Here is a 288,358-nt window from a genome sequence, read left to right on the forward strand (position 1 = left end):
CTGGAGCAGAAGGGAATGGCTAGACACCAGACATCTCTGGGCTAATGGGAGGCCAGAAATCTGGCATGCCTGAGAGTGGTTCCCACAGAGGAGGCTGGTCGAAGGCAAATCCGTTGCCAAGGCTGCGCTGCAGCTCCCCAGCACCTGGAGAACACTCATCAATTATGTGAATCTCATACTAAGGTGTTCGGTCCCATTCTGTGAGATTTCATTTTCTCTCCCTAACATTGGAGTGCTACCCTCTAATCTAATTCTGAAGGCTTGTGAAATGACTGCCAAATTAGAAGGACATGCATTGCCAGGCAGTGGTGGCACACGCCTTTAATCCTAGCACTCGGGAGGCAGAAGCAGGCGGATCTCTGTGAGTTCGAGACCAGCCTGGTCTACAAGAGCTAGTTCCAGGACAGGCTCTAAAGCTGCAGAGAAACCCTGTCTCGAAAAAAACCAAAAATAAAAAAAAGAAGGACATGCATTGTGAAAATTACAGGTGAGCTGCAGTGTTAACGTAAAGGGGAAACTGGTGGTTTACAAACAATAGTCAACAGTAATTGCAAAACAATCATGAAGAGCAAGATGCATGGAGATGTGCATAAATTTTAATGAAACCTGCCCTGGATCCCTCCTGAATTGCAGTCTCCTTCCAGAGAACATACAGTTGGGAAGGGCCCATGCTAACAGTTGAGGGACCCTGGGACCCTGCTAGTCTTGCACTATACACACCCCTAACATTGTACTTAGCAACCTGAGTTCCTTGTCTGCAGGTATGACTTACTTATGCCCCTCTGTGACAATTCACCTAGCACCTGTTAGCAACCTAAGGCCCCTGCTTCCTTTGAGATGTATAAAAACCCCACTCTGAACAGTGGACCAAGTCTCCTCTGTTAAGGACCAGCAAACACAGACAAATTTGATTCTCTTCCAATTCATCTGAGAATTTTGTGCAATGGGCCAGTGTGACCAGACTGGTTTTGAGTGGAAGCATAAAAAAGAAAACTCTCCTCTAAGTGAAATGTTAGGGAGAACCTGTATTTACCATTTTATGTAAAATTGGGTATACAATATAATTATGACCGTCTGCATTATGGGAAGGGATATGGTTGCTAAAAACAATCATATAACAATTATATAACTTAATCTATCAATCAAAATAGAGAAACACTGTCACTATGTACCTTAGCAACCAAACTCTTCATCTTGAACCCAACAAAGGGAAGCCCCAAACACTAATTGGAGGAGCCCTTGAATACTCTGACTCGTGTGGCCAGCGGCTCTCTTGCACATACTTTGACTCCAGTAAACTTTCGCTGCTACTTTGCAGATCTCCGTGTGCTTACTTCAATATTTTGGACAAGACGTCAAGAACTAGACCACTTGTAACACTGCAGCACTGTGGGAAAGGAAGTTAGGAGTTTGGTTATGTGTAGAATCTTAAAATTCTAAGATGCCTGCCTGGGTCACAGTCAAGGTCTAGGAACCACACTCAAGGGATTCTTTAAATGCCCTTTTTCCAAACCCACTCTGTAATGCAGGCAGCTCCTGCTCACTCATGCATGATGTCTTTCCCATATGGAAAGAAGTTGAGTATCTGTTTTAACAATTGGACCTCCTGGCGCCAAACACACTGCAGAGCTGAGTCATAGCTGATCAACCCTTCCAGATACCTGTGACCCACGCATGACCCAGACCTAGAAAGGCTAGAGATTCCTGCTTTTTCACTGATAGACTCCGAGGCCTTAACAGACCGCAGAGTAAATGGTTCCTGAGCCTGGGTCAGATCTGGAGCAACATTTGAGAGTGGGCTTGAGAAAGATTCTGAGCATGTCAGTTGGCCCATTTCCAGGCACTCTAGGTGACGGTGTGGGCAATGAGTCAAACGGCAATGTTTTCCTCCTGTTAGAGTTCGTTCAAAGTAGCAACACCACTGACTAGCTGGTATGACCAGCTAGATTAACTAAAGTGACATGAGAAAATGATCCCATCTCCAAGAACTGAGCATGACATTCATAAAATAAAAGCTTTCTACTCAACTGAACCTTTAAACCATGAACTTCTGTCAGGATTTATTATAGGAAACACAATTTTTTACATAGTTTACGACATAAATATTAAAACAGAAAGTCCAAGTCTTGATTTTTCTAGAATTCCCAAACCATATTTTTCAAAGAACCCCATTAAAACTACTTTAGTTAAAAGACGTCCTGGATTTCCTTAATAATTGGCTAACTACACCTTATTAAAATCTCTAATATTATTTAAGTTAAAATAAAATTTCAATACTAGATAAAGCTTGGACTATAAGAATGATCCTTTTGCATAGAACCTGACAACCCCTAAGCATGATTATGCTATGAAATACTATAACTGATTTTCTTTCTCTGTGTGGATTTATTCTTAATTGTCTTTCTAAGCATATGGCTTGAACAGGGGTGTGATGTCTTCCTTCTTCATCCCAATAATATTTAATTCATTGCCCAAATATAGTTAGCACTGAGTAATTTTGTTATTGACTGAATTCAGGCAATCAGGTAGAAAAAGAAAAAGGACATGTCACGTGTTTGATCCGCCCCTCTGATTAAATGTCACTTCTGCCTTACCAGCTCATCAGTCAGTAAGCTAAGCTTGAAGCACACCTGATGTTCCCACTTAAAGAAGGTCACTGGTTGAAAATGAGATCCAGGGGCACACATTTGGAAAATTAGTCTGTGTACTACAATGGGACATTAAAAGACCAGGCGCCTGCTGAGAGATGCACTAGAAGTCTTAATGTTTCTAGAGTAGCCGCAACATCCACCCCCCCCCCAAAAAAAAACACTGTCAGTTCTCAACTCTTTTAGATATTTTGTGTTTCCAGGAAGAGGAGGCAGAGGAAGAGGAGAGAGAGGGAGGGAGGGAGAGAAGAGGGACAAAGAATGATTTTAAAGAACCAGTTCACACAGTGCACAGCTGGAAAACCAGGCAGCTACAGAGCTGAAGACCCAGCGAAGAGTCAGCAAGCTATGGCTTTGAAAGCAGTCTGGAAAGGGATTCAATTATTTTTATTACAGCCAGCAGTCCTTTGGATGAAGCCCACTCACATCACAGAAGGTAATCTGCTTGACCCAAGGTCTACTAATTTAAATATTAATCACATCTGTTCCCACAAGTAGGCCAGAATGGTTTGAGGCCAGAACATCTGGGCACCGGACCCTACTCAGACCCAGACAAAGCATTAGCCACTTTGCATATTAAAACAGAAAACTTTTGACCTTCCTGGTTCTCTGCTTCATTAGAAATCTTCTTCAAATAACAAATAGGGTGTGTGTGCTGATGATTTTTCTAATTTTTAGAGGAACAAATTTTTTCTGATCTTTCATTGCCTCCTCCTGACAAATCCTGCTTCTGGCTCTGTTCATTTTTTCCATAGCTCTGTTCATGAGACACAGAAGAAGAGACAGTTTTCAAACTCAAAGGCCTTTAGTGTGAAAAAGATGAACATATGAACCATTGCCATATTAGCTAGCACGTGGTGGTACCTGCATACACAAATGCTCCCCACACTTCCTAGCACTGCCCACTACATATTCTCAATGCACAGTGGTTAGAAATCAAATGTCTGGGAGCCGAGTCTGAGAGTACTTGGCCAAGCTGTGAACCCATAATCCTATGTGAAAAGTTTTTACACCCTGAAAAATCTCTCTGCTGACACAATAATCCAAATCAGACCAAATCAAACCAAATTAGAAAAAGCCCAGGTTTAATGGATACCAGTGCTTCCAGGCCCTCAGAGAGATGAGGAAGGAAGACCAGAAAGCCATGTGTTTGTTCTCTGGGGAGAAGTTTACATACCCTGTGGGTATGAGCATCTCTGCGAAGGAGTCACTGTTTGGTGGTCTTTCTCGGAGGTAGAGTCTAGACTGAGGCAACTCCCAGAGAAGGGGGCTTGGGATGAAACTTTCCACCCAAACATTCCAGACTCTTTGGATATATGGATGTCAAGGGTTGGGGTGACACTTTTAACTAAACATTACCGACCCTTTGGGCATAGGGGTGCCGGCTCAAGTCTGGCTACTTCTTGTGGGCATGGGAAAACATGGGAGAGGGGAGAGCTGGGAGTTGGTGGGCTCATGCTCAGCAGAGGTATGGGTGGAGAGGCATCTGGTTTACTGCCATCTTGGAGATCTCAGGTATCTGATTTTTGAGGGAGATGAGAAGACACATTGCAATGGTGAAGTTCCAGGAGCTAGTGCAGGTTCTGCTGCTGTCTGGAAGGCCCTCTGTAAGTTGGTCTTGGCCCAGACAGCAGGAGTGGCCTATAAAATATGCTTGAAAATGGGTGGGGTTAAAATAGGCTCTGGAGACTGTTAGTTTTCACCAGACCTGATTTTTGATACAGCAGCAGGAACCTGCAGGTATCTGTAAGACAACTGGAGCAGATTTACATCTTACCAAAGATGGCGCTGAGCTAAAAAAACGGCAGCTACCCACATGTTTTCTTCCAGAACTGTTGTAATCTGGAGTTACAAGTTTTACATATATTTAAAACAAGCACATATTAACAAACAGACATAAAACAAGCATAGTGTGGCCACATTATTTTAACAGACAGACAAAACTTTTTTTTAGGAACCTGTGTTAGGTGACCAACTTAAAATTCCCGTGTAGGTGACAGATGCCAGGGAAGCACACAGGTGGTCCCATTAAGGACCAGATTAGCAGACGCCCTAAGGAAGAACAGAAACATAAAACAGAACACCTATGCGGTTTTAGAGTGGAAGGAGGAGGGAAACAAATTCATTGTAGGGAGAGTCCCAGCATGACCAGATTAATGCCAGGAATGCAGACAAACAATAAACACCTAAAGAAGCAGGAGGGGATGTAGTGTGGAGCTCTGTGTATTTTCCATCTTTGTGTGGCTTTACTTAACCTCTATTTCTTTTATTTTTACTTTTTGAGACAGGTTCTTTGTATATCTTTGCCCTGGAATAACTCTATAGACCAGGCTGTCCTTGAACTCTCAGAAATCTATCTGTCTCTGCCTCCCAGGCATTGGGATTAAAGGCGCGTGCCACCACACCTTGAAGTCAGAGAGGTCAATCTCTGTCTCCCAAGTGTTGGGATTAAAGGTGTGTACTATCACACCCAACTACTTTCTTTCTTCCTTTTTTACCCTAAGAACTTTAACCTTTAGCATGCATATATTTTTAACACAGTGTAAATCATTTAGAAGTTTTCTTTGTTTTTCAATCTCTCTTTACTGTATCTCTCTTTTTCTGACCATATGAGCCTTTAAATTACTGAGCAATATGAGTAGAATTCAAGCCGCGGCTTTGCCCATTCCTTAGCTTTCCAACCTCATGGCGGAGGTACACACTGTAGCCATTTTTATTGCCACAACTCTATGGCGTTTCAAGGTCCCTGCCAGCAAGCAAGCTGCAACAGTGTTAAACACTCAAAAGCTTTATAGTCAGGACCGCCTGCTTGAAAGAATCAGAGTTTGCCCTGGCAGGACGGCCCAGAAAGCCAGCATTTTAAAACAGCAGAGCTTTTTTCCTGCTATGGCTGAAAACCGAAAAACATGCAATTTTCATCAACACCATTTAAGTGTTTCGTGGCAGGACCTCTTAAAAGGGCTGAGGGTTTTCCAGCTAAAGCTGAGTCAGGAAGCCTCTCTTAGATGAGAGTGCTTGCTCTAGCAAGTAAAGCCAAACCCGAGAAATTGTTGTTACCAAGAAGCCATGCTTTACTCTATTCTTTCCCAAGCTTTCTCAAGCTTTCTGTGGATTCAGTTGTCCACGTGGGCGCCATTCTGTAGTGTGGAGCTCGGCGGGAAGGCCTGCTTTTCATCCCGCCAGGCTCCCGGCTGCTGGCTAGCCTATGCCCCAAAATAATTACACGGAAACTGTATTCTTTTAAACACAGCCTGGCCCTTAGTTTCAGCCTCTTACTCGCATCTTGATTAACCCATATCTAATAATCTTTGTAACACCACAAAGTGGTGTCTTACCAGGAAAGATTCAGCACGTCTGTCCTGGTGGCTGGCTTCATGGCGACTCTCCGAGGAGAGGCAGGGCAGTCTGCCTAACTTAGGAGAGGCGTGGCATCTGACTGAGCCATCTACCTCAGTTCCTTCTTCCTGTTCTGTCTACTCCACCCACCTAAGGGCTGGCCAATCAAATGGGCCAGACAGTTTCTTTATTAGCCAATGGGAGTCCTCCATCAAGGGGAGTGGGGAAGGTGGAACGGGAGCACAGCATCCAGAAACCATGCGCATATGGGGGGCTTGTTTACATGTCAGCAAAAATTTTAGGTGTTAAGGGATGTAAGGTGTCAGCCCCAATTTAAAAGGATTTTTTTTATGTAAGAAGCAGCCCAAGGGTGTTTAAGGATCTGGCTTTGAATTGCAGGTGCCCATCTCACAAGTCTGTGCCGAGACTCAGGAATCAAAGCCTAGCACAATGTGTCTACTGTGATAGACTTTTGAGTCAAAATCAGAGAGGTATGGGAATTCCTTGAAAGGACGTCTCCTCACCAAGGAACCCACCGGAACAAGGCAGGTCCCTGTCCAGTCAGGTCAGGAGCCTGGCACAGCCCATGACTTCAATAGACAGCCTGACAGAAGAGGCCCTAGGCCTTAAGGGCAGTGACTTGGAAATGGGAATTTACCCAGACTAAGTCAATATTAGCCTGGCGGAGTGCAGGTACAAGGGAGGGTGGGAAAAACAACCTCTTTGGTGGAACCTCCAGATGAAAAGTTTTTATGTCCCAATAAACCTCTCTGCTGATGCAATAATCCAAATCAGACCAAACCAAACCAAATTAGAAAAAGCCCAGGTTTAATGGGTACTAGCGCTCCTGGGTGGCCTCCCAAGCCCTCAGGGAGGAGATGAGGAAGGAAGACCAGGAAACCACATATTTGTTCTCTGGGGTACAATGTAAATACCCTATGGAAGTGGGTCTTGAGCATCTCTGAGGAGGGGTCACTATTTGGCAGGCTTTCTTGGTGGTGGAGTCTAGACTGAGGCAACTCCCAGAGGAGGGGGCTTGGGATGAAACTTTCCACCCAAACATTCCAGATTCATTGATATATGGATGCCAGGGGCTGGGGTGAGGCTTTAACCCAAACACCTAAACAACAGGAAGTGAATTCTAGGAACTGGTAAGCACACAAATAGACCTCCTGGAATTTTGTGGTTTTGGCAGTGGTTCTGGTAGGCTTTCCTTCTCCTCCTTGTCCCAGTAGGAGAAAGGACAAAGAGCTAGGAACAACAGAAAGGAAGAGAGGGTCTTTGATGGAGTCTGAGGACTTACAGAGATCTTTAGTTCTAGATCTCAGAACCTTTTGCTTTCTGGCCCTGAGTCCTAGACTCTGCTCCAGGAACAGAGAAAGCTGCTGACTTTCTCTGTTTCCATGTGGACTCTGACCTGTGCCAACCCAAAATACTCCAACCACTTTTCTTTGCTTTTCTTGGCTTCTGGACACAAGCCCCATTCATTTCTTAATCAAGGATACATACAAAGGTTGAGAAATTCTTAATTCCACCCAAAATATGAATGGCTCTGAGTTTTATATGCCAGACATGTCTATAATTGCTTTCTCAAGTATTGGTAAAAAGTAAACAGACATACATTTCTCAATTATTCACTTCATATTCTTAAAATTTCAGAGCAACATTGGATGCTAAAGTGTTTCACAGTGAGAGTACCTAAGAAAACAGGATTATTAAAAAGCAAAGCTGGAGGCATATATCACTTAATAAAGTTGCAAGAGTCTCAGAGTGGGAAAAATAATGGTTTGTGCTAGGCCTATTCTCTTGCTTTTTAAGATGGTTCTCACACCCTCTTTATATATTCTGAAATTAAATGATATTTTTCCAATTTATATAACTTCTGCATATAAACTAGTTCGGAGTGTTACTCTGGGGCAAGTTTTACACTTCTTCACCTGTGTTCTGTTTTTCTAGCCCCACAGAGAAATTACATCCACTCAAGTCTTTAAAAGAATCACAGACATGAAAATTTTCAATCTTTCCTATTATTTAGTAGGCAAAAAAACCAAAAAACAAAAAATCAGATCTACTTTGTGGCTCTTAGGAAGATGTCTCAAGAATCATAATTAGAAGGCTGTATTCAGATTCTGAATTGGAGCAGGTGGATTTAGTGGGATGATGTAAACATCTGTCAGGCTATGTGAGAGCTGATCTGTCTGTGCACAGAAGAGGTGGCTTGGGGCACCAGACAGGGCAAGGAGCTAGTGGTTCACTCACCTTCTGCCAGGACAGGATGGGTGCAACCGAATTCAGTTTTTTAGGTTAAATTTTTAATTAGTTTATCTTGCAAATATTTGGAAATTATAGAGTTCTTTAGAATCAAGAAAATTTTGCAAAGCCATATCAAGTGGTTTTTACTGGTCCAGTATCAGTTTATCACCAAAATTTTGTTTGATGCTGATGCAACTGCCTTATATCTCATTAGGACTGATGGAACTGTTGTAAGTGGTAGCATATACAGGAACATTAAACTATGGGAGGAAGAGAAAAGGGAAATGGCAGAAATTGAGATAGAGTAAAAAAGTAGAGTTGGAGGCAGTGAACTCCACAGGAGCAGGACTGAGCCAGTGGCAAAATCACAGAGGCAGATAAAAGGGAGCAACCCCTGAAGGAATGGGTCAGAGGCAGAGACTTCCGTGGGTCCAGGCATGAGTCTGGGACCTTCAAGGGAGTAGACGTGGGCCAGGATTCCTGGAGGTCCAGACATAAGACTGGGACCTCCGAGGAACTAGACCTGAGCCAGGACCTCTGTGGGCCTGGGAAGGAGTCTGAGATCTCCAAGGGAGAAGGAACCAGAAACCTCTGTGGGTCCTGGTGTGAGTCTGGAACCTCTGAGCAGTAGGCCTGAGCCAGAGACCTGGGCCAAAGCAGGCCTGGGACAGTGAGCTCCATAGGAACAGGCACTGGGGAGCAACTGTAGAGTGAGTGGGCCAGAGCCAGATACCTCTGCAGGTTCAGGAATGAGTCTGGGACCTACTAGGGTATAGGCAGGAACCAGAGACCTCTGTGGGTCTGGGCATGAGTCTGGGACCTCCAGGGAACTAGGCCTGAGCCAGGACCCCTGCAGGTTTGGACAGGAGTTTGGGACCTCCAAGGGAGGGGCAGAAACCAGAGCCCTCTCTGTGTCCTGGCATGAGTCTAGGACCTCTGTGGGAGAAGGCCTGAGCCAGGACCTCTGGGGGTCTGGGCTCACCTGAGTCTCGGACCTCCAAGGCTGTAGATCAGAGCTAGAGACACTTTCGGGACCAACCCCAAGCCAGGGAACTCCACAGGAGTGGATCCAGACCAGGGATATTTACAAAATGATCTGCTCTGGCAACCTAGGCCAAAGTAGGCCTGAGACAGTGAACTCCACAGGAGCAGAGCAAATCCAGGGAGCACTGAGTGACCTCTAGGAACACAGAGTGACCAACAGGGTGACTGGAACCATGGCACTGACTGCACCATGAGGAACAAGCATCTAAGCCTTGGGTCTACTGGCACCTGGAAAATTGATAACCAGAGACACAGACAGCCCCATCTACACAAATCTACAAAAAGCAGACAAGGTAAGAACACATGCAACACCACAAGAGCAACATGATACCAGTAAATCAAGTGACCCTAAACAGCAAGACTTGAACAACCAAACATAGATGAAGCAAAAGAAATGACCCTAAAAAATAACTTCAGGAGAATGTTTGAGACTCTTAAAGAGCAATCAAACATACAAAAGAAACTATTCAAGACTTTAAAACCGAAATAGAAGCTGGGCGATGGTGGCACACGCCTTTAATCCCAGCACTCGGGAGGCAGAGACAGGTGGATCTCTGTGGGTTCGAGGCCAGCCTGGTCTACAAGAGCTACTTCCAGGACAGGCTCCAAAGCCACAGAGAAACCCTGTCTCGAAAAAAAAAACAACAACAAAAAAGAAAACTGAAATAGAGATAATAAACACAAACTGAGGGAATTATAGAAACAGAAATTATGAGAAAATGATCAGGAACCACAAACGCAAACATAAATAGCAGAATACGAGAGATGGAAGACAGAATCTCAAGTGCTGAAGATACAATAGAGAAAATAGATTCATCAGTGAAAGAAAACATGAAATCTAACAAAAGTTTAACACAAAATATCCAGGAAATATGGGATACCATGAAAAGACCAAACCTAAGAATCATAGGTATAGAAGGAGAAGAAATTCAACTCAAAAGCACAGAAAATATATTTAACAAAATCATAGAAAAAAACCTTTCCCAACCTAAAGAAAGATATGCTTATGAAGATACAAGAAGCTTACAGAACACCAAATAGACTGGATCACAAAAAAAGTCCACTAGCCACATAATAATCAGAACACTAAACGTATAGAAGAAAGAAAGAATATTAAGAGCTGCAAAAGAAAAAGGCCAAGTAACATATAAAAGCAGACCAATCAGAATTACACCTGATTTCTCAGTGGAGACAATGAAAGTCAGAAGGTCCTGGTCAAACATTATGCAAACATTAAGAGACTATGGATGCCAGCCCAGACTACTATGCCCAGCAAAATGTTCAATCACAATAGACGAACAAAGCAAGATATTCCATGACAAAACCAGATTTAATGAGTACCTAGCCACAAACCCAGCCCTACACATAGTACTAGAAAGAAGACTCCCGCCCAAGGAAGTTGGCTACATCAACAAAAACACAGGCAATTGATCTCACAGCAGCAAATCCCAAAGAAGGGAAAAACACATAAAGTAACATCACCAACAATGAAAACAAAATTAACAGGATATAGCAATCACTGATCATTAATATCCCTTAATATAAATGAACTCAACTCACCTATAAAAAGACACAGGCTAACAGATTGGATATGAAAACAGAATCCATCCTTCTGCTGCATTAAAGAAACACACCTCAACCTCAAAGACAGACATCACCTCAGAGTAAGGGGTTGGGAAATTTTTTTCTGATCAAATGGACCTAAGAAACAAGCTGGTGTAGCTATTCTAATATCCAACAAAATAGGCTTCAAACTAAAATCAATCAAAAGAGACAAAGAAGGACATTTCATATTAGTCACAGGAAAAATCCATCAAGAGGAAATCTCAATACTGAACATCTATGCCCCAAAGACAAGGGCACCCTCATATGTAAAAGAAACACTTCTAAAGCTTAAACCATACATTAATACCACACACTAATAGTGTGAGACTTCATTTCTCCACTATCACCACTGGACGCGTAAGTCAGACAAAAAAATAACAGAGAAATAAGGAAACTAACAAATGTTATGACTCAAATGGACTTAACAGATATCTACAGAATATTCCAAAAACTGACCACATACTTGGTAACAAACCAAACCAAAACAGATATAAAAAATGGAACAACCCCATGTATCTTAATGGATCACCATGGCTCAAAACTAGAATTCAACAGGAACACTAATTCTTGAAAGCCCACAAGTACATGGAAATTAAACAATGCTCACCTGAATCTTCAATGGGTCAAGGAAGAAATAAAGGGAGAAATTAAAGACTTCCTAAAATTCAATGAAAATGATCACACAACATACATAAATTTATGGGTCACAATGAAATCAGTGTTAAAAGAAATGTTTACAGTGCTGAATGCCTTCATAAGGAAGCTGGAAAAAAATCCCACACTAGTGAATTAACAGAACATTTAAAAACTTCAGAACAAAAAGAAGCAAACTCACCCAGGAGAACTAGACGGCAGGAAATAACCAAATTGAGAGCTGAAATCAACAAAATAGAAACAAAGAAAAGAATACAAAGAATCAATGAGAAAGGAGTAGATCCTTCGAGAAAATCAACAAAATAGACAAACCTTTATCCAAACTAACCAAAAGGCAGAGAGAGACTATCCAAATTAACAAAATCAGAAATGAAAGGGGGACATAACAAGAGATACAGAGGAAATACAGAGAATCATCAAGTCGTTTCAAAAACTTGTACTCCGCAAAATTGGAAAGCTTAAAGGAAATGGACAACTTTCTGGATAAATAGCACTTACCAAAATTAAATCAAGGCCAGATAAGCAAATAAACTTAAAACTGCTAAAGAAATAGAAACAGTCATCGAAAGTCTCCCCCCCCCCCCCCCCCAAAAAAAGCCCAGGATCAGAGTTTCAGCACATAATTCTACTAGATTTTCAAAGAAGAACTGATACCAGTACTCCTCAAATTGTTCCACACAATACAAACAGAAGGAACATTACCAAACTCTTTTTATGAGGTTACAATTACCCTGATACCCAAACCACATAAATATATTAATAAGAAAGAGAATTACAGACCAATCTCACTCCTGAATACTGATGCAAAAATACTAAATAAAATACTGGCAAATAAATCCAAGAACACACCAGAACCATAATCCACCATGATCAAGTTAGTTTTATCCCAGAGATGCAGGGATGGTTCGACATACGAAAATCTGACAACATAATCCAAATATCAAATGTAAAATAGAAAGCATATTTAACAAATGATCCTGGCATAATTGGATATTAACATGTAGAAGAATGAAATAGATCCATATCTGTCACCATATACAAACTCAAGTCCAAATGGATCAAAGACCTCAACATAAAGCCAGTTACATTGAACCTTATAGAAGAGAAAGTGGGAAGTATACTTGAAACACATTTGGCACAGGAGACTTTCTAAATATAACCCCAGTAGCACAGACACTGAGAGAAACAATTAATAAATGGGACCTCATGAAACTGAGAAATTTCTATAAAGCAAAGAACACGGTCAACAAGACAAAAATGACAGCCTGAAAAGTGGGAAAACATCTTCACCAACCCCACATCAGACAGAAGTTTGATATCCAAAATATACAAAGAACTCAAGAAATTGGTCATCAAAAGAACAAATCATTCAATAAAAAATGGAGTACAGACCTAAACAGAGAACTCTCAACAGAGGAATCTAAAATGACAGAAAGACACTTAAAGAAATGTTCAACATTCTTAGCCATCAGAGAAATGCAAATTATTACAACTCTGAGATTCATCTTACACCTGTAAGAATGGCCAAGATCAAAAACACTGATGACAACTTATGCTGGAGAGGTTGTGGGGTAAAGGAACACTCTTGCATTGCTGGTGGGAATGCAAGCTGGTACAACCCCTTTGGATGTCAGTATGGTGATTTCTCAGAAAATTAGGAAACAACCTTCCTCAAGACCCAGTAATACCACTTTTGGTTATATATCCAAAGGATGCTCAATCGTGCCACAAGGACATGTGCTCAACTATGTTCATAGCAGCATTATTTGTCATAACCAGAACCTGGAAACAACCTAAATGCCCTTCAACAGAGGAATGTATAAGGGAAATGTGGTACATTTGCACAATGAAGTACTACACAGCAGAAAAAAATAACATTTTGAAATTTTGGGCAAATGGACGGATCTAAAAAATATCATATTGAGTGAGGTAACCCAGGCCTAGAAAGACAATAATCATATGTACTCACTCATAAGTGGATTTTAAACATAAAGCAAAGAAACAAACCTACAAATCACAATCCCAGAGAACCTAGACGTCAACGAGGACCCTAAGAGAGACATACATGGATCTAACCTACATGGGAAGTAGAAAAAGCAAAGATCTCCTGAGTAAATTGGAAGAATGGGGACCATGGAAGAGAGTTTAAGGGGAGGGGAAAGGAAGGGAGAGGAGTAGAGAAAAATGTATAGCTCAATAAAATCAATTTTTAAAATGTAGTATTACCTTATCTATTTGAATAAAAACCTATTGTCAGAAAATTTATGTATAAATTTCTGTAATAATTTTCATCAAGAGATTAGGAAATAAATTTTATTAAGTTTACTGTGCTGTACATGGACTGGTTAGCTTTCATCAAACTAGAATACTTTTGGATGAGGGAACTTCAATTGTGGAATGGCTTCCTTCAGATTGGCCTGTGGCGCATTTTCCTGTAATGGTTGATGTTGGGTGGGTCTAGCCTACTGTAGATAGTGCCACCTCTGGGAAAATGGTCTTGGATTATATAAGCAAGCATCTATTCTTAATGGTCTCTGCTTCAGTTCCTGGCTCCAGGTTCTTGCCTTAGATTTCCCCAATGATGGAATGTCAACCTATAAGTGAAATAAACACTTTCCTCCCTAAATTAGTTTTAGTCAGAGTTACACCACATTAGTAGAAAACAAACTAACTATGACACTGAGTTTGACATGTATGGTTGGTTTTCTTTATGTCTAAGCTTCCTATGTAGGCATTATGTCACTTCATTTTGGAGAATTTACTTGCCTATATTGTTGCTAAAAATTAAAACTTCATCAAGATTCCCCCCACACCCTAGTCAGTGACAGTGGTTAAGACAACAAATAAGGCCAGAAACCAGAGAGCCTGCCTAGAGATCTTCTCTTCTCCCTGTATTCTCCCAAATCCAATCCCCCAGTCTCACCCACAGCCTGCAGCATAACACCAGTGGTAGCCCCTGTCCCTGCGCCCCTGCCCCCATCTCCTGTGGATCCCACAGATCTTCCTCTTGTAAACGTCCTCTCCTCACTCCTTGCTTTGTCCCAGGCCCCATCCCTAGCAGTCCCCCTGATAACAGCAAGGCAACAAGAGTGCTGAAGGTAAATTCACACCTCTGCTTTTCCTTCTTCAGTTCCAATTCCACCAGTCTCATTCCCAGCTCTAGCACAAAAAACCTGCTGTGGTCTCCCTTTCCTCTCTGACTCCATCCCCAGCACATCCCAGTATCCCAGCCTCCAACACCAACAGGTACTCATTTTATTGAACACACCAGCTGATCATGTCAGGAAAATGGGCAACACACAACAATCACACTCTGAAAATGCAGAAAAAAAGCAGAAACCAAGGAACAAAACACCTACCTAACAAAGACAAACCGAGATAAGCACCCAGACCTTTAGTCACCCCAAACCTAGATGCCTAGATGTCATAATGTGTATAAATGCAATCAATGCCAGGGCAATGTTTCCACCTGAGTCCAGCTACACAAGCACAGCAGGCTCCGAATACTCGAACATAGTTAAGACACAAGGACAAGACCTCAAAACCATCTAATGAAGATGATAGATGTCCTCAAAGAGGAAATTAATAAATCTTTTAAAGAAATGCAGGAAAACCCAAACAGATAATCAGAGGAAATGAGTAAATCCCTAAAGGAAATTCAAAAAAATACAAAAAAGTGGAAGGAAATGAATAAATTTGTTCAAGACCTGAAAATGGAAATAGAATCAATAAGAAAAACACAAACTGAAGGAATTCCAGAAATGAAAAATTTAGGATTTCAAACGGGACCACAGAAGCACCTTCAACAGTATACAAGAGATGGAAGAAAGAATCTCAGGCATTGAAGATATGATAGAAGAAATTAATACAATTGTTCAAGGAAAACATTAAATCTAAAAAAATTCCTCACAGAAAGCCTCTATGAAATCTGGGAAACTGTGAAAAGACCAAACCTAAGCATAATAGGATTAGAAAGAGAAGAATCCCAGCTCAAAGGCCCAAAAAATATTTTTACCAAAATCATAGAAGAAAACTTTCTTAATCTAAATAAGGAAATTTCTATAAAGGTACAAGAAGCCAGCAGAACACCAAATAGATTGAACCAGAAAATGAAGTCTCCTCACCACATAATAATCAAAACACTAAGCATACAGAACAAAGAAGAATATTAAAAGCTGCAAGGGAAAAAAGATCAAATAATATATAAAGGGCAGACCATACCTAACTTCTCAGTGGGGCCTCTAAATCCAGAAGGGCCTGGACAGATGTTCTGTAGACTCTAAGAGACCACAGATGCCAGCCTAGACAATACACCCAGTAAAAGTTTCAACCACATTGATGGAGAAAATAAGCCTTTTCATGATAAAGTCAAATTAAACAACTGTCTATCTACATATCCAGTCCACAAAAGATACTAGAAAGAAAACTCCAATCTAAGGAGGTTAATTATATCCATGAAAATATAGGAAATAAATAGTCTCACACCAGCAAAACCAAAAGAAGTGAAGTATGTGCATGCACACACACACACACACCACACATCTATACACACCACATCTACACACACAAACTACACCACCACCACGAATAACAACAAAAGAACAGGAATTAACAACCATTGATTCTTGATATTTCTCAGTATCAGTGGACTCAATTCCTTAATAAGAACACACAGGCTAACAGAAAGGGTAAGAATACAAGATCCATCCTTCTGCTGCATAAGAAAACCACACTTCAACATCAATAATATACATTACTTCAGAGTAAAGTTTTGGAAAAAGATTTTCCAATAAATGGACCTAAGAAGCAAGCTGGTGAAGCTATCTTAATATCTATCAACCAAAAGAGATGGGGGTACACTTCGTACTTAACAGAGGAAAAATCCAAAGATGATGTTTCAATTCTTAATATCTCTGTCCCAAACACAAAGGTACCCACATTTGTAAAAGTAACACTACTAAAGCTTAAGTTACATGTTGATCTTTACACATTAATAAAGGGAGATTTCAACACCCCACTCTCATCAATGGACAGATCATTAATTAGAGAGCTTTTGAGGTCCAGATCCAAGGCCCTCTCAGGGTTCAGAGAGAATGCAACAGTCAGCAGAGGATTCGGGATATCTGATGGCAAATAATCTCTCACTACATGCTTTTTCTGAATCAGTTTGTTTGTTGTTCTGTTTCTATTCTAATTCTTCTGTCCTACTTCTAATCCCTCCTAGCTTCTTTCTCTAGCGTCTTCTCTTCAAGCCTAAAAACTCTCTTCCTCCCAGGAGACTTGAAGCAATAAAGAAATTACAAGAGTTAGTTCTCATTGATCAAAAGCACATTTCTAAGATAAGCGATAAGGAGTTGAGCCATTGCCCCAGCAACACAAGGGTTTCAAGGTTTCAGGAGTGAAACTGTAACTAGACTGTGGATGGGGCACACACAGTGCCCAGTGACAAACTTTGAGATGGAAGTTTATTGTTAGCAGACTGGCAAGTGGAGAATTGACATGCTTCTCTTAGTTGAACATCTGCAATTCTGACCTTGTGCATAGCTGTTAGTTTCAAACTAATGATCTATTTACAAAAGCCTTTAGTCTAGTTTGAACTTGCTTTGAGGTGAAAGTGAGCTAATTTTGTACAGTTAGTCTAAGCAATATAACAAAGCCAGTTTCTAAGTATCAACAGTCCACATGGAACAAGTTATGAAGCCTGTCCTAAAATATATTCTGTGTAACAAAATTAAACAGCCAAATGAAAAGCCATCTTCCTGACCATCCACAGATATAAGTGCCTTTAAAGTTGAGATGTAATCATGAGATTACATATACATATCACATGAGATTATACACTACAATTCAAGTATTGGGGAGACACCAAGTTGCTTTAGCAAAAGTGAATAACAGTTTCCAGAGTCATTGGTCCTGCAGGATCAAGCTCCATCAGAGAATCATCCACTCGTCTGCTGGGTTGACATCTGAACACTATTTGTCACTATTTGCTGTGACTCTCATGGCCCCTTGCTGATCATTCAGACAAAAACGAAACAGAAATATTGGACCTTACGTCTAACCAAAACACAAAGGAATATGTCTTCTTCTCAGTACCTCATGGAAATTTCTCCAAAACTGACTACATACTCAGTCACAAAGCAAGTCTCAACAAATACAAGAAAAATGAAATAACCTGCTGTGTCTTATCAGTCCACCACAGATTAAATGCTGGTAAAAATGCAGAGAAAAGAAAGCTGTTACACACTGCTGGTGGGAAATAAACTCACCCACTCACTATGGAAACCAGTATGGAAGTTTCTCAAAAGCCTGAAAATAGGCCTACCATATAAGCCAGCTTTTCCACTACTGGCATCAAGCTGAAGTTTCCACAGATATGCTTGTTAGCAATGTGTATTGTAGTACTGTTGATAGTAGCTAGGTAGGGAATGAATTAAGTGTCAGTAGAGGAATAGATAACATACAATGGAACCTTTTCAGCCATAAAATAGAATGAAATAAGAACATTTGCAAAATGGATTCTGTAAGCGTTGGAGCTCAGATGGAAAAATATTCTCGCACTTGGGAGCCAAGGGATACCACAAAGTCACTGTAAGTGCAGTTGAGAGCTCTGGTCTAGGGAGAGCCTTCTCCAGTGCAAGTGTAACAGCTGTGCTCCAGCACGGGCGGTATTCCCCAGCCATGCTGTTACAGCTCTGCTCTTGTTCTGCTCCAGAGAAGTGTCACTGCTCCGCTTAGGTCGCCCAGGGCCTGAGAACCCTGCTCTGCTAGGTGAAGGCTTCCCAGTTAGTGTTACAGTTCTGCTCTGCTCCACTCTGCTCAGACTCTGGGGGAAAGTTGTTATAGCTGGACTCTTCCCATGAAAGCAACAAACTGCACACTAAGCAACAAACCTCACTCAAGAGATTGACTGGGAAGGAAGAATCAGGAGTATAGATTGCTCAGGTGAGAAAGAACAGCAAACTGAACAGGACAGAGTTTATATGAGGTTTCTTGGAGGAGGTTGTACGTAGAGCTTTGTAGGATGGCTTGGGATTGGTGGATTTCTTTGGTCTGATTCTCGGGTAAGCTCAGGGATTGAGGTATTTTGAGCTCGTAGCATTTTGAGCTCAGAGACCTCAGGGATTGGTGGGGCCTGGGGTCAAGTCAGGGACAAGGTGTTTTTCCTTGGCCCTTTTCACCCTACTTTTATGCAAGTGAAGATAACCATACCAGGAAATGACATTAACCTCAGAAAGACAAATGTCATGTTTACTCTCATTTGTGAATCGTAGGTCATGTGTGCTGCTTGTATGTGCATACACAGATGTGTATGTGGTGTGAGTGTGTGTGTGTGTGTGTGTGTTTGTGGGGTGTGTGTGTGTGTGTGTGTGTGTGAGTGCATCGTGCTCCTGAGCATGGAAGCTAGGGGAAAACATTTTATATTTTGTGCTATCACTCTCTACCTTGTCTACCCAAGTTAATGACTCTCAATGAACCTGGAGTTCCCAGGTTTTTTTTTTTTCATCCATCATCCAGGGTGATGGGTTAGGAATTTCCACCAATCCTCTGTGTCCTCCCCCAAATGCTGGGCTTACATGGAGTGAAGCTACACCTAGTTTGGGGATGGGCTTGGTGTTGGGGATCAAAATGCACATCCCGTGGTTATACAGCAAGTACTTGTACTCACTGAGCTATTTCTCCAACACTATCCTAAATTTATATAGACACATAAAATCACACACACACACACACACACACACACACACATATATATATATATATGAATTTTCATATACATTTTACACAATTCATATATAGGCTTCATAATGACATTTTCTAATATATGTGCACATATGTATATTATACATACACACATATACATATATAAAATGTGATGAATATGTACCAATTAAGATATTACTAATAAAAAGATTAAGGTTTTTAATGGCATTATGAAGAGAGTGAACGGGCAATCCATAGAACAGATAGGATTTCTGACATATCCACAATGAATACAGATATAAAATACAGAATATGCAAAAGTCAACTAAGAAACACGTTGTTCTGAATGCTGACACGAATGAAGGGTAAGATCTGGCACATAAAGTGCAGTTGATGAGTTACGAGAAGCACTGACCTGAACGAGGTTTCGGGCCTCCTGCTTTCAGTTCCTGTATTTCTATCTCTCTTCATCCAGGGTTCGGGTGTTTAGTTTGGAAAGAAGAAATAATAACAAAACATCAGTAAGGTGAACCTATAGAATTCAAACAATGTGTGACTTAACAACTGGGGAGAGAATATTCCTTTTCCCCATAACTCAGCATCTGTTACTGCCTTCTGATGCTGTGCATTCTCAAATCAACAGAGCTGAAAAGCGAAAAGCAACGAGTCTGGCTGCTTTCTATTTCCTTAACTGCCTTCATCTCACAAGCTTCCTCTCCTTTCCAAACCCCTAGGGACTGACAGGACACCTGAGTTTAGAGCCTCCCCTGAGCTCTGCATCACAGCAACCTGAAGCTGACTCCTTCCAGATGAGGCTGTGTGCCCCATCAACTTTCTATCTGCCCTTTGGCAAATCCTGCATAAGAAAGCCCCCTCTGCAGCTTCACATTCAGCAAAGACCCTCAAGGCTCAGATCCTCCTGTGGTGCTAGTCACCATGATGCATGTTTCTCATCAGCCCTGCTTTGTTTGAGGAAGTCACAGAATGAGGTGAAATCCCCTCCAGAATACTAGTCATGGGAGCTGTTGGGTTCTTTCCTCTACAGCTACACTCTCTCATAGCCTTGCTTTGACTTTGTCATAATTAGAGAAGCAACCAGGCCTCTGAAGTAATAAGTTCAGGCATTAGACCGTTACCCACAAGCGTCATGCTTGCAGTTTTCCTTTATCTGTTTCCATGACACTGACTCTTTGCCTTAATAGAAGATGCAAGTGACTGAATCCTTTTGCTTCCCAATTAGCACCAGTTTTGGAAGGAACAGGTACAGCATGTGTCATGCAGACGCCAGGGTTCACTACATTGGAATGAGGTGGACCCATTAATAGGAGTTACAATCTTGTCACCAGGCATAGCGCTTGGCACAACGAATGAGGGCCATTTTTTTGCAACCATGAAACAAAAGTTGGCTTTTTATTGTATGAGAACTTCTTACATTCATGTGTGTTTTGATTAAATCCACCCCTCCTTTCCTTCTACCCACCGCCACCACTTTCCCCTTACAACTTCATGTAGTTTTTTTCTTCTAAAACTCCCTGAGAACACTCAGTGTTGCCTGTGTGCATTGAGTGTAGGACCATCTGTTAGACGTGGGTGGCCTCCTGGGGCCCACATCCCTGAAGAAAACTGGCTCTTCCTCCTGCAGTCCGTCAGTGGCCAATAGCTTCTCAGATGGGGCAGGACTTCATATGCCCTTTCCACATCCATGCTGGGAATTTGGTGGGCTTAATATTTTACACGTCTTGTGTGTGCAGTCATAGTCACTGGCAGTTCATGTGTGAAGGGACCCACTCATGACTGGCAAATACTGCCATGGCGGATGTCCACTGTCTGTGGATTATACATTTTTTCTGCCACCCCTTCATCTCCGATCCTGAGCCTGGGGGAAAGGAGTGTCATACAGATGTCCCATTGGGAGCTGAACTCTATGCAGTCCCTACTAGGCCACGCATTTGCTAGCTATGGGTATCTGTATTGATTGTAACTACTGCAGAAAGAAGCTTTTTTTTGATAAGAGTTGATAAATTCACTTATCTGTGGGTATTAAATAAACTCGGGTAGCAGTTTATCACTGTAATCATTTGTTTTGTTCTTAATGGGATGAATTGTTGTGGGATATTTTACATGTACTCTGACACGCCCAAGACTACCAATACTGTTAAACTTTGAATCATGGGGTAGAGCCAGTAACTAGCTGACTGGAATTAGCCATAGAGAACCAGGTATTTGGATAGAGAAGACATAAAGGAGAAAAAGGTGAGGCTATAATTTGGCATGTTTTATTTTTAATTTCGGGACAAAGAAGAGACCTGGCTGTTGTTGTGTTTCTGGCCAAAAAGCAAAGTCAGTTGGTTGCTTCTTGGCTTCTCTGATCCAGCTGGTTTTCCACATCTGACTTCCTAGTGTTTGCTGGTAAATAGGATGATAGAAACTTAGTTTAGACCTACATATCATAGTCACAGGAGAGCTAAGACGACATACAGGACCAGAAGGTACTCCAGGCTGCGGCTGAAGTGGCCAGTGGAGTACTGACTGAGGGTGGGAGAGAATGGGCCACAGGTAGTAATTAAAATATCAGGAGATTCATTTGCAGCTGCTAAGCTGACAGGAAGATTACAATAGACTTCTTCATATTTAAGTGATCTAAGAAACGAGTTTGTATAGGATAGAGGATGGAAGAGATCATTGGAAGAAGGAAGTTCCCAAGGTGAAGGAAGAGCACACGTTACTCAATGGAAGATGAAGATGAAGAGTCAGTCAGCTTCTTTTCCATGTGGGAAGGAGGAACGTTGAGTGGAGAGCAGAGTGTGTCCTGACCTGTTAGGAAGAGACTAAGTTTTTTTGTCCGAGGACTCCTTTTCAGTAAGGAGGGGGAAATCAAAAGAATTTGTCAAGAATTGTTGGGGGGTCCAGGCTCAATGGGTTTGCACAGTCCAGGGTAGGGGCATGCGGATTAGAAACATTAGGCAGACAGAACAGAGACACAAAAGAAATAGAGATAAAATAGAGTCAGGAGGGCAATCCAGTGAATACTGAATTCGCCCACGTTTATTTTCCATATGCTTATGTACCCCAATCCAAAAGGGGTGTGGGGAAGAAGGCAAAAGACTGCTTTAACTTAATACAAAGAACAAACAGAGCAATTGCCTCTTTAATACCTGAAGCATCAAGCAGCTACCTGAATTAGGCATTTTGTTGTTTAGGTAGGATACTCAGCAACCACACCTTAGGTCCTATAGGCGGCCACTCTCTAAGTCAAATCTCCTGTTACATCCTTGAAGGAGCAAAAATAGGGCCTGAACTCTCTGACATTTAGTCAAGATGGAATGGGTCTACCTCTTTGGGACATCTTAATACCCAAAACACCAAGTAATCACACCCTAGGTCAAGATATCTTGTTAGTAGCCACACCTTAAGTCAAACCTCTTACCAATAACCACAGTGATGAATACACCTAGCGAAGAATGTAGAACCCTGGTTGAGGTCTGAGGCAAGTAGCTTTTAAAATTTTTCTCAGGCACATTCCATGAACAATAACATGAACACAATCCACTGTTATGTTCATCAAGGTTTGAATTTTGCCAGGCCAATGAAATGAACTGGAAGAGTAAGGAGGCAGAGGAGGAGTGACTTATGGGACATGAATCAGGCAGACAGTAGAACACGCATGGAAGGCAGGCACACTGATTCCTCTGCCCGCTGTGGAACCTATTCCATACAAACCAGGAAACAACAGAAGTATATTTTCCTGTATTTCTAGAGCCTCTGTAAAAATCCATCTTCCTGCAGGCTTTGTTTCTTTGGAGGCTTCTCTCCTTGGCTTCCCCAGTATACACAGGTCATAATTTCTTCATTTTCGCCTGTGTGTGCAGGTGCATAAGTGTGTGTAGAAGCCAGATGGTAACCTCAGCTGGTATTTTTTACATGCTATCCACCCATTTCTTTTCTATTTTTGAGACAGAATTTTACAGGAATCAAGAGGTCTCACAGACTTCTGCTCTACTGTTGATGCCTGACATGGTCACATGAATTAGTGAGGGATGATGAGAGAAACTTGGCCCGTTCAGTTCAATCCATGGAAAATCGATTTTCAAAACTGTGAATCAGGTCCTTGTGGGTACTTAACCTGTAGTCAGTCCCCAGATGCAAGAGTTTAGCAAGGCTCAGCATCACAAACCCTCCAGCTCACTCTCAGCATCTTAGTAATCCTGTGTTTGTTTTACAGTCCTAAATTTCGGTTTCTTTTCCTCCTTAATTTTCAGCTAAATTTCTAGATAAAACACCCCTTTCTTGTTATTTTCTATGAAGTTTCTATGTACCTCAATCCTGCACAAACAAGCCTTTACCGTCCTTTGAGAGTGTTTCTGTCCAAGATCTTCTGTTACATCATTCAATACAATGAACACGGTGTGTGCGCGCATGCATGTGTGTGTGTGCACTAGTGTGTAGATGAACATGTGTCAGAGGAATGAATAGCTTCTCAGTGGGCAGCGGATACCAAGAGACCATACACATAATACTCCACCATACCATGTTTACCAGCTTAAGAACTTGTCATTGTTTTACCGCCTTTAGTCCTTCTTTAAAACTTCAGCTAATCCCATGCCGCATTTCTTTCTCTTATTTTCCCTAATTCATTTTATTTCTCCATATTTTAAATATTATTTTATTCTTTCTGAATGCCAGAAAATGTCCTTTGAATGATCTTCCAGCTTCCCCTCTTCCTTTGTATATGATGTTTCATCAGCATGTTATTTTGACAGCAAAGAGCTGAGTATGTTTATAGTCAACTAAATACTTTTGTGAAGTATAGAGTCCTATGGGTTTTGATGAAACAGGATAGACTATTATAGTATCCAACAAATTGTAGCCATTCCCTCTGAAATGCCTGCTATTTGCATAGTATAACTCCTCGTCTTTGTATTCTTAGTCTGTTCTTTCTCTGTGTTTGCAGTAATATCCTCCACATAGCATGTCTTCTTTGGAGATCTAGCTGAGATTATATTATTTTATTTAATATCTTATGTATGTGTTTAGATATATGACTGTCACTTTGCCACCTTTGCTCATTATCTGGCTCATTGAGATTTTGTTGTATTTTTTCTTTTCTTGCCTTATTTTTGTGTTATTAAAATGCTTTTAAGTATTCCATAGATATCCTCTACTGGATTTTGTTCTATATTTGCATATTTTACTAGGCTGTTTTCTAACTATATCAACCTACTTATACTAAGTATAGGTTACTAAGTTACTTCAGATAAAATTAAAAATTAGTCTGGAGGGGTGGATCTGTGGTTAAGAGCACCTACAGCCCTGGCAAAGGACTCAAGTTCAGCTCCCAGCACCCAAGTCAGACAGCTTACAACTGTCTATAACTCCAGTCACACAAGCTCTGACACCCTCTTCTGGACTCTGGGGCATCTGCAGTCATGTGTATCTATCTCCATTCAGGCACACACAGTTGCACATAAATTTAAAAGCAGTATTTAAAGAATAAAAAATATTCCATATTAAAAATCATATTCCATTTTTTTCTATTGAAAAAAGTAAAAACTTTCCTTTGGTAAAAGTGAAAACTGAAAATAAAAACAAAGACAGAAAGCACTGTAAGCCTGTTCATGACCCTAAATCATTTCTAATGTTTATTATTTCTCTTGTAATTCAAATTACCATCTCTCATGATTTCCCATCAGGTAGAAAATTTCCTTTGCTACTTCTTATAATACATATATAATGAAAATAAACTATTTTTAACTTACGTGTCTTATTTAGTCTTCATTTTAAATAGCAGTTCCACTAGGCACAGCATTCTATACTGCCAGGGGTCTTCCTTTTCTTTTCCCTTTTCAAATCCCATTTGCTTACGTATTGTGTGTGTGAACACAACGTGGCATGTGTATGGAGGTGTGAAGACTGATTTCAGGAGCTGGCTCTTATCTTCCATTGTGTGGGTCTCTGCGACTGAACTCAAAACACCAAGATTGGTGGCAAATCACTTTACCCACTGGACATACCAGCACGAAACCCACTGCATAGCCAAACATGGGCTAGAGGAGCCAGGTGTATGCCACCATGTCTAATTTATTTGGTGTGGGAGGTGAGGCCTAAACACTCTACCATTGGATCTACACCCGCAGCCCAGATGTTTTTCCTTTAACATTTTGAAGATGAGATACCATTTTTTGGTTTTTGAATCTTTGCTGAGAAGTTGGCTAACCACATTGCTGTCCCCTGCTTGCTGTAACTGCTTCTTTAGTTACTTTCTAGACTTCCCCTTCACTGCTGGCCACCAGCAATGTGGCTGTGTGTGTGTATGTGTGTGTGTGTGTGTGTGTGTGTGTGTGTGTGTGTGTGTGTGTATGATTGTTTGCTTTATTCTGTATTCATTGTGTCTGAGGCCCACTAGTGTCTTAGGGCTGGAAGTTTTCTTTTTCACTAGTTTGAGGTTATCCTGTTTTCCAAATATAGACTATTTTTATAGCAGTAGAGACTTCTTCATGTCCTCCTGATGGTGGTGTGGGAAGTCCTTTTGTATGTGTGTTGCTTTTATTGGTTAAGGAATAAAGAAGCTGCTTTCAGTCAATGGCTTGGCAGAGTGGAGCTCGGCAGGAAAAACTAAACTAAATGCTGGGAAAAAGAAGGTGGAGTCAGGGAGAAGCCATGTAGTCCCTCGGAAGACAGATGCTGAACTTTACCCAGTAAGCCACAGCCTCATGGCAATATACAGATTACTGGAGCCAGAAATACAATTATTAGCCAAACATTATGGCAAATGGTATGGTTTCTGTGTGATTATTTCAGGGCTAAGCAGCTTGGAGCAAACAAGTAGACTCCTGCAACATGCTGGCATCATTCCCAAAGTATAGAGATCTTGCTTCAGTGCTATGCCCCACTGGGTTCTGTGCCTCCAACTTTGTTTTCCTCTTAAGAGCTGCTAAAGCAAAGCAGAGGACACTACTCAGTCAAGTGTTTGCTGGCAATAGGGGCCCCTGAGATTTACTAATCACTCTGGCTCTTCTTGTCCCCTCAGACTTCAGCCCTACCATCTTTCCTATTATTAGCTTATTTTAAGAAGCTTACTAATATCAAAAATATATTTTAAATATATTTCTACTGTCTCCAAAAAGATAGTTTTAATTATATATATTTTCTAAGTAAAGTAGCCCGGCATATTGAAAAGTACAGAAGTATCCATTTCAAATAATTTTAAGATATCTTCAGTTAATAAATAAGAGCTTATATTAATCAAAGAGATCCTCCAAAAGGACCTGTATTCTTTCTAAAATATTGGGCATCTAGAGCCAAGAATGGGTGTATTCAAAAGCCATATGATGTTATTCGGATTGAAAAGAGAACAAAGACTCCCACTGTAGAAGTACAAATTCAAGGAAATGAACAGAAAGATGTGCAAATGGACCTCGAGCTTTTAGCACGTTCACATCTGTTTTGTAGTTGACTGTTCAGGAAATCAAGTGATACCATCCACTTCGCCGTTGAAGTTGATTTGAGAGGCTTTCCTCAAAACATAACAATGAAAACTCCATTTATTGTGGATGCTCATTTAAGCTTTCCATAAAACAAAAACGACCTGTGGGAGGAACAGTAGTCATATCTGGGAATGCATGAGAGAGATAGTCTTGGATTTGCTACAGTGACAGCTACAGGAGAAAGGCAGATAAGAAATACATCACTATAAAAAAAAACTTTCCACTTCTTTCTACCAGAAAGTGCTTGCTAGAGTCTACTGGTAGTGTGAATATTAACATTATCTACAAGAAGAAGTGTAAAAGCTTTTGAACCTTAATATACTGAAATTTTGTTTTTCTTTATCAAACAAACCAGGTAAGGCACCTGTAATCATTGAAGGAGATATGGAACCTGCCTCCGCATCTACTTTTTATATCAGGTTACTGACAGACTTTGATTTAAATGAGTCATAATGTCCACACTAGCAAAAAGAATTAGTAAAATTCAGTAGGTCTTTAGACATACTGGCCATGTATCCTTACAACTGCTCCTCTTGTCTCTGATACACAAACTTCAATTTAAAATGTTTTTCTTTTTCTGAGCCTATTGTCTTCTTGTTACCTAGGTGAGTTAATAACTGAAAAATTTTAAATATCTGAAGACACAGTTCTTTCCTCCTCTTATGTCAATTCTAAAAAGGATCCCCAACTTCTCTTATACTTTGTTACTCTGTTCGTTCCTAAAACTGTCCTCAGCAGGAAAGGGACCACTGCAGTCTCCAGTGGAAGCAGCCGCCCTCCCCCTGATACTCCCTTTTGCATTTGATTTCTCCCAGCCCATTGCTGCAGGAATCTAAGTTTACTGCTTCAGGCTGCAGTTAGTTTGACTTGTGCCATTGAATTGACTTCTGGAGAACCTCTTAGGTGTGTATCCTCAGGATATACATTGACATCTTGCTGGCCTTGGAGATGTACGTAGTTGAGCAACTCAAATACATTGGCCATTTATTTTCAAGTTGCTTTAGTGGAGGCTCTAGTAAGGACTAATAATGATCTGTTTCTTAAGCCAGGTGCAGATACACAAGTTCTTATAACAGTGGCTTGATATAAACCAACTTTCACATAACAGATATTCAAATATTATGCACTATTAAAAATGAAAAAAGGGAATAATACAGATTACAACTAAAGAAAATTCCATCTTCAACCACCAGCTGGACAAAAGTTAATTAGGAGAAAACCAGGCATGCTCGTAAGTTAGAAATGTTAAGTTGGGTACACTTCCACCAGGACAAATGGCGTATCCATCAAAATTATATCCCTTTGTCCTTAAAACTTCTCTTTATAAATGTGTGCAGGCAGACCTAGCAAAGGCCAGGATACTTGGTAAAATTTTGGTAATCATTGCAAGATATTGGAAAATATTTGGATGTCCGCCAAAGGAGGTGATGAAATAAAGCAATAGCTCCGAGGCTTTAAAAACAATGAGGCAGTTCTTAACCTGCGGTTAAGAGACAGATTCCATGATGTGGAAAGAAGATAGGCCATGTACCCAAAGGGAAAGACGGAAGGAGGAAAGAGGGCGAAAGAGTGGACAATACCAAAGAAGATCCAAACGACACTCTTGAAAAGTAGCAAAGAGTTGGGCAGAACAGAATTGAAAAGTAAGGATACAGGAGGAGAGGGACTGAGCATATAAACAGTAGTGTCCCACATTTTTTTTTTTTTTTTTGGTTTTTCGAGACAGGGTTTCTCTGCAGCTTTTTTAGAGCCTGTCCTGGAACTAGCTCTTGTAGACCAGGCTGGCCTCGAACTCACAGAGATCCGCCTGCCTCTGCCTCCCGAGTGCTGGGATTAAAGGCGTGCGCCACCGCCGCCCGGCAATGTGTCCCACATTTTGAAGAAAATAGCCAGCGGGACACTTTAAGGACGAAAATGACTGGATTCAGTCACTGGACCTTCCCAGCACTTAGTGACTACAGATTCCAAGCTATGATAAGATTGGAAGTGACGGTGCCAAATGTGATGTCAGGAGCAAAGACTGCTACCCAGGGTAGAGAGGAAGAGCTAAGCTAGACTAGATCCCTTGAGCAATGAAGTCTGAGACATGAGGAAGAGAGAGTCGGGATGTTTCTCAATGATAAGATGAGCTCACTAGCCCACGTACTATGCCATTCATATAGAAATGGACTACTGAGGAATTTCTTGTTTGTCATTGTTGGGGAGTGAGGCACAAAGCAACATAATAGGTTTTGTCAAGTTCTACCACAGGGAAAAACCAGGATAGTAACCCAGCATTTGGAGAAGTACCATTTAAGTTGATTTTATTACATTTTTCAATTTTTATGAGAGTAAAGCAGTAATAAACAGCAGAGAAACTCTACACTAATGCCAAATATTTATTTCATATAAGATGAGAAGAAACAATACATAAAGGAGAGATGGTTTTGTTTCCTAGTACAGACGTGTTCTGGCTTTTGTTATCGGTGCTTTTTATAGCGGAAGGCGTTTCTGACGGTGATTTATTCATAATAGAATCAGTTTGAGAAAAATGCCAAGTTGCAGACACGGCAAACCATAGTGCTCCTCATTAATATGCAAGAGAAGAAAATGGTCAAATGATAAATTTAACATAGCACCAAACTAACGATATGTCAAGGAGGAAATTGCTGGAGACTCGCATTAGTATTTAAAATAGAACGTCAGGAAGCTACGAGTGTGGTGCTTAGGGCCACATTTGAAGGACGATGGAAATAAAATGGGAGCTTCCGGTCCATTTTAGAGTGAACGGGGAAAGAAGCCTTTATAGCCCACAATTCCTACTTGATACTTCAGAGTTCCTTTCTTAGGACTGTGTTGCGATTGCTTAGCATGAGCGAGCCCCGAGTTCGGTACCCAGCACTGAAAAGCAAGCAAGCAAACAAACAAACAAAACTTTCTTATCATGTAATCTGTTTCTGCTTATATGATAGAGGGGAATTTTCCTGTCTTCTTCCAGTGCGGCAGCCATTTGGGAGAACATAGAGTGTAACTTGTTCCTGTACCATCCTAGCCACTCAGAAATCACTCAGTCCCTCAGAAGACGAGGGCAAGCTCAGAATTACAGAAGAGGACCGGGGAGAGCCATGGACACAGAAGTGTCTAGCGTAGCCAGAATGAAAGAGGAGAGCTTGTCTGTCCTAAAATAATATCACAATCACAATAATGGTTCTACCAGGTCAGAGCAGGAGTGTGGAATCGTCAGATGCAGGAAGGCAATGGAACGTGAGGAATGGGCTGCTTCAGAAGGACAATGTCCCAGCAGAAGCCTGATCCCATCAGTTCTTCACAGTGTTTCATCTACAGCTTATAGCACTAGGAGAGACATGGGATCTAAGGATTTTTGATTAAGAGCCCTTATTTCGGGACCCAAATTAAACAAGATTTAACCATTACTAATTTTTTGAGCCCAGGGTAATTTTAAATGAATTAATTTAAGGCTTTCTCCCCAAGATGACAAATTTATGTTAAATGATAAGGAATGATCAGTGTTTTTAAAATCCAAATTGAAAAATGAAATGCTAGGAATTGATGTGTGAAATAGGAGTTGAGGCTGTTCTAGTTTTAACAGCCACACACATTTCTGGGCTATTCTGGGCATCTTCTTTTTGTGGCATTTCATTTAAAGAGACCATAAGGAAGGGAAAATCTTTACATTGCTAAACATGCTGGATTACAGATCAGTAAGGAAAAGTTAGCTAAACATCAAACTCTCTCAAGAGGCACCCCTGGTGATTCTCAGCAAGGCGGCTTGGCAGAGTCACCTGTCCTCCTGCATCTTCAGTCCCTTCTGAAACTCCTTTTGGTGTCTTTCCACATGTTTATTGCACATTATATTTGAATTACTGAGTTTTTTATTTCCTAGATTTCTTTTTAAATTCTTTTATTTATAGGATTTCTGGGTTTTTCAGACACATGATAAAAATCTGTTACAGTTTTTCCTTTATTATTGCAAATTACTTATTTCTGTGTTCAAGATAAAGAGTGAAGTAAAGAAACCTAATTGTCGTCTCAAAAATTTAACATGGAATTTGTAACCAGTCTTTCTCTGTCCTGCCATCCAGCTCCCAAATAATGACAGGGAGACTTCTTATTAATAATGAAAGCTCATCCTGTAGCCTAAGCTTCTTCCTACCTAGTTTTTTTTAACTTAAATTAACCCATTCATATCAATCTACATTCTGCCACAGGGCTCCCTGCATTTGTTTCCTCCACGTCTGGCCAGAGACTCTACCTTTCTTCTTCTCAGAGTTCTCTCTGCCCGGAAGTCCCGCCTTTATTTTCTAACTAGCTATTGGCTGTTCAGCTTTTTATTACACCAGTTATAGTAGCACATCACCATAGAGTTAACAAATATCCCACAACAGGAATTCAGATACCGGAGGTGACTTTTGTGTCGTTGGTGAAGCTGAGGCTTCCACGAAATAACCAGCATGATAGAGATGATGCTGTAAGATGGTTTGGCCAATTAGAAATGCTCCCATCGAGTGTGTGGTGAGTGTGTGAAAATGAAATTATAAACCATTATCCTCTCTTCCAGAATCAGTTTTCAGATCATTTATCTTTTTTGATCCAAAATCTATTCAGACAAGCCCTGTGGCTTTTCCTTCAGTTACTAGTGATGAAGTGGGAAGCTTTTTCGTGTTAACATGGATCTGAAGAGAATAGTTTCACATTGGTATATTCTCTGTTAAAAACTCATGTGAGCTTTTCAGGATCTTTTTCTAGTCCTCTTGCAAATGATCATTTCTACAATGACTTTTGTAAAATTGAATCTAATTTTCTTTTAAATTTACTGAGCTCTTCCAACTTGTGAGGGACTAAAGGTCCAGAGAGGGATGACGCATGCTGTCCTCACTTCTGAAGAGCTAAGACAGTAGAGGAGAGAGGCAGTAAATACAGCAGAATTGTCTCAGAGATGCCCACTCCTTTATCCTCAGAAGGTGTGAATGCCACCTCACTTGGCAGAAGACACTTAGTAGACATGAGCAAGGTAAAGGTCCATGTAGTGAGAAGATGATTTTGGATTATTCAAATGGACACTATCTGTTCACAAGCCCTGAAAAACAATTACTGGGCCCAAGCTAGCAACCTCCTCAGGAGCAGGCCCGAGTCAGTGACCTCTGCAGGAACAGGTATGAGGGAGCAACCACCAAAGGAGAAGGTCCCAACCAGAGACCTCTGTGGGACTTGGCTGAGCCAGGGACCTCTGTGGGAGCAAGCCTGAGCCAGGGATAGCCTCTGCAACAGGATCTAGCCAGCAACCTCCACAAGGAGCAGGCTCGAGCCAGCAATTTCTGCAGGAACAGGCCCAAGCAAGTAACCTTCATGGGAACAGGTCTGAACAACCATTAGACTTAAAGATGTGACTCTCAGGAATGCAAAGCAATCTCCGGGAATGCCAAGTGACCTCTGGGGTGACTGAAAACATGGCCCTTACTGCACCACAAGGAGCAACCATCTGAGCTTTGGATGCACTGGCACCTAGAAATTGATCACCAGAGACACAGACAGTCCCAACTATACCAACCAGAGGAAAAGATGGCTAGACAAGGTAAGAACACATGCAACACCACAAAGAGCCATACAACATTAACAAAAACTAGTGGCTCTACAACAGCAAGACTTGAACATCCCATTATAGATGAAGCAGAAGAAAATGACCTAAAAGTAACTTTAGAAGAATGTTTGAGGCCCTTCAAGAGGAAATGACTTAAAAAATGAAATAGGCATAATAAAGAAAACAGAGGCTAAGGGAATTCTGAAAATAGAAATTATGAGAAAATGATCAGGGACCACAAATGCAAGCATAAACAGCAGACTACAAGAGAGGGAAGAGAGAAACTTAAGTGCTGAAGACACAATAGAGGAAATAGACTCATCCATCAACAAAAGCATTAAATCTAACAAAAGCTTCACCCAAAATACCCAGGTAATATGGGACATCATGAAAAGACAAAACCTAAGAATAATAGGGATAGAAGAGGAAGAAGTCCAACTCAAAAGCACAGAAAATATATCCAACAAAATCATAGAAGAAAACTTTCCCAACCAAAAGAAAGATGTGCATATGAAGATATAAGAAGCTTACAGAACACCAAATAGACTGGGCCAAAAATCAAACAAACAAACAGACAAACAAAAAACCCAGTCCCCTCACCATATAATAATCAAAACATTAAACATACAACATAGAGAATAAAGAAAGAATATTAAGAGTTGCAGAGGAAAAGGGCCAAGTAATATATAAAGGCAGAACTATCAGAATTACACATGCCTTCTCAATGGAAACAATGAAAGCCAGAAGGTCCTAGTAAAGTGTTATGCAGACATTAAGAGACCGCGAATGCCAGCCTAGACTATTATATTCAGCAAAACTTTCAATCACCATAGACAGACAAAACAAAATTTAACCAATACCTGAGCCACAAACTCAGCCCAACCCAAGGAAGTTAGCTACATCCAGAAAAACACAGACAACAGATGATCTCACAGCACCAAATACCAAAGAAGGGAAAAACACACTCAATAACATCACAAACAACAAAAATAAAATAACAGGAATTAGCAGTCACTAGTTATTAATACCCCTTAATATCAATGGACTCAACTCACCTATATAAAACACAGGCTAACAGATTGGATATGAAAACAGAATCCATCCTTCTGCTGCATACAAGAAACATACTTCAACTTGAAAGACAGATATCACCTCAGAGTAAAGGGTTGGGAAATTTTTTTCCAATCAAATGGACCTAAGAAATAAGCTGGGGTAGCTATCCAAATATCTAACAAAGTAGACTTCAAACTAAAATCAATCAAAAGAGACAAAGAAGGACATTTCATATTAGTCACAAGAAAAATCCATCAAGAAGAAATCTCAATACTGTATGTTTATGCCCTAAATACAAGGGTACTCTCATATGTAAAAGAAACACTTCTAAAGTTTAAATCATGCATTAAACTCCACACACTAATAGTGGGAGACTTCAACACCCCACTCTCACCACTGGACGGGTCTAGCAGACAGAAAATTAACAGAGAAATAAGGGAACTAACAGATGTTATAACTTAAATGGACTTAACAGACATCTATAAAACATTCCATCCAAACATGAAAGAATATGCCTTCTTCTCAGCACCTCATGGAACCTTCTCAAGACTTGACAACATATTAGGTAACAAAGAAAACCTCATCAGATACAAAAAATATTGGAATAAGCCATATATCTTAACGGGTTACCATGGCTTAAAATTAGAATTCAACAGCAACACTAATACCAGAAAGCCCACAAACACATGGAAATTAAACAATGCTTAACTGATAAGTCAAGGAAGAAATAAAGGAAGAAATTAAAGACTTCCTAAATTCAATGAAAATAACCACATAACATAGCCAAATTTATGGGACACAATGAAAGAAGTGTCAAGAGGAAAGTTTATAGCACTAAATGCCTACATAAAAAAGCTGAAAAATTCCATATTTGTGAGTTAACAGAACACCTGAAAACTCTAGAACAAAGAGAAGTAAACTCACCCACGAAGAGTAGATGGCAGGAAATAATCAAACTGAGAGCTGAAATCAATAAAGTAGAAACAAAAAAATAAAAGAACCAATGAGACTAAGAGATGTTCTTCAAGAAAATCAACAAAGTAGACAAACCTTTACCCAAAATAACCAAAAGGCAAAGAAAGAATATTTAAACTAATAAAATCAGAAATGAAAAGTGGGACATAACAACAGACACGGAGGAAATCCAAAGAATCATCAGGTCATACTTTGAAAACCTGTTCTCCACAAAATAGCAAAACTTAAAAGAAATGAATAATTTTCTGGATAAATATCACTTACCAAAATTAAATCAAGACCAGATAAGCAAATTAAGTAGATCTAAAGAAATAGAAAAAGTCCTCAAAAGTCACCCAACCAATAATAGCCCAGGACCAGAGGGTTTCAGCTCAGAATTCTACAAGAATTTTAAAGAAGAACTAAAATTAATAGTCCTCAAATTGTTCTACACAATAGAAACAGAAGGAACATTTCCAAATTCCAAATTTATGAGGCTACAATTATCCTGATATTCAAACCACACAAAGATATTACTAACAAAGAGAATTACCATCTCACTCATGAACATTAATGCAAAAATACTCAGTAAAATACTGGGCAAACTGAATTCAAGAACACATCAGAAAAATCATCCACCATGATAAAGTAGGCTTCATCCCAGAGATACAAGAATGGTTCAACATATGAAAATCTGTCGATGTAATTGATATAAACAAACTGAAAAAAATAAAACCATGATCATACAACATCCCTTCATGATAAAGATCATGAAGAGAGCAGGCAAGGCAATATACAGCAAGCCAACAGCCAACATCAAATCCAATGGAGAGAAACTCAGTGTGATCCCACTGAAATCAGGAACAGGTTTTCTCACTCTCACTCCATATCTATTTAATATAGTACTTGAGAATCTAGCTAGAGCAATAAGACAGCAATAGGAGATCAAGGGGATATGAATTGGAAAAAAGTCAAACTTTCATTATTTCTGATGATATGATAGTTTATATAAGTGACCCCAAAAATTCTAGCAAGGAAATCTACAACTCATAAACACCTTCAGTAATGTAGCAGGATACAAGATTAAGTCAAAAAAAATCAGTAGCCCTCTTTTACACAAATGATAAATGGACTGAGAAAAAAATCAGAGAAACATCACCCTTCACTATAGCCACAAATAACATAAAATGTCTTGAGTAACTCTAACCAAACAAGTGGAAGACCCATATAACAAAAAATTTAACTCTTTGAAGAAATTAAAGAAGACACCAGAAAATGGAAAGATCTCCCATGCTCTTGGGTAGGTAGAATTAACATAGTAAAAATGGCAATTTTACCAAAAGCAATCTACAGATTCAATGCAATGCTTATAAAAATCCCAGCAAAATTCTTCACAGACTTCAAAAAATGGTTCTCAACTTCTTATGGAAAAGCAAAAAACCCAGGATAGCCAAAATAAACCTGTACAAGAAAAGAACTTCTGGAGGCATCACAATCCCTGACTTCAAACTCTAATACAGAGCTACAGTATTGAAAATAGCCTGGCATTGGCATAAAAACAGACAAGACGACCAAAGGAACTGAATCAAAGAACTGGACATCAATCCACACACCTACAAACACCTGATTTTTGACAAAGAAGCAAAAAATATCAAATGGAAAATAAAAAGCATATTTAACAAATGGTATTGGCATAAGAGGATATCAACATGTAGAAGAATGAAAATAGATCCATATCTATCACCATGCACAAAACTCAAGTCCAAATAGATCAAAGACCTCAATATAAAGTCAGTCACACTGAAACTCATAGAAGAGAAAGTGGGAAGTACACTTGAATTCATTGGCACAGGAGAACACTTCCTAAATATAACCCCAGTAGCATAGACACTGAGAGAAACAATAAATGGCGCCTCATGAAACCAAGAAACTTCTGTAAAGCAAAGGACATGGTCAACAAGACAAAATGGCAACCTACAGAATGGGAAAAGATCTTCACCAACCTCACATCGGACAGAGGGATGATCTCCAAAATATACAAAGAACTCAAGAAATTGGTCATCAAAAGAATAAATAATCCAATTTTAAAAATGGTGTACAGACCTAAACAGAGAACTCCGAACAGAGGAATCTATAATGGCTTAAAGACACTTAAGGAAATGCTCAAAATCCTTAGCCATAAGAGAAATGCAAATCAAAACAACTCTTATACCTATAAGAATGGCCAAGATAAAAAACAATGATGACAATTTATGCTGGAGAGGTTGTAGAGTAAGGGAACACTCTTCCATTGCTCATGGGAGTGTAAAATGGTATAGCTGCTTTGAAAAATCAGTGTGGAAATTTGTCAGAAATTTAAGAAACAACCTATCTCAAGACCCAGCAATGCCACTTCTGTGTATATACCCAAAGGATGCTCAATTGTATCACAAGGACAGTCCTCAACCATGTTCATAGCAGCATTATTTGCCATAGCCAGAACCTGGAAACTACCTAAATGCCCCTCAACCAAAAAACTGGAAAAAGAAGATGTGGTACCTGTATACAATGGAGAACTAATAATGACATCTTTAAATTTGCGGGCAATGGATGGATCTAGAAAACATCATATTGAGTGAGGTAAGCGAGACCCAGAAAGAGAAATATAATATGTACTGACCCATAAGTGACTTTTAGACACAAAGCAAAGAAAAACAAGCCTATAATTCATAATCCCAGAGAACCTAGACAACAAAAAGGACCCTAAGAGAGACATGCATGGATCTAATCTACATGGGAAGTAGAAAAAGAGAAGATCTCCTGAGTAAATTGGGAGCATGGGAATCATGGAAGAGAATAAAATTCTACGGGGGAAGAAAAATATATACCTCAATAAAAACAATTAAAAAGAAATGAAAACAATTACTCGTTCCCAGTCAAATATCCAGAAAGATGGCAGTAGGAGAGAGACCCACCAATACTGTTGATCTTGAGAACAGAGGGAGGAGCTGGAAGTGGCAGTGAACAACTGTAATCCCAACACTGGGAAGGCTGAGGCAGGACAATCACCATGAGTGGTGGACCATGGGTTATGTAGTCAGTCCCTTTCTTAGTTGGAATAAAAACCCCACAATGTAAAATTTAAAAATTTAAAGAAAAGAAAACAGAATGAAGTCTCATATGCATGCCTTCTATCCTAGCACTTAGAAGGGAAAGAAGGACCATACAAAGTATTGGCTGCAGTCTTCATAAACAGAAAGAGGGGGAAGGGAAGGTATGAAGGAAGAGAAAGAGAGAGAGGTGGGGAAGACAGAGACAGACAGACAGAGATACAATGGGACTCTTGCCAATGAATATAAATGCCTCTTCTATGTTGTGAAAGAGAAATGGATTCTCCCTCGGGTCCTCAGAAGAAACTCAGTCTGGACACTAGACATGCTAGTTTTAGGTCATGAGATTTGAACCCATGTAACCACACACTAACACATTTTTGTTATTGAAGCCACTGAAGCTGTGTAAGAAGCAGATGTGCCCCATAAGGTGCAAAGCAGTTGAGCTTGTTTGTGGTCACTTTGAAAAGAGGAGAAGACAGAAGGTAGGTGCATGGGTCTTCAGTAGTGGACATTAGTGACAGGATTAAGAAGACAGCACAAAGGGGTGATTTGCCGATTGTCCTGAAAGTTTTAAGACTCAGTCTGAAAGGAAGAAGAGGATGCCCAGACAAAAGAAGAAATCCTCATCAACACAACACGTTTGCATTTCAGCTTTCTGTGGGAGTAAAGTCATGAAAAGCTTGAGAAGGGAATATAAATACTTTTGTTCCTGTCAAAATTGCAGTGAGACATTTTGAAATTCTTTGACTTTCCCAACAGCATATGGTGATTAATACATACTTTATAATGCATTGCTAGGCTTTCGAAGGACCAAAAACTGCTCAAAGCCCTTAATTCCACCACAACAAAAGAAGAGAAATGTGATAGAGCCATTACCTTCATGTCCAAGCTCAGACCTTCATTCAAGATCAACTGAAGAAGATGAAGGACAAAAGCTGACGCTACTCTGAAACCACCCAAGAGCTACAGGAAGGTAAGGAATCGATCACAGGCACAAAGGTGGGACTAGAGAATATGCTGCCAATGCTTGATGATTTCTGGTCCTGGAAGTCTTTGCCCCAGAAGAGATGGCTGAGAAGCTGAACAGTGCAAAAAAAAATTGATAAACTTCACTGCACTAAAAATTAAAACATAAGCTAGGCAGTGGTGGTGCATGCCTCAAATTCCAGCACTCTGGAGGCAGAAGCAGAAGCTCTGTGAGTTCAAGGCCAGCATCGTCTACAGAGTGAGTTCCAGGACAGTCGAGGGCTATACAGAGAAATCCTGTCTCAAAATGGAAAAAAGAAAAAGAAAGCAGAAATTAAAACAGAAAACATGACCAAAAAAAGGGGGGTTGAGAGGGGGAGGAGACAGGGAGAAAGGAGGGCGGGCAGTACACATGTTAGCAATATAAACATGAAGCAAAATAGATCTCAAAATATACAAGGACTCCAAGAGCTCAATAAAGAAAAGAGTATAGTCTAATAAAAACAATCTTCCCCGTTATAAAAAGGCATTTCCCAGAAGCAGGAGCACAGAAGGTAATGAAGCTGGCTAAGGTGTATCCTAGAACATTAATTAAAAACAAAATGCTGCTTTACAGTCACCTAAGCCAAAGGAAGTCACAGTAAGTAGCAAATGGTGGCATGTTTGACATGTGTTCAACATCAGTACCTCTGACATACCTGTAGGAACTTACAAGAAACTGGTTCACTTCGGGGAGAAAACTGGCACGATACATACGCATTTGAAATATATACATATATCAGAAAGTCCAGCTAGGGTATACACCCTTGAGAAATGGGAACGTGTGTGTCCAGAGACACAGCTATGAAAGTGGGTGACGGTGCTGGAATAGTGAAAAAATAAAAGTAGAAACAGCTCAATTGATAACAGCCAAAGCAATGATTACATGTGTTGTTTAAATAGATTGTTATATATTCTCATCGATATTTCACAAGCATGGCATTCACATAAATGTATGCATATGAATAATGATGTCATCTAGCAAATCACAGAGAAGTTCATATTTCAGTAAAAGTTGTCTGTAACATCTAAATAATAAATTATTTGGGAGTGTATTTACTTAAGGTAAAACATGGGTTGATTATAAAGTTCAATTAAAATATCAAGTTGTAGATGTCTAGAATACAGTATCATTCTTACAAAGCTGTAAGCTATGCAAGACTAACTATATATTATTTAAGCATCCATAGAGATAAGAGTAATTTTACATGTAAAATCACATAGAAAAGCCAATAATGACACAAGCACGGAGTAGGATATGCCTGGGATAGAACGGTAGCAAGGGAGAGGCAAATCAGGATCCAGACAGTCAGTGCTTTGGTCTAATCAGTAGGTGATGCAGTTACTTCCGGTCTCATCCTATTTTAAAACTGACAGATATGTTGTATGTATCCTTTTTTAATAAAAATATTACATAATGCAATTTAAATTACACCATGGAAACCTCTGTTATGTTGCTTTTGCCAGTTTGGCTATTTGTCCATTTCCTTAGTCTGGAGCATTTTGGTTTCCAGCTTGAATGAGAGTGGCAGGCTGGGGAGAAGACAGCACGTTGTAGATGTGTTAAGATGCCGTCTCAGAACGTTCAGCCTTCTCACACTGGGTGGAACAAAATCATTACAAAATGGCTGGCCTAATTCTCGCTCCCTCACCGTAAAAATTAAAACATAAGCTGGGCAGTGGTGGTGCATGCCTCAAATTCCAGCACTCTGGAGGCAGAAGCAGATCATTCTCTGTGAGTTCAAGGCCAGCCTCGTCTACAGAGTGAGTTCCAGGACAGTTAAGGGCTATACAGAGAAATCCTGTCTCAAAATGGAAAAAAAAAGAAAACAGAAATTAAAATAGAAAACAACACCAAAAATAAAAGAGAGGGGGGAGTGAGAGGAGGAGGAGACAGGGAGAAAGGAGAGCGTGTTTTTAAAGGAAACATGTAAAACCTGCTTTATTTTTTTTACATAGTTTAAGCATACAGAAGGCTTTGATACCAAGGAGAAATGAAAGTGTCCATTTACCATAGGATCTCTGCTATCACTTTGGGGTTCTTTCTTGACTCCATCGTCACTCGCCGTCCTCCACCACAATCCCCGCACCCACATGTAAACTTCTCACCCCTTCCAGTGCTCCAACCAAAGCCCTTCCCATCACAAACCCTTCTCCACTGACTGGGCCTTGAAGGAGCCGTAAGAGTGGGGACACAGGCAGGGTGGGGTTTGATCTGAGATCATACATGGATTAGAATGATCAGGAATGGGGCCACGCTGAAGGCTGTGAGGCAGATAAAGCCTGTGTTCTAAAGTTACTCACTAAGTCCAGATCCCTAGTCCTTCCACCCGTCAGCTGGGTGACACCTGAGATGCCACTAAAATCATGAGAGCCTTAGCCTTCTCCCCTCAGTGAGCAGTTAGTAACATCATATCCTGTATAATACATTATAGGCAGTGGTTCTGAGTATTCTATATATTTATGAACTATCACTACTTAGTGTATGCGCTGATGTGGTGCATGGTTTGTGTTGGGCTCTTTCTAAACCTCTGCTTGAAGCAGGCTAGTGCCCTTCTTCATCATTTAATGCAGGTTTCTTGGCATTCCTTTTCACTGTGGAATCTGTTTCCGGAGCCGTTGCAGCCGCTGAACCAAAAGCGAGCACAAGAGTTGACTTGTTTGTCATAATACCATCGAACTACATAGTCTCCACAGTTTCCAGGTTTCAGGGCTTCCCCGCATCTTGGGTCTAGGGAGAAAAGGGGGTGGAGGTTACTAGACGTGGTTTTCTCACTGAAGACATCAGGGAAAACAAAACCCAAAAGCTTTATGCAGTAAAGTGGTATAAACTTTTAATTCTTTATACATAGTAACAGCCAGTTGAGAAAAGATGTGTCTAAGTTATTGAAAGGAGGGTTCTGTATTACCCCAAATATTCTTCCCACCACTGCTATCCATTCCTCAATTTCATTTTTATGAAACTCCACTAAATTGCACATTTTCAAGAAGGTATAAATGAGAATCCATTAACTAAATATCTGGAGAATCAGCTGACAGAAGAAGATAGATTTTTAAGAACCGTCTCACTAGATAGCCCAAGTTACACCCCTCTTCTTAAGGGCTGTATTACAAGGGTGTACTATTGTGTCCATCCCAGGACTTCTGTCTTTTACTTTATATAACACACAAGCACCAAAGGGCATTCGATATTACAAGATATTATAAGACAGGGCATAACCAACTCATGCCAGTTACTATGAACTTCAGGAGTGCACTCCTATAGGAAAGTCAAAATAATAAGTTCATATTCTGTTATTTTAATTAGAGCCTCAAATTTATTAAATCCATTTTTATTGATCAACAATGCAGAGTGCCTTGATTCTTATTTTCTACTGGAAGGAATTATCCCAAGGTACAAAAAGTCAGACAAACAGAAACCAGTTGCCATGATTTGCTCTCTTGGGGATGGGTCACATATCATAGCCAGTCTTCACTCCAACTCCATCCACTGTCTCCTGTGTGGAGTGTGTCTTAGCATATTTTTAAAAACTGAGCTCTAAATCTGCTTCTGCTATGAAGACTCCTTACACCTAACGGAAAAGAACAGATTTACACAACCCCTACCTCAATAACTAAAGAACATGTCCTGGAACCTGTCTTCAAGTCCATCTAAGCTTCTCCTGGACCTGGATATTGTCATTTTTTTTGTATGTGGCAAAACATACATAGTGTTTCTCTCTGTATATATAGTAACTCATAGAAAATCTGCTGCTGGATCAGAATCCGAGTTATGCAACCAAGGATCAAACCCCCAAATATCTATATTTGAGAAGAACACAGAGCAGACGAGGCCATGGCAAACAGGGAAAAAAAAATCTAAATCTCGATGTTCAGGTTAAACTCCGTGCTGTAACATTTCAATAATGACATTTCCTCCCCAGACAGCTGTCTCTTGAGTTCCATATGACTCAGTCAGAACTGGCTTTGTCTTCCCTGTTAAGTTAGAGCATTTCCTCAGAGGACATTCTAGAGACCACTCTCTTGTGCCCCTCCCCTCGCATTGTGGATACAGCAGCTGTGTGGCAGATGTCTCTTACCTTTGTACAAAGACTTTTCTGACTGTACGATCAAATTGGAATTTCTGGTTTCCGTTTCCTCAGGGCTGCTGAACAATGGCTCAAATGTGGTGGTCTCAGGTGGGGTAGGGAGAGCCAAGTTACCAGCCTCAGTCAACACGGAAGGTTCAATCTCTTCATTCTGGCCTCTAGAGACATTAAACTACACATACACACACACACACACACACACACACACACACACACACACACACACGAAAGAATAAAAAACATAACATTACAATTTTTTGTTTCTGATAATGTCAACTCACCAAGGCTAACTGATTTCTTGGAAAATATAGAAAATGTGTTTATCATTGCTGTGTCACCCCAGCTGTCCGGTTCTGACTATCTCAAGTCAAGCTCCCAGAATCATGCCCCGGCCCTGATTAGAGGACTGACTTTGCTGCCACTTCGTACGGGTTCTAGTGTAGACACACTCTTTGCCTACATCTGGGCACAGATGTTCTGCTGAGAACTTCCAGGGATAATTGCATGCATGTTGAGCATGAAATATGTAAGACTGGAAAGAGATGGTCTTCATTCTTCTTTTAGATGTTGCTATGAATAAGAAATACCCTAATTTAGCATTTTCTGGTCTTTTTTACTCCATTTCTTAACACTACAGCTCTTGCTGAGATATTTCAAAATATCTACCCAGAACTCAATAAATTTTGAGTCAGAGAATTGGGACAACAGACAGAGGATAAAACATTTAAATGAAAGCACTGTAGCAGCCCATTTGATTGCTCACACAATCCCCGCTGAAAATCTTGCGCCCTCTCCTGCTTTCGCCCAGAACCCAAATAAAGCCCTCTGTTGTATGGCACTTAACTTATAAAAATTCCAAGAAACACTGATCTCTAAAGCACACAAGATACATAAAGTTGTTTTTCTGAATCTTTTTGAAGCAGGGAGTCCAGCAGACAGTGAATAGAGCCAGCTGTCATCGTTAGACAGCCTGGTTATTTACTGCTTTACAGCATTTGGTTCCCTACGCACACACATGCGAACACATGCACACATACTCACATACCCTATCCAGTAACACACTTTAATCTGAGTACTAATGTATGCATGTCTCTTACTATCTTAGGATAGAGCATTCTACGACTGGAAGAAAAGGGTTCAGTCCCCTATTCTCCAACAGGAAGGGAGAAAGATTCTGACCCGGGAAAGAAACACGGTTGTTCTTTTCCTTTCCATCGCCACTTTAGCAAAAGCAAAGCCGCTGGCAGCCATCTACAATGGGAACAGAAGGTCTCTGAGGGGAGTGTCCCGTGCTCTGGGCAGCATGGTTTCCTTAAAGCAGTAGTTCTCAACCTTCTCAACCCTGCAGCCCTTTAATACACTCCCTCATGCTGTGGTGAGCCCCAATGATACAATTATTTTCACTGATACTTCATAACTACAATTTTGCTACTAATATTAATTGTAATGAAAATATCTGGTATACACAATACTGATATTTAACCCCTAAAAGGGTCGTGACCCACAGGTTGAAATTCACTGTCTTAAAGGAATTACCTCTGCTTTTGAATCTTTACAGAGCTCCAGAGGGCCTGAGAAGTTCCTCTTTTCTCCATGCAGAAATGCCTATTATTTCCTAAATCACTTGATCATTCAGGAATTTCTACAACTGTAACATTTTACCATGTTTCAGAATAGACACCATTAACTGTCTTCCATAAATGAAAATAATTTCAGCAGTCTTCTGTACAATTTGAGACTATTAAACAAATGTGGGATTGTTGCAGTTGGCAATTTAAAAATTTTCTTCCTTTTTAACAGAAGCAAACATGTTTGCTGAAAGGAATTTTAGAAAATAATGGACAAGCGAGAGAAGGAAATAGAAATCAGAAGCAGTTCTACTCACAGATAATTGCTGCTGATATGTTTTCTCTACTCGAATTTTTTCCTATGTGAGTATATTTTTAACAACAACAAAATGCAGGCCGGGACTGTAACTTGGTGTGTAACCTGACAGCCACTGTCTGAAGGTGAGTCAGAAAGCATCGGCATGAAATCACAAGCCTGCCCACCACTCTGTCCGTTTCTGCTCTGTCACACTGTCCAAAAGCAAATGCAGAGCCGGAGAGCTGACTCAGTAGTTAAAAGCATTTGTTCTTGCAGAGGACCTGGGTTCAATTCCCAGCACCCACATGGCAGCTCACAGCCATCTACAGCTCCAGTCACATGGGGATCCAGCATCCTCTTTTGACCTCTGAGGGCTCCAGGCACTCACATGGTACGCATACATATATGCAGGCAAAACACTCATGCACATAAGATAATAAAAGAAATAACTCTGTGGTCTGGTTGGTTTTCTTTCGAGAAAAACAAGTACACGGACTGCTGTGTTCAGACTTAACTGTTCCCAGGATGGTAGGTCACATGGTGGGTGTCGGCTCCACAGCCAACACCTTCCAAGGTGGCTTTACTGGATTCCTCTTAGATGAACTATCCCTGGTGGGAACTCTTCTTGGAGGTCCACCAGCACTTACACGGTGAAAGTTATTTGTATTCCACGGTTTCCAGAACACCTTGAGCTTGGGCTGCCCTTCAACAGAATGACTGGGACTTTCACAGAGGTGGAGCACAGGGCTGTATTCAAAGTCTCCTGTACTTCAAATGTCATTCATCATAAAGTGACACAAGGAAACTTGGAAGTTTTTTTAAAAAATAGGATATACATGAAATAGATTATCCATATTAGAAATAATAAAATAGAAAAAACTAAACTTTGGAGTTGAGGAAATTATGTATATTCAGCACTAAGAAAAGACAGCAAGTTTTTTGACTCTGTGTTTGCAGTATTTCTTCTAGGTCAGTTCTTAGTCCATTTAGCAGCCCTGGTTTCTGTTCTCTAGGATTAGTAAGTCATCAGCAAACCCAGCAATGTCATATTCTAAAAATTAGCCGCTTTATAGGTTTTTTTTTGGTTTTTCGAGACAGGGTTTCTCTGCAACTTTTTTAGAGCCTATCCTGGAGCTAGCTCTTATAGACCAGGCTGGTCTCGAACTCACAGAGATCCGCCTGCCTCTGCCTCCCGAGTGCTGGGATTAAAGGCGTGCGCCACCACCGCCCGGCCGTTTTATAGGTTTTGCTGAGATTTTTTACTTTCTTGCCACAACAAGAGCATTAATTTTTTTTAATAAATGAGTAAATTGGGATTTGGCCAATATAAACACATCTGTAGACATGACTTAGTTATGACCGTTTAAGCATAATTAGTTCTGATTTCAGGAAATGAACTTAACCTTGCCAACATCAGAGAAACTAAACAACAATAAGCTTGGTCTAGTGTCTCTTGACAGTTTTAGTGTCCTTGATTATGGCCTTGGATAGGGTACTAATAGTATAGTCACTATAGTAAGGTGAAGCAGTCTACAAAATTTTACTTCTGTAGAACCTTCAAAGAAGCTACAGGTATTGTCAAACATCTCTGTTGTTTTTCCTTCTCAGTTACTGGACCTGAGTAACAAGTTAACATTGGTTGTTCTATTACAAGCAGGTTTCTAAGAAATTTCAGCCATGAATTATTTGCATGTGAAATTAATTTTTTTAAGAATAAAAAAATGACACTGTCAATAGGTAATTAATAAGCTAGGGACAATTTAAGAAAGAGTTGAGACATAAATTACGACCATGTGGTGATATTATTAATATAAGCAAATGAACAGTTCTTGTTCCATGACACAGTGAGAGGAGAGTTGGTTAGAATGGGCAGAGGGATATCAAGAAACATTCTAAAGAAGACAGTACTAGTGAGTGGGAGTCATGCTCTGGACGTGTTGGAGGTTTCCTGAGGGCTGAGTGGCTGGCTGATAGGGTTGCACCACAGAAGGGAAGCCTAGAAGAGAAACCAACCCCGGGACTGTCAAGGATAGCCACCTGTGGAATAGCCAGAATAAGGCATACAGAGGCCATCAGAAGGGCAACTGTGGTGTCCAAGGGCAGGGTTTGAATTACAGATGTTAAGTGTGGCAGCTGTCAGGATGTGTGCCACTGGGACACACAATGAGAGTGGAGAAGACAAAAAGCAAGTTGAAGATAAATCTCAGAAGAGAAAAAAGTGGAGAAAGAGCTGAGGGGGTGTCTATATGTAAAAGGTGACAGAGAAAGAGGAGAGAGGAACCCCTGAGGTAACTGAAAAAGTACCAGCAGAGGGGTGGAAATTCAATTCCAGATTGCGGCTGTCATGTTACACACAAATGAGAAATCAAGTAAGGATGTGGCAATTAGCTGGCCCTTGGTGGCCTTCTGCAAAGGCAGGTTGGAGGCTCTACCCTGGCTTCAGGTGATAGGAACTACAGCGAGAGGGAAGGAGGCTGAAGTAGGAGAGAGAACGTGAAGAGAGGGGGGAGGAGGAAGAAAGGGAAATGGGGGAAATGGAGGGAAAGGAGGAGTAAAAGAGACAGAAATGTGCAGAGTGTAAAAAGCCAAAGGCAAGAGATAGAACAGAAGACACTGTTCTAAAAGGGATAATTATATTATGCGCAGATAGCAGTAAGTAGGATATTAAGAGAAGAGCCGAGTGAATTCGGAAGGGTTGCTTTAAATTTTCAAGATGAGTGAATTTGAAACCTATTCACTAGAAAGTGCCTGGTAGGGGTGGAGAAGTCAAGTCCTAACTTGGACCAAGAAGGAAATATTGAAGAACATGGGTGGAGGATTGAATAGTGTCACCTCAGAGTTGAGGACAGAGGCCTGGCTTAGATTCCAAGAGGAAGCAATATATTTAATTCCAGCATCAAGTCTGAACCTGTCCAGGGTAGCAGTTCTCTGAGGATATTCCAATAGAAACTAGGCCATGTTGGCTCGAGTCTGCAATCCCAGCACATAGGTGGCATAAACAGGAAGACTACCATAAATTTGGGGCCAGCCTAGGGTACATAGTGAGCTTCAGGCCAGCTCAGACTACAAAATAAGCCCCCATGTTAAAAAATTCTCAATGGAGCCTGGTTCAGAAATGGCTTGTTTGGGCGACCTTGAGAGGGACGGTGAGCACAGAGAGAGGAAGAACTGGAGACAGAAGCATTTGGCTAGTGCACATGATGGCACAGCAGATGCCAGGGCTGTGCTGATCTCTGCAATGTACATCGGTGCAGAGGAGTTCTGTAGACTGGCTGTTAGCATTGAAGATGTCAGGATGATATCAGCAAGAGGGTAACTCTCTTCCCTGCTTCCTCCCCAACATCTTCTCTGGCTGGTCATAAAGGTACCCCTGGGGCACATCCCACACAAGTTTGGCTGTGTCAGTCATCTGGTTGCTAGGGAGCCATTATGTACAGAAACTCCACATCCTCCTCCTCCAGGGAAAGAGTGGTCTGGCTGTCAGTTATCTAAGTTATATGCAGTTGAGAAAAAATTTTTTTCAAGAGTAGATAATATTTCATTCCTTGTTACTTCTTCAGAATTAAAAAAGAATTCTGTTAGAAACTAGTTCAAATGGATTAACACCCATGCACAGACACAAATTATTAATTCATTTAGAATCACGGAAAGTAACGTCACACAGGAAATGAAGCTGCTTATGGAATTAATGGACCATTACTGGATATAATTATGACCTGACAAGTTGATGTTTAATTGATTTCTCTGCCTTGCTTTCAATTATACCATTGAAAATCTTAACCAACTGCCCAAGTGAAGAAAAATCAATAAACATGAAGTGTTAACATCAATATTTAGGAAGCATCTACAGTAGAAGTTTTCGCTGGATGTTTTGAAGACTTGGTTATTTTTTCCCTCTCATTTTTTCTATTCTCTCCTGTCCTTCCACTCCCACACTCCACTTAAACCTTCCTGTTTCGTTATTCTCCCGTTACCCTTCATATCACTATGTTCTCTCTCCCCTACATGGGAGCTCTCTCCGCGGGCCCCTCACTAATATCCAGACCTCTGTGGGTATTCCAAATTTGGAACACATATACCTGAAGATCAAAGGTCACATACACAATGAGAAAGTGTGATGATTGTCTTTCTGAGTCTGAGTTTCCTCACTCAGAATGGTAGTGTCTAATTTCCATCCATTTTCCTACAAACTTCATTTTTCTTAACATCTGAATAATATCCCACTGTGTGAATGCACCACAGTTTTATAATCCTATTTATCAGTTGATGATGGAAACACAGGTGGTTTCCATCTCCTGGCTATCGTGAATAGGGCAGCAATGTTCATGGAAGAGCAGGTATAGCAGGTTTGCTGACTAGGCTTATGCCAACTTGACACACAAACCAGGGTTATATGAAAGGAAGGAACCTTAATTGAGAAATTGCCTCCACAAGGTGGAACAGTAAGGCATTTTCTTAATTCGTGATTGATGGGGGAGGGACCAGCCAGTTGTGGGTGTTTCCATCTCTGGGCTGGTGGTCCTGGGTTTTATAAGAAAGCAGACTGAGCAAACCATGATGAGCAACCCAGTAAGCAGCACTCCCCACAATCTCTGCATCTGCTCCTGCTCCAGGTTCCTTCCCTGTTTGAGTTCTTGTCCTGATGTTCTTCAATGGTGAACAGTGTTACAGAACTGTAAGCTGAATAAGCCCTGTCCTCCCCCGGTTGCTTTTTGGTCATGGTGTTTTGTCACAGCAATAGAGACCCGACTAAGGCAGTAAGATGCAGAATTCTTTGTATAGATGTCAGAGAGAGGTATAGTTGAATGGATGGTAGATCTATTCTGGATGTTTGAGGAACCTCTACACTGATTTCCATGCTGGTCACACTAGTTCCTACTCACACCAGCAGCGAGCACATGTTCCCCTCTGCACATCCTATGTCAGCATTTATTGTTGTTTTTAAACTTAGCTGTTCTGAAATTCAAAAGTAGTTTTATTTGTATTTTCCTTATGACTAAGTATTCTGAACATTTCTTAAATGTTACTCAGCCATTTGTGTCTCTCTTTTTTTTTGAGAACTCCTTTTTTAAATTGAGTTTTTTTTTTTTAATTTTCTTGATGGGGTCAGTACTTTGTATATTCTAGCTATTAACTCTTTAATTCTTTGTAAGATATATGGGTGGTAAAGGTATTTTACCATTCTGTAGGCTGCCTCTTACCTAAATAGAAGCTTTTAGTTTCACAAGTTCTCATTTATTAATTGTCAATCCAGGTATAGTGGTGCACACCTTTAGTCCCAGCACTTTGGAGGCAGAGGCAGGTGGATCTCAGTAGAGTTCAAGGGCAACTTAGTATACATAAGAGTTCCAGCACAGCCAGAAATACATAATGAGACCCTGTCTCAGAAAAACAAACAAACAAAAAAGTTTTGGTCTTACTTCCTGTGCTATTGGGATCCTAGGATCTTTTTATGTTTGTAATTTTTTTTAACAGTGTAATTGGTACTTTTCACTGAAGAAAAGCTGCAGATTTTTCTTTTAGGCCAATAGCTGGTATGTAGCATTTATTTCTTCTATAAGCATGACTCGAATGTCTACTAGATAAAAAACAAAACATAATTTTAAGTCGTGTACATGTAATTAAACAAAGTTTAATTAGATGCAGAGTGCAGCCTCAAGGGATTTCAGTCCATTAGGAAAATTAAGGCACATACCTGCATGCATAACTAGTTATGAATATTAAGTTACAGGAGAAAGCATAAAGTTCCCCAAGAAGAGGGATAGAGTATGCTGTGTAATCTCAGGTAGCTCCCCGAGACTGGCCTACAAGAGAAGTGGCGGAGGCCTACAAGCTATGAAGCAGGAGCCCCTCTGCTATCCTCACTTCTCAGCACACCTGCTCTCAGATATTTAGAGTACATCTCAGTCAGAATCGTCTCCAGCCACAGTTCAATGAATGCTTAACGGGTTAGACACCACCAACTTACATTTCTCACTAAAGTGTAAGTGATTCATATCATTTCTCCCCTGAGAACAGATTTTTGTAGAAGATAAGGAAGAAGAAATGACAGAACTAAGTGTCTAAATGAGGTGATAAAAAGAACAACAAGGCAATGAAAAAGACACAGCAAAGAAAAAGAAATGAAGCTTCTAGGAGCCTTCACCTGCTTTGCAGCATGGCTTAGAATAGACTTGGGAACAATTTGAGAACCTAAAGCTTTTGATTGATTCACTTTATTTTAGATGCTTGGATATGATAGCCATACAGATAGATACACATGCCACAGAATATAACTGGGGTTTTTGAATAAAAATGCACCTCATAGGCTCATATGTTTAAATGCTTGGTCCTCAGTGAGTGGAACTGTTTGGAAAGAATTAGCAGATGTGGCCTTGTTTGAAGCAGTGTATCACTGGGAGTTAGCTTTGGGGTTTCAAACGCCCATCCCAGGTTCAGTCTGTGTGTCTGTGTGTCTGTCTGTCTGTCTCTGTCTCCTCCCTCTCCCTGTCCCTCTCCCTGTCACTCTCTCTGTCCCTCTCCCCCCTCCCCCCTCCCCCTTCCCCCCCTCTCTCCTCCCCTCCTCCCTGCTTGTTGCCTGCCTGTGGATCAAGAGGTAAAGCTCTCAGCTCCTCCAGTGTCATGACTGTCTGTTTCTCACCATGACGATCATGGACTAATCCTCTAAAACTGTAAGCAAACCCCAGTTAAATGCTTTCTTTTATAAGAATTACCTTGGTCATGGTGTCTCTTCACAGCAATAGAACAGTGACTAAGACGATAACTATTTATATACACACATAGTCATTATGACATTTCATTTCTCTGCATGCACATCTGTCTTTAATCGATGAGATTTCTCAGGTATCTCGAAAGTTTAAGCTGAGTATAAATGTACATATGTCTGCTCAGACTAAGTAGTTACTGGAAAACTGGCTGCTTACAAACTCTTCTACTAAGAGAACCTATTTCCAAAAGCATTCCAAGAAGTTCAGATTCACTGCAAGCTTCCAATGTCACACTACCCCCACCCTCAGCTAAAGCGCTTCACTGGTCCAGGTCTGTTAAAATCACTTCTCCCACGGTGATCAGAATTCCTAGACTACCATACCGAAGGCACGTGGTCTTCTTGTTCCTCATTCCTATAGTAACTTATCCTGGGATGCTACCAAGGCACTGAACATGGCACAAACAAACTCCATTACCTTTCTTTGAAAAAGTAGTGCCCATCCCCCACCCCTCATGCAATCTTCATTGTAGTTATGATAGTTCAATCTATCTTATCCCTAAACTAGTGACCCATGGTCACGCCAAACCCACCTTTGCTCTAACTGTCAACTCATCGAATCCTGCTAATTCTACCTAGAGAAAGCTTCTCAGTCTACACCCTCTTATTCCTACTGCCCCTGCTTAGCTTATAATCCCTCACCAAGACTCTTGCCTATCTCATACCTCAGCCTCCCATCTCTGCCCCCTCTCCTATTTTCTACACGATAACCATTTATTCTTTCTGTGAACCAAGCATGATCACATGGCCTTTGCTTTACACACTGCTACCACATGGCTGCCTAGTCTGTGGATGAAGTTCAAACTCCTTGGCATGACATATGAATCCATTTCTAATTAGTTAGAAAAGTACCTGTCCATCTTTAAATTTCTCCATTCTGCCACATTACACACCAGCCCACTACTAGACTGAAGTTTCGCTCTTCTCTTGAAATGCCATACACGAACTTTAAAACCCACCCTGCCCTTCTTACATGCTCCCTGTGCTATAAGTACCTTTCCCTCTACTCTTCCCTTAAGAAATTACTAATGACAATCCATTATGAGATAAATATCAACTCCTTTTTATGGACCAAATTTGTGTTCCTCCAAAATTCACATATTAAAGTTTAGACTGCCCAGTGCAAAGGTGTTTGAAGGTGGGGGCTTTGGGAAGCCATAGGTTATAGGGGGCTTGGGTGAATGCTATCAGTGCTTTTCTAAGAAGAGATAAAAGAGCTGTCTCTCCATCATATGAGAAGGTAACAAGAAGCATCTGTTTGTAAGCCAAGAAGTGAGATGAGCATCAGATTCAGACACCCAGTTGTCAGAACAGTGAAATTGGTGATTTAAACCAGCCCATCTTATTTTTACCCATAGCCTCAGTAGACCGCAGAATTTTCTACTTCCCTTCCTGAAAGCAATTGCCCCACTTCTTGTGCTTCCGGCTTTCTTCTGCTACTACTCTCGGGGCATCATGCATCTTGTGCTCTTCCAGCTTTCTAAAAATGCATGGGGTCAAGGATAACACATGGATGGCAGTGAATCGCCAAGATGTGCCCCTGGGAATCACTGGTGTTACCATAAATGCACTGCAGCTCAGAGAGTAAAAGGTCTGCTTTTGGATGAAATCTGGGCTTGTTCTCTTTAAGGAAGACGTTGGAAAATGTCAAAATGCCTCTTAGGAAATTGATCACATGGTTCAGCTAGAAGACCAAATGATAAGTCACACACAGAGAAATCTTCTCTTAGAAGGTGACATATATGTCACCAAGGATAGTCATGGATATAGCACAACAAAAATTTGCCAGCTTACATGTAGCTTAAATACTAATGACCCCCAATAGGTTCACAGATTTGAATTTGATAGGGTTTAAGAGGTGTGGCCTTGGTGGAGAAAATGTGTGGTCTTGGAGGAAGGGTGTCACTGCGGGTGGGCTTTGGGGTTCCAAATGCTCAAGTCAGGCCCAGTGTTTCTCTAACTCTTCCTGTTGCCTGTAGATCCAGATGCAAACATCTCAGCTACCTCTCGAGCACCATGTCTGCCTGAGTGCTGCCATACTTCCCACCATGAAAAAAAATGGACTAAACCTCTGAAACTTTAAGCAAGTCCCAATTAAATGCTTTTCTTTATGAGAGTTGGCATGGTCATAGTGTCTCTTCACAGAAATTGAACAATGACTAAGACAACTTACTTAAAGTGTTACGGTCTATTGATTGATTGATTGATTGTAACTCAGTTATGTGGCTCTCTAGTATAGATTTTGTAGACTGCAAAAGTATCAAGTCAGAATGTCAAAAGGATACATCTCTGGCTATACAGTATTGTTTATAATTTCCATTAACATGTTTTAGATAGACAAGGACAGGGAAAAAAACCTCTGGACCAAATCTTCATCTCCATCTGCTTTTATAAGTATGTTTTACTTTGGATTGAGTTTTGTGTATTGAAAACACACTCTACCACTGAGCCAAATCCCAGTCTACATTTATTAAATAAGCTCTATTACAGCATAATCATGCTTATTTATGTATTTTCTATAACTGCTTTTGCAATTCAAAGACAAAACTGAAATATTGGAATAGAAATTCTATGACCTGTCAGTCAAAAGTATTTGGCCTATGACCATTAGCGTGCTGACATCTGGAACACATCTGATGGTATAAGAGCAATTCAGTGGAAGTCTCTTGATCTAACAGAAATACTCATTTGGAGTCAGTATTTCAACAGATGGAAGCATGCCAGAGAATGTTCTGCCCTTTCTTAGAAGGAATAGAATCTAGTGAGTTCTGCTATCTGTGTCTACAGGAGGGGCATCCCAGGCCTCACTCCTTGACAGGCCTGGTTCTGAGTCCTGATCATAAGGTCTCTTGGGCTCTCAATCTGTCTAGTCAGCCAAATCCTGGTGCTAGAAGGCTGTTGCACTTGCTTATGATGACTGGCATTAATGAAGCTTTCATTAAAAGACAGTACAGGGAATTTATTGAACTTGAAGAATAATTGCATGACCCCTTCATGCTTCCTAGATCCATAGGAGTAGTAGAAGTCAGTCTAGACTGGCTTAGTTAGTACTTGGTGAGGAAGAAATTGTATTTCGCACTTACAAGTAACAATGGGAGATTATTGAGTTTTCTCTGGATCTCATTGGTGTAAGTCAGTTCCCAGAAGCTTGCTAAGAAGACAGTCACATTTGTCTCTATCTCCAGGAAGCAGCTATCTTCACCAGGAAGCTCTAACCCTGAGCACCCACCTGTACTCACCTTGTACCATGATCATGTACAGACCCCACCCCTCCTGTTCCATGAATAGAAGTAGAAAGCCCAAAGGACAAGAATGTGGTATGGAGTTGGAAGGTTGACACTTGGACCCATGTGTAACTTTGGGCAAACTCAAGAGAGTACAAGGCGGATGCACCAATGCATGAGGGAGAGCTGTAGCCTGGCAGAAGAGAATCAGCAAAGGATAACAAGAGGGTAAGTTTAAATAACACTGTATTAATCTGTTCTAGGACACATGTTTATGGTAGTAACAGAATAATAGAAATATATATTTGTGATATTCAATAAATAATTATCAACTATGGAAAAATTAATCCCATCTTTATGTGATAAGTTTCAGGGCTATTTCAGAACTGGAAATCTACCATCAAGGACCTAAAATTAAACATAGCTCAACTGATCCTGAGTGGGCAGGGCTGGGACAATGTCTTTTGTATCAAACAGACTACACCATTTAAGTGCAGGAGCAAGCAAACAACTCCTTACCGACCTACAGATGCTTCCAGCTCACAGTTACTCAGTGACCTACAGCTGCCTACCGACTCACATTTACTTACCGACTCAGAAGCTTCTTCTGTGGGCTTTGGAGTGGATGTGTCGAGCTCTTGGCCTGACGTCCCAAATCCAGATTGAAGGGATGATGATCCAAATACTTGAATGAGATAGGAATCAAAATCCTCACAAATTTTTTGAGACAATTTTTGCTTCAGAGTATCTTTTTAAACAGAAGCAGAAAGGGAGATTAGTGGAAACAGTGAAAACCTCACTCAATCCAACTTAAGGAAATCAACACTCTCCTTAAGCAAGATACTTCCCATTGTTTAAAATCAAGAGTTAACTACAGTAGGAAACATTTCTATTATCTGTAAAAGATTATATCAAATATCTTTATTTAATAATACACACTAGCACAGAAGGCATAAGTATCATCAATGTCCTTTTATCCGAAATGCCAGTTCACTTGAGTTATTCTGTGGACAGGACTAGCCTCCTAATACTATGTAAAAAAGGCAATTGCATCTGGTTTTAGGGCTAACAAAAGGCCAATTAGTCCTAAAATGTATTCTTTATTATTGTAACAATTTTAACACCCTCTCAGATAAGATGATAAAGCCTTAATTCAAATTGGTAGAATATAACCATTTTCTCAAATGTGTGATAGTTTCGATCATTCTAACATAGAAATAGTCCAGTGAAACTGAATACATCAGATGAACCTTTCAGTTAATAGAAAAAGATACTTAGTTTAAGAATTCTCATCAGGTTAGCATAGTGACATATTTCCAAAGGCTATTCTTTCAGATAAATGGCTAGCATAAAGCGAGCTACTAGAACATTCGCTCCAATCCTTGTTGCTTATAGTTCTCATCTTTTTAGACTTCCGTAACTTTATCATCAAGTTTTCTTTATTTATTTTCAATTCCAGCTTTGTTTTTTCCTGCTTTGCGTTATGCTTGCTACATCCCTTATTCTAGTTAGGAAACTTTTGAGCAGTTACCAATATTCAAAAGGTCCATTCTTCCCCTCCATTCCTGTCGCTGCCATGGAAACTCCAGCTGAACTTCACAACTGAGCATTAGCTGCATGTGCATAGACACAGGATTGTGCTCTCTACACTAAAGATACTTAGTCTTTAGCCTTCTAGTTTATAGGTACAGTGTTAAGCTGACATAATCCTCTTTAACTTCCTGTTTCTGGCTTTTTGTCAGGACAAACCAGTGGTGTGACTCTGCAAAGACCAGCATGAATTCCTTTCCACTGGGGTGGCCTCCTTACCTTGCAGGGTAAAGAAGTCATCGAACTGATAAACATGTTCTGCGTCAGTCGCAATGAGATTCATTTCCTGGTGAAAAATTTCGAAGTTGGGATCATCTTTCTTCACCACTCCAATCACGAATATTTCCACGTCTGAGTCCTTGGCATCCTTCACCACCTCTGCCAGCTTCTTTTTAATCTCGGGAATCTGTCTGTCCATCAGTGATCACCAAGGCCACCTTCTTTACTCCCGGCCTTGCCTCCTTGAACATATCGTTGGCTGTTTGAAGAGCACTGGCCGTGTAGGTGCCTTCCCCCAGGTATTGCATGTTGTCCACCTCTAGCTTGAAGTCATCCTTGCTGGAGAACTGCTTCAGGCCAGCCACTCTCTCCACCTTGTGGCTGTAGTTGATGATGCCTATCCGGGCTGTGGCAAGGTCCAGGGCTACCCGGTCAGCCAGAGTCTTCACAAAATTCTGGATGATCTGAAAGTTCTCTGGCCCCACACTTTCTGAACTGTCAATCACAAACACCAACTCCAGTGGAGTCTCTTTGCATTTGGGCCCACAACCTAAAAGATGAATACAGAAACAGAAATGTTGCAGAAATGAAAAGCAAACCAACACAGATTATTATCACCATTATAGGAGAGTGGCAAGATGTGTGGAAATGAACCAAAGACCTCAACCGTGGTCTTCCTTTCCTGTTACAGTGGGAATAACTCATAACTCTCTCCTCTTTTAATGCTGTGCTTTATTATTTTTTTAAAAATATGTATCGAGGGGGTGGGCTGTTTTGTAGAAATTTCCTCCAAATTGAAATACTCTAACCTGGCTAAGAGTTCCTTAAAATGAAGGAAGTTCTAAAAGGAGGAAATCAACAACTCACAAGTCTTAGAAAGTCTCTGAAACTTACTCGATTCATACAGAAGCAGAAAGAACCGCTGAAGAGAAGCAACCCTCTAGTCTTTTAAGTTGCCTATTAGTCACATAGAGAATTCTAGAACTAGAGTTCTAATTTCTGAAGGCAGGAACCCATGCTAGGGTTGCCTTCTGGTAATGCTGGTGCCTTTAAGTCATTTACACTTGTAAGTACCCTCCTACCCCAGCACACTCCAGTGAGTCACCCAATAACCTTGTTGGCTCTCCTAGGTGGACCTTGGTAACATTGTTACTTTGATCTGTTATCAGTTCCCTATCTGGGGTGGAGAGGCATTTGTTTATATCTCCCCACTAATAGTGTCACATAACAAAGGAGCAGAACTACAGCGTAGCAGATAAACACTTATATGTCTGTTTCTTATATTAAAATTTAAAAACCTTTTTAAAACTTAGCATGTTCTGTGTGAGCCTCCTTCGTTCCATTCCTCTCACAGGTGAAATGGATGAAGGGAAAGGAGGGAAATACTAACTGGGGGTAGGTTAGGACCCTTGAGCCAACACATAGCAGCTGCTCTGGGCAGTGACTGCACACCCACTGAGAGTCTCCACACCACCACAGAAACCAGCACTCCATCTGCGCCAGAAACTCTTTGACAAGAGGGATTCCAGAAAATACTGGTCAATAAACAACTATTCAGAGCTGGGGTCCCCAAAAATCGAATCCAGAAGCTATGTCTAAATTGTCCTGTTACCTATCAAGCCTCAAGCTCCTTCTCAGGAGATAAAGAAGTGCCAGGATTCAGTGCTATTCTTGCCTCTGTCCACTTCAGACACAGAAGTCATCATTACCCCTTTGTCTTCCTTAGCTAATTGCTTTCATTATTCCCTCCCTCTGACAACTTGGAGTCTCGAGTGTTCAGTCATGGGGGAGTCTAGATTTCTTTGTGAAATAAGGTGAAGCCCTGGATGTCTCCCTGCTTGTGAGATAGAACACAGTTGCAGAAATCACACCAAAACTCGCTTTAAAAAGTCATCCTAGCTGAGGGAAAAGCATGGGACAGTCATTAGTTAGTCTCCAGTTGCGTGGCAGACTTTTGCAACCAAATTTCTATTGTGTGGGTTTTCTTCTTGGGCTTTTGCAACCAAATTTCCATTGTGTGGGTTTTCTTCTAAGGCTCAGGTAAGTCACTGACTATTGATGAGCACAATACTTATAAGGACCCTGCTACCCACACTCTGGGGCTTCCCACTCTCCAGAAAGCCTTAGGGAAACAAGAAAACAATTGCCTCCCAGGGTTCCTACAACCCTCCCCAATGTCATTACTCCATTTCCCACCAACTTTTCAGATGACTCTCCCATTTCCCCACCAGCTATATACATGTACATCCTGAGTGGTCACATTAGCTCTGCAACACGGTACACAGTAGGGCTGACACTACATAACACAGCACACAGTAGGGCTGATGCTGCACAACACAGCACATGGGAGGGCTGACACTGTACAATACAGCACACAGTAGGGCTGACAGCACTGTACAACACAGCACATGGTAGGGCTGACAACACTGTACAACACAGCACACGGTAGGGCTGACATTGCACTACACAGCACACAGTAGGGTTGACACTGTACAACACAATACACAGTAGGGCTGACACTGCACAACACAGCAAATGGTAGGGCTGATACTGTACAACACAGCACATGGTAGGGCTGACAACACTGTACAACACAGCACACAGTAGAGCTGACACTGCACAACACAGCACACAGTAGGGCTGACAATGCTGTACAACACTGTACAACACAGTACATGGTAGGGCTGACAACACTGTACAACACAGTACATGGTAGGGCTGACACCACACAACACAGCACATGGTAGGGCTGACACTGTACAACACAGCACACAGTAGGGCTGACAACACTGTACAACACAGCACATGGTAGGGCTGACATCACACAACACAGTACACAGTAGGGCTGACACTGCACAATACAGCACATAATAGGGCTGACACTGTGCAGGACGTTTCACTTTCTTGATAATTAAATCTTACCACATATTTCAATAATAAGTTTGATAATTTCTTCTTTCTGGGGAGAAATGAAAATGTATTAACATTAAGTTTATGACTGGAGTATACTTCCTATCATCCTGAGAAATTTCTCTCATAATCGGCATTGGATCATTTGATTCACTCCTTCCTTGGAGAAAATTAAACAAATAGCACAAAAGTTGGAAGTTGGATGTAATGTGTCATACCCAAAATGAGGCTGAATTCTGAAACTTCACAGTTCAGACTTTTAAATATTACATCACAACTCCAGTGCACATAGCTGTGGGTGTTGTAATCTGCTGGCCTGGTCTGTCACCTGGGTACCCTGTGCCTTTAAGAGGACAGCTCTGCCCACTCCCAACCTCCCCCCCTTCCTGCTGAGGCAAATAGATCTCCCTCCTCTTCTCCAGTCACCCCCTCCTCCTTCTGCAAAGGCAATTCTCCCACTTCACCCTTTCCTGCTCCCCTTCCCCCTTCATAACCCACTAAATAAAACTCTATACCCCCAGCTCTCTCTGCATGGTGATCTGTCTGTCTCCTGCAGGGCCTCAGGCCACACACCAGGGACCCACTGAGGCCTCCAGTGACCCTTGCTACCCCTCGTGGGACCAGCCTCATCTTTATAAATGATAACAGTGGGACCCAGACCTGTGCTGTCAGATGACCTAAGGGTTTCTGGGTCTTGGCATGATGATGTAGATTACATGAGGTGAAGGTGCCCAGGTCAGAGCCCACCTGGTCCTGCCTCCCTTGGCATGGTGCCAATCAGCAAAATGATTTAGACCATGTGCAGAATCACTAAGGCAAATGCTGAGGCCTAAAGGTACCCATTTTATTTATTTATTTATTTATTTATTTATTTATTTATTTATTTATTTTGGTTTTTCGAGACAGGGTTTCCCTGTAGTTTCTAGAGCCTATCCTGGATCTAGCTCTTGTAGACCAGGCTGGCCTCAAACTCAGAGATCCGCCTGCCTCTGCCTCCCGAGTGCTGGGATTAAAGGTACCCATTTTTGATCTCTTTTCTGTTCAAATACTCATTTCTTAAAGTTCCCTCTCCATTTCCTACTATTCTTCATTCCTTATGAAATGCCCCCTCCCTCCCTCCCTTCCTCCCTCCATCCATCCATCCCTTCCTTCTTCCTTTCTGAGACAGGTGCCTGTCCTGGCACTCGCTCTGTAGACCAGGCTGGTCTCAAACTCACAGGTTTTCACCTCTGCCTCTGCCTCCCGAGTGCTGGGATTAAAGGTGTACACCACTACCACTCAGTTTTGTTTTGTTTTGTGTTTTGGTTCTGCCTTGTATTTCTGAAAGCCCGTTCCTGTACGGTTGCCACAGCCTGTCTGTTCTGCTCTACCAACTGGCACAGAAGTCTTCTGTCGGCTCTCATGACAGGTTCCCAAAGTCAGACTGCCAATGCTGTGTGTTGCTTGTTTACAAGTGACTGGATGGGATAACAGAGGCCAGAGTCTGTGTTTGCTAAAGACATGAAGCTGAAACTGATGGTTAACAGGACCCTAGATCTCAACAGGAAAGAACAGTATAAGAAGCTACAACTAACAGATACACAAAGGGAAACTTTAATGAACAAATCCATGAGGACAGAATTGGGGGAAAGACAACACATGTAACTGGCGACACAACTTGCTTAAATTAGCAGCAGCAGCATGGAGACTATTGGGGTTATCTTCATCTAACAACAGTTTTGTGACAAACTGAGTAAAAGACAATGATTCCTCAATATGATGTTGGGTTGCACTAATCAAATTATCTAAGAGGAAAGTGTCAACAGTGGTCTCTGCTGTGGGATATTTGTACACTGTGTGAAGGTGTATTGCTGTGATTGGTGCAATAAGAAACTAGAAAGAGGGTAGGCGGGACTTCTGGGGACAGAGAGGACTCTGGGAAAGGGCATAGTCGCCAGCCACACAGAGAGGAAACAGAAGGTGCAGGATAGAAGAGAGGTAATGCCGTTTGATAGGATGTGATATAAATGGGTTATCTTAAGTTATAAGAGCTAGTTAGGAACAAGGCTAAGATATACGCTAAGCTTTCATAATTAATAATACATCTTTGTGTGGTTATTTGTGAGTTGGTGGCTCAAAGAAAAATATACTATAAGTCTCTCTTCTTCAGGCGTTGCCATACTTTTCGAATGCAGAGAGACAGTTGATAAATCTGAAAACCAGGGTGCATGCTGAAAGAGTAAGTGTATGCATTTACATAAAATATACCTAGAAAGGGAGAATGGAACTATTTCAACTGGTTTATTTGAAGCAAGACCTCACTATGTAGCCCAGGCTAGCTTAGAATTTGCAATTCTCCCTGCCTGAGCTTCTGGGGGGCTGAGATTTTCGGCATACATCACCACACACAGCCCTTCCATTTAACTTTTCACAGGTGGGCAAAGTATCTACAACAAGCATTATGGTTGTGTTTCTTCACTTAGTGTTTATCATAATTTGTTTTCATATTATTACTTATCCTGAAAAGCTTGACCAAAGGCATGGTCACCTTTAAGCTTCTTTGATGAGCTGCCTATACAATGCCCAAAGCTATGTTTTAGAGAAGTTGTCAGAGCTGATGCCTCCAACAGTAGTAGAGAAGGACGTCCATTTGATTTCATACTCAGCTCTGGTTACTATTACTACATAGTCATACTCCAGATGATGAAAAATGGGGTTGAAAAGCAACTAAGAGAAGAGGATGGGAAAGAGAGTTTAAGACAGAACAGATGATTGTGAGCTTGCTCTGAGCTATGTAGGCACGAAGAGATGCAGGTAGGAACTGGGGTGACTGAGCCCCAGTGAGTTTGGTGGCATCTCTGGGTCATCACCTGAAGATGGTCAGATAGTTGGAGCACGTAAGCTCTGATGCTCCAAGGAGTGGTCCAAACTGTTGGCAGACTCAGAAAATACTGGGGTATATGTGACTTCTTAAATAGGGACCACAAGTCATTTTGCCCAAAGCAAGGATGCTCATTCAGCCTTTATATTTTTCTAAATTTATTTATTATCATTACTGCTCTTTTGTTTGTGTGTGTATGAAAAAGAGAGGTAGGGACAGAGAGACAGGAGACAGTGTGTAGGGAGAGTTACTAAATGCACCTGCTACAGTGTCCATGTGGGTTGCACAAATCAGACTTAGGTTATCAGGCGTACACTGTATGGGAACAAACCTCGTTATCCACTGAGCCACCTCTCGGGCCATCTCGTTGTCTTTTTAGAAGCCAGTGCAGCTACCACAATATAAAGACTTTTCTCTATACGCGTAGCAAAAGCAGGTATTTTCATTTACCTGGTGATTTTATTATGGTATTCAATTGGCCTTTAAAACTATATGCCCACATGCCTATAACAGCTAACCTTCTCTGTTGAATCTGAAGACAGGAAACTGAAGCCTGAGTTCACTGGGAAATACTAACACTGAAAGCGGGGTGCTGGAGGAACTGAGTCTTTAAAAAAAAAACATTGTGATTAATACAGAGGCCATGACTGATTGAAACACTAACAATAGGAAATAATGGGGCGCTCAGGCCTGCATGGGACATTTACATCACTTCACTCAAGGCTCGGGCTACATAGCAGGAGAAAAGTAGCAAAAAATAGTAGTTGAAGGGGTTACTTTCATTAGCAATATCTGAAATGCAGTCCATGCTCAGTAAATAACCTCCCGTACATGCCCATGTAAACATGCCTAATTAAATTCAGTTACACACACACATGCACACAGGCTTTCACACACACATACACACACACAGCACAAAAGTTTGAGGGGGAACTTCTTAGGAAAGAGGGATCAGCTGAGGAAGGAGGGGTTAAAGAGAGCAAAGGGCTGGAAATCGCTGTAGCCATGTAGGACTGTATGAAGCTGCTAAGGTTGAGTAAATTTACAACAAAACAAAACAATAACAATAACAATAGAAACACCCTTTGTCCAAGAGATAGTCTCTCTTGCCCTGACTATTTCCACATATCATTTTATCTTCTCTGGACTACCACACTCCACTTAATCTTCTTTTAGCAAAATATTCAGCACATGGTAGATGAACTTTTGTCTCTTTCTCCCACATTCGGAGACATAATCGAGGTCTCTCATTTTCCACAATCTCCTATTTTCATAGTGCATTTCCGTAAGTCTGACCACAGTTCATACCCCAGGAATGTTGGTGACATGGATAAGGAAATAAGGAAATCAGCTCTGCTCCAGCCCCATGTTGGAGCGAGCAGGCAGATATCAGGCTGTGGGAAGCTCCTTCCGTCATTTCCATGGAATCTTGTCTTTGCTACCGTCAGTCAACACCTAACTGTTGCACACACGACTCCTCTCACTATCGACATCTTTAAGGATCTGACTGGTGGCAGGGGACAACAGAAGAAGCTGCTGTCAGGACCAGACAGACTCCCTTCCTTTCACTCCCAGATTTTCCTGCCACTGTGCATGGGATCAGCATCGCCAGCCAATGACTGAAGGAGAAAGAATGGAAGATCTCCTTTTCGAACCCCTGGGAGATGAAGTACTTTCTAATCTGAAAGGAAGAGTTTGCATTGCTATAAAAATTCTAGAACCTTCCCGCCTATTAGAATTTAAAGAATCATCTTGTTGCTGTTGTTGTTTTTAATAGTGAGAGAAAATGAGTAGAAAAGTTAACTTTTCTAACCCTGGCTTTGAGATGACTACCCTCACAGCACTTCCTTGAGGAACTAGCTCAAGCAAAAAGAGCCCCTGCCCTGAAGTGAGAAAAGCCACATCAAACAAACGCTCATGTGGCCTCTGGACTTATTTTAAGCGGATCACTCCCTCTTTGCCAACAATAGCAACCTTATCATTTCTTCCAGAAGCCAGAAGGGAGCGTCCCTCTGTGCTCACACACAGCTGCGCATGGCTTCCTGTGTGATTTCTTGGTCCATCCAGATAAAATGACCTCTGGCACCCAAGTCAAGTCTGGCCTGGCAGCAGACACCATTATTTAAGCAGAACAAACCAACATCCAAAGCATTCATAATTCTAGGGCTACAACATGAAGACAGCACTTCTGCAAACATAAACCCCTCAATTACCCTCTAAGATAGATACTCACCGTAAGTCCCAGGTCTCCTTTCGGTCCTTGTAAACCCTACTTAGTGGGGGGAAAAAGTAACATTCAGGTACGTTAGACCCAGTTGAGAGTATAAAAGCCATGGTAAAGCTTGAAAAAAAACATATCTCGCCTGCTTTCCTGGAGATCCGGGTTCTCCAATTTCTCCTTTTTCGCCTTTCTTTCCCACATCACCCCGTTCTCCATGATCTCCCTGTATAACATGGTTAAAAAGCAAACTTAAGTCATGAACATTAAAGCCAAATGAGAAAAAAAAATCCTACAGTTTTATTTGTTGCAACTAAAATCCCCTTAAAGGCTTGGAGTTCTTATTGACATAAATACACATAAAGAAAAAATTCATTTACACTTAAGAGAAATTAATCATTAATCATTAACTGATCAACTCATTGCCGTCAAGAAACTCAAGTGTTGTATAATTTATCAGGGTCCTGAGGCTTCTGTATCTACCAAATATGTGTCATAAGGATTTGTTCTTTCATTGACTGCCTCTGATGAATGAAAAAAATGCAACAACATTTGGATTCTATCACAGATGACACTTTTAGTGTGTTGAGAAGGGCAGGAAGCATGAGATCGCTGTCACAATCAGGACTAAGCTGTGAGACCTGTGTCTAAGCCTTTCCCTAAAATTCTGATTCACTTACCTTCTGGCCAGGAAGGCCATGGCCCACTGTACCCTTTGGCCCTGGAAAACCTTGAGGTCCTTGCTCCCCCTATGTGAGATATAAGAAAAAGGTGTTCTTACTAATTCCCCAAAATAACTCAGAATATTTAGGGTGTTAGAAACTCACTCTCAGCTTCCGTACTACATCATAGCATTGCCTAATTTTGAGGGAGGTTATAAAAGTATAAATATAGATACAGATATATAGAGGGAGATAGGCTTCTTGATTTGTTATCATTCCTGTGGTATAGACAACTCCATCTTGACTAATCTAAAGGTATGGGCACATGTACCTGTTCACAAATAGTTAATATTTCAGTATATCTTTGTATTTTTCTATATTTATAATATGCTAAAAGCATGTATTAATAATTAGGAGAAAAATTAAAACATTTTACTCTAATCAAGGATAAGGAGCTGTTTATATAATTGAGTATAACCTGTTAGCTCCGTCTTTATTTGTTTATAGCAGCAGGAAGGACTTGATTTTGCTTCTTCCCCACACAACTTAATTCCCTCTTTTGCCCAAGACATAGAAGGGCAAAACCAACATCATGGTATAGAATATGAAACAAAAATAATCACTAATGAATCACAAAGTCACAGTAACTACGTTGCTAAGAATTCTATTCTAAATCTTTGCTTAAATCTGCATCTGTTGGTGGTCAGTTTCTGGCAAAGTAGAAAGACACTGAACAGGCAGGGCCATCTTATTTCCCTCCCGTCATTCTCTCAGAAGCACCCAACTAATCCCAGGAGCATGTCGGTGGCACAATAAAAAGTCTAACCCTAGTCCCAACCTCACACTAGCTTAAAGAGACTCAAGGGTGAAAGGAGAGATAAAGGTCTGCTTTGCCACGAGTCAGTTTCTCACAGCACAGTGGGACTGAGCTCTAGGAGTTCCTGAATAGATCGCAAGTGTAGAACTTATACTCTTGACTCCTAAATTCAAGATATGAAGCAAGTCGCTTAGAATGGCCAACTTTGAGAATTTGTTCCCTGGATGTCTTTTCACCTTGGTATCCTCTAACCTAACGCTGTGACAGTGAGGCCAACAGGTAGGAATGCCTGTGTAGTGGTGCAAACACTAACACACCTAGGATGACTCACCTTCGAGAAGCTGTTGCCCTCTTTCAACTTAGCAGAAGTTATTGACATTGTTTATCCAGTTTACAATTGAGAGCAATTCTCTTTTCTTACTAGGAAATCTGGAAATATTGAGAGGCTCAGAATTCTGCACAGAAACTAGTACCAGCTTTCTGTGGGACAATGATCTTGCACCCTTTAAAGATTTGTCAGTTGTATTACTTTAATAAAATGCTGATTGGCCAGTAGCCAGGCAGGAAGTATAGGCGGGGTGACCAGAACAGGAGAATTATGGGAAGAGGAAAGGCAGTCTTCAGTCATCATCCAGATACAGAGGAAGCAAGATGAGAATGCCTCACTGATAAAAGGTGCCAAGCCACTTGGCTAACGTGGGCTAATGTAGAATGTAAGAGTTTATAAGAAGCCTGAGCTAATAGGCCAACCAGTTCATAATTAATGTAGACCTCTGTGTGTTTCTTTGGGACTGAATGGCTCTGGGTCTGGGCAGGACAGAAACTACTGCCAACACCAGCTAAATAACGTATGTGTCATAATGTAGGAAGGAATGTAGCAGAAAACAGGCCCCAGTGGGTGTGGTTCCCAGTCTCATCTAGAGTTTAGAAGGGTCTGCCTTGCTATGGCCCTGTTGCCAGCCCACAGAGAGGTATGAAGGACCCCGAGGAGACAACTGCCTGATGTTCTACTACCCTTTGCTTTAATTATAAAGAAAACAATCCACACATTTCATTTATAGTCTGAGGAAAGCGATCTCAGGAAAGGTCACAGTGTGAGTTTGCTTCCTCTGATGTTTTGTGGACTAGAATGAGAGCATCTTCATTCAATGAGATACTCAATAATGAGGAAACTTTGGATTGAGATGATGCTTCAGACCATTGGGATCTGTGCTGAGGGGTCCAGAAGACTCCTGGTCACAGACAATGAAGACAAAAGGTTCATGGCAGAACATTCTAAGGAACCAAATGGTTAGCTTTGTCCCCATCCCAAAGGAGGACAGAAGTAAACAGCACTGTGATACTAAGATGTAGTGGAGAATCATCACTGCGAAGTTTCTTAGGCAATATGTCACATCTCTGCAGCAGATGTTACAAAAGATGTCCCATAAAGGTTTATGAATAACTGTCTTTAAGAAATGATGCAAGTTCCCAACAAAGTGAAAAGCCATATTCTGAGGGGAAATTGCTGAGAAGGCAGCTATCACAGGGAAACTAATGTCCAGCAGCCTATACTTCAATGCTTTCTAATGTAAACATTCTATCTACAGTTATTAAGGAAGGAAGCTGGGTCTCTGTATCATAAAGATTTTATTCCTTTGTAACCATTAGTTTTCTTTCCAAACCCTGGAGGGTTTCTTTAAACTTTTACAGTAGATCTCCTGGCTAAAAGTCTTTATTAGGAAAGCCCGTGCTTAGTTTAGCAGAGGCGAATGTCCCCTGATCAGATTTCTTTCTCTGCCTCGGGAAAGTGGTAAACAATGAGTTCCCTGTAGACCAGACAAAATGCAAGAAAGGTTGGATCTATCAGAAAATACAAGTAAATAAACCTTTCAAACTTAACTTCTCACCCAATGCATCATCATATTCTAAGCATGGCCTGCTAAAAGTGTGAGAGATTTAGCTTTCAAATAATTAATTATTTTATAGAAAATGAATTTACAAAAGTACTATGCAATCTGTGAATCTTTTAACTTTTTTGCATCACTAAATAAGTAAGAAAATAATTGTTATCCTTTCTAAATGTTTTCTTGGCACAGGAAGAACAAATCAAATTTATAAATACTCAAAAAAGCATAAAATGGACTTCTGGCTTCTACTCAGAGTATGGAAATGTGAAAACTAAGTCATTCTTAAAACAACTATATATAAAATGTTTACATTAGGAAACATTTCAGGGTAGACTCCTGGACACTCAGTCATCCCCGTGATAGCTGCCTTCTCAGTGATTTCCCCAAAGTATGGCTTTTCACTTTGTAGGGAAATTATATCACTTCTAAAGATAGTCATAAGCCTTTATGGGCCATCTTTTGTAATATCTGTTGTAGAAATCTTAAAATTCGTCTACATAATTGTTAGGAAGGCATGGAACTGCTCCCAGACTCTCTATATAAATGAAGTCACAACTCTTCCATAGTCTGTCCTGGACCTCTAGTTGTGAGACAACCACTCTTCTCACCATCTTAGGAAACACTGGATCCCTAAGCAGAGCAAAGACCTTAGCACACCTTCTCTGATGGAAATACCAGACATTATGTATAATCTGGCAAGTAGGGTTCAGATAAAATTCTGAACCGATTCCTAAAAGCCAATGTGGCTGCCGTGAGAAGATGGATTTCTGGGGCTCCAGGTAGAAGGGGGGATCATACCTACCCCAGGCTGCTCTTCTGAGATCCACCAAAGCTCAGAAGAAAGGCATGCAAACAGGAAGGATGGGCAGGAGTGGTGGGTGGAAGGCTGGAGAATGCTCCCTGTGGTACAGGCCTGGGAGTAAAAACTTACTGCCTCATGCTGTCCAACATGATATATATTTTTTAAAAAACCACTATTGGATAGCAGGCTCACACATGGAGCAATCCATTTCTTACTGTTCTAGAGACTGGGAAGTCCAAGATCCAGATAGGGGAGGAGGCATTGTCTGGTGAGGGCTAGGTTCTGGTTCACAGATGGTATCTTCCTTCTTGCTGTGTCTTCACATGGTGGAAGGTGCAAAGCCACTCTCTGGACCTACTCTGAGTACACTAGTTCATTTGTGAGAGCCCTGACCTCTTTACTTAATCCCCAAGGTTGTGCCTTCCAATAGCATCACCTTTAGAATGATGCTATCAGCATAGGAATTGGGAGTGGACAGAAATGTATAAATCATAGCACCCAGGGAAAGACATGGCCCTCCCTATGGGAAAAAGGTTGTCTCAGGAAAGGACAGCCAACATTCTTGCCTATCCCGCATAGATGATGGCTCATGGCAGTTGGGGAAAGGAAAACAGACAAAAATCCACAGCAAGGAATCCTAGAGCCAGCATCAAAGCTGCCCTACTGCTTGATGCCAGGAATGCATGCTTAGCTCAGGACAGCAGGAGCCGGCTGTGCATAAAACTGGTACGAATGTTACTGCATATAAATAATTCTCCACTAAATAATGAGAATAAAAGTCCTTTAACAAATTGAAAGCATTGGACCCTGAGAACCGGTGCAGTGGGTAAGAGCTCCTGTGGCTCTTGCAAAGGATGCTGGTTTCATTCCCAGCACCTACATGGTGGTCACAACAACCTATAATTTCCATTCTGATGATTCATAGCCCTCTTCTCTGCAGGAACCAGGCACACACATGGTATACATGCAGAAAACACTCATAAACATAATATTTAATTAAAAAGAATTGAACACTTGCCAAAATCCTAATTATGTATATAGGTTAAACTGTATATCAATGATAATTTTCTGATATTTACAATTGTGCTTTATTGCTTAAGAGAATGTGCTTGCTTATAAAAATACAGGAATAAATTTAAGAGGAAAAAGTAAAAATATCATATCTCTAGTATACTATCAAATGTTCATAAAAACAACATGATTATGTGTATACACAGGCACACATACTTTGATCTTTTTTTAATTTGGTGATAGTAACATTTATAAACTCTAAATAAAGGGCCTATAAGAATTCTTTATGCTATACTTGCAGCTTGCTTAAATGTGAAGCTATTTCAAAATAAAGATTAGAGATCAATATCTAAAACAAATGAGTGAGAGAATAAACAAACACACAATGATGTCATCTGTCCTCATTGAAGAAGTCAGGCACACAGGCATTTTATCTACCTGGAGTTTGAGAACTCACATGTTAAATAAACACCAGAGTCCAACATGGATTTCATGTGTGGTGTGTGTGTGTGTGTACACGTGCGTGTGTGCATGTACACACACACACAGAAAAGTGTGCATATGAGTACACATGGCCGTAGAAGCCAGAGTGCTTTTTCTCAGGTGTGTTATGATTTTTTTTGGTTTAAGTCTCTCTTTGACCTGGTGCTAAACAGTTAGGCCAGGCTAGCTGGCCAGAGAGTCCCAGGGAGCCTCCTCTCCCTGCCTCTCAGCACTGGGAATCAATGCCAGGTCACGCGGCTCACAAGACAAGCACTCTGTCCTCTGAAGCACCACCCCAGCCTGCAGTACGAGCTTCTTGAGGGTGGAGGCTTGACCACCATTCACACCACCTCCACGTAAATATGATCAGTGTATACTCCCAAAGAGTTACCCACCGCCAGGTTAGCACCTCCATCTCAGCAGAACGTAAATGTCACAAAAGTGGACACCGGGCTACGTCTCAGCAGAGGAACTCTGGCTACCACTGCTCCTTCCTGTTAGAGTTCGTGCCACCCAAGTTTTCTCTGTTATTCATGGGTAACAGCAAGGTTAACCATTTGTAGAGTAGAGGTTTTTATTTCTAAGAAGAGATATGAGTTTCATATTTAGAAACACAACTAAGAATCCTGTTATTAAAGGGAAAATGGATGAAGACGCTCTGAAATTTTGGCTCAGGCCTGCTTCCTTCCTGAAGGCTGATTGAAAGGCAAGAGTGAAAACAACCTGAATGCAGGCTCTCTTCAGTGACAACTCGAACCATCTTGGTTTTATTTTATCTCCACACCCTCGTAGCTTCGCTGCCGCGCTGTTCTCCCCCTAGGCATTCTCTATCTCTTTCTAAAGAGAAAGGGCTCAAATCAACACGGCAAACCAGAGCCAGAAATTCTAGTTCAAACAGAAACTCCTGCTCTGACAAGAGGGTAAGCCTTGTCTGAGAGCCCCAGAGACCTGGTCACACAGTGAAAACAAATGAAGCTTCTGGCTAGCATTCAGCTGAGAGTCAGCAGGGACTTTCTAGGCTGAGGGCACTGGCTGGGGAGGATTTGGGGATGGGAAACAATTGAGCTTTTTAAGGTTGTCTGGGTTTTTAAGTTTTTGAAATTTCTATGCAGTTGTACAATCATACGAAAAAGTCCAGACCTCGCTCCTTTGCAGTGGTCCTACAGCATCCAGACCTCCCTTCTTTGCAGTGGTCCTACAGCATCCAGACCTCAGACCTCCCTTCTTTGCAGTGATCCTACAGCATCCAGACCTCACTCCTTTGCAGTGGTCCTACAGCATCCAGACCTCACTCCTTTGCAGTGGTCCTACAGCATCCAGACCTCACTCCTTTGCAGTGGTCCTGCAGTATCTCAGGATGTTTTTTAATCATCACTCTTCCCTCTGTTTCTATGCTACGCTGCCTCTCCCCTTTCTGTCACACTGTCACTAATAAGAACGTGTGGATGTGGGGGCTTGTAAATTTTGAAAGTGGAGAATAAAAGCCTTCTGCCTGCTGGAATAAAGAAGGCAGGATTGTATTGGATGTTGACTTAGTGGGTGAACGGTACAGTTCATTAGACCAACGACCAGCATGAAAGCCAAAATCCACTTCCTACTGCTTTGTGGGCACAGCTAGATCGCATGAGAAGGACATTTTCAATTGTTATTGGCCTCTGAAGTACATTAAACTGTACATGTTGATAGAGAGTGCTTGTCTAGGGACTTCTCAACCAGATTGGTCTGGTATTTGGGCACTGATTTCCCGAAACTTCTGATCTTAACACGCTGCTGCTGTAAGTAGCAACTGCCACTTACTGTTTCCCCATAAGTAAAGATCCAGTTTAAGTGTAATTTCTTAATAGTCCTGTGAAGAAATGCATAGGTAAAGTCAGGCTTCAACAGTTCTCTCAAGCCACCATGGATTATCTGATATTACAATATTTTCAACAGTAGTTCTATTTCCAATATTCAGCCTGATGGTCCCTCCGGATAAAGGCTCTACTGCGTTTTCCTCTGTTCTAGCTTGGCACTGGGGAGAAGCCTGGGCAATTTTTCCCTCTCTGACCTGATAATCAACTGCTTCCAGTTCCTTAAAATCCCTTCCCCTCGTGGCACTGCATCCTTCTAACTGAATGTCCCATTTTGATATGTTAACACTCTTTAATGGGGACTACGACAGCCTAATGCTTGTTTGATAAAGTAGCCCATTTGCTCCGGAGGAGAATCAATGAGTAAGTTATACGCTGTCAAGCCAGCTTTGTTGGAGCAGAGCCCCAGAGCTTCTGGTACCTGGCCAAATATAATCCCAATAGGCTGAATGGAACAAAAACATGGCTTCATTATATTTGATTTTCATTCAAATGGTGATTCAAATGGTTGCAATTGCGTTTGGGGAGACAAGGAAATCATTTAAAGATTCAATGGTTGATTTTGAGTCTGTTCCTAAAGACAATCCAACACCTTTACTGTGTGTACTTTTTCATTCTTCATGGTCTTGGTATAGAGCCAAGAAATGTCAGCCACAGACAGCGAGAGTTTTCAGAACAGCCCCCCCGGGAAACTTCCAGGAGCTGGACCACGATGCCTGCCGACATTAGTGCTGGTGGCTGTGTGCATTTGCTGGGGCTGCTGCAGGGATGGAGAGGACTAAAACTCCGCTTGTCCATTATCTCACAGTGTAGCAGTGAGAAATCGGAAATCAGTTTCCAAGGATTCGACAGAACCAGCTTCCCTAGAAGCTCTGGGGACAAAATATGCTGTCTTTATCCCTCCATCTTCTCGTGCCGTCCTGTCCTCTCTGGGTTTCCTCCAGCCCCTCCACTCCAGGCTATGTCTATCAACACACCACTTCTATCACAGTCTACCTCTCTCTGCCTCCCTCCTGCTTGAGACTGCCTTTAGTGTCCACCCAGATAACTCGAAACCACCTCCTCTCAGTCCGTTTCTAGTTTCCTTCTGCCATGAAGTAATAAATCCATATTCCACAGGTGAGGACATGGACATATGGAAGGTTCATTATTCAGCCTAGCATAGTGACTTTTTTCTTATGCCTAAAAAAACAATGTGGTATGGTTACCATGCTATCTGTTTTAACCTTGATATATTTCCATTTAGATAATTGCACTAGTATGCAAATGTGCAGCCTAACTCAGTTTACACTCTAGGATATGGAGTAAAAATTCATATCGAATGCTTAAAATATCTTATCATGTGCTCTATAATACTGCTTTGTTCAACAAACAACCACGGATACACAGCTGTGGGTCCCTCACTTGCTGCCTCCTGCTGACATGTTACACATAGCCTAAGCACTCGCATCTCTGGGTGATGCAAACAGAATGCAGCCAGTAATCTGAAAGTATAGAGCGTGGGAGGAGTTGGAGAGGGGAGAGAGGGGGAGGTTGGCTTGACCAAAGTGCATAATATGCATGCATGAAATTCTCGAAAATAAAATTTGGAAGAATTAAAATATAGTACACTCTGGTCTGAGGGGACAGCCCAGTCAGTGAGACGCCTGCTGTGGCAAGCATAAGATCGGGGTTTGGATTCTCAGCACCCACATTTTAAAAGCCAGGTATAATCAAGTGTGTGTGTGTGTGTGTGTGTGTGTGTGTGTGTGTGGTGTGTGTGTGTGTGTGTGTGTGTGTGTGTGTGTGTAACTCTAGCACTAAGAGTTAGATGTTGGAGATACGTGGATACTTGGAGCTCAGTGGCCAATCTGGTCAAAAGGATGAGCTTGAGGTTCAGTGAGTTTCTATCTCAGAAAGCTATAGAGCAACCAAAGAAAGACATGTGACCTCGCCCTCATGCTTACACACATGCATTAACAACACCACACGTGCACACAATACCACACTATACTCACACACAAACTATAGCACATGCATCTAGGTACAGTACCTAATGCTTGGTGACAAACACATGCTGCTTTCTTAAACACCAATGCTCCTATATGTTTAATCATTGCATTAGAGTATACTCCAACATGACTGAGCCATGACTATAAAGTAGTACATTATGCTGTTCTGGCAGGAGACTCACAGATGTCATGTTTTCTGCATGGCTTGATTTCATCAAATGACCATGTTAAATGATGGACCTAAACCATCTGGATTTGTGTAAGGACACTCCATAATGCATACAAAATGATGAGATCACCTCTCGCCATCTCTTAGAACAGATCCCCATTGTTAGGTAAAGCATGACTAGATCATAGCCCGCAATCCACACTTGAAGACATGTTTCAACTAGTACTGTATGGATTTGCACTGGAGAGACTTCAAAAATGCAGTTTCCCTTAAGAGGGGGCAAGGTGTGTACTGACTAGAATACTGTAAGGGACTTGCCTCTCACTTCAAAGGAGCATGGGTCGGGTGATTAGGACACAATATTGGAACTCTGGCGAGTCTTTCACAGCATGTGTTTTTGTCCTTACTTTTAAATAAGGGGCTAGACTTACAGTAGGCTTCTATCTGACACCTGCTCTCATTAAAAGACGCCTTGAGATAGCAGACCTATCCAAAGAAGCAGGTCATGTCTACGAACGTCTACACTTTAGGAACCATTGAGAGTCAACCAGAAGAATAAGCAACTATAAATACGTAAATTGGCATCACATAACTTATAGTTCATATAAATAAATGTTTTCAGCTTGGCGATGCTGTGCTCCTCTGGCCATTTTGCTCAAGCTCGGCTCTTTACTTGCCGTGTCTGTGTATAACCGCTCGCAGGCGAGGAGGGGGTGAGGAAGCAGCAGGCCAGCGTTTGTCAGTCAAGCCACTTAGCGTGGCTGCCTGATTGCTTCCTGGACCCATACTCACTGACACGAGTTTCTATTTGATTGGCAGAAGTTAGTCTCATTTTCTAATAATAAAGCTGCCCTTGGTTTAAATCCTGACTAAATATATTGGCAGGTCATAGTATAAAAAATACTATGGCTTTGAAGGGTTTTGCCAGCTGGTCTCGGCTGCATGTATCAGTTTGTCTTGCTCTTCTGTCTAAATCTCTCTCCCTCCCTCTCCCTCCCCCCTCTCTCTACACACACACACACACACACACACACACACACACACACACACATATATATATACCTGCCAAATTTTATGAATGTCTTAGTTAAAATTCAAATCTACTTGTACCACAATGATAAGTACAAAGAGAGCGGTCTTAATGGCAGTTGGCTATGCTAGGGACAAGGAATCTGCCACCCCCTTTGCTTGTCATCTGTAGTATTCTAATTCCCTGACATGAGTCTCTCAGAGATTTCATATTTTGCTGTTTGGTTTCTTTGAAAGATTTATTTTATTTTAACTATGTTTAAGCATGTGTATGCAGGTGGTCATGGAGGTAGAAGGGGGCTAGAGCTGGAGTTACTAGTGGCTATGAACCCGCTGGCATGGCTGTTGGGAAGCAAACTCAGGTCCTCTGCAAGAACATTGCATACTCTGAACCACTGAACTATCTCTGCAACCTTGGCAGTTTGGTTTAGATGGCTCCAACTTTTCTTTTGGTGTCCCTTGTGCTCTCAGGAGAGACGAATACCGGGTTCCTTTCTAATTGTTATCCTGAGCAACCTCATCTGAATCTGTGATTCAGTAGTGACCATATAAAGTTAATAAGCTCCAATTCTCTAGTTTCTATAGTCATTATTATCTCTGAACTCCTGGCTGAACTTCCTGTCTACTTTATAGAGTTTTCCATATGATAACCACTGTAGAACTAAATCTACTAAAACCAGAAACCCTACTCTGCTCTGTTCTGTCCTTCATGACTCACCCCTCCTTTGGACTCCCAGGACTACAGAATCTCCCGTCCCTCATGCCCTCAACCCTCCTCCAGACTCCCAGGACTGCAGAATCTCTGGGTCATGACCCTGCTCTCCCTGGTCATCCTTACCCATCTGCCCTCATGCCAGTCATAACTAGCGCCCTTTATATTAACCTTTCTCATACCACATATGTCATAACAACTTTAGATGCTCATATCTTAACTATCATAATTACCATAAATTTCCAAAGTAGAAACTATTCACCCTACCTTTTTTTTACCTTCTGAGGAGTATATTTTATATCCCTATACATCATATTGAGCTATAAAGGGTGGATATGGTAGCTGACCACCTTTTGATAAAAGTTGACTAAAGATAAGTCCATATATACACTCTAAACTCCATCTTATTTAACCTCACAAATCACACAAGCATCTAGGTGCCTCTTAGGTTAATTAAGGAAAATTTCTTGATGAAATTTCGGCACTCAAACTGGTCAAAGAGTATCCAGCCACAGTGGATCTATCTACAACACAACTGTTGAAACCCCGTGCTCAAGGAGCATCGAGTAAGTAGGACTGAAACCTCTGCTGTGATTCCTAGAAATGATGGAGACTTCACCCAAGATGCCTCAACAATATAACTCCTCAACCAGACCTAAACAAGGACAACGCCAACCGACATGCTAATGTGGAAGGGGAACTGTCATGTGACTCCACCCCTAGAAGAAAAATGATAAGTCTAGAATGCTGAACTAAGTCTTCTCCCAGGGAGGAGCTCCCTAATTGCTTACCCCAAACCAAGTAGTCAGCCCTGAAGTTGTGAATATGCAAGCTATGCTGAACGGACTTGACAGGTTGTATTTATGTCTTTAAGCACACATCTATGTAACAACCATTAAAGCAGAGGAGACCAGTAATTTGAAAGTAAGTGAGGTGAACATGGGTGGAGAGGAAGAGAGGGAGGGAGGAAGGGGAATGAAGGAAAATGATGCAATTATACTTTAATTTTAAGCATTGGAAGTTCAATATAGAAACATAATAAAACAGAGATTATAGAAGAGTTCAGCAGATATTTATTGATGAATCAACTGAAGAAGATATTTATAACTAGGTTCTCCGGGCTAGGAATGTGAAACTAGGAATGTGGGTCTAGGATCAATTTGTGAATTGCTCCTATAGCATTGGCTTCTGGGACAGCTGAATAGCACTGGTAAAGAGGGGCTCACATACTGGAAAACCCACAGTGCGGCTCACATGAGATGAATTCTGCTGACTGCATAGGTCACTTCAGCAGAAGAGTGGGGACAGCAGGAAGTGTTGACTTGGACAGCCACAGTCACTACCTGAGCAGCAGAAAGTGAGGCCTCTAAGCACAATACTCAATCCCTCTGCATAAGCTTGCTGAACAGATTCTATATGTTGTGTGTTTTGCAAAATACTCTTTTCACCCAAGGATCTGTTCATTTACAGACATGAGTGGACACAGAAGCCCTGGAAAGGGCAAAGCCTCCTCTTAATGATGTAATCTTGGAGTAGGCTGAGTCCTGACCTAGAAAGACATGCGAGTCCTGGGTTAGTAAAGTGTTCTCTTGCCGGGACAGAATGCCTGAGATACAAATGTACAGGAGGCAGACTTATTTTGGCTCACGGTTGCCAGGGTTGCAGAATGTGATTTGCTTAGCAGCATCTTTGGGTGCCTAAGGCAACACTGAACGTTTGATGGAGAGCAAGTGGTGGAACAAACATCTCACCTTGTGGCAGATAGGTAGCAGAAAAGAAAGAGTCAAAAATAAGATACCCCCCCACAAAGGCACACACACCCATGGCCCACTTTCTCCAATTAGGAGCGTTCATCTGGGAACTCATCAGGGAATTTAACCCCTGAGGTGGTTAGCACCATGGTGATGCAGCCATCTCTCAATACCATCACACCTTCAACACATGAGTCTTTCAGGTCCATTTCATACCCAACACATGGACCAAGTGAATGTTCTTTTACATGGAAAGGGATCTTCCCAGCTGCAACTAGGCTAAGGTTCTTCACACAAGGAGATTATTTTTATTCTTTGGATGGGTTCTAAGTGTAATCGTGAGTCCTCCTGGGAAGGAATCAGAAGAAGGTAAGCTGGAAGAGCAGAAACAAAGCCAACGAGAAAGTAAAACCCATTGGTTTTCCAGATGGAGAAAGATGCTGCGTCAGGTACAGTGGGAGTGTGGATCTGCCATTTAGAAAAGACTAGAAAATGCACTCTTCAAAACTTACTCAGTGTTATCCACACTAAGATTCAGTTCATATTCAAGGGCTTCCAGAACTCTAAGAGACTGGAGGTGTGATGTATTCAAGCTGAATTTGAGGCAGTCTGTTGCAGCAACCACAGGAAAGCAACACAGAGACTAAGGCCATTCCTCTTGCTTCTGGCAAAGCAGACCGTAACAAGAGCATTGTGTGTTATAACATCAAAAGTAAGTTGCCTCAGGAGTATTACTCCAAGTGTCATGGAGCTAAGAAGAGCAAGTCGGGAACAGATCTGGGCGGGGTGAGGTGGGGGGGTGAGACAGGGGGCAGTTTGCATTCTGCAGGCCAGCACTCCAAGCAAGGACAGTTCTTTGGAGAACACTGCTCATCTATGGCATTTCAGTCTTCAGGAGGCAAAGGAATGTTGGGAACGAGCCTCTCACTCCAGGGAAAAGGGATGAGCATTCTGTGTGTTAGCCTTCGCAGTAGGGCTGGAAACTGTTGGAAAGCCATGTTTCAGTATGAGTGATAGTTCGCTTAGCATATGTATCCCTTCAACTTGCTTTGTTTCTGACACCACCTATAGTCTATATTGTTAGAATTGTTTCTTAATTTTATATTTAAAGATGGAGCTCAGTTCCATTTCCAGAGTCCCTCTCAGGTGTAGTAGAAGCTTCCTTCTACCTTTGCTGCATTCTTCAAAGGATTATCACAGTCTGAGGCAGTGAGATATCCCCACTATGTAATCTGAGGATACCCACACACTACCAAGAAACAGGAGTGTCTTAGGTTGCTGCTGCTGTGATAAAACACTATGAGCAAAAGGTTTTCTGTGGTTGGTGTAACAAATTGCCACAAACTCACCAGCTGAATGTGACTCAGTTAGTCTTTAACATTCTGGATCCCTTAAGTCTGAAATGAATCCTAATGTAGATTACACCATGGTTTATTTTATCCTACAGCATGTAGTTAATCATCCAGGGAAGTCAGGGCAGGAACTCAAAACAGGGGCTTGGAGCAGGAGCTGGTGCAGAGGCCATAGAGGAGTGCTGTTTACTGACTTGCTCAGTCTGCTTTCTTCCAGCACCTAGGATGACCAGCTCGGGGGTGGCACTGCCCATGGTTAGTTGGGTCCTCCCACATAAGCATCAATCATGAAAGATGCCACACAGACTCGCCCACAAAGCCAATCCTATGGAGGCGTTTCCCCAGTTGAGCTATCCTCCTCTTGGAAGACTCTGACTTGTGTCCGGCTAACAGGACTTGTGTCCGGGCAACAAGACAAGCCACCACGGAGAGTGGCTGCGAGGGGCAGCCTGCAAGGACAAGAATGGTAGGGAAGCCAAAAACAAGAAGAAAGCCTATCCTGCAAACTGTAATATACTCAAATACTCGCTGACCGAGTCACTCTGTCTTTAAAATACTTCCAGAGAAAATATCCAAATGAAATATATATGTATAGCTGGACATGATGGTACATGCCTTTAATCCCAGCACCCGGGAAGCCAGCCAGAGTTACATAAAGTGATCCAGTCTCAAAACACTGAATAAGCAACAAAAACAAAATGCATGTATATGCATACAAAATTAACATATTTGTGTCCATAGGAGTATTATATATAAAAACCAAAAGTAGAAACACACTAATATCAGTGATTCCCGTACTTTGGTCACATAAGAGATATCTGTCCATCTTTGTGACAAAAGGAATTACTGGACTCCACCTCCTGAGTTTCATCTCAGAAAATGTCTTACAGCATTCATTTTTTATATGTTCTGGGGATTAAAGCCCTATGTATTCTTTAAATAAAGTATGAAAAGATCTTTATTACAAACACTTCCTTTAGGCAATCCTCCAGCTCGTTCATCTATATGCAGTTTTCTCTCTCATTTCATCTCAACAGTCAAGAAGAGAAAGCTTCTCTCTTGATTTCTTAGCAAAACTCTCCTAGATTTTCTCCATTAACTACACAGTGACAATCGACTTGTTAACCCGGAAGCTTAGATGTATGGGCAGCATCTGAGGCCAAGCAAAACAATAAAACTGTAAAAAGAGCCATGAAGTCAGAGTCTCTTATTAAAACAAATCCTTAAATAAAATAAAATTCATTTGTTAACTTTGCTTTGTACTTGCTTCAAGGGTAAATCATGGCTGGGTGGTGGTGGTGCACACCTTTAATCCCAGTACTCAGGAGGCAGAGGCAGGCAGATCTCTGTGAGTTCGAGGCCAGCCTGCTCTACAAAGTGAGTTCCAGGACAGTCAGAGCTAAACAGTGAAACCCTGTCTCTAAAAAAGGAGGGGGGAATCATGAGCTTAATAGTAAAAGCAACAAATAAATGGATGATGAACTTGTATTCCCCCAAATTTTTAAAAGCCTACATCAATGAACAAAGTGAAGTAAGAAAACACCTCAAAGAATTAACAGCAACGGAAAAAAATCCATGGCAGGCAGAGGGCCATCCCAGGTGAGGATAGTGCCCCCTCTGAGAATATGCCTTACAAAACAGGATAGAATAGAGACCTTCACATAAGAACAAGAAAACACGAGACATTCTCTCTAATACTATTAAAGCAGGCAGGGTATATAAAATTGTTAGATGCATCTTACAGACAATAAAGCATATATTGATTTGGAGAGTGTCCATGTTACATTAAGTGAGAGAAGCAAATCAAGCTGGAAGCCCAGGACAGAATGATTTTAGACAAGCCCACCTACCTTCATGGGAATATGACATCTAACTGAAAGAAAGGAAAGAAGGCTGTGCACCACACTATGGGCAATGATAATGTCCATGGGGCAGGACTAACGCAGGGAAGGGGAGTTTAAACTGTTGAATGGTATGAGGCAAAAAGGGATATAAAGAATATTTAAAGTAAGAAAGATTCTTGAACCTGTAATAAAGTCATTGGAAAACATACAACCAAAGAAGAAAGCTTCCATTTCCAGGAATGCTCAAACAGATAGTGATGCCCTGAAAAATGTTATAGAATTGTTTCTCACGTTGGGTGGTGGCAGAATGGGGGGGGGGAGTAAAAGAAATCATTTCTGATCTGAAAGGTTAAGATACAGTGTGGCGGCCGCACTTACATTTCGCCATTACAAGATGGCGCTGAGGGCTAAAGTAAACAAGTATGTGGCGCGAACTTTTCGCGCCACATCTGCCTAGCAACAGGTTTCCACCAATCCTTTTCTGCCACGTCACCTAATCAGTAGACACGCCCCGTCCTCCTGTATATAAGCCGCCACCCAGCCCGGCTCGGGGGCCCCCTGCTTCCAGCTCTCCCTCAACCAAGCAGCGCTTCAATAAAGTGTGATCAGAGAAGAATCCTGTGTCGGTGGTGATCTTTCCCCGCTGGTCGGGGCTCACTCGCCGCAGCTGGTGCCGAAACCCGGGAACTTCGGCGGACACACACGGGGGGGGGGGGCTGAAGAGGATTCAGAACTCTACACACGAAGCGGTTGGCGCCGGTAAGTATCCTCAGGTATGCTTCTTGGAGGAATTAGTCCTTTGTGGTTTGCATTAGCAGTGGTTGTTTTTGCTGTAGTGGTTTATGCCTTTTGCATTTTTATCCGTTGTCATAGACCAGGAGAGGAGTGTCGCTGCTGCAACATCTAAAGCGAAAGTAAGTCCGTGGCAGATAAGGCGATTTTTCTGCCCTTTTGTAAGCCTCTTGTAGAAAAGTAAGCAAAGATGGGCAACGATCAGTCTGTCTCCGGTGCATGCGATTTTGTAGATCCTATACAGCGGTTACTACAGGAGAGAGGATTGAAAATCTCAAAATCCACTATAAAGGTGATTGTCGGGGATATTGATCGCTCGGCGCCGTGGTTTGCGGTGTCTGGGGATCTAAATCTGCATTGCTGGAGAAAGCTAGGCAAAGATTTGGAGGCAGCAAAGGAACAGGGGCAATTAAAGAAGGGAACTTATCCTTTTTGGAGATTAGTACACTCCTGCTTGAAAGATGGAAAAAATGTAGAGGAGTTAAGAGAAGGAAGGAAAATGCTGGCAAGACACCAGGACAGCCTTTCAGAAGCAGGTTCAAAGACAGAGGAGGATACTGAAGAAAAGTGCACGGTAATAAGGAACAAAAAAGGGGAAAAGAAAGATATAAAAGAAAAAGAGGATCCTAAGATAAATAAACCTTCAGCACCTCCCCTGTATCCGGTGCTGGATGAATTCGCAGCCTTGCGGCTGGCCGAAGAGGAGCTGGTAGAGGCAGAGGAGGAGAGCTTAGAGGAGGAAGATGCACGTTATGAGGAGGAGAGATATGGGCCAGCTCTAAAAGTGCCTACTAGAGAGTTTCCCCCTCCTTACGTGCAGCCCAGGAGTAGCTGCCATTTCATCGACAGGGGCACTCTTGCGCAGTTAGCTGTGCATTATCCACCTTCAGTGGTGGTATTTCCTGTTTTTGAGGATCAAAATCAACAAAGATATCATGAGCCAGTCCCTTATAAAGAGTTAAAAGATTTAGTGGAAGCGGCAAAGACTTATGGAGCTAATGCGCAGTATACCCGCACATTACTGACTCGGTTGACCACCAGAGCTATGACACCAACAGATTGGTGGGAAATTGCTAGAGCATGCCTTTCTACAGGTCAATATCTAGATTATAGATCTATAGTGGTAGAAGCTGCTCACACTCAGGCTCGAGTAAATGCGCAAACGCCAAATCGAGCTCCCTGGAATGCAGACATGTTATTAGGGCAAGGGCAATGGACGGCTAATCAAACAGCCTATCCAGTGGAGGTTTATCAACAAATTAATGAAATTTATACAAGAGCATGGAAAATGATACCAAAAAGAGGTGAAGTGACGGGCAAACTTACTAAAATTATTCAAGGCCCTACTGAACCTTTTTCGGAGTTTGTGGCTCGCATGATGGAAGCCGCAGGGAAGGTGTTTGGTGAAGCTGAAGAAGCCATGCCTTTGGTTCAGCAGTTAGTGTTTGAACAGGCTACTAAAGAATGTAAGAGAGCCATCATGCCGTGGAAAAATAAAGGACTGGATGCTTGGCTTAAAGCCTGCCGAGAGATAGGCGGCCCTCTAACTAATGCTGGTCTAGCGGCTGCTATGCTAGCAGTCTCCAGGGGGCAGGGAAGATTAGGTACCTGCTTTAATTGCGGGAAGCCGGGGCATGTACGAAAAAACTGCCCCCAAGGCACACAGCAAAAGAGCCAAAGCCAAAGACAGCCTGGCACATGTCCGCGGTGCAAAAAGGGAAAACACTGGGCGAATGAGTGTCGATCCGTAAAGGATATCAATGGACAGCCCATACCCAATGCCACATCAGCCATGTCAAAAAACGGGCAGAAGGGCCCACTACCCCAGGGCCCGAGAATTTATGGGGCAATTCAGGAGCCAAACATGAGACCACCCCAGTCATCAGAAGGGCCACCACAGGCTCCGCAGGGTTGGACCTCCGTGCCACCACCGGATTGGTACTGACTCAGAGTATGGGTGTTCAAGCTATAGACACAGATATGTCAGGACCTCTGGAGGAAGGAACAGTGGGACTAATCTTAGGAAGATCCTCCGGTACTCTTAGAGGGTTATTAGTGCTACCTGGAGTGATCGACCCTGACTACAAAGGCATTATTAAGGTAATGTGTCATTTTCCGTTTGGCATCATTTCGATTGCACCCGGAGATCGTATCGCACAATTGTTAATTCTTCGATCAGACCATGAAAAATTTCCCGCTTATGAGAAAGAGAGGGGCAAGCGAGGGTTCGGCTCCTCTGGGGTTGAGCTAGCATGCTTGTCTATAGGACTTGATGATCGCCCCATATGTACCCTAGAAGTAGAAGGAAAGCTCTTTACGGGCCTGTTGGATACCGGAGCGGATAGAAGTGTGATGCGTAAACAGGATTGGCCGAAGAGGTGGCCGTTACAGACGGCTGCACAAACCTTACAGGGTCTAGGATATCAAAATACTCCAGATATGAGTGCTAAGCAATTGCATTGGAGGATGGAACACAGTCAAGGCACTTTTCAGCCTTTTGTCATAGACCTCCCTTTAAATTTATGGGGAAGGGATGTACAACAACAATTAAAATTGATAATTACCAATGATTATTCTCAAGTGAGTAAAGATGTCATGAAGGCACAAGGCTTTGTACCAGGAAAAGGGCTGGGGGCTCGCCTTCAAGGACGAAGTGACCCCGTGTTGCCCACTCCCAAATCTGATCGGAAGGGCTTGGGTTTTTCCTAGGGGCCACTGATGATGCGTTACGCATCCCCTGGGGCACAGATACACCCGTTTGGGTGCCTCAGTGGCCCCTGTCTATGGAAAAGCTCCAGGACGCACACATATTAGTTAAAGAACAACTTCAGCTTGGTCATATTGAACCTTCTGTGTCTCCTTGGAATTCCCCTATTTTCATCATAAAAAAGAAGTCAGGAAAATGGAGGCTGCTGCATGACCTTAGAGCAGTTAATGCACAGATGCAACTCATGGGATCTGTCCAAAGAGGGTTGCCTCTTTTAAGTGCTTTACCAAGAGATTGGCCTGTTTTTGCCATAGATGTTAAGGATTGCTTCTTTTCTATACCCTTGCATGTTTTAGATAAACATCGTTTTGCATTTACTGTTCCCTCTATAAATCATGAACAGCCTGATGAACGCTATCAATGGAAGGTCTTACCACAGGGTATGGCCAACAGTCCCACCATGTGCCAGCTATACGTGGATCAGGCGTTACAACCAGTGAGACGTAGTTTTCCCAAAGTTAGGCTGATCCATTACATGGATGATATCCTATTGGCAGCAAAACAAGAGCATATGCTAGAACAGGCATTAGTTGCCCTGGAGGCATCCTTAAAACAAAAGGGGCTGATTATTGCCGCCGATAAGATTCAAAAGACAAGTATTATAGAGTTTTTAGGAGCCCGTGTTACCCCAAAACAGATTTTTCCACAGAAAATTTGCATTCGTACATCACATTTACGCACTTTAAATGATTTTCAAAAGTTGCTCGGAGATATAAATTGGCTGAGAGGATATCTCCCCATTACCCGTGAAGCTTTGCAGCCGTTGTTCTCAATATTAGAAGGAAATCCTGATGTAACGTCACCTAGAGAGCTTACACCCAAAGGAAAAGAAGCATTAAAGATAGTGGAAAAGGCCATAGAACAAGCGCAGGTTCTTCGGTTTGATCCAGAACAACCATTATTGCTTTGCATTCTGCGCACTGTTGGTCATCCTACTGGAGTATTGTGGCAGACAGGCCCGATTTGGTGGATACATGGTCATACACTTGGTTCACGCACGTTAAGCTATTATCCTGATTTAGTGGCACAACAGGCATTATTGGGAGTGAGGTTCAGCTTGACCTCCTTTGGAAAAATGCCAGAGAAGCTAATATTGCCCTATACCAAAGATCAAATTGAGGTTTTGACAGGGACTACTGATGATTGGGTCGTATTGATTTCCTCATATTCAGGCGTTATTGATAATCATTATCCGTCTGATAAATTGCTGTCCTTTATGGCACAGAATGTTGTATATTTTCCAAAGATTACCAGTGCTTCTCCTTTGAATAATGGCTTGACTATTTTTACTGATGGGTCCAAAACTGGAATTGGAGCCTATATGGTATATGGCTCCCCGCCTGTTACTCTGAAATTTCGCTCTGGAGCACCCCAAGTCGTGGAGTGTCAAGTAGTGTTGGAGGTCTTTAAGGCCTTTCCCCATCAGCCTTTTAATTTGTATTCTGATTCATGCTATGTAGTTAATGCTGTAAAACATCTGGAAGTGGCTGCATATGTTAAACCTAGTAGCATGGTTGCATCTTTGTTATTACAAATTCAGAGTTGTATAGTTCAACGTGCTAAACCATTTTTTATCGGTCATATTAGAGCTCATTCCGGTCTTCCTGGACCTATGACTGAAGCTAATGATATGGTTGATAGGGCTACCAGGGAAATGGCTTTAGTTGCCCTGGATCCTATGCAATCGGCTGAACAATTTCATAAAAAGTTTCATGTGCCTGCAAATACCCTTCGCCTTAAGTTTAATATTACTCGCGACCAAGCGCGTGAGATAGTTAAACAATGTTCCTCCTGTGTGATTTTTCATCATCTGCCTCATATTAGGGTTAATCCACGTGGGTTAAAGCCACTTACCCTTTGGCAGATGGATGTTACTCATGTTTCAGAATTTGGCAAACAAAAATATTTGCATGTTTCTGTGGACACTTGTTCAGGTGTTATACATGCCACCCCGTTATGTGGTGAAAAGGTCCTTAACGTAAAGACCCATTGCCTAGAAGCCTGGGCTGCTTGGGGCAAGCCTTATTCTTTAAAAACTGATAATGGCCCGGCATATGCCTCTAAAAGTTTTCAACAGTTCTGCTCTATTTTTGAAATTAATCATATTACTGGTTTGCCCTATAATCCACAAGGACAAGGCATCGTGGAAAGGGCTAACCGCACCATTAAGGAATTGCTTCAAAAACAAAAAGGGGGAATAGCCGAGGGCGCATCCCCGCGAGATAGAATATCTCTCGCTCTCTTTACATTTAATTTTCTGACCTTGGATTCCAATGGCCGTTCAGCCGCGGAAAGACATATGGACCACAGACACAGAAATACAGAATTAGTAAAATGGAAGGATGTAATTGATAACAAATGGTATGGACCGGACCCTGTGATACAGAGGTCCAGGGGAGCTGTTTGTGTCTTTCCTCAGAATCGGCCAGACCCGGTGTGGATCCCTACCAGACTGACAAGAATCGTGACAACACTGGAACAGCCTGACGAAGAGCAAGGAGATGTTGCTGCTCCTGATCCTGTTGGTGAACCTGCCGGTTCCAGTTGAATCTGAAGAATCTTATTTCTGGGCTGTGGCCCGTACATGGCCCATTCCAATTCCTGTTCACAATGAGTCCACAATATTGCCACAATTTTTTGTTGATAGTTGCCAATTGAACTTAGTTTGCAAAAAGGTGGATGCACAGGAACAAAAATTTAATCAAACTGTAGTGCCCCTAGCAGGAACTTTATGTTTTACCACAAATCAGAGCACTTCTATCTCAGACTGCATCTTGCTAGATGCCATGAATCTTACTGTAGCTAGAGATCCATTTTTAGAAGATACCCCCAATTTTTTGAGAAAGGCCATTAGCGTAGCCCTGCCTCAGGTTAGATCTGGAGCTAAATCTGGATCTGGCTCCTATTCCGGTTCCAATGATACTGTTAATGTTACCACTTATGGGATCAGTTGCAACCTTACAACGCCCAATTGGGTACAGGTTAGCAAGGTTAATAATAGTGATTCACAGGTTGGCAATAGTAATCATACTAGTAATAATATTTTTTCTTGGTCTGTCCCTAGATGCTCTGGTAATGATTTGAGCTATCCCCCTGAATTTGTGGATTGCAGAGGACGATATGATAAGTTTTACAATAATTCTGGATGGGTTCTTAGGAATCTTAACCATTTTAAGGTTAAAAGAAAACTTATGATAAAGGTTGGATCACCCTTTACTCCGTGGATACTTATGAATTCCAGAGGAGCTATAACTGAGTTGTCTCCATTTGCTACATTTGTTCGCTCTGGAATAATTATGTTAAATAATTATACAGGGATTATGAATCACACTTCTAAAGAAATTAATATAACTAGTGTAGAGAAAAAACATAATACTACTCTATGGCAAACCAGAGTTTGCCTGGATCCTCCCTTTGTCTGGCTTTTGTTTAATACTACAGGGAGTTCAAATAATACTGCAGTTGATTGCAAGAAGGATAATTGCTCTCTGTCACAATGTTGGAATTTCTACCATTCAGGTGCGATTGTTATGCGCATCCCTACCTTTGTGTTTTTGCCTGTAAAAGCCAATCCTAAGAACTTCCCATTAGCCACCCTGGTTCGCCGGAAAAGGGATTTTGGCATTACAGCAACTATTGTGACGGCTATTGCAGTGTCTGCTGCTGCGGCTGTTACTGCAGGAGTAGCTATGGCCAATCAAGTTCAGACAGTTACTATTATCAATTCCGTGGTACAAAAAACCTCGGACGCTATGTATATACAAGAAAAGATTAACCATCAATTAATGTCAGGTATTTTATTGTTAAATAAGAGAGTTGATTTGGTGGAAAGAAATATGTTAGAAATGTTTGATATAGTTACCTTTGGTTGTGTGGATCGTACTAAGCACTTGTGTGTTACCCCCTATACTGCTACCCTTAATGAATCCTGAGCGATTTCTCAATATCTAAATGGCAATTGGACAAGGGAATTGGAACAATTGCAAGCCAATTTTAGTTTGAAGATTTTGGCTTTGAATCAAACCCAGGCGACTATGGTTTCGCTGGGGGAATTTACAGATTGGCTGGTAGATACCTTTTCATATATTAAGGAATGGGCAGGGGTTGGCGTGCTAGGATTAATATTAACTTCGGAAGTGATATTGGCGTTGTTTCTGATTCTAAGGCTGATTCGGGTAAGGAAACGGGAAAAGGTGGCCATTGCACGTGCCCTCGCAGCCTTGGAGGCCGGTAACTCCCCCCAAGCTTGGATCAGCATCTTACAGGACTCCTGACCCTAATCCCTGCTTTTGCACCCGAAGGCCATTGAGCCATTGCACTCGGAAAGAGGGATTGATGAGGTTCCCCTGAATCTGGGGATGTGTTGTCCTGGACAGGAGGTTTTGCACCTAAGAGTGCACTGAGTAGATCCACTCAGGAGATCATGACCTTATGCGTATGGGTAGTCCCGCTTATTTTTCCCATCCCTGAGAAAAACGGGACATGTCTACATTTTCAGGGTAAGGTCCTCTGACCTCAGCCTTGACTGTCTTTTAAATGTCATAAAATTAAAAGGGGGGAACTGTGGCGGCCGCACTTACATTTCGCCATTACAAGATGGCGCCGAGGGCTAAAGTAAACAAGTATGTGGCGCGAACTTTTCGCGCCACATCTGCCTAGCAACAGGTTTCCACCAATCCTTTTCTGCCACGTCACCTAATCAGTAGACACGCCCCGTCCTCCTGTATATAAGCCACCACCCAGCCCGGCTCGGGGGGGCCCCCTGCTTCCAGCTCTCCCTCAACCAAGCAGCGCTTCAATAAAGTGTGATCAGAGAAGAATCCTGTGTCGGTGGTGATCTTTCCCCGCTGGTCGGGGCTCGCTCGCCGCAATACAGGAGTGACTCCTTTCTCTTTGGCATCACAAACTTGGTTTCAGGACTATTTCCATCACAATACAACACACTGTGATATCTCTCCCCTTTAAAAGAAACACCTTCCTTAATCATACAGAGTTTCCCATTGCTCCAGCTCCACGTCCTAGTTCTTAAATGTTGTCTATATAATCTGTCTTTACTTTCTTTCTTATCACTCCCAGTTTTAAACATTTTTAAAATAATTTCAAACTCACAGAAAAAAATAAGGGTAATACAAATATTCCCCACATTCCCTGGATCCTGATTCATCAATTAGTGCCCCCTTCCTCATGAGTATGTGAACAGCTCTTGTCAGGGTCACCGCCGACCTCCATATTTTCAGTTCTCATGATCTAAACAGCAGCACTGACACCATTATCCTCAAACTCATCTTCACTGACTTCTGGGTGACACTTGGTTTCTTTCCACCACACAGCTACTTTGTCTCAACTGTCCGCCTTTTCTGGATCTTCCTCCTGCTGCCGTCATCCTCCAAATGCTTAGGGTGCTGTGCTCTGTCAACACTTGCTTTCTCATCAAGTTCAAGAATTTAAATGCCATCTGTTATGAGATATAAGCTGTATCTCCTGCCCTACCCCACCCTGTCCTCTCCCTTGAATCCGAGATTCCTAACCCCAGTTCTTCCTGAGTAGCTCCAGGGGACGTTTGTCTTTATAGATCCAGAGTTAAACCCCCAAGTTCGTCTATCTGGCTCACAGCCATTCTCCCTTCATTGTCTCTCCCCTCAGAAAGTGGCAGTTCCGTCCTTCCATTCATCCAGGCTCCAGATCTTAATATTCCTCTATTCCTTTCTTTGTGCTGTAGCCCACAACCGATTCAGACCTAGTCAGTTGTTAGTACTTGCCCTGGCACCCCGGGCCGAGCTGCTCACATCTCTCGCCTCTCCTAGCACTCAAGGTCAAACCTTTACTGACGATTCCTAAATGTGCCAGCCATGGATGCTGCTCCCAAAGCTGTAACTAAAGACTCCTCCAATTCCTTCTGCCTACTGCCTGGGTTTCTACTTATAAACATACAGCACTGCCGGGCAGTGGTGGTGCATGATTTTAATCCCAGCACTCGGGAGGCAGAGGCGGGCGGATCTCTGAGTTCGAGGCCAACCTGGTCTACAAGAGCTAGTTCCAGGACAGGCTCTAGAAACTACAGGGAAACCCTGTCTCGAAAAACCAAAAAAAAACCCAAAAAACAAAAAACGTAAACATACAGCACTGAGAATCAAGGACCACTTGGGAAAATGATAATGAACATTGCTAATATGAAAGCATTTTGACAAAATGAGCAAAACAATTAATGCAAAATTCTTCCAATAGAGTTTCTTCTTTATAATTCTTGTTTTAAAAATCTACCACTATCATTGTAATACATGCTTTTAATCCCAGCACTCAGGCTTAGGAAGCAGAGTTAGGTGGATCTCTGAGAGTTTCAGACCAGTCTGGTCTACATAGCATGTTCCAGGCCACCCAAGGCTACAGTGCTATATAGCAAGATGTTATCTAAAAAAAGAGGAAAAACAAAAATAAAAAAAAGAGGAAAAAGAAAAAATTGATTGGTCAATCCAGCCGGTCACTCTGGGAAACCATTTATTTTGCACAGTGGCTGAAATGATTAAGATTAGTTCCAGTTCACAATCTCATCAGAGAAGTACCAAAGTTAAACATCAATATTATTTCCTCTTAATGGGGCTGGCTTCAATGCTGGCCCCATTTGCAATGAGAAGGGATAAATTATAAACATATGCTCTGACTCTGAAGGAATAACCTCTCCAGGGCATGGTGTAGACTCCATTTAGAACAACCTACTTTACATACCCAACCTTTGAAATAAACATAGCCCACCATCGTATTAGCCTATGAAAACATGTGTGTAGCATACATCTCACATTTAAAGAAGAAGCTTTTGACTTAAGTTTAGAGAATTAGACTGTATGAACTTATAATTTTCACCACGAGGTGAAAATGTCAGAACCAACTCTACCAGGTTTTAAATAAGTATCAGGTCAAATGCCAAATAATGTTGCCTTGTTTGGTATCTTCATGAGATTAAAAACAAGAAATTCAGTTCTACAGGTCAGCTCCTTTTCTTTTCCTCTTCTGATAAGTAATTGTTTTTACACTTGTGTGTGTGTATATGTGTGTGTGTTGCATTGTATTGTGTGGTGAAATACGTGAATGTATGTGGAGAACAGAGTGGACAACTTGTGGAGGTCACCTCATGAATCCTTGGGAACAAATTCAGGTTGGCAACCTTGGTGCCAAGCACCTTCATCCTCTGACACATCTTGTTGACCCCACTGTATGTTTTGATATTTTCACTGAATGAAATAAAATGGGTTTTAGGTGTCATAGACATATCTACCTCTAGCACTTGGACAAGTAACTGGCACATAATATTCTCATTAATATTTGCTCAGAAAGATGGGCAGAATTAAAGCTTTTGAGGAAAGGTATAGCAAGGACTTTCCCCTTTTTACACTGAATAAATGCTATGTCCTAGGTTTATATTAAGTGTTCTAAATCTAACCATGAACCAAGGCATCTGCTGATGTGGGATCCCCCTCTGTATGCTAAAATATGCTTTATTACCATTGGTTATAAAGGAAGCTGTTTCAGCCAATAGCTTATTAGAGTAAAGCCAGGTGGGAAATCTGACAGAGATATAGAAAGAAGTAGGTGGAGTCAGGGAGATGCCATGTAGCTGGCAAACGATAAAGACGCCAGCCACCAGCCAGAACCTTACTGGCAGGCCACAGCTCATGACGATATACAGATTAATAGAAATGGGTTAATTTAAGATGTAAGAGTTAATAAATATGCTTAAGCTATTGGTCAAACAGTATTGTAATCAATATATTTTCTGAGTGATTATTTCAGGTCTGGGCAGCCGAGAATGAATAAGCAGCCTCTGCCTTCAAAATGGTGTCTGAAAAACTGAGGCTAACATGCATGGCCTGCCATCCACTTCAGGTCTGGGTCCTTGCTCAGGGTTAGGAGAAAAGTAGCTGAAAGCATGCCAGCAGCTCAGCACTCTGCCTGGGCAACTGGCCAGCTTGGGTCTGCTAGGTGTGCATAGATAGGAGAGCATGGCGGTTTCCTGCTGCCATGCACAGAGATATTTCCAGGCTATGAGGTGCTTCATGGCAGATTTAGCTTTTACTCAGATTAAAAGGGTTTGTGTGCTGCACGCTCCTTCCCAGAGTTGAGGTGGTGAGCGCAACTTCTTCCCAGAGGTCACAGAGCTGGTAGTTAAGATACCTCCGCCATATTGAAAAGCTGAGAGAGGCAGAGCCAGCATCTAGGCTGTTGTAAGCACACTGCTTACCATTTAAAAATATTTCTTGTCAGAAAAGGATTACAGATACACAATAAAAACAAATTCAGACAAAAATATACCTCTGAACAGGTCACAGTGTGTTTAAAAAATGAACATAGGCTTAAGAGAGAGAGAAGCAAAAGAATATAGACAATTATACAAGGAAATAAATAGTTTTAAAGAATAAAACAAAGTCTTTACAGAGACAGTAGAGACAGTCCTAGATTAAAAGAGTAAAGAAAAGCAAGTTATGTAAAGATGGGAAATACACAGAGAGTCTAGATTTTGTATATTATTGTGTTTTCTTTGAATTTTTTACTGTAAATGAGCTAAGTACAGAGAGGCATTTTATTGTACAGGCTGCTAAGCTAAACCAAAATATATATTTAAAGGTATCTTGACTTCAAAATTTGGGTTTAAGGATATGTTGCTTTGGAAAAGAGGTTCTGCTTTTTTTCCCACAGAGGATAAAAAGCTGTAGATTTCTTACTGGCTAATATTGTTTGATCAAACAAGACCCCCTGAAGCAATGGCCAAGATGGTCTAACATCTATGACAGCTTCAGGACTGCTAGCTGAGATGGACCTACCACACAGTATACCCCTTGAAAGACCTGATTAATAGCACCCCCAATCAGCAGAAAGTAGTCTAGAGAACAATGCCCAAATTCCCTAAATTATTGTTTATAAATATTTGTTTATTTAAAGGGGCTATAATATAGAAATGAATACTTTGCACTGATATGGATCTTGATCTATTGATACAAATTTAAGGTCAATGTTATTACACTGTGTATATGTATTGTTGCTCTTATTTGAGGTATTGTGTTTATTCAGCTCATTTAAAAAGGTAATGTATAATTAACAAAAACTGATTAATAGATAGTCGTCTTTAATAGTCATGTTAGATTTTTAAGGTCTACAGAGATATATTTCAGATGAATAGGTATTCTTCAAGACTTTCAAAGACCTACAGAATATGGCATTTAAAATGTTTTAAGAACTTAGGCTGTTTTCGACAGTGAGGCATATTTGCTTCTGGTATCATCAATTACCTCAGAGAGGTTTATGGGTGTGGGAGCCCACAGGTGACTCAGTTTCCATCTGGAGTCATTTCTGACTTAAAGAAATCATTTGAGGGGACTAGAGAGATGGCTCAGTGGTTAATAGCATTGCCGACTCTTCCAAAGGTCCTGAGTGCAATTCCCAGAAACCACATGGTAGCTCACAACCATCTATAATGAGGTCTGGTGCCCTCTTCTGGCCTTCAGGCATACATGCAGAAAGAATATTATATACATAATAAATAAATAAATAAATAGTAAATAAATAAATAGTAAATAAATAGATAAATAAATAAATAAATAAATATTTTTAAAAAGAAGTCATTTGAGTTCAATCTTGCCTGCTCTACTTTTTCCTATAACCTTGAGGGCTGTGAGAGACTTCTGATTTAGCTTGTGAGAAAAGAACACTCTATCTAGTAGACAGTATATTGCTGATGACAAAATCCAGGAACATCAAGATAGAAAATAAAAGCTGCTTCCAAGAAGCAAGCACATGTTGGAAAGGAGGCTGCTCACTCAAGGACAGGAATGGTCTTGTGGTTAGATACTGACTGTCTGTGTTGTACTTTGTTCTGCTTTTTTATAAATGCAAGCTGTGAAATAAACTCTGGGATGTTTGGCTACTTCAGCATTACCAGGCAGATCTTCTGATTATATCCTGTCTTCTATTCTTTCATCTGACTTTGCTTTGGCCTCAAGGATTCCCTATCCAGCAACCCTAACTGACTTTGTAGGAGTGGGCTCCTACAGATGGGCATTGAAGAAATTCATTATGGAATTTGCCTTTAATGTGACAAGGCTAGCCATTTGGGAAAGAAACTGCTCTTGCCTGGACTGCTTGATGTTATGCTGTATGAAATAGACATGCAGGACTCACAGAAAAATGACAGCTGAACTTGCCTTAAGGTAACAGTCCTTCAGGGTTCCTGCTTCATGAGTCTGCTAGACATTCTTCAGGATTCAGAAGAAAGTGACTAACAAACTACCAATAGTGGCAAAACAGTTCTTCAAATTTCCTGCTTCATTGAAAAGTCTGCTTAATACTATGGGCCTGTAGGCTGAAGATGGATGCCCTAGGGTTACAGAAGAACTTTGGGTGACTGTCCAGGCAATGAAATGTCTCTGTCAATTCTAGAGCTTTGGAAGTTGCTTACAATGTACTTCCTGTTAACTTATGTAATATTATATCCTTCTTTGATGGAGCTGAAGAATTGATAGTTTTAATTATAGTTTTCCTTAGGTATAATAAAAGACAAAGTAAATATAAATAGTGTAACTGTAATTCTTGCTTGATACCTGTTTTGTATATGCAATTTTATTATGTTAAAGTTAAAACCTGCCTTTTTATTTGGACAGAAAAGGAGAGATGGTGTGGGATTGCCCTATGTATGCTATACATATGTTTTATTACTATTGGTTATTAAAGAAGCTGTTTCAGCCCATGGCTTAGTAGAGTAAAGCCAGGTGGGAAATTCAAACAGAGATATAGAGAGAAATAGGTGGAGTCAGGAAGATACCATGTAGCTGCTAAAGGAGAAAGGCGCCAGCTGCCAGCCAGAACCTTACTGGTAGGCCACAGCTTTGTGTTGATATACAGATTAATAGAAATGAGTTAATTTAAGATGTAAGAGTTAGCTAAAAATATGCCTAAACTATTGGCCAAACTGTGTTGTAATTAATATAGTTTCTGCGTTATTATTCAGGTCTGAGTGGCCTGGAAATGAACGAGCAGTCTACACCTACAATCTGCTATCTCAGCATCTGCTGTTTACATAGAAAAACATGTAGAGCACAGAAAGTGCTGTGCTGGGATGAGCTGAAGGACCATGCAGCCCAACGAGAGCACAAGATTAAGGAGACAGAGGCTTCTACGGGAAGTCCTGCCTACCATGAGCCCTGAACCAGAGTTGACCTGGTTAAATAGGGTGCTAAGGGAATCTCCTCCGAAAATGGATCAGCTTACACACAGTACAGGGAATCAAGATGTCACAGAGAACTTAAAGGTACTCAGTATGACCAGGTCTTTGAGAGGTGAGAGACTGAGAAGATTCAAGAATGGGTGCCCACATCATATGTGCCTTGCTGAATTTTGAAACTGGTGTTTCTCAGTGCATCTCAGAAAACCCCTTTAAAACAAAACACTTTGTTGATAAACACGCAAATAGTTTTTAAATCATAAACTGATTTTGGGATAATACATTCCCACGCACATTTGCTATAAAGTTTATTTATTAAGAAGTATACTTAGTTGCACTGTATGATGCAAGTTCTTTCCAATAAAGTTTTAATAAATAAAGTTTTAACAAGAAGGATACAGGAAACATGAAGAAGAAAATGGAGAAAATAAGGATAAGTTTTGAATGTGGAGGAAGGAGGAAGGACAAGACAAAAAGAGAAGGAGGGAGGGGGGAGGAAGACTAACACTCTAACACTAAGGCTATTTGAAAAGCCATAGGGATTATATTGTTTTTATATTTATCTAAAATATAGGTAGAAAGAAAGAAAAAAGAAGGAAGAAAGGAAGGGAGAGAGAGAGAGAGAGAGAGAGAGAGAGAGAGAGAGGTGGAGTAGACAGAACAGAATGCTGGGAAGAAGGGAAGTTAGTCAATCGCCATGCCTCTCCTCTCAGGGTCAGTGGCCATGGAGCCAGCCACCAGGTCAGACATGCTGAATCTTTCCCAGTAAGACACCACCTTGTGGTGCTATACACATTACTAAATATGGGTTAAAGCAAGATGTGAGAATTAGCTAATTAGAGACTGAAACTAATGGGCCAGGCAGTGTTTAAAAGAATACAATTTGTGTGTTGTTATTTCCAGGGCTAAGTCAGCTATGTGGGAGCCGGGGTGGGGGGGGGATGAAAAGCAGACCTGCCCGCAGCTCCTTCTACAATACCTGGTACAGGAGACCTAGCCAACTACTCATGGCTAGTGAGGCCACAGGTCCTAAAAAGACTTTACTACCACCATTTCCTAAAACCATTATAATTCTTAACTGCATACTAATTACTTGCCCTTATTCCCATGGGTAAGTATTGTTCTCACTGCTTATCAGCAAAACTTCTTTGTTCAGCATCAGGAGATCATTACAGAAAGCCACAAGTGGTCACAATGCAGAAAACAACAGGCTGTGGAATGCCCAGCCCCAACTGATACATCCATATCACAACCCTACACCTGAGACTCAGGGAACATCATAGAAAAGGGAACAGAGACATTGTAAGAACCAGGAAGTTTCCTTTCAGGTTGTGCCTTTTAGATATAACAGGGAAACTACACCCATGAAATCTCTTCAATATAGCTAATAAAACAAGGCCAGAGCAAGAACAACACCAACTCACATGTCATTGTGGCTAGGGAAAACTTCATCAGACTGATCACTAAATGAAGAGCTACAGGCAATTAACAACTCCTGAGAGAGGGAGAATGAGTTTTCCCCAGAGATGAGGTCCCTAATTGGTTATCTATGTGATCAGCCCCATAAACATACATATATAAGCAACACTAAATCATCTCAGTAGGTTACATTTATATACTTACTCATATACTGTAACCATAATAATTGAGGAATAAGTTCATGAATTAGAAAAGGAGAGTGGTGGAGGGCATGGTGGGAGCTGGCGGGAAGGGGATTGTGTAATTATACTTTAATTAAAAAATAAACTGTAGCTGGGAGTAGTGGTGCACATCTTTAATCTCAGCACTGGGATGCAAAAACTAGCAAATCTGTGTGAGTTTGAGACCAGTCTGGACTATGGAATGAGTTCCAGGACAGCCAGGGACACACAGTGAAACCCTGTCTCATTCAAAAATGTTTAATGAATGAACTGATGGAACAAACCTTTGAGCAAGTAACTGGAGTTAACCAATGGGGTCAGTATCCTTTATTTTAAACAAGAAGGAGAGCTGACTTCATAATTACGTGCAAACTGATGTTTTCTGATGTGCAAGATGGAAGTGAGTTCCACTTTGAAAAGCATATTAACCTGACTGAACTTGTCACTCTGGCAAAGAGTATATGTATATTATCAACTAAGTACATGCATAGCAGAAAATCACAACAAATATAATGGCTGACTTTACAAAATAACCCCAGTAAGGTTATTTAGGCTGTGGGGAACTGGGCAGGACATAAACCCCAACAAGCCTGGCCCTCATGTTACAAGAGAAGAGAGACGGAGGTCTGTGGAAGATTATTTTCTTTGTAAAACCAACATAAAATCAAAAGGGAACTATTAGCTCAACTAATTTCATTTTCAAAATCAACCGAAGCTGGTTGGGAAACTTTGAATAGAGACTAGTATTCTAATAGATTGAAAAACCCATTTTCTGCCTTGAAGGCATAGCTGCATAAGCCAGAGTAGCATTATAAAAGCTCCTATCTGTGCCAGCACAGAGGACTGTGGTGAATGTGTTAGTACTGCTCTTTAAATGTCATCTCTACAAATAGGAATTTGCCCCTTCCCAAGGCCTAAACTTCCCTAAACAACCACAAAGTCGTGAAAAATCTAAGAAGCAGCTAGTGCTCAGTGTCTCATTTCCTTCTAATTTACTAACCTAGAATGGCCATGGAATGCATAACATAGCAGTGATCGAAAGCTCTAGACAGGCAACTGTTCTTTAACCTAGCAATGGTAAGTAAAGCATTGGCCACAGGAGTCTTTATGTGTAGGGTCAATCGAGAATTTACCCTATGAAAACCGAGCAGAGCCACACTGAACATATAGATCCTGTGCCCTCAGATTTATTCCTAGTAAACAAAGACACTTTTCACAACATTCGCTGTGACCCTACTACAGATATAATAGATTTTTGTGACCACAGCCATACATTCAAGAAAGCTAACTCTTTCTTCTAAGAAAATGTCGCCAAGAGGCCAAGAGTATCTACCCAGAGGTGCAAAGTAATTACACATTAAACACTAGGATACAGGGGAAAAAATTCATTTTACAAGTTCAAAGTCCAACTAGTGACAAAATTTTGTAATTGCTGAGTTATAGTATATCTGAATGATTTGTTTTGAGAGTCAAATAGCACAATTTTGGGGAACTCTATTATCACTTAACATGTAACTTCCTTCCATATATTTACTCAATTGTTACTTCATTTATTCATCAAGTAAATATTTATCAGCTGACAGCTATATACTAGACACTGATTTAGAGGCTAGGGAATGTGAGCACAAATCAAAGGAACAAAATCCTTGCTCCCATGGATTTCTTTTTACTAGAAGACAGATAATAAATCAAATGAGAAATATAGATATCTTCAGGGAGTGATCATCCATGAAAACGATAAATCAGGATAATAGAATGACCCTGAATTCTGTAAAAAGAAGATAATGTGGTCAGGGATGGTGTTGCTATGGAGATCATTCTTCAGCTAAGTCTCACATGAAGAGAAGGAGCCTCTTGTGTCAAATGCCAAGGGAGAAGAAACAATGGAGCAAAGACCCAAGAGGAGGTGTGAGTGTGTTTTCACAAACAGGATGAGAAACATGATGCCCTGATCATGTTGGGTGGAAAGACAGAGAGATGCAAGATCACAGAGGAGACAGCGCCCACTCAGCACAGCTACAATGGTATTCATTGTCTACTTTCCCTCTAGAAATATCCTAGGCAGACAATGAAAGGGGAAAGGATCTTAAGAGAGGAGAGTAAATTCTTTCCCTAAACAGATTTGATGCAGAAAAAAAAGAGATTTTTCAAGGGAACTAGAAAGCAGACTAGAAAAATACCAATCACAGTGAAGCTCAGAAAGATGAGACAGAAAGTGTAAGAAGACACACAGGTACAAAAGGTCTAACCAACTGAAGTCCCAGAGGGACAAGTAAAAGGGGCTAAGGAGAAAGAAGGTCAGGTTAAATGTATGTCCGAAGACATGACAGAATCTTCCAGAAATAATAAAAGATATAGTATAAAAATTAAGAATTCCATCAAATATATACCTATAAAATACAGTCTATATCCAGACAACAAATTAAAGAGAAAGAAAACCCTCCAAAAACAGAGAAAAGGACAATTACCAGGAAAGAAACAGACTGAGGACAACTTTTTCAGATCAGTAATAAATGTCAACTGTCAGAGAAAATTATTTGCACCGAGAGAAAAATCTACATATCTAGATTTTACAAATGGGAAATATATTTTAAGAAGATATTTCAGAAGATATTTTCAAATAAAGCAAGCAGACAATTGTTTAGACAGACCTGCTTTTAAAGAAAGCTCTCAGGTGTAGTTGAGGTGGAAGGAGAGTGGTTCTAATTCTGAGATATAAAATGGACTAAGGAGAATGATAAATGTATGGATCAATCTAAATAAACAGGATTTTTTTCAAAAAATAAAATCTTGTCTTGATAAGAAAAAAATTGATATTATCCTGAGTAACATAATCCAGACCCTGAAGACACAGTATGTACTCTGTTATAAATGGATACTAGACAAAAAGCAAAGGATAACCAGGCTCAATCCACAGCCTCATAGAAGCTAGGTAACAAGGAGCACCTTAAGAGGGACACATAGATCACCATGGGAAGGGAAATAGATGAGATCTCCTGGGTAAACTAGGGGTAGGGAGGGGAGAGGATGGGGAATGGGAACATGAGGTATTGGGGGAGGAATGGAGAGAGAGAGCAATGAAAGAAAGATCTTGTTAGAGGAGGCCATTATGAGGGGAAACCTGGTGCCAGGGAAGCTCCAAGGAAACTGCAAGGATGGCCCCAACTAAGACTCCTAGCAATAGCGGAGAGGTGCCTGAACTGGCCTTCTCCTGTAATCAGATTGATGACTACTCTAATTGTCATCATAGAACCTTCACCCAGTAACTTATGGAAGCAGATGCAGAAAGCCACAGCCAAGCACTGGGCCAATTGAAGAGAGGGAGGAGGGATTTTACGAGCCTGGGTGGGGGTCAAGATCATAATGGGGAAACCCACAGAGACAGTTGACTCAAGTTCTTGGGAGCTCAGAAACTCTAGACCAACAGCTAGGGAGCTTATATGGGACCAACCTAGGGCCCTTTGCACATGGGTGACAGCTGTGTAGCTTGGCCTGTTTGTGGGCCCTTAGCAATGGGACCAGGATCTGTCCCTGGCCTGTGAGCTACTTTTTCTCTATGGTGGGATGCCTCATTCAGCCTTGATGCAGGGGGGAAGAGCTTGGTTCTGCTTTAACTTGATGTGTCAGACTCTGTTAACGCCTCATGGGAGGCCTTACCTTTTCTGAGCAGTGGATAGGGGGTAGAAGAAGGGAGGAGAGAGGGGAGGGGAAGCTGTGGTTAGTATGCAAAATAAATTTTTAAAAAATTAAGAATGATATGAAATGGCAGTGTCATTGCAGGGTAAGGAATGAAAGCCTTAGCATTGTAGGGAAAGGCAAATTTAGAGTTTCATAGGGTAGAAGTAAATACCCTGTTTGTTTGATTTAGGTTTTTTGAGGCAGGGTTTCTCTGTATAACCACCCTGGCTGTCCTGGAATTAACTCTGCAGACACAGTGACCTCAAACTCACAGAGATTCACCTGCCTCTACCTCCCTAGTGCTGGGATTCAAGGTGTTTGCCATCAATGCTAGACTGAATGTCATATCTTAATCAAAAGCAAATAGTAGAAGAGGAGGGAAACAATTGTGTAATTTCCAAACTAGTATAGTGAAAAATACGATTGTCAAAAACTAATTTCATTTCTTTCTTCTTCCTCCTTGCCCCTGCTCTGAATCTCAAAGAGGCACTATGTAGGTTTCAGTGCCTCTGTTTCTCCCTGGTGTGATGCTGGATCTTCTCACTCAGCTGGGGCAGAGAGACTTTGGTCTCATTGCCTCGATTTCTCCCTGGTGTGATGCTGGGTCTTCTCACTCAGTTTGTCTGGAGCAGAGAGACTTTGGTTTCTTCACGGCTTCTCAAGGTTCCCACCCCAAGAATATTAACTGCACTGAGAGAATTCTTCACATGTTGAAGGAAAGATTGTTCCAGAGTTATCTTTATGGCCTGCCAGCTTGAACTATGAGTTCTTATTAAAAATTATAACTGTTCCTTTGCTAGAGATTCTAATGACCTTGACCTAGAACTTAAGTTCCTCCCTCATATTTATATTTCAAATGAGAAGCCACACATAGGAAGTTGCTAATACTCAAAAACAACTACTATAACCTTATTAAGATGTCTGAAAGAGCAACAGTGTTAGCATAGATTGTGGACGACTCACCAATTGGTCAGAGGAGCTTTTAGTACACTAGAGTACAGCCTTCAGTAAACTAAACCAGGGGAGCTTGATGTGCCTGTTGATGTGTATGTGGGTGTACAGGCTTGCCCAAGGCCATCATCGGGCACCAGCTGGATCCTGCTCTAATTTCTAAGAAATTTCTAATAGTCTTCTCAAAGGTCAGTCATACCACTTGGGGAAAACAACTGCTTTTTATAGTCTCTTCCGGTGTTGTATTACCAGGGAAAGAAGTTCCTTGAATACTGGACATCTTTAAGAGTCAAGGGTTAACAAGAAGATGCAAGCTATATTTTGAGTGCTCCAGGAAAGTGTGTGGAAGAACAACCCTGGGTGGCCCTGGGACTTCTCTAGTTCCCAAACTCCTAGGACATTAACCTTTGAATAGAAAAGGACATGGAACTTGGAGAGCATCATGGGGCCCCAGCTCTCACTAGGAGCTCTCAGCTGTGAGTAGTAAAATACCTCTTTGCTAAAAGAAGAGGGGAAAATACACACTAATAAATGGCTACCAGGCACTGATGAAAGAAGAAATGTTTATTATAAATTTTTAATAGCAAAATTCATAGGCTATAAAGACAGTAACAGCAGCTAAAAGAACTAGATCCATGCCTCTACTAAACTTGGGCTTCTTATAGGGATGCTATCTGTTACAAAAAAATGAAGGAGATATGTGCATAATATTGTTTCTTGACACATTAGACAGATATCAGTGGGTGGATAGGAGGACAGGGGACAGAAAGCAGAGATGGGGAGGAGAGAAAGGAGGAGTTCCCCTGGTTTACTATCATAAATGATAGACTATTATAGTATGATGGGGTTTTTTTTTAATATATACCTGCTCAAAAGAAATATCTCATATAATTTTCTAGCTTTTGACATTATTTCAAATCTTTTTTTAACATTCAGCATTAGCACATGCATTGTGCAATTGCCTCTCTCCACGATCAAGTCAACAGTTGTTTTGACTTTTTTTGGAATTGGGAAGTTTTGTGAGACTTTGGAGAAGGGTGTCATATTAACTTTGACAAAAAAAGTGCTTTGGGATTTGATTTTTCTTTAAGTTCATTGCAGTAGAAAGAGTGTGGTGGTAGGTAAGCAGATTGGTGACAGTGGCAGATCACTGTTGAGAGCTTTGTTGACAGTAAATAGAGGAACCCCACTCCCCACTCTCACCCGTCACAATAAGCCAGCAGTAACAACTCGGTCCCCATTAACAAGAGAGCTCCAAGCTTTCATGCCAGCTCTGATCTATAGAAATGACCCCTAAAGAAGGAAAACAAGCGGTGCCTGGTACTGCAGGCCTGTACCTCAGCACTTGGGAGGTGGAGACAGGAGTATTCAAAATTTAAAGCCATCCTTGGCTGCATTGGGATCCCAGGGTCAGCCTGGACTATGTAAGACACTGTCTTAAATCTTAGAAAAGGAAAAAGAAAAATGAAAAGAAGGTAAAATGAAGTTAAAATAAAAAGAATCACCTAATAATATCCTCAGATTTAGAAGAGAAGAAAGAGTGGGGTGGAGAGAAAGAGAGGGGAAGGGGGATCAAGCAGGACAAAGTCATTCTTTGCCTCATTGGCTGGACAGAATAAAAGGATTTGGCTCAAAAGAACATGCAAGTGTGAAGTAGCAAATGAAAACCACAAATGGTTCAGAGCCAATCCCACCTAACACCAGCACTCTCTGATGTCAGCAACCCGACCAAATGTAGTGCAGTTGGTACTGGTTTATTGGCCAAATGACTATCTTCTATTTAGTTTAGGAAGAAACTTTAATGCTACAAAGATGTGGGAATGCCTTCAACATGAAAAGGAGGTTGGTGTGGGATGTCCTTCTGTCTATGTGTTGCTTTTATTGGTTAATGAATAAAGAAACTGCCTTGGCCTGTTGATAGGGAAGAACTTAGGTAGGTGGGGAAAACTGGACTGAATGCTGGGAGAAAGAAGATAAGAGAGAGAGACACTAAAGAGCCTCCAGAGTCAGACATGCTGAAACTTTGCCAGTAAGCCACTGCCACATGGCGATTAATAGAAATGGGTTAAATTAATATGTAAGAGTTAGCCAATAAAGCCGGGCGGTGGTGGCGCACGCCTTTAATCCCAGCACTCGGGAGGCAGAGGCAGGCGGATCTCTGTGAGTTCGAGACCAGCCTGGTCTACAAGAGCTAGCTCCAGGACAGGCTCTAAAGCCGCAGAGAAACCCTGTCTCGAAAAAACAAAACAAAACAAAACAAAAAAAAAGAGTTAGCCAATAAGAAGCTAGAGTTAATGGGCCAAACAGTTATTTAAATAATACAGTTTCTGTGTGATTATTCCAGGTCTAAGCTAGCCAGACATCTGAAAACCAACAAGTAGCACTTGTTAATACAGGAGCTGTGTGAACTTTGGCTACCAGGATCTAATTTTAGTTTGTACCTCCCTTGCCAGTTAGTTTTTGGCAGGTATAATCACCAAATACTGAACTCCGGCAACATTGAAACATCACCTGGTTTTCATTTGGCAGGATTCACTAGGTTGCTGAGGCTGTCCTCAAACTCTTAAGTCACCTGCCACAAGCCGGGCGGTGGTGGCACACGCCTTTAATCCCAGCACTCGGGAGGCAGAGGCAGGCAGATCTCTGTGAGTTCGAGGCCAGCCTGGTCTACAAGAGCTAGTCCCAGGACAGGCTCTAAAAAAGCTGCAGAGAAACCCTGTCTCGAAAAACCAAAAAAAAAAAAAAAAGAAAAAGAAAAAAAAAAAAAGAAAAAAGTCACCTGCCACAGTTACCTTACTACTGTGACTACAGGCATATGTATGCAGGGGCTTCTGTGGGTTTTACTTCTCTGTCTGTGTCTGGGAATTAGTGTAAAAATTCAAAAATAACAAAGAGGGTAAGCATCCTAGATTAATCCAAAGACAAGTACATGTGCATATGCACACCCATGCACATACATATACACACGTGTGCACACACAAACACATGCACACAAATGCACATACACACAAAACACACGCACACACCCCTACACTATGAGGTTAACTGTATCATTTAATTTTGTTCTTAAAAACTTGTGAGCTGGGCACCTGCCAGCCCAGTGGGCTGGCATAGCTGCGCGGAGACTCGTGGAACACGTATGACCAAGGTGGCGGGTGAGCACACATGAACAGACAGCAGCAAACGGCGGCAGCAGCTTAACGACACAGACACAGAAAATAGGCATAAAGCTTTATTAAAGGAAAGAGAGAGGGAGAGGGAGAGAGAGAGAGAGAGAGTGGAGAGTGAGAGAGAGAGAGAGAGAGAAACAGAGAGAGAAACAGAGAAAGGAAGAGAAACAGAGGCACGTGTGCACACGCAAAAGGGAACAGTGAGAAGAGAGAGAGGGGAGAAAAAAGAATTCAGGATGACTCCAAGAGACCAGGGATTGCTGGGAGTGAGAGTGGAAAGGGGCGGGGACCAAAAGAATAACATTTACTATTTCTAGTTGATTTCTGAAATGGATGAAGACTGAATGAAGTGACACCAACTTGGTTTTAGTTTCCACTTCTTACACTGCTGCTTATTTGCATACAAGAGTGGAAAAGACAAGTTTTAAGTTCAAACACCAGGAAGTTTTGGCATTAAAGACTGAGTGACTCCCCACATGAAGCAGATCATGGCTGCTGTGATTTTTGTCCCTCAGAGCTTGAATGTAAGCTTTTGAAGACACTGTACACGTAGGACACAGGTCTCGGATTATTAACGCTGGATCTAACCTGAAAACCTCATTCCTGTAATCTAGTTTCCACAGTACCAGAAAATACTGTGCCAGCTTCTGAGAGATAAGCAGTTAATATATCCTGATGTGATGCCTATGAACCACAACAATGACCAGCATGGCAAGAAATCCCTAATGGTGCAGTACATGGCTCTAGTAGTTTGAAATGTAATAGTCCCCACAAGCTCATTGAAGTGGCACTATCAAAAGGCTGGAGTAGGTATGGCCTTGTTGAAAGAAGTGCATCTCTGTGGGGGTGGATTTCAGGTCTCATAAATGCTCAAGCCACATCCACGGTGTCTGAGATCACTTTCTATTGCCTGAGCAAGATGCAGGACTCCCAGCTCCCTCTCCAGCACCATGTTTTCCTGTCCCACCATGATGGTAATGGACTGAATTTCTGATTAAAAGTTTCCCTTTGTAAGAGTTGCCTTGGTTCTGGTGTCTCTTCACAGCAATAAAGACCCTAACTAAAACAGTGGCACTCACACGTCAATGGTAACCAATGGTGGTCTAGTTGGACTTAAGGCCCCCTCAACAAGAGGGAAATCATGCTTGGTATTAGAAACGTACCCAACTTCCTGGGGCTAGTGAGTCATGGATCTTAGAAGAGAATCTACTACCACCACTTTGTTTACCAGCAGCATTCCTAACTACATTCTAAATCTTGTACCCACGGATGAGTGTGGCTACACCCCTCATGTACGAAGCCTTTCTTCATGGCAGAAAGTCATGGATGTATACAATGCAGAGATCAATGGGTCACAGGGGACCCAGGTTCACTGTGTACATCTACAGCATAGATCATTCAGCTATGGCTCAGGGAAAACTGCAGAAGATAGGGCAGAAAGATTGGAAGGGTCAAACACAAGGAAGTCTACTGTGAAACAGCCTCTCCTAGAAATAACTACCTAGACAAGACTGTAACAATACCACTATCAACAGACATACTACACAGAAGGGGAAAATCACACAGGATCCTATGCCTTGACAGGGAGCTACAGGCAAGTAATGACTGCTGAGACGGGGAGAATTAGCCTCTCCCAGGAACAAGCCCCCAACCGGAAAGTCCCCAGTGCAAAGTGGCCAGCCCTGAAACTACATCTATATACATAAAATCTCAGCACACACACACACACACACCACACACACACACGCACGCACGCACCACCACAAACCACACACACACCACAGGAGGTAGGAAAGGGAAAGGAGAAGCTGATACAATTATAGTTTAATTAAAATGCATAAAAAATAAAAGACACACAAAAATACCAAAAGAAAAAGTGTACAAAAAAATCAAGAATAACCTCCTGCAAAGGGAAATTTAAAGGTTTTATGAGTAGTCATTTCAACATAATTGATACAAACCAATACAGATGCACCTGAAAATGGCATGAAGTTAAACATGGAATCCAGATGTTTAGAATTCTGTGTTCTAACCTGAGTTCCTGAATCAGAGATGTCAAGCAGGAGTAGCTGTTCTTTTTCTGGGGACTGCTGCACTAGGCCCTGTAAGCTAGGATTACATTACCACAGCCATTCCAGCCTCAAGAAGGTTGCTGGCCATACGAGTAATTCAAGATTTCAAACCGCCCTGACTTTCCACATGGGCCTGACTACTGGCTCCTCTTTACCTCCTTACATGAGGCTACTTGTACCAGCTACATCCTTTCCTTTAATGCCAGCTCTCTACACCCTGCAACAGCTCCCCTTCTTCTATGCCTGGATATTCTGTAGACACAGAGAGCACTCTTCCTCTTCCCCTGGTCCTACACTCTCAATCCCAAGCTTTCTCCGGCTTTTGATAGGATCCCAGCTCAGAAAATCTCTAAGTCAGTCTCATCATCCTGCTTGAAATAAGATTATGAAGACTCCAGTACGTCTTCTGTGAGACAAGTGAAGTGATGGCGCTGAACTCGTAAGTCTAAGTACCACACTTCACAGTATCCGGGACATCTGGGCATCCTTCAAGTCACCGTGGAGACCATCCATGTTTTCTGCTTTCTTCTGAAAGCATCAGCATACTTCAGAGTAACAAATAACTTCAATCGTTTGTTGATGGACACTATCAGTACTGCACTTTGGCTATTTTTATTTCCTGGATGCATAGTCAAGCTACCTTTTCCCTGTCTCTCCTGCAAGTAATGCAGCCATAAAACAACAACATCAGCAACAAAACTGTGAGAAGAGAGCATACATGTCCCATTTAGGAGGTGAGTGTGTCCATTCCTCACCCTCTCTTTATGTCTGTGGGGAGTTAGTGATAGAGAGAACCAGTCAGCACCAATGCGGAAGCCAGAAGGGAAGACGTCCTTCTTCTTGGAGGAAAATTCCCTACTAACCGTGAACCCACACTGGACTAAGCTATTACACATTTTGAGATCAACAACGCACTGCAACCTGGTGTAAACTAGTACAACCAATATTAGCATTTGCATTATTCAGAGGAGGAAGCTAAAGTGGATAAGCAATATTCAAGAAGTAGAGAAGCCCAATTCAGAGTTCTCAAGTTGGTTGAGTATCCACCACTATTGACTGAGTCCCTTCATCTACAGCCCCTGAGATGTCCTAGGCAATGTCTGTTAGCCTGGTGACAGTGTGAGCGCTGGAAGAATCACTATTTGTCATCTCTGCGGACACTGGGGCCTCTGTCAGATAGCATTCACCAAATTCCTAGCAAGTCATTATGGGAATGTTTCAACGCTGTTAGCAAACTTTCCAGGCCTGAAACCCTGCCCAGACACAGTGTACAGGAAGTCCACCAGCCGGGCTGGATCAGTTCCATCCAAGTCTAAGTGAGGAGCTGAAACCAGCGGCAGAGAAGTGCCTTGTCTCCATGAACAAATGATGTTTATAGGAAAAGTCACAGCAGAAGTCAGAGCACAAACTGAAGTTAGGAAGGACTTTAAAGACCTCATGATCCTCTGAGGAACAGAGAATGTCTGGCTGATCAGGACCCTGAGACAGATTCAACAAGGAAGGCTAACTCCGACGCAGACTGAAGAGCTTGGGAGAGCCCCCTTTCTCTGCTCCTTGCTTGTTTTCTCAATTGGAATGTCCTACCGCCTCATGACTAAGGATCCAGCATTCCTGTGCCACATCGAGGCTGCAGCTGCCTCTTCTGTGGTTGGAGCCTTGGTCCTATCTTCCCTAAGGATGAGAAGTTACAGGAAAGCAGGACATAGTTCAAGCCCCAGTATTGACCAAGGGTATCATCAAGGCTTTTGAGCAGGTGGAACCATAGGTGTAAGCTTCATTGACCCAAAGTTCTTAGAAAAGTGAGAGAACCGTGTCAAGAAATGGTCAGAATAAATGAAGAAAATTTCCACGTATTATGTTGTCTTCAAAGGCCAACTCTATCTTTGAGTTATCTCTCTGTGGAGATGGTCTGTCTGTGGGTCAGAAAAAGGAGCAAGGCATGCTGAGGGAAGGCTTCATGCGCTGCTGCTAGCTGGAAACCAGCAACCTAACATGTCTAAGGAAGCTCTGTGACTCAGCCTGGCAAGCAGCAAGGTCACAGCCCTAAGTGGAGGAAGAGCACCTCGTCTTGTTGCCGATAGGATTTTATATGGGGTGTGGTGGTTTGGGTTTGGGGCTATATCCATGCCAGGCCAGGCACTGTGACCTAGTTTCGCTCAGGGTAGATATGAGCATGGACCTGAAGGACAGAAGAAGGGGCCCAAAGACAGATGAGTAGTGCCTGGTCAAGAAGGATTAATTGAATGCAAACCAAGGTGTGCCAGTGTGAACACAGGAAATAAACCCCGATAACAGAAGGGAGAAAATGGACACCAGATTTAGAAGTGGAGGTGATAGGTTTGCAGCACATGGAATCTGAGCTCATGTTGGCAACAAAACCAGAGGACTCATATATATTTATTTCTTCCTTTCTGCTCATCTTTAAATCATTTTTATTTTACATATATGGATGTTCTGCCTGCCTGCATGTCTGGGCACCAGTTGCGTGCAGTGCCCACAGAGGACAGCGGTTACCTTGGAACTGGAGTTACAGACAGTTGTTAGCCACTTTGTGGGTGCTGGGAATCAAGTCCAGGTCCTCCGGAAGAGAAGCCACAGCTCTTAACTGCTGAGCCATCTTTCCAGCCCCACATTTATTAAGAAAATTCTTGCAAAAATGTCCATAGGATATTACCACCTTCTAACCCTGGAATTTAAGGATGGGGCAGCAGAGCGATGTAGTTTGTAAATAAGGGGTGTTCCACTCTGTCTTCCGGTGCCCGTATGTTATCAACAGTATGCTGTCCCGTGTGTGCTTAGAAACTCAGGTTGGCAGATGAACAACTGTTGCTTAAAAGACCTGTGCTGAAGAATTTAGATACTGTGTTTGGACTGGAAAATTAATACCAATTCAATGATTTTTATTTTTGATTTAGCTCACCCTATGCAGAAATATGTAGCTTAAATCTAGCATAGGGTTTTCAGATTTATTTTAGGTGCCTTCAGTCTCCTGTTTACTAAGTTATGCTATTTGAAAGTTTGCTTTTAATAACTGATTCTCAACCTGTGGGTGGGGACCCCTTTGGGGGTCAAAAGACCCTGTCTGAGGAATCACCTAAAACCATTAGAAAACACAGATATTTACATTGCAATTCATAATAGCAGTAAAACTATTATGCAGTTATGAAGTAGTGACAAAAATAATTTTATGGTTGGGAGTCAGCACAATATGAAGAACTGTATTAAGGGTCACAGCATTAGGAAAGTCGAGAACAACTGTTGAACATGTTTCCATATTTAGAATGAAGTTCAATTATCTAGAGTTATAGATTAGCAATTACTTTCATGGGGTAATAACTAAATACTTATTTATTGCAGGAAGAAGGATAGATTGGAGAGGTGGTACAGTTTAAAATGAACTCAACATATTAGAAATAAAAAAGGGAACGTCTGAAATTACATAGTAATTAGTTTGCAATTGCTGAAGCTTTTCTACTCAGATACAGGGAAGCCCTGAGAATTCTACCTCATTAGATAAATTCCAGTAGCAAAGACCTGGGGCCAAAAGCAGTAATGGCCACTCTGGCTGCTCAGGAGAAGCACCTGGATGGTTTGGGAGGTTCTCAAGTTCTACCACGGAGTTGGAGTTTCAGCCCTCCATGCCAGGATACCAATGTTATCCCAGACACTCCTAAGGCTTCCATTGCAAACTACAACCACAAGTTCTGCCAATCCAACCCCCAAGTCCCACTCCCTCTGCCTTCACACCCCCAGCCTAATGCCCTACCTCCCCATATCCTGTCCCTAGGGCTGTAAAGAGAGCCCTCAGATGAAGCAGGTGAGAGAGCTTTTAGGAACATGGAGACCATACTGTTAGGCGAGACTCCAAAGATTCTTAAATCACTGAACCGTCCAACACTTCACCAAACAATGTGTGTCGTGGCTGGTGTTTACAAAGACTGTATTTGCACCATTTCCCCACTTCTGGATGTTGTCTCTATATCCTGCGTGCAGTTCTGTGACACTCACTAAATCTGCATTTTTAACGAAGTCACGTGTTTTTCCTCCTGATTACCTTACTGATTAGAGAGATGATTCCAGAACAATCAGATTCACTTACTTTAATTCCTTGTGATCCATGACCAGGGGGACCAGGAGGGCCAGGCAGGCCTTTCTGCCCAGTGTCACCCTATGAAAAGAGAAATTTACAACAAAGTATAGGAAGATTAGGGAGGGGGAAATGGACATACCACTGCTCTTGGCTTCATTATTACTTTAGCTTATTCGGATCCTCTTGCCGTAAGATAGCTCCTATTTTACTTAAGGCTATGTTGTTCTAAACATTCTTAGGCTACTTGAATTGCTTACAAACAAACTTTTATGGATAGCCCAAGCATAGGTAAAGAGGCAAGAGAAGCTTCCTTGAGGCCAGGGACTTCTGCTTGGTCTCCACTACATGTCTCCACTCCTGGCTGCCCACACCAAGTTCAAAAGCCACTGAGGCCAGATTCTATGCAGGCTAGAACATGCTGCTCCCTTTTAATATGGAGTGCCAGATCACTGGGAATACTGTTAGAGTGGGGGGAAGGGCTTGCAGACGGCTCGGTTCATAAAGTGCCTGTCGTGTAAGCACCCCCATGAAAAACCATGGCATGGTACTTGTAATCTCAAAACTGGGGCTCAACAGCTGGCAAAAATTTGGTGAGTTAAGGCCAATGAAAGATTCTGTCTCTGACACAAAGTAGACAGTTTCTGAGGAATGACATTTAAGGCTGGCTTCTACATGCACACACACACACACACATGCACACACACTGGCAGACGTGTTCTTGTATATACATAAAGATATATATGTGTATACACACACAACAGCACAGTGTGATTGCATACACACAAGCATGTATATGCTTATACACACACATGTCAGGGGGTATTGATCAAAACTCACACAATAATTTTTTTCCTATAAGAAAAGTCAGTTAAAAAGGAAAAAAGAAAAGTCAGTATATTTATGACTTTCTTCATAAAGGTTCCTGTAATACAATGATATACGGTTTTGAATTCACAAAAATATGAAGATTTTGATTGCGATAACTCCATTTGTGGGAGTCGTCCTGTTCATAGGGGGCGTTCAACAGCACTCCTGAACTCTATCCAGTAGGTATCAGTGTCATCTTCAGATGAGACACCCCAAAATGTCTTCAGTTGTGATAGTTTAGGTGCCCCCACTATAGTGGCTCCTGAGAGGAAGACAAATCTCCCTCAGTGAGAAACACTGGGTTAGAAGAATTAAAGAATCGATAAGTACCAAGCTAGAGGAGATAAGCAAATGATACATAGAGATAAAGGAAAGAGACATGGAAAGAGGCCGCTCTCAGCCTTCTGTGGGGACCATGCTGTTCGATCTTTGCTCCAAGTTCTGACACAGTGGCTGGAGATATACTATATAGCACATACATTAGCCAGTGATCTGCTAAAAGGCCACGCAAAAAGCATCTGGCCAAATGAAGATGTGATATTTTTCTTATCTATATGTAGCTCAGGATGGACTCAAGCTTGATATGTAGCACAGGCAGGCCTTGAATTAGCAATCCTCCTGCCTCTGCCTCTCAAGTGCTGGGACTAGCGGTATATACCACATGGCCAGCTAGGATTTGCTTCCTGGCAAGATAGCCTTGAGAAACCTGGAAATATTTAGAACACTTCACAATTGTACTGAGAGATGTTGACTTTCTGATTTGGTAAGGGAAGCAAATGTTTTAAAGATACTTCAAGTCACATGACATGAATAAAGAAGATTTCCTCAATAAACCAAAAAAGGCTAAATGAAGGCTTCATATAAAGGAGCTGTTGAGTGGGCTGGTGTTAAAGCTTGGTTGTCCCATCTCAGAAATGCTCGGGGTGACAAGTGTTTCATAATTGAGTTGTTACACATTTTGCAATTCTTGTTTGTATATAATGACTCCCTTTGGGGATGGTATCCATATCTAAACACAAATATTTCACACGCACCTTCTACGGAAGCCTGAAGTCACCAGGACTTTGACTGGCACTCATTACATAAAGTAAGCTATTGACTCAATATTTGTGGCCAAGGTGTGCTCAAAGTTTCTGAATTGAGAGCATTTCTTGTTCAGGGTTTTCCAAGTAGCCATGTCCCAGCAGGCACCTGCTACTCACACACATGAGACCTGAGGACTCACCTTCGGTCCTTGGCTACCAATGCCCCGAGGCCCAGAAGGACCTGGAGGGCCTCTGACCCCTTGTTCTCCCTGCAAAGATACAACGAATGACAAGTTACCAATTAAAAACACTTATAGCACATAACTTTCCATGTTAAATATACGTTTTAAGGACCAATTTACAAATGTTGAAGTCCCTTGAATTTTTCTAAGAAATTGACGGAGCCCACTTCACCTAAATCAGTTGCTGTTTTGACATTCCCTGCTCACTTCACTTTCTTCTCATCACGTGTGCACGCTTTCCTGATAAAGGATTAATTTCAGATCAATCAGCTCATTAACTCCTCTGCAGAGTTAATGTGTGCTTCTTTTAGAACTTGCTTCTCTAGAATTTGGAAAAGTAATTACTGCTTTTTTGAAACAGAGGAGTAGAGGAAATACAAAGATAAAAAAAAGTGGCCATGAAGAGCTATGGCCACTACTATCCTGAATGAGCGGCTCCTACTATTTCTTCAACTAAAATAAAGCTACTTGTCTTGGGGGTTGACTCTGTGATAGTTGGGCCACAGGAGTGGTAATGATTACAGGGTAAACTCTGTAAAGAACTTGCTGTTTCCCCAAGGTTTGACGCTGTAAAGCAGGTGTCAGATCTTCCTGAGATGGCATTGTTAAGGAGACACAAATAAAATCCTCTCAATTTCTGTATGCCAAGATAATGTTAGGAATGTTCAGGGTTGATAGCATTTAATGCTCAGACAATCCTCTATTGCCAGGCTGACTCATTGTAATAATTCTTCTGAACTTCAGCAAATTCACCAGGTCTGTGGAAAATGATATCTACACTTCATACGGATAGGAGAAAAATGGGAGAGTGATCCACAAGGCCTAGCACAGGGCGATCACTTGCTAAATGCCAGTTCACTACACTCCTGCCTTAGCTAACAAGGAAACAGCCAAAGCTGTGCAGGTCTGCCCATGTACTCACACGCGGGCTGGGCTGAGGAGGGGTGGAGAAGCAGTAACCCTCTAACCTTGGCACTTGCTCAAAAAGCCCAACATGTACATACCACCCAACCAGTAATTTCACTGCTAAGCATAAATTCCAGGAAAAGAAGAGCACATTATACCCAAAGTCCCACAAATGTGAGTCCTTGACAGAATTATTCATAAGAGCTCAAAACCAGAAAGAACCCCATGCCCATTGTCTGGTGAATGAGTAGACAAAATCCTGCAAGAAACAGACTATGGATTTATGCTATAATATAAACACAGCTCAGAAGCACTGCTTTTGATGATAGATATGGGCAGACTGTATGATTCCAATTACTGAATGTCAAAAATATAGATAGAAACAGAAATACCCCAGTAGTTGCCTGAGGCCAGAATTAGGACATGAATTCATCATAAATAAGCATGAGGGTTCCTATGGGGTAAGGAAATGTTCCAAAGCTAATCTGCGAAGACAGTTGTAAACTAAACTTTACTGTAAAATTCACTGGATCATGTGCCCAAAAGGAGGAATTCTATGAAGAAACATGCTTCTATAAAGTTATGAACATAAAAAAGAGGAGGGGCCAGAGGGACATTTCAGCAATTAAGAGCACAAGTTGATCTTCCAAAGGAGCCAAGTTTAGTTCCCAGCACTGATGGAGGATTCTCATTGGCTAATAAACAAACTGCCTTGGCTTTTTGATAGGGCAAAATTTAGATAGGTGGAGTAGACAGAACAGGAAAAAGGAAGTGAGGTAGATGGCTCAGACAGTTGCCCTGCCTCTCCTCTCTGGGGCAGATGGACGTGCTTCTCCTCAGGGAGAAAGATGCAATGAAGCTAGCTTCCAGGTCAGACATGCTGAATCTTTCCGGGTAAGACACCATTCATGGTGTTACACAGATTATTAGATATGGGTTAGTCAAGATGTGAGTAAGAAGCTGAAACTAATGGGTCAGGCAGTGTTTAAAAGAATACAATTTGTGTGATGTTATTTCGGGGCATAAGCTAGCCGGTGGCTGGGAGCCGGGCAGGATGAAATGCAGGCCTGCCCACACCCCACACTACAGAATGGCGCCAGGATCGCAGCCCGCAGCCCCTCACTACACAGCATGCACATGGCAGTTCACAACTGTCTGCAACTCTGCTCCAGGGGATCTGACACCCTCTCCCAGCCTCTGAAGGTATCAGGCAAGCATATGGTGCATGAACTTACATGCAGGTAAGACATCGTACATATGAAATTTAATTGTTTTAAGTTATTGCTTTTATTTTATTTTATTTTATAGGCATTGGACCTATACGTCCCAAGATCTTTGTCTTTCTATTATGTGTTAAGATAGAATTAAAACAATTTGGGTAATTTTACAGCTTACATTTTTTTTACTGGCCCATTTCTGCCCATCTTTCCAAAGGATTTATGGACAGTCCTCGCCATGATTGCTGAGAGAAAGATATATTTTCTTCGGTGGTGTAGCCATCCTCAAGTTGCCCAAGATCCTGTAAATAATTCTTCATTCACACTCCGAAAGTTGGATCCCTGCTAAACTCACTGAGGCTCCAAACTGCACCAGAACGCAACAATTTATTTCTGTCATCATGCTCTCCCTGGAATGTGGAGCCATTCATTCAAGTTTACTCAGAAAAAGCCCACATGACACAGCTCCATCTCTGCCCCCCTAGTACTAGCATGCTTTTGAGGCTCTGGGTGCTAACTGTGTCTTCACCACCTCTCTCCTACTGACTGCCAGCCCTGAGTGACTTCAAGTTCCTCCCAGCTTTAAGGATCAGTCTCACACAAAGAGCTGGAAGCAGAGAACATGAATACTCTGTGTCAGACACATTTCTATGACCTGTCCTTTCTTGACAACCTCTGAAACACCCCTAAAGGAAGTGTCTGTATTGTATGAGGGCCTCCAGCTACATCTGGCCAGTTTACCTCTTTGCTGCTTCTTAAGAGAGATGGGACTTTTATCTGTTAGGGTTTTAATATCCTTCGACAAAAAGGAACAGCAGGAAATATAGCTATATAAGTTTTATTTGGAATCACTAAATACATTGTCAAATAGACGTGATTGATGGCTTCCTTTCCTGGGTTGCTCATCACATCTGTCATCCCAGGATATGGTAGACAGATTAGTCATGTGGGGCTGGACCCCCTGTGCCGCCTCTGTGGAACACACCACCTGACCCGCGAATGATGTGTGGACCTGGCTCCAGTCTAAACAGATAGCTATGCCTGACAGTTTATAAACACAGGAAGAGAAACACATGAACAACAACCCTAAGGATAAAAGACAGGGTCAGCAAACGCCTCAGATACAAACAACAAACTCCTGAAGGAAGTACAAGGACAGGCGGAGGAGGAATAAACTGATCTCAAAACCAAATGCAATGTGTGGGCATCACACAGACCCAACTTGTTTGAACAAACAATCATAAAAAATCCATGAGGGACACTGGAAAATTTTAACACTAGATATGTGTTACAGTAAGGAATTGTTGGTGTGTTTAGGTTTTATAGTAGTTCCACAGCTATGTTTTGAAAAGAAGTTCTTTTAGTTGAGAGACAAATAGCAAATCTTGATGTGGATGATGTCTGGGGCTTTCTTCAGAAAAAGGGCAGTGGAGAGAGAAGTAGGAGCACAATGGAGACGGTGCAGACTGCACACTGATAATAGAGCTGTAAGCAGTATGCGAAAGCTTGTGTCACGTGACTTTTTCATGCTTACAATAAATGGTTTCAACAACATTAGCTTAAATTCACGAACAATATCAACAAAAATCTCACCATTGGCCATGAGTCAGTATTGTTGCAGTGTTGTAGGAAAAGAATAGATAATTGAAATGAATTTTTAAAGATGATGGCCCCTGGGGAGAGGTGCACAGGTAGATAGTGAGCATCACAGACGGAATTTGCATATGTTTCATGCGTTCTTGGTGTGTACCAAATGTCATATAATTTTTAAAAGAGTTGTAAATGAAGGCATAGTCTTTTTTTAATCTCATTCTTTGAAAGAAAAGAATTGACAAGCTACTACTTAACGCATGGTATTTTCCTTGTGGTTTTGGTTAAAAGTGTCTTCTCAACTTTTGCAGATCATGTTAAAATATGTACGTGTGGGGCTGGAGAGATGGATGAACAGTTAAGAGCACTGGCTACTCTTCCAGAGGACCCGAGTTCAATTCCCAGCACCCACATGGCAGTTCATAACCAGTTCCAGGAGGTCTGACACCCTCTCACAGACATACATACAGGCAAAACTCCAATGCATGAAATTAAAAAAGGAACATGTACATATGTTGCAGTATACTTTTTATAAACAAAAATATCAGGAATCCTATGAGTTACAAATAGAGAGATATAACATTTCACCATGATAATAGAGAAAATATATCTTAAATGTGTCATGTCTCTTGTCCCTTGGGCCAAGAGTCCCCTGCAAGCCTTGACATCTGGGGCATGGAAGACAGAGGATTGTATGAGTCTCATGTTGTCACTCAACACCACTGCTTCTTTCATAGTGCAGAAATGGGACCTAAGCACGTGTGTCTACCTATGGCATTTTCTAGGAGTAGGCGTATTGTCTGAAGATAGAGTACCATTCTCTAATAATAAATTTAATTGGCCATGTAATGTTGGAGGGTGTTGGAGCCTGCAGAGGGAGCCCTTGTACTAGGAGACAAGGAACAAAATAGCAAATTCTGGGGTTTCTATTTGTAACCACACCACAAGCTTTGTCCAATTCCTACAGTTATCTGCCTTGACTCCCTCCAGAACACAAGTGTTCAGATGCCTCCCCTTCTCATTGCCCACAGAAGGGATGCTAGGTGGGGGAGCTCTCTGTCATTGTCACTGGAAATGGCCATGTTTAGGAGTGATACACACTTGTTCCTGAGAAGGAGCTAGCAAGGGTTTTAGCCACCATAACCTTGCAGAGAGGTTAATTTTGACTCCTTTAAAAACAGGTGAGTTCTTAGGCTGGACATAGACTTTTACTTTTTTACAGAAGAAAGGAAAGGAGAATCACCAGCTACTCCCAAATGTACTTTTTTTCTCTCATCAGCAAATTTTTGCTGTGGCTTAGAATATAAATATCATTATGAATAATAATGAACATTTATGAAGTTTATCATGCAGCAAGTAATTTCAGACACTATCTTGGTAATGTTACGAACATCAGCTTATTCCATTTGATAAATAAGGAAACTGAGGCTTCAGAAGACTTATGACAATGTCCAAACCTATGCAGCTTGGTGAAATTCAGAGCCAGGTGTGACTCCCAGAGCCCCTCTCCCATTTAAAGTCTGCTAAAACCAGATATAAAAGGGCCACCGTCTCCAGAGCCTTCCTCCGGCTGCTATTTAATGCAGAGACCATAGCTCTGTGGCTGTGAAAGCCCTTTTCCTGCATCAAGCTAGTCATATAAAAGTAAGCAAAATATCCTGAGTTATAAAAATTCTTCCTGGGTTATAAAAGCTCCACACACCTGTACAAATACCCAGCTGGCTAAGGCTTTCTTTTTATCATCCCTCCCTTTATTGCCATTCCTTGATTTTGTGGTTTATCCCAAATTTTTCAGTGATCTAATCCCAGATCACCTCTACCCCAACCACTTTGCAGGGATCTAACCCCAGATCACCTGTACCCCAAACTGTGCAGGGATCTAACCTCAGATCACTTATCTAGAGAGTCCTCTGTGCCTCTTCTCACCCAGCCTACAGTGTCAGTGTACTTGACTTGGTGGAGTGGTAACACGCTGCGATGCCTGCTAATTAGAACGTTGTCATGTTAAATGTCTGAACTGCATCGCTTCATGCATCTGTCAGGGTGACCCTGTAAAGCAGATGTCATATAGATCACGGATGAGGACCCTAAGTCTCAGGGGGATTAAATGTCCTGCTGAGGTCATGGAGCTGACAAACAGCAAAGGTTCTGAGAGAGCAGTGATGAACATTGGCACACTGCTGTGCCTCCTGTATTTTATAAGACTTAGGTAAAATATTTTAGACAATAATTAACCTGCTAGACTGACTTTACACGCACATGCACATTAATAAGGCTTTACTGACCTCCTCTTCCTTTGCTTATGCCGATGAAGGCCCTGCCATTTTTGAGAGGTCTATAACAGCAACTTACAGTTGTTCATCTAGTGATCTCATACTTTTCGAGTTGGAGAATATCAAAAACTAAATTGAATTCACTGTGGGAAACATCAGTCTTAAGAATTATTCACACTATTAGAGGAGGAGAAGTAGACTTCATGATGTAACCATAAGCAAACATTTTCTGAATGTCTAGCTGCTCGGGAGATGACACCAGCAACTGACGAATGGGGCTTCGTGACACCACAAAGCTCCTGCACAGCAAAGGGAACAATTGGAAATAGGAAAATCTCCCTACAGAATGGGAGAACATCTTTGCTTTCCTTACAAAGGGTGGCATAAATACAAAATGGAATTTCTTTCAACCATAAAGAACAAAGTTATGCCATTTGTCAGGAAAGAAAGAATTATTTAAGGAATGACACTCTGAAGGTCCCTAAATGATAACGCCAAGGAACGCTGAATTTTAAAATAAGGGGGAAGTCAAAGCAATGATTAGCATCTGTTTAATATTTCTCTCTTTCTGGGTCCTAAATAAAATTAAGCCATAACTATGATGTCTTCAGCTTCCATGAACATAGCACTATGAATGATATCAGCAGACGCCGTGGGCTAGTAACTCATGAGTACCTAACTCGCGTGTTGTCAGAGTGTCCGTGGAAATTTTGGAGGCTTTGTTCAGACACCTAGATAGGGGTCATGGAATGATTGGTTGACTAATGATGTCATATCCCTCTGTCACTTCTCAGCGATGGCCAGTATGCAGCCATGGAAACAGTGACAGTTACCAGTGTGATCACCGTGAGAATACAGAAACAATTCAAAAGATCTAGAAAGCACAGCTTTTCAAATTGCTATCACATTTCCTTCTTGCTGTCTTCCGGGCTTTAAATTTCAACTTCTCTAAAATTCATATCCACCTTCAAGCACTTGATCCCTTAGTTCCTGCTAACTTTAATGCTTGCTGTAGAACTTTGAGATTTGTTGGTAATTTCTTCCTTTTCTCAAAATCAGCTCATTGAAACTGAGCATACGATTTTCCGGTGCTAAGAATCTCCCTGAAAAGGGAAAGTCTTTCTTAGTCAGTAGAGTTCAAAATTATGCAAACAAGGATAGCAATATTGGCCCTAAGAGGGGAAGAAGAGGCCCCCCATTATACATATTCACTGTACCTCTTCATCAGAGGAAGTTCCTACAACCTAAAAACACAAAAGGTCTAGAAGGCAACATGGGTAGTGAATGTTCAGGGTTTAGTGTTTGTCTTCAGAGATGCAGTGATGTGAACATGCCAGGGAAGAGGAATGTAACCCCAGAAAACAGCAAGCAGAGAAGAAAGCAGTATGTAAAGCTGTGCACGGCCAGAAACAGCTCAGCTTTCAAGAATTCAAGGAACTGCCTTGAAAAATTGCCTCATCAAATTTCCCAGGTCCTGAATCTGACATTTTCAGAAACCTTCGGGTCAAACTCCCTACCCTTCAAACTTCTTGTTTCTGGCTTTAATTATTCCTGTTGTGAACTTATGGCCCATTATTTAGCATTTTAAAATATAATCTTATTAATTCTTTGAAAATTTCATGACAGTGTGTTTTGACCATATATATCCCCAAGCCATCCCAGATTCACCCCCACTTCCCTGCCTCCTCTGATTTGGCAATTACTAGGGAGAAGTGGGTTTTAGTCTGCTTTGGAATCCTGAATTCTTAATATTAGTATCCCAAATCCTACATCCTTGACTGGCCCTTCTTGTCTGGGCCGTTCATAGTGGAGTTCCTTGTCCAGGCCACATCTGCCGATGGAAGCCCCAGATTCCTAATGCATCTCTGTGTGAATTGGCCTTCTATTCTGCCAAGACTTGCTGGTAGCATGCACATATGTGAGCCATTGCAGAGAACAGAGAAGCAATTCAGACTCTGGGAACATTTTTAGAATAATGATACTCAGTGGAATTTCACATAGACTTGCATTTTAATTTATTACTATGGGCCACTTTTGTCAAGCAAAGGATGTATTTACAATACTTAATATTTAAAGTTTGGGGGCAATGTTCAACACTTTTTGGGTTGTGTTTGTGCTTATCTTTACAGTTTACACAATCTGGGTTTTCATGATGGAAACTTAGAATAGAAGAAGAGCAACCAAATTGCATGCAAAACAGCACAAGGTGATTAGAGGACGGACAGCACTGGAGACGCAGCACCGGGGTCTGGGCAGTCATTCTGTCTCCTCTAACTTATTCCTCCATTCAACCTGTCACTCATCGGATTCATAGCTTCCCTCCCAAACACAAAACATACATGCTATAGTATGTTTACATTGTAAAGAGGCAAGTTGTTCAAACTCTGGTCATTTTAAAATGTTTAATATGCAATATTTTAGGAATATTTAGGTAATAAATACTAATTATCATAATTCAAAAAACAATAATAACCCAATATTCCCTCTGTCCACATATGTTCTTTCAACTACTTGATAGTTAAGTAGCCCTTGGAATGCCCCTAAATCCAGGTTAGCTTGAAGGATTGGTCTATATGAAACCATTCCACAGGTTTGGATGAGCCCCTGACTTTTCTTGACACTAACAGAGCAAGAGGACCAAGCAAGATGAATTTGCCCCCTGAGGAGGCTCGGAAGAGAGCCATCCCAGTATTTTATTTCAATAAAGCCAGAATCAAACTCCAAGACGGGGACTTATCTGAGGATCAGTTCTCTCTCATCTCCTGACTTTTCAGGTAAAGACTTAAGAGCAATGACTTAGTTGCAGCCCTTAAATGGAATCTGAGAGCACCTCAAAACTGTCTTCAAATCACAGGGATTCCCTTTATTTCCAGGGTTCAGTGGAGGGATACAGGCAGAATTGGGCTGGGTCTCTGAGGACGACTTCCAATAGAGTGGGTTGAGACATCAGGACACAAAATGAGCTCTTTCCCCTAGAAAGAGACCAGTGCTCTGGATCTTTCCTAGTGTGTTCACAGGTAGACCTCCAAACCTACATCTGCTGCTGTCCTTGAAAATGTTTATAAGAATTTTGAAATAACTCAGAAATTCTTGGCAAAATTTGATGGTCTATAAACATTTTTCACTAGGGGAAAGCAGAGTTTCCACAAGGTGCTAGATGTCTGGCATTGGTTTTTAATATGTTTGAACATAGAAGCTTTGATTCTAATGTTTGTGTCATATGCTAAACATATGTGACCTTAACTAAATATCACATAAACCATCATAAATTAATCATCAACCTTAATAGTTTCCTCATTTCCAAACACATTTGTTTTGCAAGTTCATGCCTTAAGGCCAAGGCTTTAAGGTGACTACACAGAGTTTAAATGAAAAACATATATCAGGATATAAATGTGGATGGACACGCGCACACACACACATACCCCTCTAGATACTTATACCTCTAGATTATCTGATATTTTAATGCAAAGTAACAGAAAGATTTGTCATATATATTTGGGTACTAGACTTCTGTTGCCTTACTGACAATTTTGCTGATTTGATCTCTACTTTATTGGGAGGATGAAGTTAACTTAAAGTCGACTTTTTCCAAATATCTCCCTTACTTTCCTCATTTATGTCTGTGTATGTATTTCTGAATATGTACGCTTTCACAGTCTTCTCCAGAAGGGAAGGCCAGATGAGACTTAGGGCCTCTATGCAAAAGGAGAGATGATTTTGAACATAATTTAAAAGCTAGTGTCTGCTTCCAGAATTGTCTTTATTTTCAAATCTATGATTAAAAGTTTCTTTGATTCCAACACGAACTCATGCTCATAATATCTCCTTCTGAGCTGGCGTTCCCGTGGCTGACACACTCTGCACAGGAAGAAACAGAAGGCAAAGCAGATAGGGCAAAAGGCAGCTCAGAGGAAGGATGAACAGAAACAGGCAGATTCCGGTGTTCTCCCCCTTCACCCTCTACTGCTGGAAGTAAGTTGGAGGCCAAGATGAGTTTTGCTCACAGTATGCCTTCTGGAAACACATTTGCTACTTCTAAAATCAAAAAGGTAAGATAAAATTTTGCAAGTAAGAATACTTTTGTTAGTATTTTTGCCAAAAATAATTAAAAATGTGAAAGTAGTAGAGATTTTTGCAGTATTGTAATATACAAAATCATTCAGAAAATACCTTAGTCAGTATATTAAGTAATCTGACAGAGAATATTCACAAGGATTAAATTTCAAATGTTCTTTATCTGTGTAGCTATTAATACTAAAAATGAAGCAGTAACATAATAACTTAATATAATAATACTTTTATAAATATTCATAACCAGCTACTCTTTGAAAATATCAATGGCCATATGTTTCCATTGAAACATAAACACAGCCAAGTATAGATCTAACATATTTTATTTCATATCTTATTTTAAACAGAAATAAGCTTCTGCTTCCTGTAGGGAAATATTTAGTATAATAACAAAAGAGTTTACCAATGTTTCACTTGGAGCAGAAAGTAATACTTATATACTGAATTTTTCTATTTTATTAAATTTTAATGTTTTGATAGATTCTATGTGTTAAAGAAAATAATGACTTAATATCTGAATACAGTGTGGTTTGTTGACAACATTAGAACTTCTTCAAGGATCAGATTCAAACAACCTCAACTTTGATCATTAGATCATCTCAAGTTCTACATATAGCATTTTGGGGGCACTTTCAGCAATACCTATCACTGGGATTCTCACAGTTACCCCAAGAATTCCATCTGGCACAGATGTGAAAATAGCTCTTACAGATGCTTATTATTGCCAAGGGCTTTTAATCTTTTGTTTTCCTTGGGTCTGGCAGGAGAAAAGAGCATCTGCTGCACCATAGGGGAGTTATCCATAAGCACCCACTGCACCATAGGGGAGTGGTCTATAAGGACCCACTGCACCATAGGGGAGTGATCCATGACCACTCACTGCATCATAGGGGAGTGATCCATGACCACTCACTGCACCATAGGGGAGTGATCCATAAGCACCCACTGCATCATAGGGGAATGAATTATGAGCACCCACTGCACCATAGGGGAGTACAGAAGCGTTCTCACTACTAATTACTGCAGCAGAAACAATGAGAAAGGTAACAGTTAGCATTAAACACACATACCATCTTTCTGCAGTGACCTAGAAGCATGAGAGAGCTAAGTGAATAGCTGAGTAGTCAAAAACAAACTTCTCTCCTTAAAAGCCCTGATTATTCATCCACTTCCCATTCACTCAATAGACTTTATAGCTGAGTGATAACACTTAATTCTGGAGTCAAGAGGTTAGCAGAGACTACAAAGAAGATGCCTACAAGAAAACTTACATCTCATGGAACCTACAGAGCACCAGTAATAATAAATAAGCACCCAGAGAGTGATCCAGTCTACACATGAAACACATGTCAAAGGGAGGTGGTGATGTTTTGTAAGGGGAACCTGGGGGAAAACATTAGCTGAGGCCTTGAGATCTGGCCATGACCCTGAAAGCATGAGAGAGTTGCAAGGATAGCAGCCCAGTGTGACTGGATGTCAGGGAAAGGGAAAACAGGCAGAAGACATGTCAGGTCATAACTGCCTCCAAGGCTGGGAGAGGTTGCTGAGCTTCACTCCAAGACCAGAGAAGCCACCAGAGAACTTCTAAGAAGAACAGAATTTACTCTCATTTAGGAGGGCAGATCTGGAAGGGTCAAGCTCAGGGGAGAGGCCATCTTGGTACCTAGGCATGTTGGCGGTTTGTCTGAAGGAAGCTGCAGAAGGAAACAATCCAGACAGCAGGTGCTTTCTGAATGTGAAGCTGGCAGAATGAAGCCAAGGGAAGGAGAGCCATGGCCAGGAAAGGACCAAGGAAGACTAAGAACTTAGTCTTCTTGGGATGTACAGCACTGCCCTTTACAAAAACACAGGGTCAGAATTAGAGGTTCTGGTTTGCATATTAGGTTAAAGACCTTTATAAGAAATTGAAAGAAGATCTGTGTAAAAAATTAGATACATGAGAAGAAGCGTAAGGAATGAAGGCTTGAGACTTGGATGTCATTATCATAAAGATAGGACAGAAAGCTGTGGCACAGGATGAAGAAGTTAGGGAAAGAGCAGGATGGAAGGAGAGATGAGGGCTCTGAGATAGCCCAGACCAGGTACAGAAGAAGAAGTCAATCAACATATTTATGGGCATGTTTTCCAGGAAATCCATGGGTAAGGGTGAATAACTCATTAATAATTCTATATATCACTATTCTCCTATTGTGTCAGATTAAAAATTAATCACACTTACCAAGGTTCCCTGTAAGTACTTTTTTAGAACTGATATTGTTGCCCTACTTGAAAATCTACCTTGCTCCAGTGTCTCCTACACCACGCAGCCCATTGGTCCAGGGGGTCCTGGCATTCCTCGAGGTCCCTGAGGTGACACATTATGAGAGGGAATAAGCATCCTTGTAGCATGCTCAGAAAAGTGGAGGGAGGGAGGAAGAAAGGAAGGGAGGCAGAGAGAAAAAGAATAAGGGAAGGAGGGAGGGGGAAAGGAGAAAGGGAGGGAGGGGCACAGAGGGTGGCATGGAGGGAAGAAAGGTTTCATCACTGCTACAGCTGGCTGTGTAGCTTATAGAGTTCAAAGGTTCTCAATACAAAGAAATTATAAATGCTTAAGGAAGCAAAGATGCCAATTAAGCCAAATTTGGTCATTACACACACACACACACACACACACACACACACACTATATATATATATATATATATATATCACATTATCATACTATAGCCTAATGTATATTTGATATGCATAAATTTTAAATGATCCTTATGAAGAAGAAGGCACAACCACACTTACAGCCACGCCAGGATAACCATCGCCTTTTAGTCCTGGAGCTCCCACTGGTCCTCGAGGACCCTGGGCACCCTGCAAAAATGCCAATACCGAATCATGGTACCAAAGCATGAAACATCTAGTAGAACTTACGCTAAACAAGAATTCAATCAAAGATGGATTTGACGGCAAAGGAAAACTTGGAAATATCTGCCACATTACCAGTCCCTTATCTCCTCAAAAGTCCCATTCATTGAGACATTGGGTATGTGGTGTGAAAGTAAGGAATATATATGAACCATTACAAAGTCTTCTATAGGAAACATGGATCATGGGAATTGGAAAACAGTTTTTGTTAATATTTTAATTCAAAAATTCTACAAACAGTTTATCTCAAATCAGGGAGAAATATAAACATGAGAAAATTTAGGAAGTACTGTGTTGGGGTGTTAAAAAAGAATACATAACTGATTTACTGTAGACTGTCAATTACAAAGAGCCTACCAGACTGGGTTATGTCTACTGTCTTCCCCTGTATACCAAAATAACAGAACACTGAGTCACCCAAATGGAGATTCAAACAGGCTGAGTTACAGAGCGGGCCCTGACTATTTGCTGCTAACCTCGGCACTGTGACTTTAACTGGCAGCCCTCCACTCCTATACAGAGGCCAGGGAGAGATGTTATCGTCCTTTTGACAGCAGCATCCTGCAATTTTATTTTACAAATAAAATTCCAAAACATTTTGAGTAGAGTAAAATGGGAGAAGAGGAACACGAGAAGGACTTGAAGAATCTTTTAGAAGGTGCATAAGTTCACAGACCTGTATTTAAAACAGTGTCTTTGCAGTACACCACAGCACTTTCTACTGTGAATGCTAACAGCCTTGTGCCCATCTCTTGCTTGATAAAAAGCTGTCTATGCTTTAGGTTGTTTTTTTTATTATTATCTTACAATGGAGGAAACTCTAGTAACAGGTCAACTTTGTTTGTCATGAATAGAAATGCAATAATACTTTCAAATTGTTTCCTTTACACACAAGCACATTCTGAGATCAAATTGTGATTATCCCAACCCAAAAGTTGCCCCTCAGTCCAGCTCTCCACTGAGACTAACTCCTGACAAGGAAGGAGTGACGACTCGGGAAGGCTAAAAGCTGCAGGCTTTTTAAGCACGTTTAAGCACCAAGGAAGTTAAATTTAGTTTGAAAGCCATGAATTGCCAGCAGTTGTCTTTCTGTCGATCCAAGAGTCTGGGGTGTACGTGGCCAGCCTCTAAAGGGTCACCTTTAGAGACTATTTTGACCACTTATGAAAAACAGTGCACTGTTTGCCACCAGCACAAACTCAAGATAATTTCTTAAAGTCGTAGTGTAATAGGGAGCAAGATCAAGGTACATTCAAACAGGAGATGATCACTGCCAGAATCAGCTTGCTAAGCCATTCTGGCTACATTTAACATAATTCTGGCCATTCCTGTATGAGACTTTTTCCCAAATAAGGCGCCATCTCTACCCACGCTATGAACAGGAGAAGGACCAATGAAACAAGTAAAATAAATAAAATATTAAATGCTCCCTGGTTATGCTTAAAAGAAAAAATATCCAGTTTTACTTTTGGTTTTTATTTCTGTACTCTAAGCCAGTGATATATTACCAGCAGCTGGAAGCGATTAGCCCCTAGCGGCTGGCCACTCAGCAGAGGGAAGTACAGACACACCCATGGCCCACATTTTCTCCTACAGGTCTTTGTCTTCTCTCCTGGGGAAGTATGGTAACTTTGTTACTCCTAGCCTCACTGTATAGTTGCCACTTTGACAGGATTTGGAATCACAGGGAGACAGGCTTATGCTTTTGTCTTTGGGGAGTTTCCAGAGAGTCTGCCTGAGGAAGAATGACCCTTCTAAATGTGGATTGGCACCATCCCCTAGACTGGGGTCTGGAGTTAATAAAAGGGGGGAAAGGAAAAGGCTCCACTGACCACCAGTATTCTCCTTTCTCTGCTGCCTGATTGGACAAGATGTGAACAATTCTTGCCACCATGATTTCCTTCACCATGAATGAAACTCTGCTTCCTACATCATGAGCCAAATGGAACCTTTCTGACCTTAAATTGCTTTTCTCGGGTATTTGATCACAGCCAGGAGCAAGGCAATGAATCTAGGAAGGGTCTTGGGTCAGACTAGGGACATAGTTTATTGGGGACACCTCATAATAATTTTATAAATAGTGACTTTTTGCTATTTTGCCTTTCTTCACTTAATTCAAGAAAATGTCCTACAGAAGCAATTCACATTGACCTGTCTCTCATTCAACGGAAATCAGCACAAAGCTGATTTGAAATGGGTATTAGGGCAGGCCCTGAGAGTCCCTGAGTAGCATGTAAAATCAAATAATGTGCCAACCTTATATCAGACATTTAAAGGAGCTTATGACCCTAAAAAGTGTGAACATGACTATACTAGGAATAGATACCACCAAGAACACCCCTGGAGCCCACTAGGGGAGAACACAGCTGAAGGGGTAAGAATCTTTAAGTATCATCATTTGCAGTGCCCCATAATTATCAGCAGATTGGAAGTGAGGCTTACTATAGCTGCACATTGTCATGGAAAAGCAGGAGTAAGGACAGATAACCAGCATAAAGCACGGAGTATGAACAATCAGTTATCAAAGCAACATGGAACTGTCCCACACACATAACTAAACAAGACAACGTGAAAATGATATTTTGTTTATGTTCTAACAAATAAAGCTTGCCTGAAGATCGGAGTGCAGAGCTAAGCCTCTAGAGGCTAGGAAGTGGTGGCTCACACCTTTAATCCCAGGATTCTGTTAGTTCAAGGCCACCTTGGGCCCGCTAAGATGAATCTGTCTAAAAGAAACAGAGCTCACACAAAGGTGATTCCAGCCCTTGGGATCCCACGCCTTTAATCCCAGTACCAAGGAGGTGGAGACAGGAGATATGGCTGGGGGGGGAAGAGGATTATAAGGTGAAAGGAGACAGGGCGGCAGCATAGTCTGTAAGGGTTTGGAGGGGACAAATGGAGTCTGGAGATGCAGTGTGAGGACAGGGTCCTTCACTCTGATCATTGGCAGAGGTAAAAGAACTTTCTGGTGGCTGGCCTCTCTGCTTCTCTGATCTTCAGCACTAACCCCTATATCTGATTTTGGGTTTTCATTATTAAACCAACTAGAATTTGTGCTACATAACATCTGTAGTTTCACATGGGAAATTTGACATGTTTCCTTGAGTCAGCTCCATAGCCAGGGTCCCAGGAGCAGGATGAACAACCTGGCTGAGGTTGTCTGGCTTCTAAGAAAAACCTTATTCCCGAAAGCTTTACGTGACAGGAACCTGCGGTCTTGGGCAGACGGAAGCAGTTGTGACTCTGGTGACGTGAAAAGAGTGTTTTCTGACAATGGCCGAGTCAACACTTTGCCATGAGAGCCAGTGTTCCTTAAGTATGTGAAAATAAAACTGCTGCTTATTCCTTTTCTCTTCCCCGCAAAGGACATAGCCTCTTGACATTTATTTCATCAGCAGAGAAACTTTACAAATAAACGATCAATCTATTAAGTGGGATCATTTGGATCTTGAACATCCCCCAAAGGTCTATGTGTTCAAAGGTTGGTCTCCAGCCTGTGACCCCTATGGATACTAGTAGAGCCCTACAGGTCTAGCTGGAGGGATTAGGTCACTGGGAGCATTTCCTTTAAGAGGATATTGGCGCTCTAGTCCTTTCTTATTTCTGTTAGCTCACTAACTGCCAAGAGGTGTGCAAGAATCTTCTATCACATATTTCCACCTTGATGTACATACCGCAGACCAAAGGGACAGAGGTCCACAGCCTGAAAACTGAACCATGAAACCAAAAGAAACTTACAACTTGATGATGCACGTATTTCATTTATGGTGGCAGAAAGCTGGCTAACGTGTTAGGGATCAAGTTCCCTTTTTCCTGCTCCAACTCCCCCTTCTTTCATTCCTCTTCCTTCTCCTCCTCATTCATTTCTTTTGCAGTGCAGGGATCAAACAAAGGGCCTCTTTCATGCTAAGCAAGTACTCTACCACCTAGTTACAGTCCCAGCCATAAGTCTACCTTCCCACACACAGAAAGGGAGCATAAATAAACCTTACCTTTGGTCCTCTAACAGAAAGTCCTGGTTCTCCTTTCAGACCAGGCATTCCAGGTCCTCCTCGATCCCCCTGTTCATTTCAAATAACATTGGCAAGGCTCTCGGTTACATGAAGAACTGCAGAAGTACACAGTGAAAATAGACTGCCTGTGTGTAAGGAGCTTGATCTATCCGTCTCATCCTTTGGGCAAATTTGAAAAACTCAAACGAAGAGTTAATAAGCCTGTCAGCAAAGATTTCTACAGATGTCTGGGACAATCTACTAAAATAACACATGACAATTAGACTCACATATATAGATTAAGAATTCCTACCTACAAATTCTCTTAAAACTGAGTGCATCTTTTCAATTGTAGATTTTAGTAGATTCTCTTGTAAATGTGATAACATTGCTATGTGTGTTGAGGCCTAGTTATCGAGAGAAGAAGCAGGAAACATGGCATGTCAAGGGTGAGAAGTCTGGCTTTTAGTCTGTTTATCTGTGACTATTAATCACACTTGGGAAATCTTCCCAAACTAAACTTCTAGCTCACTAGAACTATCATCACTGACATAAAAAACATATATGTATTTCCCCCTTCAACTTTAAAGAGTCCCAAGAATGTATACCTTAGGCCCAGCTGGTCCAGGAACTGATATTCCAGGCATTCCAAATGGGCCCATAATGCCCGGCTCTCCCTGAGAAAACCAGAATAGCTGTCACATTTCAAGCAAAGAAACCATATGTAATTATAGTAAGAAAAGCAAACAAATGTCTGCATATTTCAGAACATTCAAACCCCTGTCTCTGGAAGTGTGAATATGAAAATGACTGGAACATCCTTTGCAAACCACTGCTAGAGTTATTAGCCTGTAAGTTCTCAGTGCCTTGGGTTTTGATTCTACTCCATGTACTGGCTTTGTGGGAACCTAGTCTGTTTGGATGCTCACCTTCCTAGACCTGGATGGAGAGGGGAGGACCTTGGACTTCCCACAGGGCAGGGAACCCTGACTGCTCTTTGGACAGGAGAGGGAGATGAAGGGGTAGTGGGGGAGGGGGAGGGAATGGGAGGAGGGGAGAAGGTGAAAATTTGTAGTAGTAGTAGTAGTAGTAGTAGTAGTAGTAATAATAATAATAATAATAATAATAAAAGTTTTCAGTGCCTTTAAATAACTGTGTTCAATTAATTTCTGAATAGTAGGAATTTTTTATCTCTTGGGTAGCTTTTTACTGGCCAATAAAGATGGAAGAATCCGTGGTGTCTGTGTTTTATATTGTATGCAAAGAAGCTCAGAAAAATCTTGTATTCAATTATAGAAATAGTCTTCAGCACAAATTTTCCAGCATTCAGCTAATGTATAAACCTTCTCCTTGGTCGCTTTTATTCTCATAGCCCGTGTTGTATCACTATTCCATTGTCCAGTATACACATCCTTTTTCTGAGGCAGATCTTATATATTTTATTTAAAAGTTGAATAGAAAATTGAAACATCTTTCTCTCTCTCACTACCTTCTGCCTCCCAGTCCCACTCTGTCTATCTCTCCTGCCTCTATTGTATCTAATATTAGGTCCCAGAGACTTGAGGAGCAAACCGTAATTCCTATGTCTCATCGGAATCTAGACCAGTGTTTCCCAAACACTAATGCACAGGTAAGAGTCTGGCAAAGAAGCAGTGTTCAGTTTCAGATCCTGAAATCCAGATTCCATGCATCTAACAGACGGGGCCCAGGAATATGTATTTCTGTAAGCATCTCTGAGGATTCTGACCTAAGCACTGTTAACACAGTGTGAAAACCTCTGCTCTAAAACACTGTCACCTGTCACTGCACATCACAAGGTGTTCAAAATGACTCACTGGGACAGAAACAGAAAACATCACAACTTTATATATTGTGGTGGTTTGAAATAAAAATGGACCCAAAGGAAGTAGCACTATTAAGAGGTGTGGCCTTGTTGAAGTAGGTGTGGCCTTGTTGGAGGAAATGTGTCATTGTGGGAAAGGACTCTGAGGTCTTTTTTGCTCAAGCTTCTCTCAGGGTAACACTCAATCCACTTCCTCTTGCCTTCTGAACAAAATGTAGCCAGCATGTCTTCCTGCACACTGCCATGTTCCCTGTCATGATAATAATGGTCTGAATTTGTGAACTCTAAGCCACCACCTCAATTAAATGTTTTCTTTATAAGAGGTATCATGTTCATGGTGTCTCTTCATAGCAATAGAAATAACATAGCAATAGAAATAACAGAAGTTAGTACCAGGGACTGGGTATTGCTGTAATAGGCCTGACCTTATTTTTCATTGGAGAAATTTGAACTTGGATACTTTGGGACATGAAAGCAGTGGAATGCTTAAACACATGGCTTAATAGGCCATACTAGTAGGGTCATGGAAGGCAGAGTTATTTGAACTAGTTTGTTTGTTTGTTTGTTTGTTTTGTTTTGTTTTTGCTTAGAGTTATTTGAACTGTTGGGGGCTCACCCAAGAGGTTTCAGAGAAGAAGAGTTTTAGTTTGTTGCCTAGAGATCATTCTTGTGATTTGGTGAAGAAAGTGGTTACTTTTTGCCCTTGTCCAAAAAGTCTCCATAATGCTAAAGTGAAGAGTTAGTTGCATTGGCAGAAGAAATCTCAAAACAGCCTTGCATAGACTCTGTTGTATGGATATTAGTGGTAACTCTAATGAAGATTTATAATGAAATCAACGAGCTGATCAGAGTAATCAAACATGTAAATTTTAAGGAGAAAAAGAGCACCAGGAAGTGGAATGTAGCTAAATCCTACGTTCAAGGTGATGAACAGTTTAAGCAAGGGAATAATGGGAGTAGTGACCTCAGGACAAGATCCCACCCAGCTAAATTTCTAATTTGTGAAAAGGGATTAAAGAAAAACTTAGAGCCTGGCGTGGTGGGGTACACCTTTAATGCCAGCACTGGGAAGGCAGAGGCTAGCAGATCTCTGAGTTTGAGGCCTGCCTGTCTACAAGGCGAGTTTTCAGGACAGCCAAGCTTAGGCAGCAAAGGACAGAAAGCTAATGAAGATGTGATTGAGGAGACCATGTTCCAGCCACAGCAAAACTTGGCAGTTTGGGCCGCATGACTCTGGCTTTAGAGATAAAGATAGAAGAAACAGATTAACTTTATTCATCTTTTAAAACTTCTTCTATTAAAACACCAAGTTTACTTTGAATAAAATTAGCTACAATATAAAAAGCAATGACAAGTCCTTGTGTTTCTTGAACAACCTGTGGCCCTTGAAGAAACATGGATCGCTGGGTCCATCCCCAAAAATGTTTCTAAGATCAAATCTCAGAGACTCTGGGAGCAAGATCAAGAAACCTGGATTTCTAACAATTCCCCCACAACACTGAAAGGCACTAACCTGCGTTAACACAGTTAACACAGTTCCTTGTGCTGTGGTGACCCCCAGCCATTAAATTATTTTATTGCTACTTCATAACTGTACTTTTGCTACTGTTAAGAATGGTAATGTGAATATCTGATATACAAGATATAAGATATGCAACTCCAAAAGGGTTGTGACCCGCAGGCTGAGGACCACTGCCCTAAGGCTATGACCAATCATGGCTCTAGAGGCAATCCTGTTTTGTAGCTCCCTTAGTTTGTCAACACCAGTTTTCAAAAGTTTCTCTCTTGGGGTTGGAGAGATGGAACTATATTTGCAGCCCTTATGGGAGGCCTGGCTTCTATTTCCAGCATTCACGTGTTGGTTCACAACCATCACTAACTCCAGGCTCTTATCTGGCCTCCAAGGGCAAGAGTCATGTACATGGTAAACATTCATACATGCAGGCAAAATGTACACACCTAAAATAAAATTAATAAATCTAATTTAAACACTCAGAAAGAAACCCATTTTCTCATTACCTAGTCATTAAATTTTCTCAGCTCTTTTCTGATAACCTGTGTGGTAGTTGAATGTACTTGCCCCCATAAGTTCATAGGGAGTGGCACTGTTAGCGATGTGACTTCATTAAAGTAGACATGGACTTTTTGGAAGAAGTGTGTCATTGTGGGGGTGGGCTGTGAGGTCCCGTATGTGTTCAAGCCGTACTCAGTGTCTCTGACCTCTTCCTATTGCCTACAGGTCAAGATGTAGGACTCTCGGCTCCTGCTCCAGCACCATGTCTGCCTGCACACATTTACTGAGTGCCAGAGATGGTTCTAAGTACTGTCTGGTAAACTCTGTACTGTCATGATTGCTCTGGGAACTAGATCACATTCTCCAGCTGTATGAGTGATTGGCACGGATGGCTCAAAGCAGAGCATGATGGGACAGGCCTTCCAAGGCCCTCTTCAGCATCATGGAGGCTACCTGTCAGTGAGTGCTGGGCTCACTGTTGCTTAGCTAAAGAAGATGCTGGGGCGCAGGATGTGCTAAGGCCCCACCTTTACGTAATTACTAAAGATGACTGGTGCTAGAGTCTCCCGGAATCTAAAGCAAACGGTTATATACTCTGTGAGAGCTCTATCCTATTAGGGTCTGGGCCAAGAACGTTTTCCAAAGACATTTTCCTTTGGGGGTTTTTTGTCATGTATTTGTTGGGAAGGAAACAAGTAATCAAATTTGAAGTGGAAATTTAATATTCTATTAAAACCAGACACAGTTACCATCTCCTCAAAGCACAGATGAGAATATAAGAAACATACCTTTGGCCCCTCGGGTCCTGGAAATCCCCTCTGTCCTTGATTTCCTTTGCTCCCTTTCTTTCCTTCATCGCCCTGATGGAAGAATTACAAAGATATAGAGGCTGTATTAGCACACAGTCTCACAGCACCCACATCAGAGCCAGGCTCTCAGCAAATAGTGGTTTTCAAGTGAGCCTGCTAGGCACAGCCTGGCCACCCAAGGTTTGCCAGCGCTTGTCAGAAACCTGCCCAAGCTTTGTCATTCACTCAAAAGGATTTGATGTTTTTAAGCTCTGAATGGCAGAGTACTTATGCTTGAATTCCTGAGTCTCCTGTACCATGGGTCTGTGCACAGATGGTCCTAATACATCCAATATTTCAGAAAAGAGATGGTTTTTATCCCGTGTCTCTAAAAAACATTAAAAGAGACATTTTTCAAATCAAGGCCCCATTCTTCCCCACCGGGGAGACTAGTTCATTCTACATAAGAAGGCCAATAATTTTGTTGGTAAAAAGATAGTCAAGCAGTAACCTGGAGCAGAGCTGGAAACTGACTCCCATGGCTCCTCAGCCTAAAGAATTCTGCTACATTCCACACAAGCTCTCAGCGTTAGAGCGCTCTCTTTCAATGAGGCTCTACTGTGGGGCATTCCATCCAGATGTGGGTTCAGGTTAGTGAAAGACTTTCTCCTTGCGTTCATGGCTGAGGTCACTGGCACATTGTTGGCACACGCAGTGGAGCACATTGCTGGTACGCCTGGTGGGGCCACAGTTTTCAAACAAGGATCACCATCATCTGGAGGGCTTAAAAGAGCACAGATTTCTAGATCCCATGTCCAGAGAGTTTCTGATTTAGTTGGTTTCCACAATGGCCCAATAATCTGCATATCAAATATTTGGGTAATGCAGACCCAGCTTATCTAGGGACTACCCCTTGAAAACCAATGACTCAGGTACTAACACATCAACAAAAGGATGTTCTGCTGAAACAACAAGAGCCTCCAACTGGATCCATAGGATGCAGCTAAGTCTGCAGAGCACACACTAACTAAGGGCAGGGCACAGCTGATAAATGCATCCAGACAGCTCCTGCTCCACCATGGAGAGAAGGGCAGGACCACAGCTATTTAATTTCTTTCATCCTTCACAGAATTCAACCTCCAGACCTAATCACCTCAGAACACAAGTGCACAGGCACGTGTCATGAAGCAGCAGTGCTGCCTGGGGTGGCCTGACTGCATCTTATGTTCCAGCGATTATTTGTGCTGCATTCTCCTTGGTGATGGGTGCATTTCCGGTACCTTTGCCCCCTGCTTTGATGCCCATTCTCTCAGGTTTCCCACACTTAGTACTCATGCATGTGTTCTTGCTGTTCTGGGGATTTCTCCATCCACCTCCTTACCTAAACTTCAGGTCTTTCTCGGAGACACCACCCTTCTGCATGGCCTCACTTCTGATTGTGGATAGCCCAACATTTCTAAACAGATATTTTACGTGATGTTTTAAAAAGTGTTCCTGTCTCCTTGTTTGAAGAAAAAGTTGATAGGTTCAAGTGGTTGAAATTGTACAGATATATTTAAATTTCAGTTTCTCACCTTTAAGACTAAGGGTTTGACTTTAGTTAATACTTTGACAAGGCTGATTGAGATATCAGTATTTTAATAGAATTATAAATAGAATACTAATATATATGCATTGTGATTGAAAACTCTGCATGCAAACTATAAGAATTCTGGCCCCTTAGAGATGGTATGTTATGCTGCTAAAAATATAATCCTGTGGGTGAATTTATATCTTCTCATTTGACATACAAAGATGTTGGGCAATGGTGGCACATGATTTTAGGCACAGCACTTTGGAGGCAGAGACAGGCAAATTTCTGAGTTTTAGGCCAGCCTGGTCTTCAGAGTTCTAGAATAGCCCACACAGAGAAACCCTGTCTTCAAACCAAAACAAACAAACAACAACAACAACAAAATCAGGTTATTCAAGTGGCATTTCTGGAGGGAGTAAAACGAAAGTGCCATGTTGTTTATTCATGCTTTAGACTAGGAACCTAACCCATGGCCTTGCCTATGCTAAGTGCATTCTCTCACCCTTACATTGATGTTTAATGAGGTGCTATGCCTTGCTATTATATGAACGCCTATAAATATTTGAATAAACTTTAGGTACTTTCAGACTCTAACAATGTATCTTGAGAATTCTTTTCTTTCCCATGCTTTCTTTAAATATCAGTTGACCGCTTGTTGAGAAAACAGGTGTTGAGTTCTTTTCTATGCTAGGTCTTAGGATGGCTGTGGGAAAATAGAGACAGATAATATACCCTTGCCTTCTTCCAAAAGTTCACAAGACAGTATCCATAATTTTAAGCAAGATGTAAACACGTTTGACATAGCCAAGATGAAAGTCATCTCGCTCATAAATGGACTCTTTAGATGGGGACCAAACACAGACAGCTGCCTCCTGTGGACTGTCATCTGCATACCTTGGGCCCTGGCTGTCCTTTCCCAGGTATTCCTTCTGGGCCTCTTGTTCCTGGAAGCCCAGCTTCTCCCTGAAAGAAAAGACACAAATGTCGCAGCTGGTTCTTGGAGGACAGAATGTAGAACCCACCCCCCAAACGTGCCAGATCCTCATTATCATCTCAAAATTAAAATGGAAGCTTATCAAATCAGTAAATTAGCATTAAACTTCCTTTTAACCAGAGCAGCTGAAATACCACAAAGAACTCCTGTCTCCCAATGTCCAAAGCCCTAAGCTCAGTTTCACACTGAGTATGGGTTTTTCTTTTTTTTACAACAAGAAAGACCTCCACCTCACCATCTGCTATTTTTCAGTAGTTTTCCTGAAAACCGAGTACTTCAAATGTCAGCAGAAAATAGTTCAGTGCCCTTGCGACAGACTAATTTCCTAGATGCATCTACAGACTCTCTCTTTTGTGGGAAGAAAAAATGTTTTTGTTTGAGATTGAATTGTTGTGATTTCTAGAACTCTTAGAGAAAAAGTGTCAAGGCCAAAACAACAGCCGAAGCTAAGAGCGTGTAGGGCACCAAGGTAACCATGGAACCCGGTTCTTTCTGGGGTAAACAAGAAGATTCGTTCTCACAGATAAAGTCTGCCCTGGGTAGATTAAGCCTCGGTCCCGGAGGACTGAGATGTTTCTTTGGTGCCACGGTTTTGACACTCTGATAATATGAAAACAATAAAATTACCTTCTTTCCAGAGGCTCCGTCTTCTCCTGGGACCCCAGGCTGTCCCGGGAGCCCCACGGCACCCGGCTCCCCCTGGTGGATAAACAGATATTTCAGTGGGATGTCCTTACTGTGAAACTCCAATGTGAGGTCTTTGGATTTATCTTACAACACTGAGACAGCCTCTGAGAGAAGAAATGGGATTAGCAACTAAACTTCACAACTTTGGACAAGTTACCTAATCTCTTTCCTTTCCTTATTTTGCCGTGGGTTGAATTGTGACATCCCCAAAGAGTGAGTTTAGTCGGAAATCGGGTCTTTATAGATATAATCAAGTCAAGACAAGATTATTAAGGTGACTGGAGTCATGATAAAAAATAAAACAAAATAAAATAAAAGGAGTATGCTGTCCTGTGTAAACAACGGAAAACTCTGAGACAACAGGGGCACGGAGTGCAGACACAGGCCAAGGAATGCTGAGGATTGACAACCATAGTGAAAGCTAACAAGAGGCCAGGAAGGATTCCTCCCCTAGGGTTTGCTGAAAGCACGGCTACAGATATCTTGATTTCAGGCCTACAGCCTCAGAATCACAGATTTCTGGTTTCCCAGGGTGCTCAGCAGTGGCATTGGCATGCTAGCTCTCTCTATAACCGCTGCGCTGCAAAAGGGACCCAGGAAGTGCGGCTCTTCTTTCCAGGTGATTTGTGATTAGTAATTAAATCATTCACTAAAACATAAATACTGCTTTCAAATGGTATAGAAGCGTTCTCACTGCAAAATATGTTGAACTAATTTAAAGTCAACTAACCTGAAAGGGCTAGTGAGGGGGAAAACCAGAGTAAACCTAAATTGACTAGAAATATGTGATAAAAATGAGGAACAGAGCAAACTTGAAAACAAAGGAAGCTCATCCATAGAATTAAAAGGTGACGTTTCTAAAACTAGTAACAAATGAACAGCAGGAGGGGTGCAGATGTTAAAAGTACTAGAAGAGAAAGCTGACATGAGCGTGCACACAGTACAGACTTGTAAAGAGCATTTAAAAGTCCAGCGAAAACTTCAAGCCAGTGCCTTGCAAAATGCTAAACCATGGTTGGACTGTTGGGTCGGCAGTGAAGGAGACTCATTGCTCTTGCAGAGAACCTGGGTTTGGTTCCCAGTACCCACACAGCGACTCACAGAGGTCTAACCTCCAGTGCCTGGAGATCTGGCATCTGTCTCTTCTGACTTCAGTAGGCTCCTGTGTGCACATGGTACTTATGCATGCATGCACACACACACACGCGCGCACACACACGTGTGCACACTCACGCACGCACACACACATGCACACACACATACACAGACACACGCACACACGCACACACGCACACACACACACACTCATGCACACATTAAAAACTTTTTTTCAAAGAAAAACATTAATGAATGTATAATCTTTCAAAATGTTATTAAAAAGTCAAGTTTAGTAAAAAAACAATGCTGTTAACAAACAGACTAGTGGTTTAAAGTCTTTAGGTCACTGGTTCTCAACCTGTGGGTCATGACACCACACAGGGGTTGAATATCAGATATTCTGCATATCACATGCTTACATTATGATTAATAACAACATAAAAATTACAGTTATGAAGTAATAACAAAATAATTTATGGTGAGGATCACAACAACTGTATTAAAGAATCACAGCATTGGGGGTTGAGAACCACTGCTCTGAATTCTTCACTTCCTAAGATAGTAAAGCCCTTGTTGGCCCTCCAGCCAGGCTGCACTAAACTTTTAAATCTTTGAAGAACATGCTCTCTATTTTAAAAAACTTTCAAAACAAAACAAAAACAGAAAAAGAGGCAAAAAATACCCATTTGGTTTAAGCTAGCCAGTTCATTCCTAGATGTTTACTCAAGACAAGGGAATGTCTAAAGACATCTCTATAAATGTTTTTAATTTGTAACATCAAAAGCTTGGAAACAGCCAACATCTCTACCACCAGGAAAATGGATAAGTAAATTTTGGTACCCTGTGGAGGCTTTCCGCAACAGAAGCAACTGTTCACACACCCTGCGAAGTGCATATAAAAATAAATCTTCTGCATGGGCAGAAACAACATCTGCCTCAAAAGCCACCAAATGGTGGAGCAGGTCATTGGAAACACATCAGTATGTGAAAGTTAGGGGGAGCAGAAGGACAGTTTTGCAAAGGATGCATGGTAACTCTGAGTAATGGATGCATTTATTATTTTGGTTGTGAGGGGGTTTCAAGACTATTCATATTCCAAAATCTAACAAATGGTATACTAAGCATGTTTATTTGTTGAATGTTAGAAACACTATGTTGAGAACCACTGACCTAAATAACACTATTTTTAAAAGGCCACAGTGTCTTCAGTGATAAGATTGATCAATTGAAGTATCTTTAAAAAGTAAATACCATGAGCAGTTTAGATTAACCTTAAAAATACAAGAATGGTTCAACATTTAAAATCTCTACTAATATATTAGATTAGCAGGGTAACAACTATTTCAGTATAATAGGACTTCACTAAAATACATTACTTATTTATAATAAATAAGGGAAATTGGCAAAATTGAAATAGAAGTGAATTTCTTTGACTTTAGAGAGTACTTCAAAAATTTACAGCAGGCATCATATAATTTTGTTTCTTTTCAGACAATGTGATTTTGGGTAAAAGACTATGAAACTCTTCAATCAGAAATAGTAAGTGATTTCACAGAGTGACTATGGCTAAAACTCAACATGCCAAAATGAAAACAAGTACTTCTCCAACATGCCCTAATAGCTAATCAGAAATTGTTGGAAAGAAAACAATTCATACCGACAAAATTTCTTTAGGGAGCCTGGGAATGACCTTATCTAAAGTATGAGATAGAAGAACTTTATAGAAAAAAATGAAAATATTTCCTAAAAGGTGAGAAAGCCTTACTCTGGTAGTAGGAAGAACTCAATAGTGGATCTGTTGATTCAACAAGATATTTTATTAGATTTGGCAATTCTAAAATGTGTTAGAATCAATAAAAAGCAAGAAAGACAATAAGAATATTTTCTTGTCACATGATGGGATTTTTTTCCCTTTAAGAATGGTTCTCACCTATCCCAGATTGGCCTCTAACCTGCTGTATAAACCTGTGGATGATCATGGATGTCTATCCCCTTGCCTCCATCTCTTGCATGCTGGGATTGTGGACATGCACTCCCACACAAATTATACAGTACTGGGGACTGAATCCAGGGTTTTGCACATGTGTTAATCCTACAGGGTAAGAATAAAACCACTACTACAATTTTGAGCCAAATTTGAAGCCAAATTTAATTAAATATTGGCCAGGATGATGAACTCTGTCCAGATCCATCCTAGGTTCCCAGAAAATGGCAGTGAGTCACATTTTGCAGAGACTTAAAAAGGTAGCCCCATAAGGCCACTGTATTTCCCATCAGGTCCAATCAGAGGTATCCAGACATACTTCCTGCCTGCACACCTCCCACTTACATTTAATATGGGGCCATAGTACAACCTGTCATACTTCCTGCCTGCGTTCCTCCTACCTGCACGTGATCAACCATACCGGGCACAACGGGGTCAAACAAATTTGTTTAAGGGCGTGAAAACCTGTGACTTGTTATCTCCCATAAACAACAGCCTCCAACATTTCAGGAACTACCTGTCCTTGGGCAACTGGCTTGCAGATTAGAGGCAATTTTGTTTCAAGGATCTCTTAGGCACAATAATTAAAACTTAAAACACAGCTTGGGTTCACACACATGCAAGGCAAGCACTCAGCCACTTGAGCTTATATTCCCAGTGACATGACGTATTTTAAACCTGGAAGAATCGGGACAGGAAGGTGATAGTGCAGAGAAATCCACATAGATGCATAGATGTGGGGGCAAAACAGAGATCCAGGTGCTAATTCCTACAGACGTGAACATGCAACTGATACATGGCATCAGAGATGTCTTTGCAAACCAGAGTGGCAAAATGGCATTCTCAACAACTGAAACACACATTAACAATATGGGGGAGGGGCTTGATTCCTCATACTGACACCCCACACAAAGCTAAAGCCCATATAGATAAAAAGATAAGTTTAAAAAGCAAAGCATAAAATTTTCAGAAAATGACTTTAGAATATTTTCATGACTTTAAGATGTTTTAAAATAAAATTTTAAAAATACAAGACATAAAAAAGGGAAACACATCAGACTGTCAAACTATACACTAAAAGGATAAACACCAGTTACAACCTAGAAGATACATCCAGATGTATAAGGCCTCTAACAATAAACCTAGCATAAAGTACTGAGCATCTTTAGGAAGCAAGAGAAACAAAAGCAGCAAAGAAGCAGAAAAGATGAAGGTCCCCTGAGCACTTGGGAAAGCTTTTTATTTAATTTCCAGAGAATGAAAATGAAAAGGACAAAGTGTGGTTTGTGTATTTCCTGTTTTCTGGTTAGGAAGAGGATACACTGTGGGGAAGAAGTGGAGCGGCAGTACGTGAGACGGGACTCCTGCAGCACCCAGAGGACTGTGTGCTCTCTGGTCTCAGGGTGCCACCTCTACTCTACAGGTCAAGGAAACTTGTAGTCTGCAGTGTACAAAAGGAAATAGGACATGTTCATGGCAGGGGCATGGGCAAAAGTAAGACAAGAGAAGAAGCACCTACAATAGCACAAAGACGAGCAGAAGGAAACATGAAATGAGATGCTGTCAGGCTGCAAGGTATTTTATTTTTAAGTGAGAGAAACTTCAGATTGAGTGGAAAAACTGGGATTTAAACCTACATAGTCTAACTGATGATCTTTAACAAGTTGTAGATTGTCTTTCTAAACTGACATGTAAACTGTACTCTACATGAGCATGCTTTAAGACTGTATATCTACATGTGTGCATACATATTTAGCACTTAGCATAGTACATATTACATCAAAGCCATACAAGAATGATAGTTTTGCTGCTTCATTAATTTCATATTGTCTTTTGTGATATATGTACATTCTTGTTAAGCCTACATTCTTCTAGTACCCAAGTGTTGTTAAGAATCTTGGCAGTGACAGCCAAATAATGGTGAAGTTCAAAATGCAGTCCGTCAGGGTTCCCCACTCTATGCTAAGACCAAGGAGCCATGAGAGGGAGGGAGGGAGGGGAGGTATGGGTGGAGGGGAGGGGAGGGGGAGGAGGAGGGGAGGGAGGGGGAGGAGGAGGGAAGGAGATGGAAATTTTTAAATATAAAAAAAATAAACCATGAGGAAAAAAAAAAAAATGCAGTCCGGCTCACTAGGGCCTACAAACCCTCAGGATGAGCAACAGAACCCGTGAAGGTTATATAAAGTAGAAATTCATCCCTCAACAGTATCTAACAGAACCTGTGAAGGTTATATAAGCTAGTAATTCATCCCTCAGCAATATTTAAAAGCCCACCATGTTGTCAAAACTGGCATCCAATAACAAACGAGATGAACAAGGTCCCTACCCCGAAGGGAAATATGAGTTTTACAATGACCCTGTCCAATAGAAAGACCAAGAAAACTAAGAAATAATAATTATATTTTCCCTCTTAGCCACATTTTAAAGTTAACAGAAACAAGCTAAACATATATATGTGTATATATGTATATGTGCCTATATATGTGTATGTATATGTGTGTGTGTGTGTGTGTGCGTGCGTGCACTTTTAGTTGGTATATGCATGCTTTTCCTTGCATTTGGATGTGAAGGAAACCTTACAATGTGTTTTGTAAATTGCCTACTTGCATTTGAGCAACACTCAACTCAACTCACCTTTGGACCCTGTACTCCAACTCCCATTGGTCCTCTAGGGCCTGTGGGTCCCATCTGGCCTACTTCTCCCTGGTAAGGAAAGAATATTTAAATATTAAGCACAATGAAAGGAATACATGGATAGATATCAACAAAATGAGACAATTGAATGTACCTAATTCATAATTCACACCACACACACACACACACACAATATAGTTACATATGAAGTCCCTACAGTAACATAGATTTTCATTATAAGTTTGACTTAAACTGTAGGCCATGAGGTACACACCTGTAGGGACAGCTTGAAAAGATAGTTACAGTACATAACAGTTAAATATACTCTGAAAACCCTACTGATCTCTAACCAAGAGCAACAACAAAACCAGAGAACAACCCAAACTCTCAACGATACATCCCAAATAAAACAAGGGCCCACAGGAGCACACACCTGTAATCTCAATTGATCTATATAGAAAGATCTTGTCTTCTCCACACTCAAAAAGACAAATGAATGAATAAATGAACAAATAAGCTAACACATAAATCAATAATCTTAAGGGTATAAATGATGGTTTTCATCTTATATGTGTACTCCAAGGTGAACAAGCTTTTCTGAGAGGTATCATTTATTTATTTAGAACAACAAATAGTGATCCTTGAAGCAATGTGGAAGGTGACTAAATATAATAACTGCCTCTCCCCAAGCAATGAGTAAGAATTCCAAATTAAATGGTAATCTGATTCTAAAATTCAAGGAAAACTTTGACTATTTACATCATTTCTGTCTCCATCTTTTTAGGTGTTGGAAGTTGAACCCACTGTGGAAACGCTGGTGAGAATGCAAGCTCACCAACCCAGAGAGGGTCGCCATATTGATACCTACTTGTACTGTTAGAATAGGGTCTCAATAATTAAAAATAGGACAAGATATAAATAAAGGTTATACAAGTAAAAGCATTTTAAACAAAAAGAATATGTATTATGCCTTCTAAGCCATTAATAATATCAGTATCCCTTAGCATAGAATGTTCTGATTTTTTACGTTAATTCCATCTGTTTTTTTGCAAAGTCATTGAACATCAATCATAAACAACAATAATGCTATAAATATATTGCATTTTTCTGTCATTCAGAAAGTTACCTTGGAACCAGGTAAGCCTTGTCCTGGGGGTCCTTGTGGACCAGGTGGACCAATTGGACCTTGAATTCCCTTTAGAATAAAAGTTTTAAATGTTATTAGTGAAATTAGGATGTTTGGGGAACGCCTTGTGTCTTCTGAAGTAATGATGTAGCTCTGCATTACAAACTGCTGACACCACACCGAACACTGACTGGACCACGGGAAGCATCCGAGCCATCACCACTGTTTAAACCCCAATGAATAGCCTTCCCTTCTAGGATAGGAAGAGAAATGTCAGTTGGTCCACGAGAATAGCTGGAATAAATCTCATGCTGCCAGTGGACACCTTTGATCCCAGCACTTGGGAGGCAACAAGACCAGGCCAGCCTGGTTTATATAATGAGTTACAAACCAGCTTAATGCTACATGGCAAGATATTGTCTTAAAAAAACAAAACAAGAACTAATGCTTCCTAGTAGAGTTAGGTGTCTGTATGTGGACTAGGTTCTGACAATTAGGATGAGGACAGAATGATATATGTGAGTTCTCATTCGTTCTAAGCCAGTGGTTCTCAACCTTCCCAATGCTATGACCCTTTAATACAGTTCCTCATGTTGTGGTGACCCCCAGACATACAATTATTTTCATTGCTTCCTCATAACTGTAATTTTGCTACTATTATGACTCATAATGTAAATATTTGTGTTTCCCTGTGGTCTAAGACAACTCCAGTGTCCTGCAGCTTCAGATGTCTAGAAGAGATCCAAAGTCTGTGCCCTGCTGGGAATTTTATTCAGTGTCAGGAAAGGGAAGATGTGGCCCCCACCGGAAAAAGAAAATTAAAGGCTATCAAGATAAAACATTAAAATTATGCTTGTTAGCATGCCAAAAACTGCAGCAGTAGAAATAACATTTATAAGACACATTATTAATTTATTCTTATATACTGCAAAAAGCCATCTCCTTTGCTCCAGTTAGACAGTACAGCTGCTTGTTTATTTTTAAAATATAAATATTGGGGCTGGAGAGTCAGTGACCAAGAGCCCTTACTACTATAACAGAATGTTTAAGTTCACAGCACCCACGTGGCAGCTGGCAATCAACAGTAACTCCAGTTCTAGGGAGTCTGATGTCCTCTTCTGGTCTCCACAAGTAGTAGGCATGCACGTGGTGAACATGCACACACGCAGGCAAACAGTCATACATATAAAATAAAATAAATAAATTTTAAAATAAAATACAAATATCATTCCTTTTTCTCCAGTTGATGAGAATGAGTAGTCCCCACGATTTAGGGGAGCGACCGTGGTTCCAAGAAGGAACTTCTCTCATTTATAGCTGTCTACACTCATCCAACGGACAAAGAACAGAATACCACAGCATGTACATGGTGTATTTATGGTTACATATCCATGTATGGTTACTCCTTGTTCCATTTAACTCTGCAAAACATCTGAGGTGATCAGGTGCCTAAATATTTAATTAAAATATGGAGACCATTTGAAGGACATTGTCTACAAGTTGCTTGAAACAGATTTTCCTCATAAATATTTGAATGGGGAAATACATTTCTATAAGGAATCAACAGGAGGAAGTGATGAGCACAAGAATATGATAGATGAAATTCAAGAACGGAATCGGATGACTGCATAAGCGGAGATTAAGTAGCGTTTGTGTTATTTCTCTTCAAAGAGAAAATGAATTCTTTGCACAGTTTACAAACACTTCCACTCATTCTGCTCCCCATCAACAGGGTCACTTACAGGGTCAGCCTTGTAAAGACATCTTGCCTCTAAGTTTTTATTTTTCTTTTGTAATGAAGAAAGGGCATATAAAATCCAAAGAAATATAAAAAACTTTTTAACTAAAAATATTACAGTCTCCACTAAGAACCAACATTAAAGGGAACAGGAAGGCAGGAAGCCACAGGTGGGAGGTTCAGAATCCCCAGACCATCTGGACAGACTGGCCTGTCTTTGAACCTCATTGTCAGTTGCGGACTAGTATCTCAGCCTCAAGAAACCACAAAACCCAGGATCTAACAGTGCTGCCAGGAACTCAGGACCAGAAAGTAGCCCTGCAGGGCCCAGCAGACAAACTGTAGATTCTCAGAGTCAACCCAGGATCATCAGTAGCCAGAAAACCGAGGTCTGATTGTTATCAACATTTATTTATAGATTGATCTTGATGTTTTCTGCACCATAACCCTCCTAACATATTAGACTGGGAACTCTGCCCAAGGTGAGGAGGTAGAAAAAGGAATAGTAGACAAGCTTACTTTTGTTTCGGATAATAAATATGTAGTAATAATGATTTTTTAAAAATTCTTAGGAATAAACTCACATTCCAGGTCAACAATGAGACTTGGAATTACCTCACTTTCAAACCTTTACCCTCCATCATCCCTCTAGGTCAAGGAAGGACTATGCATTCTCCAGGAAACATAATAATTTAATTTTACTCAAATGAGCTCTCTACTCTCTAACCAGGACAATAAGTCTGCATTTGCTGGTGGCTTTGACGAAACAAGACTACATGGCTAAAGGCAGAGAGGGAACAATAGCAGATAGTGCTGATGTTTGGGCTTCACACATTTGACACAGTTTTCCAACTTCCCTGAGTACCAGATTTTCGAAGCAGTTCCAGCTCTAAACATGCAACCATACTTCCTCTCTTCTAACCACAGAGGCCCCATGTCCTTTACAAACAAATCCCACCATGGTCTGCTTCTTTGGGGGAAGGATGCCTTTAAGGTAACTAGTCAGCCCTGATTCCAGTACTTCCTTAAATCCCAATGCTATACTTAGGTAGGTAGATATAGGGAATTTGAAACACTCCTCTGTTGGCACTAGAGCTGAGACTACAGAAACTTTAGAGAGGAAAACACAGATGCCAGTATGTGAGAAAATACTTCTCTGCCATGGGAGACTACAAATATAAAAGTTTATACCAAAACACTTACCTATTAATAAGGTCTTAACAGAGGAAGACATAGTACCAAGAAACACATAATTTATCTTTTAATTTCTGAAAGCCCTAAAATTATAATCTCCTCATGATACATTTTATCCTTTCTTGCATTGTTCTGAACTTACAGTCTGCTGGAATTCAATTGCCAAATGAGCACAAAGGCCTGGTCCTCCCTGAACACAAGGACCGGGATGCAATATCTGTGCCAAGAAAGGGGAAGCAAGAACCACTTACTTGTTCTCCTTGACTTCCGATACCAGGAACACCCATTGGTCCCTGGGGGCCCACAGGTCCCAAATCCCCCTGTCAAAATATGAGTAGACAAAAGCTAATTTACTACACCTTGCTAATCTGCAACTTGCCTAGATTAAGATCTATCTTTATGCTTTGAACACATTTAGCATGGAAAGTTCAACCTGCACTCCCTTTCAACAACCTGTAGTTCAGACGTGCCAAAATGGCGGCATCTTCACTGTTCTGTCTAAACTGGCTATTGTTAATGAGATCGTTATTATTTATTTTAATTTTTTGAGATTATAACATAATCACATCATTTACCCGTCCCTGTTCTGCCTGGCAAACCTCTCCATATACCCCTCCTTGCTATTTTTCAGATTCATGACCTCTAATTGTTGTTACTCTCTCTATATATGTATTTGTATATATAAATATTCCTGAATATTTAAGAACAACCTAGAATTTGTATCAGTTTAGATGTAGCAGTCATTTCTCTCACAACTCAAGCTATATAAAGTTATTTCAAAAACACAAACATTTCTTTATGGAGCACAGAATGAAAGACCCCCGTGCCTAAAAGACCCCAGTGCCCACGTACTATGTTAACCTCTGCTGAAATTTAGCTGGGCTATAGAAGGAAAGTTCCCTCCCCCCAGGCTCAGCAGATGCTAAAACAGGATATCTATGGGTTGCAGACTCGCTGACTAGGCTGAGGAGAGGGAATACTCCACCTGCCAAGACATTCTATCAAAATTGTCAACTTGCTGCAGGGTGCTTTATCTAGCTTTGTGGTTTTTCGGGGAAATTTGAGAACAGACGTGGGGCTGTCCCCAGGATGAGCTAAGCCCACCATTTTAAGAGCCAATGAAATGCTTGTGCTATACTACCCTCTTATGTAATCATTTTTCCCTATGAATATGGCTGTTTGAATCTGCCCGGTGTGCTCAGTTGGCGAAAGCTGCTGATGCACCCGCAGGTGCCTGTGTGATCAATAAAGAAACCTCTTACTGATTGCATCTGTTGGCCTGGATTACTGAGTCTGGGGGAATCTCTCCCACCACCCTTGAAATCGAAGGTCTTTCAAGCTAATATTCAAAGTATAAAATTAATAAAGTGTGAGAAAAATAAATTGAAAAAATATTTCTAAATTTTTCAGATAACATGTCAAAAATTAAGAAATGAAAGGAAACAAAATGAAAGAGCCCAAACTTCTCCAAGAAAAGAAAGAAGAAGTTACAGTGAAGGCAGATGTGGCAGCACACCCCCTTAATCCTAGCACTCCAGGAAGCAGAGGCAGGCAGATCTGGGTGAGTCAGCTATTGGCCTAGTCTACATCTCAAAAGATGTCTGTATGTGAGAGTACTCAGGTCCTAGGTTGCTTATGAAATAGAGCTAACAGAATTTGTTGCCAACTGGGAAGAACTTAGGGTTTTTGAAGGAAGAGAGCTACCACTTACCGAGAAGGAGAAAGCAAGCTAGGCTGGGGTGAGAGTCATACCTGGAGCCCTATTCCAGACTTGATAATTTGAAAAGCTTAAAACTGATACTGAAGCGAAGACAATAAGCAGGAGAGATTGTGACTTGAGGACTCAATTTGAGAGCCCTCAAAATAATGACAAAAGTTAGTGCCATGCCTAGGTGCCTTTACCAAGAAACAGAGGTCAGAGACAAGTCTTTCTAAAACTCCAGTCTTTAGAAGTCAGAGAAATGGAACAGCAACATGGACTAAGAAGAGCAGAGACAGCTTCAAAGGGAGAGGGTCAGTAAGAGCCACAGTTAGGTCAAGTACACCGCTGAGCAGCATGAACAAATTCTTTTCATTTGTCTTAATGCCAATTATATTTAGAATACATCAGGGAGAGTCAATGTTTTCGGGCAGGGTTCTTGAGATTGGACCTAAGGCCCAATTCAGGTGAGACAAGCTCTCTATCAGTGAGACAGATTCCCAGCCTTCTTTTTACATTTTATTTTGATGTACAGGCTCTCAATGTTGTTTTTGTTAACCTTGAACTTTCTCTGTGGTCCAGTCTTGAATCTGTGATTCCCCCTCTCTAAGCCTCCAGAGCAGCTGGAATTGCAAACCTGTACCTCCAGGCCCAGTTAGCAAACCTTGTTTTGAAAGGTTGGATAATGAATCTTTTTGGCTTGACAGCCAATATAAGGTCTGCTTTGTAACCGAAGGTTGCTGCTTTAGTAGCATGTAAACAGCCATAGGGGAAATGTAAATGACCAGGTCTGCCTGTGTGCTGGTGACATTTGGTTCAAAAAGACAGGCAGGCAACTTGGGCTAAATAGTTATTAATGAACAAATCACATAAGCGGATCAGATTTTATATAAAATAAAGCATGTTTAACTTGTATCAAGACACACTCTAGAATAAAAATGTGTTTAGTTTTTATTCAGAGATAGAATGTTCTGATTCAGAACTTGATCCCTTCATCCCCAGGGGCCCTGTACTCAGTGGGTATCATGCCTTGTCTATTTCAATCATCTTTAAAACTACTTCCTGTGTCTCCACTTCCCAGATGACCTTCAAGTATGACAAGATGACAGCAGTTAGTTTCAAGTCTGCTGACTCCAGAATCCAGTTCAAAACCAATAATTTGCAATGAGTCAGTAAAGAAAGCAAAGACCCCCTTCATGCAGAGATTGCAATTAAATGTCTATGCTGTCCTCAGTGTTTGTTCTCATAAGAGCTAAGTTAATAACCAATTTAAATTTTAACAATGTAGAAATGGGTAAAAAATGTGGTGTCACACAACTGAACTCTTTCAGCCATAAGGAAGGAAGTTATATCATTTGCGGTATAACTATGAGCTACCATTTAACAGCTGAGTCATCTCTTCAGCCCCCAGCTTTTTAAACGTGGAAACAGCTAGGCCAGCAAGATGGCTCGGTGGCTAAAAGTGCTTGGCACACAAGCCTGGCGATCTGAGTTTGACCCCTGGAACAAATGTACAGGTGGAAGGAGGAGACCAGCTCAACAAAGGAAACCTTTGATCACTACATGAAGTAATTAATAGACAAATAAATGTTTCTAAATGGGTACAACTGGAGAGAATGATCCAAAGAGAATTAAGATAGTCTTGAAAAGACATATGCTTTTTCTTGTTCATGTTCCTCGATTTTATGTGTTACATAAAATCCTGTATGCACATATGACTTCAAAGAAGAAGCGCAGCTGTCTGTGGGACTCTTGAGCTGGAGAAGGGAGGATCATGGGGAGGGGAACATGCCCAACTTATAATATATGCTCATATGGAAATGTTTATATATTACACAGTACTATGTAAAAACTAATCATTTTATTAAAGAAAATAAATAAATATCTATGCTATAAGTATTTGTAGGGCCATATTATACAGGCCCATATTTCTACATTGTATGGTGGCCAGAATTTCAGGCCACAGTCTGCACCTGCCACACAGGAGGTGGTCACCCAGCCTTTCCAGACAAACTGATGCCATCCTAAACAAAGGGTCGGGATGTGCTAATGCCACTCTGCTCCTTCTTTGTAATTTGGGAGGTCTCCTGGGAAAGAGGTGTTAATTCAGTCTGTGTGACAGAGTAGGAATACAGAGCAGGAAGAGAGACAGGAAGACTGACAAAATGGGCATAGGAAGGTATGGACGTGACCACAGTCATTCTCCCCGCTACCTAGGAAACAGAATGCTAATAAATTTCCCCCTCAGTTTATGTTTGGGTATAAACGCTGTTTGGAGAATAAATGTGGGTGATTTTCAGGATGTGAACTCAGGACTTCATGAGGGATCCCTGGAAACTTGCTCCCGATAAAAGTCGTGTGAGTTGTGTCTTTAATCCCACATCTCCACTCTGGTTTGAGAAATAATTTATGGTCCAGGCTGGTCTCGGACCCCGACAGTACTTCATTATTTTATTTACCAATTATATGTTTGTGAGCCTTAAGATAGTATTACATTGTCACTTGAATCACACAGGAAAGTTTCTGAACTTTGAGTTTTACTTAAAATAATAGAAAAAGGAAAAAAAAGATCAGTGAAGAGAGAATGGACAAAGGTGGTTTTGTAAGGGAACAGCAAATAAAAGCTTTTCTATGTGATAGTGTCCAGGTATTTCAAAGTTTTCTTTGCATAAACTGCAGATGTGGAAGCACAAATGCCTGTCGCAGGAACCCTCGGAAGGCTGGTGCTCTCAGCAACCACCATGTTCTCTCAGCTCCACAGGAAGAACCAAGCATTTTGCATTTCACAGTTGCAGTTACCCTTGGAACTGACCTATGTGAACCAAGATTTGTACTAGATCTAAAATTTGCATGATTCACTCTTTACCATTATTTTTGCTAATTGAATACAGTCAGAAGAGAATATATTACTGCTAATTGAAACTAGACACTTGAAATAATTTTCAGTTGTTATTCTAATATAAATAATATAATGATATGCTTAGAGGCTGACAAATGACTCATGATTGACATGGGGTCTCTAGCTTTTGCATGCATCTCTTTTACATCTATTTTATTATTCCTGCAAGCTCGTACATGAATGTTTATGTGCCACCCTCTCTTCCCCAATGGTTCCTGTGCCCTCCACTTCCTCAAAAATTCATGATCTTTTAATTATGCATGCGTGTGTGCATGTGTGTTTGTATGGTGTCTGTGTACACATACACACATGTGACATATATCTTAACTCTCCTCCCTCTGGGAACTTTCACTCCCCACTGCTCTTTAGGGTCTGATCAACTTCTAGTAGCTTCCATCCCCAGCTTCTAGTCCTAATCACAGACCCTGTAATGCAAACAAATAACTTGTAAGGAGTAAGGCAGCTTCTGTTAGCTAGGACCTGGCAGTGAGACCACAGACACCAGGCAATGCTATGGAGCATAGAGAAGCAAGAGTACTTTGTCATCATGTCCAAACACAGGTAAATTAATAATAAAAATGTTCAAATCTCAAGAAACATTCAGACATCCAATATATTGTCTAAAATCGGGTGCTTCTACTTTTTTATTTTTATTTTTTTTAATTTAACTGGTCGCAGCTCATCCACAACAATTTTCCCATAACTGCTAGAGGAAATTCATTTAAAAACTCAATCATAAAATTATCTTCACTCCCTGAGAGCATCCAATCCAATGCCAGTCTGTGCTTTTGTGGATGTGCCTCAAACTAGCCAACACAAGCTCAAATTCTACAGAAATCTTAGTTTGCATCTTTATCCTGAGTTGGTACTGGCTTCCACCAGCATGGGTCTCCTTCACTGCAATGAGCCAATGACCTTTGTCGAACATTAGGCAGACTCTGAAAGTCCCTGCTGAAGGACAGAAAAGAGTTTTCTTAAGCAAGTTCCCTTACTCTAGCTTCGTTTTAAGATATTTTTAGTGAGAGCCCAAGGATGTAAAGATAGGTACATAGATGCATAGACACATATTCATGTAATATATTACAGTCAATATGTTTTTTAACTTTTGAGGTCATAATATAAAATTGTACCATTTCTTTTTTCCCTTCCTCCCTCCATCATATACTTTTCTTTACCAATGTGTTCTTTACCAAGAAGTATCTTTTGCTAATATCTGGTCTCAAAAATGTATTGCTGATGACAGAATGCATTGAAAGTTAGAACTCAAATAAGTGAGGAATGATTTGAAATATAGATAATATAAATTTTCACATTATAATTCATCTTGCATAGTAAAATACCTACCCCTTACTAGTTTATAATTACCTAGATACCTGTGTGGGATGGTTGTCTTATTATATGCAACTCAAAGTGCACATGAATAAAGATCAATGTCAAAAACAATTTTACACTATAATGGCTTCCACTACATACTTTATATGCAATACCTTATCCCCTTTGATTGACAGGCCTTGCAATCCTTGTGGGCCAATTGGTCCTTCAGAACCCTTTTCACCCTGAAAGCAAATTGGAAAGGTATCAGTGCACAAAGAAAACTAAGACTTTTAAGAGTTTCTATTACAGTTACTGAGAATTATGGTTCACATTAATGGTTTTTAAGTCAAACATCTAAACTCACTGTTTTTTCAAAATGAGTAATTCGAACTTTGAGATTTGCAACTCCGAAATAAAAAAGGTTGGTTTTAACATTAAAATGGGAATGAGTCTATCCAAGAAAAGCACATATACAGCACCATTCAAGCTGAAAATGAGCTAAATTCCAATCCCATCAGAGAAGCAATCAGTCTTGCGGTGTGGGTAGTGATAGCAAGCCGCTTTTCCTTACTAATGATGGAAATGGATTCGTGGTGATCAGGAAAATTTGTCTTTCCTGTGAACTAATGCTTGCTGAAATTGGATTATTGATTCAATGTTTCAATTTATAAAAATCAACTGAAAATGTAAGGTTATAAGGATTCATGGAAAATCTTGAATAAGCTATGATAATAACATTTGTGTGTGTGTGTATGTGTGTGTGTGTGTGTGTGTGTGTGTGTGTGATTTGCCTGAATGTGTGTGTACCACATGCATTCCCAATGCCATCAGAAGCCAGAAAAGGGCATTAGATCCCCCTGGAACTTGAGTTACATGTGATCATGAGTCAAAACTGGGTTCTCTTTAGGAGCAGCTAATACTCTTAATTACTCCAGCCCCATACTGTATTACTTTTATGTAATATAAGAATATGCTGGACATGCCATTGAGGCATTCCCTGGAATATTGTACTTTCTAGTATCTTAGTAATTAACATAATATTCTCACCCCCTCCTCTGGTTTAACACACAGAGATAGAAAGAGAAATATTCTGGCTACTTGAATTTCCCAGATTGCTTGGGCTAGACATAACTAGAAGTCTACTAGGTGTAAAAATACTTAAGAAACCACATAAAATTTTTTGAAACATAGTAACAAACTGCGTTTGATCTGCTATCTTAGGGATGATTCCTTGGTAGTCAAAGGCATTTCATGTGTAAGGTAACCTTATCCCACATATTATTTCCAATCTATAATAAATTGAACAAGGAAAACTTTTAAAATTTAACCCATCTATCTCTTGTGATTTAGTGTCTATTGCTTTAGCTAACTGCTTTCCCCTCTCGAAATGTAAGTTTCTCATGGGTACCAAATGTTGATCATGGTAAGAGAGGTAAGAGTGAGATGCTTAGAGCCATGTGGCTGTCTAAGGGCTCAGACTTGAGAAAGAATGACATGTGTAGAGATTCTTAGATACTTGGAGAGCAGCACGTGGTTCACAGGCTTGTGTGTATACCCCCAACATGTATGTTTCAGAGAAAGACCTTGGAAATGATGAAAGATTTCAAGCATGTTTCTTATTCTGAAATTTTGTGGATAGGGCCCAAAGTACCTTAGAAAATTGTTTTCTATGTGGCCACTGGCAGATATGCTATAGACGGAAGACCAGGGGTTGGCCAACCACAGACAGACCCACCGCCTACTTCTGTCAATGTGGTTTTATTGGTCAGCCACAGGCCATCATTTATACACTGTCTGTGGCTATTTTCAGATTACAACAGAGCCAAGGCATTGTACAGTTTTCAGGGGCTCAGAAAGCTTGAAGAACCTGCTATTTTGGGTCTTTACAGAAAGAACTGCCAACACACAGAGAAGAGGAAGCAGTAGAAAGTCTGCCTTCCCAACTCCAGGTCAACAACTACTGTTTCAGAATGTTTTGTTCTTTATCATAAAATTACTCTTCTTATGATATTGGCAGCAATACTATTAAAACTGGAGCACTAAACTTTCTTTCTTATCTGAGTTTAGTAAAAACAAACCTGTAAGCCAAGGGTTGCCATAGATACACACAGTAACTTAACTTCTGTACCCAAAACAAATGCATGTAGCTTTAGTGCCTATAAACTAAGATAACTTTTAATTAATATACAATAATTACAAAAATGCAAATCTGCCGATTGTTTATTTTATAATTATAGATTTCATGCTTATGTGTTTTCATATTATGGAGAAATTTGCATATTCTTTTACTTAGAAGGGTGAAAATGGCCAGGAGAACCCTTGACTTCTAATGATTTATAATCCATGACCTTGTAAGACAAAGCACTTTTTCCACTGGTTCAGAAGCTTTTGTTACCTTTGGTCCTGGAAACCCTTCTCCTGGTGGGCCCCTCTCTCCTGGTGTTCCCTCGGGACCACGAGGACCCTGGCAGGAAAGAACGGGGAAGAGAACAGGGGTGAGAATGGAAGATGGCACAGACATGGTGACACTATAGTCCCTTCTGTTTTAGTAAGAATCTTTCTAGTGTGATCCATACTGTCACCTGAGGGAACCTGTAAGTAGCAGGACCCTCACTGTTTTCAATATTCCTTCTCTTGGAATGGCATAGGAGCTTCTTCTTATGTCCAAATTAGAGGAGAGTGGAAATAAGTAATGCCTCAAAATACAGATAAGAAAATACATCCCGTGAGACAAGAGATCCAGGATTGTGTGGTCAGGAGAAGACACATGGAGACTTACTCGTCTGAGCAAATATTGGAGAGCCTGGGAAAGGATCTCCACAGAGAAGCATGACTACTGTTCTCTCTTTCTGACTTTACAAACTTAGATTATTTTTAAAGTCGAGTGTATTTTGTAAATTGTGAGTAAATGCTCACAATTTGTGCATAAATTCTGTATCTTCCTAAGCTCACTAACGTGGGAACTTGGTCTTTACTCTTGATGATTTTAAGAAGCCCTCGTAGCTTCTCTCAGAAAGGCACCAGCAGAAGTGAGGGCTTCTCACATAGTAAAAAAGAACAGAGCACAGTGAAAACTGGGCTGCCAGCAAACCCACTCGTGGAAAACTGAAAGAAAAAAAAAACAGGTTTGCATCAAAACCAGGCATTTTATTTTAGTATGCATATGTGTATGGGGCAGGGTGTCCCCTGCACTGGAGTGACAGGAAGTTATGATACCTTCTGACGTTGGTGCTGGGAACTGAACTTGAGTCCCCACGAGAGCAATAAATGCTCTCCAGAGCCCTTACTTTCTGAGACAAGATCTCTCGCTGAACTCGGAGCTGATGATTTCTGTCTACACTGCTAACCAGTGAGCCTCAGGATCTGCCAGTAGTACTGGGCTTGCAGATGTGTGTCACTGTGGTCAGTGTGCTGGCTTTGGAGCTTGTGGGCAATTCAGTGGAGTATCGCAGGCCAACTCCCTTCACCAGGCAACCCCAATCCATCTATTAGAGGAAATAGCTTAAATTGTCTTCCAAAAATTTCTCCTTTCCTATTCATTCCCCCATCCCACCCCCAAGAAGAGGGAAACTTTTTAGCTTTAAAGTTTTCTATTTGGGGGACTGAGAGATGGTCAGAGGTCAAGAGAACTGGCTTCTCTTCCAGAGGTCCAGGTTTGATTCCCAGCATCTGCATGATGCCTCACAACTGTCTGTAATTCCAGTTTCAAGAGATCCAACACTCTGTTCTGGCCTCCGTGGACAACAGGCATGCGTGTGGCACAGACATACATGCAGGCAAAAAACCATAGATTTTTAATATAGATTAAAAAATAGATAAAAATGAAAAGATTCTTAGTTTGTGCCACTGAGGAGATAACCAGACGTAAAGTATTGCTGGACAATCATGGAACTTGAGTTCAGATCTCCAGCACACAAGCCAAAAGCTTTAGGGATGCTTTCTGCACAAAAGGGGCAGCATACCAGGACTCAGCATGACGTGTGTGTCACAAGTAATACGTTGTGTGTGATGGCGCATGCCCTTAATCCCAGCACTTGGGAGGCTGAAGCAGGTGAATCTCTGAGTTCAAAACCACCCTGGTCTACATAGAGAGACCCTATCTTAAAAACAAACAAACAATCAAAAACCTAACTTTATTCCAGTCTTGAACACATTTTTTTGCTTCTTCTTAATATTGCATTTTTAAAAGTTGGTCTTTATTATTTATGAGTAGTCTACTTGGTAAAGACTTAATTAAAAGAAAAGCTAACATGGAATTTAATTTAAATTGCAATGCTTATGGGAAAACTAGCTTTTAATTTCAAAACCTTAATCAAAAGTCTAATATCTATGACAGTTTGCTCTAATGGCCAAGCAATTAATTAAAGGAAAAATTTAAAGGAGCATAAAAACCAAATAGCAAACTAGACTGAAAAGTGCCAAACTAATGTTACATAATTTAACAACAAAAGTGTTGGCAACTTACTCTTCACTAATGATATAACAAATAAAAAATAAAATTACATTGAATAAGAGGAATAAATGTATTGAGTTCACTTATTCATTCAACAAACATTCACCAAATTTAATAGTTTGTTTCTCTATTGGTGTGATAAAACACCACTTCCAAGAGCACCTTGGAGAGGAAAGGTTTTATTTGGCCTACAAATAAAACCATCATCCAGGAAAGCTACGGTGTCAGCTCAAGGAGGAAGCTGAAAACAGGACATAAAGCAGAACCCATGGTGCTCACTGGTTTGGTCATAGACTGATCTGTGTAGGAATGGCACCACCCACAGCGGTCTGAGTGCTCCCACAGCAATTAGCAATTAAGGAAATGCCCCACAGACATATCCACGGGCCAATCTAATAAAAAAGTCCCTCAATTGAGGTTCCTTTTCTTCCATGACTCTAGTTTGTGCCAAGTTGACAAAAATTAGGCAACACAGCTGACTCCTTCTTTGTCAGCTGCACACAAACACATCACACAACCTTTGCTGTTTGTTCTCAAGAGCTCATGTTAAAACATGAAACCATCTCAAAGTTTCATAATTTTCAAGACGTTAAAAGTCCAAGTTCTGTCTCTTTTGTTTTGTTTTGTTTTGTTTTTCAAGACAGGGTTTCTCTGTGTAGATTTCAAGCCTGTCTTGAAACTTGCTCCATAGAGCAGACTGGCCTTGAACTCACAGAGATCTGCCTGCCTCTGCCTCCTGAGTGTTGGGATTAAAGGCATGCACCACTATGAGGGTGATACCCACTGAAACAGCTGACCTGAGCTAAAAGGAGCTCACTGACTCTGGACTGACATCAGGGGAACCAGCATAGGACCAAACTAGGCCCTCTGAATATGGGTGAGAGTCGTATGCCTGGGACAGACTGCGGGCAACCTGTGACCAAGGATGACCCTGAACTCCTGCTTTTCTGCCTTTATGTCCTTAGTGTTATGGTAAAAATAAAATGCCTCAGGACCCTGAGTGGCAGCAGTAGGCAGCAGGCCACAAGAACACACGAGTCATGGAAGGCAGCCAGTCCCAGGAAGGGAGCCACGCAGCGGGTGAGAGACAGAAACCGATTAGGCATGCCATGCAGAGAAAGTGGGTATTTATTTAGTGGATTATGGAAGGGAAGGGGAAAGGAGAGAGGGAGGGAGAAGGGGGACAAGGAGAGAGAGCCAGAAAGGGGGGGGATGGAGTGGCAAGAAGGGAGAGAAGCTGCCTCTTTGGGAGAGAGATGGAAAGGAGGAGGCTCAGGCTGGAAATGGAAGATCTGCTTGCCTCAGCAGGGCAGGTGTTGTGTGTGTATGTGGGGGGGCTTGTCTCTTAAAGAGACAGGGCAGGCCATTACTTTTAGTTCTGAGATACAGTCTGAACTACCACAGTGGGTTTACATAGCACTGGGAATTGAACTCAGCACCTCCTACATGCTAGACAAGCATCCTATCAACTGAGCTACCACATCCTTGGACCTGTGTATAGCCTTTTAGAGACAGAAAGGCTTCCATAAATAATCTCACCGTCTTTTATAAAAGCCATGGGAAGCGATTACAACCATGACAGACTTATTTGGCTTTTACCAAATATATGTATAATGCAGAAATGTAATTAGTATAGTCTCATCAGTGAAAAGCACTATAGATATATTAACAATGAGGTAAAATATGATTGCTCATTATATTTACAGTATTACTTCCCTTAATAAAATCAAACACTAGAGATAAGTGTGCTAATGCATAGAAAAAAATTGGCCATTATCTTCAAACAGTGTCATATATTTTATTTTTAACCTTAAAGTAATTAGAACTCTACTTTAGAGCATGCTTTTTATTGAAAGTACTCTGAATAACCTTGCATACACAAAGACATTACCTGGAGACCCTTGGCCAATTTTCTCTTTATGAATTAGTAGTTGTTACTGGATAAGCATTACACAGAGACAGAGGCTAACAGTTCAGAGTTAGATGTCAGAGTTCAAATGTGACTGCAGCTCTTAGCACACTTGTCACACTTATTGTGACACCAAGAGTAGTTAGTACTAAACCTGAGGTCACTAGAAACAGTCAAGCAAAGAGGCAAAAGCAAAGCGATTTCAGCAGAATCTTTCCTAATCTTATTGCTACTTCTAAGTAATTACCACATGGCTGGTTATTATTATTATTATTATTATTATTATTTATTATGACATTTGACACAATGCTTTTGTACTGGGCTTTTCCTCACCTTTGTTATGATCTTCCTTTCCAATTAAATAGCAAACAATCACAGTGTCAGTATAATTTGCATAACTGTAGCTTGGAAAACAAGAATTGCATGTTATGGAAACACTGTGAAAGTGTTCTGGCTACAAACAGAATATATAAATATATAAATATAATATAATACATAATATAAATATAATATAAAATTTCCTCATAAAGACATAACTGAGCCCAGTAAAGCAGCAAAGATCTCAGGACTCAAAAATAAGAGGTATGATTTATACAGGCCTGTAAGCTGCGGCTGTGACCATGAACACTGAAGAGGATTACAAATTCTCTGAGGCACTGGGCAGGTTCTAGGCACTGTTAAAGCTGTTAAATCACCCTTAGAGTAAATGAGAACTCCTTTAAATGAGCAAATCACTTGAGGGCTGGGGCCTCTGACTCCCCAATTAGCAAATGCTGGACTCTCACTTGCTACCCTAACTTCCCGGAACTAAAGAGCTGCCAATCAAACAGCCAGCCTTACTACCCTTATGTCACCACAGCCATCAGTAAAGGACATCTTGAGAGAATTACAGTAATCCCCTGGCTCCGAAAGGCACAGCCTAGGCCAGGGCCATTTGAAATAGCTTGTGTTTGCGTACATGAACCTAGATGACCCTGTAGCCATTTCCACCTAGGTCACAAAGGGAGATCAGATGGACTTCTGTGAGGGGTGCTAAAGATGCAAAGGTGTGATGAGTGCAAGAAGCTTAAGCCTTCATTTGCCTTCTAGGTACAGTGTGGCTGGATAAAAGATAAATTACTAAGAAGTTGTGAATATGCTGCAAACATTACAAAGGGCACAATTGTGGTTGCTAGACAGTGAAATTAACATGTAATGCAGATCCCTGGGCAGTGGGGAGGATGCTTTTAATCCTAGCAAATCTCTGTGAGTTCAAGGCCAGCCTGGCCTACAGAGCAAGTAGAAACCCTGTCTTGAATCCCTACCTCCCAAAACAAGAACATAAGGGCCAGGGAGAAAGCTTAGTAGGTAAAGAGGATCGCTGCCAAGTCAGACAAGTTGAGTCCAATCCCTAGAACCCATGTGTGGAGGCCCAAAAAGACCTATTTCCTTGTTGACCAAAGGTCAGAGAGTTTGGAACTTTCCTCTAATTCCTTCAAGGTTACTGTCAACAGGCGTGGCCAATTGCCAAACTTTGTCCTCCAGGAACAGAGAAGTAGTTCCTACCTCAAACAAAAGTCTAAGGGTCCAACTAAGTTCCAGTTCCCTTTATGGAAATAACTTGGGTTTCCACCCAGGAAGTGGTTTGCCAACAGAAATGTTTTGGTCTAGGGTGTGAGCATGATTTGGTGACTTGTTTTGTTCTAGCAACAGAATATTTAACTATGAATGCAGCCCATGACTTTCAATTGGTATGTTCATTTCCTTGTATCATGTTAACGCAGTCTCTTGTCTTACTCCTAACTTTTGGCATCAGGGGTATTTTTAACAGTTGGAAATTAAATGTGGGTGAATTTTCAGTACTCACTGAAAAATTCCCTCCTGGTACTATCCTATATGTTTCTGAGTTTTATTATTTTCATTTGCATCTTCATATTCTTTACTACATTTCTAAATCCCCACGTCTCTACCCTGGAAAAAGATTTTTGTCGAGGCTGGTCCCCAACAATGATGAAAGTACAGAACTGACTCTTTTAATCATTTTTCATATCAATCATAGTCCCTCTTCCCCCTTCTCCCACTCTTACCAGCTCCCTCCTCCCCAGCCCATTCACAATGCATTCCTCAGAAAGGGTAAGGCCCCTCTCCCTGCATCAAGACTGAGTATGGTATTCCACCATAGGGAATGGGCTCCAAATAGCTAGCCCATGCAACAGGGATAGATCCTGGTGTAATGGTCTGTCCTGCCCCTTTAAGAGACAAACCCTGCCCACTCACTCCCTGTCTGCTGAGGCAAGCAAATCTTCCTTCTGCTTCCAGCCTGAGTTCCTTCATTTCTGTCTCTCTCCTGAAGAGGCAGCTTCTGCCTCTCTCCTTTCTCCCCTCTTCTCCCCTTCCCCTCCCTCTCTCTATGTCTCTGTTTCTTTTTTCTCTCTCTGCCTCTTTCTCCCTGTCCCCCTTTCCCCTTCCTCTAGCCTTTCCCTTTCCCCTCCATAACCCACTAAATAAATACCCACTTTCTCTGCATGATGTGCCTAATAGGTCTCTGTCTCTCATCTGCCTCATAGTTCCCTGCCTGGGACCAGCTGCCTTCATGGCCTGTTGTGGTCTCATGGCCCACTGCCCACTGCCTCCATTCGGGGACCTGTGGCATTTTATTTTTATCATAACACCTGGCTCCACTGCCAGGAGCCTCACAAATAGACCAAGCCACACAACTGTTGCCCATATACACAGGCCTAGTAGAACTGACTCTTATGTGTGCATACTTTGGCATGTGAGTGTTCTCCCCCAACATACATGCCTGCACACATGGAGATAATAAATAAAAGTTTAAAATGGAAAACAAAATTAATTAATTGGAAATTAATAGAAATCAAAATATATAAGCTAAAGACTGAGCTTCCTGCTAATATACTTTCACTCCACACAGCTACTAAAAATACACTTTCTAAAAAAGAAGGAAAGAAATCTGGCAAGTGGAAATGGTGAAAGTCTGGTACAATAGCTCAGCTAGTGGCACACTAGCCTGGTATGCATGAAGCCAAGGGCTCAACACTCAGCACTGCAAAATAATGGGTGGAACATCACAGACCCATCAACCCAACACTCTGGAGGTAGAGGGAGGAAGATCAGAAATTCAAGGAACTCAAGGCAAGCCCAGTCTACATAAGACCCTGTCTAAGACACAAAAGTTAAAAAAAAAATAAAGGAGTGAGAGAGAGAATGAAAGAGGGAAGTTATCATAAACTAAGAGATATGGGTAAAACTAAATAAATGTTAGCTGAAAAAAATACTGCAACAATAATAACTAATTTAGTAGAATGAAATGATATAGAACAATGTTAATAAGGGATAAATATACTGGCTCTATAGAGAAGTCAAATTCAAGGACTAGAGGACAGCTCTGCAGTTAGAGATCTTTCTTCACTAGCAGAAAACCCCAATTCTGGTCTCAACACCCACAGTGAGGAGGCTCACAACACCCTCAACTCCAACTCCGGGGGATCTAATGCCCGCCTCTGGCCCCATGGAGCCCTAAAACCATAGACAACACACACACACACACACACACACACACACACACACACAAACCCTCAGGCAATCTTCTGCTGTTTCATTCATAGGTACTACAAAGAAACATGTTTCTGTTAGTGATTCCATAAGGCAACATGCAATGCAAAACGACACAGGGAGGCTACTGCTGCGGCTAGCTGCTTTTGCTTCTGCCTTAGTAAGTTGGCCACAGCTCTTTGCTAAGAATAAAGATTACTTGAGAAGTTACGAAGATCCTCATAACAGAAGAGTCATGTTTTATTCATTTCCTCTTCAGATCTCTCTTGACAGAACCTTTTTTTCCTTTTCCAACAATAGCAAACTTCAAAGCTACATAAGGTGGAAGCTGCAAATAAAGCAGACTTTCTCTTTGCCCCACCACCAACCCCAACTTTAGAGCATTCGCAAGCATTACGTAATGAGCAGATTCTCAGCCTTATACCAGCCCCATTGTTCTCAGGGCTACAGTCCTATCAACCACCAGGTATAACCCAGAGCTGTCATCTCCTGGGAAACTTCGACACATTAAATTCTTTTTCTTTGCCAAGCTGATTAATCTTACAAGAGACTACAGTGAGAGAAGATCAATGGAAAAGATGACATATACATACTGATACACACTTCTTTCAATGAAGCCATACCCACTTCAACAAAGCCATATCTTCTAAGACTGATTTATTTATTTTTGTATATGAAAGTTCTATCTGAATGTACAACTTTATGCCAGAAGAGGGTATCAGATCCCACTATAGATGATTGTGAGCCACAGTGTATTTGCTGGGAATTGAACTCAGGACCTCTGGAAGGGCAGCCAGTGTTCTTAACCTCTGAGCCATGTCTCTAACCTAAGCCACACCTTCTAATAATGCCACTCCCTATGAGATTATGGTGGCCAATTACATTCAAACTACCACACTATACATGTAGCCTTATTTCAAGCATGAAAAGTAATATGTATCTGGTTCTTAAATACTTCTATTATTGAAGTACCTTTTAGCATAAAGCCATACAAAGTAGGGTCACTTGCTCATTTTTTTTTACCAGAATAAATGCATAAGAATTATGTTTTACCATTTCTTTGCCACTTACTGGCTGTCCAGGTTCACCAACTCCAATCGGTCCTGGGGCTCCTGTTCTTCCTTCCTGGCCCCTTTCTCCCTGAAACAGGAAGAGCAGAGTTACATGGTGAGTTTTTAAATAAATAATATGATAGAAAATGTGCAGTCGATTTCAACAGAGATAATAGCCAAACTTTTTTTTTAATTTATTTATTATGTATACAACATTGTGCCTCGATGTATGCCCGCACGCCAGAGGAGGGCGCCAGATCTCAGTACAGATGGTTGTGAGCCACCATGTGGTTGCTGGGAATTGAACTCAGGGCCTCTGGAAGAGCAGCCAGTGCTCTTAACCTCTGAGCTATCTCTCCAGCCCTAGCCAAACTTTTTATATTCAAGAACAACAACAAAAATATTCAGAGGAGGCTAACTGGCTTGAATGTGAATTGAAGCAAACAAATTGCCCTGATATGCAACTGGAGAGGAACAGCAGGTGCTTCTGTGATGGCCAAGATAAGATGTGACCATGCCCCGCCACTGTCCTCAGATGCCATCCCTTCCGTGTCCCCATGCTATCAATTTCACGTGTTCTCAAGCTTTGTCTCACACTTGATCTCCTTCCAAAGAATCTTTCTCTAGTAACTGTGCCTTGTAAGTTCCACCTTTCCTGGAGCCTCTGTGTCGTTATTGCTGAAATGCTGTACCTGGGAGCACTTGACTGCCTTCTAACCAAACTGAAGGGAACTCCCCCCTTTCGGTTATGTATTAAAGACTTCTTGTCTGGACCACAAGGTCCATGTAAAATCAGTACATACGTCTGCTCTCTCGCATGTTCTGCATTACACAGAGCACCGAAGGATGCTCCCTACCTCTGTAGTTTCTTATAGATCTCCCTGCCAGCCTTTACTCACTCAGTGATGTGGGCCTCTGGTTTCTGCCCATGTTACATGAGCAGACGGGAGTTTACATATTAAGATGACGTATTTCCCAACAGTATGTTTGCTCATTAGTGTTTAAAACCCAAGAAACCCAACAGAACCATGTGTGCATTATGAAAGGCAGGATATTTAGAGACACACAAAAGTTTTCATTCCAACCAAACAAAATGCATCTTTATTATTCTCACAGTAACTGTCTGAGACCACAATGCTGCATTGTCCAAGGACCCAAAATGTATATAACTGCTGCAGAAAATGACTGAACAGAGTTTACACTCTGCTTTCTCAGCCCAATGATAAGTTCAACAGTCATCTCTGCAAAAAGAAGGAAGTATCCTTACCTTAACACCTTGCTGTCCAATACCAGGGGTTCCTGGGGGACCATAAGGGCCAGGAGGACCTGGCTCACCCTAGAGTGAAAAATGGGGTCATGTTAGGTCAGCTCAACAGTATTTGTCGAGCAGTTCTTTGGTGTAAAGTTTGTCATGGGAGCTCAGAGAACAATAGCAAAACCTAGTACACAGTTCCTGCACTCAGTTACCCATAACTTTTAAATATATTTTAAATCATAATAAAAATAGACATAATATTCATTAACCCTTCTGGCTCTTATAATCCTTCATAATCCTTCCTCCTTCTCTTCAGCAGGATTCCCTGAGCTCAGCCTAATGTTTGGCTGTATCTGTTTCCATCGGTTACTAGGTGAGGCTCTCTGATGACAATTGGGGTAGTCACCAATCTGATGACAGGAGATGACCAGTTCAAGCTACGTACCCACTATTGCTAGGAGTCTTAGCTGGGGTAATCCTTGTAGATATGTGGGGGTTTCTCTCGCACCAGGTTTCTACCTGACCCCGAAAAGTCCTCTCCCTTTACAGTCATCTAAGGATTACAGGAGCCAGACTGGTCAAGGGCATCACCTGACCTGGTTATAGGAACTCACAGAGTCTGAATCAACAACCAGGGAGCCTCCATGGGACCAACCAAATCCCTCTCTATATATGTGACAGTTATGTAGCTCTGTCCACTTGTGGAACTCCTAACAATGGGAGTAGGGGCTGCTTCTAACACTTCATCTGGCTCTTAGGAACCTATTACTTATTCTGGATTGCCTTGCCAGCCTAAATATAAGAGAAGACACTTAATACTACTGCAACTTGGTATGCCATTCTTTATTGATACCCATGGGAGGTCTACTCCTTTCTGAACAGAAACAGAGGGGCCAGGCAGTGGTGGTGCACACCTTTAATCCCAGCACTTTGGAGGCAGAGGCAGGTGGATCTCTGTGATTTTGAGACCAGCCTGGTCTACAAGAGTCAGGCTCCAAAGCTACAGAGAAACCTTGTCTTGAAAATCCCAAAAAAAGGAAAGAAAGAAAGAGAGAGAGAGAGAGAGAGAGAGAGAGAGAGAGAGAGAGAGAAAGAAAGAAAGAAAGAGGGGAAGACGTTGATGTCAGGATGTAAAATAAATTAAATTTTAAAAAGGAATATAATAATTTTTAAATGTGCCCTGTCTGGAGCTAAAACGATGCTCAGCAAATAAGTAAATAAATATAATATTAATGAATTCTTTCTTTCTTTCTTTCTTTTTCTTTCTTTCCTTTTTTTGGATTTTCAAGACAGGGTTTCTCTAAGTAGTGTATCCCACCTATAGTCTACTTTTCTTTAAATCTATTATGTCATAACTATTTTAAATGTTTTTATGCAGGAAGATACTCATAAAGGGAATTATTACCTATGAAAATCACAATGTGACCCTTTTTCATTCATTCCACAAATAGGATGTGAGCTCTCTGACAGACACACTTTGTTCCCTACCCAGTGACTACCTCTGTCCCCTTTGCTATTCAGACCAATGGGAAGCTGCCTTTGCTCTTACAGATGTAGTATAAATAACAACTTTGCCATGGCTCAAAGTCTGAGCATTTTCAGCTAATGTGGCCCCCTCTGTGGTAGGACCATGAGAAAACTTAGGCACCCTAGAACTGGATGATAGATTCCCATTGAGTCCAGACAGGCTACCTGGCTTCTCCAGCTCACACCTTACTGACTCAGGCTTCTGGTCTTGAGATATGATGATGGGTAAGCAATCCAAATTGCTTTTTGTATAAGGTTAAATTGTTCCAGTTCTCAAAATAATACATCTTTATTGTGGAAAACTTGTCATGTATCATAAAACATACATATAAAATTTTAATTACCTATTATTCTGATTAATTTTAGTATGTTTTCTCCAAGTTTTTATATGCACACATCATCCTTTAATTTATGCTAAGGAATATTTTTACCCACAGTCATCAATGTTAGTTTTTATCCATATTAAAGATTTCTCTTCATGTTTGCAAGAGGTAAAGTTAGACACACTGAAACCAGACTTCACTAAAGTACAGGAACACAAAAGGGCTTTCACTAGCTTTTGTTTTCCCCCGAGACCTGTGATTTTGGAAGGGACAGATAGCAACCAAAGGAATGTTATAGTGGCATGGAAGAACATGGCTTTAGAGAAGTCTGTTGGCTTCAACCAACTGTAAAAAGAAAAAGAACCAAAAGAAAAATCAACTTCCCAAAATATATATCCAGATGCAAAATTAATCAAAAGACAGGAAACCTTCGGGATCAGAGTTCATGACCCTTTGGCATTTGGGTGATGGCATTTACAGCTGCCTGCTGCTCAGGGTATTGAGAAAAGTCAGTCTGGCAGGTCAATCAAGTGGAATTTCTTCCTTTTGAAATTCTACAGATGCTCCCGTTTTCTCCAAATGTTCTGCATTGGGCAGCTAAAGGCCATTCTTTTTTTTTTTTTTTTCCCTCATGGTTTATTTTTTTTTATATTTAAAAATTTCCATCTCCTTCCCTCCTCCTCCCCCCTCCCTCCCCTCCTTCTCCCCTTTCTCTCCCCTCCTTCTCCCCCTTCCCTCCCCTCCCCTCCACCCATACCTCCCCTCCCTCCCTCTCAAGGCCAAGGAGCCATCAGGGTTCCCCACTCTATGCTAAGACCAAGGTCCTCCCAACTCCCCCCAGGTCCAGGAAGGTGATCGACCAAGCTGAGAAGGCTCCCACAGAGCCCGTCCATGAAGAACAATCAGAGCCCAGAGCCATTGTCCTTTGCTTCTCAGTCAGCCCCCGCTGTTGGCCACACTCAGAGAGACGGGTTTGGTCGCATGATCCATCAGTCCCATTCCGACTGGAGTTGGTGATCTCCCATTAATTCTGTCCCACCGTCTCCATGAGTGAACGCACCCCTCTCGTTCCTGACTTTCTCCCTCATGTTCTCGCTCCTTCTGCTCCTCATCAGGACCTTGGGAGCTCAGTCCGGTGCTCCAAGGTGGGGCTCTGTCATTTTCTTCATCTATCGTCAGGTGGAGGTTCTATTTTACACATTCTTGTCTCTGGAATTTCTCTCTCTTTCTCTTCATTCCAGACATAAAAGTTCATACTGATTTGAATCTGTTTTCTTAATCTTAAAATACAAGCAAGGGCTAGAAAAGACTCTGCTCTCTGGAGATGCCAACTTTCCTCTCTGAAGCTTCTCCATTTTCCACCCAGGTTGAAATGCCCATGTATGTTATATGAGCCCCATATGGGTCCTATCAGTCCATAAAGAGACACTGTATACTTGCTATGCGAAGAACCATGAAATGAATACAGAGAAGTTTAAGACATGCTTCTCACTTCTTTTCTAAATGTAGCATGGGCATTTTCTCTGAAGAAGGCAAACAGTTGATAGACAATACGGTACAATCCCCACCTCAAATCAGCATCTAGGAAAAATACTAAACACGAGGCTGTCTATGTGGTTAGGTTGTTTTGGTCTTGTTTAATGTTTTATTAAATTTATATTTATTTACTTATTTATTTATTTATTGGGTGTATTTATGTGGGCTTTCTTGCACAGATGGAGTTCAGAAGACAATATCCAGGAGTTGGTTCTCACCTTCCACCACTGAGTCCCAGGTATTGAACTTAGATCACCAGTATTGGCAGCAGGCACCGTCACCCCCTCTGCCTTCTGGTTGGCCCTTGATGCTTTTTATTTTATTTTTTTAATGTTTATTTTGAGAAGGTTTTAAAAGATGCATGTAGATATATGGAATGGAGTTATTCTAAAATCATAACAATGGCAGAACTTTAATTACTTTCTATTCTCTGCATTATTTCAATAATTAATAAATCCCCAAATGTACATGGTACATGGTTAATGTCCAAACAGTTCTACCAAAAAGCAAAGATATTCATTTAAAATACACATAGCTAGTTTTTCCAAGATAAAAATTTTTCTATTAATATTGGTGTAAGATAGCCTAGTTTATTTTAAAAATTTTAAAACAGCCTTAATATTTTAAACATATTTATTGGGATAGTTTTTTTTAGCTAAATGCCTTATCTTGAAAAATAATTTAAGAAGTTATTGTGTTAATAGTATCCTTCTGTCAGTTTTGTTTTGTTTTGTTTTGTTTTGTGTTTTGTTTTTCAAGACAAGGTTGCCCTAGCTGTACTGTAACTCACTTTGTAGATCAGGCTGGCCTCAAACTCACAGAGATTCGTCTGCCTCTGCCTCCCAAGTACTGGGATTAAAGGAGTACAGCACCACCACCTGGCTCTCAAGTCAATTTTTATAATTTTTTAGAAATTAACCTGTTGCTTAGCTAGTCTTTTTTCAAAAAAATCACGTTTTTCTTTAATTTTTGATTCTTTAAATTTAAAAGACCAGCTTTAGAAAAAATGCAATAGTAACACAAAACCTTAAGATCACTTACTCTATTTTGATCCTTTTAAATCCAGCTCTCTGTCATAACAGATCAGAAAACACTTGAGCTAACCTTCGGGGAAATCTGAGTTGCTGTGGGTGTGGCACCTTAACCCTGTGGAGTGCTTATTTGTAAGTATGACTGGTAATAACTGCTGCCCCAGTTTCCAGGAAAGTTTCTCCTGGCCGGGCGGTGGTGGTGCACGCCTTTAATCCCAACACTCAGGAGGCAGAAGCAGGCAAATCTCTCTCTGTGAGTTCGAGACCAGCCTGGTCTACAAGAGCTAGTTCCAGGACAGGCTCCAAAGCTAAACAGAGAAACCCTGTCTCGAAAACCAAAAAAAGAAAAAGTAAAAGAAGTCTCTTCTTAGTGCTGATAGAGATTTGGTTTGGGGGTCGCTGTGGAAAGTGAGAGTGTGGGGCTAGAGCATCAAGAAGAGCAGAAGCCACCCCACCTGTGAGCCCAGGGCGCCCCTTCACCTTCCTGGTGATTTCTTCATGCTGCTTTTTCAAAAGAATTACAGGGATGTGAAGACCATGGAAGGATTGCTTCCCCTTACTGGAACACGGCACACATGCTACCAACTTAAATTTATTCCCAGGAGATTGGTGTCACAACATAGGACCCGTAAACAAGCCCTGACATAGGGTAATGGTTACTCCCTTTGCATTTTCCCTTCCCTTTTCCTGCCATGCCCACGGTACTCATTGTGAGACAGGCTCCCTCAGTGAGATGGCATGCAGAGGACTCAGAATTGCTCTCTGGGAAATCAGCAGGACAGCACAAACAAGGGAAGACTTCAGACTTGGTCCTTTGTCTCTGTTATTCCTGCCGTACTGAGCAGCACACATATATATGTGCACACACATGTATAAATCATGTGCCTGCAACACTAACCATAGTTGCTATTTCCCTATTTCCCTTTTCTTGACCACCAGAACCACTTACCACAAGAAAGCATTAAAAGAGAACTGTTTTTTTTGTTTGTTTGTTTGTTTGTTTTTGTTTTTTTTTTTTTTTTTTGGTTTTTCGAGACAGGGTTTCTCTGTGGCTTTGGAGCCTGTCCTGGAACTAGCTCTTGTAGACCAGGCTGGTCTCGAACTCACAGAGATCCGCCTGCCTCTGCCTCCCAAGTGCTGGGATTAAAGGCGTGCGCCACCACCGCCCGGCGAGAACTGGTTTAAGATACATCAGCCCATAGAGGTTTAGTTATCTATTTTCCATGCCTTCCTTGTGAATGGGAATGAGCATTGCGGGGCAATGAGTAGGTCTGGTGGACCATTTTGATCCTGCCCAGAAATTACAAATGCCTCTGTTGTTCTAGGCCTCAAGAGGAGATGCCAATGCGAAATGAAACCTATTATGTATAAATAAACATTGCCCTGCTGCTTCACACACTTTATTTCATTCAGTCTCCAAACAACCTTAGGGAATATGCTTTGCCCCACATCAGAGTGGAAGAATATAATCTGCATTTCAAACCCACTTTTCATTATGCATAGAATCACATGGAAAATAAAACATGGAGCCATTTAGTCCAATGGACTTAGTTCCTTCATTTGCAATATGAGATCTTTTATGAGATTCCAAATGCAAAATGAGGAGGATCGTATGTATCTTACAGGGCTGTTGAGAAGACTCAAAATGTTGTCTGTAAAATTTTCAAGCCATATCCAAGCATATACTGTAGCTGTTTATTATGTGAACATTCGATCGTTATTCACTGGGGCTTTATTGACAAACCTGCTACAAGGTCTGGTGATCAACAAATACCTGGTGAACAGCAACCTATGCCTGTGATTGAGTATCAGTTGATGTAATCAGTCATGACTCACATTATATCCATACTTTGCAGATGTTTATAGTCTGCCCGGAGAGACAAGTAAATAAGAAGGTAAACACAGCATGTGGATTAGCTGTGAGAGATACTTACAGAATATGTGCCTCTCTTAGGAAGAAATATTTAATTCTGCCCCAGGAGTTCTGAAAGTTTATTACAGTAGGAAAGATATTTGAGATGAACAAAGAGAAGGCAATTTTATCTACTCCAATACAAAAGAAGAGCAACGAAAATAATTGAAGAAGAGGAAAGAATGATATGAGATATCCTTTGGACAGCAAGAAGCTTGGTAGACTCAAAGAGTTAGGAATAGGGTGACAGAGGGGTCCCTGCCAAAAGCAGCAGCGTGCAGGGTAAATTATACAGTAAGCACCAAATATGATTTTAAATTTTCTAGTTGTTACTTTGAGGAAGTAAATAGAAATAGATGAATTATAAGTAATAACAGTTTTACTTATCACCTGAAATATTTCAATACGTTATCAATATTTTAAAGTATTAATGATTATGCTTTTCATTATTTCAGTGCTATCTTTGAAGTTCATGTATACCTTAGGCTTGAAGCAATTATGCTTGTATAAGACACATTCCAAGTGCTCAAGAACCTCATATGACTACGGATTTTGGAAAGAATAAAAGGCCACGATCTTGATTCAGAACCATGGACAGTACCAACTCTAAACTGTGTCCTGGAAACCTTCAGAAACTTCTTCAGGGAAGTCTGGGAAACAGACTCGCAAAAGAGACTGGGCACTTTGAAGTACAGACTAAGGACATTTCTCTCCTAGACCTGGCCATCTTCTAGTATTCTCCGTCGATGTGATTATATCCACAGTACATCCCTCTGTGTCAAACCAGAACCCAGGAGACATCTATGTGAAATGTAGACATGCCTCTGAACTCTCTCCTGAACTTATCCATCTCTACAGCACACACCAGGTTAATATCTTTTGTTCAAACCACACCATCCTTAATAGGTAACCTACAAATCTAGCACCCTCCAATCTGCTTCCTCCATTGCTACCAGAGAAATCTTTCCCTTCTTATTTTAACCTGAAACAACCCTTCTGAGACTTTCTCTTTGCTAGCACAATAAAAGAGAGCTCCATGCAAGGTGATCCATAGCATGGCACCACAGCCTCTCTGGTTCTTCACAGTCACCTCTTGGCTTTAGTAGCAGTGGCCTTCACGCCTTCTTCCAGTCCCTTGTGCGTGACCTGCTCTTTTCTGCCATGAGATCTTAGGACATGCTTCCCCTCTACCTTGGGGGTTCTTATGGCCTTTACTATCTACCCTTCAGATCATATTTTAAATGCCATACTTAAAGGAGAATTCCCTGATGGAATGAAACTCACTGCAATATGAGAGCACTATTTTTCTGCAAGTCTGCATTCCTAGTGTGTTAATGTGGTTCCAAGCCTCCACGCCCAGTCTTAGAAGAGGATAAAGTAAGATTTTGCTACCCTTTGATTTCTCAGTGCTTAGCTAATTATAGTAACTCATGCAAACTCCTAAGCTTCAGATGTTTACTGAGCCTCAGCAAGGGAGCAGCGACTGTATGGATACCTGGTCGGGTCTGGGAGAAACTGTGGGTCTGAGAATTCTCCTTTGGAGTTACTTAAGTTTTCAATAAAGGCAACTGGTTTAGGCATGCAATTATTAATGCATAATAATGCCAAGTGTCTATTACACAATTTTTCCTTCAAACTCACCTGACATAATTATGTCTTTTAGCTAAAAGAATAATGATATAACAATAAAGATCTTAAACTAACATTCTCAGGAAAGTTCAGGCAAAGAAAATCTAAAATTATGTACCTATCACTGACTAACCAAAGATAACCTTTCCTTTCTCTAAAATAATAAGCAATGTAAGGCAGTGATTCTCAACCTGTGGGCCATGACCCCTTTGAGATCAAATGATCTTTTCACAGGTGTTACCTAATACCTTGCAGAAAACATAGATATTTACATTACAATTCACAACCATAGCAAAATTACAGTTATGAAGTAGCAACGAAAATAATTTTATGGTTAGGGCTCACCACGACATGAGGAACTGTATGCACTAAAGGGTTGCAGCATTAGAAACGTTGAGAACTGCTGATGTAAGGGCTACCTAATTCATTGAAACTCGTTATAATTATGAATAATTTAATCATTCCTTGGGTCCCTTTCATCACGGAAAGGATGTTTTGGCAACTTCTTTGAGTCGTTTCTGAGATACAAGTGACACTAAATCAAATGCAAGTCTTGTAACAAATGTTCTAATGCTTCCAAAATGGAAAAGGGTAACTATGAGCATTTTCTTTGTGCAAAATGGTTCAAATGTGGCCAGGCTACATTCTCAACAGAAACTTAGTAAGGGGCCTGTGCAGAGAGTTATGAGAAAGGCCTTTCTGTTAAGACAACCAAGCAGGAAGGAGGGCACAGGAGAGACAATATTCATTAAAAAAAAATTTGAATTGTTCTCCATTTTGAGTGCCTACTTTCTCTTGTTCCAGCAAAAGTTTTATGTGACAAAGGCTTACTTTGGGGAAGAACAGACTTCTGATGCTCTGAGGAAAGCTGTCAAAAGATTCAGTTGCTTCATAAAACTTGGCAGCATGTGTGGGATTCACTCTGGAACAGATGCTAAGTGGATGTTTTGCATATATTAATTTATCCTGCCCTCACAACACATTTGATCAACCCAGAACATGGATAACAAAGCTGAGTCACAGGAAAGCGAATTAGCATGCCAAATCACACAGCCAAAAAAGTCTAACACTGCTGTCGGCCTCACAGCTTGGCAGCAGAGATGGTGCCCTCAGCTACCGTTGCCAACTACCTCTTAAAGTCAAGTACTTTTAATTTTTAAAGAGTTTTAAAACCCATTTGATTCTGGGAGTAGGATGAAGGGCACAAATTTCAGAGTTATAATATATTCACAACTGAAGATCTTTCAGGAGAAGACGACAAATATGATAAGATGAAAGCCAAGAGAAAAGAGAACTTAATGAACCAACTCACATTCCATTTCAGGTACTTAAGGTCTGCAGAATCAATGTGTGACTGCATCAGTGATAAAACTAACGTAAATTAGACTTTGCAATACTGTGATTACATACTGGAACTTTATATATAAAATCATAATTAAGAAACTGTACTGTGGGACCATCGTTATTTCACACTTCCAATTTTAAATATTTTTAAAATACCATCTACTTTATCACAAACCCACACATTAATCAATTTGTGTTTTCTAAAGAAAGCATTTTATGAAAACAAAGAACTGTGGGAAACTACAACTAACAGTATTATTAGATTTCAATAACCGTAGCATGGGGTTGTCAGTGTTTGATCATGTTGGCCAGGCAGAAATGACAGCTCATGCAGGGCTATCTAGTCATAAAGTCACGCTCCCTCACATGCAACAAAAGCTAGAGAAATGAATGGCATTTTCACTAAAATAAAAGACTGGTAGAAGCCACTCAGGAGAGATTTTCAAAACTGCACATCTGACTGACAGTTTTGGTTTCTTCTGCACAAAGTAAGTTGCTGGAAAACATTCAAGTTGGACACCTTTCATTCCTGCAGCAACAAAACCACTGACTTATGGAAAGGGGTAATCAATCTGACAGTGGGATGTGTTTCTTTAAAATGCACACTTGAAGGCTAGAAGGAGGAAATATTGTTTGGTTCATACAAAGTTCACTGAAATGATAAAAATGAAGTATAAATAATATCTGTTAAATAACATTGTTAGCAGGTTGAATTCCAATGAATTTTCCTCAGTGGTTCACATTATTTTAGGTAATGTGTACTTTACAGTTTTAACGAATATTTTATCCTTGGAATGAACGGCTTCTCCTGCAAATTTGCTATGGCAGTTGATGTAATTATAAAAACCATGGCGTTCCTCTGAGCATGTGGCTGGGTCTATTCTATCTAGTATTCAATCTAGCTAGGCATATGAGTTACACACAGAAATGTCCTGGGAAGTGTTGGCAGCTTTTCTGATCTTCTGGATCAGGAGAGTTTCTGTGTTGGCAGGCTCTAACTGCATAGACACACTTGCACATGCATGTACACAGTCTACCTCCAGCTGTCAGGGTCATAGACATCAGAGGTTTAGGCATGAAGATAATCGGCCTTGAAGTCCTTGGCTGATATCCCATATGTTCTGGCAACACTTTCAAGTTGTCACTATCAGTTGTCTCATGGCGGATAAATTAATAAGCCTGCTTAAAATCCTGGTGAGCAGATGTTCATGCAAGTCAAAGCTCTTTCCACATCAGGAGTTGCTGAACTACTAACAATTTCTTCCCTTTAATTAGATTTGGAACAGAAATAATATTTAGACCTCAGCATCTCTGGAAGCAAAGGAGTCTCAAAATTTGGTCGGTATTATTCACTCAATAAATATTGTAATGAAAATTATAAAGTGCTCTTCCTCTGCACTGACTGATCCCACTCTGGTTTAGAACTGTCAGCCTCCTAGGAGAACCAGGGAGCCCAAGGCTGAAGCTGGTATATTATATTCAAATGCTCTTTTAGAATCACTTTCCACCAAGTCCAAAATACAACCAATGTGCTTAGAGGATTGTGAACCTGAAAACAATCTTGATTAGTTACTTTCACTGAGAACTGCAGACACTGCATAAACTTTCTCTGATTTACCTCCCATCAGGTTATAAGAGATCACGTTATGAGCCGTAGTTGGTCGGTAATTGAAAGCAATGAGTTGTTTGAAGAGAAATCTTTAAGGTTTTCTTATTATGGTATTTAACTATTTCCAAACCACAGCTGGAAATATTAGTCATGTTTAGTAGGTTAACCTCCTAGAGCAGTGGTTCTCAGCCTTCCTAATGCTGGAAACCTTTAACACAGTTCCTCATGTGGTGACCCCCGTCATAAAATTATTTTCATTGCTACTTCATAGCTGTAATTTTGCTCCTGAATCACAACATAAATATCTTGGAGACAGAGGGTTGTCGAGGACGTGACCCACGGGTAGAGAGCCATGGTCCTAGATTCCCTAGAGCCACTACACTAACTCTGAGTAAAAAAAAGTATTTTAATAATAGCCAAAAGTGATGTATTTTCAAACTACTGTGTCTTCAAGAGCGGTATTTCTATCCCCATAAAATATTAACATTATAGAAAACGTAAGACTCCAGGTCACACACATATCACCCTCTTACTACTTTGAGAACATGGAAGCATGAAGAATGTTTTAATTAGTGCACAGGAATATCTATCTATTGAGCGCTATACCATAGTGCCCAGTTTATAATGTTAGAAAAATAATCAGCTATTCCAGACACTCATTCAATTCCCTGCACCACCCACTGCCCCTCTTGATTTCTTTGAGTTTTTTTTAGTGTCTCTGAAGCTAAACTGAACATAAAGACAAAGGCGCCCATGTAAGAGTACTTAGCGTTTCCTTTTTTTGGGGGGGGGGGTTCGAGACAGGGTTTCCCTGTAGTTTCTAGAGCCTGTCCTGGATCTAGCTCTTGTAGACCAGGCTGACCTCAAACTCAGAGATCCGCCTGCCTCTGCCTCCCGAGTGCTGGGATTAAAGACGTGCGCCACCACCGCCCGGCTTACTTAGCGTTTCTTATACTTGAACCTAAAGAGCAAGAAGAAAACCCCAAGACAAAAATCCTTTAGCAAATATTGTGGATATTTCAGAAGAGTGCAAGGTGGGATATGGAAGACAGCTGCCCCCTGAAGATAAGTTCATGTGATATAGTATCACCAATTTCAATAGTTTGAGGAATGCTATGTGGTACTTTTCCTTGGGAGAGGGACCTGGGTATCACCAGTGCTCTTTGGGCCCTGATCAACAACCGGTTCTCCTATGGGACACTTTTGAGTGTCACAGGCAGCTTCACAGATGCTATAATGTTGTCCTTCCCCTCAGACAGAGTCCTAGAAAGAGCAGATTTGCCTGAGATTTGAGAAAGAACTATCCCTTATAAATAACCTTAGAAAGGTCTCAAGAACCAGCAAGAGCAGCTCATTTAGTCTTATATTTCTGCCACCCCCCACTGTGCTTGTTTGCTCAGAATTATTTTGAACCAGTTGAAAGGCCTCCCCATCTTGATGCATTCTAGTGAACTAGTGGGGGATCCAGTTGATTACAGCCTGGGCCAATGACAACAGCCTGCCTTGGGAAAGTAGGCAGTGCTGGGTCTCTAGGGCGCCTGTCTCTCCTGGGGATACAAGTTCAGCTTGGTCCCAGGGATAAGGGGTTTGGGGCACGTCTATAATTATATTTCTAATGATTTCAAAGACTGTTGGGATGTTCTTTTGAGTGCTATTGCATGATCCTTGTGAATGAGAGAGCCTGAGGCTTCTGAAGCAAGGCTTCCTTCTAAGAAAAATCTGTGTTTTGTTGCTATGGCAGCAAGGGCATTCAGGGCAGAATAGGAGTTACTTTTCATGTGGAAAGTATTCATGGCAGAAATGATTGGTGAAACTAGGCCAGAGGCACATTTTTCCTGATTTAGCACATGCTATTTTTTTTCCTTTTTATTCTTTGGCCACCTTTTCTGAGTTGAGGAGACCTTTGATGAAAAAAAAAAAATCCAACCCAGAACAACAAACAGTGATTGTAGTTCATGAGAGACACCATTCATAATTCAAAGCCATAGCAGGCCCCATCTAGAAACTCTCACGGAATCTTCATGAATGTTGTAAGTGTACAGTTGCTGTTTGGGGCTGTTAGCCACACGGTAGTTAAAAGTGCAGTTAGGACAGTTTCTTTTTTCCAGGCAATTTCCTTCTTTCTTTCCTGTGATTTCGTGTGATCATTATAAACAAGCAGAAATGACCTTTCCAAAAAACCGTTTCTCACACTTAGAATGGGCTGTGAGGGCGACAGATGTCATTTCCACGTTGACTGTGAGAAACGCACTGGTCTCGGGTCAAATATTCAGGAAATTCAGCATTTGTTTTCTGAAGGAGAGTAAACAGCACATTGTGGATAAAAGCAGACTTTATCCTCTGCTGCGGATGGTTTCTGGCTCTAAGAGCCTGAGAGCATTGCTCACATTCTTGGAACCTCAGAAGCTTAATTTGTATAACAGTGGGATAAGAATAAATCATGCCCCAGGAGGTAACGTTGGCAGTAGCATATTAAGAACTGTACATGTCACATAAGAAATGTACAAATAAATGTTAGCTATGAGTGTAGAGGTGTGAGGATAAATAACCTTACCCGGGCTTAATAGAAAATAATTCTGACTGCTTGAAATCTACAGATTATTTAACATAAATTTCAACCACAATTTCCTAAAATATTTTCTAACCAAATAATATATGAAAAGAAAAAATATAATATGCAATATAACATGATTTTCAGACTGAAGACCAAAGAAGGTCATTACATGGTCACGATTTAGAAGCACATCCCAAGAGGCAAGATGGGATTGTTCCCCAAAACCTTATTCTTAAAACAATATACTCACAAATGTATAAGATGAAAAAAACCTTAGCCAATGATCAATGTGTCATATCTTTGATGAACAGGCCTAAAAATATTAAAAATTACAAGAAAGTACTAATAATTTCAAAGCAAGGATTAAGAGACCAGGCACTAGAGAGATGGACCAGAAGTTTAGAGCACTTGCTGCTTTTCCAAAGGACACTGGTTCGGTTCCCAGCATCCATGTGGCATCTCACAACTGCCTGCAACTCCAGTTTCAAGGGTTTTATTGCTCTCTTCTGGTCTCTGCAGTCACAAGCCATGTACATAATGGGCATACTTACATGTAGGCAAATAATCATAATATGAAATAAATAAGAAGGAATCAGAAGTAGGAGTAGGAAGAAGAAGGAGGAGGAGAAGAAAAAAGAGAACATTAAATTTATTACCTGAAATCAGAAATATAACAAAACATAGACAGGGAAACTCATTTCTACCTCACAATTTCCAAGTAACACCCAGTCCGTTCCCTAGAATTGCCAGAACTCGTGGAGGGGCGGGGGCATGTTTGCTGCTGGGGATTTAAACCAGAGTACTAAGTAAGTACTCAACCACTAAACTATACATCCAAGTTCTCTTACTTTCCTTTCATGTTATTCATTTATTTTAATTTTGAGACAAAGTCTTACTAAGTTGCCCAAGACAGCCTTGTGTTCTGCCTGTATCATCCACTGAAGTAGCTAGAATTATGAGTCTGGCTGAAAGCGGCATCTTTGAATTGGCAGTGAACTTTGTGGTAGAGGCAGAAAGATCCGAGTTCAAGGGTGACCTGGGATTCAGACTTTGCTGTTGTTATAGTGGAGAGTGAAAGAAGAAAGGAATGGGAGAAGACAGGGAAGAATAGGAAAATGCAGCGAGGGATAAAAAGGAAGGAGAGAAAGGATGGAAGAAAAGAAATTCTGAGTAATTTAATATCATGTATAATTTATCACAATTAAATTTTAACGATTTTTTATGTCTAAAAATAAGTCTGAATGGCATGGTGGCATGGTGGTACACTTCTTTAGTCCCAGAACTTGGCAAGCAGAGGCAGGTGGATCTCTGTGAGTTCTTCTCAGTCTATATAGTGAGTTCCAGGTCAACCAAGATTGTGTAAGACCCTGTCTCAAAAACAACTTCCCCATATTAAAAAAAATTCCAAGCAAATTAAGAAATAAAAATGTTTAAAGAAATGTTCTTGAGATGAAATTATCCAGTTTTTTTGGAAAGATGACTCCCTTCTTGAACACAGAGTGAAAATCAAGCACAGGGCTATTCTGTCTACTATAATCATTTCCGCACACACAAAGAAGTCTCACTTATTAAAAATCAGAGTATTGCTAAAATTAAAATCTAAAGTTTATGAAAAATGGTTTATTTATTTAAAAAAACTAAACAGAAAATCTATTAGGCATAAAGAAAAGTGATGTGCAAGGTGGTGGTGGCACATGCCACTACTCAGGATAATAATAACTCTTTGGGAACCTGTCCCCACACACCATCCCTGCCATAGCCACCACCCCCCAAACCGCTTCCTCATCCTCAGGCTCCTGTGAAACTGACAGCCCCACCTCCGCTTGCCTCCTCCCAGATGCACCAGTCACCTCTAGCTAGGCCTCAATTCTCCTTTCCAAAGAGCCACCACTAGGCCAGCATGGCTCCTCCCTCCCACCCTCCATCGCTCAACCCTTCTGGTTTTCTGTCACTGCTATAAACCTCTGCCCTGATACCCTAGTTTAAGCCTCTGTTTTACAAATGTAAAAATTAGCATCTTGCTTGACCAGTGATTCCTGGAAATATGTATGTACTGTCAAGACGTGTATCATTTTTCTTTTGGCAGGATTTTACCTACAGCTGAAGCAATTCTACGAAAACTACTCGGTATTCAACAGAGCTATTTCTTCCCCCAGAGAGAATTAATCATAGGCAAGGACTGGAAAAGACATTTCCCTAGATGAAGCTCAAGCCTGCTCCTGCTGAGAGGCCCATTCTATTTTAATTTGCCAATTAAAAGTGGCCTGGGAAATCTCAGACTGTCATTATCTCATTAAAAATACATACTCGTCACTCCCTTTCCATCCTCTGGAGAATTAACGCTCAAGTTGCCCAACTGCTCTCTACAATTTAAAGTTAACATCATCTTCAAAAGATGACCTTTGCTGGGGGGTCAATGGAAGATGGCGTCTTCTGCAGCTAATAGTTGTCCAGAAATTCTACACAACTCCCTTCACTACATTTGTGGGTACCTTACTGGGTATTTATCACATCTATGAAATTACTAACTATTGAAAAGAGTTAAAAGGGAAAGAGAAGCGTTGTTTTCAGGAAATAAGTGGCCAGAAACATAGAAAAAGAGAGTCCTGTAACTAGGTACTTCAGCACCCTTCCCTTTAGAGAATCCAAGGATGCTAGCTGGCTCTTATTCTACCCCTCCCCTCTATCATAGAGGATTATCTATGGGATATTGTCACAAATACAGTACTGACGGTTGAGATTACTCGTTTCTGTTTTTATGCTAGTCATAAATCCCGTCCTCTAATACACTGTTATGTGGAGAAGGTTACTGGAGAAAAAACGGAATGGCTGGAGTCACGTGGCATGGTACTGCTTCTCAGTTCCCAGTGAATCATAAATACTAGACATCGCGAGTAATGCAGAAACACAGCAGCAATGCTGGATGATTCCTCATAGCTAATAATGTCCCCGAATCATAAAATAGTAAATGATAGAAGGACACCACCGCCTCTCTGTGTATTCTTGAGCTTGACACCGTGCACCTGCAGGTTGCTAAGTATTTCCAGACGCACTTTTCAAAGAATTAACTGATTCCTGTCCAGCATAGTGCACCAGGAAAAGACCCTCTGCCCATCTCCAAATTAGGAAAAATTACCTTGTTTCCTTGAAATCCCCTTGGGCCTGGATCACCTGGAGGTCCACCAATGCCCTGCTCCAAGGTAAAAACCATGAATTAGATTATGTGCCAAACTAGAAGACCAATCAAGAAAGAACAAGCAATTTCTTAGGGTTCCTGGGAATCCTGCTATCAGTAGCCCGACTGTGAGATTCCGACCTATTTTGGAATCACATTCAAATAAGAGCACGCATAGCATAAACTCCTGAGTCAAATTAAAAGCTTCTAAAAGAACAAAGACTAAAAACAAACATTTTAAATAAGAAGTTAGTTTTCTGAATATGTGTTCTTAATCTTCTTCCTGTGTTAGAGTCCACTCTTTAAAAGGATTTTTGTCTATCAGACAACTTTTTAAATATTTCTAATCAGATCATTGAAAGCTGTCACTTGCCACAAGCCTGCAATGACCTGTCACTGCCTTATTCTGGCAAATCCAGGCTAAAATGCAGAAGATGGCTAACTAGATACAGTCTCTGAATTCTTGAGTTAAAAACATAACTTTCAGCCTATCTAGGGAGGGGCATTTTGTTGGTTTGATTTTGTTCTTGTCTTGTTTTTGGGGTGCTAAGGATTAAGGCCAGGGCTTTGTGCTTGCTTAATAACCACTAAGATGGACCTCCAGACAGATCTTCAGGGGAGCTTTTGCAATGCTGCAATTACTTATTTATACACATCTGCATCCATTGTTACTTTAGAAGAGGCAAGTCCCTTCACTGGAAAAATTGATCCAAATTATTTTCTGGGGTCCACAGTATATAAGATCATAAGTTATAGACTCATTTGATATTTTTAAGAATTAACTACTTACGTTGAAGGGATAACATAAATATTTAGATAAACAAATTTAGAAAAAATGTACAACTCATCACTACCTTAGAGAAACAATATAAGGTGGCTATATTGCTCATATATAGCTCTTTCTCATAGTTACCTGACTTTCTTCATGTAAATTATTTTCCATTCCCTTAGCTATTCACCAGATGGAGTTACCAAGTACATTGATGAGGTGCCTGTCATTGCCTGTCTTTAGAGTCTGAGTCAATAAAAACATTAGTAAAGTGGTTTCCATACATGGTTTTATATACTGGAAGCGTTCAGGAGCCTTTAAAAAGTACTGATGCCTGGCTCCAGTTCCTAGACGCTCTGATTTAATTAAAAATGGTACACATGGGCCAAGGGGGTTGTTGTTGTTGTTATTGCTGCTGTTGTTGTTGTTGCTGTTGTTGTTGTTTGTCATTGATTCGTTGCTATTCAAAGCTCCCAAGGTGATTCCAGTTCAAACTTAGATTTTCTTTTTGCCTCCTTACCTGAATTCCTCTGGGTCCCTTTGGTCCATAAGGCCCCGGGAGTCCCTGTGGGTTAAAATTAATAGTAAGTCTTTCTAATTATCCATCTCCATAAAGCATAGATTTTAGATTAAAAAATATGTTCTGGGTGACATTTGCTGGTTATTCAAACATTAAAGAGAATGAATTGAAATGCTCCTAACGATCTTAATTGTTACGAGACCTCAGAGTCAAACTTTGCTTCAATAAATAAACTCCAAGAAAACCCAAGCTGACGTGTCAGTATTTTGCCTATATGTTAACATTTGGTTCAAAGGAAGGGCATTGCTTCACAAAGGTTCTCAGAACATTCTATAAAGTAGAGAAACTCTTCTAGTTAGTGGAATATCTTTCCCTTCCAGCAAACCAATGTTGTTAAATCAGCAATGAGTCTGCTTGCCGACTGGATTGCTCTTCTCCCCATCTTGGAATTTGGCAAAACACTGTTTATAGCTAATGATCTTTCAAAAATATTTCAATATGTTCCATATTTCAAAATACATTTATAGCTGGGCAGTGGTGGCGCACATCTTTAATCCCAGCACTCAGGAGACAAAGGCGGGTGGATCTCTGTGAGTCTGAGACCAGCCTGGTCTACAGAATGAGTTCCAGGACAGGCTCCAAAACTACACAGAGAAACGCTGTCTCAAAAAACAAAAACACAAATAAAAAATACATTTACAATTATTTTGTGAATATAATACAGTCTAGATTACCTTTTCCAAGTTGTCTATCTTTTTTCAAATTATTTGTTAAGAATCAGAATACACCATAATTTGTTACTCATTCCTTAGTTTTGACATTAAAAGGTTTCTGATGAGTGCTATTTTAAATAACCTTAGAACTGATGTATGTGCTTACAACTCTATCCTATTCTGATTCATTGCTAAGGATTCTAGAAGATGACTATTGATGGTGACTACTATTTTCCTCATTTTTTTTTCTTTTTGTCTCATGCCCTCACACATTTTTCTTATAAATTTGTGTGAATGCTTCATATTAACGATGCCCTATTTTCTAGATCCTATATATACATACATATTCACATTTTTATATTTTAACATTGAGATGTACTTGAAATGAATCACATCTTATAAATTGGCAGAATTTTTCTTTTGGCACAGAAAATAAAATAATGCAGCATGTTATAATACCTAGTCAATGAAATATATTATTTGCCAACCATTTTAATCTCATAATACTTTCCCAACTATTTGGCTTATTTGGAAATTTCTGTGTTCCTTTTCCATTTGTAAGTTCTCATTGTCTCTTTTTGATTTATCCAGAAATAGTCATCAAACCTGCTTTCTGCAGATCAGCCTGCCCACAGCTCTATAGCAGTTCATCAGCTCCCAGGAAAGACCAAGCTATTTGAAGTATTTTTTCCAACAGGCCAGTATCATTTTTTATCCTCTTCATTAACCTCTGCTTATTTTCTCTTGTCACTTCTACCCATACATTTAACACAGATGTTTTATATTTTATTATATTGATAGCCTTCATAGTCAATAGTTCTTAACTAGAATGACAACTATTTTTATTCTATGCCTTTTGGGATAATTTATAATTATATTTTTGTATACACTGTGTAATTTGGATCTATTAAGAAAGTATTTAGCATGCTAAGTCGAATATGTCTCTAGTTCAAGTTTCTTTCCCACATTTATATTGAACTAAGGTAAACAGTTATACTATTGTTTGTGTCTTATTGCATTTTCTATATTTCAAATCCTTATGTCTGCCGCATGCTTCCTATAATGTCACTAGCCTCATGGTGCTTTCCACTCCTCTGTGTGAAGTTGCATCAGAATTCCATTCCAGTGTTCCCCACTGACCCTTGCATTGACTTGCTAGTTATTCTTTTCCCCATAATGTCCAATAGACTGACCTCAAAGACTGGGATGTCACAAATGGTCTTAATGGTTTGTGGGGGAAACTTCATTATCTAAGTTGTGTATTCTTTGGTTTTCTACTTCATTTTTTACCTATTTACTTCATGTTTACTTCAGTTCTTACATGTTTATTTCATGTCTTACATGCTTACGTCAGTGTTTACATGCTTTAGATGTGAAAACTGAACTCCAGCTCCAGGAGAGATGTACATAATTCATGCCAGGATTTGTTTCTCAAAGAAACTCAGGACAAAAGGGATCAAACTGTTAACACTTCAAAACTGTTTTCCTTACTTTGTCACCTTTCATTCCTGGTTTACCACATTCTCCTTGTTCACCCTACAAATAAATAAATAGATAAATAAGTTGGCAGTCTTCAATATTCCAAGCTTTAGGAAAGAATCAGCATCATTACATAAGCCAAGCACTGCACAATTTCATGCCATTTCATCATCAATACTGGGGGAGCAGGGATTGAACTTTGAAGTTTTTGGTCTTTGAGTTATTCTAATTTACTCTAAAGTTACTCAAATCAGTGAATAAAGTTATTCCTCTAATGAGAGATTGTCATTTCTGAGATAAGTGGAATTTGAAGGAAAATAACTGATCATCTACCATATTTCATTCTCTTTGGATAGTGATCTGATGCCAAATGATACTTTAACACAATTGGCTTTATAATTCTGTTCTTAAAATTAGGAAAATATAAACTCCTAATCATATAGCTAGCATAGAATGGGATATATATTATATATAGTATATATAATCACATAGCAAGTTTAGAATAGAATCAGGATCTGAACCCAGCTACCCTTTAACTGAAAGTCCCTCTATATGTTCACAATGTTATACTCCAGTCTGAGTACTGACCTTGATCGGCTAACAGCATTGGCATAGAAAACTAATGGAAAGATCGTAAGGCTGACAGTACTTTGTCTGGAGAGGACATCCATGACGAGTTAGCAAGATCCTCCAGAGGAAAATGGGTGCACTGCTGAGCGTGCTGCATAGCTCTGTTATTACACTCACTGTACCAGCTGCCTAGCATGTTACCACAAACACTAACATTAAAATCATGCTCCAGAGTTTATAATGCTAATCTGCTGGTATTACCTGATATTTACTGCTTTATATAAATGTTAGTTTAGCTTTATAGACTGAGCATTTGTGTTTCAAAAAGTTAAGGAAGTGTGATGCATACACACACACACATTTATAGAGAGACAGACAGAAGCAGAGAGGGAGAGATAAGATGGAATACCATTCAGCTTGTAAAAATCCTGTTTCTGACAACACAGATTCACCTGAGGACATACATTAAATGAAATAAGCCAATGGCAAAGATTAACACTCCCATGGTTGCACTTACTTGTGGAATTTTAAAAAAGATGAATTCATAGAAGCAGAGAGAAGAATGGTGGTTATGAGGACAACACATGGGGGGTTAGTGAGACTGGTCAAAGAATACAGGTTTCTGTTAGGGGTGAGCAATTAGTTCAAAAGGTCTATGTGTATCTAGTGATGTATTGGGTAATATGAAAATAATATGAAATCCCAGTGTCTTAGTGATACAGAATACTGAATTAAAATAAATACAGAAGTCCTGAAGTTTGTAATACAATTAGTTCATATGGTGGGCAAAGTTTATCTTATTGCTTAATATCAGCTAAACTGACTGCCAGGCTGTGTGCCACACACTGAGTAGCACTGCTGTAAGGAATGGTCTTGTAGTCACCAGGTATGGGCACAAAGTTTATGCCTAAGCCTTTCCATGATTACATATCTTCACAACATATCCATGTTGGTATTTACGTCTAAATCCCAACAATGCAAGGGAATGCAAGGCGTGGAGAAATTACATTGCCGTGACTGCAAACTCGACTCTGTTAGACCTCCAAGTCCATGTTACTAATCACCTATAGCTCAACAAGGCACACTGCCATGGGCCATAAGCTACTTTCCATTCACCGGAACCTCTCCATAGGACACTGCTCAGCTCTTGCCAGAATCTGGACGGACGGGAGGAAGGTGCCTCTCTCATAGCCAGCTGTGCTCTGTTCAAAGTGATCTATCTATTCTCACCAGAGCCTGTGAGTCAAACTGACCCAGGAAAATCTGAATCTTCACTGAGAACAAGTTGAACGTTTACTTCAGAATGTAAGTGGAAAAATCGCTCTTGAAGTCTAAATTAGAGCGCAATTAATTTCCTGCTGTTGGATGGGAACAAAATGACCAAAATATCAAACAGAAAACTACCATAAATACATTCAAAATTCTTTTGGCCAGAATTCACATTCCATTTGTCCTCAGATAGATTCTTTTTTTTTTTTTAGCAACAGGTCCTGAGGAACAGTATTTGTTTTGTGGGCAGATTTTTATCAATGAAAATATTGTCTCCATTTTATTTGCCTCAGCACAGACACTTTCCTTTTCTTTTTCTTTTTTTGGGGGAGGTGGGCTTATGAACACCCGTAGAATGACCATAATCACATAATTCTAGCGAGCAAGTGCTTCAGGGAGATTTGAACACATCTGCCCTGGCCCAACCTCAAGTGTTTAAAGCCATTCTTCATGATTCAGTCTTGAATCTTGGTCTGAATGTCAACTGACCTGAACCACTCTGCTCTGACAGCTTGTATTTTCCATGTGAGAAAGGACTCTTCCAGTAAGCCTATAATTCCCCAAGAGTTTCAATGACTCTCTCTCTCTCTCTCTCTCTCTCTCTCTCTCTCTCTCTCTCTCTCTCTCTCTCTCTCACACACACACACACACACACACACACACACTGTTTACATCAAGATGAGGAGGATCATTCATGATTTTCCTCAACCATATATAAGATAAACTTATATTTATTGATTTTTTAAAATTTTTCACAAATATCAATTTTATTAGTATCTTTCTCTTTCCTTTTTACAATGACACTTTGCCAGCAAACAGTTTACAATATACTATTACACCCACTATCCCATCTGACTATCCAATAACTATGTAAATCACCCAGGTCTATATTAATTCCATTCCATCTAGAAGAAGAAACAGAGACTCTGGTATCTTGAGCTGTTCATAGTTTTCAAGATACTGAGTTAGAAAACACGGGATGTTTTAACCCTTCCTCTTTTTGGCATACCAAAGCTGGATCTATACTTATAGGCCTATGTGTACATTCTTCTCTACTATTTTTGTGGCCTGTATCATGCTTCTAGATAGTTGAACATTATGAATCAGACTCCCAAACTAATGTTCTGGCTTTCTACTTGAAAAATGTATTTGTAAAACAATAAAGCGGCCCAAGTCAGAGACCTCTGCGGGAAGGGGCACAGTCAGGGACCTCCCTGGAGCAGGTCCAAGCCAGGGAAATCTATGGGAACAGACCCTAGCCAGCTACTTCGATGGAGCAGGCCAAAGGTTCTCTGCAAGAACAGTTTGAGCCAGTAACCTCCACTGGAGCAGGCCTGAGGCAGCAACAACCTCCACAGAAGCAACTGCTGAGGGAGCAGGCCCAAGCCAGAGACCTCTGCCAGAGCAGGCACAAGGTAGCAACCTCAGAGGGAGCAGCCCCAAGCAAGCAACCTCAGCAGAGCAGGCCTGAATGACCTCCTGTATTGCAAAGCAACCCAAACCCCTGGAGCGCTGAGTGACCTCAGGAATTACCTCCAGGGTTACTGGAACCATGGCCCTGACTGTACCACAAGGAACAACCATCTGAGCCTTGGATCCACTGGAACCTAAATTGATCACCAGAGACACAGACAGCCCCAACTACATAAATCAGAGGAAAATATGGGTAGACAAGGTAAGAACACGCTCAACACCACAAACAGCAACACAACACAAAAAAACTAGTGGCCCTACAAAAGCAAGACTTGAACAACCAAATATAGATGGAGCAGAAGAAAATGATCTAAAAAATAACTTTAGGAGAATGTTTGAGGCCTTCAAAAAATAAATGAAAATTTTACTCAAAGAAATGGAGGAAAAGACAATAAAGAAAAGGAATAAACAAATCCCTTAAAGAAAACCAAGAAAAAGAAATCAAGCATATAAAAGAAACTATTCAAGACTTGAAAACCAAAATAGAAACAGTAAAGAAAACACAAACTGAGGGAATCATAGAAATGGAAATTATGAGAAAGTGATCAGGAACCACAAATGCAAGCATAAACAGAATAAAAGAATCTCAAGCACTGGAGATACAGTAGAGGAAATTGACTCATCAGTCAAAGAAAACATTAAATCTAACAAAAGTGTAACACAAAATATTCAAGAAATATGGGACACCATGAAAAGATCAAATCTAAGAATAATAGATATAGAAAAGAAGAAGTCCAACTCAAAAGCACAGAAAATATATTCAATAAAATCATAGAAGAAAACTTTCCCAGCCTAAAGAAAGTATGCCTATAAAGACACAAGAAGCTTATAGAACACCAAATAGACTGGATCGAAAAAAAGTCCCCTTGCCACATAATAATCAAAACACTAAACATACAGAATAAAGAAAGAATATTGAGAGCTACGAAGGAAAAAGTCCAAGTGACATATAAAGGCAGACGTATCAGAATTACACCTGACTTCTCAGTAAAACAATGAAAACCAGAAGGTCCTGGTCAAGCATTATGCAGACATTAAGAGACCATAGCTACCAGCTCAGACTACTATGCCCAGCAAAACTTTCAATCACCATGGACAGACAAAATAAGATATTTCATAATAGAACCAGATTTAACCAATACCTAACCACAAACCCAGCCCTATTCAAAGTACTTGAAGGAAAACTCCAACCCAAGGAATTTAGCTACATCCACAAACACAGACAATAAATGATCTCACAGCAGCAAATCCCAAAGAAGACAAACACACACACACAATAACATTACCAATAGCCAAAACTAAAATAACAGGAGATAGCAATCACTGGTCATTAATATCCCTAAATATCAATGAACTCAAGTGACCTATAAAAAAGCCACAGGCTAACAGGTTGGATATGAAAACAGAATCCATCCTTCTGCTGTATACAAGAAACACACTTCAACCTCAAAAACAGACATCACCTCAGAGTAAAGGGTTGGGGGAAAAATTCCAATTAAATGGACCTAAGAAACAGGCTGGTGTAGCTATCCTAATAGCTAACAAAATAGACTTCAAATGAAGCTCAATCAAAGAGACAGAGAAGGACATCTCATATTAGCCACAGAAAAAAATCCATCAAGAAGAAATCTCAATACTGAAAATCTATGCACCCTCGTATGTAAAAGAAACACTTCTAAAGCTTAAATCACACATTAAACCCCACACACTAATAGTGGGAAACTTCAACACTACCCTCTCACCACTGGACAAGTCAATCATTTAAAAAAATGAACAGAGAAATAAGAAAACTAACAGATGTTATGACTCAAATGGACTTAACAGACATCTATAGAATATGATTTCCAAACAGAAAAGAATATACCTTCTTCTAAGCACCTCATGGAACCATCTCAAAAACTGACAACACACTAGGTAACAAAGTAAACCTCAACAGATACAAAAAACACTTGGAATAACCCATATATTTTATCGTGTCACCATGGCTTAAAATTAAAATTCAACAGCAACACTAATTCCAGAAAGCCCACAAACACATGGAAATTAAACAATGCTTACCTGATCATCAATGGGTCAAAGAAAAAATAAAGGGGGAAATTAAAGACTTCCTAAAATTCAATGAAAATAACCACACAACATACCCAAATTTATGAAACACAATGTAAGCGGTATTAAGAGAAAAGTTCATAGCACTAAATGCCTACATAAAGAAGCTGGAAAAATCTCACACTAGCAAATTAACAGAACATTTGAAAACTTTAGAACAAAAAGAAGCAAACACACGCAGGAGGACTAAATGGCAGGAAATAATCAAATTGAGAGCTGAAATCAACAAAATAGAAGCAAAGAAAACAATACAAAGAATCAATGAGACAGAGTTGGTTCTTCTAGAAAATCAACAAAATAGACAACCCTTTATCCAAACTAACCAAAAGGCAGGGAGAGAATATCCAAATTAACAAAATCAGAAATGAAAAGGGGGAAATAACAACAGACATGGAGGAAATCCAGAGAGTCATTAGGTCATATTTAGAAACCTGTACTTCACAAAATTGGAAAACTCAAAGGGAATGGACAACTTTCTGGATAAATATCAATTACCAAAATTAAATCAAGACCAGATAAACAAATTATATAGACTTATAACTGCTGAAGAAATAGAAACAGTCATCAAAAGTCACCCAACCGAAAATAGCCCAGGACCAGATGGTTTCAGCACAGAATTCTACAAGATTTTCAAAGAACTAATACCAATACTCCTCATATTGTTCCACACAATAGAAACAGAAGGGACATTGCCAAACTTTTTTTATGAAGCTTAGTTACCCTGATACCTAAATCACATAAAGCCATTACTAAGAAAGACTATTACAGAACAATCTCACTCATGAACATTGATGCACAAATATTCAATAAAATACTGGCAAACAGAATCCAAAAACACATCAGAAAAATCATCACCATGATAAGTTGGTTTCATCCCAGAGATGCAGGGATGGTTCAACATATGAAAATCTGTCAATGTAATCCACCATATAAACAAACTGGGAAAAAAACATATGATCATCTCATTAGATGCTGGAAAAGATTTCAGCAAAATACAATATCCCTTCATGATAAAAGTCTTGGAGATAGCAGGGATAGAAGGAATATATCTAAACATAATAAAGGCAATATACAGCAATATAATAGCCAACATCAAATTAAATGGAGAGAAACTCAAAGCAATCCCACTAAAATCAGGAACAAGACAAAGTTGTCCACTCTCTCCATATCTATTCAATATAGTTCTTGAGGTTCTAGCTAGAGCAATAAGACAACAAAAGGAGATCAAGAGGATACAAATCAGAAAAGAAGTCAAACTCTCACTATTTACTCATGAGATGACAGTTTACATAAGTGACCCCAAAAATTCTACCAAGAAACTCTACAACTCTTAAACACCTTCAGTAATGTAGCAGGATACAAGATTAACTCGAAAAAGTCAGTAGCCCACCTTTACACAGATGATAAATGGCCTGAGAAAGAAATCCAAGAAATATCACCCTTCAGGATGTCCACAAATAGCATAAAATATATTGGAGTAATTTTAACCAAACAAGTGGAAGACCTGTATGACAAGAACTTTAAATCTTTGAAGAAAGAAATTGAAGAAAACACCAGAAAATAGAAAGATCTCCCATGCTCTTGGGTAGTTAGAATCCCACCCAACGCAATCTACAGACTCAATGCAATGCCCAGGAAAATCTCAGCAAAAGACTTCACAGACCTCAAAAGAACAATACTCAACTTCACATGGAAAAGCAAAAAAAAAACAGGATAGCCAAAACAATATTGTACAATAAAGGAACTTCTGGAGGTATCAAAATGCTTGACTTCAAACTCTACTACAGAGCTACAGTACTAAAAACTGCTTTGTACTAGTATAAAAACAGACAGGAAGACCAATGAGACCAAATCGAAGGCCCAGGTATCAACCCACTCACCTATGAACCCTTGATTTTTAACAAAGAAGCAAAAAATATAAAATGGACAAAAGAAAGCATATTCAACAAACGGTGCTGGCATAACTGGATATCAACATGTAGAAGAAAGAAAATAGATCCATATCTATCACCATGCGCAAAACTCAAGTCCAGATGGATCAAAGACCTCAACATAAAGCCAACCACACTGAACCACATAAGACAGAAAGTGGGAAGTACACTTGAATGCATTGGCACAGGAGACCATTTCCTAAATATAACTCCAATAGCACAGACACTGAAAGAAACAATTAATAAATGGGACCTTCTGAAACTGAAAAGCTTCTGTAAAGCCAAGGACATGGTCAACAAGACAAAACAGCAGCCTACAGAATGGGAAAAGATTTTCACCAGCCCCACATCAGACAGAAGTCTGATCTCCAAAATATACAAAGAACTCAAGAAGTTGGTCATCAAAAAAAAAACAAAAAAAAAAAACAAAAAACAAAAAAAAACACAAATAGTCCAATAAAAATAAATGGGGTACAGACATAAACAGAGAACTCTCACCAGAGGAATTTAAAATGGCTGAAAGATGCTTAAGGAAATACTTAACATCCTTAGTCATCAGAGAAATGCAAATCAAAACAATTCTGAGATTCCATCTTACACCTGTATGAATTGCCAAGATCAAAAACACTGATGACAACTTATGCTGGAGAGGTTGTGGGGTAAATGGAACACCTCTGCATTGCTAGTGGGAGTGCAAACTGGTACAGTCACTTTGGATATAAGTACTGTGATTTCTCAGAAAATTAGGAAACAACCTACCTTAAGGCCCAGAAACACCACTTTTGGGTATATAACCAAAGAATGATCAAGGACTTGTGCTCAACTATGTTCATGGCAACATTGTTTTTCATAGCCAGAACCTGGAAACAACCTAAATGCCCCTTGACCAAAGAATGAATAAGGAAAATGTGGTACATTTACACAATGGAGTACTACAAAGAGAAAAAAAATAATGACATCTTGAAATTTGAGGGCATGAATATGAAAACATCATATTGAGTGAGGTAACCCAGACGAAGAAAGACAAACATCATATGTACTCACTCATAAGTGACTTTTAGACTAAAGCAAAGAAAACCAACCTACAAATCACAATCCCAGAAAACCTAGACAATAATGAGAACCCTAAGAGATACATGCACGGATCTAAACTACATGAGAAGTAGAAAAAGACAAGATCTCCTGAGTAAATTGGGAGAATGGAGACCATGGGCGAGGGTAGAAAGGGAGGGAGAGGAAAGGAGGTGAGTGAAGAAAAATATATAGCTCAATAAAAACAAAGAAAAAGAAAGTGCTTCTGGGTGGATGAATAAATCCAGTCAGATGAGCTATGTATGGATATGGATATGATGTAGTATACCTCCTCATATATACGAGTCCCTGGTTCGGTCCACAACACTTCAAAAAAGGAACTTAATTTGGTAAAAATCACAAGTAACAGATTTATTTATGTTCTGAAATCTACATGTGTGTATTTTCAAATAAAATTATGTTCCTTCTACATTGAAGATAGATAGACAGACGGACAGACAGACAGATAGACAGATAGGCAGACAGATAGACAGATAGACAGATAGACAGATGATAGATAGATGATAGATAGATAGATAGATAGATAGATAGATAGATAGATAGATAGATAGATAGATAGATAGATAGAAATAGGGGCTGGGATGGAGCTTATTTGCAGAGTGCTTGCCCAGTATGCTTTGGAGCTCTGGGTCCCATCCCTAGCACCAGATGAACTAGAAGTGTCAGAACATACTTGTTTCCCAAGATAGGAAGTAGAGGAAGGAGGAACAGAAGGTCAAGGTCATCTTCCACTACATAGCAAGTTGGAGGCCAGCCTGGGATAGATAAGGATCTGGTTTGGAAAAATCAAAGAACAACAAATAGATAGCTTAAATATCTATACAGTCTGACCCCAAACCCAAAGCCCTAAACTTCCTACAGCCTGTTCCTTCCACAAGAAGAGAAGATGTAAGCCTTGAAGTTCAACAGGCACAGAAGTGCTTCCTGTACAATTCCCACTCTTGCTATAGGCAGCCCCACTTTAGCTCCTTCTCAGACCCAAGGAGTAGCTGATATGGGAATGAGGTTGTAAGACTTAGTAGGCTTCAGCCAATTTTCAGAAATTCCTGGGCTTTTGTCTACCAAATAGAACAATGACATAAGACTCACCTACTGTTCATTGCTGACTTCTTGGGAAATGGGGATGCCAAGGATACCTAGAATTGAACCCACAAAAATTGCAACCCCATTGCTCAGGTCTGTGGTCTATGCTTTGTGGGATAGAATGGATACATGGAACATGTTCTGACTTCAACCAGAAAAGCTATTAGTACAGAACCCTGAGATAGATGAACCACTGAGTACTCTCTGAGACTTCTACACCCAGTGCAACTTTTTAGTTCCTTTTGAAGCACTTTAATTTCCTAGTTTGTAATTTGCAAATAATTGTGAAATTTTCTGTCAATTTATACCTTTTATTTACATGTTAAGATTATTCCCTCTGTAAGCCCTTAGCTAATTGAGATCAATAGTTCTAGTTGCTTACCCACAGCCAAGCCTCTCCTTCCCTTGGGAGGTGGTCAGAATCTGGGTTCTCACTGAACATAATCAACAACACAGCTACTTACTCTAAGTGCTAGCACTGCTGAATTTGTTTGTATGGAGAAATATTTTTATCTGAAAAACTACGTTGCCTTTCTTTTTGTCAAGTCAGGTTCTCTAAAGTAAAATTCATGTTTGCAAAGTTAGAAGGACACGGGGCTCTTAGGGGCGCCTCCACCCTCTACAACACTTATCCATATCTTACATTCATTATTAGTCTACACTAACTTACCTAAGAGTATACTTGGAAATGAGGAAAGGCAATAGCAGTATATAAGTATACTATGTGTACGTTTTTATTTCTAAAATTCTGGTCAACTAGAGGTTACCAGCTTACCTTGTCACCCTTGTAGCCAGGAATTCCCTAGGTTAAAAGAGAAATGAAAGGCTAAGTAAGGAATTATAAAACAGTATTAGAGGAAACACTAGATATTTTCACATACAAAGTGCAGCAAATACTATCAACCAGTTTTGGAAGTAAGAGCACATAAGCTCAGGCTACTTTACATCTCCCTCCCCTGGGGGATGTGCAGTTGTTTACGAAGGAGAAGAATGAACCTGTGCTTTCCTATTACATTCTATTCCCAATTTCAGCTTTCTGTTTTTCAAATCCAGTTCCTTACCCTTTGGCCCCAAACCAAAGGAGAGAATGCACACTGCAAGTCACTGTGAACATGATAACCAACAAACACCAGTGCTTTCAACCAGTTATACAGACTATAAAACTATTAAACTATTGTCACTGAATCTCTGTGACTATCTGAATCTGTTAGGGAGGCTGGGTTTGAAATGAGCTGAGATGATGCCCTTTAGAATATTCGTAAATGTCTGTGTCCTTCATGGTCCTCCCTTCACATTCAGTCTAGAATGTATAACATCAGGGAAATGAATGGTTCCACTATCAGCCCTAATGAGTCAGTGACCTTTGAGTTATTGGTTTTTATCTCACGCTAAGTGAGACGCCAGCACCTCGACTGTCTTCTGAGTCACTTGTGGGAATCCTGAGGAATCCTTTCCACTGTGTCATTCCCATAAGCCTTCTGAGAGAAACAATTCTGGGTATTAAATGGACTGGGAAATTGCCAACTCCAAGAAACAGCAAGTTCTTTTCCATCATTATCCTACAACTATATCTCAAGGATGAAAATGGAATTGGAAGATTTATTTAATGCAAACTGGAGAAACCAAGGGTGTGAGTGAGGTAATACTGCAGTTACACATGCATCCTATAAAGAATTTATTTCATCTCATGTGTAACATTTCCGCATAGAAATTTCAGAGAGGAAAAAAGACTTCTTTCTAAATTAGTGGGTGCTTAGTAATAGAAGCTGAAAGTAGAGTTGGCCAAAGATAGAGTGAAAATATAATTTAATTCAGCATAGAAATATTTGTTCACATAAATTGTTCAATTTCTAAGATGGTGCCTGGAATTAAAGACCACATTTTAGTCAGTTAATCTGGTATTTTCTGCAGAAATCATCCACATTCATCATGCTGAGAATATGTTGGCTTCTCATTTCAGAATTCTTGGGATATCCTCTACTCATTATAATGCTCAACCACTTAAAATTTTTGTTATTACTTTATATTGAAAGAGGGAAGAATACATTTTGGAATGAGCCAATAGAACTCTGCAGAAACAAAGGAGTATTACTTTGTTCATGGTATATTCTTGTTTTCTTCTGAAATTCCCGGCCACTTTATCAGCTGGTCACCTCTTCAGGGGTTTATTTACTTGTTTGTTTTTCCCTTTCAGGGCCTCTTAATCACTGGCTTTAAAATATTCCAATTTAAAAATATCACAAGCTGTATTACCAATCTCTGCCAAGTTTGTTTCTGATTTTCTCATTTTTAAGAATAAAAATTTTATGATTTCAAGTACCATCATACTTCAAGTTATAGGCTCAAAATGTTTTTACAAAAATTTTACATGGTCAAATTTATATAATCATCTTAGTTCTGTCTCTCTTCTTTGTCCCCACTCCAAGTCCTTGTTTAAGATAATTTGCTTCTTTCACAGCTATTTACCGCACCTCAAGTTTCAGGAGCTTCCCATCACCTAGAAAACCTAGATTTGGGGTTCTAGGAGACAGCTAAGAAGTACTTCCTGAACAGGTAGCAGAAGTTCAAACAAACTCCTATGGATGGGATCAAGCTTCCTGGCAGAGGTGTCCAAGGGCTAATTAAAAACTCAAAGAGACCAGTTTCTTAAAACTCGGGTTCTGATTCTGTGACTGTTCACTGTAGCCAAGGGCATAAGCGAAAGGGGGCAATGCAATGCAAGCCCTGCTTGTCACTATAGGTGTTACTATTTGCTGTCCTTACTGCAGTCCCCTAGAAGATGATGCAAAATTAAAAATGTATTAACATACCATAATTATTTCCCAAGCAATCTCAAGAAACTAAGCAGAAGGATAAAGTTATTTTTGTCAGCAGAAACGAACTTACAAAACCATAGTTTGGAAAATATAATAAATATAATTCTTACCCTTTTGCAAATTCTAGCTTAATTTTTATCATTTAAGAAAAAATACCCACAAAAAGTAAGGCAAAGTGCCTTTGTCACTTCAGTCTTTAACAAATAGTTCAGCTGGGCATTGGGAAATGTCATAGGTCCCATCACCACCCTGTTGATCAGAGCATTTTCTCCCCATAGTTCTCCTTCTGAGATCCTATCTGTTTGATTGTCAAGAGCACAGATAAGTAGCAATCAATTTTGCAATTGCACAGCAGGGTCAAGCCAGTCAGTCACAGAATCCTGGGATCGCTTGTCAGAAATGCATTCCAACAGTTTTGCACATACCCCAGGACCTCTTTCTCCAGTTTCTCCTTTCTGAGCGTCACCCTGCAATAAACAACAAACTCGGTCAAAATTCCGCAGCAAGTGACTGATTGCCCGATAAAACGTGCTATTCCTAGATAATGGGTTAACCCAATTAGAGAAGAATCTTAAGCCTCAACGATTGACATTTTCACCATTTAATCTAAGAGGAAAATAGCACTTCAGATAAGGTTTGGCCTTTTGGAGTAGAGCCAGATGTTCAGAGCGCACAGCACAGATAGATTTTCACAACTCCAGCCACATTCCAGTCTACAGCATGTGCTTCTCTCAGACATAGCTTTGTGTTTTTCTGGAACATGACACTCTGGCTTTTCTCCAAGGGGCTTTGACGATTTTCTAAAATGTTCCTCAAGAGAGATGCCTGATTTCAGCAAGACTGGGGAAAATAAAGTATGGGGCACGGAACTACAAACCAAACTAAAGAAAGGCGAATATTGTGTTAGAGCCTAGTTCTGAACACAACAAAAGAAGGCGTGATGGCATCAGTGGGACCTGATAAAATAAGTGAACATGAGATGATTTTGTAGCAAGCCCCAAGAATGCTACACATCCCCTCTCCTCGGCAAGCAGGCTAGAGCCAAGAATACCCCCATGCAAATAGTGTTATATGTATTATCTACTTCATAATAGTCTTAGAAATGGGAGTAAAGTTTGAGTGTTTTAATGCTTCATAAGTATTGCCTAATTTCTCCCCAAAATGTGTGTGCCAAGTTCTTGCACAGAGAGCAAGGACCTCACACGTAAAATCACTAGTTATTATTACTTAAAGTTGAAGTTTCCATTGCTGTAAAGAAAAAGAAGAGAAAAAAGAAAGAAGAAAAGAAACAACATTTCTTGAAACTCCAAACACCAAAAAACATGACTGCGTAAACTAGAAAATTGTTTCATTTTAAAGAAAAGTCCTGTGGAATCCAAACTTTCCAAATATATACATAGTTATTTTTAAAGAGGATCCTTTGCTTGGCCAAATTTCTTTATTTACTCAATGAAAATCTCTATTTTCTCCTTTATTAACTTTATTTCCTTTCTTTAAAGTGGTTTGTGTCATTTGTCTCTTTACTTAATAGAAGCTTGATATCTTCTTATCAGCTTTTCGTATACTACAGGAATTGATAAATGTGGAGGCTCGTGTCTCTAATGCCCACACTCGTGAGTCTGAGAGTGAGCCCTTGGCTCAGCAAGAGTGATTTAACTTTAGTTGTAGTTTCTAATGCTGTGATAAGAGCATTATGACCTACAGAAATTTATACAGGAAACAGCTTATTTCCATTACAACCCTCTGGTCACACTCACCACTGAAGGAAGTCAGAGCAGGAACTCAAGACAGGAACTTGGAAGCAGGAATCAAAACAGAGGCCACAGAGAAAAACTGTTTACTGCCTCGCTCCTGGTAGCTTGCTCAGACTACTTTCTTATATAACTCAGGACCATGTGCCCAGGGGTGGCACCTGCCATGCGACTAACCCACATCAATAATTAATTATTAATCAATTATTAAGAAGATGCAGTACAGACTTGCCTATAGGCAATCTGATGGGGGCGTTTTTTTTCAATTGATGATTCACTTCTCAAATAACTCTAGGTTGGGTCAAGTTGACAGAAACAAAACAAAACAAAAGAACAAAGAAAACCTATGAAGACATTGTCTAAATAAATATACATGATGTATAAGCTTCATATAAAATGGTTTATTTATTTACCGGATTTCCTTTTGGTCCTCGCTCACCTTTGATACCAGGATTTCCATGTGTACCCTGAAAGTAAATGGGGAAAAAACTTGTTTTTATTAAGTATTCTATCAGTTTTCTATGCTCTTGAATAATTTCTGACCAGCAGCATTGAAAATTTTGCAGCCTTAACCAGGTAAACTAATATTCAACTCTGTTCCCCCCTTACTGTCCCAGGAAAACTACAAAACTTCCATTTGTTCTAAAGAGGATAATGTCTGCCTTCCCAACTGAATTCTTCCTCAGACACTTCTCATCCATTTTTCCAAACAAAATTAAACTGATCAAAGGTTTTTAAGACTTAATGGATAGATATGGAGTGGGTTGTTTCTGTCCTGGGCTACCGTGGATGACTACCAAATCAGCTTGCTTTTCTGTCATCAAAGAGGTTCAGACCTGGGAGACCAGCTCCAGATATAAGAATAGGGAACTCTTCTGTTCTGTACCAAACACCAACAAATGCTTCCTTTCCTGAGAACTGGTTTTGAGGGCACTAAATAAACACGAAATGGATGATTCAGTCCTATAAACTGTGACAGTTATGAGTGGCAGGACTTGTCAATTAGTTCCTGATAGTGAGTTTTCTTGCCCACTGTTCACAGCAAGCTCTTTTTTATGGTTTTTTTTTTTAACATTTAAAAATTTCCATCTCCTCCCCTCCTCCTCCCCCTTCCCTCCCCTCCCCTCCACCAATACCCCCCTCCCTCCCTCTCCAGGCCAAGGAGCCATCGGGGTTCCCTACTCTATGTTAAGACCAAGGTCCTCCCAACTCCCCCCAGGTCCAGGAAGATGCCCAATCATATTACAAAAGCATTTGCTCAACTATGTTCATAGCAGCATTATTTGTAATAGCCAGATCCTGGAAACAACCTAGATGCCCTTCAGTGGAAGAATGGATGAAGAAACTGTGGAATATATACATGTTAGAATACTACTCAGCGGTGAAAAAACAATGACATCTTGAATTTTGCATGCAAATGGATGGAAATAGAAAACACTATTCTGAGTGAGGTAACCCAGACCCAAAAAGATGAACATGGGATGTACTCACTCATAATTGGTTTCTAGCCATAATTAAAGGACATCGAGCCTATAATTCGGGATCCTTGAGAAGATAAGAAGGTGAACCCAAAGAAAAACACATAGTAATCCTCCTGGATATTGGAAGTAGACACGATCGCCAGGCAAAAATTGGGAACTTGAGGGTGGGGCGAGATGGGGCCAAGGGAAGATGGGGAGAGAAAAGCGTGAAAGGGAGAATGGGGGGAGCTCTGAGGAATGGGATGCTTGGGTCACAGCAAGCTCTTAATGCAAGGAGTTAAACAGCTTTAGCAAAAAGGAAAGTTAAACCTTCACTTGAGTTAAGTTGGCCTCTATTGCTTGGCATATTATCATGTAATAACTCAACTTTGTATTTTATGAGAAATACATCCCTGCACTCCAATGCCTTGGTTAATAGAGTTATTTGAAGAAAACTGTAAAGTCTGGACCCAAGTCTCGGGGTAAAACATGTCACATTCACCTACACGCAGGTGTTTTTGCTGCCACCTTCAGATACAAGCTCTAGTTCAAAAATGTTCGTCCATTTGCTATGTAAAACTTATTCTTTGAACTTCCAAACTCTTAGGACAATATTTCCAATCACATAGGTAAGAGAACAATCAGTGTGGATGCTTTCTGACACTATTGGTCAGTGATAAGTAATTGAGGTGAACCCTACCACTGTGCCTCATTTGCTAAGTGGTGGCTTTAATTTTACAGAATTTACCCAACTTCCCGAGCATCCTACCAGCTTCTTCTCCATGAGGCTACATGGCATTGCTGCATCCCTGGTGAGATAAAGCATCACCTAAACCACCAATATCTTCTATTAGCTCTTTCTACATTATTGTCTCATCATCAAGAAGTTCTGGATCTGATTATCAAATAAGAAACAACACTGCACAGCCCTTTCTGGAAATAGGTTCATCATTGTCTTCATCAGCTCCAAGGACAGCACAGACGTCTACTCACAGGAGGCCCTGGGTCGCCTGGGTCGCCCTTCTCACATCCACAGATCTTGGGTTCACACTGAATCAGCAAGAAATGCAGTATTAATACACAGTGAAGTACAGTGTGTGCCAGCATGCCAAATCTCGTTTGGTATATAACTAACTGAAACTCACTTCAGGAAAGTTCCTCTCTCTATTAAATTATTTTAGGAACACTCAGGATGGGTAAGAGCCAGCTATTGAAGTATTAAGTTTTGCCATAGCTAAATAAAACCTATGTTCAACCAACTTTTTTATCAATTTACTTATAGGAACTGGTTAAAATAGAAAAATAAGCATTTTCTGTGGAATTTTGGGATTTTGACTCATTCCCTTCTGTAGGAAACATCACAGCTTAGTCATATGTAAATATTATTTTCTCCCTACTCAGCAAAAGAAAACATGATTCAAACCATATTTTGTCAGTTCCAGGATGCACAGTTGTTTTTATTTTAATATCTCTGAAAACAGAATGACTCTTTTGATAGCTGCCTAACAGGCTCAACCAGGACAACACCATGTTTTCCACTGTGTGTTCTTCGAGAGTTACAGACCGTTCAGCGGATGCTGCCATGTCATGGTGCAGAAAGCCTAGCTCAGGAGTCCTCGGCATGTTCAGAGCCACCTTTCCTTCTAACCTTGTCCTTTCATGCTATGTCCTTCCCAACGGATGGCTACTAGCTAGCTTCCTTTGCATTGTTCTGATTGGTTGCTCTCATCTGGTTCAGTTCTCTTCAAAATAGAAAACTGCATGAGCTTCACGGCCAACCAGCAAACAGCAGGGAACTGAGCATTGAATTGATGCTGGCCAATAGCAGGAGTACCTTCCAAACCAGAGGACTCCAGAAAGCAATTAGTGTCTGATCCATGCTTAGAATGAAAGAATTCATGTCAAGGTAAAGAGAAATTTGTCAGTTAGTAGCACTGATCTCAAAAAGAATCTCTCAAACCCCACTAATTTTTTTCTAAAATTTTCTAGCCTACAGTTGAAATACAGAGGCATAAAAATAAAATTATGTGGCTTCCTCTAAGTGAAGTCACTAGTTTTACAAAGAATTGCACGTTTTCATTGAGTCACACCTGATGTGAATCTCTTGTGTTTGCTAATCCAGGTTTTTAGAGTAATTCATAGTAACAAAGCATGTGGCGCTTACCTTCCTTTCAAATAAGACATCCTAGAAGGGATTTAAAAAAAGAATGAAACATTAACTCGATTAATAGTTCTGCTTCCATCTTCTTATTAGTCTTAATTATTCTCTATGGGATATGCAATTTCCAAGAAGAATAGCAATTCAGCCTTTTTAACCTTGTAAAAGCAATAAAGCTGGCCAACCTCCCTCCCAAGGAGCTCTCTCAGTTATGTAATAATAGGAGACACGAGGGGCACCAACATTCAAAATTACTCTGTGTTTCCTAGGAACGTTATCTTACTGCATCCTGTGCCTTAGCTTTTGTTTCTTTGATCTGTTTTATTATTCTTTTGTTTCTTTGATCAGCTCTAATTATCTCCATAATTTAGCTTCAAGCTTAATTGATTGTAATGAGAAATTTCTCACTTTTGCTTACAAAGACTTAAACAAATGCATAACTATTTACTTTCTTGTCCCCAGCTCTATACCTATGTGCATTTGGGGTTTGGGGCACCAAAACAATGATTTGGGAATCATCTTTTTATGAAATTATTAGTAGATCTTATAAAATTGGATTAAAACTCAAAAACAGGACATTGGAAAGTCTGGTGGCATTTTTCTAGATGATCTGAAACATGGGAAGCCACAATCCCATTATTGTGATTACTTAGGTGAAAGGGCTTTTCACTCAAACACTTAAAACCCAAACATGATATTTTGTTTATAAAAGCCCAATGTAAGGGAAAGAGATGTAGTTTTTATATCTAACAGTGTTAAAAATAATATTTTGGGAAACTTTTGAATACTTCATAATAACATGCATTATTTATATGAAAGAAAACTACATTTAAAACATGCTACATAGGAGGAATTAAGTGATTAAAAATAATATATGTACCATGACAAAAAGTATTATTACAAATATAATTTTATGTAGAACTAATTATGCATGTTTCTCAGTATAACAACCGTGGATATATTGGAACTCACTTTGTAGATCAGGCTGGCCTCAAACTCACAGAGATCCACCTGCTTCCCTGTCTTTATTATTTTTGTGGGCTTTTTTATTTGAAAGAATCTTAACTCTATAACCCAAGCTGCCTAGAACTCATTGTGTGGTCCAGAGTGACCTCAAAGTCATGACAGTCTTGCCTTAACATCTCCAAAACTAAGATTATAGCCATAAACCTGCACATTTGGCTCCTTACCTTACTGGTTTTTAAATGCATGCTTTTACCATTTTTGTGCCTTTTATTCGGCTGTCCCTTTGAAAGCTCAATTTTGCGTCACTGTATTTCTCTTTAGCACTCTAACAACATAAATAACCATTCTTGTAGTTCATTTGTTTTTACATTTTCTGGAATTTATATTTCTATAGAAACAGTATTAGACCCAACACTCATAATACACAAGATTGTTTCAAACAAAGAACAAAGCTCCATGCCTAAGGGCACTTACAGTCAGAAGCCTACAACTGAGGGCACCGGCCTGGAGGAAGTGTGGGAAGTCTTAAATGAGGATAGTGGGAGTCAGTAACAGTTTCCTGGAATAGGTGGGGCTTCTAGATGATTCTGAAGGAAGGAATGCAAGGGGCCAACTAACATCCCAATGGTATGCTGCTCTGTATGTCAGAGTTTGTGGGGGAAAGAGGCAGAAAGACTGGTGTGGGCACCCAGACAAAGGCAACAGTGAGACAGGAGGGCCCAGCAGACAGAGCTGCATGGTAGGGTGTCCACCCTTGGTGAGGACGATGGCTTTGAGAAAGACTGGGAGAGCACATGTGGGCACAGCCAGAGTGAAGGGCAGCTTCAAAAGCAGTCTACAAGTTTCAGCTTGAGTTATGGCTTGTCAGTTCTGTGGAAACTTGCGTTTCAATGACAAGAATAAAAAGAGAAATGTCCTCACTAAAATAAAAGAATTACACTCTGTCATTGGGTTCAGATTTGTATAATGGGATAGTGATCAAAACAGAAGGCGGGAAGGGAACAGCCGACTTGTTGGGGAATGAGTACAGGGCCAATGCTATACAGGGTAATGGAGAAAATATGAAGAATTGATGAAGTTATTAATATCATAAAAATGAAATGGGAGCAAAGGTCAGCAAATTCCATAACAGCCACAACAAAAGCCTTTGAAATTTAAGATAGGAGCAAAGATGCTATTATAAACTCTGAAACCGGCAGAAATGAACAACCTCTAGTTAAATCAGTAGCTCTGCAACAAGGGAGAGGGAGAGACAGACAGACAGACAGACAGAGAGAGAGAAATCACAAAGAAGTTTAAGCATGCACTTATAAGTGATGGAAATGTCTGCATTCTAATTGTGTTTGTGATTATATGAATATGTGTACCTGTTAAAAACTCATGGAAATGTACACTAAGTAATGTACTTTTGTTCTTAAATTATGACTAAATTATTTTAAAAACCTAACCACATAAGAATTTCAAAACAAAAGATGAAATGTCAACTACATTTTATTTACAGTGATGTGATAGACATGGATCAAATGAGGACTTGACCAATGATCTGGTGAGAAATTGGGTCCTGCTTTGTACAGAGAGGCAATGCAAACACTGTGTCATTCTCTCCAAAGCCGAGAGAAAACTCTGGGCCTGGGGTGCATTCGGAAAGCAGTATCCCTTTGTCAGGAGAGCTTTAACCACAAGACTAACATCTGAACAAACAAGCTGAAGTCACAGGATGCTGAAGAAGCAGATCCCGACGGTCATTTTCTGTTTTCTCCGAAACAAACAGTCCCAGCTGTGCCCTGCCAAGAGCTCTTGTCCTGGGTTGGACAGGGATCTCAGCAAGGGTGTGTCTAGAGGAGGTAGCAACACCCTGAGCCTGAACATCTGGTCAAACAAGGAGCTGCCTGCCCTGTGCCTTCTGGAGTCAGCTCTTCTCACACTAGAGATGAAGAGAGGGCAGGAAGAACAGGCCACTAAATGTCTACATTCCCAGGATTCTCCTCTGTATGTAATGGAACATCGTCTTGCTTTCGGCTGAGTGCTGAGGGCTTCTAGAACCACGGGCACAGGCAGGGCCAGGTACTGTCCTCGCACCGTGACAAGTTTCCCTTTCCTGTGCCGTATCTGCTCCCAACCAGACTCACCTGGGAACCATGGGCTGGGCTGTAGTCTCTGATTCCGCGATAGACACAATCCACAGAGAGAGGAGCGAGAAACAATAGTGACGTTGGAGGAGTGATGTTGCTAGTTTGGGGGCAGTTATGATTGAGCAAGCTTTCGAAATTCATTGTGATTTCCTCTTTAAATATGCTCTTTTGGGGCTGGAGAGATGGCTCAGAGAGTAGAGCAGTGGCTGCTCTTCCAGAGGTCATGATTTCAATTCCCAGCAACCACATGGTGGCTCATATCTATAAACGTGCTTTTTCAGGGCAAACGTATATAGTCTGCAGTCTTGACGAGCCTTAAATTTTCAGCTCTTTGGCAATGAAATGGGGGTGATAATGATCATCTTACCTTGTGAGTAACCTACATCACAAGATAGTGATAGAATAAACAAAATAGGCCATAGACGGGATAGTGAGATTGTTCAACAGTTAACAGCACTTGTTCTTGCAGAGGACCCAGCTTTGATTCCCAACCAAAAAGGTTGGTTCACAACCATCTGTAACTCTAGCTTTAGAGGAGCCAATGCTCTCTCCTGACCTTCTAGGACATGTGCTATGTATACATACATGCAGGAAAAACACTCACATATTCCCAGTACTCACAAATTGGTTCACAACCATCTGTAACTCTAGCTTTAGAGGAGCCAATGCTCTCTTCTGACCTCCTAGGACATGTGCTATGTATACATACATGCAGGAAAAACACTCACATAAAAAATAAAATAAATCTTAAAAGAATTATATAGAACAAAGGCGTGCTCAGAGCAGTACCAAATACATGGAGAGCTGGAAAGCACTCTGCACATGACAGTGTTAGCTAAGAAAGCCATGTTTCCTGTTTTTGATTTCGACTGAGACTAAAAGCTAAAGGATGGGGAGAGGATGAAGAATCAAAAAAATCTTAGGAGTAAGTTTGAATTTTCTTTGCAACATTTCAGAAAATATTCATGAGAAATGATAAGTGCCTATTGGACACTTCCACCTTGCTACCTTCTCCAGAAAAAAAAGTAAGCTTTTGAAATTAAATACACAATTACATCATTTTACCCTTTCCTTTTTCTCTCTTCAATACTTCCTTTATACTCCCCACCCCCATCTCAGCTTTACTCTATCACAGATTTCTGATTTAGTTGTTGCTGTTGTATGTGTGTGCTTTTTTTTTTTTTTTTTGGTTTTTCGAGACAGGGTTTCCCTGTGGTTTCTAGAGCCTGTCCTGGAACTAGCTCTTGTAGACCAGGCTGGTCTCGAACTCACAGAGATCCGCCTGCCTCTGCCTCCCGAGTGCTGGGATTAAAGGCGTGCGCCACCACCACCCGGCTGTGTGTGCTCTTAGTACATAAATGCAATCTGTTTAGGAAAAAGTTTTGATTAGTATTTTTTAGAAAAAAATCAATATTAAACACAACAAATCAACCAACTTCTATCAGGAAGTTTTCTTTTTGAGAAATGTTGTAAAGAGAGATTTCATTTTGATTGTTGTCCCTAGTTTCCCAAAGCAGCAAGGGGAAGCTCTTACAGGTAGATGGGCAGTCAAGACAGTAAAGCCCTGCTGTAGCTAACAAAACAAAGAGAAGGTTTCTGTGGTCTGATGGGAAAATCATTGATTGCCTACAGGTGATTTTAAAGTGGTCCACGCTGATTCTCAACTTGACAGGATCTAGAATTGCCTAGGAGACAAATGTCCGGGCTTGTCTATGAAGGAATTTTCAGACTGGGTCAGCTAAAGCAGAAAGACCCACTCTTTGTGTATAACAGAGTTCCATGGACTGGAACCCTGGCCTGAATATAAAAGACCCTGAGCTAACAGAAGCATTCATCTCATTATGTTTTCTGATTATGGACGCTATATGACCATGATGCCTTATTCTTCTGCCACCATGCCTTTGCACCATGTCAGACTAGCCCCTCAATTTGTGAGCCACAATAATTTCTTCTTCCCTTGGGTTGCTTTTAAAGAAATAGGAGAAGTAATATAGACAAGCTTGTAACATAAAAGAAATAAAAGATAAAAATTTTAAGTATATTTAAGTAATATAATAGGTAAGAAAGCCAAAGATAAGTCTGCATGTGGGAAATGAAAAAGGATCAAGAACAAATAAGGAAGACCATAAATTGATAACACAATGAATATAAGTCAACAATGTACATGATCTTAGGTTGAATAGACAGGAGAATATGGTGAATGGTTTAATAGTAATCTTTCCAAAAACCTCAACATGTAACAAAATTAGGGATGCAGCTTCAGGAAATGGACTTCACATGTTTCCATTAAATCATCAAGGTAGTAGAAAGAGGCACCAGAATGATATACGTTCTACACCCAGTGAGAATCCTACTTTGTCAACATTTTGTATCTATTCTTAGAGAACTTAAATCTAAGCTATCAAAATACAAGGAGAAATATATATTTAACCCTCTAGGTACCTACCAGGCGTTCCTGGATTTTGTCTACAAGGGTTGGATCACTCAGTAGTAGAACAGGTTCACTGGATGAGTCCCCAGATATCAAGCGAAGTTTGGCTTCATTGACCACAGTGGAAAGTCCCACAGTGATAAACGATATTCCTGAAATTCTAGCATCTTCAGAAATGCTTTGGACATCTGGACTCTTGGGATGATCAATGCCATCAGTCATCAGCAAAGCCACTTTTACACCATCTTTACGTCCTTCTCTCTTAAGTAGCTTTGTGGCATTGGAAATGGCATAATAAGAGAAGGTACCTTGCCCAATTAAACTCAAAGATTTGACCCGCTGCTTAAATGTGCGTAGATCCTTCCAAGAAGACAAGGGTGGGTCGATCTGGATGGAGCTGCTAAACTGAAGGGCTGCCAGTTTGATGTCATACTTCAATGAACGACCAGGAGTCAACTGGAAAAGCCTCTCGCTCAAGCTGTCCACAAAAGCTTTCTGATTATCAAAGAGGACAATTTTAGAGCTTTCCGAGCTGTCCAAGATAAAGACAACATCTATGAAGCAAACGGTGTCTGAAAGAGAACACAAAGACTGTGTAACCTAACTGTCCCTCCTGGTGCATCCTCGGGTAACTGGAACCCCAACATGGTGTGCTGTTTGCTTTGTTTCTGAGAGACTTTGCCTTCAAAATAAAGCTTAATTTGTACAGAACTAAATATTTTCTCTCATAAAATGAAAAACAAAGCCAAACAAATAAACGTATCATATATTATCAGCATTGTAAACCCACTTAGAGCATAAAAATGGAAAGAACAACATATTTTTCAAATTAAACAAATACTAGGCAAAGGAGTTTAGATGTAAGTTAATAATATTCTGTTTAGTACTTGGGTTGTGCCATATTAGGACCTTGAAATCAAATGAGAAAGTGTCCACATTCATCACAGGAATAACAACAGAAAAACAAATTTAATTTGAAAATGGAGTTGAATGTGAAACCTAGATCAGTTTCTTAATAGTTTATTTGCTTATGGCCTTGAAGGTGCCACATACGCTCTCTGAACCAGTTTATCTAGGATGTGAGAGTGGCTGTCTCTGTCCTTCCTATTTCACAAGTGGAGTTCAAATGAAACAATTCATGCACAGTGCTGTAAAACTCTGAGGCGACCTAAATATGTAGGACTTAGTACTACCATGATATAATCGTATCAAACAGAACATCGCATGCATACATACATATGATTCTCTACTTTCATCAAACACTACTTTAAATTTTTATATTACAGCTTTCACAGGCTAAAAGTAAAACTTTTTTAAAGCACTCTATTTTTACCCCGGAAGTCATTTTTCCTTGCCAGTGTGTTTGGCTTTGGTCCTTTCTTTCTTTGTCCATACACTGCTTGAGTCATAAAAACTGGCAAAAGCAGAAGGCAGAAGGCAGCGTCTCTCTTCCTCATTATGGAAGATGGTGACAATTCATCCAACTGGTAACACCTTGAAATGGAAAATCCAGTTATAAATACATCAATAAAGGCAATGTTTACCATTTTTCCTTTTATTGAAAATAGATTTTTTTGTCATATCCTGATCGTGGTTTCCCCTCCCTCCAGTCTTTCCAGTCCTTCTGCATATCCCCTCCCAACCAGACTGATCTCCTTTCTGTCTTCCATTAGAAAACAAACAGACTTTTAAGGGACTACGAAATGACATGATGTGATGTTAGAAGAAATGGTAAAACAAAAACTGACACATTGGAGTTGTACAGAAGAAAGAAGCAAACAGAAAAGAGCCCAAGAGAAGGTACCAGAAACAGAGACCCACTCATTTGCACTCAGGAATCCGATAAAAACACTAAACTGGAAGCCATAATAGAAAGGGTTATTTACTATAATCATTTGTTGTTGTTGTTGTTGTTGTTGTTGTTGTTGTTATTATTATTATTAAATAATTTCAAGTGTGTAGAGTTAAAAACTGGCATATGGGCCAGCAACATCTTTCAGTGGGTTAAGGCACTTGCCACGAAGCATGATGACCTGTGTTTGGCTCCAGGATCCATGTAGTGCAGGAAAAGAACTAACTTAAGCAAGCTGTCCCCTACTGGCTCACTCAAACACATGCACACACACACACACACACACACAAAAAAAAAAACACATATATGCACACACTGATGAATGTATACACACACTTGTACACACATGCCACATACACACATGCACTCATGCATGCACACACATGCACTCAATCATGCATGCACACACCACACACACATGCACGCACTCATGCATGCACACACACATACCACACATATACACTCATGCATGCACACACATACCACACACAGACACATACTCATGCATGTACACACACACCACACACATACACGCACTCATGCATGCACACACACATACCACACATATACACTCATGCATGCACACACATACCACACACAGACACATACTCATGCATGTACACACACACCACACACATACACGCACTCATGCATGCACACACATACCACACACAGACACATACTCATGCATGTACACACACACCACACACATACACGCACTCATGCATGCACACACACCACACAAGCACTCATGCATACACACCACACACACACATTCATGCATACACACACCATACACATGCACACAGTCATGTTTGTGCACATGAACACATACCACATATACTCATGCATGCACACATACACACGTATGTACTCATGCATGCACACACACACATATCCCTTCACATTTCAAATAAAATACAATGAGATTTTCAAAGTTTCTAACATAAGCAAATTATGGTATCATGACAAAACGTTTGTTAGTAAATATTCACTTATATTCAATAGCTATAATTAAGCAGTACTAATTTCTCATTATGTTATGAAGAGCAGGGAGTGAGCAAAGCCATTTATCAGTGTTTTGGTCCCACTCTATTTGGGGACTATGGTTTCATCACAGTACCTGCCTTGTCATTTGCTGATTCTTCAGAATGAGTTCAGATGACTGAATGTTTGTTCCATTCATTTTCATTATAAGTAATTCTTAGCAAGTCCTTCTCTCCCTTGGATCATACAGAACCACTACCTTTTCAGTCTTACTATTATTCATACAGCATCAATGAGTTCAAAACTCAAGTCAGGGGCCAGGCAGTGGTGGCACACACCTTTAATCCCAGCACTCGGGAGCAGAAGCAGAGGGATCTCTATGAGTTCAAGGCCAACCTGGTTTTGGTCTACAGAGCAAGTTCTAGGACAGGCTCCAAAGCTACATAAAGAAACCCTGTCTCAGAAAACAAAACAAAACCAAACCAACCCTCAAGTCAGAATTAAATTATTCCTCAGCTTCCCATCTCCTTTCTCTTTTCTACTCTTGCTTGGGAAAGTTTGCCTTCATCGAGTTCAAAAGTGGAGCTGCCTATCTAACGAATCAAAAGAATGTGAGAACAAAACCAATAGATTTGCTTAAAAGCAAGTTCCAAACAATAAACAGGAAAAGACTTGAAGTCCGGAGGCCCACCTTTCAAACAACCCAGTGAAACAATAAACAGATAAACAATAAAAATACGAATTCTATATTAAAATTCTCAGTCATCTGTATCAGTCTAATATGGTCAGCTATACACAAAGTGATGTCTAAATCCCCAGAATTCTCTGACAAAAGAAGATGGATATGTTGCTGGCTCAGTATGCCCAAGGGAATAGGAACAAAAGTGTATTTAGCGCTAACAAGCTGCATGGTTTTGAGAGCTTGCCTCCTTCAGCTGCATTAACTCCAGGAGGTCTGGAAAAGGACTCACAGTTTCCTCCTTTGGCACCTTCCCTCCAGAGAATGTGAACAGGAAATTCATGACCATGATTTTCCAGATGCTCAGTAGAGGATGAAAATAAAGGCAAAGGCCGTGATGAGTGAGCTGGGAGACTGACTTCTTTCATACGTGCCAGATGGGTACCACCCCTCCCCTCCCAAAGAAGCAAGACTGTGAGGTTGGCAATAAAGCAATGCTGGCTTCAGGCCACAGGCTCTTCCTCAAATAGAATGCAGCAGCATTTACTAAGAGAATGCTGCTTCTGTAAGAACAAGCACCTGTGCTGGCCCATCTACCAAGCACACTTGGCTACATATCAACCAGGCTTCAAACCAGGTATACTAAGATAAGAAGACAGTTGGGTATTCAAAGCAAACACAGACAACAAAGCTCACTAGAACTGAGCTAAGGAAACAGAACATGCAAACGGCACATTTTTTTGAACCAGGAACATGAAAGGACTCCAAGTTATTCTGAAGGTTAGTATAAAGATAGAGTCACATAGACACACAGAGCTGCTACTGCATTTCCAGAGGGCAAAAGAAAGCAGCAGTGTTACATGGGTCCATAGCACAAGGAGCATCTCAGAAGTTCTGGGACTGAGACACTGAAAGGACTCTGGAACTATTGGCATCAAATAATGGCTTTTCCTCCCTGGAACGAAGGCACTGAGCAGAGTTCTGAAAGTATAGCTAAACCCTCGTGTGTATGACAGTCACTGACACATTCAGTCCCTGCAATAACCGTGATATCTTGGAGCTGTGGCTTCTCTGAAAGGCCTTTTGTTGGCCACCTAGAGCAAAGCTGGGCACTCTCCTGCCTTCCCATGTCTCTAGCTTCTCCATTCTAATACCTTCCTCAACTCCTTGACTTTTTTTGGCATTTGCAGGGCCACCCCTTCTGTTCACTTTCAGCATGTTCTATTGCTCTAATTTTTAATAGTTCTTCTCTTTTAGAAAGATATACAGATGGATTGAAGGTATGTAAATGAGTTAGTTAAATAAAAGAAAAACAAACCTCTGTGGTAATATAGGCAAAATGCTGTGAATGCAGATCTTCTGGCAAAAACTGTATTTTGAAATTTTGCCTAAAATTTATTTTAGGTGACTATCAGGGTGAAAACATTCAAGAGACTTTATATTTTATAATTTTTCAGGAACAAAATAATTTTTCTGTAGATTTTATGAATTTTGCTCAGTTTTTGGGTTTTACTAGTTTCTACACGAAGACAAAATGACTGGATATTCTTTATTCAAATTTCTAAACTAGTCAAATGATAAAAATACTCTATTTTTGTAAAAATTCATTTAAAACCTTTAAAAAGATTCCCAAAGATGTTAACATTATTGTAGTACAGTTTAGTAAACTATAAAATTGGAATAAAATTTGCAAAACAAAATAATTAAATACCTTTAAAACTAGTTTTAGCTTAGTTTAGCAATTATTCATGTTTATCTAACAGTTGATTGCAAGTATCAGCAGAGGGCAAGGTTTTCAATAAGCTCCCTTCCCATGACCAGGGCATGAGCTGTTTATCCCCACAGGTTCCTGGACGGCCCTGAGTTAAGGAATCAAAAGCAAGCAGCTGTGTCTTACCTTAGGCAGTCTGTCAAACAGGAAAGAGAGACCAATGTGGTAGAGCCCACAGAAACCAGAGCGGTAGATGCAAACAGCAACGACTGGTTTAGGGATGCGGTTAACTCTTTGATATCGTTCTGTTGTCTGGGAAATAATGTCTTTGCTTTTGAATTTTTTGCAATCTCTTAGTCTTGTTTACTAGAATGGTTAGGCATTTGGCCAAGGTGCAAGATCTGGGTGGGATCAGTAAGCAACTTAAAGGAACAGTGTCCCTGCAAAATAACTCTGTGTTTTCCAAGACTTCTGTTCTGAAAAAGAAAAAAAAAATTGAGAAAATTTTCTACATATCAGTCATTAGTTGGCTGTCTGCCTTTGCTGCTCACACTATATCCTTCTTTTGATTTCTGGTTTTGTGCTTTGCCTGGGGTTTGCTCTCTGAGATGCTGGTTAGAATGACACTGAGAAGCATAGAAATGATATCAGACTCATTTGATATTCGTGTTCTGAAGAAATTGAGATTAATAATTCTCAAAGTTGAATCATGAGCACGTAGCAGTTCATTGTTCTAGTCTTCTTACTTCTGATTCTTGGAACTCTTTGTAATAGAAAAGTTAAGTAATATATGGTCTTAGTTGAGTTCTGGCTCTGCCTCTAACGTCTATGAGGGCCTCACACTCCCATTTAGGAAACAAGGCAGAGATTCATCTGTTAAGATGTTTTTCTAACTGTAATTATAACTGAGGGCAATAAGTTCTCCAGCTTTGCCTGCTTTTAGCTGAGTTTAAATCACCTCCCTAACTTTGGCGGTGACAGAACTGAACAGTGTGATATTTACTGTTGGTCTCCTACTGACTGGAGGTGCTGGAGACCACTGGGTGTGTCACCACTAATCGAAGCCACCTTGCAGGTTGCAGCTATGAAAGTTACTTTTCACTATCTTTTCTAGTGACCGTTGCCTTTCCACCTCATCAGGGGACTAAGGCTCCCTGTTCTCCGATTAAAGATACTTTTTAAATAACTAAGTGCAGTATCACTCATGCTTGAGAAAAACTAAATGACTTGAGTTTTTTTTTCTTTTTTTTCTTTTTTCTTTTCTTTTCTTTTTTTTTTTTTTTCATGACAGGGTCTCACCTTGTAGCTCTGGCTGTTGTCCTGGAACTCACTGTGAAGACCAGGCTGGCCTCGAACTCACAGAGATCTCCCTACTTCTGCCTCCTGAGTGCTGGAATTAAAAGTGTGCACCCATACACTCAGCTGGCACAAGATCTCCTAATAACTAAATTTTCTTTACATTTCAAGAAGCCAGGACATCTAGTGACCGGCCCCAGCCTCACCCAGGATATAGCAGCCTGAGCATTAGAAAAGGAGACCACTACAGATTGTCAAATCTGTGACTATCCTGGAACCCACCTATCTGACATGCCCCCTAAAATTCCTCTCCGAGCCGTGCACCCACAGGACCTGAGCAAAATGGATTTTTGCTAGTGTGCGCCCACGTCTTTGGACTGCTGGCTTTATGAATAGGACCTTTTCCATGCCTAAAATACTTGCCTTCCAGTCAGTGGCTGGCAAGGAACGTGGGCTTGTGATGACAGTTTTATAGCGGTTGGTATTCTGAGATGTCTATGCATGAAATGTCATTGCAGCTGCCCATTGTCTTTTTTCCTGCTTTCTAATCTGTGGACTCAGTCCATAATAAGTCAACATTTATTGGGGCAAAATATACCTTATCAATCTACAGATGATAGACTCCTCCATATGGGCTTTCTCTGACATCCATAGCAGCTTGATTACTGGGGAAAGCAATATATATGCTCTTATGATTATTTAAAATTAGCTCTCTTTTTTATTATTTGTGTGTGTGTGTGTATCTATGTATGCTGGGTATAGTGTGTGTGCCACAGTATAGGTGTGGAGGTCAGAAAATAACCTTGTAGAACCGGTTCTCTCCTTCTAACTTTACATGGGTTCTAGGAATGAAACCCAGATAGTCAGGCTTAGGCTGCAAGGGCTATCTCCCTTCTTCTGAGCTACATTACAGGTCCTATAATTAGCTTTTTTTTAGGATGACGTTTTAACATTATGATTCCCTTAGTACAGCAGTAACAGCCTCTGTCCCATCCTCCCCAAGCAGGTGTCAGATGTGGTGCTGAGGGCTTCACAGACTTCACCGTCTGCTCTCCTTGGGCATGCCTTTCAAAGTCATGGGAGTGGCGGTGACTGGTGGTTAGCAGAGATTCTCAGGAGCCAGTATGGTGAGGTAAGAAAGTCCACACATTTATAAATGGCAGCCAGAGTAACGTTGGTGGTGACAGAATGGCTGCGTCGTGACTACCAGTGTCAACACCTTGCCGGTGATGCTGCCTGTGCATCAGGTTGAGTAAAGAATGTGGAGCCTGAGACATGTGGGCCATTTCCACCTTGTCTGACAGAGAATTTCAAAGTAACTCAAATGATTGTCAGATATAGTTGCAGGTCCCAACACAGGATGTGATTTCTTGGTTCTTTTTGACATTAAGTTAGCTCCATTCAATCCTGACGGACGATCAAGATATGCAAACATACTTCTGCTCCTTCTTTTGTAACTATGAGGTCACCTGGGGAGGGGTGGCTTTCAGCAGCCTTGATCTAAAGCAGCTTCACTACCTAGACAACAGAATACTAATGTTTTGATGTCTCAGAGTGATAAAGCAGTTGACTGAGTTGTCCTTTGTATCATGTTAATAAAGTCCACCTATTTATGCTGGGTATAAAAGCTGTGGAAAAATAAACGCGAGTGATTTCAATAATCACTGGAATACTCTCCCCGTATTATTCTATGGTTTCTGTCTTATTTTCTTTATGTGCCTTCATATTCATTATTTATATTTCTAAAATATATACAGAAACATCAAGAATGTATTGGTTCTATTCATCAGCAAAGAGAAAAATTAAAGTCCTTCAAAGATGATAGGAAATGAAAGTTGTCATTGGCAATGAAGCTTGGGAGATGGGGTCATAAGTCTAGAACAGTGGATTCCACCCCCAGCTTCCTCACCAAACTTTGATTGAGTTTATCTTTCCCATACCCTCTAATTTTATTGCTTTTTTTGCTATTGCTATTATTATTTTAAAAACTTTCCTTTTAGAATAACTTTGGCATGCAGTAATTTGACACAATTGTTTTCTTACATCATTTATTCTCTAATAAATCTTCCTTAATCTTCTGGCATTTGGTTCCCAGGTTGAGTAATTGTCACACATGCAACACATATTGTCCCCAAGAGCAAAGTGGCAGCATAAACCCCACAACATTATGCCTACTAGAACGTCCCTTTTGTATGTTTCCCTCCTTCATGTTGTTTCTTCCTTATCAATATTGGGATGAAAATATTGGGATGCTATCTAGAAAAAATGGACAATTTTCCTTTCTAATAAATACCAAAAAAGAGGTTGGATAAATCTTAGGTGTGAAAGATCTGTTTTAATTTTATTATTCCCTTCACTCAATGAATAGAAAAGTTAACTTTTTCATTCAACACCCATTGAAAGACCAGAGCTTTTAATAACACTAATTGACTTCTGCTTTAAAACACACACACACACACACACTCACAACTTTTCTATGGTGTGTATGGTTTGTCTGTGTGTGTGTGTTCCTTTGTGGGAATTCTGGCGCATGGGTACCACAGTGCATAATGGCAGGGGAGTGTTTGTGTGTTGGTCCTTCCTTTCTTTTATTGACACCGGCTCCCCTGTTGTTTCTGAGGATTTGAACTCAGGTCCTCACACTTGTGTTGCAAGCTGTATCTTCAGCCCTACATCCTGCCTTTAATGTAGAAAATATTTGCTAGTTTTCAATTAGTTGATTTTACTTTCTGGTATTGGTGTTGTAGTATATGTTGATGAAATTATTTAATTCCCTAGGATAAGGTATTAAAACTTCTTATACTAAAGGCAAACAATAGTACCAAACTTCAAAATAGAGTAAAGACAAAGCACATTTAATTTTCTCCATTTCAAAGTTGATAAAACAGGGGGTAATGTTAACAGCCACAGAAAGAATAAGGTAGAATTAGAGAGAAAATTAAGTTCAGCTCTTTATTGCGGCCACTCGCTACCTCTCATTTTTCCTGAGCACCCCTGGAGGCTGTGCTCTTTTACACTTACCAGGCTTGTGGCAGAGGAGGAAAAGAAGGAGGCTGCATGCCAAGAAATTTACATTTGGAAAATATGAGTTTAACTTTAGGGGCAAGTGGCTCAGGAAAAGCCATCATGAGCCAAATTCCAGCATGTTATGGCTCTCACTTCTCATTGTGTAAATCTTGGTGCTTGACCATCAAAGGCATGAACACTCCATCTTAGAACTTTCTAATGACTGAGAAACTTTCTCCTCCAGGTTTGCGTAGTTTTATCCAAGTAGCTGAAGGTTTTATACTGATCACATTATCTGCAGTTCATGTAATTGATACCTGATGAAAATACAGCTAGCAATACAGCTAGGGCGCAGCACTGGTGTGAATAATAAATCCATGAAACTGATCAGTGTATTTAAGATAGATTCAGAAAAAAAGAATAATTTTTAAAATCCTGAGCAAAAATGATTTTAAGCATGTAGTTTATTGTCCCCCACTGTGTCTCGCTCTGTGCCTGCCCATAATATATTGTTTCATATAATATTATTCCAAATTAAGGTCATAGAGTCATTTTTAAGGTTTTATCAATATGTAATTTTTCTAATATACTAGCTTGCTTCTTCTACTCTTTTAAACTCTGCACGAAGGCAAACTCAGTTGTAGATAAAGTAAGATAAATTGGAAACAAATTTTTAATTTACTATTTGGGGTTTTGAAAGCTTTTAATAGCTGGGCAGTGGTGGCGAACACCTTTAATCCCAGCACTTGGAAGGCAGAGGCAGGTAGATCTCTGTGAGTTTGAGGCCAGTCTGATCTATAAGAGCTAGTTCCAGGATAGGTAGAACTGTTACACATAGAAACCCTGTCTCAAAATCAAGACAAACAAACAAAAAAGAGGAAGCTTTTAACAATACTAAACCATATACTAAAGTTATTTGCTATAATAATCATTGCTTATAACAAGAACTACAAATTCTGAAATTATACATATGTAACTTTATTTACTATTAATATAAGTGATTTTTTTTACTCAAAATTACATATTGCATGTTTTGCTAATTGATCAAATTCAGAAATGCCAATGCAAATTAGCCAAGAAATACCATGACGCTTAGGCATTATTGCTTTAAAAAGATATTTGGGCACCACCTTGTGGAACTTTGTGGAAAGTGCCTAATGTCAACAAATTAAAGTTGTTCACTGCCTATGGTGCTGAATGAGAGGGATAGAAATTGGTTTCTACACATTTTCATTTTTAAAATGAATATTTATTTTTATTTTATCTTATGTGCATTGGTGTTTTGCCTGCATCCATGTCTGTGTGAAGGTGTCAAGTTCCCTGGAACTAGAATTTCAGACAATGGTGAGCTGCCATGTGAGGGTGAGAATTGAATCAAGGTTTTCTGTAAGAGCAGCCAGTGTCCTTAACCACTGAACCATGTCTCCAGATCCAACAAATTTTCTTATAGGAGAACAAAGAAGTGAGTCAAAACAGTAGGCAAACTACTTTTCTATGTGAATGGAAAAACTGGCTAATGTAACATCAGATGAAATCCAAACTTACGTAAATTAACTTGTTTCCTGCTGTTTAAGGAATAAGTAGAAAACAGGTCATAAAGTTGTCATCTAGTGCAAAGAAATAGAAAGTCAACAGGCAATGGAGAGGTCTGTAGAGAACGCTGGCTGTCCTTCAATGAGAACCCACAAGGCAGCTCACAACTGCTGTAACTCAAGTTCCAAGGAGTGTGACCCTGTCTTCTAGCCTCCACAGCACAAAGTACACACACGGTGCACAGACATATGTGCAAGCAAAACACGCAGACATAAAAATAATAATAATAATTAAAAGGCAATGGCAAATTCTACCAAAATGTTTATACAGAGAAACGAATTTTTATGTTTATGTACATATTTATGGTGTATAGTGTGATAATTCAACACATGATTTGTAAAGGGCATCTCATGCCCTTACACTTTACCACTTAAATCAAACCTTTCTTTGAAAAGTAATCAAATTTGAAATATGGAATTCTGAAATGTCTAGGAGAAAAACTATTCAGATTTCCACCTGGAGAAGAATAAAATGGGTTATATCACTCACCTTGTACAAAAATCAATTCAAAATGAATCTAAAACTTATCTTAAAGCTGAAACTTCTAGAAGAAAACTCTTGGGATGCCCTTCAAGATAATGGTACAGTCCAGAACTTTTTAAATAGAACACCAGTACCATAGGAACTAACCTGAAGTATTCACAGATGGAACTACGAAACAAAAGGTTTCTGTCCAGCAAAGGAAACAATCAGGAGAGTTAACAGACAGCTCACAGCATGGGAGAATGTCTTCCCAGCTACACTTCAGAGAAGGTGCTGATGACAAGAATTAAAAGGATTTGTAGAAATTAAATACCAAAGGCATAACTTGGTATTTAATTTAATTTAACTTGGTATTTAATAATAAAATAAATACCAAGGAGAAAACTGCCAATTAACAAATAGGCAAATGAACTTAACAGACAGCTTTTAAAAAAGAAATACAAGTGGCCAATAACTATTATAAATAGTGTTCAATATCCCTACCTATCAAGGAAATGTAAATTAAAATACTTTGATTTACTACTTCACCCCAGTTCAAACAGCTATTGATAAATCTGACAACAAGTGTTGGAGAGGATATGTGGAGAAATGCACTTTTATCCACTGTTGGTGGGGGTGCAAAGGAGTACTGCCATTGTAGAGTTCAGTGTGGAGAGTTCTCAAAGCATTAACAATAGAACTGCAATATTATCCAGCTATTTTACTCCTGGGCAAGTACCCAGAGAACTCCATACCCTACTATAGAGATATTTAGACACCAAGTTTATTGCCGCTTTATTCACTGTAGAGAAGAACTAACTGGAATCAACCTAATTGTTAATCAGCAATGAAATAGATAACAAAATTATATATATATATATATATATATATATATATATATATATATATATACATTCTCAGCTCTGAAGAAAAACGAGTTTAAAAATTTGCTAGAAAATAGATGGACTGTCCTAGAATTCACTCATACTGACCGGGCTTGAACTCAGAGATCCGCCTGCCTCTGCCTCCTGAGTGCTGGGATTAAAGGTGTGCGCCACCACTGTCCAGCTTGAAATGCATCTTTTGAAAAAAGACAGAGTGATGACTTGGGGATTGTGTGTGTGTGTGTGTGTGTGTGTGTGTGTTAGAACAAATACACAAAAGATATGTCAAATGTCAAAGGTGGGATGAAAAATATAGGTAGTATGTGCCATTATCCTGTGTTAGTCTATTTTTCTGCATGTTTGAAATTTTCATAATAAAATTTTAAACCAATAAGTAAATAAATGGATAAATATAAACTCTGAAATAATTTTCTACCCAGGCTAACATGAAAGATAGAGTAATAGGAGCTAGGGGAGGGGCAGCCTCTACTGGTTTAGTTAGGCTTCTATTGCTATGGTAATGATCATGACTGAAAGCATCTTAGGGAATGATGGAAGAGTGTCTAGGTATTACTTTTATATGTTAATAAAGAAACTGCCTTGGCCCTTTAATAGAACAAAAAATTAGGTAGGCGGGGTAAACAGAACAGAATTCTGGGAAAGAGAAGGGAGATGCTTCAGGCAGTTGCCATAGTTAGTCACCATGCCTCTCCTCTCCAAGATGGACACAGGTTAAGATCTCTCCTGGTAAGCGACCATCTCATGGTGCTACACAGATTACTAAATATGGGTTAAAACAAGATATAAAAATTAGATAATAAGAGGCTAAAACTAATGGGCCAGACAATGTTTAAAAGAATACAGTTTCCATATAATTATTTTGGGTAAAGCTAGCCGGGTGGCGGGACACAGCCCGCCACTGGGGAGATGCTTCAGGCAGTCGTCATATAGAGTCACCATGCCTCTTCTCTCTGAGATGGACACAGGTTAAGATCTCTCCTGGTGCTACACGGATTACTAAATATGGGTTAATTAGCCAATAAGAGGCTAAAACTAATGGGCCAGACAGTGTTTAAAAGAATACAGTTTCCGTGTAATTATTTTGGGTAAAGCTAGCTGAGTGGCGGGACACAGCCCGCCGCTCCATCTACAAGGGAAAAAGGGTTTATTTGGATTATATATCTCAGGCCAGAGTCTGTTGAGGGAGTCCAAGGGAGGGAACTCAAGGCAGGAACCTGGATGCAGAGACTGAATCAGAAGTCCTGGAGCAATGTTGTCTACTGGCTTTCTTCCCTTGGCTTATTCAGCCTGCTTTCTCTCTTTTTTTTTCTTTAAAAAATTTTATTTAGAAAGTATAAACCAATTGTACCACCTGAGTTTTCTTTTAATACAAGACTCATGATGCAAAGCTGAAGTCACTGTGAGCTGGGCCTCAAGGACAGCTGTGAACCACACATGACTAATAATAATTGCTCAGGGACCATGAGCTGTGAATAGAGAAACACAATCAAGATCTATAGTGTGTGGTGGCTGAAGAGGCACACATGGAGAAGCTACACAGGCTTAGTCACGCAGATGTCCGTCTGCTGTCACTGCTCAGCACAAGGTTCATGAAGCCAGGATGCATGACTTCCCAGGGGTTTCTATAGTTCATCTTTGCCTGGCGCACAGCCTGCTTTCTTATATACTCTGTCAAGGGATGGCACAGTCTACAGCATACTGGGCCCTTCCACATCAATCATCAGTCAAGAAAATGCCCCATAAACTTGCCTACAGGCAAATCTTAGGGCAACATTTTTTTTATTTGTTTATTTTTATTTTTATTTTTATTAAAAATTTCCATCTCCTCCCCTCCTCCTCCCTCTTCCCTCCCCTCCCTTCCACCCATACCCCCACTCCGCCCCTCTCCAAGCCAAAGAGCCATCAGGGTTCCCTTCACTATGTTAAGTCCAAGGTCCTCCCAGCTCCCCCTAAGTCCAGGAAGGTGAGCAACCAAACTGACAAGGCTCACAGTGAGCCCGTCCATGCTGTAGAGTTCACATTCATCGCCGTTGTCCTTGGTTTCTCAGTTCTCCTCCGCCGTCAGCCACATTCAGAGAGTCCGGTTTGGTCCCCTGTTCCATCAGTTCCATTCCAACTGGACTTGGTGGTCTCCCGTTAGATCTGTCCCACCATCTCAATGGGTAAACGCACTCTTCATGGTCCTGACTTCCTTGCTCATGATCTCCCTCCTTTTGCTCCTCATCAGGACCTTGGGAGCAACATTTTATTTTCAACTGAAGCTCCCTATTCAGTTTGCTAGCTTGGATCAGGTAACAAAAATCTAAGCAGCACACCTGCCCCTGGGATCCTATGCAAGATCCCACATAATCCACCATCTTTTGGATTTATTTACCTCTGGTTCTTTATTTTTTATCTTTATTTTTACTTTCACATTTTGTGTCTTCGCTCAAAGTCTTTTCCCAGCGCAGAACCTTTGCTCTTCCAATGCTTAGATTATCAGCTTGCAGATACTGTTGTGGCAGGCTCTCTGGATTCATAGTTCTTGTTCTCAAGAGGACTTCCTTGTCTAAACACACACACACACACACACACACACACACACACAATTATTTTTCATCATATTTCTGTTTTTTTCTTTCTTGTATTCTACTGGAATATGACATCAAGGAAACAAGGATTCCATCAGTCTTGTTCAATAATTGGCATACCTTTTCAGATAAAGGACAAGTTTCTTAGGTTTGATGGATCATAAGGTATTTGTCACAAGTACTAAAAAGTACTCTGTAGTACAAAGGCAGCCCCAGACAAAGATGCAAACAAATGGGCACAGGTAATGTCTTAGTAAAATTTTGTTCACACAAACAGGCAGCAGAAGAAATTTGGGAAATTGATCATAGTTTCTCAACTGTAGATAGTTTACACCCAGAAGAACAGATAATTCCTAGATAGCTTATGAAATATTTGTAGAATCAATGATTAAAAGTCAGAGGATGGCTGTTAGGGCCACACAATCAACTCACTAGATACTTCCAAACACCCAGAAATCCCAGTATAGAACACAGTTTAGGTAGAAAATTCTTAAATGGATTTCTTGGCCCCTATCACCTCCTCTCCAAGTCTTCTACAATCTATCCTAGACAGCAAGTGCATCTAAACCACAACTTTTTGAACTTATAGTTTTGAAGACATTCTGCTCTTTCACTGTTAGTGGCAAAAGTCCAACTCAAACTAGGTTAGACAAAAACCAACACAGTATTTATTAAATTTGCTAACCATTCTGATTGGTAAAGACAAAAGTATGCCTGAGATGTTGTGTGTTTAAATACCAGGAATCTTTTTGCCCCACAAGACAAACATACTGGAAAAGTGAATCTAAGCCTTAGACATTCTAGTTAGTATATTCTCCCTGTGCATTTTTCAGCTCTGCCTTGTTTCTCTAAACACAAACATGTTTTCTGTAGATGGAAGACATCACTGACAGCTACAGAGGCACATCAACCCAGCACCAGGGTGAGCCTACAAAAGGTCAGAGACTGTCTTCTTTGTGATCTATAGCTTACGAGTCCCAGGATCATGTGTTCATTACTAATTCAACATAAATCAGATAGCAGGATAAATCATATGTCTTCAGTCCTGTTGTGTCTGAAGGACTAGTTCCCTAGAGCTATCCATCGTGTCCTCTTCTACACAGAACTGTGAGCCTTGAAGAGAGGGGTTTGATGAAGACACCCCATTTAGGACTGAGTGCTCCAAAGTCTCACTACACATTGAGCGGTTGTAGGTCTCTGTGCTAATTCCCATCTACTGCTTCTCTAATAAGGGTTGAGTGATGCCAAACATTTTCTTGTAGAAAAGAAGCATACCTGTAAAGGGACAGAAAGTCAACAGTTTAGACATTGGGGACTAATTGATCTTGGGAACTAATTGGTTTCTATGGCCATTACTCATCTTATATATGGATAGCTTTCCATCCTTGTTAGAGGAAGTATGGCTAATGGCCTCCTTGATACTATGTACAAAGTTCACAGGAAGAAGGAAGAGTTCTTTTAGACAAAAGCAGTATTATCTGCAATGGTGATTTGCGAGGCATGGTAGCACTTGGAAAGCTGAGGAAGAAAGATCGCCTAGAGGCCAATGTGGCAAAATGAGTTTCAGGCCAGTTTAAGCTAAAATATCAAAAATAAAGCAAAGCAAAAAAATGAAGTAGCATAAAAAGAGGTGAACAATGTACACATCCCTGCTATGTACAGCTGACATCAGCCAACGATCCTCTTCTGTGACAATCTGCTGTTCTCTGTGATCTGGAGAAGGATCTGTAATAGTGAAACCTATGGTTTTAAATGAGTTAGTTTGTTAAGTATACAGCAACCTAAAGTTAAAGAAAAATAGCAAGAAATGGATATAGGGAATTAGACAATAAATTAGAGAGTTAGAAGGTAGGTAGGTAGGTAGATAGATAGATAGATAGATAGATAGATAGATAGATAGATAGATAGATAGATAGATAGATAGGTAGGTAGATACCATCAAATCAAAGGCTCAAAACACCCAGGAAAAATTGACTAGAGAAGCCATTAGGTCTACTGGAGTTCCTGACAGAATACCAAGCAAAGCAGTGTTCCCTTGGGTGAGACTTCCAAGTAAAAGAACAAATAACAGCAGAAAGTTAACATAACTAAGTTAGGGACTTAACAAACATCCAAAAGTGACTAAGTAGAGAAGTTGTGCCAGTCACCTGGAGTTCCTGATTGAGTTTTCTTTCTTTGGATGAGTTTCCCATGGCTGAGCCTCTGGTTTCTCTTTCCCACTCCAGGTATTTTTACATCGTGGGATAAACAATAGTAACCTCTGTTGAAAATAATTTGCCTTCTGGCTGTCTTCCAGGGCATGATGCTTCTATTTTTCAGCAGTTTTACTATTCTCTTTCTCCCAGAATTAGGGAGTTCAGTTAATCCCCTGATAAGAGAGCTTGGAGGAAAGTTGACATAAATGGGTTTGGGTCTGAAGTGGGGAGTAGGCAATGCCACTTCTAGAGCTAGCATAAAGTAAATTGCATGTGCCAACTGGCTATTCTGTAAATACAGATTAGATAGATCTAAACTGTGCCTACTTCTTCTTGGTGGCTGCTTTCTAATATAGTCGAGTCATTGCAATAGATACTATTAGTCCCCAAAGCCTAAACTATTTACTTCCTGTCCCTTTATAGAAAAGTTTGTCAATTTCTATTCTATAGGATAATGCTCAACATTGTTAAGCCTTCATCAGAGAAGTTTCTTCTTGCAGTAGATGATCAATAACACAGAAAGCCACGACTGAACAATGTGCAGAGAGTGAGAGACTGTGGAGCATTCAGTCCTAAAGGGACGTCTTCATCAAACTCCTCCCATGAAGGCCACAGTTCTGTGTAGAAGAGGAGGTGATGGATGGCTCCAGGAAAAACAGTCTTCCACACACAATAGGCCAGATACACATGTATTCTTACAGATATTGACAGCACACACAAGGTTTGTAAGGGTTGAAATCAGATAAAATTCTAGTACTGAGAAGGGGAAGTGGACCCAACATCCTATCCCTAGCCAAGTAGCTCTTTGCAATTGGTACCTACCGGAAAGGAAACACCAGTTTTCTTCAGTGTAATGTCCAGAATGGGCCCTGTGGTGGCTTGAAAGAAAATGGCCCCCAGAAAGGGAATGGCACTATTAGGAGGTGTGACCTTGTTTGTTAGAGAAAGTGTGTCACGGTGGAGGCAGGCTTTGAGGTCTCATGTATGCTCAAGATATGCCTAGCCTCTCAGACCACTTTCTGTTGCCTGCAAGTCAAGACGTAAGACACTCAACTGCTTCTCCAGCATCATGTTTGTCTGCACACCACCATGCCATACCATGATTATAATAGACTAAACTTCTGATAATGTAAATTACCCTAACTAAATATTTTTTACTCTACAAGAACTGCCATGGTCATATTATCTCTTCTTAGGAATAGGTTCACATAAGACAGAAGTTGGTACTTTGAGTGGGGTATTGCTATGACAAGTCTGACCATGCTTTTGTTTGAAGGAATATGGACCTTGGGACTGTGGGTTAGCAAAGTAGGTGAGCACTTTAAGTATTGCCTAATGGGCCATACTAGTAGGAGCATGGAAGATAGTGGTGCTGAGTGTGATTTGTTGAATTGTGGGTATCTGATTCAGGAAGTTTCAGATGTAAAGAATATTAATATATGGCATAGAGGTTCTTATGAAATTTTGGTAAAGAATACAGCTGTTTTTTGCCCTTGTCCAAAAAGTCTGCCTGAAGCTAAAGTGAAGAGATTTGGATTAATAATTCCATTGGCAAAGGAAATCCCAAAACAGCCTAGTGTAGACTCTGTCACATGGTTACTAGTGTTCATGCTTATAAAGATTTGTAATAAAAAGTACCTAGCAAGGCAAAATAAAAATGTACTATTTGAAGAGAAAAATAACATCAGGAAGTGGAATAAGACTAAGCCCTGTATTCAAGGAGACAAAAAGAAATGACTTAAGGGAGTGACCTCAGAGCAAGGCCTCATCCAGCAAAGTTTCTAATTTGTGAAAAGGAAATAAAGAAAAGTTTTGAGCCAGGTGTGGTGGTGCACACCTTTAATCCCAGCACTTGGAAGGCAGAGGTTGGCAGATCTCTGAGTTTGAGGTTAGCCTGTTCTACAGAGCAAGTTCCAGGACAGCCAAGGTTAGGTAGTAAAGGCAACAATCAAAAACAGAAAGCTGGTGAATAGGTAATGAATGAGAGGGCCATGTTCCACCCATTAAACACTTTATATCTCATCTTTTCCATGACAGCTTCCCCAACTTTCCTAGCTGAAGTGAGCATTGTAATTGTCTTCCAGTTATCTACTTTAGCGGAGTTTTCTAGATAGGATGTAAATGATCTTGGAATATAGTTCACTGGTAGAAGGCCTGCTTGCATGCATGATGCCCTGTTTTCAAATCTCAGCATCACACACACCAAAGAAAAACATGCAAGCTATCCAGGTAATTTTGAGTTTCAGTTAAAAAAAATATGGTCTGTTAGCATATGCATATCTTATAATATTTAGGACATACTTCTGAAAATTTTTACTGCATATCTGAAATCCAAATTTAATTTGTTTTCCTGAGCATTTTTGTAATCTGAACACCAACTTATTTTCTGATTATTGCTCAGACATTGTTCAACAATTAACATAGTCAATATAGATGGCACATATGCTATTCACTTGCATATCCATTATAACAAATTAACGAACAGAATACCATTCCCTGGCTAGAGCAGTGGTTCTCACCTTCCTTATTCTGTGCCCTTTTAATACAGTTCCTCATATTGTGGTGACCCTCAACCATAAAATTATTTTCATTGCTATTTCCAAACTGAAATTTTGTTACTGTTAGGAATTGCATTGTAAAATATCTTATATGCAAGGATATATAATATGCAACCCCAAAGGGTTCACAACCCACTGGTTAGAACTGTTGGGATACAGCAACTAATTTAAAAAAGGACACAATACAATATCTAGCTCAGGTCAATAAGACTACAAAGATGCTTGCTGGTGATTTCTAGGGAAGAAGCTTTCTTGCTCTTCAGAGCTTTCAGAAAAGACTGCCCACAAGAAGAAATCCCTACAGTTAAAGAATCAACCTTTTGATGAAGCTAATCAGAGAACCAGAGAATAAAAAGAAACATGGTCCATATTGGCATCATTCCCTCACCCAATCAACGTGGAAGCTCATTACATCTCTGAACGTACAGTACACAATCCAAATACACAATCCTTTGGGGCTTGAATTGAACTGGCTCAACCCAGTGTCTCTTAAATTCTCTTCCTACTCTCTTCCTACTCTGATTCCTTCCCACATTATCTATGGAAGCATCATCTAAGGAAATTTATAGAATTTTGTGCTGGGATGTAAACAGTTTCTGTTGTCTAATGTTATCTCACAAGTTAAAGGAAGGAATTCAACCTTATTTTACTTCTGTTATAATGCATATGTGCATACATATATATGCATGATGATTATTCATCAGTAATAATTGTGGAATGAAGATCTACTTGAAACAGTTCATATTCTGGAAATGCTTCTCTTTCCAAATACTTTGATCACTTAAACTTGAAAATTTCCTTAGAATCTATCATGAGAATCCTATTTTTCCACCTTCTTATTCTGTAATATTTCCACAAGGGTATATTCTTTTGGCATCTGCCTGCCCTTGGGTTAATCCTACCTATGGGAGAAGTACCGATATTTATCCTGAACAATGAAAGTTAAAAATCCAATATCCACTTTCCCATTTTGCTCGAACTGGAAGAATAGAACTGTGTTAAAGATCATGTATATGTGTGCCTTCATTTTCTTCACATTTATTTTCTAAGATCTAAAGAATGAGCGACACCCTCTAAAGCTGCAGTTTCTAGAAAGCAGACTACCAGGAGTTCAAAATCTAAGAACAGGAACTAGGATGCTTGCTTTGGATCAGAGGGTGAGTCTAAGCCACATTCAGTTATACATACTGACATTTGATTTGTTTGTCTCTGACTCTAAACCCAGAAGAAGAATGTTCTAGGCAATCACCAATAATGTCTATCTCCTGTGTATATATGTAGACATAGTTTCAGAGTTACTATGCACTGTTTCATTCCATTATGTATTCTCTACTCCCTAAACTCTGCCGGGTAAAATAAATACAAATGAAAGAAAACTTTAGCTTCAAAGGAATTATTTATAGTAATCAAAATTTCAAAGAGTTAGTAGTAATAGCACTGTTAATTTTAACCACAGAAAGTTCTGGAGCCAATGCTTTTATTAGAACAAGTCTGTTGAATACGGTGGGTAGACTTTACTCATATCCAAAAACATCAAAGCAGCTGCTGACACACCCACATTATTTATAGGCCCATAAATGAGAATCTTCTTTCCCAACATTTACATAGAGTTGCAAGAGAGGAACTCCCTGTCAATAATACAGGTATTTAATAAATGCAATTTTAACATTTATATGATTTAACATAAAGTATTCCTACATAAACAGGATACTATAAATCTTCAATTAGGCTGGTAAATTTACAGTAAAACAAATGACATTTTTTCAAAGTTCATGTACCACAACCCTCATACTTATGTCCTAAACATGAACTTACCCTGTTTCAGAGAGTATTAAAGAAATTAAAGAATGCTTTAAGCTGCCTGTAGAAACTGTTCATCAGCCTCATCTTTTAAATAGCCCAGCCCTTTGCGGTCATACTCAGTCACCTGGGGCTCTTCATTTTATGCTGAATACATTTACTTCTGACATACTTACAAGAAGTGAATGTGATGTGCATCTTGTTGGCTAACATATAAAAAACAAACATGGATTGGAATTTTAATTCTTAAACAATTAAGTACACAACTACAGAGATTTTCCATCTTAGCAAAAGTAAAGCTGGTTTCTAGAGAGATTGTTTTAAATCTAATTTTGAGCATCCATTACATAATTTATGTGCCATGTGTGAGCATTCCTCATTGCTTACAGTATCATTCTATTCCACACTGAGACAATTCCTCTCTTGCACACTGTTGCCACCTGACAATGGCAGTTTGGAATGACTGTAATTGATGCCAACGTCCCTCCACATAACATCACAGTTTTTATGCAATCCAATCTGTGTGTAGAAGAAAGTTCTGCATACTGATCATTAAATTTTATAATTGGTATTATAATGTCTGAAGAAGCACTTTTTTGTTTGTTTGTTTTTGAGACAAGGTTTCTCTGTGTAGCCCTCACTATCTTGGAACTCGCTCTACAGACCAGGGTGACCTGGTGCATAGAAGTTGTTTTTCTTCTTGTTAACAGCTCTGTGTTACTGTCTTGTTAAAGAGTAGGAACTCATTGACTGCATCACAGTACAAATTTGTTCCCCCACTTTCATATTCGATTTTCAACAGAATAGAATTTCCCTTGTCAATTGAATGGATTTGCAGGCATAGATCATGCATCTTTGGGCCAGTCTGACAGAAAAGTGATTTCTTTCACATTTCATCATACAAGCATCTTGTTCTTATCAGTAACATGCTTACACCACGTGATTAACTGAACTGAAGTTGGAGCCGTTCTCTTCTTCAGTCCAGGTTGATTCCAGCAGGAAGCCTGAAGAGAAAGAAGGGCATCAGAAATTTTCTTGTTTCCCTATTTAGGGCTTTCTGTTTTCCACAAACTCATATATTGCTGGTCTAGCTGTTTTAGGCAGGAGTGGATAATAAATAATAATAATAATATAGTTGGTGTGTGATTTTTCTATTACTGTGATAAAACACCATTACCAAAGCAGCTAATAGAAGAATAATTTATTTGGGCTTACATTTCCAGAGGCATAAGAGTCCATTACCATCAAAGCAGTGGAGGATGGCATCAGGCTGGCTTGAACAGCAAGCCCAGAACTCACGTCTTAAACCACAAGCAGGAAAGAGAGAAAACATAGTTGAATCAGTGATTGACTTATGAAACCTCAAAACCTATCCCCAGTGAAATACTTCTTCCAGCAAGGCCATACCTCCTAAACCTCCCCAAACAGACACTAACTGGGAACCAAGAGTAGTAAGGAGGCCACTAGTTTGCTCCTGGCCACTTAGCCCTGAAATAATCACACAGAAACTGTATTAATTAGATCGCTGCTTGGCACATTAGCTCTAGCTTTTTATTGTCTAACTCTTACATATTAATTTAACTCGTTTCTATTAATCTGTGTATTGCCGCATGGTTATGGCTTACTGGCTAAAGTTCTGGCGTCTCTCTCCAGCTAGGCTTCTCCTGATTCTGCCTTCACTCTCCCAGCATTCAGCTTAGTTTTTTCCACCTAGCTCTGTTCCCCTATAACTCTGTTATAGGCTCAAAGCAGTTCCTTTATTTATCAATGGTAATCACAGCATACAGAGGGAAATCCCGTATCACCTCCCCTTTTCTGTTTAAATAAAAAGGAAGATTTTAACTTTAACATAGTAAAATTATATAAAATAGTTATCAAGCAAGAATTACAGCTATATCTATTTTATCTTTTATCATAACTAAGGAAAAGTATATTATTACTGTCTATTTTTCAACTCCATCAAAGACCCAAGAAAGATTATAATATTACCTAAGTAAACAGGAAGTGCATTTAAGCAACTTCCAAAACTCTAGAATTGAGAGAGACATCTTGCTGCCTAGACAATCACCCAAAGTTCGTCTGTAGTGTTGGGGCATCCATCTTCAGCCTACAGGTCCATAGTGTCCAGCAGACTTATCCATGAAGCAGAAAATTTCAAAGACATTTCTGCCTATACTGGCAGTTTATCAGTCACTTTCTTTTGTGTCCTGCAGAATGTCTGGCAAACTCTTTGATGAAGCAGTAACCCTGAAGGATGGTCTCACCTTTAGGCAAGTTCAGCAGTCATTTCTCTGTGGGTCCTGCATGTCCTGTATATCACACAGTCCAGGCAAGAGAAGTTTCTTGCCCAAATGGCTAACAAACTCCATAAGGAGCCTCTTCAATGCCCATCTTCCTCTTGAAGTTATTGGTGCTGCCAGGAGCAGATGTGTGTCTCACTGTCATGAAAAGTCTTAAGTTCTTAAAACATTTTAAGTGCCATATTGTGAAGTTTTCTGAAAGATTTGAAGAACACCTATCTAACTGAAATATATCTCTATATATCTAGAAAATCAAACAAACATGACTACAAGCTTGAGTATTATAGATGACCATCTATTAACCTATATTTCTTAATTATACAGTACATTTTTAAATGAGCATCACAAACATAATACCTTAATCAAGAGCAGAAATACACATATAAGAAGACTGACCTAGAATTTGTATTAATAGGACAAGATCCATACCAATGCAAATCTTGATAGCATAGCCCCCTTTAAATGTAAACAAACATTTATAAACAATATTTGGGGATTTGAGTGTAGTTCTCTAGACTACTTCATGCTGATTGGGGTGCTGTTAATCAGGTCTTTCATGGTGTATCCTGTGTGCTAGGTTCATCTCAGTCAGCAGTTGGGTGAAGTGGTTTTTGTGTGTTCACGACAAGCTTTTAGGGGATCTTGGTCCATCAAACCACATTAGTCTGTTTTTAATCCACAGGTTCTCATTTGCTATGGAAACAAAAGAAGAACCTCTTTTCCAAAGCAACATAACCTTAGACTCAAATTTTAAAGTTAAGATACCTTTATGTTGGTTTAACTTAGCAGCCCATACAAAGAAATGTCTCTCTGTACTTAGCTCTTTCAGAGTCAAAAAATTCAAAGAAAACACAATAATATTATAATCCAGACTCTCTGTATATATTCCATCTTTACGTGGCTTATTCTTTATTTTTACTTCTTTCTATATTCTTTTTCTTCTCTCTCCTAAGCCTATGTACATTTATCCAACACTGTAAACTATTTAGAGGTCTTTACCATCTGAATTTGTCTTTATTGTGTATTTATAACTATTTTCTGACCAGGACTGCTTCTTAAAATGCTAAGCATTTCTTAAAAACTTAAGCTGCAGAATACTAGGATATATATGGTACTGTCTGTATGCTTTGCACAGTGCAACATGGTCGAAGTCCATTAACTGCCTCAGAAAGCCATGCACATTGCCCCAGTTCCAAGTATGCAGCTGGTCTATGTTGAGTCATTAAGCACTTTGTAACATGCTGCCCACAAAACCCATTTAAATGCCTTCAGCTTTCTAAAATTATGCTGTGATGGAGGAGAGTTATCTGTCTATGTTTCTTTCATTGGTTAATTAATAAAGAAAACTGCCATGGCCCTTTAAGAGACAGAAAGTTAGGTAGGTGGAGTAGACAGAACAGAATTGTGGGAACAAGGAAGTAGAGTGGGGGAGAAGCTTCAGGCAGTCGCCATAGTGAGTCTCCATGCTTCTCCTCTCCGAGATGGACACAAGTTAAGATCTCTCCTGGTAAGCCACACCTCGTGGTGCTACATAAATTACTAAATATGGGTTAAAGCAAGATATGAGAATTAGCCAATAAGAGGCTGAAACTATGGGCCAGGCAGTGTTTTAAAAGAATACAGTTTCCCTGTAATTATTTCGGGTGTAAAGCTAGCCAGCGGCCGGGTGGCGGGATGCAGCCCCGCCACTTCCTTCAACAATGCTGACTTAGTCTAATGAGCTACATTTGCCTTCCTTAGCATGTAGCTTCCTTTCTGATTCATACCTGTTGTTTGATTTATACTATTTGCCAGGCAGTGGATGAGAGATGTTTCTCTTATAAGGAACACACTTAATGCTCACTCACAACTTTTTGACAGCATCCAGCTGAAAGGGAGGCCAAAGGGTATTTTTTTTAAAAAAAAGAAAGAAAAAGAAACTGAGTCACCAAATGTCTTGCTAAAACTTGGAGGCAGATATGCTCTCATAAAGTGGCAGATGGTCCAAATATGGTAGCTCACAACTGTAATCCCAGCTCTCAGAAGATAGGGTAGAGGATCAGGAGTTTGTGGTCAACCTGGTAAGTACAACAAGACCCTGTCTCAAACAAAACAAACAATTTAAAAATGAAGAAGGAAAGGAAGAAATACGAGAAAGGAAGAGGAAGGGAGGAAAAGACAATGAAAACTGAATGTATTGGACTGTAAAACTTAATGGAGGATGAGTACAGGTAAGTAAGACATTGCTTTATACATGACGTCTTACACAGTCTTGGATAAGAGACCAGCTTTGAATAAGCAGAGGCTAATTCATGCAATGTTGTAAAGAACTTTCCAGCTGGGGAGAGAAGCCAGGGCAGAGCACAGAAGCAACACGACATTTGTCTGGTCAAAGAAATGACCAAATCACAGGGGCCAGAACAAAGAAGACTAGGCTAATGATGCGGAGCCAAGTGAAGAAAGTATTTCAAGAGAGAGAACCAGTCAACTGTGTATGACATGCAAGGGTGAAGCCTCAATCATTGGAAAGGCAGGGTGAATATCATTGTTACCTCTGGCAAACAGCATGGTAGGCATGGAAGACGGTGGAGAAAATTCTAGAAGACATAAGAAAATGGGATTCGACAAAGCAAAAATTCCTTTGAGGAAAACAGAGTGGTTTGAGCATGTAAATGTGGTAACCAGCAGAAATGGTGAGGCTAAAGATACCCAAGCATAGAAAAAAACCCAAGCAGATATTTTTAGGTCTCACAAGAGCAGAAGCATGCACTTGCTGCATATGCCAGCTACAAGGGTAGCAGTGATTGAAGAAGGGGTGCTGGGGCAGAAAAGCAATGGCGGGGGGGCTTTAGGGATTCCTATCTAGCAGTTTTGATTCCATTTTTCTGAAATAAGAAGTAAAGTCATTTATTGATGGAATTTGCCTCAACTAGGACAGGTACCAATATAGCCATTTTTTAAAAATGTAAGGTTGGTCTTACTTATATATCCTAGGCCAAAACCAACTAGAAGACGGACAGGATCAAGCTAAAGGGATGGATCTTTTGATATATTATTCCCTTGATTATATTTCATGTTCTTTACCTAGCAGGAGTTAAAAATGTAATATATTCCTCAAACTGATCCTCTTACCAAAATGACCAATTGCTACCACCATGCCCACAGCAAAGTGCAAGGATACAAGCAAAGGCTGTCAGTCAACTGAAGGGAATCTCAATGTCACTCTGGAGCCACACCCTAGAATCTTCATCATTCACTTGGTTAGTCTCACCTTCTGAATTACCTCACAATCAGCCTGCTCGTCTCAGCACTAGTAATTTGAGTCTTCATTATCTTTTACTTGGCTATTTTACCTTTCCAGCTCTTTGTGGAACAACTGGTTATATCACTACCTTAGTTAAGATCATCAGGAACTCCACAGCTGCCTTTTTGAAAAAGCCTGTGCAGAGGCAGTAAACTAATTTTTAGTGCATTTCTAATAGGGCTTCTCACGCTCTCTTCACCTCCTTGGTTTATTCATATATTAGTTTCCCCTTAATTAATATATATGTGTATAAAGTCCATCAGTAGACACTTCAGACTGTGGCTGGTATCAAACTTAAATATACTGTATTTTCCTATGCAAATATAGCTATATAAAATCTAATTGATAAATTAGGCCCAGTAACAACAACAATACAATAGAACAAAAACAGTTGTCCCTTTGTACTCTCCAATGATAGCAAAATCTACACGTGCTCAAATGTTTTATCTTGGTGTGATATTTGCAAACAATCTACATACATTCTCTTACCTTAAATTATCCCTAAATTACTTATAATAGTGTACACAATGTAAATGTTTTATGAAGAATTAATATACTACATTATTTAGTAAATCATAACAAGGAAACTTATACAAGTTTAATACAGACATACACATACACACATATGGAGAGGTAGACAGATGAGAAAAAGAGATACAAAGATAGACACAGAGGCAGAGTTATTTTCACACAGCCAATCTATCTCAAGCTCACTATATAGCAGAGTCTGGCGTTGAACTATTGACGCTTTTGCTTCAACCTCTGGGGTGTTGATATCATAGATATGTTCCACCATGCCCAATTTTAAGAACGTAGTTTGATCTGTGGTGATTGAACCTGCAGGGGCAGAGCTGGAGGATACGGAGGGTCAATAGGACTATAGTATGTATCTGACTCCATCTCTCTGGCTCTCTGTATTGTAATCACCCTTCTTGTGGTGATTTGTCAATATGCCTACATGATAAGATGAAATGAAATGATTGATACAGACGTTGTGACATAGTACTAGGCTACCAGGTAAGGGTTACTTGAAGGGAAGCCTTGACAGATTTGATAACCCGGAGGGCAGATTAGGAGGTACACTGGAACAAAGGGTGGTTGGATGACCGTCAGGACTGGACTAAACAGGACCCAAAAAGATTTCATCAATTTATGAATTGTTTATTTCTGGAATCGTCCGTTTAATGTTTTCAGACTTTGGCTGACTAGTAGAAACTGAGACATAAAGCGAACCCACAGGTAACTCTTGCTTTCCCACTGCTATCCTGTTTCCTAACCCAGCATTTGCTCTTCTTTAGTACAGGTTTTTCTTCCTGAACTCTTCCTGTCTTTTACCTTTTCATGTAATCCATGTTTGTCTTTGTTAGTCTAGTGGTCCTCAAAGAAGCTCTACTGACACTCCCGACCCACCCCAACTAGTATTTAACTATCTTAAAAAACCCATCACTCTTCTGTCTTATTTCCTACACGGACCACGTCTTTTTACTCATTCCTGTATCCCAACTTTTCAATGCAGTATGAGTCAGTCCTTGGTGTTTCTGATAACCAAAAGGAGCGATCATGAGCTCCAAATTTTTAGCTTTTTACTACATCGCCCGTCATTACTTTTCGGTGTTAATTAAAATGGACCACATATGTCAAAGCGTGTGCACTGATTTGAGCCTGCTATCTGGCTCCTGAGAATAAACACAAACTCCGGGCTAGCTTTCACGGATTCCGGCAGGGCCTATGCTGGGCGGAGCCGCGAGGGAGGAAGGCGGGAACTCTAGGTTGTGGCCCCGCCCACAGGCGAGGGCGGGGTCTCCTCTGGGCGGAGTGCTTGGGAGGAGGGCGGGGTCTCCCTTGGGCGGAGCGCTTGAGAGGGGGCGGTGACTCCGAGCGGTGGCCCCGCCCCGGGGCGGCGCTGGGCCAGGGAGGGCGTGACTAGGGGCGTGGCGTCCGCTTCCCAGGCCGCAGCGGTGGTTCGGTCGTGGGCCCCGCGGGTGGCCCGGGTCACCGCCCGCGCTTCGGCGGCCATCTTACCCGCGCGCGGCTCCCGCGGCGGGCGGGGCGGCGTCAGGCCGGAAACGGCTGTGTGGCGGCGCGCCACCTCCTCAGGTCAGTGAGTGCGGCCCGGAGCGGGTCTCGGCGCGGGCGGGCCCCGGGGTGGCCGCTGCGGCCGCTGCTTCAGAGCCTCGCGGGCGGGCGGCGTTCTGCTCAGTGGGACGGTCCCGGCGCCCGGCGGCCTCGTGTGGAGCCTTCGGGCGTCCCGCGGCCGCGTGGCAGCCGTCCTCTGTGCGGCCGCGGCGCGTGTGTGGAACCGCGTCCCCCTGTGTCGAGCGGCTCAGCCGTGCGTCGGGGACGTGGGAGTCGCGATCAGATGCCTGGTGTACCCGGAATAACAACACGATGAGTTCCAGTTGTACCCTATTAAATTCTTGTTAAAGGGCCTGTCACCCTGTTAGCTCTGTTCTCTGCTCGCTGCCTACACGAATAATGCAAATTCCTTGAGAGGAATGAAGCCTCTGCCTTGCTGAATTGCTCAGCAAATGACTACTCTTGTCGACTGTTTTGAATAACTATTATCTTAACGAAAATTTGGATGTGTGCAATGCATCGTCTTGGAGATGGTAGTGCTGCAAGTTTCCCGAAACTGTTTCGTACAGCGATGTAGCTCGGTAAGAAAGAAGACAAACCCCCACAGCATATATTTTAATGTTTTTGCGTTACCGTAGTGTATTGAACTTGTGTCCAGTAGCCACGTGGGGTTGAGACGCGTTATAAGTGTAAAGTCTAGATTCCCATGATTCAATACAAAAATGTAAAAAGTTTAGTAATTTCTTTACGTTGGTTGTATATTTTTAAACATTTTTGATTTGATAGGTTAAGTTAAAAGATATTCTAAATTTCATTTATTACTTTTGAACTGTGCCTGCTAGAGAATTACAGGCCATGGCTCGTTGTATTTCTTTTGAATAGTTTTCTAGGTGTTCTAGTGGAGAACAGAGACTCTCCATGGTTCTCATTTGCTGAGAAACCATTGACGGAAAATGAACACTTTCTAAGTCTGAAGATAAGGACCTAAATTATTGCAAACTTCTACCTCCTCACGAATTTTGCAATGTCTCCAGCATCTGAAAACATTCAGTCGCAGGGCTGTTTGAAGAATAGTAGGGATACCATCATCTGTGTGAAGCAGAGAGCCCTTCGTCTTGGAAGGCAGAACTTTGTGAGGAGGAAATAAGGTAGATTTTACCCACTATTAAGGGACTGGTAAGGGTCTAAGCTAGTAAGTGACTGAAGAACTTCTGAGTCCTTATTTATTTATTTACTTACTTTTCCCTCTTCCAGATTCATTTTATGTATGTTAGTGAGCAAGAACCTTGTGTATTGTGTGTTAGATCTCCTCAGGGTGGTTATTGACACCTTGCCTTTTCCAGGGCCATCTTTGTAGAGCCTAGGCGGTGGCCCGAGCCTCACAGCTTCACTGTCACTCCTTGACATTTTCATTTCACCCTGGGTAGCTGATCCTTTCTACAGTACTTGTCTAAGATGGAAGCTGTCAGACCTGGCACAGGAACCAAGCCATCTGTTCTTGACTCCATTCCCTCACAAAATGAAAAAGATTCATTCGTTCCTTTCTAACTCAAAAAGTCTGTGATTTTTGTATATGTTCCTGTCATAATTTTTGTGGGTGGTAACAGTATTTTATGAGCATAGCATAAGAATGCTGATTGGTTCTTCACTGAGAATCATGTAAATCAGCGTTAAAGATGACAGTGTCTTCGTTTCAGTTCTGCTGCTGTGATAAAAGACTTTGACAGAAGAACCGTCAGGGAGCAGAGTCCATTTTAGCTAACTTTCCAGGTTACTGTCCTTCATTTTGGGGAAGTCAAGGTGGCAGGGACTTGAAGCAGCTAGTAACTTCACTTTTGTAGTCAGGAGCCGAAGTCAGTAAACTAATTGTGCATGCTCACTGCTCAGCTAGCTATCTCTGCTCTCTGACAGTTCAGGATCCCCCATCTGCTGGAATGGTACCACCCACATTGTATTGGTCTTCCGCCTTCAATTAATATAATCAAGATAATAAATCCCCTTTAGACATGCCCAGAGGTTAATCTAATCTACACAACCCCTCATTGAGATTCTCTTATCAGGTGATTCTGGATTATGTTAAATTGGCATTCAAAGTAACCATCACAAACAGGGATCTTAATTGTTTTTGAGATATATTTCCTGTGTCTGAGGTCAACTCTGAACTCTTGATCCTCTTACCTCCACCTCTCAAATGCCAAGATTATAGTGTGTACATCACTATACCTAGTTTACAGTAACACTTGAATTTCTGAACTGTATTTTCCTGTATGTAATCCAAGTAATATTTATTTATTTATTTATTTTACATATATACTTTGTATCAAGAATAAAATTATAGTATGGAATCCTAGGTTAAAGTATGTTTATGTAAGTATTGAGTTCCTTTTTTTCCCCCCAGGGACATAGCAAGAATCTCAAGACATGTGAATATTTATTGAGGAGCTGCTTCTATTTGTGAGGACAAGGTATGCCTCTTATCTCTTATTCTAGGGCAGTGGTTCTCAACCTTCCTAATGTGACCCTTTAATATACTTCCTCATATTGTGGTGACCCACAACTATAACATTATTTTTGTTGTTACTTCGTAACTGATTTTGCTACTGTTATGAATTGTAATGTAAATATTCTTTGAGGTAGAGCTTTCCAAAAGGGTCACAAACCACAGGCTGAAAACCAATGCTCTAGGTGGCATCTAGTTTTTCTTTTTGCTATTTTAGCTGGTTCCTATTATATGATTTGCTTCCTTCTCATTTTTTGGTTTTCAAATTCTTTTCTATTAGGTGTGTCTGTTATTAGAATGCAGTTTTGTTAGAATAGATTTATCTGTCCCTGTTTAACACTGTATTCCCAGAGTTGAAAACAGTGCCCAGAATATACAAGGCGCTAAATAAACAGTTACAGAATAATAGAATACAACATATTAAAGTAATCTCCTTTTAGGATGCCGTTCTTTTGGGTCTTCTGTCACTAGAACCAATTATAACAGTGAGAGCTTTGTTCTTGGCTTAGAGCCAGGTTCCACTACGAAAAAGAAATGTTGATTCTTCTGGGGTAGGAAAAGATGGAAGCATGTTGTGAGAAGTGTTCAGGGGCCCCCTGAACACATGCATTTATTAGACAAATATTCACCATCTACTAAGTGACAGTTCTATGCTTTGTACTAGAAGTACATGGAAAGCAAAAGATATTTCATCTTTTGTCTTGGAAGACATAATCTAGTAGAAGAGACTCAAATGGATTAAAGAGAAAGAATACTATTCAGTGAGAATATATTTCTAGACAGGAGAATGTGGTTGATTGAAAGAGTGAGGGGAATGTTATAGCCAGGGAGAACATCATTTGCAAAGATAAGGTGATTGGGAATTGGAGTGGATTCCAGGAATTGAAAAGAAAAAAAAAATGTAGCTAAAACACAGCAAGTAGAGTGTGTCAAAAGTTTAGAGCAATAAGTAAAGGCTGAAGGTATTTACACTTAATTGGCAAATTAATTGTGTAAACTGGTTGCTCGTGTTATACAGTGATTATTCTGGTATGGAGAGATGACTCAGTATAGTGCTTGCTAAACACTTAGGAAGACATTAGTTTAGAATCTCTGTGAAGGCCTGGCGGTGGTGGCACACCCTTTTAATCCCAGCACTCAGGAGGCAGAGGCAGGTGGGATCCCTGTGAGTTCAAGGTTAGCCTAGTGTACTAGAGCTATCAGGACAGGCTCCAAAGTCATAGAGAAACCCTGTCTCGAAAAACAGCAACAAAAAACAACAACAAAACAAAACAAAAAAAACAATAAAAAAGAATCTCAGTGAAGAACTGTACATGGTGATAGACTTGTAATTTCAGCACCGGAGAGCCATGGAGAACACAGAAGGGTTACTTGGGTTTGCTGGCCAACTAGTATTGCCAAATAAGTGAGCTCCAAATTCAGTAAGAGACCTTGGCTCAAAAGAAGTGAATTGGATGGGGTGGGTTATCTTGAAAACTAAAAGGCCAAGAATTTGGAAGGAGTGAGAAGGAAGAAATGCAGTTGGGAAGAGTAGGGTCTTTGAATATGGTCAAATCCATTGTACGTATGAAATTCCCAAAGAATTGCTAGAAATATTATATTAAAAGTGAGGTAGAGAGTGATAGAAGACATCTTTGTAGATGGAGCTGCTGGCTGCGTCCCGCCACCCAGCGAGTTTTACATCTGAAATAATTACATGGAAACTGTATTTTTTTAAACACTGCCTGGCCCATTAGTTTCAGCCTCTTATTGGCTAATTCTCATATCTTGCTTTAACCCATATTTAGTAATCTGTGTAGCACCACGAGGTGGTGGCTTACAAGGAGAGATCTTAACCTGCATCTGTCTCGGAGAGGAGAGGCATGGCGACTGCCTGAGGTGTCTGGCTGACTTTGCTTTCTTTCTCCCACAATTCTGTTCTGTCTACTCTGCCTACCTAATTTTCTGTCCTATTAAAGGGCCAAGGCAGTTTCTTTATTAACCAATGAAAGTAACACATAGACAGATGACCCTCCTCCATCACATCTTGTATGTGTGTGGTTGTAGCTGTGTGCATGTCTGTACCACGTTCGTGACTAGTACCTGTGGAGGCCATAAGAGGGTGGGAAATGAAGTTACAGGTAGTTGTTAGCTACCACATGAGTGCTGGGAATGGAACCTGGGTCCTCTGGAAGAGCAGCAAGTGCCCTGATAGAAGACATCTTAACCCGTGCCCTGCATATGTTTGCATTTTGCACACACAGCTGTACACATGAACATATAAACCGTGCATGCTCACCCCTATGAACAACACAAAGGTTATTCTGACTTTTAAAGGATCATAGTGGAAAGATGATTAAGAGAACTGTTGAGCTAGTATCACAGACTGGAAATTATATGTACCTTGAGAACGTCTTCAGTGGAGTACCTTCAGTTGGTGTGGGAAAGAGGTACATAATTAGAATAATCTAGGAATAAGGAAAAGCAAACAATAAACTGGAAAAGGAAATAAGTGAAAGTGATATTAAGGATATAATTGAAATGACTGATCCTGAGCTCCAGAAGTGTTAAAGAAGAAAGTAAATCCAGTATGAGAATTCATAAATGGTTTTTGCTAATCTTCTAAATTATATGAGAGTGGGAGAGATGGCTTAGCGGTTAAGAGCGCTCTGCTCCTGCAGAGGACCTGAGTTCATTTTCTAGAACCCACATCAGGTGTCTCACAATAGCTCATCACTCTCATCATTAGGAGGTCCAAAACCATTTCCTGGCCATTAAAGGCACTGCACACATGTGCATAAACACTCAGACATGAATATATACACATACTTAAAAATAAAATCTTTTTAAATGTTAAATATTTATCAGAATTTCATATGTACAATGTATTTTCATCATATATACTCCCTACACTTCCCAAATGTATTCCTTCCTTCTAACACTTCTTAAATTCTTGTCCTTTATTTTTTTAAGATCCCTCCCCTGAGTTCAATTTGCACACTTTATTTTTTAAAAAACTTTTTAAAAGTTAAATATATTTTTGAATCTATAAAATTCTAAATTGGGAATTCATATCTAAAAATATTTACAATATTAGGAAGTAAAGCAATTTTGTATGAGTTGAATACTTATCAAAGTTTATCTTTATTAGGAATGTATATTAGTCTATACCTGATATTTTGAGTAAATATGGGTGAAACCTGGTTGTAAAAATATATTTGTAGTGAAATTTATAAATATTATGTTAATTTTGTATCCAGCCTTTTAATTCTTGCCAACCACTTAGAAATACTTAATATTTGCATCTAGTCTTTATTATTAAAATAAGATTTTTTAAACTATTCCATTTTTAGTCAAAAATTATCAAACCTTATAAAATTAAAAACTAAGAGCCTCTAATGTCACATAACTCATTTTTTCCAGAGTAAGTGTTATATGTGTACTGCTAATCATAAACAGGAAATTTTTAGGCAAAACACATTAAACACTTTTAAAAATAATATATTTATTTTAGCATATATTAAAATATAATTATACACTATACGCATGGTTGCTGAAACTACTGGTGAACTTAAAAGTTGATGTTCTGATTTTAAAAAAGAGTTAGTTTAAAGAGAAATATTCAGTAGCATTATAAGTGGTCTATGAATGAGTAAAATTTGGGAAGTACTAATCTAAATAACTTGAAGGGTGAGAAAGTCATCCTAAAACTAATTATAGCAAATCTAGGATAAATTTTATAACTTTTTGTACATTCCAGTTTTTACTCTGCTACAGAAGCCTGATTCTTATTGTTGAAAGTTGAAAAAAAAAAAACAATGTCCTAGCATATTACACTTCAAATTTGTATGCTTCATTATATTATACACATATATTAGTCAAAAGTGAAGTAACTATCACTCAGTAGCTCTCTGTGGTTAGATATTCCCCTGTTTGCATAAATATAGAACATTTACCATTGAAGAGTGTTCCACTGAGTGCTGCTCTAACCATAGCTTAGGAGTGTGATTCATGCTACTTTTAAGTTTTCCCCCTTTACTGGTATGGTACTTACTAATTTACTCATCATAGTGAAGTTGTTATAACCCGAGGTTACATTGAAGTTGCCAGTAACTGTATAAGATAATTTATCATGGGAAATAAAGCTGGGGTAGGGTTGTCAGATTCCTACTAGATCACTTTATTGTAGGAAGTGGTTACTCTTTCTCCATTTTTAATCAAATGAATATTTTCTTAAATCTGTAGGTGGAGATAAAAATGCAAATATAGAGAAAAAAGAAGGTTTTTGTATAGAGAATTCAACTTAAGGAATGTGATTTGTTGATATTTTGAACCTCTTATTTTTCAACACTTCAGTGAATGGACCTGACTGGACTTTTTGCGCCCATCAATAAACATGAGCGGTACCAAGCCTGATATTTTGTGGGCACCACACCAGGTTGATAGATTTGTTGTATGTGACTCAGAACTGAGCCTTTATCATGTGGAATCGGCTGTGAATTCAGAACTTAAAGCTGGATCATTACGTTTATCTGAAGACTCTGCAGCTACATTACTATCAATAAATTCAGATACACCCTATATGAAATGTGTTGCATGGTATCTCAATTATGATCCTGAATGTCTCCTAGCAGTTGGACAAGCAAATGGTCGAGTTGTACTTACAAGTCTTGGTCAAGATCATAATTCTAAGTTTAAAGATTTGATAGGAAAAGAATTTGTCCCAAAACATGCTCGACAATGCAATACCCTTGCATGGAATCCACTGGATAGTAACTGGCTTGCTGCTGGTCTGGACAAGCACAGAGCTGACTTTTCCGTTCTAATATGGGATATCTGTAGCAAATATACTCCTGATATTGTTCCCATGGAAAAAGTGAGACTTTCAGCAGGTGAAGCTGAAACAACACTATTAGTAACAAAACCACTGTATGAGTTAGGACAAAATGATGCTTGTCTATCTCTTTGTTGGCTTCCAAGAGACCAGAAACTTCTCCTTGCTGGCATGCATCGTAACCTAGCCATATTTGATCTTCGGAACACAAGCCAGAAGATGTTTGTAAATACAAAAGCTGTTCAAGGAGTGACAGTAGACCCATACTTCCATGATCGTGTTGCTTCCTTCTATGAAGGTCAGGTTGCAATATGGGATCTTAGAAAATTTGAGAAGCCAGTTTTGACTTTGACTGAGCAGCCAAAGCCCTTGACAAAAGTAGCATGGTGTCCAACTAGGACAGGTCTGCTTGCTACTTTAACAAGGGATAGTAATATTATTAGGCTGTATGATATGCAGCATACACCTACGCCCATTGGGGATGAAACTGAACCCACAATAATTGAAAGAAGTGTGCAACCTTGTGACAATTACATTGCTTCCTTTGCATGGCATCCAACAAGTCAAAATCGAATGATAGTTGTAACGCCCAACCGAACAATGTCTGACTTCACTGTTTTTGAAAGGATATCTCTTGCCTGGAGCCCAATTACATCTTTAATGTGGGCTTGTGGTCGTCATTTGTATGAATGTGCAGAAGAAGAAAGTGATAATTCCTTAGAAAAAGATATAGCAACAAAAATGCGCCTCCGGGCTTTATCAAGGTATGGACTTGATACAGAGCAGGTATGGAGAAACCATATATTAGCTGGAAATGAAGACCCACAACTCAAGTCACTCTGGTATACTCTGCACTATATCCTTTGTCTTGCTAACTTTTGGGGTACATTGGGTAAACATACTGAATGTTTTGTATGTAAATACAAATTATATAGTCTAAAATTCTGAGGTGAAATTGTTTAAAACTGTTAAAAGTTTTAGTTTGTAGACTGGCTGTGGGAAAGCTGGTCAGTAAAGTGGAACTGTCTTAATTGTATAGATTCTTGCTATGGATTTGCTCTTAATTAAATAATTTTAACTTTGAGATATTTTATTGTGCATAATTACCAGTATTTCCTATGCATTTAAATACTTATGAAGCAGTATACAGAAGATATGGATCAGAAATCTCCAGGCAACAAAGGATCGTTGGTTTATGCAGGAATTAAATCAATAGTAAAATCATCTTTGGGTAAGAAAATTCCATTTTATATTTTCAAATACATTTATAACTTTTGGACTCTTGATTCCTAGTTGATTAAAATTACGATTATCTCAGGACTGTGTATATAAATAAATACCTTTATATAACTCTCTCTTGGCTTTCTGATCAGATATTTTACTGACTTGTTAGGTATATTGAGTGTATTTATTATATCCAGATGTTTTGTGGAAGGAATGTTGATTCTTTGATGTAATGTAGACCTTTCTTAAATCTCTTCATTTATTATTTTGTGCTATTTATTGAAGACCCACTTTAGTGGAGATAGTACACAAGTGCATTTATGAGATGCTGATTGTTAGTTTGGATTTTATCACAGCATCTTGTGTTTTAAAGGCTAAATTAAAAGCTCTCTTAACTGAAGAAGATCCCTTTGATTTTGCTTCCCAAATATTCTCACAAGGACTATGCTATGACATGAAGTATGGCCTAACTTGAAGAATACCTGAAAGTTCTTGATGAGTAAGTGAAGGGAATCAGTTAATGAATAAAGTAATGTAAGATTTAAATAGATAAACTATTTATGAATAAAGACACCCTCCTTCCAAAAACAAAAACCTACTTTCAGACTGGTTGCTGTAAGCAGTTGTTCTTACTCTTTTTGTTGGAGTTAATGATGATAATGTTATATTGTCTCTTAGGGTTCAACCTCCACACTTTAGTAGTCTGTTTGTACTCCATCCAGTTAAGATGCTAGAAGAATAATATAGTTAAAGCCATTGTTTTATAGGACTTGCTTTACCATGCTACAGCGTGGATGTACAGTTAAGCTGCTGCATTTGTTCTAGTGTGTTTTCTCTCTGAGGACTTTGAAATTACTCTGTGAAATTACTCTGATGCTCAGTGCTGAAAGATGAATGGAAAACTTTAGATCTGTTTCATTTTGGTTTTACCCATTAGAACTACACCAGAAAGAATAACCTTTATCAGAAGAAATAAAATGAGTAAGTTTAATGAGAAACTGCCTTACTCTACTTACTTTAACAGAAGTAAAAAGGCAGGCACAATATATATCACCATTTATGAACCTGAATATACCATGGTTTGTGAGTTTAAAAAACTGCTGTCACAAGACCTGCATCAGAACTGGACTGAGTTCCTGAGGTCCAGTTGAAGAGTGGGAGGAATAACAGTGTGAGCAAAGAGGTCAAGACCATGATGGGTTCACTCACTGAAACAGTCTACCTGTACTAGTGGGAGCTCACCAACTCCAGCCGGATTGGGAAGGACCAAGCATGGGACCAAAGTGGTCCCTCTGAATGTGGTTGACAGTTGCATGGATGGGGCAGACTGAGGGGCCACTGGCAGTGGCACCAGGATTTATCTCTACTGCTTGTACTGGCTTTTTGGGAACCTATTCTCTTTGGATGTATGCCTTGCAAGGCCTGGATATAGTAGGGAGGGCATTGGACTTTCTACAGGGCAGTGTGCCATGCCCTCTTTGATGATTGGATGGGTTTGGAGCGGGAGGGTATGTGGTGGGAGCGGAGGGAGGGAAGGGAATGGGAACTTGGATTGGTATGTATAGTGAAAAAGGATAGTTTATATTCTTTCTCTTTTTTTAAAAGAGTGTTTTTCTGAGGGATCAAAGCCAAAAGAAAAGAAAAAAGAAAAGAAAAGGGGGAAAAAACTGCTGCCACAAAGAATTAAGTATTATGTCAGTAAAATGTATGGTATTGGACAATGGGCTAAGAGTTCAGAATATAGGAGGAATATAACTAGAGAGCAAGCAATATGTTAATATGTTAGAAATCCTGATATTCTATGGAATAGATGAAATTGTTGTAAGAACTCAAAGAAATGCCTTAAAAGGGGAACAGTGATGAGATATGAAAAAATGGAACCATATATTCATGTAGACAAGGGAAAGAAAACACTTTCAGTTGACTGAAATTGCTGATCAGTATGAAGAGAAATCATCAACTATAAATAATTAAAAACAGGCTGTGTGAGGGAGGTTAAAATGATAATTAGTGTCAGGAGCTAACGTTGAATAGAGGGAAGGCTGTTGTTGCTTTCTTTTCTCTTTCAATATAAAATTAAGCACGCTTAAATGTTGGTTGGAAAAGCCATGTTCGTGTGTGAGTGTGGGCATGCTCATGCTGCTGCACACATGTGGAGATCAGAAGACAACTTTTGGAACTCACTTCTAGCCATCCACCTTGCTGAGGGAGGGTCTTTCTTACTGTTTATGAACTTCATGCTCCAGTTTACCAGCCCATGATGAATTTCCTGTCTTTGTCCCCATAAGAGTGCTGGGATTCAGATGCCTTCCATCTGGCCTTCTAGTGGGTGGAGCTCAGGGTCATCAGGGTTGTAGCTAGGACTTAACTACCGAAGGCATTTCTCTCACCCCACTTCCTGTCTTTAATATGGCAGAAGGTTGTATAATAAAAGACTAGCTGACTTTTCACCCAACACAATAAAAGTTTGAAAAAGTTTAACTTTGATATAGAGAATTTATCTGTTCAAATTGATTTAAAGGAGCAAAATAGCTAAGATTTTGTGTTTTTGTTTTAACACCAAAGTTTTTTATAGTGTATTATTTTATCATATATATATATATATATATAATACACATATGTGTGTGTGTGACATACAAATCATATTATCTGATTGGTGATTTGAGACTTTTATTTTGGATTTGTATTTTAATGTTTGCATATGCTGTTTCCTTTGCAAACATAATAAAGTATTGATCCTATGAATATGGGCAATATGAGATTCAGTGAAAAGTTTTTTATTTTTGTATTGATATGTATATCATGCATAGATTTTCATAGATATGTTAAAATTTTATAGATGTTAAAATTGTAGTATAATGGTCCATTTGAAATTAATGGTATCACATTTCTTTTGATAATCCTAATTACCCACAGCATAATTGCCAAACTAAGAAAGAATCCCTGAGCTGCCAGAGTTCAATTCATTAAATTAAAAATATTCTATTTAAAAATAAGTGATTTGGGGCTGTAGTTGGGAGAATACTTGTCTAGCATGCATGAAGCCCCAGGTTTAATCCCAGCACTGTTAAAACTGAGTGTGTCCAACAACTCTATAGTCCCAGCTCTTGGAGTGGAGGTAGAAGGCTCAGAAATGTAAGGTCATCTTTGGCTGGCTTGGACTCCATGAGAGCCTGTCTGGCGGGGAGGTAATTTTTGTGTTACAGTGTTGCTCAGCTCAGCAATAGATTGGTACTTAGCATTTCACTCCCCATCTCCAACCTGTCTACCTTCTGCCCCCACTGCTATCCCTCCAGGGAAAATCCTTTTGGCTGGAGATGTAGCTCAGCAACAGAACTCCTGCTTAGCACATTCAAGGCCAGGTTTAATTCACAGCAACAAAATTATTAATTTAGCTGTAATTATTTAATAGTTTACTAACTTCCCTTACAACTTTTCCGTAAAGCAAAAAGGTATAGTTTAAAATACTGACAAAGATAATATTTTAGACTTGTCACAAACCACCATCACGTTGATAATCATACAAGTTATTTAAAAGTATGAATTTTAAGCTGGGCGATGGTGGCACACGCCTTTAATCCCAGCACTCAGGAGGCAGAGGCAGGCGGATCTCTGTGAGTTCGAGACCAGCCTGGTCTACAGAACTAGTTCCAGGGCAAGGCTCCAAAGCCACAGAGAAACCCTGTCTCGAAAAAAAAAAAAAAAAAAAAAAAAAAGTATGAATTTTTGGTAAATTGGAAAGCTTAGACCTATTTTATTCCTTGTAAGGTGTTTATACTAAGTGATTTTTTTATTTATATACATAGATGTACATATATAAAGTTTAACTTAAAAGTGATAACTAAGTTTTAAATATTTTTCTTTATATTATTTTTGTTTGTTTTGAGACAGGGTCTCTCTCTGTAGTCCTTGCTGTCCTGGTCACAATATAGACCAGGCTTGTCTGGAACTCATAGAGATCCATTTGTCTTGGCCACCATGCTGGGATTTAATGCATGCACCACCACATTCAGCTATTTTTCTCATTATAATGCTTATTTTTTCAATCCTTTGACAGATCAATTGTAGTCAGCTTTGGATCATTTGCTACTTTTCTCTAACATAGATTGTCTTGTCTCCTCGAGTCACTACATAGTAGTACTTAGGTACTACTCAAAGTCTCACAAAGCTAAGATGAATGTTGTGGCTATGTGCAGTTTTTTCTAGAGTTAAGAATATTCTTCCAAATTCATGTGGTTGTTGGTCAAGTTCAAAGACTGCAGAAACAGGTTGAAGACACATGTAGGAGATAAAGTTCCTAGGAATGGGAAAGAATTGGATCTAGGTAATTTTTGGCTTTTGAAGGAAATATGCACATATCCTTTACTAACCAGAGTGGGTGGTCGTTTTTAGGGTTTAGTGAACCAGAGGCTGAGAGGCTGAGATTCCTTGTAGTTGTAGAACTAAGCTATGTCCTTCTTTCTGGTTGGTTGGTGGCCATGGGTCCTGAAGGTTGTTTACAGTTCTTTGCTTCCCACAGACTTTCTTACCAAGATGGCAGCTCTGACTGCTTTAAGACCAAGAGGTCTTTCCTACTGCATCTCTTACTTATAGACTCTCTTTAAGGGTTGGCTGATTAATTTAGGCTTAGACTACATAACTGCCCATTGAGTCACTCACAGTCAGTTGAGTAAGGATTCTTTCTTTTCTGCTATGATTTGTTGTCTAGAAGCAAGTCACAGATTCAGTTTAAATTCCAGAGGAGGTGATTATTCAAGGGTATGGTTCCCGAGCTGTAGGAATCCTGGGGCCCTACTTCATTCAGCCTACAGTCAGTGGATTGAACCATCCCCCCTTCCCTGCACACAGGGTTCTCCATGTAGCCTTGACTGTCCTGGAACTAGCAAACCATGCTGGCCTCAAACTCACAGAGATCCACCTGCATCTGCCTCCTGAGTGCTGGAATTAAAGGCGTGTGCCACTACTACCTGGCAAGCTGATTGAATTCTAAAAGCTCATCTATTTGCTGTTGACCAAGTTATTTCTTTCTATAAGTATCATTGATACATATATATATATATATATATTCATAAATATATAATTGCTGTAAGTTACATGTATAAATTACTAAATAAAGGAAGGTTGCAATATGGACACTCACATTTCCTCATTCATAATTTAATTTTTTCTGAAAATACTTTTTGTATTTTTGACAGTTTGATCATAAAACTTTCTAGAACACTTAGGAATGTGTTATACTTAATTGACAAACTAAACTTCATGTTTGTTTGTTTTGCCTTTATTTGCTTAAATTAAATTATTTTGCCTTTATAACCAGCTACCATGATTTCAGTGTAATGCTATGAAAATAGTAATTTTTTTTCCTTTAAAAAAAGATACTATATAGTTTTCTAATTTAATAGCAGAGTGAGACATAGTCAGGTCATTCCCATTGTATGTTTTTCTTTATTGTTTACCTTGAAGTCCTTTGATGACTGTAATCTCATTTTTTTTAATGCATATGGATAGCTATACAGCATCTAGCAGTCAGGCAGAGGTGGTCCAGCCTCTTGCTAAGGAATGTGTGACCACACATATGCAGGAGGAAATGAAGATAGCTCAAGTGCTTGGGACTCCAAGGCAGAGGGCATTCCTTGCAAATAAAATAATTCAACTATCTACTCTGCTGGAGCTTGTGTTGTAGTGAGAGATCAGATGTGAGAATCTCTGTTCAATACTGTCTGTAGGACACAGAGGAGACAGGTGGTGAGGGAGAGAGCAGGCATCTGTGTTAGCTTAGAGGGCTGGAGCAAGGGCTCAGCTTAGTGAGTCCTAGCATCCATTTTTATAGTGGTAGCCTCTTAGTAATTCAACTATGGTGTAAAATGTCTTAAAATTTTAGTATACTGTTTACTTATGCTATTGTAAGATTATGGCTGAGAAACTGAATTTCCTAAATGCTGTTGACATTTTTTTCGTAAAGCTGAACTGTTGCCTAATATATTTCAAAATAACAATAAAATAATATAAAGCATTCTCTGTTTTTAGGAATGGTGGAAAGCAGCAGACATAATTGGAGTGGCTTGGACAAACAAACTGATATTCAGAACTTAAACGAAGAGAGGATTTTAGCATTACAGCTTTGTGGGTGGGTAAAGAAAGGAACGGATGTAGATGTGGGACCATTTTTGAACTCTCTTGTGCAAGAAGGAGAATGGGAAAGAGCTGCTGCAGTGGCTTTGTTCAACCTGGACATTCGGCGAGCAATCCAAATCCTGAATGAAGGGGCATCTTCAGAAAAAGGTATTAGGTTATGTTCTGAGAATGGCAATTCATAGAATCTGCTAAAGAAAGGATGTGGATAGTTTTTAGTTACCTAGCCAATATCCTATATACATTTTTTATTGAAAGGGAAAGTGTATGGTGCTAAGCAGTAAGTATTAGACAGTTGCATTTATATATGCCTCAGGATAGATTAATAAAGACAAAATGTTCTTAAATGATGCTTTAATAATAATATGTTTTCCCACATGTATTTCTTTTTTTGTTTTAAAGAGAATCATATACATTGAGGAATGTCGGTTGGAACTGCTTTTGTTTGTAAGCAATATTTTAGTATATACTTTCTCTTTTGGTAGGATAATGATATTTTTGTTTAGACCAGTATAGATTCTTATGAAAAGCATTTTGTGATCTGGAAAATGTTTCTACTTGAGCCTGATTGAAACATATGTCCTGTGTAGCCTTAAAAGGAAGGGGGAGGGGGAGAGAGGGGGGGGGGAAGGAAGGGAGGGAGGGAGGGAGGGAGAGAGAGAGAGAGAGAGAGAGAGAGAGAGGGAGAGAGAGAGAGAGGGAGGGAGGGAGGGAGGGAGGGAGGGAGGGGATAAAGTTCAGTTTGCTAGAGGATCCTTAAGAGAAACAAATCAGTCAAAAACCAAGAATTACCATCCTACTGCCACTTTTCTTGTGACAGGGTTTCTCTGTGTAGCCCCCGGCTGTCTTGGAACTTGCCCTATAGACCAGGCTGGCCTTAAACTCAGAGATCTGTCTGCCTCTGCCTCTGCCTCTTGAGTGCTGGGATTAAAGGCGTGTACCACCTCATGCCCCACCACTGCATGACAAGTTTTGTTTTTTGTTTATTATTGTTATTAGGTATAGTTCATTTAAATTCTTAAGGTGTATATAGTTGTTTATCTTTAACCCACATAGACAATTATTTCTGAGTTTCAGAGTAATGAATTCTTACTCTGGCCCACCTTTAACACATTATAGCTCAGTTATACCATAAAAATGCCATTGACTGTAATATATTCATTTATTTTCATTCTAAAAGTTAAAAAAGTTGTATCTTTAGCCTGAGCATCGCTGCCTTTACTTCAGAGAAAGCCTTCTGCATGATAGTATGAGAGGTGTGTAGTGCAATTTAAAAAAGGACACATGTGAGACCCTGGGTTCACTATGTAGCGCTATTGAGTTCTTCCTCCCCCAAAGGACTCTATTTCTAACTTAATTTTGCTACAACCTGAAAACATAGTTTTCTATTATATGTACCTGGAAAATTTGGTATTCCTATGCTTTTATTTTAAAAAACTTAATAATAGAGTAGGCAGAAGAATGAAGCACCAAGTATCTTGGAAAGCATTTTTGTAAAAGTGAGTAATGAAGCTGCTAAGAACAGAAAGGGGGGGGGGGGAGGAAGATACTGTTTAACTGGAAGAGGAAGAATGGTTAGAGTCAAGAGCTGTCTGAAAGGTAGAAAATGCTTGAGAAAAAAGACAAAGGGAGATCGTAGCTTTCACATTTGGAGAGAAGTGGCCATGCAGAACTGCAGAGTAGGTCGGCAGCTTGCTAGCACCCTATGCAGCACAGAACATAAACAGAACAGTTTATAAAGTATAAAGTTAGTGGTAATGTACGCTTTGTTGCAAGTATGTCTAAGTACAGTTTGTGATAATTCTGATAGCTCATTTTGGCCTAGAAATTGTTCGAAGTATAGTATAGTAAAAATACTGAAACACTGTTTTCTCCAGCTGATACTTTGCATATCAGTATATGTGTTATATAATTAGAAATAGGAAAATAAAACTTTGAAAATTGTAATAGTGGGGTATAGTACTCTGAGAGAGCATAGATGACTTTACTGATAAGGGTGGCAGTGATTTTGGTAAGATGGTCTCACTTGTCTCCATTTAGGTACCAAATAATAATATAATATATAGGAAACTACTGAACAAAGAGTTTGAAAGTTAAGTGTTGTACTTGCTGCTGTGGAAGTAGCTCAGTGGTAAAGCATTGCAGTGGGATTCTGAATTCAGTGTCTAGTACTGCAGGAAAAAAATTATTATGCACAAGTGTGTACATGAATTGTTTTTTTCAAAGAAGTATTTTTTATTGCTATTTATTGAGCTCTACATTTTTTCTCTGCTCCCCTCCCTGCCTCTCCCCTCCCCACTTCAACCCTCCCCCAAGGTCCCCATGCTCTCGATTTACTCAGGAGATCTTGTCTTTTTCTACTTTCTACTTCCCATGTAGATTAGATCTATTTAAGTCTCTCAGTGTCCTCATTGTTGTCTAAATTCTCTGGGATTATAGTTTGTAGGATGGTTTTCTTTGCTTTATGTTTAAAACCACCTATGAGTGAGTACATGTGATAATTGTCTTTCTGTGTCTGGGTTACCTCACTCAAAATAATGTTTTCTAGCTCCATCCTTTTTCCTCCAGAATTCAAGATGTCATTATTTTTTTTCTGCTGTGTAGTACTCCATTGTGTAAATGTACCACATTTTCCTTATCCATTCTTTGGTCGAGGGGCATTTAGGTTGTTTCCAGGTTCTGGCAATGACAAACAATGCTGCTATGAACATAGTTGAGCACATGTCCTTGTGGCACGATTGAGCATCCTTTGGATATATACCCAAAAGTGGTATTACTGGGTCTTGAGGAAGGTTGTTTCCTAATTTTCTGAGAAATCGCCACATTGACATCCAAAGGGGTTGTACCTGCTTGCATTCCCACCAGCAATGCAGGAGTGTTCCCTTTTCCCCACAACCTCTCCAGCATAAGTTGTCATCAGTGTTTATGATATTGGCCATTCTTACAGATGTAAGATGGAATCTCAGAGTTGTTTTGATTTGCATTTCTCTGATGACTAAGGATGTTGAGCATTTCCTTAAGTGTCTTTCTGCCATTTTAGATTCCTCTGTTGAGAGTTCTCTGTTTATATCTGTACTCCATTTTTTTAAAATTGGATTATGTGTTCTTTTGGTGTTCAGTTTCTTGAGTTCTTTGTATATTTTGGAGATCAGAGTTCTGTCTGATGTGGGTTTGGTGAAGATCTTTTCCCATTCTGTTGGCTGTTGTTTTGTCTTATTGACTGTATCCTTTGCTTTACAGAAGCTTTTCAGTTTCAGGAGGTCCTATTTATTGTTTTTCTCAGTATCTGTGCTGCTGGGGTTATATTTAGAAAGTGGTTCCCTGTGCCAATGCATTCAAGTGTACTTCCCACTTTTCTATAAGGTTTAGTGTGGCTGGCTTTATGTTGAGGTCTTTGATCCATTTGGACTTGAGTTATGTGCATGGTGATAGATATGGGTCTATTTTCATTCTTCTACATGTTGATATCCAGTTATGCCAGAACTACTTGTTAAATATGCTTTCTCTTTTCCTTTTGATATTTTTTGCTTCCTTGTCAAAAATCAGATGTTTGAAGATGTGTGGATTGATATCTGGGTCTTCTATTCGGTTCCATTGGTCCTCCTGTCTGTTCTTATGCCAATACCAGGCTGTTTTCAGTACTGTAGTTCTGTAGTAGAGTTTGAAGTCAGGGACTGTGATGCCTCCAGAAGTTCTTTTATTGTACAGGATTGTTTTTGGCTATCCTGGGTTTTTTGCTTTTCCATATGAAGTTGAGTGTCGTTTTTTGAGGTCTTTGAAGAATTTTGTTTGGATTTTGATGGACATTGTGTTGAATCTGTCATGAATTGTTTTTTAAGAATGGATGTTTTTCAACCTACAGGAGATCTGAATCTCAATGTGGTAGCAATGGCTTTATCAGGGTATACGGACGAGAAGAACTCTCTTTGGAGAGAGATGTGCAGCACACTACGATTGCAGCTCAACAACCCCTATCTCTGTGTCATGTTTGCATTTCTGACCAGCGAAGCAGGAGCTTATGATGGAGTTTTGGTAAGCTGTTTTGATTCCCCAGATCGTCCTTTGAATTATAGCAGGTTTGCTTTTTGTAGTTTTGATAATACAGATTTTAGCTACAGAACCAAAACTATTTATTTCCTCCTTTACTGAAGAACTGAGTGAGCTCTAGAAATGTACAGCTATAAACGTATACATGTATTTGCTGTTTAAATCGTGCGAATATGTTTGTGTGTACTTGTGTGTGTATAGATAACTGGTGATCAGTCAGTCAGCTTTGACTAAGGTGTCCATCTAAATTAATGTTGGTCATTTGAGATGATTTCTGTTTGGAAAACAAATTATATAATCACACTACTTATAAAAAATTTGATTTAATTTAGTCTTTCAGTTATTTTAGTCACTTGTATTACCATGTGATTTCTTCCATGTCATGAAGTGAGGTTTCCTTACTCATTTTGGTTGTTGAGTAACAAGCTTCACATAAAAACCTCTTTCCTTTGTACTGTCTGTCTTCTTTCTAGCAATGAAAAAAACTTTATCTACTCAAATGTGTTCCTCTGTTTCCCATTAGAGCATTTCTTATAAAATATGCACAGTCTGTAATGTTTATAAAAATGTGTGTCTTATGAGCTATCATACTGAAAATTTAAGTATTAATGTCCATTTTGACAGTGTCCAGTTGATTTTGTTCATTGCTTTTAATAAATTTCTAGTGAACCTTTCTGACCTTCAAATTAATATCAAGAAATGTTTATTTTTGACTGTTATTACTATATTTGCTAAAGAGGAGGTTTTATAGTCTTGTCTTTGAGCTGACAGGATACTTAAGCAAGTACTAGAGAATGAGCTTAGAAAAAGAAATGAACCAATTGTTTAAACGTTGCATTCTGTATTTTCATTTGTTACCTCTAGTAAAAATACCTTCTCTTTCACCAAAAGGGAGAATTGACAAGGAAGTTTATGCATCTAAGCTATTTTAAAATGTATTTAATTTAAACAGAAAAGACTTCTTTGGCAATTGGTGACTCTCCAATATCTGAACATATATATGTATGAAAATGTATAGTGTACACATATATTTTTCTAATACATATGAAAATAAACTTACATATTAGGTGCATATTTAGTCCCTGTAAAAACAGAAAAGTTATGGTGCGTATAATTGTTTGTTTTTCCAGTATGAAAACAAAGTTGCAGTACGTGACAGAGTGGCATTTGCTTGTAAATTCCTTGGTGATACTCAGGTGAGAACCAATTCAGTTCTATATTTGAGGTAATTAATGTTTATTAGGAAGTATTTTAACAAACTAATCTTTACATGTAATTATGTGCCTGAAAATTTTTTACATAAAATCTAAAAAGGTAATTATTACATTGAACTTATAAATATGCATGTACTATCTAAATTTGTTTTAGAATGTTGACTTGATGTTTTAGTTTAATTTTTCCTTTAGAAGAGGACTTAGCAGATAGAAATTTTAAGCTCAGATTTTAGTAATGCTGTATGCAAATCATTTCAGTATCTAAACACTTAGTTGCTGCCTCTGAGGGTCGTGAGAATGAAATACACAGAGATGACTTGTTTGGGGAGGCTGCTCATTTGTTTCTATCTGCCCAGACTCAAAATAATGACACTGAAACCATATTACTTGCACTACTGTTTGGCCAATAGCTTAAGCATATTTCTAGCTAGCTGTTACATCTTAAATTAACCCATATCTATTATTTTATATTTTACCATGAGGCTGGTGACCTACTGGCAAGGTTCTGACTGGCAGCTTGTGCCTTTCTTCTCTGGCTCTGGCAGCTACATGGCATTTCATTGACTCCGCCTTCTTTCTCCTAGCATTCAGTTTAGTTTTCCCTGTGTAGCTCTATTCTGCCAAGCCACTAACTGAAACAGATTTATTCCTTAAACAATAAAAGCAACACATATACCGAAGGACTTCTCACACCAATGACTAGCAGTGCTATTATAATGACAGAATTTGGGGAAATGAGGAGGAATGGTGACTGGTGTTTAGAATAGGATGAAATTAGACCATGTAAAGGAAATAGTTTTTGTTGATGGCTTTCAACATGTAATTCCAATTCTGTGATTCTGTTACATAGTACCATGAGAGGTAAGAATTTGCTGAAAAGGCGACACTTCTCTTAGGGTTAGCCGTCTATAAACATAGGAAATGTAAGTTTTGAAGATGAGTGTGGGCACTGGGGAGATAGCACAGTTCAAGGAACTGAGCTGACCCCCTTAGAACCTGTGGAAATACCTGGGTGTTATCTTATAATCCCAGGGTTGGGTGGCAGGGACAGGAGGGTCCTTGGGGCTTACTGCTCTGCCATCCTACCAAATCAGCAAACTCCAGCTTCAGTGAGAGCCCTGAATTAAATACAATATGGAAAGCTATTGAGAAAAACATCTGATGACAATCACTGGCCTCCACACATGCGCTTCCGCACACCACACAAAAAAATAAAGTGATTGTGAAAACTGTATCGAAACTTGAAATAGATATAGACTTCCTAGTACATATCTAGATTTTGGTAAGAGTTTCTGTCTTAAAATGTTTTTCATCAAGAATAAAATTGTTCTAAATCAAATGTGTAGTGAAACAGATTATATTTAAAAAGTCACTTTGAATTTTTCAGTTAAATAAATACATTGAAAAACTGACCAATGAAATGAAAGAGGCTGGCAATTTGGAAGGAATCTTGCTTACAGGCCTCACTAAAGATGGAGTGGACTTGATGGAGAGCTACGTGGATAGAACTGGAGATGTCCAGACAGCAAGCTACTGCATGTTACAGGTTAGTGCAGGCTGACACTGGTCTTAAACAAAATGCAAAGCCATAGTCTCCATGTCGTGTATCCTCAGGTGAAGCACACATGCTTTTTCCCTCGCTTTGGGGTTTTAGTTCTCTTGAGGACTTGTGTTGCTCTAATGGCCCTAATCTCATCAGCTTAGAAATACCGGTCTTGACTGCATCTGAGTTCACGTAAAGCTTAGATGGAATCAGAGCCTCAGGTCAGAGTCCAACCCTTCTTCCATAAAGGACTCCCTCTGCTATTCTGAACTGTGGTTTCCTTTCATCTGACCAGCAGAAGAGCAGTTACACTTCAGATCCTTTACACTCAGTGAATAACTAGTTCATCAACATTTTTTTCATTGCTTTAACAGTCTAGTGGTTAAACCAGATTGCAGGAAAAAGTTGCTCTCTACCTTTGTGGGAAACATAAATTCTGTGTCTACCATGTCCAGTAACCCTCCAGCAGTCTTAACCTTTTGTGGCATGAGCACTTCTCTCTTTTAGCCTGCTTTACCTTGGTAAACAAATCAAAATGTGCTTACCACTTCCCTTCTCTATACTTTTCTGTGAACTTGCTTAATGCGGGTTCAAAATGCAGAGTCAGCTTATATAAAATATCAAGCCACCGCATGTGAGAAAAGGTATTCCGTCATTCAACTTTTCTCACTGGAATGAGATTTTTTTTTTTATCTTTTAATGAACTACTGATATGTGACTACAGAGTACAGACGGGTATGTAATTTTTTTTGTAAAATGTTAAATTTGTAAAATGTTAAAATGCAAACAGTAAGTACAGTACATAATGTGACCTTTAAAAGTCTAGTCTGATAACTGCCGCTCTTTTGTTGAGATGTTTCCACTGTGGCCAAGATTAACTCTACCGTCATGCTGTTTTCATTTCATTTGTTCTCTTTCCTTGTGTTCCTTTGTTTTTCCCGCCTTATTATGCACCACTTGCTTCTTCTGTCTTTCCCCTTATGTCTCCTATTGACTTTTAGCTATACCCTTCCCATTGTCTTACTGGGTAAAGCTGGTGCTTTGGGCCTCACAATGTATCCTGAACTCATCATGCTGCATTCCACAGCTGACATGTCATAGTATCCTTTCTTTCCTACCTCACCTCTAGCACTGGGTTTTTCTTAAACTTTGCATTTTGCAAGTATTATGACAGTGTAATTTCATTTATGCAATTTTTCCTTTGTCCACTGATCACATATTTTATTCTGTGTATATTATGAGCTCCAACTTACAATGTTGTTTTTGCTTTAGGTAGTAATTTGTCTGTTCTATAAATTATAAGAAAGGAATTACAGACCTTCTATTTGTTTATCACTATGCCTAGTGTCTGTTCCTCCTGTGGATCTGAGTTTAATCTTGTTTCCTCACCTTGTTTTTTCTCTAGCATTTCTTATAATAGAGGTGATGGCCTCAGCTTGCATTTAACAGAAGCATCTAGTTCATCTTGGTTCTTCTTGCAGCACTTTAAAGAAATGCTTTCCATCTGGCCTCCTTTGATTCTGATGAGAAATTAGCAGTTCTCCTTGCTTTCCTGTATGTAATGTTTCATGTTTCCATGGATTTCTTTCAAGAAGTCCTCTTTCTCTTTGATTTTTCAAAAAAAAAAAAAAAAAATGAGACTGATGGGCCTACTTATATTCTTTGTATTATGTGTATTGATTACTGAGCTTCTTGGATCTATCAGTTAACATTTTTTCACTAGATTTGGGATGTTTAGGTATATTATTTCTGATTCTTTTATCTTTTTTTGCATTTCTTATTCTCCATTTTTTTGCCTTAATATGCATATAGTAAAGTTCTAGTGTTTAGAGCCTGGGGGTTTCTGTTCATTTTCTATTTTCCTTATTATTTATCTCCTCCTCTTCAATTGGACAATTTTTTTTCCTTTTCTCTTTTTGTTTTTAGACAGGTTCTCATTGTGTAGACCTTGCTGGCCTGGAATTCATTTTGTAGGTCAAGCTGGGATCCTTCTATGTCTATCTCTGTGAGCTGCGTTTAAAGGTGTGGTATGCTTCCACACCCAGCTTCAGTTGGACAACTGATGTTGGTTTGTTTATGTGTTCTGTCACTGCCCTTGGCCATTAAACTTGCCAGGGAATTTTTTTCTTCCTATGTGTGTGTGTGTGTGTATATATATATATATATATATATATATATATATTTATATATTTATATATTTTATTTATGGTGAAAAGGTAGATATTTAGAATTAGCTAGCTGGACTCAGTTTAGATGAACCCAATTTTGTTGGCAACATTCAGAGCATCATAATCAGGAGCCAGCTGAACATGCGCCCTCTTCTCTCCGTCAGGCCTTATGAGGATGTTGATTTTGGCCACATCAGTGTCATAGAGTCTCTTCACAGCCTACTTGATCTGATGCTTGTTGGCCTTGACATCCACATGAACACTTATGTGTTGTTGTCCTCTGTCTTCTTCGTGGTTGATGATGGCATAGTGGTCAAGCTTGTTCGTCTTAGGCATGTTCTTTTGAGGGTTTTTGGGCTGCAACAGGAGCCACACAGGGTCCTGGGCTGCAAGAAGGTGGGTGATGTACAGATCTTCTTGTGGCTGTGGATACCTTTCAGCACTGCCTTCTTGGCTTTCAAGGCCTTCTCTTTGACTTTGGCTTTGGGAGGGACAGGAGCCATCTTCCACGAGTATTTTTAAAAATAAACTTTACTATAGCTTACATTCCTTATTTACTCACTAGTTAAAAGGATTGGTTTTCATTAGTCTTGTTTTCCTTGAGCATTTTTCTGTAGCACAAATTCTAATTGTTCTTAATAAAAACCTGGAGTCAGGTATTGAGGGGTGAAAACTGAAGGATCAGAGAAGCAGTGCGGCCAGCACTAGAGAAACCTTTTGCTCCTACCAGTGCTCAGACTGAAGGGGTGATCCTGTCCTGAGACTGCAACCTCAGACTGCAACTGTCTTTCCCAAACCTAGACTACAATGAGCTCCTGTCTTTTCCTGCCTTATATTCTGCTCTCCACCCAGCCATATCACTCCTGTCTCCACCTCCCTAGTGCTGGGATTAAAGGCATGGGATCCCAAGTGCTGGGATTACCTTTGTGTGAGCTCTGTTTCTCTGTTAGATTTAATCTTGTGTATCCCAGGGTGGCCTTGAACTAACAGATCTCTTTGCCTTTGTCTTCCAAATCCTGGGATTAAAGGTGTGATCCATCACTCCCTGGCCTCTAGTGGCTTAGCTCTGCACTCTGATTTTCAGGCAAGCTTTATTTATTAAAACATAAACAAAATTTCACTACATTTTTCTTTAAATGTGCCGCATACTACATTATAGCTTTCTTCTGCCAACTCTGACACTCATACTTGTTTTAGAGATATTCTTACTGGTCAGAAATTGATGTTCTGAATGGGAAGAACTTTAAACTTAGGAAAGCCATTTCTTGCTTCTCACTAATGCCTATGTGTATTTCTTATTTAACTTATGTAAAAGCACCATTTCACTATTAGATATAAAGGGCCAGTCTCAGTGTTAGTTTAAACGTTGTTAAGTAGTTTTGATGTGTAATTTGGATCTATTATAAGCAGAGTTTTAAATCCATAAATTTTAATAGTTAAGATAAAGGGTTATCTTATCACCATTGACTGCCACCTGCTCCTTAAACTACAAAGGTACTTCCTGCCAAGTATGTTATCTAGGTGCATGTTTACATCACTAGTGAAGTCTAGTGTAAGGTAGATTACTGAGGCTTTCCTCATTAGGAGCCAGTTTCGGGGAAAAGGCCATTTCTCCTGAGTTACTTAATTCATGTTCTACCCAGAATCCTCTGATTTAAACTAGGACATTTGAAATTTATGTTTTCTTTTTAGGGTTCACCTTTAGATGTTCTTAAAGATGAAAGGGTTCAATATTGGATTGAGAATTACAGAAACTTATTAGATGCTTGGAGGTTTTGGCACAAACGAGCTGAATTTGATATACATAGGAGTAAATTGGATCCCAGTTCCAAGCCATTAGCACAGGTAAGTAGCATATTCTACAGAGAATCAAATGTTAACATGTCAGAAAATAATGAATTATTATCTCCCATTCTTTTATTTATATTGTTTCTCTTAATGTCTTTGTCTATTTCAAAACCTTTTTTCTGCTTTAGTTTTTTTAATTTCCTAACAATTATCTTGTACAGCTAAACTTTGAGATAAAACAAAGGACAGTAGGCCTAGATGATCTTAGGAAAGTCTAATTGCTAGAACTGTCTGAAATTCAGCGTCTGCTAAATTCTGTCAGACTCGTGTTAGTAATCCCATGTGCATATTGTTTTTATGTATTTATATAGAGTAGAACAGGATTTTAAAAAAATAGAATAAGTATAAACATATGTCTATACATGGCATTTTTAATATGAGATCAATTATCACAAGGTATGTGATATGATATCATACTATTACTTCAGATGTTAAATATTTGGTTATCTTCACCCTGAGCACTGGATGGTGCTATTTTCTTTTTAAAGGAAATTGAAAATTATTGTGGCAGCTGGAGTAGGTATTTAGTAAGATAATATTGTGCCGTATGTTACTAATCTGGAAGAGCTCTAGGGCTTTCATAAAACCTAGCGAGCACCTTTTAATGGTTATTTTTACCATCTCACCAGCCTTGTTTTGAACTTTTAATGTACTATTGCAGGAGCCTTAATTCCTTTTCACCTTACAAAAGGTAGTGGTGGGGAATGTTTTTTGTTTGTTTGTTTGTTTGTTTTTTGTTTTTTTTTTTGTCCTTGAAATATGTAACTTGGGACCTTGTATGTGCTTAGTAGTTGGTCTTATACTGAGCTATATCTGCAGAGCCCCCTTCCTTCCTTCCTTCCTTCCTTCCTTCCTTCCTTCCTTCCTTCCTTCCTCCCTCCCTCCCTCCCTCCCTCCCTCCCTCCCTCCCTCCCTCCCTCCCTCCCTCCGTCTTCCTTCCTTCCTTCCTTCCTTCCTTCCTTCCTTCCTTCCTTCCTTCCTTCCTTCCTTCCTTCCTTCCTCCTTCCCTCCTTCCCTCCCTTCCTCCCTTCCTCCTTCCCCTCTTCCCTCCTCCCCTCCCTCCCCCCTCTCTCCATCTTCTTTCCTTCCTTCCTTCCTTCCTTCCTTCCTTCCTTCCTTCCTTCCTTCCTTCTTTCCGTCCTTCTTTCCTTCCTTCCTTCCCTTCTTCCCTCCCTCCCTCCCTCCCTCCATTTTCTTTCCTTCCTTCCTTCCTTCCTTCCTTCCTTCCTTCCTTGCTCCCTCCTTCCCTCCCTCCCTCCCTCCCTCCCTCCCTCCCTCCATTTTCCTTCCTTCCTTCCTTCCTTCCTTCCTTCCTTCCTTCCTTCCTTTCTTTTTCTTGACAAGACTCTGACTAAATTACACAGGCTGACCTTGAACTTGTGATCCTCTGCATCAGCTATCCAACTAGTTGGGTTATAGGCCTGTCAGGAAGCCCAGCTCAGGGTCACTGACTTTTTGGTTTAATGGTTGCATGTTGGTACCTTAGTTTCTCTTCTTGTTGCTGTGAGCAACTAATTAACAAGAAGCAGTTTAAGGGGCAGCAGTTCTAGGGAATACAACTATTGGTGGTGGTGGGGTGCTTGGGAGTAGGACCATGATGCAGTTGCCACTGTGTGTCCGCAGTCAGGAAGTGAGGCCAGGCTAAGAAACATAAAGGGCCACACCAGATGACCCAGTTTCTCCAGTTAGGCCCTATACCAGCTAGGAACCAAGTGTTCTGTGGGACACATTTAATATTAAATTCCATTGGGGTATTTTTTATGCATTTCATTGTCCCTGATTATGATAAAATGTTAGGGTCTAAAGTTCCTAGTATTTCACAAGTATTAGGTATCAGGGGTATTAGCAAAAATGTAATTAAGTAAAGGTGACAGGAAGTACCAAATAATGTAACTGCTACATAGAGACATGAATTGAGAGCTAATCAGATGGATCATTTTCCAATGTAAAATAAAATTTTAAAACATTTTTTCAGTATCAGACTTTATAAATCCATTGTGGTTTGCACTAAATTTCTCTTTTCATTTGCTTTGTAGGTGTTTGTGAGTTGTAATTTTTGTGGCAAATCAATCTCCTACAGCTGTTCCTCAGTGCCACATCAGGGCAGAGGCTTTAGTCAATATGGTGTGAGTGGCTCACCAACAAAATCGAAAGTCACAAGTTGCCCTGGCTGTCGAAAACCCCTTCCTCGATGTGCACTTTGCCTCATTAATATGGGAACGCCTGTTTCTAGCTGTCCTGGTATGACATAATAGCACAAAGTGTTTTTCTGAACTCATTTTCCTACATAATTGAGTTATTGTTGCTAATAAAATATATGTTAATGATTATTATTTTTAAGAAAAGGCACTTTACTGACTGGCTTGACATTTTTTTATTACCTCTTTAATTTATAAAGTCTGTACATTAAAAGTAAAAAAAAATCTATGTTTATGGTTACTCGGGTAATCTCATAGATACTGGCAATTTAAAATTGATGACTAAGGCTTAAATATGAGTAATTTTTATGATTATACCATTCTCATGGCTTCTCCCAGTATTTCAGATTTGATATTTAAAATTCACCGTGCTCACAGCTATTCACAAATGCTTTTTGATAGTCTCATAATACTATCCCATTCCTTCTTCTTTCATCCTCCCTAATACATGAACTATAGCCCAGAAACCAGGACTCCTTTGTTCTCAGTTTTAGTCTCGCATCTGTTATTTTGTCAGTTCTGTAGTGAGTAGATGTGGAGTTGTGTTGTTGTTTGTTTGTTGGGAAGGGGTCTCACGATGTAGGCCATGCTAGCCTTGAAATGAGAGAGATCTGTCTGCTTGTGTCTCCTAAGTATTGGGATTAAAAAATATGCCACCATTCCGGGGCCAATATCTGTTTTTTTAATGATTAAAAATACTATTATTTTTTACTCTTTACAGTAAATATGGGAATTTTTTTGAAAACAGCAAATAATGGAATATAATATACTTGGTAGCTTGGACCATTCCAGTTATATAACATGAAAATGATACTAATGTCAAAAGTCTTCATCAAAAACATTTTGGCTTGGGCTGGACATGGTGGAGGACACCTTTAACCACAGAATTCAGGAATCAGAGGCAGGCAGGCAGATCATTGTGAGTTCTCGTCCTGTGTAGTCTAGATAGACAGCTCCAGGACACCCAGAGCTGCCTACATAAAGAAACCCTGTCTTAAACAAATAAAAAATTGTATTTGGCTATTTGGTACCCTGGCGTAATGAAGAAGTGGCCGTTGTGCCTTTTTCCTTCATGTATAATTTTTTTTATATACATCTTAGTATTTATGACAGTGTCTCACTATGATGCCCTGGCTGGCTGGCTGGCCTAGAACTTATGACTCTGTGCCTCAACTTTGGAAGTATTGGTATTAGAGGTGTACATAATCACACCCCTAGGGTTTGGTTTAAATTTGAATTAAGGGTTTTTATGCTGATCAATTTTTATATAGCCCAGATTATACCAAAAATGCAACAATTTGGAGCATCTACTACAATAAAAAATTAAACAAATTAACTATATCTGTGAAAATTGAGATATGTAAAATTAGTTATGTTTAGTATGTATATCCTTTGGGCCATAAGTTTCAGGAAGTTATAGTGAATATTTGCCTTCTATTGTCACTATAGTGCATTTCATTTTGTATTACATATTAACTTTTTGGTCCTCTCTAGTTTTGAAATATATATACATATTAAGATAATAATCTAGAATTGAAAAATATTAAATTATAAGTCAGTTCAAGCTATTGTGGAGACTAATATAATAAATGCTGATTATGATTTATTACATCATAATATTTGTTTCAGAAATTTCTCCTATATTTGGTTCTGCATGTAATACAAGTTTATCCACTTATTTGCATATTATGATAAGGCTGATGCACTAAGCTGAGTGAGTCCAGTAGCTTTTTAGAGCTCATGATGAACAGTATATACAGAACATGTAGAACTAATATAGAGTAAGAAAGAATGGGTAATATCTTTCGAGGAGTAAGGAGTGATACACAAATTTTCTCTCTGTCATTCCAAAATCTTTAGAAAGTTCTGTGATTCCACAGGATTTGTGTGTTGGTTTATTTATTTATTTATTTATTTATTTATTTTTTGAGACTGGTTTTTCAGTATAACTGTGAGTGTTGCAGCTCTGGAGGGAACAGTATCCTGACTTGTTGGGAAGTCAGGCAATACCTGAAGCTGGGGTACGGTGGGAGATGGTCTCTCAACAGGATGTAGTACTCCTGCTCCTCTCTTGAGAGAGAATGGGTACAGCTGAGCTCTGCTCTGCTCTGCTCTCTTCTCCCTAAAGGAATGTCCTAGCAGTTATCCATTTCTTCTTCTGCTCTGCTTCTTCTGCTCTTTTTCTTCTCAGCCCCCTTCCCCCTTAAGGGAATGTCTCAGCAAAACTTCTGATCTGCCCCAGTGAAAGAAGGTCTTTACCTAAAACTCTTTTTGTTTGTTTGTTTGTTTGTTTGTTTGTTTTGTTCATTTTTTGGTTTTTTTGAGACAGGGTTTCTGGAACTCACTTTGTAAACCAACCTGGCCTTGAATTCACAGAGATCCACCTGCCTCTGCCTCCCAAGTGCTGGGATTAAAGGCATGCTCTACCACTGCCCAGCCATCCAAAACTCTTTTAAGAAAGAGATTTATTTGGGAAGAACTCCAAGAGAGTAGCCTGTTGGAGACTGTCCCCTCTGTAAGTTAGAAGTAAAAAATAAAGAAGTTGGAGAGGTGGCTCAGCAGTTTAGAGCACTGGATGCTTTTCTAGAGGACCCGGGTTTGATTCTAAGCTACCTTATGATGGCTCACAACCTTCTGTAACTTCAGTCCCAAGGATCCAACCCCTGCCCTCTCTCTTTTGGTTTCTTTGTCTGACTGTCCTGGAAGTAGTTCTGTAAACCAGGCTGCCTTCGAACTCACAGAGATCTGCCTGCTTCTGCCTTCAAGTGCTAGGACTAAAAGTGTATGCCACTACCACCTGGCCCAATGCCCTTTTGACCTCCTCACACACACACCTCTAGTTCACAGACATATAAGCAGGCAATATGCACACACAGTAAAGTACAAAATCACTAAAGTGCATAAAGTGTATAAAGATAAGTATCTCTATAAAATCTCTATTTTCCCCCTGTCTTTTTCTTTTTCTGATTGTTGATTTGTTTGTAAATCCTTTAGAACAATTTCAATGTAGCTACCTCTTTTATACATCCTTTTAACTTATATCACAAGCAGAAAATTATGGATATTTTAAGAAACTATTCCTAGCTATAAAATTATTCCTGTAGCTATTAAAGTGTGACTGGCAATGATATAGTTAATTTTTTTTATTTATATGACATGTTTTAAAAGGTAATAATTGGTTAGCAGTAACATTTTTTACTTAATTTATTTTTCTGTTTAAATATGGGATTTAAAAATATTTTCATTTGATTTGTTTTAAAACAAAGCATTGAGGTAGCCAAAATTAATAGAATCAGCATTTTTTGGAAGACGAAAAGTGGCATAGCAAAGTAATGTATGTAGAAAAGCTTGGAGGTGTCCACCATGCCTGAAATTTAAGTATTACAGAAGGGCCATTTAAAAATACATGCAAAGATGCGCGTGTATAAATAAATTTTACATGTCTTTTAATTTTTTTTACTGAACATGGATGAAAGTATTTACGTTACGTAATCTGGTAAATAGAAATTACAAGAGTCCCTTTCCCTACCTTGCTTTTTTTTTTTTTTTTCCTTTTTTCTTTTTTTGGTTTTTCGAGACAGGGTTTCTCTGCAGCTTTTTTAGAGCCTGTCCTGGAACTAGCTCTTGTAGACCAGGCTGGCCTCGAACTGACAGAGATCCGCCTGCCTCTGCCTCACGAGTGCTGGGATTAAAGGCGTGCGCCACCACCGCCCGGCATCCCTACCTTGCTTAAATCATGGTCTACACCAGTCTTTTTTTCATTTTTGAGAAAGAGTGTCAATATATAGCCTTGGCTATCCTGGAATTCACTATATAGACTAGGCTAGTCTTAAACTCAGAGATCAGCCTACCTCTGCCTCCCAAGTACTGGGTTTGAAGCATGTGCCACCAGAAACAACCCTGTATATACCAGACCTTTTTCCTAATATGTTTTTAATTAAGAGATAGTTAGTTATGCCAACTGCCTCAAATTCATGACTGCTTTTTATTTTGTGTGTTAATTAAATACACAACACACATGCACACAGAAAAAAATATAAATATACCCACTGATTCCATTTAGTGTTGCCTGTATGTTTATGATTTCAAGAACAACCATGTGATACTGAGTTTCTTAATCAGCCTGTTGATTAACTATATATGTATATGTAAACTGTTATTCAGTACTGGATCTTAACATTAAAATTGCTATTAGTTTATTATTTATAATATAAAATATATATAAATATATTTATTATTTATAACATAAAAATGTGGCATATGATTTATATTTTAACATAACTGCCCTTTAAGAAGCTTAAATTTCTATGATTTGGCTAATTGTGATCAATTTCTCTTCCCATAGGTGGTTCCAAATCAGATGAAAAAGTGGACTTGAGCAAGGACAAAAAGTTAGCTCAGTTTAACAATTGGTTTACCTGGTGTCACAATTGTCGGCATGGCGGGCATGCCGGACATATGCTTAGTTGGTTCAGGTAAAGCAGCACTTTCCTTCCTTGATAATCTTACAGTTACAGGACACAGAGCAGATAACCTTTTCAATAGTTTAGGATCTTGATATTATTGTATTATATCTCAGTAGAGAATTAATTTTTAAAATGTGTTTGCTGATTTGATTTAAAAAAACGTAGTATCAATGGTTCCATTATTATCTTATATAATGTTAAACTGTAAAAGTAATACTTTGCCAGGTGTGTGGTGGTACTTGTCTTTAATCCCAGCACTTGGGAGGCAGAAGCAGGTGAATCCCTATCAGATGAATTCAGGGTCCGTTTGAACATAGCAAATTCTTGGCTAGCTAGGGCTACATAGTGAGATCCTGCCTCAGTTTTTTTTTATACTTATATAAGAAATCCTTGTATGGATTAAATGCTTACATTATTTATCCCTGTTGGGCGATAGGATACTTATAGTTTTTTATATCTTACAATTTCTCATGTAATTAAAGTATGAATATAATTATACACATATACACACACACACAAATCTACTACACTAGTTCTTTCCGGGTGCGCTCCACATAAATAGCTCTTACAATGTGAGATTCTCAAAATAAACTTACTGACTTTGAGCGGTGCCAGTGGCCCTGTGATGTCCATTAACATAACACAAGAGCCTGTCTCTTTTGTGCTAACCTTAACTCTTAATTCATCCCTACCCCATGGAGATGGAAACTTTTCTCCAGCTTGCCTGGTCTCACTGAACCGGTTTATCTCTGTCCACCAGTCCCCTCTTCTGCTTATCAGATAACCACCCAGAGGATTAATATTGATTGTAATTGTTTGGCCAATGGCTTAGGCACATTACCGACTAGCTCTCACTTGTAAATTAACCCATTTCTACTAATTTGTGTACATGGACATGGCTTACTGGTGATGCCTTAGTATGTTACTCCTTAGACGACTACATGCCATCTCCCCAACTCTGCCTTCTTTCTTTCCATATCTTTGTTTGGATATGAGAGAGACACATATTCACAACATACAGAAGGACATCCTACATCAATCCCCTTAATAACTGTTTTGGTATTTTGGTGTAGAAACCAAAACTGTTCATTTCAGTTACATTTTCTTCAGAGTTCACCTTCGTGCTTGTTTCTGATTGATGCTCTTAATTCAGTGTTTTACTATGGGTCTTAATTCATATGTTTAATACAGTAGCATTTTGAAGTTAATTATATAAATATATTTGTGTGTGTAAAGCTTGGATTACTTACTGTTACTTCACCTTTTTTCAGGGACCATGCAGAGTGTCCTGTATCAGCATGCACGTGTAAATGTATGCAGTTGGATACAACAGGGAATCTGGTACCAGCAGAGACTGTTCAGCCATGAAATGCTCCCCCTAAAGAGAAACCTTCAAATGAGGAGTTTTTAATCGATGTCCTTCATAGTTCAGAAACATACCTCAGAACAAGTCACTCACGACTCTCCTATAATGGGAAAATAAATCATTCTATCAGATCAGCAATTTGATGTTTGAGTGATTTTGATGTGCTTCTTAGAGGCAGATGCTGCTGAAGCGAACATCAGAGCATGAATATAAGTTCTGTTCAGTAGGTTAAAGTTCATTTGAAAGAATCTTCTAGAGTTTTGTCAAAAATATGAATGTATATAGAAGGTTTTAGAATAAAAACATACCTCTGCTTGCATTCTCAATCTGAACTTCATATCTTGATAGTATCTGTACATATTTAAAGTCAAATGGTCAACATAGTGGTTCAGATAACAGTTTAACCTTATCCATGCTTAGATTTCATTCAGATAAAATGTGTTTTTACATTGAGAATTAGCACCTCACCTACACTGCTGATATGTTTGAGGAAAGTACATGCATGTATGTGTGTGAACACACACACGTACACTTAAGGGACTTTCTCATACATTTACATTGTAATGTAAAATATTTTAATATAGGTCCTTGTTGTATTCCTCAAAAAATCCAGGCCAGTGAGATGGTTCAGCACGTAAGGGGGCTCTGATCCTAATGACCTGAGTTTAATCCTTGGGACCCACATGTTGAAGGCAATGAATCTCCTGACCTCCCAAGTGTGCTGTGGCATGAGGCAGGCAGGTGCACACACACACTTAGAAAATAAAGGAATGAATTAAAAAATATATCTCACAAATTTCAGGAAAACATGCTAAAGAGTTTTTCATTTTAGTTTTTTTTTTTTCTGGGTTCTGATTTGTCTTTGGAGATTTCTCTATTTACCATCCTAACTTAGCATTCTCACCATCAAGAGTGTTCTCTGAATACAAAGCCTTTGGAAGATCTTATGTAGGAACTGGCTTAATGGTGCTGTCTTTCAGTTTTGGAATCTGTCTTTTTCAATGATGTTGGGCAAAACAAGGGTGTTCCTGAAGTCTACTTTAGGTATAAGTTGCTAAAAGTATGTGTACTGGGGCCAGTTCAAGGACTTTGTTTCTAATTTTGTTTGTCTGACTAACTGGACAGATTTAAGAGAGGATTTATATTAAGAGTCTTTGTCATCTGCCATGTACAGCAACTGAACTGAATGTTTTGCTAGAAGTAATAATCTTAGAGGATCTTTTTCTATAGATGTTGGAGATATGTCTGAAGCTTCATGTCAGCAGCTGGACTAAGGGAAGACTAAGATCCTTTAGACTAGACTGAGTTGTGATGTACATATTCAAGAAAAATTGACTTGTTTATTTGATATCTGATTACACAAAAGGCAAAGAGTAACCTTGGGAATAGTGTATATCTGCCCTAAATTTCTGCTGGGTGACAGTTTTCAGATGAAAAACTTGGGAATAATGACTTATTTCTTATAGAAATTGCCATTATGGGATTATTGGTCTTCATAAATCTTACTACTTTCATTATTAGAATATTTTCTTTAATGTTGCATAAATTAAAATATTCCTTTTAACCTTACTGTGTCTTTAACATGAGCCTTAAAGTAATGACAAATTCTTAGGATATATCTTTTCATTTTTTCTAAAAGTATAATATAAAGTTAACGAAAGAACTCAATTATGTAAATATAGATTTGTAAAATGTCTTAATATGGTGACATTTTAAAGGTTCTTCTATGTAATAGCTTCCTAATATTTTCTTTGAACTATACAGCTTATATTGATGTCTGTTTATCTTGTCTTGCATTGTATGTGGAATGAAAATAGGTTCAAATTATTTCCTCATTTTTTTATTCCCTAGGTCACTGGTATTTGAGATTAAACTCAACAAGGTATTGTTGAGTTACTGAGATAGTGTTGCCATTGTATACATAAAATAACATAGGGACATTTTTATTTTACTTGTCTTGGACAAAATAAATAATGACCGCTGACAAATACATTAGTAGTACACCAATTAAAAGGATAATGGCAAAGGGCAGAAGATGTGGGTCATTGGGAACGTGTGATTAGCATACATAAGGTAAGTTCTCAAGGTTTCTTAGCACCACATGCACACAAAGCAAGACAGGAGGGTGATGTTCACCTGTCTGCATCTATTAAAAGGGAATATCTGCATTCTAATGACTATTGGAAGAAAACAACCCAAGAGAACACCATGAGCAACAATGAAGTCAGTGTAAGTGTTTTTCAAATGAAGTAGGCAAATAAATATTAAAACCCTTAGATATATCCAAGCCTTTGTTCTAAGATGGCAGAAAGTTTCTATGAGTTACTGTTTAAATGTACAGATATATGAATGATGTAGTTCTTTGCTTCATTTACAGTATAAATGTAGAACTTTAATGTCCACTATAACAATAAATATTAACACATACAGAGTTAATAGTAACCAACTATTCAAATAAAGTAGATATTTTTACTTAGGAAGCTCAATGCTGTTGGTAGTTGAAGAAGAAAGGCTGGTTACATGAGAACATGCACAGCATGTTAAGTATATTTTCATGGGAATTTTGCAGTCTTATTGGGCTTTGGGTAATGTTTGTCTTTTTGTTATCTAGCATTTATATTCAATAATGAGAGATGCAAATGTATATCACCCATATTGGCTATTTCCAGTTAACTGCAACCAGGCATCTTCTGTTTCCAGTCATGGAACAGCCAGATGTGATTTTTATCTAAGGTAAAGAAACTGCTTCATAATAGGAAAGTTGGTACAGTTCTAATTTATCAGCAAGCATTTTTCCCTGTTTTGTGTCTGGTGGTAAGACTGCAATAACAGCACACACTTAGCCCAGCACTCGGGGTAGTTAGAGAGTGCTTTCTTCATTTAGCACACTGAGGAATGCTTATAAACTTCTGATTTCCCTGTAGTCACTGGTGTATAACTAGTACTGTCTCACCCTTTTCTCTCTCTCCTGTGTCTTCCTCCTAGATTTTCTGACTCTTCTCTTCTGGCTCTGGCCATGGCTGGAAACCTGCTCTCCATTGCTATCCAACCTGGAGTATATACATACACTACATCCTCAGTAAGTTCTTCACAGGAAGTGGTGAGTTCTCGGTGTGCCCAGATGCCCATGCTTCTAACAGTCTAGCAGGCATCTGCTTGCCTTGATTGGTGGACATTTTTAAGGTCATGATATTAAATAATGGATGGCACCATCATTGCTGTGGAATCAGTGTGCCTGATGAAAGCCATAGCCATAAGTTCAGTTTGATTGTTGTAGCATTTGCATCTTCACAGCCAAAATGTCAGTCTCTTTCATTTTTGTTTTGAAATTTTAAATTACTTTCTAATTACTTTCAAATAATTGAAGGAAATAGTTGTCCATAATGTCTTCCAAAATGCAAATTCCTTACTAATACCATTGGTGGGACAATGTTTTTAAATGCTTTGCTTTAAGATTAAGGATAATTTATGTAATGCCAGAAATAGCAATAATAATTCAACACATAGTCTTTCATCCAATTTATGAAAAACATGTTGCCTTAATGTAATTTCCTAACTAGAAATTCAGATAGAGTAATTTAATTAAGTTGGCATCACAAAGACAGAATTGTCTGGAAGTATGTTTGAAGGGATTGATGTCTCAAATGTAAAACAGACATTTATATATAAATTCACAAAAACCATTGCTTTTGCATTTTTTATTTAAAGAATATTGGTTTCACTTACATGCTTTATATACACTTGAATATGCAAGAAACCCTGAAGTTTGAAATAACAAATACTCATTTATTCACATTTTTGTTATAGCCATGTTTGGTTAATGATAGACAAATAACTTGCCTTTGTCAAATGTAACAATGTATTTTTAATTATGTAATTGTGTTTTTAAATATCAAATATAATAGTACTATTTTGTGAAAAAAAATCAGTATTAAAACTTTGTATGTTCCTACTTTAATCAAAGAAAAATTACTTCATCACCCATTTGGAAGTCCACATTAGACAAGAATCCTTAATATTTGCACAAATCTAGGTGTACAAAGAACTCCCTAAATAGGTAAAATATTTAAACAACAAATTTGTAAGATATGCCTGTTGTAAAAGAAATATTTTATCTTAAATATTCTGACCTTTGATTCCTCAAAACAGGGTGTAGAGGAAAAACTAACAGCATGTAGGGTCTCTTCCTAGACAAATTGCCCTCTCTGACCTCCACACTTTGGGAGACAAGGAGGCGGGCTGGCCTGAAGCTCATGATCTTCTCTCTACACCTCTTGCATGCTTCACTAAGGTAGCACTTTTTAAAATTTAGTATAATTCTTCCAATGAATGCCGAAATATTGCTCCAAACAGGGAAGGTTATTGTCCAGTAGAAAAACAGACACAAACTGGAAATGAATAGACTGGCACAGGTTCTCAGGGTCTTTTGAGACAATCAGCCACTGCTGGGAGCGTTCCTAACCTAATGGGGGTGATAATTTTAAGTATACTATGCTGACTCTGTTATTTCTGCCTCAGGAAGTGTTACATGGATGATTATTTTCCCTCTGGGATCTTGAGATGAAAATTATCATCCTTCCAGATAAAAAGTATCCTCTTAGGAAAGACCCCCACTAATTTATTCTAGTTTGTCTCTTCTATTGTTCATTTGGAGTCCACTTCCAGTATGTGAAACTTTGAGATTTCTAAGTATCTTTTTGCGTATTTATGCTAGAATTTGAATATTTTTCTCCAGCAGAGACATTCGAGTAGAGTGCAAATGAATTCTCATAGAACAAAATTGCCAAGCATATGTGATGGAACTGTAGGGAAGAGGTGTACAACTTTAATCTGCAAAGAAGCTTAAAAATAGCTCTACGGTGGTTATGCACAAGGCCTGACAATTGACATTTCTCATTTTGGCAGCATTAACCTACAGGCCCCTATCTTCACCAGAATACATTCATCCCTGGGATAAATGATTAATGAGCTGCCTGTCACTGGCACTACTTTTACTGAGTAGTGGAGGTTTTGATTGACCATAGTCAACAAAAAAATGGCTACATCAGCATTCTCACTGAAACTGCATCTGCCGCTGCAGAGTTGTGCTAGGGCAATCAGCATCTCAATAAAAAAATTACAGTATTTAAGATAACAGCATCCTTTCCTGGCCACTGTCCTGTCTGTCAAGGAGGTTTTGTTATTTGCCTTCAAAGAGCTTTAGAAAACCTTGTGTTCTTGTCAAGATCCCCCAAGGATTTCCAGTTCTTTTTTGGGCTTTCTGAGACAGGGCTTGCTGCTTAGCCCAGGATCCTACCTCAGTATTCTGAATACAGGAATTGCAGGTGTGCACCATTGTGCCTTGCTTGTTCTTTTTATTAGTCACTGTCATGTTGTGTGACATGCAAACGTATGAGACCTGCATCTTGCATGGCAAACAATAATACAACTGCCAAATTACTTTAGAATGACAAGTGATCCTCAGATACTCTTGCATTTGAGCAAGCAGATGTTAGAATGAGAAGATAAGAACATTATTTAGCTGTCAGGACAATGTGGGCTACATTTTAAAGCAGATGGCTGAAAATGCAGGCCTACATAGCTTATGAAAATGGACAGCTTGTAGTTTTGGTAAAATACATACGTGGAAAAGGAATGGGACTCAGAACTTGTATTTCAGCATCTCTCTCTGCCTCTCTCTCTCTGCCCCTGGGTTTCTCAGCATTCCTGAATTCAAATTGCTCCCTCTTTACTTATCTGCCAATTTGCCCAATCTCTCTATATTTCCCTGTTTTCTTTCTTTATCCCTTTCTGAATTTTCTGTTTTACCTGTCTCTGAATGGGATTCACCCAGCTGAAGTGCATATGCCCCCAGAGCCAAGGCAAGGAGTGGAACCATCCCTATACTTCATGATTCTTTCCAGTGGCTAGCAGTTAGGTGGTGGGTGGTGCTGTGAGTTTTCTGTGTGCACTTTAAGAAGCAGCTGGGAAAGGCTGTTTTGAAGACTCCTAACTAGACTGCATTTTTACCCAATATTGATTTTATGTCGACAGCAGCCATTTTCTTGGATTTGGGGAACTGGGTAGAAAGGGATCATGGTAAGGAGCAGCACTGGGCCATAAGAAAAAGGGTGGGGGCGGATTTCTACAGTTCTTTCATTGTTCAGATCCTCCTCTCCAGTTACAGTTAGTACTCTTTCAACCACTGATGACCTGGTTAGGCCAAGCTTCGCTAGGCTGGGTGGTCATTAAGCAGTGAGCACACCCTTCTCTGTGCTTGATTCAATAGCTTACCATTCATAGTTTTGCTCAGAACTGTTTGCAGCACAGCATTGTAGACAGCAGCTACCAACTGGTAGTTCATCTGTTGGACATTTTTAATTCAACCACTTATTTGGAGTCTGAATAATAGGACATACAAAATTATTAAATTTAGTAGAAGTAAAGGGATCATTCTGGGAAGTCTTCTAATTGGATGGTAAAGCTGGAATTAGGTCTAGGGTCTAGATTGAAATCTGGCACTTCTCTGTCAGACTATTCTGTCTGCTCTTTAAGGGTGTGCCCTGTTATGTTGACCATGTTCTAGTGGATGACCTCACACCCAGGAGTATATTACTAAGACAGATTGAACTTCATGGTATATTAAAAAGAAAAGGACATGTATTTGGCTGGACAGAGGAGATGAAGGTGATCTGAGAGGAACTGGGGGGGGGGGGGAATAGGATCCAAATGTATTTTATGAAATTCTCAAAGAACAAAACATTTTAAAATATTTTATATTTAAAAAGTCTAGGTAAGTAGCTCATTTCAAATCTGAACACTGTAGAGCCAGGGAAGCCAATGGTGTAGCTCTCAGTCTAAGACTGAGGTCCTGAGAACCAGAGAGCAGGTGCAGTAGCCTAAGTCCCCCAGTCGTTGGCAGAAGAAGCAGGAACTGAAGCCCAGAACAAGGTGGTGATTGATGTCTTTAAGCTTGAAAGGATTGTTATATGTCATACATGCAAAATGTTTATCAATGATATTGGGCATAATCTTGCATAAGTGAACATTTGTTATAATATATTGATGTGAATATTTTAAAGCCCTATGTAAATGAACTTTTTATTTGCATGATTATGGCCATAGGAAAAGTTATGGCGGCCAGATATGGTGGTATATGCCTACAGTCCAGCACTCAGTATGTGAAGGCAGGAGAATTTTAAGTTTGAGGCCAGCCTAAGCTACATAGTGAAAACCTATCTCAAGAAAATAAAGACAACAGAAGTTGAGAAATTAGTCTTTTAGAAAGATTCCAGATCCCATAAATGTTTAAATATTTGTGTCTAAGGTTTTTCATCATATATTTAGATGTTTTGCCTAAAGCAAAGGATCTGCCTTTACTTTTAATACAGGATGTAGCTATTTTAGTGTATATGTGTATATATATATATTTCATTTTAAAATCTGCTGTCTTTATGTTATAACAGTCAGGGTTCATGAGTGAGCTAATCCACTCCTTCCTCTCTGCTGGAGGTGAAATGTTTTACTGTGCCACCTTGTAATTTGCTTTGCAATGACTATTGCTATTTGTAACCATACCTTGTGATTACAAGACACATGCAGCTGAATTTAGAATATGTAGGGAACACAGGCAGCAGTGCTATTCTAAATGTCACTGACTTCAATTTAACTCACAAGAATTGTTAAAAGCTGAAATAATCCATCCTATCATCCATTTCTGCAATGTAACTTTAAATAATCTGAATTTTGTTGTTTCAAAGTTGTTTTATTTTTTCAATTCCTGAAATTTCCTAGCCTCATTTGCAGGGAAACACCCATTAGAGAACTTGTGACAAGATCCCACTTTCAGAAAATTTGCAAGTTCAGTGTCTTGTGTTGCAGACTGTTTGCCAAACATACCCATTATGTAATACTTTGCCTCCCTTTAACTAAGCAATCACAGATGTGTACATTGTAGGTGGACTTTCTTTCCTACCAGCCAGTTCCCAAATAACCACACAGAAACTTCTTATTCTAAATGTTCAGCTGATAGCTCAGGCTTGTTTTTAGCTAGCTCTTATAACTTAAATTAGCCCAGTTCTAGTAATGTGCTGCCCCGAGGCTTGTTTACCTATTCTAATGTACTTCTGTTGCCGCTTCTTCCAAGTCTGGCTCACAACTCCTCCAACTCTGCCCTCCTCCTCAGTGTTCTCTCTGCCCTGAAAACCCTGCCTAGCTATCAGCCAGTCAGCTGTTTATTAAAAGAGAGAGCTGATGTAGGTGTGTCTTCTATCTGATGATTTCATTGGTTAATTAATAAACTGCTTGGCCTGATAGGTTAGAACATAGGTGGGTGGAGTAGACAAAACAAAATGCTGGGAAGAAGGGAAGTTAGTCAGATGCCACAATTCTCCTCTCTGAGCCAGATGCGATGAAGCTCCGGCCCAAGATGGACATATGTTAGAATCTTCCTGGTAAGCCACCACCTTGTGGTGCTACATAGATTATTAAATATGGGTTAAAGTAAGATATGAGAACTAGCCAATAAGAGGCTGAAACTAATGGGCCAGGCAATGTTTAAAAAAATACAGCTTCCATGTAATTATTTGGGTAAAGCTAGCTGGGTGGCTGGACACAGCCTGCTGCTCCTTCTATGGAGAGCAACACATCATACTGTACAAAAGAATTATTCCATAGTTTCCCTCTTTTTGTCTAATTAAAGTGGAAGGTTTTAACTTTAACATAGTAAAACTATATATAACAAAACAGTTATCAAGTAAGAATTATAGTTGCAATATCTAACCCATTTGTATATGGCAAAATTAGAGAAAATATTATCTATCTTTGTGAGTCTAAAGGCTTATACCTAATTTACCTTTTTTTAAAAATCAAAACTAGGGAAAACTCTAAGTTTAACTATTTAGTTTTTAACTCATCAAAGATCCCAGAAAGGTGTAATATTACCTAAAGACAGGAACATTAGGCTGCCTCGATAGTCATTGAAAGGTCTTTTGTAACATTGGGGCATCTATCTTTGGCCCATAGGCCTAGAATATCTGACAGACCTTTTTTAAAAGGCAGGGAACTTTGAAGGTCTGAACTACTTTGTCTTGGCAAAGTTTGGCAGTTATTTTGTGTGTGTGTGTGTGTGTGTGTGTGTGTGTGTGTGTGTGTGTGTGTTTTGCTAGTTCAGTTTGGACAGTATGGTATCAGCAGTTGAGGCAAAGGCAGGTTCTTTGCCCAAATGGATAGCTTTTGCCATAAAGAAAGTAAACTCTATACTGAGGTTCTTCAGTGCCCATCATCCTCTTTTGAGGTAAATTTCTGCTATGAGGAAGCAGACATGTCTCACTGTCATGAAAAGCCGTAGGTTATTAAACATATTAAATGCCATATTCTATAGGTCTTTGAAGTGTTTGAAGACCATTCATCTATCTAAATATATGTTTAATCTTGAAAACATACCTAATATGACTACAATTTGAGTATTATAGATGACTACTAACCTGTAGTTTTAATTATACATTTTTAAATGAGTTGCATAAACATAATACCCCAAACAAGAGTAAAAACATACATATAGTATAGCAAAATAACTTTAAATTTGTATTAATAAACCAAATCCATACCAGTGTAAAATATTTTAAGATTAATAGTTTTTTGGATTAAAGGAGATTCAATACCCTTTTTCCCCCTATCATTCTATATCGTATCTTCCTTTTTTTCTCTTTAGAAACTAGAGATCTTTGAGTTTAATTCTTTTGTTTAGCTTTTTTTCTGACTATGACCAGTAATAACTTATAACCAACACTCTTTTAATATAGTAATACACATCCATAATCCATCTTTTGGGAATGTGGGCGTTTTTCTAGTTTGCTTCTTGTTTGGGGACACTGGAACTCTGGAGGAACCTTAAGAAAATCAGGGTAATTATTAAGTTTTGGCTGGAGCAGTTTGTGAAGCTGGAGCATTTCAGCCAGCAGCCTTGAAGCGGTTTTAAATGTAACATACATATCTGTATTAATACAAATATAGACTATGTGTTGTTCACAAGTTAGTCAAAGATGATTTTTTTTGCTTTATGTTTGAGCAAGTGTTTTTCTAGAAAGTTTTATTTCTTTATGTCTGTAGCCAAGATTTTCAGGAAGTCTTTCAAACCTGATCAATATCAACCTGGAATGAATCAACCATCTCTCATTTCCTGTGGAAATAAAAGCATAACCCCTTCCCCAGAGCAATACACCTTTTGACTTTCATTTTGAAGTCAGGGTATTTTAAAAATCGGTGTTGGTTTAACTTAGCAGCCTTTATGACCCAGTGTATCATAGCAGCTGTCACTTGGTCATCAACCATCAAGAAATTCATAGACAACACACATTATTACTTTGTTTTTAAAGGGCTTTTTTATTTTTAAACTACTTTTTAATGACTGTCTATACCCTTTCTCTTTACCCTCCCAAGCCTATGTATATTTTTAAATACACTGTAACCCATTTAGAGGCTTTTTTCGTCTGGCTCTGTCTTTACTGCGCATTTGTAATCTTTTCTGTATGCATGAGCAAACCCTAAACCTGCCATGCGGTTTAGTTTATGGCATGCTGGAGGGGCTTACACTGACTACTCAAGCACACAGGCAGTGGTTGGGAGACTCCTCTCTATACCTTGGCCCTTTAGAGAGACTGTGGGACTAGGAAACTGTAGCTGGCTCCATTTTTGTGTGTTTGGAACCTTTCCTTAAGGTTTTTTTTTTTTTTTAACTTTTATGTTGATATACATGGCTTCTCCCCACATTGGAATGACATTTGTAGGTAGAGTTTTCTTTCTAGACCACTGATCAGCCCTGTCCCACCAGCTGCTCTCCAAATAAACACAGACTTATTATTAATTGTAAATGCTCAGCTGATAACTTAGGCTTACTTTTAGCTAGATTTTGTAACAAATTAATACATTTTGGTAATCTATGTGCTGACCTGAGGCATGTTTACCTCATCTATGTATTTCTCACGTTACTTCTTCCAAGTCTGGCTCGCGACTCCTTAGACTCTGTCCTTCTTTCCAGTGTTCTCTCTGTCCTGAAAATCCTACCTAGCTATAGGTCATTCAGCTTTTTATTAACGAGAACAACACAACTTCACAGTTAACAGAAGGATTATTCCACAGCAGTACACAAATAATGTTCTAAACTTACACGTTTTTCTTTCCTAAGTGTCTTTTCCTTTGAGCTTTCAGTTGGGTCACAGAATACAGGAATATTGTGCTTGCTTACTTGAACGTATCTCAAGAGTTTTAAAGCTCAAATGTTCTCATAATGTAATTTCACTAGATTGCTTAAAATATATCTTTAGGTTTATACCTCAAAGTTTAGGTCATGTGATGGAAGATCAAGGGACAATGGCAACACAGATCCATTTTATTTTCTTTAAAAGTGATTTTACTTTCCTTAAAAAGAATAAGGCAGGATATTAGTGCCAGTTTTAGTAGAGTGGCTTTGTGCAAACTGGCGACAGTAAGTCACCCATCTTATCTGCACTGGTAACCACAGTTTAACATCTGGGAAAGTCACCGTATTAGTTCACAGTGAGAAAACGGAAAGGCAGAAACCTCAGCAGCTGCCTTAAACTCACTTTCTGAAAATAAGAGCACTATAAACATCATATTAAGTCCCAACTTATTTTCATAGTTTATTTGCACTATTGAAAGTGAAGCAAACTGCCCAGAGGCCCAATTCTTTTAAGTCACTGGTTTCTAATAGAAAAAGAATTCACAAAAATCTCCTGGTTTGGAAGCAATGACTCCTACTTCTTCTCTAAATCTCCTGTATGTTCATCTGGAAAACATTTAGTCATTTCTAAGGAGATTTCAAAATGAGGCAATCTTGGTCCACTGTCTGCCTTGCATAAAAGGTCAACTACATGACCAACTAAACCATAACATTTCTGAGACATATGGAAAAAATAATTTGCTAAAAGGAACTCTGATCATTTCAAAGGGCAGATGTAGCTCTTAAATAAAATGTATTCGCTTATCAGACTCAGTGTTTTCATATAATTTAAAGCCTCTCAAAAGCAAAAGGAATATTAAAATGTTTCAGTGAAATACAGTGCTGTTTTGTTTGTGTTAAATTCACTTGACATAATTGATTAGTACACGTACGCAGTATGTCAATTGGAGTTGAACTAATGCAAATAAGCATTGCTATCTAGTGCCTAAACAGTGCCTTATGTCATACGATTAAGTTTTAATTAATAATTATCCATCAAGAAAGATCTTCCTGCTGATTAACTTTAAAAATTCAGGTAACAAGATATGAAATCTAAATTTACAACAACCGCTAAATAAGATTTATTATCTTAACATTTTTCTGATATGAGATTTGTGTAATAATTCAAACCGAAAAATGAAGTTGCTTGGAACATGAGACTAAGTCAGTGTTAACTACAGCAATGCCCTAAATGCTTGCTCTATCCATCTGTATTATTTTCTTCTGAATTGAGGCATTTGATAACTGTCTTCAAGTTTTCTGATCTTTATTTGCCCACCCAAAGAAACAATCATGTTGAAACAGAATTTTTTAATATTCAGAAACCAACATATTTCATCCTATATCTTTTAAAATGAGGAACTACCATACAACTTAGTGCCCTGCTAACATTCTGTAATATGAATGCAGAAGCAATATTAACTGCAGTTTTATTCCTTGAAATCAAGAGGAACACATTATATTATAACTTGTTCATAGCCTACAATTCTGGTCTTAATTAGCCATCTCATAGCCCCATGCTGTAGATCAAATGGGGTCATAAGAAATAAATGGCTTATGTCAAGTCAACATCTCTATTAGAAGGTAACTCAAAACATGTGTTTTACCTGATATCCTAGGTTTTACACCATCTTCCTAGGAAAGGCAACTTGATGGCATTAGGATCAGCTTTATAACAGATAATAAAATTCCAGATGAATTAGATAAAGGAAGAAACCAAATTGAAGTTTCACAAGTAAAACCCTATCTGACGGCTCCTAATCGGGATTGCTTTGAAACCTCATATCAATTAAATACTAGCTGGCTAGTAAGACACATTGAGTGTATGCTAGGCTGCTGTGGACAGACTTCAGATTTTTATATGTATCTTCAGTAATTAGCCTAGAACTTAACACCAAGCATTTATGGAAAGACAATGCATATTATATTACCATATTAAAAGTACAACATCTGAGTTCTATACATTTACTAGTCACAATAGTGTGTTACTCAGAGCACTCAGCACAGAAAAAGATGCTTTATTTGTGTTATAATTTTATTATGAAAAAATCTGAAGCGCTACAGAACTAGCACTTAGGAAACTGTTTTGGATTATGTCATCTTCTACATTAAACTTTGATATTCCTTGTACAATTTCAAGTTTGAATGTCTCAGTAAGTTTAATACTTATAATTCTAGGGCTCACATTTTTAAAATGTTTTTGTGCTAACTCGTTTCTATGTTTTCTAGCTTTATAAACAGTTTTTAAAGACATGTGTGTTCCTTTGCCTATACTGAAACTCTACAGTAAACAATATTTACTAAGCCCTTACTAGGTGTAAAAATTAACATTTAAGTACTGTAGAATTTCTTTTCATCAAAATGAAAACATCCTAAAATTGAAGATGGCTGGCAATTCTACCCAAAAATCATTCAATTATATGCTCAGAATAGGTGAACTGTACGATTTGTGAATAATATTTTAATAAAATTTCTGCAGGAAAACTCTGGAACTTGTGGCAGGGAAGTACTTGTTCAGATAACACTCCTTCAGTTGCTGTGCTGATGGGATATCCAGGTGTACATGGTAAGCGGCTCAGAAACGACAGAGCTTAGATACAGCATCGTATCATTAGCACAAAGGACTCACTCAACAGAAAGCAAGGTCCTAGGCTGACTTAGTACCATCTGAGAACACTCAACATTTGATAACACCAGGTTGGTTACCACACAACTGGAGACAGACATAACTTATTGGAAATGGCTGATCTCCCTTGTTTTCAAACTGTAGTTACACTTACATATATTTCATATAATAAAAGGCTTTACCATAACCAGCTATGGTAATGTTCATTAAATAATCTGTAGATTATTTAGGGGCCATAAAACTATGAAATTGAAGATAATCAAATTATACTGACCAAAATATTTGACAACTTAAAATGAGGATTTTGGCTCATGGTTTCAGAAAGTTCAGTCACATGGCTCCCTATCTTTGGGCCTATTGCAGAACATCATAGCAGATAAGTAAAGAGAAGGAAGGACCAGAGGCCAAGTTATCCCCTTCCAAGCTATGTCCCTAGAAACCTACTTTAGCTAGAACTTTCCAAAATAGAGCCCTAAATGTGGGTCAAATCTGTGGGGCCTTTTCCTATTCAAATGATAACATTCTCCACGTGAGTATAAAAAGATCATGGGCATTTTAGAGTGCATATGCACTACCTCCTATATGCCACCATTCAAAATATAAATTCAAACTTCTGCAGATATTTAAACTCCTAGTAGGGCCTCTATAAAGCGAAAAAAAAGTTACATATCTCCAATATACAATAGTACAATGTTAAGAACAACTAGAAAGAATGGGATTAAAGAACAATATCCAGTTTGGCAAAAGTTAAATTCTTGCAGTTTCAGGTGTGCATTTGCAGCATGTGGTATGATATGAGAGTCCTGCCCTGACAGCCTTTTTCACTGTAGCCCCTGTGACCAAGGCGGGATCCACTTGCTGCCTGTAGCTTCCCTTTGCAGACATTGCCACTGTTGGTTTCTGCCACCTAACACCCTGGAGTCTCTGCTGCAGCTTAAGTCTCATGCATCACACCATGAGGCTACCTGCAGGGACTCTGACTCAAAAACACCTTCTAGACTCCTAGGCCTTCCTTTAAATGTTGGTGGAATCTTCCATGCATTCAGTTTGAGTTTTATATGCCTGAATAAACAAACTCCATGTGGATGATGTTAGACCTACTGACAGCCTGGGCAAGAGCCAGGCCCATTTAGACCAAGTCTGCATAAGATAAACACAGGGAGAAAAGAAAATAAAGCCCCTCAAACCAACCTAAAAGCTGTGCATACAATGTTCATTGGAGCTTCCTTCATAATGTACAATTTTCCAAATGAGTAAAATGCTTTTTCATGGTGCTAAGCTCTAAACAACCACATATATACTCTTTGTACCCACTTTAAATATTCCCTTTCTAGACAAACTACTTTTTTCAACACAGCTTTTTACTCTAGTTCTTATTCTAAGCCCAGCTAAAAGCTGTGTGCAATGAACATGTCACAGTCTAAATATTAACCTGTCTAGAAATTCCTCTGCCAAATGAATGCCTTCATTTTGAATTTAGCCTCACTTAGTCTCAGGACATGGACAAAATGTAGACAAATCCTTTCCCATAATGTAATACAGACCTTTCCAGTTTGTTTCCCAACAGTCTCATCTCTACCGGAAATGTCATGAGCAGTCTTTATTTCTCTCTGCATTTTGGTCTTTCGAGCTCCCAACATTCCATTCCTCATAAAACTCTGCTCACAATATTCTAGGACTTCTCTGGTCAGTTCTCCAAACCTTTGGAGAATTCTTCCCCCAACCAAGTCTTAAAAAAATCACATAGATTTATCACACCCTACTTGTCTACTACCATGTGTGTGTGTAAATAACTTCTTGTCGCTGTGACAAAATACCTGGAATACACAATTTAAAGGGAGGGCTTATTAGTGCTTCCATATGGTTTAGCACCTCATAGATGACAGGGAAGGGGAGAAAAGAAGAAAATCATACCATGGTGGCCAATAAACAGTACAGTGAGAAAGGGGACAGGGACCATGTATACATGGAAGGACAACCATATTTAAAGTCTCCAGGATTTCTCAAAATAGCTTAATCTCTGAGAGACAGTCCATATTCCACACATAAAAAAATGGTAGGTAGAATTACATACTAAGAACAATGCCAGTTTAAAGGCACAAGATAAAGTCAAATGACTCTACTAACTCATGATCAAAGATCACCTCTGTCACTGGTATATGGGCACTTTAAATCCAGAATGAAGAAATACTTCAAAAATTAGATAGACACCTCCTCTTTTCATTCAACAAAAGTACTTTCTAAATAACCTACCACGGCATAATCAGCATGGTAGTTGGTAAGTAAATCCACCACAGCTGGCCCAGGCTTTCATTTGCTAGATGTAATACCGACCTTATGGCTACAAAACTTCAAGTTTGAAACTGAAAAAATAAAATCAATTGACCAAAGGCATGTTATTTTGATTTTTATTATGCAGCATAAATCTAAACTCAAGACAAATGCTTTATTTTTGAATCCAGACCATATGCAGAAATAGCAATTTTAAAAATTTTCTAAAAAGATTCAGTTGTAAACTGTCACATAATAGATTTACAACAAAATCCATACAAAAGAGCAAATTAAATATTAGAAATTAGAAGAGTCTCTCAAAC

General features: G+C 40.0%; 3 protein-coding genes across 7 annotated transcripts in view; 1 reads left to right on the top strand and 2 right to left on the bottom strand.

The window, feature by feature from the left end:
* Positions 1-40,971: 40,971 nt before the first annotated feature.
* Col28a1 (collagen type XXVIII alpha 1 chain) lies at positions 40,972-210,585 on the bottom strand. The gene is given in 38 exon segments (XM_042054567.1): positions 40,972-41,152; positions 42,546-42,670; positions 54,945-55,102; positions 56,164-56,338; positions 56,340-56,713; positions 59,086-59,122; positions 64,167-64,202; positions 64,297-64,377; positions 64,832-64,900; positions 110,889-110,957; positions 112,972-113,040; positions 115,492-115,546; positions 119,176-119,298; positions 125,351-125,378; positions 125,381-125,417; positions 125,849-125,917; positions 129,964-130,032; positions 130,572-130,640; positions 134,609-134,680; positions 137,076-137,144; positions 137,803-137,874; positions 143,579-143,647; positions 144,705-144,773; positions 147,888-147,956; positions 153,722-153,790; positions 155,944-156,012; positions 164,534-164,602; positions 165,782-165,850; positions 182,371-182,424; positions 183,699-183,743; positions 185,903-185,947; positions 196,190-196,216; positions 198,656-198,697; positions 200,395-200,448; positions 202,435-202,491; positions 203,606-203,626; positions 209,144-209,700; positions 210,462-210,585. Coding segments are annotated over 38 exon segments (3,546 nt in total).
* Positions 210,586-238,270: 27,685 nt separating this feature from the next.
* Positions 238,271-272,058, top strand: Mios (meiosis regulator for oocyte development). Of its 5 annotated transcripts, XM_038319618.2 has the most exons (13): positions 238,271-238,422; positions 238,752-238,982; positions 240,800-240,866; positions 245,126-246,570; positions 246,847-246,945; positions 252,966-253,220; positions 256,933-257,102; positions 258,248-258,313; positions 259,719-259,877; positions 263,735-263,887; positions 265,927-266,131; positions 270,434-270,563; positions 271,826-272,058. In XM_038319618.2, exons 4-13 carry the CDS (start codon positions 245,277-245,279, stop codon positions 271,920-271,922), a joined length of 2,628 nt encoding a protein of 875 aa, XP_038175546.1. In that variant the 5' UTR covers positions 238,271-238,422; positions 238,752-238,982; positions 240,800-240,866; positions 245,126-245,276; the 3' UTR covers positions 271,923-272,058. The 5 variants fall into 5 exon arrangements, with proteins under 5 accessions (XP_038175546.1, XP_038175547.1, XP_038175549.1 ...); XM_038319619.2 differs by lacking the exon at positions 238,752-238,982; XM_038319621.2 differs by lacking the exon at positions 238,752-238,982 and having other exon boundaries at positions 245,237-246,570.
* Positions 272,059-288,158: 16,100 nt separating this feature from the next.
* Rpa3 (replication protein A3) overlaps positions 288,159-288,358 on the bottom strand; it is a 3,149-nt gene continuing 2,949 nt past the window's right edge. Inside the window, exon 4 of the mRNA XM_038320869.2 lies at positions 288,159-288,358. This exon is cut by the window's right edge and continues 145 nt beyond it. The gene's annotated coding sequence lies outside the window, so the exon portion shown is untranslated.

Source organism: Arvicola amphibius, chromosome 2, assembly GCF_903992535.2.
Source record: "Arvicola amphibius chromosome 2, mArvAmp1.2, whole genome shotgun sequence".
Taxonomy (NCBI): domain Eukaryota; kingdom Metazoa; phylum Chordata; class Mammalia; order Rodentia; family Cricetidae; genus Arvicola; species Arvicola amphibius.

Excerpts from the sequence above, each read along its gene's own strand:
- Mios (XM_038319618.2), top strand. The coding sequence starts at position 245,277 with ATGAGCGGTACCAAGCCTGATATTTTGTGGGCACCACACCAGGTTGAT. Across the intron at positions 253,221-256,932 it reads AGGGGCATCTTCAGAAAAAG|GAGATCTGAATCTCAATGTG; the intron begins GTATTAGGTTAT and ends TTCAACCTACAG. Across the intron at positions 270,564-271,825 it reads CATATGCTTAGTTGGTTCAG|GGACCATGCAGAGTGTCCTG; the intron begins GTAAAGCAGCAC and ends ACCTTTTTTCAG.